The sequence below is a fragment of the Chanodichthys erythropterus genome, chromosome 21, assembly GCF_024489055.1.
Source record: "Chanodichthys erythropterus isolate Z2021 chromosome 21, ASM2448905v1, whole genome shotgun sequence".
In the NCBI taxonomy this organism is placed as follows: domain Eukaryota; kingdom Metazoa; phylum Chordata; class Actinopteri; order Cypriniformes; family Xenocyprididae; genus Chanodichthys; species Chanodichthys erythropterus.
Genome location: NC_090241.1, coordinates 16,692,358 through 16,980,715, shown reverse-complemented (window position 1 = coordinate 16,980,715; position 288,358 = coordinate 16,692,358). Strand labels below are relative to the sequence as shown.

Genomic DNA, 288,358 nt, shown 5'->3' with positions numbered 1-288,358 from the left:
AGAGTGCAACATACAGTCGAATAAATACTTATATGCTTCTGGTCACCACAACTTCATTGTTCATGTTATGGTGAACGTGATTTCACAAAGTACATCCTGGAACAATTACATCGCCTATAATTATTCCAGAAATATGCTTGTATTTCATATAAATTGGCATTGCAATACTCTATAAACATTACAGACATCCACAGTTCTAGTTCAGATCTTAATAAACACAGAAACTTAAACAAAAATCACTCCAGTCACATTTTTGGTCAATTTTACAGCTCTTCATGACCCTGAATGTGCATTCTCAGACAGACAGCCCACTGGGGAATCATCCTGTGCCGGTTAGAGCCCAGGATACACTCAAATCCAAACCAGTGGAAGCCTGTTAGTAATGAGGAAAAGACTTGAATTCCTAGGGCATTGGCAAACTGATTCTACACTGAAAGAAATTAAGGAAAGCAGGAAAAAAAAAATGTAAACTTTTTAGATCTATGTTGGATGTTCTTGGGGGATGAGATCTGGGTATTGAGCCGATTAAAACCGTTGGAGTATCTGCAGACTTTCCCTGTTAATTAAGGGATATCACACAAAATGAGGGGAAGCATGCTTCAAGGGGCACCCTTTGGAGTCTCCCTGTCTTTACTCTTCTTTGATTACTGTTTACAACTGTTAAGGCCCGTTCACACCAAGGATGATAACTATGATGATAAAGATAAAGATATTGTTTTATTCTAAATGTAAAAGAATAGCAGAGTCCACACCACAACTATAATGATAATGGCGACAATAGAGAAATGATATTGAAGTCACTTTCATAATGATTTGAACAATAAAAACATTGACAGCCATTTAGAATCCATCCTGCTTTAAAGAGCTTGAGCATTTAAAGCGGCAGACAAAACTGCAGCATGCTTATAATAATCTTTATAGTTATTGTTCTTGGTGTGAACGGGCCTTTATTCAGGCCAAGAGGGCAGTTAATGAACATTATTGTCAATGGTGGATTCCACATGCATCTCCACATAGTGTACAATTAAAGCTATCGTACTGTAATGTTTTTTTTTTGTTTGTTTTTTTTACTGTTAACAAAAAGGACAGTGGAAAGGGCACTCAGGACACCATAGAAATGTTTAAAGAAACATTATGGACAATTCATATACTGTTCAGGAACAAATGGTTTTAGATTTCAGATACTTACAGTACTATTGCATTTTAATTTCCTCCCACAGTTTTGTTTATTTTGCACTTACTTCTACTTTGTGGAGTTCATAAAATCCAAACAAGAGTAAAGTTTGGACTCAAATATATTGGATCAGCCTAACATTTCTTCATAGCACTCACCGAATTTATGCCAGCAAAGTGTAGGACTCATTTCACAACAACAAGTTTACAGGTTTTTCTCACTAGTGCAGACCGACAGCCTCCACATTCCTTGTTTCTCTAAAAGACAAAAAAAAAAAAAAACAGTACATTCCACTTATGTATTACATAAAGAGATTTCACCAGGCTACACAAAACTAACCAAAATGTAGCTGGTGTCTTTCAATAGGCCAAATTTGCAATGGCTGTTATACAAACCCGATTCCAAAAAAGTTGAGACACTGAACAAATTGCGAATAAAAACAGAATGCAATGATGTGGAAGTTTCAAATTTCAATATTTTATTCAGAATACAACATAGATGACATATCAAATGTTTAAACTGAGAAAATGTATCATTTTAAGGAAAAAATAAGTTGATTTTAAATTTCATGGCATCAACACATCTCAAAAAAGTTGGGACTAGGCCATGTTTACCACTGTGTGGCATCCCCTCTTCTTTTTATAACAGTCTGCAAACGTCTGGGGACTGAGGAGACAAGTTGCTCAAGTTTAGGAATAGGAATGTTGTCCCATTCTTGTCTATACAGGCTACTAGTTGCTCAAATGTCTTAGGTCTTCTTTGTGGCATCTTCCTCTTTATTATGCACCAAATGTTTTCTATGGGTGAAAGATCTGGACTGCAGGCTGGCCATTTCAGTACCCGGATCCTTCTTCTACGCAGCCATGATGAAAGTGATGCAGTATGTGGTCTGGCATTGTCATGTTGGAAAATGCAAGGTCTTCCCTGAAAGAGACGATGTCTGGATAGGAGCATATGTTGTTCTAGAACTTGAATATACCTTTCAGCATTGATGGTGCCTTTCCATATGTGTAAGCTGCCCGTGCCACACGCACTCATGCAACCCCATACCATCAGAGATGCAGGCTTCTGAACTGAGCGCTGATAACAACATTGGGTTGTCCTTGTCCTCTTTAGTCCGGATGACATGGTGTCCCAGTTTTCCAAAAAGAACTTCAAATTTTGATTCATCTGACCACAGAACAGTTTTCCACTTTGCCACAGTCCATTTTAAATGAGCCTTGAGCCAGAGAAAACACCTGCGCTTCTGGATCATGTTTAGATATGGCTTCTTTTTTGACCTATAGAGTTTTAGCCGGCAACAGCGAATAGCACGGTGGATTGTGTTCATCGACAATGTTTTCTGGAAGTATTCCTGAGCCCATGTTGCGATTTCCATTACAGTAGCATTCCTGTATGTGATGCAGCACTGTAGATGATGATAACTTCAAACTCTTTGCAATTTTTCTCTGAGAAACTCCTTTCTGATATTGCTGAATACGGCCGAATTCACCGTATGACAACAATCACGTGTGTCTCATGTTTATTCTCACACCTTCAGTTCCACTAACAGTAAAAGCTCTTTTCATGTAGTCGCGATGTTATATTGTGTCGTGTTTCTCAAAATAAAACTGACAAAATCATAGACCCCACTACTTTGGTATTTAAATATGCTTATGTTGAACTTTATTCTTGTACAGACACTGTAAGCAATACATAATGAAAATACTTCTGAAACATCTGTGTATTTGACAAATATTGCATTTATTTTACTTAAACTGTGATAAAGTATGCAAATGCAGCACGAGCGTTGCTACTGGAAGCAGAAAGTGTTTGACTTCACGTCTCCATTTTCAGCTCCTTCCTGACTTCATATAGCAACTCTCGCCGATCGGTTGCATCCAGCTGCAGTCAATGATGACCACAGCTGTAGGTTCCTTGTTCCTTGTGTCACTTTCTGATTGGTTCATTGTTTCATTAGGTTCAGATGTTCCTTGTTAGATATAATAATTTGATACATCTATATAGTGCTTTTCTGGATTCTCAAAGCGCTTTACATATGGAAGGGGGAATCTCCTCAACAACCACCAGTGTACAGCATCCACCTGGATTATGCGACGGCAGCCATATTGCGCCAGAACGCCCACCAATTACCAGCTTATTGGTGGAGAGAAGACAATGAAGAAGAGTGATGAAGCCAATCAATAAATGGGAATGATTAGGAGGCCATGATGGGCAGAGTCCAATGCGTAAATCTGGCCAGGTTGCTGGGGTTAAACCCCTACTCTTTTTCGAAGGACATCCTGGGATTTTGTAGTGTCCTATATGGGGGCGGGAACCACACAGACCACAGGGTGAGCACTCACTGGTGGCCTCACTAACACCTCTTCTAGCAGCAACCTATAGTTTTCCCAGGAGGTCTTCCATCAAGGTACTAACTAAACTCAATGCTGCTTAAGCCAAGTTCAGACTGCACGATTTTAGCCCCGATTTTGGCTCGCCGACAGATTTTGAGAAATCGCCGACAAATGCCCGAAATCACAGGCAAACCGGTGCTCGTTCACGCGAGTGACAATCACGCAGTGTGAATGAGCAAAGACGCGATCTGAGAGAATCGCAGACGAGCCGCCGACACCTGTGAGATATTTGGCATGCTAAATATCTGGACCTGTTGGCGATTCAAAATCCTGCTGTGTGAAAAGTGTTCTGACTGAAAACTACATTGGCGATGACCGACAGCCAATGAGAGAGCAGCGGGAAGTTCGGGGAGGAGTTATAGACCACAATATCAGCAAGCACGGCTTCGTTTCAGATAAACATTACAATTATATCAAACAGAAACAAAGCACAAACATTTGCTGGACCATCCGCAACAGCAGCACATTGAAAAGGTATTTATTTACCTCCAACTCTCATTGCAGAACACACAATCCACAGTCTCCCCAACCATTTCCTCCTCCATATTCTTCTTTTCTTTTTTCTTGTTTTCGCTGCAAATCAGCGCACAGGCAATTCGTACTGCAAGCTTCTTGCGGGCTACCGTTTTTAATAATAATAATAATAATAACTCCGGTCTTGCACGTGTGATATCGCGTTGTTTCCTTGTCACATCTTGCGTGTGTTTGGTTGTGAAACGTAGTTTGCGTGCCAGACAGAGTTGTCGGCGATTCTTCCTATTGTAAAGTCATGCAGTGTGAAACCTTCTGTCGCCGATCCATCGTGCAGTTTGAACACAGCAGCGACTGAATGCTGGCCAAGATAGTCATGCAGTGTGAAAAGATCAGTGACCCGACTACTTTGAAAATCGTGCACTCTGAACTCGGCATTAGCTTCAGTTGGAAACCAGTCTTTCTGCCGGCCTGTATGTCATTAGTCCTTAATATATATAGCCCTCATGTTACCATTGTCTCTTGTTTTGTGTAACTGCTGTTTGGTGAGTTTGTTTATAGTCAAGGTTAGTGCTACAAGTCATGTTTAGTTAAGCCATGTTAATGTTTGTATTTGTTCATGTTTTTGTAAATATGAGTTCTCATCATACTTGCCTACAGTGGAATTCATTACAATAGTACAACTCCATAAAATATTGTCTAGCTTAATGTGTAAAGAATAGTTACACAACAGGTAGGCTAGTTCAGGGTCTTGATTTTGATTGACCAAGTGGAGGGCTAGATGTGCTCAAGAGTTTTCTATAATTCATATTGCAATTTTTATTTTACATTTATTTTTATATAATTTCATTTCTGTCATTTTTTTCATGGTGTATAACAAATCATTTATAAACTGTATAAAGCAAATTGTATAAGGTGAGTGATAATATTTGTTGTCAAGCTCTTTCGTAAATATTGAAATACAGCACATAAATTTTGCAAAGTCATTTTGACTTTTATTACTATTCAAGACATGGTGCTTCTTGCATCAGAACCCCACACTATCCCAAGTTTTTTCGACTTCACATGGTGATTCGTGTTCTCGGAACACATAGGCTACTTTCATACTTTTAGTTTTTGGGATTGACAACTGCATTTACATGCGAGTCTCGAAGAACTATAAATGTTCCGTTCAAACAGCAGCTTCCAGTAGCGTCTTTATGTCTCTGTATGAAAGTGCAATGAGAATCAAGCCTGTATTCTCTCTTACCAGTAATTATAAAGACAGTGACCAAAGTAATATTAAAGATGGCGGCATCCTTAAAACCGAAATCGAGTCCAATCTCCGAGTTTATCCGTCAAGATTTCATTAACCGCCAGCAGGTTTTAGGCTATATCTGGGTGGAGAGCAGCTGTCCAGCAGCTATATCACCCTGTAGCCCAAGACTGGTTAGCACTGAAGCTAAGCAGTGTTGAGCCTGGTTAGTACCTGAATGGGAGACCTGGAAAAACTCGGTTGCTGCTGGAAAAGGTGTTAGTGAGGCCAGCAGTGGGTGCTCACCCTGTGGTCTGGGTGGGTCCTAACACCTCATAGTGACGGGGACACTATACTGCAACAAGCAGCGTCCTTTGGATGACACATTAATCCGAGGTCCTGACTCTCTATGGTCATTAAAAATCCCATGGCACTTCTCATAAAGAGAAGTGGTGTAACCCCGGTGTCCTGGCCAGATTCCCTCCATTGGCCCTTACCAATCATGGCCTCCTAATAATCCCCATCCATTGAATTGGCTCTATCACTCTCTCTCCTCTCTCCACCTATAGCTGGTGTGTGGTGAGCGCACTGGCGCCGTTGTACTGTGGCTGCCGTCGCATCATCCAAGTGTATGCTGCACGCTGGTGGTTGAGGAGATACCCCTGATACGACTGTAAAGCGCTTTTGGGTGTACAGTAGTATATATGAAAGCGCTATATAAACGCCATTCATCTGAGTAGTGTGTGACACAAATTTACGGGAGCAGCTCTGGTGGAAAACAGACCTTCAGATGACACAAAGCTCATACTTGAGTTGCTGTAAGTTACCAAAAGTGAAACACGAAAACCAGTAACACACGGTTGACATGCATTTGTGCGGCACAGAGCGGCTTTCTTGCACTGTATGACATGAGATACAATAGTTGTCCAGTCCGGTTCAGTTCACACAGCGTTTCCGAGAATGCGGTTGTGAGTCCCGAAAACTTACAGGTGTGAGTTTGGTTAGATAATGCAGTTGTCACGCCCGTAAATAACCAAACTGTGTGTGAAAGTAACCATATTAAGGACTGACAACCGCATTCTGCTGCTGCGTGAACATGGCCTTTCTGTAATATGATATTTCCAAATCCACTTAATTGGAAGCTTGTTTACATCCCCCAACTTGACTGTTTGAAAAAGACTTCTTACTCAGTGAATAACTGAATCATAGGCTACACTCAAAACAATGGTTCATTTAACACCATGTTCAAATAATTTTTAAATGCCACAAAACTTGAAGCAACTTTAACAATTACATTTGTGTAAATAAAACAACTGTGATTAATAAAAGCAGGTATTACATCCCGTGCAGCTAACCACTCTATGTATGTGTACTTGAGAATACATCTGTGCATTGCTGTTTGTAAATTTTTTTGATTGATAAAATAACTAAATGTGTCCCAGTTTATTTTGTTGCAGTCAGGATTCTGCGCATAAAAAAGTCATAAAAATATGTCCAGTATGTTCCATTTCTAACATTACTATTAAAACACTTGGTACACTCCAAATGCTCATAAAAAAGTAAAAAGTAAAAGACACAGTAAAAAAAAAAAGAAGATGTTCTCAGTTCACCAAAAGTGGACCAATTCAGTCTGAAAAATGAATGATTGGTTTAGACCAATTTCAATTTAAGATTCATTGCTTTATTATAACATGATCAGAGTGTAACATTTGTTCTTCTCAAAGACATGACATGGGATTCAAATGGGAAAGAATGGAATTGTGTGTCAATTCGAAAAACCATTGGCATACAGTATGATGCACTCTGACTTGTCCTCCCCTGTGAGCAGCGTTAGTCTGCTGCGATGCATGAGCCATTGTGAGCATGGCAAACGTTATACCAAAACAAACAGCATTCAGGTTACAGGCCAATCGATCTCCAGTCATTAGCCATGTGCGTGTGGCGCCACTGGATGACCAGCAGAGCTTAGGGGTAACCCAACCTGCCTTTAATGAGACAGCACCCTAGCAAGCCACAGATAATTGATTCTGGTCAAAAAGGCTTTGTGTCACAGGAAACGGGACAAAATCTGGAGGCCAAGATGGACGCAAAGATTTAGAGCAAACTGATAAGAGCTCAGGACAGGACATAATCTATTATTCATTCCTCCGAGCTGACATTCCTGGAATATGTGGGGCAAAAAGTCTTTTTTTTTCTATCTAAAATTACTGGACGGAAAACAGTTATTCATTGTGAAGTTGGGTGAAGCACTATTCTCGGTAACAACAAAGGTAACACTCGAAATATTTTCAGTGCGACATACATCATTCATAAAGTAACTTGGCTAGTTCTGACTGAATAGATTCCCATTAGTGCTCTACCATACCCATAACTCTCAGCTTGTCTTTGCCTGACTATGTAGAGCGCACGGACACACTGTCTACTAATAAACCCCGAATGGCAATGAGGAGGCACATAGAACAAACTGTCAGACCAAATTGGAAATCATAAAGTATTCTATAAATACAAGTTGTGTCTTGTCCTCACCTAGCCTAATTTATTCCATTTTCTACATGGAGTTAGTGAGTCCTCCTCCACATTAGGGTAGTTCATTTACAGTAGGAGTCTAGTGAGGACTAGTACATTACCATGGGGCAGAAGCCGGATCTCTAATAGACGGGAAGAGAACTGGAGGGCAGTTCCCGCTTGTGGAATACTGATGATTAAGTCTGTCCTGGGTCCTAAGAGGAGAGTAAGTGCTGAACAGCCAGCCGGAGTTGGAACACGCTTCTGCAAGCAGGCAGTGCAGAAGACTCAATGAGATAATGATGTACCTGTCCTCCACTATAACTCTAATCATGTCTCACCTCCAGATCAGGCCTTTATAAGGTCACAACTAATTCACTGCTAGGAATTAAATATCCTGTATTGTTTTAATGAAGGGTGCTTTTTTATATTAAGAAAAACAGAGAAGAGGAAGGGAAAGAAAAAGGCTGAGTGGAGCACAATTATCCACCATGACTTTTATGTGAGCTTTTTTCATGTCTAATTATATGCAGGTCAATGACAAAAAGAGTGTCAATGATGAAGAAATTAAAAAAAAAAAAAAACTCTTTGTATTTGTTGTTTATTATGGTTTTGAAAAACTTTAATTTACAAATTTCAGTTTAATGACCATTGAATTAATGACAGTTTAAATCTATAAAAAATTATGTTCATGATTTATCACATTTTTTCTTTTGTCAAATCAACTTAATTAATGTGGTTCAGATAACATAATATTTTGTGTTTCTGTTGATTAAACCAATCGCATTATTGTATTAGCTTAAATTTTTAATTTCAATGAACTCAAAATTTTAAGGCAACCATACTTACTTTTTAAAGTTAAACCAACATTTTTTTTTTTTTTTTTACAGTGTGAAGTAAAAAGTGGTATATTTTACATTGTGATAGAAAAAATGTTAGTGTACACATCATAATTTCCCAAAAAAAGTTTTTATTTTAGTTATTTTAAAAAATATTTATAGTATATTTAGCGAAGCTATTTTACTTACTATAAAAGTAATGGGACATATATATGATATTTTGAATTATAAAATGGTTAGTTCCTGTCCTTGATTTTGATTGGTCAATAGCTGTGTTTTATTCACGATAAAACATAGCTATGACCGCTTCACCCAACGGTTCTGCGTATCACTACACAACACCCTTAGCAACCACTCTTAGCAATGTAAACTGTTTGTTCTCAATTTATATAGTTCATTGAAGCTCACTGTATTATGTAGAAGAGTGTTGTGAGAAAGAAATCGATTGAGTGAGTTTATTACCTGTATTCAGATTTAGCATTTTCCTTCATGTCAGTCCTATGTTCATAATAAAAATTTGTTTAAATGTCTGCTGCAATATCTCACTATACTGTCCTTTTAACAGGTTTTCCTGTGACTGACAGCGTTAGTCAAAGCATTTGTCAGTTGCGTCTTGTTCCGTGTTCACAACAATTCAGTCTTTTCAATATAAAAGTCTTTGCGATTGACTGACACATTCAAAAAGACAGTCTTTGCCGCCATCTAATGGCGTAATGATGTAACTTCTGTTGCTGTTCACTGTCAGGGACTTTTTTTTCCGGCGGAAGGAAGGCTTTTAGTGATTTTACTTCATGAAAGTTGCATTGATACATATTTTTTGGCTTTAATATTTGTATTGTGTGGTAACCGTTTTATAAAAGCAATAAGGTACTCGAGGCTAGTGATGTATCGTGAATAAGTCACAACTGAAGGGGTTGCAGGCACAACGTGAAGCGGCCTTCAGCTGTGACTTATTCAAGATACAGCACAGCCTCTTTTATCACATTAACCTTGTGTTGTCCAAATTTGCTTTCCAAAGTTCTAATTGAAATGTTTTAACTTTTGACTTACTGAACTTAACACAGTAATGAGGGTCTGCAAGGGTATATAATATAATTTTCTGTTTATGTGTTTTATGTTTTTTTATGTTTTTTTTTTTTGTTTGTTTTTTTTAATGTGTGTATAAATTGCAATTTAATGTTTTTTTTTTTTTTTTTTTTTTTTTTTTTTATAAATTAACTGATTAGACCAGAAATGACCATTACATCATTAACCCATCCCCCTTTAACAACCAAAACATTATGCCTAAGACATTGCACTGGTGGGAATGAATGTCTATTTGTAATGAATGTGAAAGCCATTCAGAGTACAGAAGTAGGGTTACACTGCCCAATAGGGTCTGAAATTACAGCCTTTTCACTGAGCAAATTAATGAAGTCGACAAACACTGGCCAAATGTATGCGACCAAGCTTTAACGAACATCTGTGATGGTACAGGGCTCTGAAGGGAATTCCTCATAAAGGGGCCATAAGACTAAATTTATGTTTCCTCCTCCTATTACCAGACCTTTAAATAAGAGTAAAATAAATAGCATCCATTAAACTGATCGCATTGTGCTAACTCAAATTGTGTTTATTATGCTAATGGTACATGAAATTAAGAAAAAGACCTTGATGTCAGGAGAGTTAATTAATGGACTTTCTGAGAAAGCGCAGAGATGTAATTCATTTCGAGGTAAGCGAGTCTCATTTGCAGTTGTATGTGTCCGAGCACTGCTGATTGCATGAGTTATTCTTGCAGATGTGCCACTCACAGCGAATTCCCTTCATTAGAAATGAACACCTCATTATATAAAGCAGCTAATTAAACATAATATAGCCCTGCAATGGCTCATTAATAGAAGGCTCCTGTACATAAGCACTATGACTTCAGAATTTCAATGTATCTCTATACTTGAATCAACAATATTATTAAAGACACTAATTGGGAGGGTAACACCTTTTCCTCAATCCTTTCTGTCGTTATTTTTAATCTACTTGCCATTTTTCTATATCAGGTGCACCTGTTATGGTTTCAGTTCATATTCACTAAATTTGCGCAGCCTTGGTTGTTAATGCACTACACATCTGTTCTTCAAGGAACTCATAATCAAATTCACCACATATCATGAGGATACAGTAATTATAGTAATGTAGGACAAAACAAAGGAGGATGGAAAACTATCCAGGCCTCTGTATTGAATCGCAATCACACAACTTCTCATTTTTTCCCCTTCTTATACAAACACACACTTTATACCAGCGCTAAGCCCCATAATTCATTGCTAATTAGAAACGCTCCAGAATACACAAATGCTCTGAGAGAAGGGGGACATCATCAATCGAGCACTCTAAGGTTTTATTCCAGTATATGTGTGTGTTTGTGAGCACCAGCATGTCAGAAAGACAGACATTCATTTCGCCACTAGTTGGCAAACAAGTGACTGTATTTATGACTGAGTCATTGAATCATTCATTCAACCAATTTCAAACACATTGATGTGCGCATCTTGAGACAAAACAATGGCACTGACCAGCCGATTTTGCCGGGGTTTCAGCCCCGAATGTTTTGAGTCAAGCCCCGAATCTTTCAGGTTTGAGGTTTCTTAACAGTGCTGTCAAAATAAAATTTTTCTAAACATATCTCTCTATTAAAATATGTTAAACAGTTCTACAGTGCTATCCATACATACAGTGTTACCGGTAGCGTTTTCTCTCTCTTCTCTCCGACAGCGCGTTCACGCACACCGCAGATGTACAGAGCCACGCCTCCTGTCACTCACTCAGAGCAGCGGCAGGCTTCGAGACTCTCTTTCGGTCCGGTTGAAGGGTTTTTGTTATGATATAACAGCTGATAATACAACTTTGGCACATTTGTCACTTAAACGTTCATTCAGTGTTTCCCATTAATAACCCAGTGCCACCGTTTCATAATGAACCGAAAATTTAAAACATGTAAATGGTCTCTAACGTTGTATTTTGCCAACAAACTAAAATCTAAACCGTAATATGGCTTTGTGCCTTCATAAAACAGCAAAATACAGTGATTAAGTATACAGTCTGTCTGCGCTGCAAGTGCGCACATTTGCTCACGCGATCAGCTGGTGATCTGGTGATCTAAATAAAAGCTCAAGGATTTAGGCCTATCTTAGATATTAGTACAAAAGTGTTATAATTTCTAATAAAAAGTGTAATTTATTTAGAGAGCATATATGGATATTAGTCATATGAATAATTATATAGGCCTAAAACATTATTGTAACACAGTTCGTAAATATGGGAAGAAGGAGGCGGGAACCGGCGAACATTCAACATAACTTTAATGCAAAATAAACAAAGAACAAAACGAAAGTAATGCCAGCAGACCCTCGCGGACGTCTGCCGGCCACACAAACATAACAAAACCATAACATAAAATCCAGGCCTGGTCCTCTCTCGTCCTTCATTGTAGTCGCTCCTCCTTTTATGCCTCCGGAGCTCCTCCGTGAGAGACTAGAGGCCGGCACGCCTCGCAGGTGACGCTCATTATCACTCGCGTCACCGGCCTCGCGCCGTTCCCTCACGGCTCTCGCCCGCCCTGCTCGTCACATACCCCCAACGCCCCTCGCAGGCCGGGGGGTACTCCCGCGACTGCGCTTACTCCCCCCCGGGGCCTGTCTCGGCGGCCGGAGCACCTGGGGGTAAGGACAGACGAGACGAGAGAAAGGAGACGGAAGCAAGGGGAGCGACAGGACGAGAGAGGGGAGAGAGGAAAAAGAAAAAGAAAGAGAAAAAAAAAATTCTTGGTCCGGTTCCCCGACACACTGCCGCTCGGTCCTCAGCCTGCCAAGAGGCTCTTCCTCGCGGTGCCACATGCGATGGCACTGAACGCTTGGTGGACGGCCCGATCCTCAACCACCTCCTGGCGGCCGGCGATGGCTCCTCCAGCTGAGGGCAGCCGGCAGCGAGTCCCCCGTCCCCTGCTCCTCCCCTTCATGGCGGACGGCAGCAGGCTCCGGCCCACGCCGGACGGCGGCGACTCCTCCGCTCCCTCCAGGACGGCAGCCACCCCACCTCGTCCCAGGAGCACGGCATCCGGGTCTCCGTCCCACCTTTCACTAGGCTCCAGCACCACCGCCTCGGGCAGCCTCTCGCGGTCTTCACTCCCGCGCTGCCCGAACTCCGCAGCACCGCGATCCCCCTCAGCAGCGAGGGCTCTCCGACAGCATGTCCCTCCTTCCTCCCGGGTTTCGGCACCAATGTAACACAGTTCGTAAATATGGGAAGAAGGAGGCGGGAACCGGCGAACATTCAACGTAACTTTAATGCAAAATAAACATAGAACAAAAGGAAAGTAATGCCGGCAGACCCTCGTGGACGTCTGCCGGCCACACAAACATAACAAAACCATAACATAAAGTCCAGGCCTGGTCCTCTCTCGTCCTCCACGGTCGTCGCTCCTCCTTTTATGCTCCCGGAGCTCCTCCGTGAGAGACTCAAGGCCGGTGCGCCTCCCAGGTGATGCTTGTTATCACTTGCGTCACCGGCCTCGCGCCGTTCCCTCACGGCTCTCGCCCACCCTGGTCGCCACAATTATTATATTATTATTTCATTGTAATAATTGTTTGGCATCCTAAAACACCTAAAACGATGTAGACACTATATCACAACTAAAAGATGATACTACAGACTAAAAAGAACTAAACCCTCTTTCATGTCGAGGTACAATGCTGTTTCTTTGGTCAATTTGCACACTGTACATGGGTTGAAGCTCTTAATTTTGAGCTTCCAAAGTGCCCCAGATTGATGTATTTAACCTTAAAATGTACTAAATTTTCTTACGGGGGAGCATGCCCCCGGACACCCCTAGAGGAGGTATACCTAACAAACTTACAAATGAAAGTGCCAAATCATCTACATTTTATGAACTTTACTCAAGAATACTATAAAAAAAGCTTCTTTCATGTCAGTAAAGCTGTTAACAGAAAATTAAAATGCAGTTGGAAAAATATAGGTTTGGGCTAAGCCCCGAATGTTAACAATGTCTGGCTCCGCCCCCTGGCGCTGACATATTTTAAGATATGTCACCACAATTTACTTTCAGTTAAAACAGCTCAAACATGTATTTTAGTCTGTGATTAAGCTTAAACCTTGTCTGTGAAACCGAGGGAATATGTTTTAAATTTGTCTTGCTTTGTTTTGCTACTGAAAGTTTACTTGTTTTAAATGGATAGTTAACCCAAAGATTGTAATTCTGTTTACTGACCTTCATGTTGTTCTAAATCCATAACACTTTTATTAATCTCAAAACACAAATGAAGAACAAAAAGTTCATAAAATGTAAGTAAACATAATTCACATGACTTGCATCAAGCAAGTTTGAACTTCCGTTGACCATATTTGTTGTAGTGTGTTCATTGATCAATGTTTATATGTTAATAAAAACATAAAGTAAATCTGTTAATGATCATATCTATTCAGAAAACGTGGATTAAATATATTCATTTGTTTTTTGAAGAAGAATAAAAGTCTTATGGGTTTGGAACAACATGAGGGTAATTGATTACAAAACTCTTTATGTATAAACACATTAAATCAAGTTAGAAAAAAAAAGACAAAAACACACATAAAATTATCTAAAACAAGTTCAAATATCTTATGCAATGTTGCTTCTCAAGTAAATTTGTCTTTTAAGAAGTTTTAGATATTTGAACTGTAAAACAAGACAAAATAGTCAAAGAAAATTATTTAGCTGATGCTTCACACCCCTACACTTAGTAGAATAGACTCCCTGGAGAACATTTTTCCTCTCTCACTAACTCTTGCCGGCACCAACCAATGTAAGAGGTATTACTGTGAAAACACTGGTGTAATTCTAAGAACTACTGTGGTTTAACATATACACATATACTTAACCTATGATTCATAGCTTTCAGTACTCCTGGCATAATGCTAATTAAACAAATATAGCTGGTTCATATCAGCCCATAATATACATGTCAGCTAATTAGAAGTGTTCAATATAGCGTGTTCAAATAACACTCCCATCCCAGGCTGTGTTTCATGAGAAAACATTCATTGTCCATTCTGTGAATCCACAGGAGAGGGCATAGCCTCAGTCAGACGGTTCGAGTAAAGGCCTCTTGGTGGAAGCTCAACTCTGTCTGCTTGTGTGTAACACAAAACCTTCCTGAAAGTCTAGAGATCTGACAGTGGCTTGACGTTGAGCTGTGTTAATTACTGTAATGGCACACATTCTCATTAAGACATTGTTTACGTGTCCCGGGGCCTCGTAGAGTCCAAGTGGCAGTCTTGCTCACTCGTATGCCATCGTGTCGTTTAGTTCATCGCGATGGCCTCGTTAGTGTAGACAGCTGTTCCTCCCAGCCAAAGACAAGGCCATGGCAGTGAGGGCAGGCTCTACTGGGTCAGGACAAGCAGCAGCGCAACTTGGGAAAGAAGAGGACATGCAATCGTGTGTCCCCGCTGCATCAGAAATAGCAGCATGCCACAAGGTGGACTAATGTTAATGAGTAATCAGATGAAGAGGAATAGAGTGCTCTAGGACACATCATTTGCACCACCCCCTACCCTTATCCAGACACCCCCTTACTAAGTCCATGTGGCAGGCTCCCACGGGCCCTCACCCTTTCCTAAAGCAAACATGCATGCTACCAGAATTGAGAATTGATGCCAGAAGCATCAGCGGTGGAATTTGTATCTCACACACACACATATGCATATACGTTGCCCTCAAGCATAGCCAGAAATGTTGTTTTTACAAGAGCCAAACAAATGAAGTTTGCACTCTTAAAAATAAAGGTTCCAAAAGGGGCTTTTGCAGTGAATAATCATTTTGGGTTCCCCAAAGAACATTTCAATAAACAGTTGTGGTGTAATAATCTGAAAAAAAAAAATTTCACTATTAAAGGATAAGTTCACTTCTGAATGAAAATTTCCTGATAATTTACTCACCTCCATGTCATCCAAGATGTCTTTCTTTCTTCAGTCGAAAAGAAGAAAATAGTGTAAATAGTGGACTTCTGTGGGGTTCACTGGTTTGAAGGTCCAAATGGCACATTCAGTGCAGCTTCAGACAAGGAATAAAGGCCTGTACACACTGGGACGAATATCGCGCGCGATTATTGCCGATGTTTAACGCCTCATGACTAAACAAAAGGCACCAATGTGAGTGTGCACACCGACGTGAAAAACGGCAGGCGTAAAAGTGTCACTTTTTAAAAAAACACCTCGGGTTTGTTTTTCTGGTTTGACGTGCTGCGTTAAAAACTGGCAGACCAATGAGATTGGCGCTTGCCGACTCCCTGATCAGTGCCCTGACTAGTGAACTAGGGAGCTGATTGAGACGCACGCTATGGGTGCTCTGACACTTCTTGGCCACACCAATAGATGTTTATAATTTCTGTATTTTTACTGTGTTTTTTTTTTCTTTTACATTCAAGAAATATTGTTGAGAATGTCTATTTCTTAAATGTGTTTATTTGCACTACTGTTCACTTGCACTACTGACATTTTGACTTCTTTGCACTACCATTTCTGACTATCATCTCTCATACATATATGCCATTTTATTTCTGCATTTTTATCTTCTTTAACTTTATTAATATCATAAATATGTTCACTCTACGCATCGCCAGTGAAAATCGCTTTGGTATGAACACAAAAAACATCTCGAAAAACGCTGGCGATAAGTGCGTGCGATAAGTGCGTGCGATCGCCCCGGTGTGTACAGGCCTCAAGGTCTTAGTGAAATGATCGGTTATTTTCAGGGAAATAAAAAAAATAAAAAATAAATACTTTTTAACCACAAATGCTCGTCTTGCACTAGCTCTGCAATCCACTCATTACGTAAAGTACCAATCCAGTATCTACAAAGTGAACGTGCAAAGATTAAGCTAAATGCCCTTTACAAAAAAAAAAGGTAAAACAATGATATCGGACGATTTTGAAGTTGGAGGGGAGTTTTTCACCCTAACACGGTACTTCCGCCTACGTCACGCGTGACCTTTCAACATTCAACATGTGTGGCACATCACAGAGCAGTGCAAGATGAGCATTTGTGGTTAAAAAGTATATAATTTATTTATTTATTTATTTTTTTAATGACCGATCGTTTCACTAGACAAGACCTTTATTCCTCATCTGGGATCACGTAGAACCCTTTGAAGCTGCACTGAAACTGCAATTTGGACCTTCCACCCAGTGAACCCCACTGAAGTCCGCTATATGGAGAAGAATCCAGGAATGTTTTCCTCAAAAACTTTAATTTCTTTTCGACTGAAGAACGAAAGACATGAACATCATGGATGACATGGGGGTGAGTAAGTTATCAGGAAAATTTCATTCAGAAGTGAACTCATCCTTTAAGAACATTTTGGGCTATAAAAAACACAGTAAATAAATATCAAAATAAATATAAAATATATTTATATATAAAATGTCCATATTATTTTTCTTATTTGAATAATAATAATAATCTAAAATAATAAATGACCATCTTGGAAGTAGCTTCCCAGGTGCTCTTGAATGCAGCAATAGGCCCTGGCAGAACATGTTCTTGATTAGCTCATCAGAGAAGCATGCTATACCTACTCATTAACCTTTGTGATAACTCTGAGGTGAGAAGTATGTTCATCCTCTACTCGCTGCAGACAGCAAAAGCAGGGGATATTAGAAAGGAGCTCTCTGTTCCCTTGCCAAAATCACACCAAATCTGGGAAGAAGTCTCTTCCACTCACTTCCGTCTGCTGCTCTGAATGCCAATCAGCATGTACCAACCACCATTTTTAGAAGCTGGTATAGTGATCCAACAGGATGACGGCATATTTCTGCTCTCTCTCTCTTTCTTAATCTCTCTCTCTCAAGCAGACTAAGAACAGTAATGAGGTAAAGCAACACCCCACCCACAACCTTTGGATTTTTTCACACACTTTCAAACTGTGAAATGTATGTTCAATTAAGAATTTGTTTTAAAAAAACGTATTATCAACTATAAGTTGACAGCATTTAAATCTACAGTCTGCCTGTGTCCATAGAATTGTGACAGAGGCAAAAAAAATAATAATAATAATAAAAATGTCTAATAATAATAAGAAGAAGAAGAATGTCTAGTTAGTGCACATGCTATTTAATCTGAGTGTGCTAACTATAAAGCTTTAATTTCACTATCATCTCTAGGATCTAGCTGAAATTGGTATTCTTTGTTGGGCGCCCTTCTGTTGCTGCCACAGAAAGCCTTTGAAAAACAAATTCCACTGAATAAAAGAGAGAAAGATTAATTTGTCATTAAGGCAGCACCTAATTGCAGTCAATTCTGAGCAAACTTAAATTCAATTTATGCTCATTAAAATGAATATGCAGTGCGTTTCTCCCCATCATTGCTTTGAGCTCGCAGATGAGAACAAGGGAATAACTTCATCCTTATTAAATAGAGGGGAGTTTATTTGGCCCTATTGTAGCCGAGCCACTTTGATTTTGGCACAGATCAAGAGAAGAGCAGCTGGAGGAGAAATCAAGTTGAAACCAAGCCTCAGAAAATTGACGGAAACGTGAGCGTAATAATATTTAATAATTAAATTCGCACAAACAATGTCGGGCAAATAAAGTAATCTGCGAAAAAAACACGCAAATGTCATTTGCATAATTGACACTGGTCCCCCCTCACCATACCGTCATCCCCATGCAGCACACCCCTCCCCCCATAAATGAATAATGAAGATAATAAAAGATGTTGCTAAAATTGGGCACAATAACAGCAAAATTTCATCAAGGCCCCCGCGCTCTGATTAATCTGCTCTTGCAAATCAGCACAGCGAGGAGAGAGAGGGCGGGAAGCGCGTGATTAACAACGCCGGGGACCGTTGCGCTGGGCACGCTGCCCTGCGCGCGAGCCGCCCCTCCGCGCGCAGCTGCTGCGCTCGCGCTGTCTGGCGGTGCCGCCGCCCGGAGGAACACGACCAACTTTCCGCTGCCGTAATTTGTAATGTCGTTAACCCCTCGCGTACCGGTCCGTGGTTTAAAGCCTCATTAGGCCCTTTCCCGTTTCGTATTCCACCTCGAGCGCACCTCTCGCTTAAATTAGCCGCAGTGTAGCCTACCTTGGAAACAAATGAGGAAGCCCGAGGCTCTTTTTTCTTCTGTTTATGTGGGGGATAGCGCTAGATATTGTCCCCAACTCGAGGCTGGTTCTTTAAATGAGTCAGTGCGTGATGAAATGGAAACTAATTTAGGTTATTAGAAACTGGATTACAGTTCGTATGATGTTTATTTGGCATTAAAGATTATGTTATTATCGCACTCATTGATTTAAAAGTGGTTACACATGCTGGCGTCTCTTTATCATGGAGATAGTAGGTTATAAAACAGTTTGGGTGTTCTGGCAAGGTTCTCTCAAAGTTATTAACAAATGTTCTTCCTGTAACGTCAACAGAATGTTCTCTCAAAATTATATGGTATAATGTGCTCATGGTTGTTCATGGAAACTTTTTTTCCTCGAACATTTTAGGTGGAGGTTCATCTGTTTGTTTGTTTGTTTTTTTTTAATGTTAGGCTGCTTGTTTGTACTCTGAAACATTCCCATAATATTTTCAAAATTATAAAATGGAATTCTTTCGCAAAAGAAAAATTAACGTTTTAAACGTTTAGATTTTAAGTTATAGATAACTTATTGGGTTAAAGTCGGCAAAGCATTCTTAGAACATATTTTTATTAGCTGAGTAGGTGTATCCCTGCCATTTTATTTGAAGAGTAAACGCAGCATGAAGCCATAGGCTACACAGACCTCCTGTGTGAATGATAAAGGAAATATGACTCGACAAGTGTTTCTCTCCCTCCCTCTCTTGGTCAAGAAGCTGACACTATTGCCATCTTTTAGATAATAACTGTGCTCATTAACTAATGTTTACCAGGAATGAAAAGCAAGCAAGTCATATATTTTCTTTTTTTATAATCCTAATTAAGTCTGTCTTTAGTCAATTAATTTGATTAAATTAATAACTGTGAAATACAGTTTAATCTTGCTGAATGATAGAGACTCAACTTGAATCTATACTCTATGTGAAAGTAGAAGCGTAATGTCCTATCTTTTTTTTTTTTTTTGGTCAATGTCCATCACCTTTAAAGCTATTTGCATATAGGCCTATTTTTAATGTATTTATTTTTAATTACCTCACTTTACAAGGACATTTCTATTCTAATGTCATTTTTATTCATCATCATTTTATATTAGTGCCATTTTTTTGTGATTAAGTGCTGAAATTATCGTTAATGGTTAGTTGGTAATTGCAGCAATAAGGTTGAGTTATGCATTTAGCATCAGATAGATACGGAGCCCCCCTCCTCTCTCCACCCCATAATCAAAAAGACAACAAATGAAAAAAACAACAGATGGGCGATGAGAGCACTCTCAATGTGCGAGTTCTCAGTTGCCATTCGCCCAAGTGCTTAAACACACATTCTATGTGATTAACATAGAGCACACATTCAGAGCAACTCCATGAGTCAGATATAGAGGAATTAGACTTTAGAAGAAAAACAAAATCACTTTCACCCTGTTTCTCCCTCCTGCAATTTGCTACGACAAAATATTTAAAAGCGTTTCAGATGTTCAATAAGCCCACATCAGTTCCTTGAGATATTAATAAAGATATAGATGTGACAATTACACCCAATTCCCTTCTAAAACACAGCGGTTCAGAGGGAAATGAACCTCCAGTTAAATAAAAGACTTTCCAAGTGATATTGTAATGTCACTCAGCTCTTTCTTTTGCACTTTAGAGATAAAAAAAATACTAATGGAAATGAATTGTTTAAATTGCTATTTACCTCTGAACAGTCAGTGTGTTAAGAAAAAGCAATTCCAACAAGTAAAAATCTCCTTTCTGAATACTGTACATAGTCAGTTGTTAATCATTTGAACATACAAAACGGTAGTACAAAAAAAAAAAAAAACATTCTTGAGCACCAAAACAGCATATAAGAATGATTTCTGAAGGATCATGACTGGGGTAACGACTGCTGAAAATTCAGCTTTGCCATCACAAAAATAAATTATATTTTTAAAATATATTTAAATAAAAAATTGTTACTTTAAATTATAATATTTCACAATAGTAATTCCTTTTATTGTATTTTTAATAAAATGAATGCAGCCTTAGTGAGCGTAAAATACTTATACTGAATATACTTGAAGTAACTCGTGTCTTAGAGCTGTGCAGAACAATCTTAGTGTCAGTAACGGTCCAACCGCGGGCCTCTCTGTGCTGTTATGTCTTCAAGCATAGCTGACCTCAAGTCTGTCCATTGTGGCATTAACACCTTTGACATCATTAGCACTATAATCCCTCCACTCATTAGTATATTAATAAAGGCTATGAACATCTGTGAGGTTCATCTGCACACAAAGCACATGTATGAATGACACATTCCCTTATTTAATGACAACAGTCTCCCTCAAGCACCTAGCAAAGATCACTCATGACTTAATATTCCCGCAAGCCAGCCAGCCAGTGCCGTAGCCTTTCTTGTAAATTCCGTACAATTAGTGGGCTCTTGCATAGCCGGAGACATCACTTGATTTTAACCTCCTCTGTCCAATTAACAAAATGTAGGTTGGAAAATAAATGGCAGACGCCGGGGCAAATTAATTATGTGTCCTGCAAGATGTTAGCCAGCGAGCGCCATACCGAGCTGCCATTGGAGGCGAGGGTGTGTGTGTGTGCCATATGGCTTGTGTGAGAACGGACATCATTCGGGGTGTAACAGTGAACCCCCTGGATGTCTAGCAGATCTTCTCACTTGGATTTCGCACTTTCTATTGGACTACACACAGAAATGTTTTGTAAAGAAGAACATTATATGTTGTTTGTTTGGTGAGTCTGTGAAAGTTGCTAGCAATTATGGAAGCTTTTCAAAACCTGGGTAGCATTATATATATATATATATATTTTTGTTCTCCTGTGTCCTTCCAAAATTCTCTCTCAGCAACATAAACATTTCAACACAATCAGTGGAGTGATTTTCTGTACAATATCGCCCTCTAGAGATCAGATTGGGATAGGTGCATCTCAATAAATTAGAACATCATGAAAAAGTTTTTTTTTTTTTTTTTCCCTGTAATTTAATTCAAAAAGTAAAACTTAAATATATTCTAGATTTACTAGACATAAAGTAAAATATTTCCAGACTTTTGTTTTCATTTTGATGATTACAGCTTGCTGCTCATCAAAATAAAAAAATCAGTATCTCAGATTATTAGAATGTTAATTTCAAGTTCTATTAAATTACCATTTTCAGGGTATAAATACTGGGTTTAGGTCAGTAATCCCAACAGCAGTCATGGGGAAGTCTGCTGACTTGACAGTTATCCAGAAGATGATCATGAAGACCCTCTACAATGAGGGTAAGCCACAGAGGGTCATTGCTGAAAGAGCTGGCTGTTCGCAGAGTGCTGTGCCAAAGCATATTCATGTAAAAGTTGATTGGAAGGGAAATGTGTGGTAGGAAAAGGTGTACAAGTGAAAGGAATGACCGCAGGCTTGAGAAGATTGTCAGGCGAAGCCGATTGAAGAACTTAGGAGAGCTTCAAAAGGAGTGGACTGAAGCTGGAGTCAGTGCATCAAGAGCCACTGCACACAGATGTCTTCAGGAAATGGGCAACAACGTCAGAAGCGTCTTACCTGGGCTAAGGAGAAAAAGAACTGGGCTGTTGCACAGTGGTCCAAAGTCCTCTTTTCAGATGAAAGTAAATTTTGCAGTTCATTTGGAAATCAAGGTCCCAGAGTCTGGAGGAAGAGTGGAGAGGCACAGAAACCATGTTGCTTGAAGTCCAGTGTAATGTTTCCACAGTCAGTGATGATTTGGGCTGCCATGTCATCTGCTGGTGTTGGTCCACTGTGTTTTTTGAAGTTCACAGTCAACGCAGCCATCTACCAGGAAAATGTATAGCACTTTGTGCTTCTTTCTGCTGACAAGCTTTATGGAGATGCTGATTTCATTTTCCAGCAGGATTTGGCACCTGCCCACACTGCCAAAGGTACCAAAAGCTGGTTCAATTACCATGGTGTTACTGAGCTTGACTGGCCATCAAACTCACCAGACCTGAACCCCATAGAGAGTCTATGGGGTACTGTCAAGACGAAGATGAGAGACACCATATCCAACAATGCAGATGAAGGCCACTATCAAAGCAACCTGGGCTTCCATTACACCTGAGCAGTGCCACCTATGAGTGCCACAGGCTGACTGACTCTTTGCCACACCACTTTGATGCAGTAAATCATGCAAAAGGAGGCCCAACCAAGTATTGAGTGCATAGAAATGAACATACTTTTCAGAAGCCTGACATTTCTGTTTAAAATATCCTTTTTTCATTGATCTTATGAAGTATTCTAATTTATTGAGATAGTGAATTTGTTTTTCTGTTAAATGTGAGCCAAAATCAATTAAAAGAACCAAAGACTTAAAGTATTTCAGTCTGTGTGCATTGAATTTATTTCATACACGAGTTCCACAATTTGAGTTGAATTACTGAAACTTTTCCAACTTCTGCTTTTTATATATATATATATATATATATATATATATATATATATATATATATATATATATAAACAGTCAAACTAGAACATTTCATTCATTAATACAGTTTATTCACTATAGTTAAAAAAATGGTAATAAAATATAACAAGATCTCAAAGTTAAACTGTGTCATCTTATGTCAGATAACACTTAATCAAAACATGGTCAGGTCAAAGTGTCTAAATAATTTTTGGTTCCAAATTTTTATCAATTCCACAGCATAAAACAATTTTTGGGTATAATATGTCACAGTTTTGCTATCCTCACTTACATAGACAAACTATAGTGTCCTGCGCCCACTAGTAAAAATACATCAGAAATATCAAAAAATCTGAATAATTTTTGGTTTGACTATATATATATATACAGTCAAACCAAGTATTGCATATTTGCATTTTTGCAGGTGTAAAACTAACATTTTGGAATGGAAGGAAACTCTAAACTAAAGCATGAAACCATAAGGGTGGAGAGGGAGTTGTATTTTTATTATATAATCAATGTGCATCCATTGAGGCCAAATTAAACAGACCAAACAAACATTTTTTTTTTTAAGAGAGAGGGCCTTTCTGAGCTTGCCTCAGCATGGAAAACATCAAAATGCATTAATTCCCTTGGCAGCTGAATGCATTGAAACAGATCTGCCTTAGTCTAAATATTTGATGCATTTTTTGGTGGTCTGAGTTGACTCAGTGTGTATAAACATGAGGTGTGTTCTGTGCGTCATGGCTCAGGTGGCGGATTTGTAAGCTAGAACTCATGAATGTCACAACATCCTTGTTCGTACACTGGCCCGTACTGTGCTTGATAAACATAACTACTGCCATCTGCTTCAGTCTGCAAAAGGAAATGAAAGAGAAATCTGTGATTACACATTGTGTTCTCAACCATTTCGAATATGACACATTTAAAACTGGAATAAAACAAGTTCAGAACAACAATAGCTTAGTCAGCCCACCCAAGGAAGTCATTGATCCTGTTTAAAAGCAGATGGGTCAGTGACAAATAAGAGTGTGCAGTTGTCTAGTTCAAAACACATGTGCTAAATGGAAATGTATGTATTTGTGTTGGTTTCATATGGTTTTGAAAAACTTTTATACCATTTTTGAGAAATATTTCAATATAATGACATTAAAAATGTATCACATGGCATTTATTATCTGAACTAAACTTGTCTTGTCACAAAAAGGTCAAATTATCTGATATTTTAAGAGATTTATTGATGTCTGCATGGGGCCTCTTTCTGATATCATGTCCTGTTTTACATGACTTTGTTGGTCGCACCACATTCTTAGCTCTTTTTTGTCAGCCTATTGTCTGTTTTGTTCAGTTGATTATTAAAACAAATTTTAAAGTAATTGAGATAAATTATTTATGTAAAAATATAAATGTAAAAATATATACAAATATCTAGCTTTCTATTATGAATTTAATTATTTATTAAATAACTTACCAATGATCCTTTCAATAATCAGTGCACTTGTCTTTCACTTACAATAATAATAAATTTTAATTTTGTTTAATGTCATTTGAAACAGCAAAAACTAAAATCAGAAAAGGTTGTAGTTTTTACACTTTTAATAATTGTTTTTCTTCATATTTTTTCTTCAAGTTGTATAACAAAACAAAAATATCAAAAATATTTTAAATATAGGATTTAAAAACATGCTTATCACAGAAGAGGTGTGCCAGTGTGACGATTCCTGTCAGTTCCTGGACTACATCTCATTATCCTCCCTGCCTGTCACATGCACACTCCACACCAATCATCATTTGCCATATACACCTGTAGCTTATTATCTGGACTATTTAAGACTCACTCACACACCACCTCTTTGCGAAGTCTTGTTAACTATTGTTGCATTTCTGAGCTTTTATTGTCCTGTCTGCCTGTCCGTTCCCGTTCCTGCCTGTTACCCGTTATCGACCCGTCGCTGCCTACCTCTGATCCTTGCCTGGTATTCTGTTCTGTGAGTGATATCTGCCTGTCCTGACCATTGCCTGTATCCTGACTACGATTCTGCCTGTCCCTTGCTGTTCCTGTTTGTTCCCGTTTGACCCTGCCTGTATGACCACGCTCACTTTTAATAAAGCTTTGCATATGGATCCCTGCTTCCCTTTGGGGTCTGAGGGGGTTTGGGGCCTGGAGATGTTTTGACATGGACTGACATTTGTGCTTATTTCAGTTACTTATATAATTTTATAAAACGGTTTGTTCCTGTCCTTGATTCTGATTGGTCAATAGCTGTGTTTTATTCACAATAAAACACGGCTATGACCGCTTCACCCAACGGTTCTGTGTATCACTACACAACACCCTTAGCAACCACTCTTAGCAATGTAAACTGTATGTTCTCAATTTATATTGTTCATTGAAGCTTACTGTATTATGCAGAAGAATGTTGTGATAAAAAGATCTAGTGAGCGAGTTTATTACCTGCATTCACATTTTCCTTCAGGTCAGTCCTATGTTCATAATAAAATCTGTTTAAATGTCCGATTAATTATCTTGTCCTTTTAACAGTTAAGGGTTTTTCCCGTGACTGACAGCACTAGTCCAAGCATTTGACCGTTGTGTCTTGTTCCGTGTTCACAACAAATCAGTCTTTTCAATGTAAAAGTCTTCGCTACTGACTGACACACTCATAAAGTCTTTTCTATGACTTTATCTAATGGCATAATAATGTAACTTCTGTTGCTTCACGATCAGGGACCTTTTGACAGAAGTGACAGAATGAAATTTGCATTGATACATATTTTTGGCTTTAATATTTGTATTGTGTGGTAACCATTTTATAAAACTCAGCTTCACGTCATTCCTAACAACACCCTTCAGCCATGACATATTCATGATACACAGAGCACAGCCTCTCATACCTTATTGCTTACTTAATGGCTACTGTAAAAAAATTATATGATCAGTAAGTCATGACAACTTATGTTTTTATATTACTTTAACTCATCAAAATAATTTAAGCAATTTCAACTTGTTATATGTGATTCAGCATGATTTTTTAAGTCAGTTTAATATAATTTAAGTCAAGTCAAGCAACTGAACTTCAGTTTTTAAGATGAAAGGTGGACATTTTTACAGTGTATTCAGCACAAACTGCTAAAATAATGTCAGCAGCTTGTATGTATAAAGTTTGCCTTTTTGAGAAAATGTTTATGCATTATATATATATATATATATATATATATATATATATATATATATATATATATATATATATATATATATAGATATATATCACTAAAATAAACCCATATACTGAACACTAACACATCTCTTAGTTGTTTCTGTAAGCTTATAAACACATTGCAAAGTGACTGATGGACATTGCATGCTCCTTTCCGTAGTTAAAAGGAACTGTTATCAAATGATTCATAATCATTTGTCGGATTTAATTAATGTTATTAACTCAAAATTCAAATCAGAAAAATCTCAACTTACAGGTCAAAAGAAACATGATCACGGAGCTTTATCTAGTATGCTAAAGTTTGCTTACCTTATTTATGAGCATCTGAGGTGACACAGGTAATTATTTACATTTGTTATTTACTCTAGTTAATATGGAGATTAAATTAGGTGCTGCTCCTTTTAACCCTGACATTGACAGCTGCTGTCATGTTTTAAAGTTGATCCCTTACTGCACATTCACAGGGGATTAAGGATTGAAAATGGCAAACTGTTTGAATGTGTATAAAAATAGATAGCTGGGATAATCTATGGATAAATGAGCTGGGAAAATGGTAATGAAAACCTCTGAATGAATGGTCAACACCTGCTGTGGTTTGAATTGCTTTTTTCTTATTGGTGGTTATTTTGCTTCAGCTCTTTGCCAGATGCATCGTGAATCTGAATCAAATTAGAATCACTTTCATTTGCCACATGTGGAAGAATGTGGAAATAAACCAAAAATATATGTACAAAGAGATATTTTAACTAAAAGCTAGGCTAAATTAAAATAGCGTTTCAGATGTTTAGAAAATGACATCTACTATACTGTATAACATGGTGTGAGTTAAAAAGCATAAAAACAGATGTATTTCATATGTGGTGTTTACAGAAAGCCACTCATATATGCAAAAAGCATGCAAACTGTGTAACAGAATAAAGCACAACCAAATGTGGTATATGACATAACCATCTCATGACATCTCATGCTCTAATTGACCAAGATGAATGGCTTTAATTGTTAGGCCCAGACACCAAAAGGGAGAAGACAAGACAGGTATTAGTAATGAGACATGAAACGTGGGGTTAATTCTAAGGAAACGAGGGAGAAATAAACGATAAGAAACAGGGTTAACTTTCCTTGCTATGCGAAAAGGGCCAATGTATTTCTGGGAAAGTTTCTTGGATTTGACCCGGAGGGGCAGGATCTTTGTAGCTAGCCAAACTCTTTGACCGGCTTGGAAATTAGGAGCCGGCCGGCGGCGGCGATTAGCCTGATCTTGGTATCTCTGGGAAGTCCGAAGGAGGGTATGTCTGGCCTTTTTCCATGTTAGCCGACAGTGTTGGACAAAGTGTCGGGCCGAGGGAACACCAACTTGCGCCTCTTCCTCTGGAAATAATGGGGGGGTATATCCAAACTGGCATTCAAAGGGGGATAGTCCAGTGGCTGAGGACTGGAGGGTGTTGTGGGCATATTCAGCCCAAATTATATAGGTGGCCCAAGACATGGGATTGCTAGCCGCCATACATCACAGGGTGGTCTCCAGATCCTGATTAATTCTTTCCGTCTGGCCATTAGACTCTGGATGGAACCCAGATGATAGGCTGGCTGTGGCCCCGATAAGCCTGCAGAAGGCTCCCCAGAACCGGGACGAGAACTGGGGACCTCGGTCAGAGACAATGTCTAGGGGAATACCAAATATCCGGAAGACATGGTTCATGAGGAGCTCAGCAGTCTCCTTGGCCGAAGGCAGCTTGGGCAGGGGAATGAACCGGGCAGCCTTAGAGAACTGGTCTACAACCACCAGGATGACCGTGTTGCCCTGGGATGGTGGAAGTCCGGTAACAAAGTCCAGAGAAAGGTGGACCATGGCCTACGGGGGACAGGTAAGGGACGGAGCAGTCCCTGAGGTCGCTGACGTGTAGACTTCCCTTGATTGCACATGGGGCAGGCCTCCACATAGACCTTAACATCCTTCTTGATGGATGGCCACCAAAACTGCCGCTGGAGGAAGTCAAGAGTGCGAGCACTTCCTGGATGACAAGTCAAGGGAGACTCATGCCCCCACTGCAACACCCGGGCCCAGGCAGATTGAGGAACGAACAGGCATCCAGGGGGACAACCACCTGGATCAGGCTCATGGGCAAGGGCCTCTCGCACCACTCTTTCCAGTTCCCACTGAAGGGGCGCGATGATCCTAGACCTCTGAATTATTGGAATCGATTAAAAAACAGTGACCATCGAGCTTGCTGAGGGTTCAACCGCTTAGCCTGCTGGAGATATTCTAGGTTTTTGTGGTCTGTGAAAACCTGGAAAGGGTGCTGAGCCCCCTCGAGCCAGTGGCGCCACTCCTCCAAGGCAAGTTTTACTGCAAGCAACTCATGATCCCCCACGTTGTAGTTGCTCTCGGCATCTGACAGGCGACAAGACATGAAGGCGCAAGGGTGTAATTTTCCTTCTTCACCTCTCTGTGACAAGATGGCCCTACCCCCACCTCTGAGGCATGCACCTCCACCACAAAAGGTCTTTCTGGGTCAGGGATCAAAAGAATGGGAGCGGAACTGAAGTGGCGCTTGAGATCCTCGAAGGCCCCTGCTGCTTCTGGACCCCACTGAATCTTGGTTCCTCCTCCCTTGGTAAGCGCCATCAAGGGGGCCACCACAGAGCTGAAATTCGTAATAAACTTCCTATAGAAGTTTGCAAAGCCAATAAAACGTTGAACCTCCTTTACCGTAGTAGGTATGGGCCAGTTGTGGACCGCCTCTACCTTCTTAGGGTCCATCTCCAGGTGGCCAGGAGTGACAATGAATCCAAGAAACTGAGCCTGGGTAACATGAAAATCACACTTCTCTGGCTTTACATAGAGGTGATTGTCAAGGAGTCTCTGGAGAACCCTGCTAACATGCCCCTCATGCTCCTCCAGTGACCTTGAGAAAATGAGAATATTGTCAAGGTATACAAAGACGAATTGATTAGGCAGGTCCCGGAGGATGTCATTAATTAGCGCTTGGAATACTGCGGGGGCATTGGTAAGCCCGAACGGCATTACGATATACTTATAGTGGCCTGTGGGGGTGTTGAAGGCAGTCTTCCATTCGTCTCCCTGCCGCATCCGCACAAGATGGTAAGCATTGCGGAGATCCAGTTCAGTGAAAATGGAAGCCCCTTAAAGCAGCTCAAAAGCCGTGGCCATGAGAGGTAGGGGGTATTGATTCTGAACTGTGATCTTGTTGAGGCCCCGGTAATCAATACAAGGCCTAAGACCCCCGTCTTTCTTCTCAACAAAGAAGAAACCTGCCCCAGCTGAGGAGGTAGACTCCTTAATGTAGATATCCATAGCTGAGCGCTCTGGGGGAGACAAGGAGAAGACTGGTCGACAGACTCTTGAAACTCAGAACTAGGGGCTGGGGGGCTCTGAAGTAGGCAGGAGAGTTGGCAAGTGGAACCCCAGCTTAGAATAGTGCAAGTGGGCCAGTCGATATGGGGATTATGTCTGTGCAGCCTAGGGTGACCCAGGATAATAGGGTACTCGGGGGAGTCAATAAAATAGAAGGTCTCATCCTGCTGGTGTTGAAAGATGGTAAGTCGCAGAGACTGAGTGGAGCTGGGGAAGGTCTGGATGAAGGAATAGAAACAGACCTGCTCAGAGGAACTTGGGACTGAGACTCCTTGCGACGAGCCACTCTCCGCTCTCTCAGGCGATTGTCTAGGCGGATGGCCATTGTTATGAGGGACTCAAGATTCGCAGCCGGTTCTCGAGTCGCTAACTCATCTTGAAGGGGCTCAGACAACCCTCCCTGAAAGCAGGCCCTCAGTGGCTCATCATTCCATCTGCTCTTTGCTGCTATGGTCCAAAACTCTATGGCAAAATCTGCAGTGCTATGGGAACCCTGACGGAGAGTGAGTAGGCGCTTGGAAGCCTCGCGACCACTGACAGGATGATCAAACACTCTCTTGAATTCTTCCACAAATGCCACGTAGGACTCACAACAGGCATCCTGGGATTGCCACACTGGATGCCCAAGAGAGCGCCTTGTCTGAGAGAAGGGTAATAATGTAAGCAATCTTAGAGCGATCTGTGGGAAAACTTGAGGGTTGGAGCTCGAAGGTGAGGGAGCACTGGGGGAGGAAACCCTGGCAGGAACTGGGATCTCCAGCAAAGGGCTTAGGAGGTGGTAGTCGGGGCTCCACCACAGGAGAAGGCCTGTCACCACTTGGAGGTGATACAGAGAAAGGTGAAGAACCAGGGAGGTGATCGAAGAGCTGGTGGATGGAACTCATTACATCGGTCAGGAGTTGAGAGTGTTTGGTCATTAGTTCTTCTTGTCGGCTGAGAACGGCTTCATGGCGCTGAAAAGATGCCTCGTGTTGACTGATCACTGCCAGCAGGTCCTTGGAACTAAGTGTTTCTGGGTCCATGAGTGACCTGGTTTTTGTCACAAGCCAACCTAGAACTCGGGTTTCTGGTGTGGTGGTTGAGAGATCTGCCACTAGGCCACAGAGGCTGTAATGTTGGACCCAAAGGAAACACTCAAGGCAGTACTCCAGGCAATGTTGGTTTATTAAAAAAAAAGGTCTTTGCAAGCCAAAAATCCAACAAAAGTTCTTCTCAGACAGAGTAATTAATAACATGAGAGATAAATGGGAAAATAAAAACTCCACGTGGGGAGAAAACCAAACTAGAGCACATAAACAATTAAATAACTAAGAACACCTTAATTGAGGAAGCTTGGAAGGACTTGGAAAAAACAAAACAGGTAGCACGCAGCCAAGACTCAAAAACCAAGTGAGGAACAAAGGGAAAAAAACACAGCTAAAATACCCTAGGAGAAACAAGGCACAGGTGACCTGGATAATGCTAAAAAGAGTAAACGAGGAAGAATAAAGGCAGAGGGGAACACAGGGGACCTCTAGAGGCATGGAGACAAACTACAGGAGGTAGAATGCTGACAGTGTGCATGGCATTCAGATGGGGGAAGTGGACAGATTCCCTGTAGCAGGTTGATAGCTTTGAAGGAAAATTAAAAAAATAATAATAATAATTTTTGTGTTTAGTTGATTTGCTTCTGAATCTTACAGGGACAATGTTGTTATCTATTTTGATTATGCTTGTGTTTCAACTATGAAAATGGTATATAATTAATAAAAATAAAGCTCAGGATGTTTCCTCACTAAAATCTTCGTCAGAAATGAGGAAAATCCGACAGAGCTCCCCCTATGGTATAAATGGGAAATAACAATAACATATCTCTAAACTGGAACATATGCAGATCAATTTGTAGGAAATATCCTCTCACTTTCATCTGCTTTTTTCCCCAGCAAATATATTATTATGTGTAAATATATAGGCTATGAAGGGCTTTTACATTACGCCTTTTTTTTTTTTTTTTTTTTTCTTTGCTCTGGCCACATCTGTTCTGGTCGACAGTCTAGTCCCCATGCCTGTCTGCAGCAGGTCTATGGCATGTTCACATAGGTGATAAGGAACCCTGGACATCTCTCTCCTGTTTTTTTCAGAGTCAGTAGAAAGGTCTCTTTAGTGTCCTAAGTTATTGTAACTGTGACCTTAATTGTCTAGCACCTGTTCCACCGGTCACAGGTGCATGTGCAATGATTGTTTATGGTTCATCAAAAAAAAAAAAAAAAACATATAAAATATTGCTTAAACCCTTTCAAATAAAGATCTGTAAAGCTTATTTGGATGTTACAAAATTATCTTTAAAGTACAGTATCCTAAAAAGGGATGTTTCATTATTTGCTACATACATATATAATTTTATCTCAAGTAACGTTCTGGTTTTAGTTTTAGTTAATAATAACTCCTGAAAACTTGTTGCCATTAAAGTAAAGTTAGAGAGAAGGAAAATTTAGGAAGCATACAAACAGTGTCTTATTGCTTACTAAATGTTTATAGGGCATCAGATCTACATATTATGTTCTTTATGTCACAAATTGTGTGGTCTGCCCACACATAGATTAAGGGATAGTTCACCCAAAAAGGAAGCCCATACAATTGAAGTCAATGGTCATAATAACAGTTTAGTTACCAACATTCTTCAACAATCTTCTTTTGTGTTCTGCAGAAGAATCTTAGTTGTAAGATTACAATTTACCACTAGATGGCGCAAAACACATAAAATACAGATAAAAGTATTACAGTTTTTCTCAATTGCTTTGGCTCAGTTCTCAAATGAAACTTTTTTATCTCAAAAAAAAAAAAAAAAAAAGTTCAGGTCTCTGAACAGTTCGTTTCTTGTTCACGTCAGATTTGGATTTCTTATTGATTTAAGCACTTTGCATGTGTTTTGTGTGTTTTGCATGTGCAAAAGAGTAAGTACAATTTAAAGGTTTGGAAAGGCCATCTGACTCTACTTGATCATGTTTTAGTATGACCACAAGTGTTGTGTGGTTGTATATTTATGTATAGACCACAAATATATCAGAGTTTAATTGTATTATTATGTACTTTTATTTATTATTCGTAATTTATCTTTTCTTACAATAATATTGTTCCTTTGTTAAAGTACACACTATTTAAAGTTTATTTTGTCATTTTTATTTTAATTATTAATTTTAATTAATTAATTAATTTATTTATTTATTTATTATCGTTATTAGTATTACTGTTAATTTACGTATGTTTATTTTGGCGGAAAGGGTTATGGGGAAGAGGGGGAAAAAACAACGTTAATTGTATGAAGCTTTCTGTTAATGCTTTGAAAAAGTTTATAAATAAATAATAATAGAAAAGTTTATAAATAAATAATAATAATAAAGAAGTACAATTGTCTACAATTTGCACAACATCTAAATGCACAAAACTGACGAGTTGATTCTCAGTGAAACTGATGCAAAATGATCAGTTATCAAAATCTGTCAGACGTGCATATATATTCCATAAAACCAACATGAAATATTTAAGTCTGCTTGGCAAATAGCCTGTCATTGTAATCAAATAGGAATAACAATCTTACCAATCAACCATTTGAGTTTGGAAGCAGTAGGCTATGGAGTTTGCCCAGCACAATCACTACTATTTTTGAACATGGAGGAATGTCTAAATCCCTAAAAAGCAACAGCAATTGTTGTTGTTGTTTGTAGTGTTACATATAAACTAGTGCTGGGCAACGATTAAATATTTTAATCGCGATTAATCGCATGATTTTTCTGATTAATCGCGATTAATCGCAGCATGCGCAAAATTCAATAATGAAATCAAGAGTACTGTATTGCGTAATTTTATTCTTTCAAAGTACTGCTGTATGAACAAAAGTGCAATAGAGAATATGAACCGACGTCACACCTCGTTGCATGCCGGGGCGGCGCCGCCATTTTGACAGGATCGCCCTCTATTACTCGTACTGAAATTAATACGGATTCTTGCTTACCTTTTGTTTTGTTTCTGCCATTAAGTGGAACGTTAACATTTTTAATGGTATCGTTTGCAGGGAATAGAAGCTATTTTATCGCATCGCATGATCATTTTATTTATTTTTTTCACTGAAGGTTTGTAGAATTTCGTTTACGTTACAGTGTTGATCTGTTTACCGTGTTGCACGCTGGACGCTCACTGCTGCTTCAGCCATCGTATGAATATCATCGTATGAATATCCAAATAAATCTATGTAAGTTAATTAACACACTGAGAAAAGTCGATTCATTTAACGTTATTTGTTGGAAACGTTTTAATGATGCTTAAACGAGCATATTGAGTAACTTTAGGCCTACTTGTCATTGTAATTCCCCTTTTCCATGATCACAGATGAGGAGAATCAGAGATTATGGGTCAAATTCAGCGGACAGACGGACACGAACACACTGTATTTTTTATATTTATTTTAACAAATGACAACCACACTAAGCAATTTCCTACCTTTATAAAACCGTTATGAATAAAATTTATAAAATGCTTGCATTTTAAGTGATACTGAAAGTTTATATTTTGGTGTCATCCGTTTTTCTGCATGTGCTTTATTTGTAAATAGAATTTGGTTAATATCAGTCTAAGTGCATTAAGCGTTTTCTTTAGATGACATGAGAGGAAACCGTTTAAGATATAAATGTGCTGCATTCATATTTTGGGCTCATTTGCGTATCTCCACACAGTACGCTTTAATAAACATGTAACGTACAGAATTGTTGGTCACATGAAGCGTTTGTTAAGCATTTGAATGTCCCCGTCAAGTTCTGCTAATTCACGAGTGCAGTGAGAGTCAGACTCGCAAAGGTAATGTTAATTATTAAACCAAACGAAATCAAAACGTTCAAAAACACTTAGCAATGTGATTCTTTTACCTTTTTCCATTTTTCTGTCCGCACCAGATATTTTCTTTTTCGCGCTGTAGCTCTCTTAGGCACACAACAAGTGCTTTCATTGGTTGAGACGCGTGATGACGCTCATCCCAAGCAGCCAGTAGCCTACTGATAAACCTGTGACCCATGGTTTGTGTTGTATTCGGTTGTAGTCTATCTATGTGATTCAAACGCAGTGAGCAAAGGACTTTCAAAATAAAAAGTACGTTAACGCGCGATAAACTAATTGTCGGCGTTAATTAATTAATGCGTTAACGCGATAAAAACGCGTTAACTTGCCCAGCCCTAATATAAACTGAAAACACACAGTTGTTTGTCATGGAAGAGCAATAGGAAGATCTGTAAGAATGCGTGGTGTTAGGGGAAGACATGTCTTATATCATATTTCCTCAAATAATCAGATTTTTACATGTAATTTGTTAAATATGGTGTGTAATAATACTTTTATTCTTATTTTCAGGATTGTGAATGTGGCAGACACACCCCTCCACACAAAAAGTATGTGTTTTTTCTATTACTAGACTGATTATATATATATATATATATATATATATATATATATATATATATATATATATATATATATATATATATATATATATATATAATAATCATAATGTATATGTCAGTCGGAAATATCAGTTCATTCATTTTTTTAATTGTAGTAATCCAGTTAAATTTTTGTATGCACAAGGAGTATGACAACAGCCAGTATGATCTGATCTCACCATCATCGAGTCTGCGATTACATGAAGAAACACAAAAGATCTGAGACAGACTAAATCCAGAGGAACCGCAGCAAGGTTTCTTAAAGTGTCTTGGAGACATTGCTGCAGTTCTTCTGGATTTAGTCTATCTCAGTTCTTTCTGTTTCTTCATGTAATCACAGGTGGACTTGATGATGGTGAGATCAGATCATACCGGCTGTTGTTATGCTCCTTGTGCATATACAAATCTCAATGGATTATTACAATTAATGGCAAAATTAATATTTGAAAATGTAAATTTCCTACTGACACACAACAGCAAAAGATTGTGAAGGTTGTGAAAATACTTAGACTTTTTCACAGTACTGTATGTATAATATATATAATATATTTATTTTATTTTTTCCCATCTTTCCACAGACTGGCGCAACTGTATTGACACCATTAGCCATCAATTACTTTTATCCACGCTCTCATCGCAAGGCATCATAGGAACTGTACATTGCTGGTGTGAATCTCACAGGTAGGTCTTTTGTAGCAAATTAGCTCAAAATAAATATGAATAATTAATCATAACTAGTTATAATTAATTATTAATATTTTAATCAGTCAATAAAATTAACTTAATGTAATAAAATTAATATTACAATCAATTAACCTGTTGTTCAATGAACACACAGTGTTAATTGTTTATTAACTAAGAAATGTTCATTTCCAGGTTATAGGAAATAACAATCTTATTCTACTAAAAGCCTGTAGTCAGGACCGACATGAATAGGGACTCCCGTACATGAGCGCAAAACACGGACAACCTTACGTGTGACATGAACAAGACTTTATTAACTAGACTAAACACTTAAACTACTCTAACATTCACACACATACATGCATACAGTTTACCAAGAGAGAGAGAGAAAGCAGAGTACAGGAAGCAAGAAGTTACAGCATTGTTGGACATTCAGCAGATCAACAGCCTTGAGCAAACCATCAGTTTAGTTTTAACAGGCCCTTCTTTAAAAGGGGTAAGGATACTCAATGTATCCGATAATGAGACTAAGTTTGATACTTGCATGTCTCTCCAAGTTGAATTAAAACTGTCCTGATGCAATTTGTGGAGGCTCCTGTTGAATCTTTGCTGATATTTTCTTGACGAAAGAGAACCGGCTGGATTCAGAGGATCTTTGGTGAATGGAAGGTCTAGGCCGAGGCCTGGCACAAGCTTGGGGTTCCTTAGAAGCTTCTAGCTTCTTAAAGCATCATCTTGACGTCAGCATTCATCAGTAAAAGAGAAGAAGAGGAGGAAGAGCAGGAAGAGAGGGGGTTCCTTGTGATCAGTGAATATAAGGGGTGAAGATGTCACACCCTCTTGAGGTGTCTGAGCCAATAAGGAGTTCCCCTTTCAGAGGGAAGTTTTACGAGTCTTTGTTCTGTAGCAAGATATTAGCATAAGACACTGGATTGGATGAATGAGAGAATAACCTTCTAGATTCTTATAATACTAATGTGTCACAGAGTTAGTAACATGTGACATAAATTACCAAATAGGAAATGAAAGTTGGAGTCCGTAGATACCAAGCATGCTGCCAATGTGATCTCAGTTAACTATACATTTGCAACTATGGAACATTAATACCAAAATAGTTCAAAAGAGAGAATTAATACATAGAATAAAGCCTATAAAAGGAAAGTCATGAGATGGGAAACTTGGATACATGTTTATACATTTATACATACAAGTGGTTATATAGAGAATACATAGGATTAAGAGAGTTTATTTGTCCTTCTCAGGAAGAATGAGTCACTAGTCTCTCCAGAATTCTTCTGGATCATAAAAGTACCATATAACTGTAACAGGACACCTAGGTTGGCCTGTGTGCTAGCAACATTGGGATGCTGGTTACAGTTTTAGGGGGATGAGTTCAGAGAACTTTGATAGGGAGAGTGAGTTTATGGGTAATTCATTAAATACAATGAATAATTGTGTGGCTGATTGGTCCAGACGTTACATCCCCCTTTCGGTCGTTGTTGTTCTTTCTATGGACACCAGCGAGCGACGTTGAAGGTGTAGAAAGATCAGACACACCACTGGCACACAAGGCTGGAAGGCTGTGATGGGCTCTGGTTGTATGTGTCTCCTGGAGTGGTGGTCGTTCCATTGCGGTTGATGTAGACAGTAGACAAGCTCAGGTCTCTGAGCTGGTGTTGTGTGAGTGGTCAGAAGCTTGTACTGCTGAGTACTCCTCAGGTAAGAACTGTTCAAGGAGCTATCTTACTAGCGTTAGAAGCTCCTGCAGGTCCGATGCAGGCGTGTCCAGTCGTCCTTGGGCTGCCTGCTGTTGGAGATCCTGCTGTGTCTGCAGGGAGAGGATGCTCCCATCCCTGGCTTCTCCCTGTGGTAGGTCTGGTACCTGGGTCTGTCTGAATTAATCCTTCTCCTTCTGCAGCTGCAGAGGATTTCAGGAAAATGGCTGATAAGGTGTCAAGCAGAAGGCTTTGGCCTCCCCCTCTGTACCTCTGTGCTTGGCTGGGGGAGGTTCTTCTGCTGACTCCATGCGGTGAAGTGAGACGTTTCTCCTGCAGTGGTTCTGTTTGCTGCAGGTAAGAGAGTCTCAGTTCTCTTTTCTTCTGTGTCTCTATTCTGTCAGGTCCTTGTGTCTGTCCCGAGCCTCCATCTCTAGCTGGTCTATGTGGCTTTTAGCATGCATCAGCTCCTTGTGAGTCTCTGTGATCTGGAGTTTGAGGTTGTCCACCTCCTGTTTCAAAACAGCGAGGATGTGGGCCAAGAAAAAGTTGACTTCAGTCAGATCATTGTGATCACACCTCTGGTTTGAGTCATCTGCCTTTACTTCTCTTCCATCTTTGTCCAGTTGCTTTTGGCTCTGGTGCCATAATTGCTCAGCAGCACTGGTTAGGAGGGTGTTCCTCACGACACATAGCCAGTCCTTTTGGTCTGCCATCTGGGCAGTTAGGCTGAGCATCTGCAACATTTAGGCACGCTTGTGGTGAGAGTAAGGGCAAGAGACTACTGCAAGATCAAACAGAATTTAGGGCTAAAGGCACAGTGAGCAGCCAGGTGTATAAAATACAGCTAGCTTTAATAAATGACTTAAGATGGTTCTTGTGGTCAGATTATTTCTTAGTATTTCTTACTGATGGCTCACAACAGGCTTGACCTCCGAACAAATGGAAAAGAGAAAGAGAGAGGAAGAGGAGAGCTTTCCTATTAGATTGTGCTTATTAGTGGTGCTCAAAATTATGCCATAGCAATCATTCGGATTCCTTTGTAACTGGCTCATAAAATTGAAGCAACTGTTGTAAATAAACAAAATCAAGAAGGAGAGTATGTCTAGTTGCTTGTGGTTATATTGGGAAATTAAACCACACAAGACTAAACAGGAAAATGTAAATAAATCACATAGATGAAAGAAATACTAGTAAAAACAAATAGCTGACTGCTATTATAATTAAAATCAATAAAATATTTAAAGAAGTGATTAAAACAGCAGAATGACCTGGTATTGGGAATAGTCAATAGCACTAGTGATTAACAATTAGATTAGCTTTGGAAATCACTCTATAGTTGGTCACAGCTGCAGCGTGTTCAGGACCACACCATGTGTGTGTCCCTCCCAGAAGTTTAGTCAACGTGTTATTGAAATATCTCAATAAATCCTAGAATTCTTCTTTAGTTAAACAGTTTACATGTAATTAAATTTAGATTTAATCACCCTAGTAACTGCAGATTTAGCTGAACAGTGTTCAGGGAGAAATGCACCTAAGTGCAGGTGAAATTAGCTGAGAAGAATTAAAGGTAAGGAAAGAAAGAAATCAGAAAACCAGGAATGTGGTTAAGGGAAATTGGTTTAGATCAGTTCACACTGCATACACACAAGCTATAGTTAAAGGCTTCACGTAAATGATGCTAACCACTAACTGTAGAAGCTATTAGTTAGCTTAGCCTGAGGTGCAGGGCTGCTAGGTGAGGTTAGCTTAGCCACCTAGCCTGGTTTGTTTACAATATGGCATCACAGGGTGATGAGTTAGCACTTCCTGTGACAAGTCGTTGTCATGGGAACCAATGCACATTTGGGCAATTCAAACAGTTTATTGAGACTGTCTGCTCATTTCAAACAAGTTACGTATAGAGTTAAAATGTGACGCTTATACTTTCAGATTTTCAAAAACTTGATATTACATTCAGTAAAATGCAAATATGTTTTGACATTTGCAAATTTTACTCATGTAAACTCTTCTCTCTACTTTAAACAACGTCTTGTACTTGTTTAAAGGGTAATTACACAGTTTGCTGTAAGTCAAAGCTTGTTTAAGCATATATAGTTAAGTCCGTCTTGTGCATGAATACTGATATTCCTTTCAGCGAGTGAAACACAGTTTTGGTCAAAAGATAGCTATGCTTGTAGGTGCAGGCAAAGTTTAGATGAATGACATCAATCTTAACTATAACAGGGGAGCATTACCCAAATCTACATTTATATAACACTGTACTGAGATTCATTCATCAGAAACAGGTTAAGCAATACTGCAATTGGTATTTCTCCAACCAAAGCAGAATAATCAATTCTGGTACAGTTTACATGCCGCTGAGCTGAGATTCCTTCGTCAACACAGGCTTACGCTCTAATACTGAGATTAGGATTTCTTCGCTAAAATCAGATTAACTTTACACTGATACCATTTGAACATATGCTAAAATGTGTCAAGAGTAGACTCTTTCAGTTACAGTAGAGATGTCAATTCAAGCCATCACTTTATCAGCATCTAACAAGCCAGCAATTAGTGACCAAAATGCGCATCGTCTGACATATTCTGACTGGAATTATCAAATGCACACTTTTAAATTGACAGTGGTTTAAGCTCATAATCTTTGTTTATCCATGCCCGCATTCTCCACCATTTGTAGCAAATTAGCTCAAAATAAATATGAATAATTAATCATAACTAGTTATAATTAATTATTAATATTTTAATCAGTCAATAAAATTAACTTAATGTAATAAAATTAATATTACAATCAATTAACCTGTTGTTCAATGAACACACAGTGTTAATTGTTTATTAACTAAGAAATGTTCATTTCCAGGTTATAGGAAATAACAATCTTATTCTACTAAAAGCCTGTAGTCAGGACCGACATGAATAGGGACTCCCGTACATGAGCGCAAAACACGGACAACCTTACGTGTGACATGAACAAGACTTTATTAACTAGACTAAACACTTAAACTACTCTAACATTCACACACATACATGCATACAGTTTACCAAGAGAGAGAGAGAAAGCAGAGTACAGGAAGCAAGAAGTTACAGCATTGTTGGACATTCAGCAGATCAACAGCCTTGAGCAAACCATCAGTTTAGTTTTAACAGGCCCTTCTTTAAAAGGGGTAAGGATACTCAATGTATCCGATAATGAGACTAAGTTTGATACTTGCATGTCTCTCCAAGTTGAATTAAAACTGTCCTGATGCAATTTGTGGAGGCTCCTGTTGAATCTTTGCTGATATTTTCTTGACGAAAGAGAACCGGCTGGATTCAGAGGATCTTTGGTGAATGGAAGGTCTAGGCCGAGGCCTGGCACAAGCTTGGGGTTCCTTAGAAGCTTCTAGCTTCTTAAAGCATCATCTTGACGTCAGCATTCATCAGTAAAAGAGAAGAAGAGGAGGAAGAGCAGGAAGAGAGGGGGTTCCTTGTGATCAGTGAATATAAGGGGTGAAGATGTCACACCCTCTTGAGGTGTCTGAGCCAATAAGGAGTTCCCCTTTCAGAGGGAAGTTTTACGAGTCTTTGTTCTGTAGCAAGATATTAGCATAAGACACTGGATTGGATGAATGAGAGAATAACCTTCTAGATTCTTATAATACTAATGTGTCACAGAGTTAGTAACATGTGACATAAATTACCAAATAGGAAATGAAAGTTGGAGTCCGTAGATACCAAGCATGCTGCCAATGTGATCTCAGTTAACTATACATTTGCAACTATGGAACATTAATACCAAAATAGTTCAAAAGAGAGAATTAATACATAGAATAAAGCCTATAAAAGGAAAGTCATGAGATGGGAAACTTGGATACATGTTTATACATTTATACATACAAGTGGTTATATAGAGAATACATAGGATTAAGAGAGTTTATTTGTCCTTCTCAGGAAGAATGAGTCACTAGTCTCTCCAGAATTCTTCTGGATCATAAAAGTACCATATAACTGTAACAGGACACCTAGGTTGGCCTGTGTGCTAGCAACATTGGGATGCTGGTTACAGTTTTAGGGGGATGAGTTCAGAGAACTTTGATAGGGAGAGTGAGTTTATGGGTAATTCATTAAATACAATGAATAATTGTGTGGCTGATTGGTCCAGACGTTACACTTTCAATCAAGCACTAGTCACAGGGATACCTGAAGGGTCAGTTCTGGGACCCTTCCCTTCTCTATATATTCATATACAATACCGGTCAAAAGTTTAGACGCATTACTATTTTTAATGTTTTTGAAAGAAGAATCTTATGCTGATCAAGGCTACCATTATTTATTATTATAAAAATACAGAAAAAACAGTAATATTGTGAAATATTACAATTTAAAATAATGGTTTTCTATTTTAATATACTTCAGAATATAATTTATTCCTGTGATCAAAGCTGAATTTTCAGCATCATTACTCCAGTCTTCAGTGTCACATGATCCTTCAGAAATCATTCTGATATGATTTATTATCAATATTTGAAATGCTTAATGTCTTTATAACCTGTGATAATTTTTGATGAAAAAAAACCCCAGCTTTTATTCAAAATGGAAATCTTTTTCTAAAAATATAAATCTTTATCACTTTTTATCAATTTAACACATCTTTGCTGAATAAAAGTATTTTCTTAAAAAAAAAAAAGAAAAAAATTACAGACCCCAAACTTTATAAAATATTTATTTTAAATAAATGCTGTTATTTAACTTTTGTTTATCAAAGAATCATGAAAAAAAAGTATAACAGGTTATAAAAAAATATTAAGCAGCACAGTTGTTTCAAACCGTTGACCAGTACTGTATACTAATGGTACATGGATTCTCCTACCATTGCTATGCTGATGACACACTGCTTTACTTTTCATTTCAGGCTGATGATCTGACAGTAGCTGCATGGATCTTGGACTGCCTGGTGGACATCTCGGCATAGATACAAGAACATCACCTGCAACTCAATCTAGCAAAGACAGAACTTTTCATCTTCCCAGCCACTCTGATGATTCAGCATGATTTCACCATCCAGCTAGGCTCATCAACTGTAATTCCTTGTGGTAATCTGTGATGACCAGCTGACGTTCAGAGACCACATTACAAAGACAACTTGGTCATTTAAGTTTCTCATCCAGGCCCTTGTCATTTCTAGACTGGACTATTGCAACGCTCTTCGAACATCTGCAATCTCTCTAACCCTAACTGAACAGCTGAATCCCTGACAATATTCAAGAAACAACTGAAAACTCATCTCTTCTGTGAACACTTAATGGCATCCTGCTGACTCTTAAAAAAACACTATGCTTTCACTATTAAATCCCTCACTGTTCTAGTTTGTACTATTCTGAATAATGTTTGAATCTTTGTATTTTTTAGCACTTCTTGTGTTTATTGCCTCCTTAAGATGAATTGTTCCTTATTTCTAAGTTGCTATGGATAAAAACGTTGGCTAAATGAATGTTTAAATGGTTAATATTTCAAAGTTATGAATGCAATAATTCATTACTAAACAGCAAATGTTTATTGTTAATATGGATCGCTGACAGCTAGTGCATATTTCCATTGTTTTTAATATTGTGATTGTTTTACAGTAAATAACTGTTTTATACCTGCTTTTATGACTTTTAAATAAAAACAAACTAAAACTAAATTTTGTGTCAAACTAAATGATTTATTTTGAGTTGGACAAGCATAAATAAAATTCTTTTTATAAATGAATCAATTTCATTTAAACTGTATTTGATAAAATTAAGTTGGACCAACTCAATTACATTTCATTGGATGAATTTGTCTTTTTTGAGTTGGGGCCACACATATTTATTGGATGGAAAACCTGCCATCAATTGAATTGAGTTCTTCCAATGAGTTATTTTTTTGAGTGTACTACAAGTACTTACTAGCAATAACAGTAAATTATGAATGATTACAAGTAACTAACCCTAAACCAAACCCTAACCATAATTCTATAAGTGTAGTTAATTAATAGTACTCAGTACTTATTTGAGTAATTACAATGTAACTACGTCACTGTAAAATAAAGTGTAACCCAATATGAACACAATATGTGCACTATACTTATTTTTTGATGTAAGTAGAGACACAAAAGAATTCAGAAAACAGTGTCAACTAAAAAGTAGAAAACACATGCAATTTGTATTTAACAAATTCATGGTGAAAACATTCTGATCAGTGTGGCTCACACGTTGATAAAAACACTTTTTACTTTGGTGGCACTGGCCAATTTACTGACACAATAACTAGGTTTTGAAGCATGAATTAAATGTTTTGGGTGAGTAATTACATTTTGCAGACATGCAAAAGAGTTCTGATGTTCCAGCAAACAGTTGTGACGATAGCACTTACAGTTTAGAGAATGTTAAGGCTGTTTCGAACAAATGTGCCAAAGCGATTAAGAATAACTGTAAGTCCATACCCATGACATAAAATAATTAATTCAAGGCAAAAAGTTTTGTTGTTGTCATTGTTTAAATATCATGAATTATTAATTCATATTAATTCCAGTCTTCAGTGTCACATGATCCTTCAGAAATCATTCTAATATGCTGATTTGCTGCTCAATAAACATTTATGATTATTTTCAATGTTGAAAACAGTTGTGTACTTTTTTTTTTCAGGATTCCTTGATGAATAGAAAGTTCAAAAGAACAGCATTTATCTGAAATACAAAGCTTCTGTAGCATTATACACTACTGTTCAAAAGTTTGGGGTCAGTATGAATTTTTATTATTATTATTATTTTTTTTAAAGAAATTAAAGAAATGAATACTTTTATTCAGCAAGGATGCATTAAATCAATCAAAAGTGGCAGTAAAGACATTTATAATGTTACAAAAGATTAGATTTCAGATAAACACTGTTCTTTTCAACTTTCTATTCATCAAATAATCCTGAAAAAAAATATTGTTTACAAATATTTTGTACAATTGTACACATTAAATGTTTCTTGAGCAGCAGATCAGCATATTAGAATGATTTCTGAAAGGATCATGTGACACTGAATACTGGAGTAATGATGCTGAAAATTCAGCTTTACAATATTACTGTTTTTACTGTATTTTTAATTAAATAAATGTAGCCTTGGTGAGCAGACGAAACTTCTTTTAAAAACATTAAAAATCTTAGTGGTTCCAAACTTTTGGACTGTACTATATATATACTAAGAAGAAGAGGAAGAAAGTTCAAATTATACACCAAAAAAGGTCTCATATCGTAGTTGTTATATTACAATTTGCCACAAGATGGCGATAAAATACATGGTAATAGCCAAATGGAAGTATTTAGACCTCCAATGGGAATGTTGTGCCTGATAGGAGTGCTATTCCCCACACTGACACTAATACAGTATTCAACAGTATTATACTCAGTGCACTGCTCTACAGTTTAATAAGAGACTGATCATATTGTGTGTGTGTGTGTGTGTGTGTGTGTGTGTGTGTGTGTGTGTGTGTGTGTGTGTGTGTGTGTGTGTGTGTGTGTGTGTGTGTGTGTGTGTGTGTGTGTGTGTGTGTGTGTGTGTGTGTGTGTGTGTGTGTGTGTGTGTGTGTGTGATGTATGATATGATCAGTCACCCAAACAACTATCATTTCATTTTCAAATGATACTAAATTCCAATTCAATGTGCCTTTATGTGTAACGTCAGCTGTTGAATATTAACCCTGTACTGTCTCATTCAGGTTTGACAGTATAGTAAGAGAATCCACATATGACACATCTTGCTTGCTTGCTAGTCATGACTCATGACACATGGCCAACCTGCTCCCATTGCAACATTGATACGAAAATGAATTGCTACTATTACCACTATTGCCCCAGAGACAGGTTTTACTGGTTTTTCCTTGTGAATGCAAAAAACTATTGCATTTATGCTTTTATGGTAATGTTCTCATGTCCATACAGCTGTTAAAAGCACCTTTTAAGATTTTTTTAGAACAGCAATTTTAAGGTAATGCTAATGCTTTGATTCCTCATGCAGTAGAACAGTGAGTATTTTTATTAATTGTGCCATAGACATCCATAACTGTCATTCTAAATGAGGAACTCTTGGGATGCTATTGCCATTTTATGCTTATTCAAATATCCAAACCCCTGTATTGAGCTTACTGGTGTAACCTATTATAAAAGCAACAGCAGATTATCATGTGTGATAGAGAAACACATGGTCTAACACAGGAAGCCCAATTGTTACCACAGGAAGTTTCTAGCTCTTAGCTCCTTGGAAGCTGGGAAGTCAGAAAGCCAATGGTGGTTACAGAGGTTTCAAACAGGAGATGACTCCCCATGGTATGAACCAAATTGAAACCAAAGATAGATCAGAAAACAGCGGAAAAGAAGGTTGAACAGATTTATGATCAGTTACTTTAATCAATCAGTCAATCAAATTTTATTTATATAGCACTATAAGAGCAACAGTAGTTGGCCATTGTGCTGTACAACAGGATAAATATCTAAAAAAACAAAGGCCGCAAAGCAATAATAAAGGGAGTTTACATCAGAAACACCAATCAGAAAGAAATTCAACATTAAAATTGTTGTTATTGGTATATTTAAACTTAAAACATGAAATATAGTTGTCAAACCAAATGATTTACATACATACTAGGCTATATTTGTGCGTTGGCTTGATTAAAAACTTCAGAACAGAAGTGCTGTTGTTTTGTCCTATAAGATATTTAAGAAATAGGGTGATAAATAATACCAATTCACATGTAAATGTGCTACTATATATTTATAATTTTTTAATATATTAGCATTATTATACACTGCTCAAAAAAATTAAAGGAACACTTATTAATCAGAGAATAGCATCAAGTCAGTTAAACTCCCGGGATATTGATCTTGTCAGTTAAGTAGCAGATGGGGTTGTTAATCAGTTTCAGCTGCTTTGGTGTTAATGAATTTAACAACATGTGCACTAGATGGGCAACACTGAGACGACCACCAAAACAGGAATAGGTTTACAGGTGGAGGCCACTGACATTTTTTTCCCTACTCATCTTTTCTGACTGTTTTTCACTAGTTTTGCATTTGGCTAGGGTCAGTGTCACTACTGGTAGCATGAGGCGATACCTGGACCCTACAGAGGTTGCACAGGCAGTCAAACTCCTCCAGGATAACACATCAATACTGAATGGATCAATTCTGGCCATTGCCAGAAGGTTTGCTGTGTCTCCCAGCACAGTCTCAAGAGCATGGAGAAGATTCCCAGAGACAGGCAGTTACTCTATGAGAGCTGGACAGGGCCATAGAAGGTCCTTAACACATCAGCAGGACCGGTATCTGCTCCTTTGTGCAAGGAGGAACAGGATGAGCACTGCCAGAGCCCTACAAAATGACCTCTAGCAGGCCACTGCTGTGAATGTCTCTGACCAAACAATCAGAAACAGACTTCATGAGGGTGGCCTGAAGGCCCGACGTCCTTTAGTGGACCCTGTGCTCACCGCCCGGCATCGTGGAGCTCGATTGGCATTTGCCATTGAACACCAGACAGACATGTGACAGACATGAAAGGGTCTGGAGAAGCCGTGGAGAACGTTATGCTGCCTGTAACATCGTTCAGCATGACCGGTTTAGTGGTGGGCCAGTGATGGCCTGGGGAGGCATATCCATGGAGGGACGCACAGACCTCTACAAGCTAGACAATGGCACCCTGACAGGTTGCACCTCAGACTGTCCAGGAGCTCAGTGATGCTGGTCCAGATCTGGGAGGACATACCCCAGGATACCACCTGTCGTCTCATTAGGAGCATGCCCTGACGTTATCAGGCATGTATACAAGCACGTGTGGGCCATACAAACTACCATTTTGAGTTGCCTGCAGCCTGCTCCATCATTTTTTTTTTCACTTTGATTTTTAGGGTGTCTTTGAATTCAGTCCTCTGTTGGTTGATCATTTTTATTTCCATCAAATGATGTGGCATCCTTTCATTCATAACACATTACCCAGTCCATATCAGTATAGATATATGATATTTTTCCCCACTGAGATGTGATGTGTTTTCAAAGTGTTCCTTTAATTTTTTTGAGCAGTGTATTATAATTAAGCCTATATAATTTTAAATTATATTTTATTATTTTAATAATATAATAAGATGTAATATAATGTTGTAATTGTAATGTAATGCATTGTATGTAATGTATATGTTATGTAATGTAAATATTATATCATTACTACTACAATTATATTGTGTTTAACTTAAATCCCTGTATAAATATCAGAAATAAACCCATGTCTATTTGTTAAATAAAACATATATTACTACATTTCTGACAGTTTAAACCAACAGAAAACACTGAGCCCTGATACCAGTCTTGTGTAAAAAAAAAAAAAAAAAGTAATTCCACAAATTTGGAATTTTGTCCCTGTTTACACCGTGAAGAGAGAAAATGCTGTCTGATTTTTTTTTTTTTTTTAAATGATCAAACATTAAACTGTGATGTAATCTGATACGACGCTCTAGTAAATATACAAGAATGATTTAAACTCTATATTTGGCCGTATGCATGGACACTCATGGGAAAAATGCTTGCGAGTTTGTGATCACATGACTGGAAGTGTAGGATTTGACTCCAGCTGGGAGAGCAGAGGAGAGGAGCGTGTTCAACAATACACGCATTCAAAACACTCGCATGTCCACGTCTCTTTACGTGGATCTGTCACGGAAAACTTTTGCATCGATTTCTTGACAATATTAAAGCTTTTAACGAACTGATTTTTATATATCAAACAAGGATATTTCGGCAGCGTCATGGGAATTGGGAAGTTTACCGGCTGCGCTATGGAGTAGCCTAAGTCGTGGATCCGATGTGTTTTCTTCAGTATCAGGAAGAAATACGAGCTAACTTGGAGAGAAGTGGAGAGGTTTAACTTCTTACTGACATTCCTCCTTTTTGCTTCATTTGAGTTTGATTCAAAGTTATTAAGAGGCAAGATGGCGGCCGATTCCGTGCAGGTGAGAGAATTATTTTATCTTTTATTTACTAACCGCGCGCTTCGAAATCATAAACATATTTTGATCTCGGCTTCCATGTCTTCATCTGATCACTACTTTAAAATTTCAACACTTAACTTAAGGATTAGATAGTGACTTTTAACTGTGTCTGAAAGGGTTAAATGTGGCCTAGAAATATTGACACAGACCAACTGTTGCTTTAATCCCAGCCCATAACTATAGTTAAACTATCCGTTTCATTGTAGATACAGTGTATTATATGTATAATGTTATTGTATTTGTATAACTCCAGTAGCATTCAGAAGAGCAGTTGCTCACTGTTTTGTACCTTATTGTGCTGGTTCGCACAATGTAGCTTTTTTATAACTGATGTTACTTTATTTTTTTCAACGGCATATTTACAGTATAATATTTGCTATGTTGACGGTTTGAATTTTTTTAATTTTTTTTTTTTTACAAATGTCCTTTCGTTACTTCAAAAAACATAAGAGCTCTTTTCAGTAAGGATATATTAAATGATTAAAACGTTTGACTAAACAAGTGCATTTCTGCACACGAAATAAGTATAGAAACTGTGGAGCAGAACCTCTCTTTCGTGTCTATGTCGTGAGGGAAAATCTGGAGTAAAATCTATTATTAGTAACATATCCTGAACGATTCCACCCTGGCAACTCCCTGAAGCACTTATGAATATACTGTGAGGCAAAGTCAGTGTTTGTTTGCCTACTTTTTATGAAACTCCTTTCTAATGTAAGAAAATTAAGCTAATAGTAAAAAAATTTAAATAAAAAAAGACGTCGAGAGCAGCACTGAACAATATGCAAGTTTTGATTTTGTTGGGAATTAACTGGCTTTTTGCGAAAGTCAGATATGTAAATTTGTATTTTGCCATATGTAAGGGTTTTAGTCTAGCTGTTGCTTAATTTCATCAATGGTCATGCAATCAAAGTTTGTATCCAATATGGATCTGTTTATTTCTTATTGTCATGTTTCATCAAGTATAATGAGTTATATTGTGCTGTTTTGACTCATTAACTAGTTAAACACTTTACATTTATTCATTTAGTTTATGTGACATCTAAACATTGTACAGGAACTGTCATTGTAATGAGACATACTGTTTCAAACTTCAAGATAGATTAACATGCAAACAATTAATAACAAGCAGTAAATTAGTAGTATAGAAAGTGTAAATCAGGCACTTGCTAATATGATCCTTTCTAAACTTCTGTCATTTTGTTGTTTTGAGAGGGAGTAGTTTGATTGCTGTGTTTGGGTTGTCTCCTCCCTACGTAATTGCAGTGAAGCACAACTGAAACCCAACAAGTTAACTGATACTCTTGGTTTGAATGTTCAGAGGGACTCTGACAGGTTAGTATTGGCTGGAGTGTAGGACAGGTATCCTCTTTGGCATGGCCCTTATCTGGAGCCAAATCACCAGTTACTGAAAGAGAGAGAGAGAGAGAGAGAGGCATTAGCTCAGAAATGCCAGTCTTTGGGTGGGAAATTATTTGGTATTCATTTTTTTCTTTTTCTTTTATTTTTACTGGTTGGTCTATGTAAAAAATGTCAGGTGGATGTGTTTGGCCATCATGTCTCATTGTTTTGTACTACCTTTGGTTTTGGTTTCAATCTGTTGTGCTTTGGTTGCATGCAGAGCTGTGCGCACACAAACTAAACCGACAATAGAGCAGCACGGTTCTGGATAAATTGAGAACTTTTTTTTTTTTTTTTTTTTCAAATAGAGATCACGATTCTCCCACAATTCTGAATTGCCAACTAAACAAAATAACATTTAATTTACTACAGGTTCCAACAAAATGTGAATTCCTCAAGTTTCTATTTAAAAACATTTAATTAATTTGAATTATTATTTAAAAAAACGAAGTGAACGATTCAATGACTGACTCATAAAGACTCCACTTGTCTGGATGAATCAGTGTTTTTGAACTAATCTCTTGAATGAATGATTCTTGATGATTTTTTAAACCATCAATTATTTTCACCTGCTGGTGTAATGATGTACTGTAATTGATACAATCTTTATTTGAAGCGTCAAGTTATGTGCAAAAGGTGATTTAACTCTATTTTGATCTTTAGACATCAGTGTTTACATCTGAACTATAAACTATCCCAGTACTTCTGTGATCATTTGAATTATTGTAAAACAGAAATAAATAATGATACTGTGTGGTTGAAAAGAAGCTGTTTACCTATACATAACTGCTCTCTCTGGCTCAGCGGCAACACAAACACAGATTTGAATGTTCCCCTGTGATTGTACTTGTCAAAGGTTTAATAGACATAGCCAAATCTTTGTCATTTAGGAATAAGATCCTGTGGGTGTTTGAATCAAGATTTTTTTTTTTTTTTAATGATTAGCTGTGCAGCTCTAACTGACAGCATAAATGCTGCTCTCCCAATTATAACCAAATAAACTGCAAGGACTGCCCAATAAGCTATTGTAACCAATCGCAAAAATAAATACAGCTGCAGGCAACATTTTGCAGAATACATATTCTATAGGAAGTTATAATAAAGAAGTACATGAAATGTACTTCTGTGATAAATGTCAGATTATGTCAAGTAACAGGGTTTTTTGTCTGTTTTGTTTCATTTCACTATATAGCAGTTTATCAGTAAACTGTGGATTGTGTGTGTATATATATATATATATATATATATATATATATATATATATATATATATGTATATGTATATGTATATGTATATGTATATATATATATATATGTTTACGTTTGCTGATAATGTTGCATCTCAACATCAATACCAATTAATCTTCCTTAGATTGCTTGTAGAGAAGTGTGTATGTGTAAAACTTATATCTTCATTGCATTCATAACATTCAAAAGCCAGAAACATAATTAAGTGTTCAGTGTTTATAAATTCTATTAATAAAATCTGATGTCATAATTGCAGATCCACTGGGTGATTGCATTAATTTGAAGGTTTGACCTGTCAGTGTCATGGCTTATAGGTCAACCTGCTGTCACAATTGTTCCCTATGAGGAGTGGGACTCTTATTTGAATAAGGTGAAGTAAATGAGGTAGCGGTGCTGAATTCTTTGAATTACTTAACATTTATGAATTATTGAATATTTATTAAATATTGCTTAATTATTACATTTAATATTTAATGTTCTTAAAATTGGAAATTTAACCACTAGTTGCTATAGGCTATTTAGTTATTTATGGTTATTTAGTGGAGGGTGTCCTCTAAGCCTCATTTTTACTTGGCACGTCACCTGACATAACACCATATTCACTTATTTAATCTAGTTCTATAAAGCACTCTGTGCAAGAAGACATTTCCTGAGTGATCCATGCTGGAGCACAAGATCTTTTGGCTTATGTACTGTGAGTGTGAATTAACTGCCGTGGTAAAGGTAATGGAGCAGATAAGGTAGTGGGTTAGAGAAGACTTTTCACTGCCGTAGGTCTTGGGGGTCAGGGTAAAACCATAATAGGATGAGCTCTGAGATAAAACTGAAAGGATGATTCTCAAACTCTCATTGGCTCTGAGCTCATTCATGACCCTCTCTTCAGTGGGTGGAGTCTTAAAGAACTGGCCAGTCACTGTTGATGTCATGGAAGCCCAGCATAGTTATTAGTATTAGCAAAGTAATAGTTTATTAAATAATATTAATTTATTATAATATTTATTATATCTTTTATATTATATATTTTGAATTGCTGTGCTGCTATTCTTTTTTGTTATTATTCTATTTATTTGTTCATTATTTATAATGAATAATTCTCAGTTATATGCATGCACTAATATAACAATAATAGTAATAGAGAGCAATATTAACCTGCCAGCAATATTAACCTGAACGCAAAGCAAAATAATTATTAAATCAGAGCTTTGATTCACCTAAATCAGTGAACTAAACTCTAAAGTGATTTATATTTTGTTTTCGAAAGAAGACTCACCAGGGCTGAATGCACTTGATCAAAAATTTATGATGCATTAAAATCTTTAATTTTCTCAGAGAGAGGAACTCAGAATGTCAGAGAATGAATCTGTTGTATCAGTTTAAGCCTTTCTCTCCTGTTTGCGTCAGTATTGTCCAGTATGTGTCTCATAGAAACAACTCTGACCACACTGAGGAAGAGCAGTTTCAGAGATTCCGCTTATTTAGATATTTCTTGTTCGTACGTGTACTGAATATGAAATGTCTAGTTTAAAAGGTTGAATGCTAAAAGGTTAAAGGGGTTCTATTACATGTATGCCCTTTTTCATAGACTTGATTTGGTTTTGGGGTGCTAGAATAGATTTTCATGCTTGATTGTTTTTAAAAAAACACATTATTTTTCACATATTTTACCTTATTGCAGCTCCTCTCTTGCCAGTCTGTCTCAGATGCCCCGTTTAGTTCCTGTTTCGATGTAGCCCCTCTTTCCGAAATACAAAATATGCTCTTATTGGTTAGCTGGCCCAGTGTGTTGTGGCCAAACCGCTTAGTGTGGGTTGTGGAAATGTCACGCCCCTTACTATAACCATGTTATTTCATCTGCTCAGGTGTAAATAAATCTTGACAATACCATCATTTTTGCCATACTAATTTGAACCCCGATTTAGACCCTGACAATGTTTATGAACAAGAAAATCACGTAAAACCTTTGGAAGCACAGATTTTACAGGCCGTTTCAGAGTGACCAAGTTACTAAGTATCGGTGAACAGTCTTACAAAAGCGAGAGCTTTTTAGCTAAACACTACATCAACACTGTAATGATAGCTAGCTGGCTAGCAGAGTCAAACAGCTTTGCCCTCTGTCTACATTGTAACAACAACATAAAACTTATAATTAGAACTGTTAATAGAAAACAACAACAACAAATAATAAAATATACTTACAGGTCGTGATCCATAAAAAACGTTTTTGTGCATAGCCGGCATTGTACCCTCTTAGGTTCTGGAAGCTATCCTCCTTATAGTGTGCAGCACACAGATAAATGTAATAAATTTTAACCCGCCTTAGTAAGTTCAAACAAAGAGGTTTTGGGGTGGGGAAAAACAGCGTCCCTTTGACATGGCAACAACACGCTACTAAAGCAGCTGTTCTCCAGCGCAGCTCAACCAGGCCTCCTCCCCTTTTTTGCGTATTCCGCGGGCTGGGATTTTTTTTAAATGAGTGACATTGTGACTTCACAAAATCCGGAAAAAGCACATTGTAGTTCTTTAAAGTGGTTTCTGTTAAATAACAATAAAGTAAATAATATCTCCCTTTGGAGTGAACTTTGAGCTAGGGCTGCAATGATTAATCACGATTAATCATTTGCAAAATAAAAGTCTGTGTTTACGTAATATATATTTGTGTGTTCTGTGTATAATAATTATGTATATATAAATACACACACACATTCATGTATATATTTAAGAAAAATGTTATATTTATATTTAAAATATTTGTTTATATGTAATATAAAATATATATATATATATATTTATTTATATATTTATAATACATGCATATATTTCTAAACTTTATACCTGTATGTGTATTCATGTATACATAATTATTATACACAGAACACACACATATATTAAGTAAACACAGACTTTTATTTTGCAAACGATTAATCGTTGCAGCCCTACTTTGAGCTTTGTAACCTTGCAGATATTTTTTTATGCTCAAACAGCAACATTACACACTAACTAAAGTTGAAAAAGTGCAAAGCGTAATAGGACCCCTTTAATACTCTACCACGTTGTAATAATAAAAAACAAAAAATGTACACTAAACAAAAGTGCAGTGCAGTAGCAGGTTTACTTTATAAGAAAAGCCATACATATGGAGCTGGTTATGAAATATGAGCATGTATTAGTTTACTAATCATGCACAATTGTAGAAGTGTTTTGAGGTCATAATATAGTGTTGTGCAAGAAAGGAAAAATGCTCAAGTCTTTATATAATGGATCATCGACCCCTGTAATCGCAATTGGGTAAAAGTTGTTGGTGTTTTACTGCTATTAGTGTTCATTTCAGCTGGAAACCATGATGAATTGTATGCATAGTTTTGTTTTTTGTTTTTTTAATTGCTGTCAAATTGATTAATCAAAAGTTGTTTTACATTATTTATATGTGTGTGTATATATTTTATGTTATTATATATTTTTATATATATGTGTTTTTTATATATGTGTTATATATGTGTTTAGATAGATGTGTGTACACACACACACACACACACACACACACACACACACACACACACACACACACACACACACACACACACACACACACACACACACACACACACACACACACACACACACACACACACACACACACACACACACACACACACACACACACACACACACACACACACACACACATATCTCTCTCTCTCTCTCTCTCTCTCTCTCTCTCTCTCTATATATATATATATATATATATTACACACACACATGTATTATACACATATTATTTATATATATATATATGTAAAAATGTATACACACACATTATATAAACACAAACTTTTATGTTAGATATGATTCACGATTAATCAATTGGACAGCACTATTTTTATCGTTTTTCCAACGAGCCTGGGTTGGAACTCTCCCTTTAACATTATCAGTGACAGTATATTTCTCACAAATTCTCACTTGTCTGAAATCTTGTACTGGTAAATGGTCTGAAGGTCTTTCTACCTCATTGTGTCACAGGCCATGTGGAAACCTGCAGTTCTCTGTATGGGAGTTAGTTTGTTACAGTGTTCTCTGTGAGTGGATTTGTTCCTCAGCCAGGTTCTTCTCACAGGGTGGGGCATTTGTTACTGAGAGTAACAACTGAGTCTTGGCCAATGTCCTTTTGTTCTTTATTCCTTCCTTTCTTTATTATGTACATTTTGTATATGTTATGACCGACACACACACACACACAATTCACTGACTCGTGCTCTTGGCATAGCCTTACTTTAGCCTCAATTCCTAGCTTTTCTGCATTACTTTCTGTTTTCAGCTAGCGAAAGCTGCATGACTCTCCACAGCCAGCACACAGAAGTTTCCCTGTCTCTCACTGCTATATATATTAAATCTGAGCAGGGAATTTTTTCCAGCTACACTTAGGCTTTTGGGTCTTAAAACAGCAAGTTTATTTTTAATTCACCTGCATTCATGACCCTTAAGGTCCAGTCACATTTACAGTTGTTTTGAAAATGTTTGCGGCTGAAATTTCAATAGGAATTTGCGTGAATTGTGTGAGGGCAAAATATTTACCCATGCTGATTTTGCAACTGTTTGCACCTAGTTGCAAGTTGGTGATGAGATGGATTTACCACGTTGATCAGGCTGCTTGGTTTCAAAGTGATTTCTGTGTGAGCTGTGCTTTACACATCGCTTTTGCCAAAATTTCACAAATGTGACTGCACCTTTTCATTAATGCAGTGAGTCTTGCCTCCTGAAGGATTTTAAGATAACACAGAGAACTGAGTGAGTAATTGTTGGTGTCTTTTATGCTTTTCTAGCAGTAATTTGCTTCTAAATGTACACACAAAACAAGCAACTTTCTTGTGGCCAGATTTAAATGATTATTTTGTGTGGTTCTGAATTTGAGGAAGGAGATTAAGGACCTGGAACTTCAGCATGCCCGTTGTCTTTGACCCTCGTTATTTTAAGACCACCATGACCTCTGCCCAAGCTGCCAACATTTAGCAATAGCTTAACAAACGGCTTATCTGACGTCAGGCTTACCTTGAATGGAACTCTTCGCTGCCAAAACTAGCTTAAATGCTGGACTGATTTATAGCCACTGCTGCTTTTATAGTTGTACATTTATAGTGGGAATGTATATTACGAGAGAGATCTGATTCCCTAAGATTGCTTGAGGGGTTTTGTGCTATTAAGAGGAAACAATGTTGGGGTCTGTGTGCACAGCTGGAATCATCCACTTCTTGGTAAGAGCCAGTTCTGTATTGTTTGGTGCATGGTCATTAAAGGGTTAGTCACCCAAAAATGAAAACTTTTTTGTCATTAATTACTGTCTTTCTGTCCCTCCATAGTAGGGCTGACCGATATATCGCATGCGATTGTCACGCGCATTTCGTCAGTAAAGCCTGTCCCCTGATTACCGCTAAATCGCCATCACCTGCTTTCAAATGGAGCGGCATTTAATAGACAGAACCGTAGATCACTGACAAGCTACTAGTGTTGTCAAAAGTACCGACTTCGGTACCTATCGGTACTGAAATTTTAAAAACGTGACGCTTTGAACGCTGTTGAGCGGATTCATAAACATCTCTGATTGGCCATTGTGTTGATGCGCTCATCGGATATGCCTGTGATTGGTTACAATGATCAACGTGTGGGAGCATTTGAAAGCACACGGAAGTGTTTGAATTTGAAAGCGTTTTGAAAGTGGGAGCGCGAGCGATTGAAAGCAGGCGTCTAACAGTGGACCGATCCACGATAGACGCCTGCTTTCAAACGCTCCCGTGTGTATCTGTGTAAGCGCTTGTGAAGAGATTAATTGATGACTATTTACAACGTTTTTACAGCGTTAATCATTGAAGCCTATCACAGACATATCCGATGAGCCGTGAAAATAACGGCCAATCAGAGATGTTTACGAATCCACTCAACAGCGCTCAAATCGTCACGTTTTTAAAATTTCAGTACCGACTAGGTACCGAAGTCGGTACTTTTGACAACACTACAAGCTACGCAATATCACGTTCATATCGCAGATGAATCGCCTTTGATAATGAACGAGATATTGTGTGGCTTGTCAGTGAAGACAATAATCTGTAATTTAATCTGTCTATTAAATGCCGCTCCATTTGAAAACAAGTGATTGCGATTTCGCGGTAATCAGGGAACCGGTTTTACTGACGAAATGCGCGTGACAATCGCATGCGATATATCGGTCAGCCCTACTTCATAGACAGCTACACCACTGCCACTCTGACTCTTCAAAAAGTTCATAAAGAGATTGTATAACTAATTAATGAATTGAGTGGTTTAGTCTAAATTTTCTAAAGAGATTCGATCTCTTTATATGATGAACAGATTTAATTTAGGCTTTTATTCACATATAAACATTGATCAGCGAACATAAACACCACTATGTCCAACTGCGTTCAGCACTCGGTTAGTGAGGTCTGATCGCGCTCTGACAACAAAAGTGATGTCTCGCGCTTATACTTCAAGTGCGAGACATGCCGTTGATGTTTTAGAGGTAAAAAATGATATAAATACTGTTCGGTTTCTCGCACAAACCGATCGTTTCGTGTCTTAGGACATCAATGTGTCGTCACGAGCCGCAGGGTTTATTTGGATTTGTCTGTGCATGTTTTTTCAACTCTTATTAATATAATGCGAGTGAATGGGAACTCTTTGACTGACAGACGGCAACGGTTGCAGTTAAAAATCATAATTTGTGTTCTACCGAAGAAACAAAGTCACCTACATCTTGGATGCGCGGGGGGTAAGCAGATAAACATCAAATTGTAATTTTGAGGTGTACTATCCCTTTAAGAACTATATTTGGGGGAAAAATACTGTTAACATTTCCATTTCACAGAAAAGCATGTCCTGATAGCAAGCAAGTCTCGCAATATTTCTTACTGTACATAGTTACTTAAATATGCATTATATTGTACATTAAATGTAGAATTAAAATGCTACTTTTAACACCAGTAGTTGTATTTTTATGAGAGCGGTTACTAAAAAGGAATATTGTAATTGGGTATAAATGCAATATCATTGCTATATTTAGAATGAATGTGTGCTTTTGTTTACATTTTAACCCTTTTTTTTTTGCACAATGTAAATTAATATAAAATTATATAATTATATAATTTTATTATATAAAATTTTATATATAACAATATATATAATATAATATAATATAATAAATATATATATATATATATATATATATATATTACTTTTTTTCAGATGAATCAGAGACATCAAAATAGAGTTGCAGCCCTAGAAGAATCATGATACATTGGGGAATCCGTTTTTTTTTTTTTTTTCTCCCACGCCTACTGATACTGACATTATTTCTTCCAGATATGGTATATAGCTTTACGATTTATAGACTGTTGCACTTAAAAGCTTGTGGTGACCTTTCAGACGTTTATACTCCCCTTTTTTCATGAAACCTCTAGTTTAAATCACACCACTTGTTTTTCGCTCTGTGTGGCCACATCTAGTTGATTTGAAGCAGTTGGGCTCCTCGGTCAGTGATCTGTGTGTGCTGACCCCACCCTGCTGATAACACACACTCTGAATGCCAAACCCCATGTTTGCTGTGTGTCTATAAATCTTTCTCAGGAGGGGTCTTCTCATTCACCGCGCAGGCATGTTTATGTGAACTTTGAGAACTACAGGCCATGCTGTAGTGAGAAGGCTGTGAACCAACCGAAGGTGGAAAATGATTCTCAGCTGATCTGGTTTTGATATGTTTTGACCTTACAAAAACGAAAACTTACATCTTATATACCAAAAGTTGGATGTCTAGTTGTGTTAGATGGATGTGAACAAACCATCCAAGAGACTGTAAATGACTTATAAAGGGTTGAGAATTAGGGCTGTCACAGGACCAAAATTTCAGTAGTCAGTACTAGGGCTGGGCGATATATCGCATGCGATTGTCACACGCATTTCGTCAGTAAAGCCGGTTCCCTGATTACCGCTAAATCGCCATCACCTGCTTTCAAATGGAGCGCCATTTAATAGACAGAACCGTAGTTAACTGAAAAGCTACGCATTATCGTGTTCATTATTGCAGATGAATCGCCTTTGATAATGAACGCAATATTGTGTAGCTTGTCCGTGAACTACGGCTCTGTCTATTAAATGCCGCTCCATTTGAAAGCAGGTGATAGCGATTTAGCGGTAATCAGGGAACCAGCTTTACTGACGAAATGCGCATAACCATCGCATGCGATATATATCGCCCAACCCTACCCAGTACCAATACCAATAAAATTTTGCTGTTCTCTGTACCAATTTAGGTACCTGAACCTGAGCAAAAACTGTTGAATTAAGTATTTCCGATTCAAATTGCACATTTAAATATGGTTGTCAATCCAGAAACTTTGTACTTAGCAGCATAAAAAAAAAACTAAACTTGTATTCAGATTGTGAATGGTTAATGAAGAGAAAGCAAGAGAAGAGCCCTCTCTTTTATGATCTGTCTGTCAGTCTCTAAAACGCAAGCTCACTGAATTCTGCACTCTTGCGAAAACCTGTTATTATAAAAAAGCTGTCTTAATTGTAGGGACAGGCATTTTAAGCAAAAATAATATTCGATGATCGCTGGGAACTATTCGTGATAGAATTTGTTGATAGAAGTTGAGTTTCCATAGGAATTAACTGAAAACGCTCACTCTGCTCCAGTGGACACACACCATTATGAATCTTTGTGCGGCCTTGCGCATTTTACTTTCACTTTCAAATTAATGCCACTTCGGGAGTGGCGATTGCTTGAATAGTGGGTTCATTATTATTCTTAAAGGGGACCTATTATGCCCCCTTTTACAAGATGTAAAATAAATCTCTGATGTCCCCAGAGTGTATTTGTGATTTTTGGCTGTTCACACTTTATAAATCTGATCTGATTTTAATCAGATATACACAAAAATCAGATTTATACTGACAGTCTGAATGTAGCCTTAAAGGGCATATTGCAGTTTAGAGATTCAGTGATTCAATGTATAGAAAAATAATGTATGAAATTAGAATTTCTTGAAAAAACACGTATAAATACGCTACATAGGCTTCTGGAGTCGTTTTTTTTTGTGATAATTTTACTTCCGCATCTGAAAAATGCTAAATCGGAAGTGACCTAACTGAAGGGAGCGCGATCAATATAAACAGTAGGAAAAAAATGGATCGCAATAACAGTTCGGACGCTGAGGAAATTGTAAATGTTTATTCATACACTTATAACAAACCACAGCCATACAATTAGCCTGCTATGTGGTCAAGAGAGCAGGACAGGCCAGAATTAGACAGAACAACGGTCAAAAGAGACGAATTGAGCTGTGGTGTGAGGATAACCAGTAGAGAACAGAGCAGGAGACCGATGTTAGCTTATAGATATATACACGTTAGCAAACGATATGTAACACTGTGCTCAGATCACAATATTGTACAGATTATGATGAATCAGGCAAAAGCAAAGCTATTGGTCATCTAGGAGTAACGTTATTGATTACTAATAACAGAAACTAGTAAACTTCCTTAATATCCGCCCACACTAATGTTACGTGATATAGTGGTTTCTCATCACGACTGATTTGGTAACGTTAGTTAGCAAATGTAAAAAAAAAAAAGAGATGAAAAAAATAAGACTTACGGTGCACCATTCACGTTTCATCTCTCTGACGGATCCGTGATCATGTCTCCCGCCGGCGGCCGAACATGCAGTGTTACTGTATGTGTTTCTTGTAATGTTATCCTTTATTCATTAATTATGTTTTTTGAGTTTATTCCGTGCCGATCGCTGTGTGGGGATGCATATGACGTCATGATTATGAAGTTGTGTGAACTTGAATGTATGTATACACGTTTACAGTCAAGTTTACATGGCATGAATGAAACTGGAGTACATTACCAGCACATAATTCAAAACTGTTTTATGTGAGTGTGAGACTGTATGCATTTGTGTACATAATTTGTATTCATCAGTGTTGAAATTGATTCAAGTAAAAATGGTGAAGAAGCATCACGTGTGTAAGTTTATTCATTTAATATAATCATTTACAGTAGCATTACAATGTTGAACTCAATCATATTGCCGGGATGATAATCCTCTGGTCTATAATGAAGGCGTTTTTCAAAGCAGATGCAGAAATGAAGTCCCGTCTCTTCACCTGCACAAAACACCGCGGCACGGAAGATAGCAGCGTCCTTCTTCTTGTTATTAAACCTCTGGACTCGATGTCCTGACAGGCTGGAGTTTGTGTAACCTCCACAAACACAATCATTTACCATGACGCTGATAAATAGAATACAAAGACTACTGAAAACACACTGATTCACGACCGCTGTTACTAAATACCAACCTACTCTGCACTGAATCAACACAGAGCTCTGCTATCGATCGATTTAGTGACGTAAAATGCCGTAACGCTGAAAAAAAGCGTTTTTTACTGAGACTGTCACTTTATCTAATAAAATTCATGCCCTTATGTCCTGCAAAACATTTTTAAACCCTGCAGTACCTTTTTATATGGTATTTTTGTACAAGGTTATATATTCAATATTAACTTTAATATCGTACTCGGTTACTAACGTAACCTCGGTTCCCTGAGATACGGAACGAGTACTGCGTATGGGGGAAAGGTCTCCCTTTTTCCCCGCTGCTGAAGCCTTTTTCAATAACGCAGTGTAACTGCACCGTCATTGGTTCACTCATAGACAAGTTGTTGAACCAATGACGGCGCGGCATAGCTGCGCGGCCTATGGCGACAAAGCGCGCGAATATTCCCGCCGAAATGGGCGGGGTTAAGGGCTATATAAGCAGGCGTTTCGCCATAGGATTTCAGTGTCATTCGACTGAAGCGACGACCCTGAGCCGCAGCCTCGTGGCACGGCAAGTATCGCAGTACTCGTTCCGTATCTCAGGGAACCGAGGTTACGTTAGTAACCGAGTACGTTCCCTTTCGATACTTCACTCGTACTGCGTATGGGGAACGAATTCAACCACGCCGTGCCACGGCTGGGAACGATATAGCTTGAAGCTTGGACACCTGAGAGGGGGCCAAAAAGACAAGCGAGAGGGCAAGCCCTTACCGAACCCTTGCGTTACACTTAGAGGAAATTTATTTCCATGATAGCGTGAGGCGGAGCTCATCTGAGGCCGCTAATCACACTGAAAGGACTCGAGCCTGTAAGGTCGGGACATCGAGATGGTAAAACCTGACAAAGGTGGACGGCGAAGACCAGCCGGCCGCCACACAGATGTCTTGGATGGAAACTCCGTTGGACCAAGCCCATGAGGAGGCCATCCCTCTAGTGGAGTGGGCTCTGACTCCTATGGGGCATTTGGCTCCCAGTGAGGAGTAGCACAGCGTAATAGCGTCCACTATCCAACGAGAAATGCGCTGTTTTGAGACCGGAGATCCTTTGGTGCGGCCTCCAAAACAGACAAAGAGCTGATCTGACTGTCTGAAAGACTGCGATCGCTCTATGTAGGTCCTCAATGCCCTGACAGGGCAGAGTAACTCCAGCCCTTGCTCTTCCGTCGAAGGGGGCAGAGCAGAGAGCGAGATGACCTGAGCTCTAAACGGCGTTGAGAGCACCTTAGGGACGTAGCCATGCCTGGGTTTCAGAACGACCTTAGAGTCTCCAGGCCCGAATTCGAGGCATGCAGGGCTCACAGAGAGGGCCTGCAAATCGCCAACACGCTTAACCGAGGCCAGTGCTAACAGCAAGGCGGTTTTTAGCGTCAATGGCCTGAGGTCGACTGAGCCCATTGGTTCAAATGGGGCTCCTTTTAAGGCCCTGAGGACCAAAGACAGGTCCCAGGAGGGAACGGTGAGGGGGCGAGGAGGATTCAATCGCCTAGCGCCCCTCAGGAAACGGATGACAAGTCCGTTTCGTCCCACTGATTGGCCAGCAATAGGAGCATGGAACGCTGCAATGGCTGCTACGTAAACCTTGAGCGTGGAAGGGGTGCGCCCCATTTCCAAGCGTTCTTGGAGGAAAGACAGTATAGAAGATACGTCACTCTCCATTGGGTCTATGTTGCGTGACGAACACCAGTCAGCAAAGACCGACCATTTCTGGTCGTAGAGGCGTCTCGTGGACGGCGCTCTAGCCTGAGAAATGGTATTTAGGACGTCCCTGGGGAGGTTAGTAGGCTCCCATCGAGGGACCAGAGGTGCAGAGCCCAGAGCTCCGGCTGTGGGTGCCAGATTGCCCTGTTCGCCTGAGAGAGGAGGTCCCGTCTCAGGGGGATCGGCCACGGGGCTCTCAGAGAGAGCTTGAACAGCTCCGAGGACCAAATCTGGTTCCTCCAGAGCGGGGCCACTAGAAGGACTCTGTGTTGGTCTTCTCTGATGCGCCTGATGACCTGAGGGATCAGGGCGATCGGAGGAAAAGCGTAAAGGAGCGTGCTGGGCCATGAATGGGCCAGAGCGTCGACCTCCTTCGAGAAAAATGTTGGGCAATGAGAGTTGTCTTCTGAGGCGAAGAGGTCTATCTTTGCCTTCCCGAAGAGCTCCCAAATCCTGAGGACAACCTGGGGATGGAGCGTCCACTCGTCGGAGGGGACGTTGCTCCGTGACAGCATATCTGCACCCAGATTGTTCCTGCCAGGAACATGAGTCGCTCTGAGCGACTGAAGCCTCGGAAGAGCCCATTCCAGTAGACGTTTCGCCAGAGCGCATAAGCGGCTGGACGAGAGACCACCCTGGTGGTTTAAATATGACACCCCTGTCATACTGTCCGATTGGACTAGAACGTGACGCCCTGTCAAATGAGCCTGAAAGAACTGAAGGGCCTTCATCACTGCTAGCATCTCTAGACAGTTGATGTGCAGAAGGCTTTCCTCTTGGCTCCATGAGCCGAAGGCCGGTCTGCCGTCGCACACAGCGCCCCAACCCGAGTTGGAGGCGTCTGTTGCTAGCACCGTCCTTCGTGAGACCGCCTGTAAGGGCACTCCGCGCTTGAACCATACAGGGTTCGTCCAAGGTTTCAGGGCTAGAAGACAGGCCTGATTGACCTTGAGGCGAAGGCGGCCGTGCCGCCAAGCGCTGGGAGGAACCCGGAACTTCAACCAGTACTGAAGAGGCCGCATCCGAAGAAGGCCGAGCTGTAGTACCGGAGAGGCGGAAGCCATTAGCCCTAGCAGCCTCTGAAAAAACTTCAGAGGGAGGCAGGCTCTGTTCTTGACTGAGGCTGTGAGCTGCTGAATCGTCAGAGCGCGCTCTGGCGAGACTACTGCCGTCATATGGACTGAGTCGAAAACTGCTCCCAGAAACGATATTCGTTGAGTGGGGCACAGCAAGCTCTTGGTTGCGTTGACCCTGAGACCCAGGCATTGTAAATGGCTGAGGAGCACGGATCTGTGGTGTTCCAGCTCGACTCGCGAACGGGCTAGAATGAGCCAGTCGTCGAGATAATTCAGGACTCGGATTCCCGCCTGTCTGAGAGGGGAAAGTGCCGCGTCCATGCACTTGGTGAAAGTGCGAGGAGCCAGAGACAGCCCGAAGGGCAGGACCGTATATTGGTATGCCACTCCCTCGTATGCGAATCTCAAGAATCGTCTGTGACGAGGGGCTATCTGGATGTGAAAATACGCATCCTTCAGGTCCAGCGAGCAGAACCAGTCCTCGGGGCAGATGTGCGCGAGGATCTGTTTCAGTGTCAGCATTTTGAACTTCCGTCTCATGAGGGAATGATTCAAAAGTCTGAGATCCAGGATGGGTCTGAGACCACCATCTTTCTTGGGGACCAGAAAATAGCGGCTGTAGAAGCCTGACTCGCTTTCCGCGGGGGAACTATTTCCACAGCTCCTTTTCTTAGCAACGTCATGACTTCGGCTCGGAGGACATGGGCGTCGTCCGGATTGACCAAAGTTTGAAGCACCCCGCCGAAGCGAGGGGGCCGGCGTGCAAACTGGAGCGAGTAACCCTGAGTTACGATCCCCATGACCCAATCTGACACATCGGGGATGGCCTGCCAAGCCTCGGCCCGAGTGGCAAGGGGTTGAATGATATCGTGTGACAGACCGCCGCTGAGGGGGTTGTACACCGAGAGTAGCGGAAGAGGAAATTTGCTCTCTTTTAGATGATATAAAAATTTGTTCGCCGTGAAAACGGCGTTTGGAGTGGGCGCAACAGTTGTGGGCCCAGTTGTCACTTGAAACATGTTTCCCACGCCCGGATTTAAACGAGGCGGAGGGGAAAATGTTCGTGGGAGCTTTTGGGGTGGTCCGGTCGCGACGGGACGATTCCCCATCCTCTTCCTTCCTGGCAGATCAGGATGACTTCGGAGGCACCGGGTCCAGCACAATCTTGGGCCGGGGTCCCTGGCGTCTCGGGAAGGGATGGCGCTTGGCAGAGCGCGAGCGCTGGCGTTGCTCCTTAGGTGGCGCTGACTGCGGTGCTGCAGGTGGAGCGGGCTTGTGCTGCTGAGCCGACGCAGTCCTGGGGCGGCTGGAAGCAGAGCTGGAGCGCTTGGGCAGGAAATGTCTCATGGCCTGAGACGATTTCTGTGCCGCTGTGAAGCGTTCAGTGAAGCCATCCACTGCAGGGCCGAAGAGACCAGAGGGAGAGACCGGGGCGTCTAAGAAGGCCGTCTTGTCATTGTCCTTGATCTCCGTCAAGTTAAGCCACAGGTGGCGCTCCAACACTACCAGGCTGGCCATGGAACGGCCGATGGCCTGAGCCGTAGCTTTCGTGGCTCGTAGGGCAAGGTCAGTAGCGCTGCGAAGGTCCTTGAAAGCCGGCGCGTCAATCCCAGACTCGTCCAGAGAGCGGAGGAGTTTGGCCTGGAAGACTTGGAATATGGCCATGGAGTGTAGCGCAGAAGCGGCCTGTCCTGCCGAAGTGTAAGCTCGACCAGCTAAGGTGGAAGTAGTCCGGCAGGGCTTGGAAGGGAGTGACCTCTTAGCTTTCCATCCCACAGCCGCGGGAGGGCAGAGGTGAGCAGCCACTGCTTCGTCAAGGGGTGGCAGGTGCTCGTATCCCTTTTCCTCGGCGCCGTCGACGGCAGTGAGGCCGGAGCGGTGCGTGGTATGAAGGCGGGCGGAGTACGGAGCGCGCCACGACTTCGTCAGCTCCTCGTGGACCTCGGGAAAAAAGGGCGCTGCTCGCTGGTGAGGGGCTTGGCGGCGGCCAGGCACGAACCACTCGTCAAGGCGACTGCGCGACGGCTCCTCAGGTGGGGCCCAGTCGAGGTCCAGCTCTTCTACGGCTCTGGATAGGATGCGGAAGAGCTCGGCATCCATGCCCTGGCCATGTTCAATGGGCTCCAAGGGAGGCGGGGGGGCGGGATCATCCGATTCGCCAGCCCACACTTCTGCTTCGGAAGCCGCAAGAGACATGGAGTCGTCCTGCTCATCGTCTGTTCCACCGAATGAGACGAGGTCACTCGCTTCCGCAGAGGGACGCTGCTCAGGCCGAGAGAACAGGACGGGAGAGGGTTCCCTCGGGGGAGAGGGTTCCCTCGGAGGAGAGGGCGAGGCACGCGGGAGCTGGGCCGGCTTGAGCTCGCCTATCTCCTGGCGCTGGGTCGCTCTGCCCCGCTGTCTCTTCCTAGCCGGCTCGCGGGAGGAAGGAGACGGGAGGGCGCGAGATCACCCTCTGTGAAGAAGGCGACCCGCGGGCGCAGGGAACTGAGACTCATGCACTCGCAGTGCGGGCATGAGTCCCCAGCGAGCGCGCCGTCTGCATGGGGCTTGCCCAGGCAAGCGACGCACTCGCTGTGACCATCACCGTCGTGCAGGGGGGCCCTGCACGTGCCACACGAGTGGCGGGGCATCTGAGAAGACGCCGTTGCCGTGAAAACGGCACTTGGGTGGCTCTTTTAGAGCGGCGAGGGCCGCGGAAGCTCTAGAAGCGGTGAAAACCGCTGAAATACGCTCTTTTAGAGCGGCGTTAAGCCGCGGTGAAGCTCTCAAGACGGCGCGCCGGATGGCGGCAGGGGACACACAGGAAGCGGCCGGGAGCGGGAAGCGGGAGGCGGCGACTCGGCGACGGCGCTGACGCTGCAGTCGGAGAGGGCGCCGGCGCTGTCCTCAGTCCGGCGAGTCCAGGCGAGTCCGCTGCGGGAGCCTCTTCAGACGGCGGAGAGAGCAGTCAGGAAGGCGGCGAGCTTCTCGGCTTCAGGCGGAGATCAGCGAGGAGATGATGAGGTCGTCGCTGAAGGAGAAAACACTGAAATCCTATGGCGAAACGCCTGCTTATATAGCCCTTAACCCCGCCCATTTCGGCGGGAATATTCGCGCGCTTTGTCGCCATAGGCCGCGCAGCTATGCCGCGCCGTCATTGGTTCAACAACTTGTCTATGAGTGAACCAATGACGGTGCAGTTACACTGCGTTATTGAAAAAGGCTTCAGCAGCGGGGAAAAAGGGAGACCTTTCCCCCATACGCAGTACGAGTGAAGTATCGAAAGGGAACACTGTATAATACATAGCCTGTCTTTATGTGTGCATGCATGAGTAATACAACATCGCTTGCAATATACAAAATGTATTACCAATTGGCATTTGTTTTGTGGGTCAGTGACATAATGCTCATTGATGCATGAAGCTTGTTTGGCTTAATCTTTTATTTTTACAAATCAAGTCATCACATATTTATTTATATAGTGCTTTATACAATTTATACACATTTGTTTCAAAGCAGCGTTTTTCTGAGTTTTAATTGTCTTTAAGACCCAACTGAACAAGCCAAAGGCAGATAATTTGAACTTTGTATTACTAAAAATTTTAAGACAAAAAAAAAGAAAAGGAAAACGCTCACACAAAACAAAACATGAAAATTACATCAGAGGACCTCTGCAGACCCTCATGACTGTGTGTCTGTGTCAATAAGTCTCTTAAAATATCATACATGGTTTGCATTATTGCCTTGTGGACAGACAAACGGCGCAATTGTGCTTCAAGCCACCTGAAATTCCCGCCTCATGGTCCTTTCCCAGTCTCATTCCCCTCAAATAAAGGCAGAAAGGCAATACATCCTGCTCACTGTTGGGCCGCTTGGAAGAGGTGGGCCAGAGTGCGGTGCGGTTGGGCTCAGGCACTGTTCGCATGCAGTGTGAGCGCAAACCGTGCCTGATCACGGAACAGTTACTACTTTTGTGTGCACTACTGTCATCATTACGACGGCAAACATCTGTATTACAACACTTATCAATTCATGTAATTGTGTATTTGGGTTTATAATGGGTCTCATTCTCACCTTATTGATGAAGTGCACACGATTTGGCAAAGGCTGCGATTATTTTATGTGCAGCTTGTCAGAGCTGCACGACTCTCAGTAGTAAATGCTTATTCAGTAGCAGTGCTTTCAGATGCATGCATTTGGAGCCATACTTCATTGACAAGCTGCGCATAAAAAAAAAAAAAATATTAATAAAAAAAAAAAAAAAATCCCATCCTTTGCGATTTCGTGAACACACTAAGAATCGCGTTTAAGCGATAATTGCGTTTACATTAGTGTTATTTTTCGTATTGTGAGATAAATCGTGCAGCCCTAATTCAAACAGCTTAAAGGTGCCCTCGAATGAAAAATTGAATTTATCTTGGCATAGTCAAATAACAAGAGTTCAGTACATGGAAATAACGTACAGTGAGTCTCAAACACCATTGTTTTCTCCTTCTTGTATAAATCTAATTTGTTTAAAAGACCTCCGAAGAACAGGCGAATCTCAGTACGCCCCCAATATTTGCATATGCCAGCCCATGTTCCCAACATTATGAAAGGCATTAGACAAGGGCAGAACGTCTGGATGTGCACAGCTGAATCAACAGACTAGGTAAGCAAGCAAGAACAATAGCGAAAAATGGCAGATGGAGCAATAATAACTGACATGATCCATGATATCATGATATTTTTTTTAGTGATATCTGTAAATTGTCTTTCTAAATGTTTCGTTAGCATGTTGCTAAGGTACTGTTAAAAGTGGTTAAAGTTACCATTGTTTCTTACTGTATTCACGGAGACGAGCTGTCGCTATTTTCATTTTTAAACACTTGCAGTCTGTATAATTCATAAACACAACTTCATTCTTTATAAATCTCTCCAACAGTGTAGCATTAGCCGTTAGCCACGGAGCACTATCAAACTCATTCAGAATCAAATGTAAACAATATAACAGTATACAATACTCACATAATCTGACGCATACATGACGAAGACTTTGTAAAGATCCATTTGAGGGTTATATTAGCTGTGTAAACTTTGTTTATGCACTGTTCAAGGCAAGCGCGAGCTCCGTGGGTGTGGAGCAGGAGAATTAAAGGGCCAGTAGCCCTGAATCGGCTCATTTATAATGATGCCCCAAAATAGGCATTCAAAATTAATTCAATAAAAATTAATAATAAAAAAAAAACCTATGGGGTATTTTAAGCTGAAACTTCACAGACACATTCAGGGGACACCTTAGACTTATATTACATCTTTTTAAAGCAAGTTCTAGGGCACCTTTAAATAATTCAGATTAAACATTTTAAATGGACTACAGCAATTAGCATTTCGTCAGAACTACTTGTAAATCGAACTCTGTCTGAAACAAAAGATTCTCAATTTATCCATATTTTGCAGCTCTGTGCAAAAAACTACATTCTTAATCAAAAAACTACTTGTGTATAATTTTAAATGCTCATTCACTGAAGTCTGTGAAATTCAACAGCTTGTTGTTATAATATGCAAAATGGAAACTTTCTAACATTTACAGAATTATAACATTTACAGTTTTGCGCTGAGGAAAACACATTTCAAAAGCATTTGAAACGGCACACACATCTCTCAAAGCACAACAGGGAAAGCCGTGGTAAACGTATGCTTTTGTTTGAAGCACTTATAAATATAAAGCATTCTCATGTTTCGGACAGCTTGGGTCATGCACCTTTCCTTCAGCAACGCACTGTATGTCCTCCTTTATTTTCCGCGTGCATTTTGTCTATAGAAATGTTAATCAAGGGACGTGACTTGTGTATGTTCACTTGTATTTAAAGGTGCTATAGAGGATGTTTTGTTTTATACATTTTTGCAATATTACTTGAAACTGTCTTCACTAACTGATAAAAGACTATTTATTAGGTGCACTGAAAGGAATAATATTAATGTACATCATCTGTGCACGAGGTAGGGCCTTAAAAACATCAGCCAATCGCTTGTGTGATCATCGCATAAACGATTGGCCCTCTGGCATGTCAATCACTGCCATTACATTCCTTGTGAGAGACGTGCGCGCTCCAGTAACTTTCCACACTCCACAGGCGCCGCATACAATGTTTTTGTCAGGAGTAACAACTGCAGATTATGAGTTACCTGCGGTGAGTCCGACATAATGAATCCACTAACACGACACAGCGAATGCCGGTGGTAAACACTCGTGTTCCAATACTCGTGCACAAGTTTTGGGAGCCGTTCCCTTGAAATGAGCTGTGAAGGAGGGGGGTAGTTCTTATGCATGCGCTCATTTCAAAAACTCAGTAACAGTCTTTGGTTTCTCAGTCGTCGAAAACATCCTCTATAGCACCTTTAAGGTGCAAGTTATTTTTGGCTTGATGTTTTCACCTTATGGCATTTTTTGTCATTAAACTTTTCTTTAAAAAGTGTTTTCAAAATCAAATAAAACCCAATCCTTCTCCAACTGCAAACTACATTTCTGTAAAACTTTGTACATGTATTTTAAACAAGATTTTTTTTTTTTTTTTTTTAATCATTTACACTCTTGTTTGACATTGACCCTTATGCTTGTCTAAAGTTGTTGCATTGTTCTTGAGAGCTCTCTGGGCCTCCTCAAGCTGATTAGCAGGTGCTTTATTCCATTGCATAACAACTTGAACCGGATCATGTACACCACCGTGTATGTGAAAGTGAATTTCCATCATTCTGCAGCATTGAAGGATATTACTCGCAGAATGCAAACCACTTATTATTTTGAGAAGTTGCCATTACATTGCATCTTGAGAATGATGCTACATTCCAGGATGCATTCCATGTCTATGAATGTTTCTGATAATTGTAAACATTTCTGCTATCTCTTTCTCTCTCCTCAGGGTGATACTCGGGGTCAGATGGTTTCAGAACGCCTGGGTCTCGGCCATAATCTGGACCTCTCAGATACTATGGTCCAACAAAAGTTGGATGAGATCAAGGATCAGATAAAACGAGAGATCCGCAAAGAGCTGAAGATCAAAGAAGGAGCAGAGAATCTGAGGAAGGTCACCACAGACAAGAAGAGTCTGGCTTATGTGGACAACATGCTTAAAAAGTCCAACAAGAAGGTGGAGGAACTGCATCAGGAGCTTCAGGAACTGAATGCACACATAGTGGTGAAGGACCCAGAGGAGGTTGTAGGTATGGCTGACTTCACTCCTTCATCTCCATCTATGTCTCTCTAGCTTTTGTATATCAGTATATTTGTTTTAAATCACACCAAAATCATACTTTTCCCCCTTTTTTGGGGTCATAGCAATAGGGCTGATTGATATATCTTGATATTTTCCAGCCATTTAACAATATTACATGTATACATTTATTGTACTAAATCTTTTAAATGCCATTTGAGGAACATTTTAAATGTAATAGTTGATTCAGTTAGTTTAAACAGATAGATTGAACCAGTGCATAGAAAATGAATTAAACTCTATTGTGATTGTTTGCTACTAAAGTTTAAATAAAAAAAAAAATGATATTAAAACTCAGGTATGGCAAGGATGGATTGCAAAACTAGTCTAACATTGTCTTTAAGAAAGAATGTATCTTACATGGTAGTACCATGGCAATACCATGTTTTTGGACTGTGGTAATACTATAGCATTCTTTGAACTACGTTGAGGTACCATGTAAATAACATGGTACATAAATATTGTTATCATCAGTATAATGTTATGCATTCAAGTACCATGTTATTACGGTCTAATACTGTCACTGTACAACTGGTACAACCACAGCATTTTTCTTCTACTGTGGTTGTACAACCAAGGGCTTTGTATCCAAAACAACCGTTATCCATGGATGTTACTCTACCCTGTAATATGCTCTTGGGAAAAAAAAAAAAAAAAAAAAATCAAAGAACGTTAATTATTTGCCAGGGCTTTAAAGGATTATCCAAAATAGATGGTTTTGTATTTGCGCTTTTGCTTATACAAGTGGCTTGCTTTTGAATTTTGATGATGTTACTTATTTGAACCATAACCGGTTACTGGAGGAAGAACGCTGTTTATTTATGCGGCTGTCTTTATTTTACTCATCAACTTTATTATTGATAATATTACAGTAAATCATAAATGAATGCAAAGAAACAATATTCCAAGAATGGAGTGGCTCTGTCTTTCCATCTTTGTGTGTGAAAGTGTTCTATTATGCTCATTGGCGTCGTTGTTTGACATAATACTATAGTGTGACTGTTTGTGGCCTTTGAGAAAATGATGAATGCAGACTCATGATTGCTAAGCTGTAATTTTTTTTTAGTAGCGCTTCAGGGGACTTCTGTTGTGTTTGGAATCATTTCTTAAGTTTCTCTGTATACACATGCATTTATTACTGTCTCACCAGCTGTATTCTTTGTTCTTGGTTAAGGCCAGCTGTGTCTTGGTTAAAGCCAAGAGTGATAACTAAAATAACTATATTACCATCTACACCATCAGTATAGAGGCTTGTTTAAGTGCAGTTCAGTTATGTTCCATGAACATAATTGAAGTGCATGCTTAAATGTGGTAATGTTCATAATCTGTGAAAGTGATTTCCAACAATATTGTTCATCTGTATTCTTATTGTTATAGTTATGGTATGCATTTAAAGTTTTGTAAAACTTTGTTTATAGTTATTGTTATGGATATTGTTCTTTGATCAAACCAAAACATTTGTTGACATTAGGTTTTTAAATTCAATGTATGTTTATGGTGAGGTGTGTTTGAATGCATGTTTTTATTAGTCAGGCAGAAGCGACCTGCTCATCTTGAAGAGGGGGAGGGTGATAGAGGGATTAGAGGAGAATTAGGACAGGAAGTGTGTCTTTCCTGGCACTTAGTTGTGGGGAAACCCATGGCAAATGTGAGACTTTTCCTGGTCACTTCCACAAACTCTTCATTAAAATCAAATCACTGTGCTCTGTTTATAAAAAGATTGCAATAACAACTTGCTTGCATGAGTCACTCTTCTAGATAAGATTATTTTTGAAAATCCTAAATCTCAGTATAATTAGCTGAGGAATTCCCTTCTACATTGCTTGTGGGTTTTTTTTTTTTTTTTTTGTACCCACACACATTGTTTGACTTATGTCTATTTACTTAGAGGGGCCTATTATGCCCCTTTTTATAAGATGTAATATAAGACTCAGTTGTCCACATTGTCTGTGAAGTTCAAAATAACCCACAGATCATCATACCATGTTGTAAATGCCCATTTTTGACAGGTGGCAAAGACATGCGGTTTTCATGCATGTATCTTTTAAAAGTGCCCTAGATTCAAAAATTGAATTTACCTCGGCATAGTTAAATAACAAGAGTTCAGTACATGGAAATGACATACAGTGAGTCTCAAACTCCATTGTTTCCTCCTCCTTATATAAATCTCATTTGTTTAAAAGACCTCCAAAGAACAGGCGAATCCCAACATAACACCGACTGTTACGTAACAGTCGGGTTGTACGCCCCCAATATTTGCCCATGTTCCCAACCTTATGAAAGGCATTAGACAAGGGCAGAACGTCTGGATCTGTGCAGAGCTGAATCAACAGACTAGGTAAGCAAGCAAGGACAATAGCAAAAAATGGCAGATGGTGCAATAATAACTGACGTGATTCATGATATCATGATATGATATTTTTAGTGATATTTGTAAATTGTCTTTCTAAATGTTTCGTTAGCATGTTGTTAATGTACTGTTAAATGTGGTTAAAGTTACCATCGTTTATTACTGTATTCACTATTTTCATTTTTAAACACTTGCAGTCTGTATAATTCATAAACACAACTTCATTCTTTATAAATCTCTCCATCAGTGTAGCATTAGCCTTTAGCCACGGAGCACAGCCTCAAACTCATTCAGAATCAATGTAAACTTCAAAATAAACACTGTACTTACGCGATTAGATATGTTGCATGACAAACACTTTGTAAAGATCCATTTTGAGGGTTATATTAGCTGTGTGAACTTTTTTTGTTGTTTAAGGCAAGCGCGAGCTCTTGGGGTGTGGAGCATCAGATTTAAAGGGCCACACACCCTGAATCGGCTCATTTCTAATTATGCCCCAAAATAGGCAGTATGGGGTATTTTGAGCTGAAACTTCATAGACATATTCAGGGGACACCTTAGACTTATATTACATCTTTTTAAAAAAAAGTTCTAGGGCACCTTTAAATGCAAAAGAGCTGCTCTTAATAGTGCTGTGCATTTACAGCTCATGCCCCGGATACTTTGCCAAAAATTAACAAAATATTTTTTTTGTTGATTGTGAAAAAATCCACAATAGTTTATTAGTCTATTATTTGCATGTTTTAAAGCCATATCAGTTTAAACTTCTGATAAATGGTTTTCTGAGCGCACATATCCATAGCACATGCACAGAAAGCTGTCAGACAGCGCATCCCGTGAGTATTAAACTAATTTCTCTTTTGCATGTTGTTGCGCTTAACCTTGTGTATTTGACAGTTTGTCAAAAACGCACAAAGTTCACAAACACACTGTGGTTATATCTGTGAATTTAAACAGCAGAGAAAGAAATCGTATGTGTATATTAGATCTATGCATTAAAGTGACAGCAGCATAATACAGTACCTATAATATAATATAATATATAATATAATATAATATTATATATAATATAATATAATATAATATAATATAATATAATATAATATAATATAATATAATATAAACTTGATACAGTACAGTACAATACCTACTGCTGTATGCTGTTAATATGAATCAAACAACAAAAGAAAAACAGAAAATCAGTCACTGCTCTTGACTGAATAACTTTAGTAGCTTTAAGAATACATTTCTTTCTTGAATGCTGCTGTTAATTTCTCTGGCAATGAGATAAAAATGGTAGACTGTGTACAGCTAACTTAAGGGAGGAGCTAAGCTAATAGGGCAGATTCTGTCACCAGTCGTGGACGGGGCCTGTTTCAATGTGACGTTACATTGGAGCACATTCCTGAACGGCTCCTTTTGAGACCGTTTCAGATTTATGTGGAAGATAACATGGAATGGATGGATTTTTACCACAATAAGGTGGTTGTGTACACACACTGCGGACAAATGTTCAAAAACTATATAAAGGGAATTTTGCGTAATGGGTATTTCTTTGGGAATTAAACCAATGATTTTGACAGTTGTTAAAGAGGTCATGAACTGCATTGTTTTATTGTTTTAGATTGTTTCCTGTGGTGCACTTATAATGTTAGTATGCTGTTTACACCAAAAATTGTCATATTTTAGAAATAAAAGACTACCCTGGTTTTAGCCCTCTGATTTGAATGCTCTGTCTGCTGTGAGACTTTAGTTGGTGTAAACACCCACTGCTGTGATTGGCTAATTTGTATATGAAATAGCTAAGTATTACATTTAACACTCTCAAACTTTTAGCACATTTTTTCTATTACAGCTCTCAAGGTTAAAGATGAAATATGTAAAATTTTCTGTCTGCTAGAGGTCGCTAGAGGCGTATTCAAAACAAAGGTGTAGCTTGATGACGCCAAGTTTGAGCACGGAATCTTGGGACATGTGGTCTTCACATCACAGCCGGTGGAAAATAATTGGGATAGGACTCGGGCAGAAATCATGTTCATGGGAGCGATTATTAACGTTACTGTAGTATGAAGCAGAGCGGGACCGAGTGTTGTGGGAGTTGAACAATTGCGCAACAAACGTCGCTGGTGCCGTTTTTTTTGGTTAAAATTGCTATTTTCACAATATTTACAAATGGTTGGAAACATTTGGGATATTGTTAGTACTCAGGTGAACAAAATATATATTGATTATATTTACATCTATTGCATTATATTTAGAGTGTGGCATGAAAAAGTTTACATCACAGACATGTTGAGCACATGAATGCAGCGATCTTGTCATTGCAATTCGATTTCTGCACACTAACGAATGCTTTCATAACTAACAGAGCAAATACACTGTAAATAAGAGATTTGTTCAAAACGGGAGTTTTGGCGCGAGTCCAGAACACAGTCACTGATAAACTTCATCCTACTAAGAGAAACAATGTGAAGTTGATGTTTAAGTCATCACTGGTTTGGTTTACTGGCACATAGACAAAGAACTAGGGCTGCACGATATATGGCAATTTTAGCTGAATAAACAGAAGATTGAAATGTTTTGATTGATTAAACATGACTAATAAACACACTACTGCCTTAGTTTGTGTAAGAAGCCACATCATCTCACAGAAGGATGTTAAACTGTCATTATGAAGTGAGTTTGGAGCAAAAACATGTTATTAAATGTTGTCTTTGTTGGACAAGATGTTAATAAATGCTTCTCATGCCTGGAAAGATGTTTGATGCGTGTTGCTTTTTCAAATGCACATTATAAGCGATTTAAACTCTGTGCTTTCAGATAGATTTGCATTTGGAGCCATACTTTGACAAGCTGCGCATAAAAAAAATAATTGCAGCTTTGCGATTTCATAATCGCACTAAGCCAAATCGTTTAAGAGTGATTTCAGTGTGTTTTTTTTTTTTTTTCTTCTAATCGTCCGATTAATCTTGCAGCCCTACAAAGAACATCTGACTGTACATGAATCATTACAAATCTTCTGATTTTCCTGGTCACAGATCAGACCTTGGAATTAACACGGTTACTTACATGTTGTCACATTACTGTCAAGTCCATATCGTAAATGTCTGTTTGCAAAGTCTGCTTCAAAATTGCAATTGATTTACCAAAGAATCCACAGTGAAATGTACTGCATAAAAAATAAATAATGCTCAACTGAGACATTTTTGAAAATAAATAAAATAACCACATTCCTAGCATTAGGATCCTTTTGGAAGGTGTTATTTTTAGTCCATTGAGTGATTCTGTGCTCTTCTCTCTTCCTTATCTCATTAACGCCAGTGGGCAGGGCCAAAGTTGCAATGGTGAAGTAGGTGTTGATTTTCTTCTGCAGAGGTGGTCTTTCACCTATTACGTCATAAATAGGCACATTCCAGGATGAATCGTTCACTGGGCTTGGTAACATTAAAAGCTGTTTTTGGATTAACAAGTAAGTTTTCAGTTCCAAAACTTACAGGATATTCTTATAGTATGATGACCACTTTACTTGTATATCAAAAGCTCAAGGAAAATTTTATTTCTCAGTTCATGACCCCTTTAACACTGTTCTCTACCAGGAACTCTTCATTTGTCTATGCAGAGTAGTTCAGTGTGCATCAAATTTTTGGTCAGAAATCCATCATGGCAAACATGCTTGCATTCGGTTTTGTCTTGTTTCATTGTAAACAACTGAGATGTATCAATATCTTTAATAATCCAATAAGCTATTAAGCTTTAAAATTCTAAAATTATGATGTCTTATCCTAACCCATGCACACTAATATCAGGCCCTTTTTTGGCCATTAGGCCATTTTTCTCTAAACACTTGTATTTAATTTCTTCTTGATTATTATCCACTCTAAAGGAGTGTTTATATCTGTGCATGTGTAAACTAAGCAGTTCCTCTGCGATAAAATGTCAGGTTGTTGTGATTTTTTAAGTATAAATGAGTGTACAAAAAAACTGAAGGAAGGCATATAAGTTCTTTTTTTATATATATATTTTATTTTATATAAGTTCTTTTTTCTTTTATTTCATGAAATAACTATGCCAAACAAGTAAATTGGAAGAAGTGAAATATTATATATATTACCCTATATAAGTATTAATGGTGCAGGTGAGCATCTCCAGTATTTCCAGAAGAGAATAACAAAAAGAATGAGCATGTCTTAGTTTATTCAACCAAACTATTATATCATCCAAACTATTACGCAGGAATATTCTGAATTCTGATGTATAGTTGTTGCTCATAAGTCTGAAATCATCACTTTGCATTCAGGAACAATGAATAAATACATGGGAATTCCCAACATGTGAATCATGCAAGGAGTAGTCTGCTCCAAGTCAAATGATTTCATATTAATGAAAAGATCAGATGTGTGCATTTTAAGCTTGATTTCAATGCTTTATCATTTTTCCTTTTTTTTTTTTTTTTTTTTTTTTTAATGCTTTTAAATAAAACACAACCCTATAAGTATCATTTCTTGCTGGTTATATTGTTATATTAATGTTTGTGTATCATTGCATAGATTTTGCATGTTTGTGTGGAACAGCAAGCTCGAGATGAGCAATAGTGGATTTTGCTTTTTTTAAGTGTTTTTAGTTATTGTAAGTGGTCACAGTTTTGTGTTTAAGGTATTCAGGCATGTATAAATTGCATGTCAATAATTGGCATAATGCTATTTAAAACCATAGATTTAGTATTGCATGTCACGGTGCATTTCATGCAAGCTATCAACTTGTTGGTGTCACTGAATTTTGTTGTTTTATTAATAGTAATATTTCGCCTTTGTCCTCTATATGTCATGACAGGGCTGTCAGAAATGGGGCTTCCACCTTACCTTTGCAGGTGTATAATTTGTGGTTACGTGTTCTTGTCAGAACATGAGTAGATTATCTCATCATTCTGAACCTCAGTTTATCATGAATCAAGCCTGAAGAGTGTGTGTGTGTGTGCATGTGTGCGTGTGTGTGTGCGTGCGTGTGTGAGGGAGAGAGCGAGAAAGAGTTTTAGAGGAAGAAAATTACAAAATTAGCCATTTATCATTTGCCTTTCAAACTAACTTGATCACATTCTAAATCATATACGAATTTGAGTAGTTTCAGTATTGCTTGTTTAAGTTAAGATGAATAACCTTTAATACCGACAATCCAGTTTTGCCTCGTTCTTTCAGTTTTTCTCCTAAGGTGTTTTCTGTTCATGTTTATGTTTGCTCAATCTTGTGCAAGTCTTTCCATGATGGCCTAGTTGTTTTCACAGAGAGTCTTTGAGAAACTGGCACACTGTCACCTGAGAGAACATTTGCATTTTTCCTGCCTGCACAAGTCCTTCACTGGATGTCATTATATCATTGTCATTTTTTGTTTATTACACAACTCATCAAACACTAAAGTAAAAAAAAAAACTCTCATAGTATTTGGCTACATGTTTTAACAAGTTGTGATTTTGGCTTGAAGAAGGTAAAATGTTCTTTATGTTATATACCCTGTAGGTGGTGATACACTGTGCAACTTTTTGAGCAATGTTGCTGGGCAATGTTGCTGTCAACAGGCAACCTGGTGAGACACAGGGCAACTAATTATGGCAACAGACAATTGGCAGCAACCAATCTGAGAGGAGCGAATCTATTGCCAATCCAATAAATACTTTATTATTAAACACTTGTTAGGCACTTTATTTCAACTTATAGATTTTTTTCTTAATTTTTATTAAATATAAATGCCTTTCCGATCTGATTTGTGATGGGAAAAGGGAGAAGAGCAAGTTTGGCAAAAGGTGGATTCGAAACCGGGTTGATCGTGTCAAAAGCTACTTTCACATACAATACACCCTACAGCCTACGCCACTACAGATGTTAAACATTCCATGTCTTTTTAGTATTTAACTGAAAACATTCGATGGCTAAATTACAGCCTACATACATTGTATTGTAATTGTATTACTACAATAATAAATGCACAAAATTTATCGACACAGACCTCATTTTTAAAGGTGCCCTAGAATCAAAAATTGAATTTACCTTGGCATAGTTGAATAACAAAAGTTCAGTACATGGAAATGACATACAGTGAGTCTCAAACACCATTGTTTCCTCCTCCTTGTGTAAATCTCATTTGTTTAAAAGACCTCAGAAAAACAGGCGAATCTCAACATAACACCAACTGTTATGTAACAGTCGGGATCATTAATATGTACGCCCCCAATATTTGCATATGCAAGCCCATGTTCAAGGCATTACACAAGCGCAGGCAGTATTAACATCTGGATCTGTGCACAGCTAGGGCTGGGGGATATATCGCATGTGATTGTCACACACATTTTGCCGGTAAAGCCGGTTCCCTGATTACCGCTAAATCGCCATCACCTGCTTTCAGATGGAGCGGCATTTAATAGACAGAGCCATAGTTCACTGACAAGCCACGCAATATCGCGTTCATTATCGAAGGCGATTCATCTGCGATATGAACGCAATATTGCGTAGCTTGTCAGTGAACTACGGTTCTGTCTATTAAATGTCGCTCCATTTGAAAGCAGGTGATGGCGATTTAGCGGTAATCAGGGAACCGGCTTTACTGACAAAATGCGTGTGACAATCGCATGCGTTATATCGCCCAGCCCTATGCACAGCTGATTCATCAGATTAGGTAAGCAAGCAAGAACAATAGTGAAAAATGGCAGATGGAGCGATAATAACTGACTAGTGTCGTCAAAAGTACCGACTTCAGTATCTAGTAGGTACTGAAATTTAAAAAAATGTGACTCTTTGAGCGCTGTTGAGTGGATTCGTAAACATCTCTGATTTGCCGTTATTTTCACGGCTCATCGGATATGTCTGTGATAGGCTTCAATGATCAACGTTGTAAAAACGTTGTAAATAGTCATCAATTAATCTCTTCACTAAGCACTTACACAGATACACACGGGAGCATTTGAAAGCAGGCGTCCATCGCAGATCGGTCCACTGTTAGACACCTGCTTTCAATCACTCGTGCTCCCACTTTCAAAATGCTTTCAAATTCAAACACTGTGTGCTTTCAAATGCTCCCATGCGTTGATCATTGTAGCCAATCACAGGCATATCCGATGAACGCATCAACACAATGGCCAATCAGAGGTGTTTACGAATCCGCTCAACAGCGCTCAAAGCATCACATTTTTATAATTTCAGTTCCGATGTCGGTACTTTTGACAACACTATAACTGACATGATCCATGATTACATGATATTTTTAGTGATATTTGTAAATTGTCTTTATAAATGTTTCGTTAGCATGTTGCTAATGTACTGTTAAATGTGGTTAAAGTTACCATCGTTTCTTACTGTATTCACGGAGACGAGAGTTGTCGCTATTTTCATTTTTAAACACTTGCAGTCTGTATAATGCATAAACACAACTTCATTCTTTATAAATCTCTCCAACAGTGTGTAATGTTAGCTTTAGCCACGAAGCACAGCCTCAAACTCATTCAGAATCAAATGTAAACATCCAAATAAATACTATACTCACATGATCCGACGTGTGCATGCAGTATGCATGACAAACATCTTGTAAAGATCCATTTGAGGGTTATATTAGCTGTGTGAACTTTGTAAATGCACTGTATTATAGTCGAGAGCTGGGGGGGCAGGGGGCGCGCAATTTAAAGGGGCCGAGCCTGAATCGGTGCATAGTTAATGATGCCCCAAAATTAATTAAATTAATTTAAAAAAAATCTATTGGGTATTTTGAGCTGAAACTTCAGACACATTCAGGGGACACCTTAGACTTATATTACATCTTGTAAAAACTGGTTCTAGGGCACCTTTTAATATGATAGTTTCATCCTTATATCTACTATACTACTATATTGTTAGTCTCAGGAGTATTTACATTAGTCAGTAAATACGTGGCTCCGTGCATAATGTTAGATTGTCCTGATGGACTAGCGGTAGAATTTTTGTTCAGAGTGCCAAAGGTTCTGGGTTCTAATCCGCCCTTGTATAAATTTATTTTTTTCTCATTAAAACCAAAGATGTTATCAGTGACTGTATATCAAGAGCAGGGACACGTTTATGTGCATTTTGTTTTGTGATTTCACCAGGAACAAATAGTCTCCTCAACAGCGTAGATTGAAGCGCTCATTCGCGTGAAGACTGTGCAGTGTGCACGAGCAGCAAGAGAACACTATTGCGCCACTGATAACAGCGGCTAAGAGCACTCAACATGATTTCAAAAACAACACATCCCAGCACAGATCACCTATTATTTAACACAAACAAACTAATTGCTAATCAACTAGAGATGTTTCTTTTGTATTAGATACATCCGTACCGCAAGATGTTTCAAAAAGTGGTGGGGACAATATCGACCATATGTAATAATGAGATGTAATATAAGTCTAAGGTGTCCCCTGAATGTGTCTGTGAAGTTTCAGCTCAAAATACCCCATGGATTTTTTTTTTTTTTAACTGCCTATTATTTTGGGGCATCATTAACTATGCACCGATTCATGCTGCTGGCCCTTTAATTGCTTGCACTCTCCGCCCCCCCAGAGCTCTCGACTCTATCGTTGCATTTAAGTTTACACCGCTAATATAACCCTCAAAATGGATCTTTACAAAGTGTTCGTCATGGAGCATGTCTAATCGCGTAAGTATGGTATTTATTTGGATGTTTACATTTGTATATGAATGAGTTTGATAGTGCTCCGTGGCTAACGGCTAATGCTACACTGTTGGAGAGATTTATAAAGAATGAAGTTGTTATTGAATTATACAGACTGCAAGTGTTTAAAAATGAAAATAGGGACGGCTCTTGTCTCCGTGAATACAGTAATAAATGATGGTAACTTTAACCACATTTAACAGTACATTCGCAACATGCTAACAAAACATTTAGAAAGACAATTTACAAATATTATCGCTCCATCTGCCATTTTTCGCTATTGTCCTTGCTTGCTTACCTAGTCTGATGATTCAGCTCTGAACAGATCCAGACGTTAATACTGGCTGCCCTTGTGTAATGCCTTTCATAATGTTGGAAACATGAGCTGGCATATGCAAATATTGGGGGCATACACCCCGACTGTTACGTAACAGTCAGTGTTATGTTGAGATTCACCTGTTCTTCTGAGGTCTTTTAAACAAATGAGATTTATATAAGGAGGAGGAAACAATGATGTTTGAGACTCACTGTATGTCATTTCCATGTACTGAACTCTTGTTATTCAACTATGCCGAGGTAAATTCAGTTTTCAATTCGATGGCACCTTTAAGATTATTCTGTTGTCACAATGCTTCTTATATCCTAAAGGTTTTTTTTTCTTCCTTAGGTTAAACACTATGGTCTGAGGTCCTTGGTTTAGTTTAAGGCACTTATGAGGCAAACAAGATATTCACAAGCAGAACTGTATTCCATCAGTTAACTCTTTCTAGATGAGTAGGTGGTTCAGGTGACCAGACTTGGCTATATATGAACTTAGTTAAAAGTTATCAGACTGTTTGCGTCATCCTCAGTTACAGTTTTTTCAGTGTAGTTGTTTGTGGCTTACTATCGTAAAAAAAAAAAAAAAAAAAGTGTATTTATTGTTGTATTTAATGCTTTATTAACTCTTTGATGTTGATTTGTGTTTGTTCAATGTCAGAGTACCCACTAACCCCAGACACCCCCAAGAGTGAATCCCGGACGTCCACCAACAATAGTCGACTGGCCGCTCTGAAGAAACAGGCCGACATCGAGCTCAAAGTGAAACAAGGAGCAGAAAATATGATACAGATGTATTCCAACGGCTCTTCCAAGGTAGTAGCCTGCATTTAGAGGAACTGTGGTGTGTGTGGGTTGTGTAGCTTAATGTATTTGCTTATAAGAACAGTCATTTTGATGACATAAATTCTCTGGAAAGAATGGCCAGGACGTTTTTTTGTTTTTATTGTATTTTGTCGCGTTGCGTTTGACTGTTACAAAGTGGAATTGTAAAAAATAATATCCGATGGGATAGGGAGGTGTAGGTGTGTGTGTGTGTGTGTGTGTGTGTGTGTGTGTGTGTGTGTGTGTGTGTGTGTGTGTGTGTGTGTGTGTGTGTATATAATATCTCATCATTAGTCAACTAGAAGAGGCTTAGTTGACCAAAACTGGTATTAGTCGGTATAATGTTAATGGCACGAAATCCAAATACTCGCCCATCATTCATCGACCACAAATATGGCTTATCAATCGAAACATATATATCGAAATATATATATATATATATATTACACAAAATACTATACTTCACTCTTATTCCCAGAGAAGATAAACCGTTTGATCTCTTGAAGATCTTGTGAGAGAAGATTCATCCCAAGAAATGAAAACACATGTTAGCAAACGTGTCCTCTAAAATTGGATGAAATCTCCTCTCCTTTTTCCAAAAGAGGTAAAGGAAGCCAGACCAGACTCATTTATACACATATGCCAATGTCATGGTTGTAACCCCCTAGGGTGCAACTGACATTAAGGAGAACTGGAATAGAACAGTTCATGTTTCTCCACCCTCCCCCTCAGGAAATCAGTGCTAGTTACTGTACATGTAGTGTGTCTCAATACATACATGTAGTATCAGCAGAATCACTCTCATGGTTTGGTTTGGCCTGGAGTGTCTGACCCTCCTTTCCTCCCTTTTATCAAGAACTATGCTGTTAATTAAAGAGCTCTGTGGCTAAAATTATCATCTTGGACTCACAAAGGAGTTGTTAAATCAGCACAGTCTTTGGGGGGGGGAAATATATGGAGTGATAAACATAGGGAGACAGAACAAGGGAGTCTGACTCATTTCCAGATGTATGAACAGTTTAGTACCCTCCAAAAAGCTGTCACAAAAACATAATCAGCACTACGGCACATGACTTAATTTGACTCACACTGATTAAGAGATACTCCTACGTTTCTCTCGTCCCATGAATGCTCTGTTCAAGAACTTTTATAGCTGCTTTGTGTCCTTGTCCGCCACTTGTGGCACCAGACTGAATTGCACAAAAAAAAAAAAAAAAAAAAAAAGAGAACTCCCTGTCTTTTAATGCTGGGCCAAACAGGTAGCCCCGTCCCAAACTCACACCATCAGGCCCTGAAAAAAATTACATAAATCAACTGGAATGTGGGTTTTGTCTGGTCAAGATGAAGTGGTGAGTTCGGATGCAGGTTCCCGACATGCTTTAGACATCCGGAGGAAAGGCCTCTAAGGTAACGTCAGCCTCTAATGGCTGCTTACAGGAAGTTCAGTCCAGAGAGACTTCTGACTCACAGTCACTAGATTTGAATGCTTGGTTTGACTAGGAAACATCGCTTGACACTTCAGACAGACTGCAAGGTTTTCATTTGTTGGTTTCACTTTAATAACTTTTAAATCATAAAAAGTAATAAATACTAAGAATATGAATTAAGAATAAGGTATGAGAGGTCATGCAATATTGTGAGTGTTAGGTACGACATGCAGCACCTTCAACTGGGATTAAATGCGCAATACATCATGGCCTCTGACTTTTTTTTTATTAAACAGTTAATACATAATACAGACATTCAGGACATACTTTTTTATTGAATACAGCATTTTAAATCATTTTTGCGTATCAATGTGAACATGTTTTGACAGCGTTTGCGTCTGAATAGAATTTGAACTGAATTGTATATCTCTTTTTTTTTTTTTTATATTGAAGGTTTATGAACTATGGATCTGCATTAAAGGGATAGTTCACCCAAGAATGAAAATTCTGTCATTAATTACTCACCCTCATGTTGTTCCAAACCGTAAGACTTTCGTTCATCTTTGGAACACAAAGATCTTTTTGATGAAATCTTTGAGCTTTTTGTCCATCCATAGACAGCTGCACAATTGATACTTTGACGCTTCAAAAATTTCATAAAGCGATTGTAAAACTAATCCATATGAATTGAGCGATTTAGTCCAAATTTTCTGAAGAGACATGATCACTTTATATAATGAACAGATTTCATTTAGGCTTTTATTCACATATTAAAATTCATCAACTCACACATCAGTTGTGGTAAACGGAAGCTCAAACGTGTTTTCTTGACGCGTGTGAGAACCAATGAGGTTCATTCTCGCAGCATGTTTGAGCTTCTGGAAGAGGTTTGTTTTCTCACATCAAGCAGGTTTGTTTGAGCTTCTGTTTATGTTCGCTGATCAATAATTATATGTGTACAAAAGCCTAAATTAAATCTTCATCATGTAAAGCTATCGAGACTCTTCAGAAAATTTGGATTAAGCCACTCAATTCATATGGATTGGTTTTATGTTCTCTTTATGAACTTTTTGAAACGTCAAATTGTCAGTTGCATAGCTGTCTATGGAGGGACGGAAAGCTCTCAGATTTCATCAAAAGATCTTCATTTGTGTTCCGAAGATTAACAAAAGTCTTACGGGTTTGGAACGACATGAGGGTGAGTAATTAATGACAGAATTTTCATTCTTGGGTGAACTAAGCCTTTAAATAATAGCTTACCTGTCATTGCTATTTGTGCATATTTTATTCCTCCTTTCTTTTCTGAACTCCTTCTGTTTTTACTTTTCTCCTGTGGCTACATCTGTAGGACCGCAAACTGCTCGCAGCAGCTCAGCAGATGCTTCAAGACAGCAAGACAAAGATAGAGTTCATTCGAATGCAGATCCTCAAAGCCAGCCAGACCAGCGAGATGAACTACGAGAACAATGATGGTATGTGGTGTAGCTGATTTCCTCTCTAATTATGTCTATGATTCGCACTTTAAATGGCCAGAAGTGTGGTAAGAAGACATAAATCTGATTTTAGCAGTGACTTCAAGCAAGCCTATCATCAGCCCCCTGGACCTGAGGATAGAAGAGCTACGACATCACTTCCGGATAGAGTCTGCTGTGGCAGAAGGTGCCAAAAACGTGATGAAACTGTTAGGAACAGGAAAGGTGACGGAGAAGAAAGCTCATTCAGAGGTTGGCTTTATTTTTTAAATCATTGTTTTTATAGTTGCTTCTCATTGATTGATCGTTCTCTTTTGCTTAAACACTTTAATGTCTGTATCCATTTAATCAAGTTATTCATTTAACTATATACTTTTATTAGCCTGCATTGGCTCAAGGGCCAAATGTTTACAGCTTTTCTCACTTTACACAGGACAGGATGGTTAAACTTTAGAACTGTCATGAAATTGTTTTATTCCTGTGTGAGGAGTAATACTCTTGTCAGTTTCCTACCTATTGGAAGGTGAATTTGCTTAGTATTTTTTTTACACTCTAGATAGCCCTACACTCTGTATACAGGAAAAAATCATGTTAGCAGCGCATGTTAGCAGTCAATCAGAATACTAGCTGTAGGCACTGAATCATTGTGTATATTTGGGATTATTCTTGTAGAGCAAGGTAAAAATCATGGGTTAATTTTAGGGCTGCACAATTTTGGAAAAAACTGATTTCAATATTTTAAGAAGATATACACTGATCAGGCATAATATTATGACCACTGACAGGTGAAGTGAATAATGCTGATTATCTCCATCACGGCACCATTTTGTCCTCAAAGTTGATGTGTTAAAGCATGAAAATGGGCAAGCATAAGGGTCCGTGTATCTTTTGGTCATTCATTTTTTGATTTAATAATGGCACCTTTTTCGTTTTTCATTTTTTTCAAACAAAACGAAAAACAAGAATTTGGCTTGATTTTTCGTTTTTTGTTCAGGGGTAGAAAATGAATAAACAACTTGAATATTTGATCTCAACATGTGGGCGGGAATGAAACGCCCCTTTCCGCTGATTGGTCAACCAAACAATAAACTCTGCCGTCATCAGTTCTTCCGCAGTTCAGAGCAGCAGAATAATAGTCCTTCGCTGCGATGGATTTAACGCGTTTATTGCAACTATATAATCACTTTTAAATTTACATTTAATCTTAATCTCTATCTCTTGATCTCTATCTCTCAAACAGCCAGACTAACGAATGACTTGAGACACAAATCGAGGCAGAGCCTATAGACAAGGCTTTCTTCTGTGTCCATTTAGCTCAGAAATATTATTATCTCAGATATAATAATTTTCTTCGCACCTGAACTCACAACTACCACCTTTGACACACTGCCTGTTTTATTATTGTTGATCACCTATCAAAATCTGTGTGGCAACGCTGCCCGATTTCATGCGACAGCACAGAGATAGCGGCGCGCTCTCAAGAATTGGGTGAAACGCCCAACATGTGGGGCGACATGTTGAGATCAAATATTCAAGTTGTTTATTCATTTTCTACCCCTGAACGAAAAACGAAAAATCAAGGCGAATTCTTGTTTTTCGTTTTGTTTGAAAAAAATTAAAAACATCATTTTTTCATTTTCCGATTTCATTATTAAATCAAAAAACGAATGACCAAAAGATACACGGACCCATAAGGATTTGAGCGAGTTTGACAATGGCCAAATTGTGATGACTAGACGACTGGGTCAGAGCATCTCCAAAACTGCAGCTCTTGTGGAGTGTTCCTGGTCTACAGTATCAGTATCTATCTAAAGTGGTCGAAGGAAGGAACAGTGGTGAACTGGCGACAGGGTCATTTGCGGCCAAGGCTCATTGATGCACTTGGGGAGCGAAGGCTGGCCCGTGTGTTCTGATCCAACAGACGAACTACCGTAGCTCAAATTGCTCAAGAAGTTAATGCTGGTTCTGATAGAAAGGTGTCAGAATACACAGTGCATTGCAGTTTGTTGCGTATGAGGCTGCGTAGTCGCAGATCAATCAGGGTGCCCATGCTGACCCCTGTCCACTGCCAAAAGCGCCAATAGTGGGCATGTGAGCATCAGACCAGGCAACTTCTTCTATTGCTCCGTGGTCCACTGGCTTGTTGTCATCCCACAGTGCATCCTGGTGCATCACTTCCCCAGGTAAATGGCGCACATGTACACGGCCATCCACGTGATGTAAAATAACAGGGCTCATCGGACCAGGTGACCTCCTTCCACTGCTCCAAGATAAGGTTCCGACACTTGCATACCCATTGCAAGTGCTTTCGACGGTGCATAGGGTTCATCATAGACATTCTGATTGGCCTGCAGCTATGCCGCCCTATACACAGCAGCGTGTGATGCACTGTATTGTGACAAATCCTCCCATAACCATCATTAAAATTTTGTGTTCCTTGTGCCACAGTAGACCTTCTGTTAGCTCAATCCAGACAGGATTGCCTTTGTCGCCGGTTTGTTTTTTGTCTCTCCTCGGACCACAGTTGGTAAATTCTCACCACTTCTGACTGGAAGCAACCCATAAGCCTTGCCGTTTCAGAAATACTCTGACCCAGTCGCCTTGCCATAACAATTTGGCCCTTGCCAAAGTCACTCAGATCTTTATTCCTGCCCATTTCTCCTGTATCCAACCCTTTGATTACGAGAACTGATTGTTTGCTTACTATATAATCTACCCAGACCTTAATATGTGGCCTTGTTAGGAGATGATCAACAATATTCAGTAATGTTTTAGCTCATCTAAAACTCATCTGGCACATGTTACGTTCACAAATATGTTATAAGAGACTCACAGCACTGGTAGAGTTCATGTGGAGCAGTATATTACTGCAAAATGTCCAATACAGAATTTACCCATGCTTTATATAACTAATACTGGCCCATAACTGGTACCAATATATTGGACATTCCTACACGCAATAATAACTACAATAAAAGCAAATAATGAAAAAAAATATATAATAATCTACAAAAGTTTAAAAAACAAACATTTGCAATAATTTCTGGTATATGTTTTTTTTGAGAGAGATAATTTGAGAATTACTGCCACAAGTTAGTGATGAATTTATGTGTTAAACTATAGCATATGTCCAGACTCTGTCCCGTAGATTTAGTTTTCCACTCACACTGCCAATGTTATGCATGTAGAACTGTTTATCTTTGTGACGATTCTAAATCCGGTATGTCTTTCAAAGGTCATTAGAGGTTTTGTTGACTTCATTCAAAATGTGTGTATTTATGTCTGTATGCATTTGTAAATGCTGTCTAACTTTGTCTTGCAGGCTCAAGCCCGCTTGAATGAGTCCAGTCAGAAGCTAGACTTGCTGAAGTTCTCTCTGGAGCAGAGACTCAGTGAGTTGCCCAGAAATCACCCGAAGGGAAATCTGATTATGGAGGAGTTAGCCATGGTGTCCTCCCCACCTCTCAGTCCCCGCCAAAGCATCATGTCCACCAGCAACCAGTACAGCACTGTGGCCAAACCTGCTGCTCTGACTGGTAACAAAACTTAATCCATACAGTCACATGGTACTCAAGGGTTTTTGGACTCCGTTGTTATTTACTGTTCCCATTTTACTTTGGTTTTAACAATGGCAGCTTGTAACAGGGTTAAATCCTATACACACTGGAGCGAAGTGCAAAAGTGAAGTGAATCACAAAACAAAACCATTTAAATCAAATATTTGTCAGGCTGAATGATAACCAAATTTACTTCAGTACAACAGGTGGCACAGTGCATCTTTTAGCTGCCATTCATAAAACATAGAGATATAGAAGATATTATTATATTATATTATATTATATTATATTATATTATATTATATTATAATATAATATAATATAATATAATATAATATAATATAATATTATATTATATTATATTATATTATATTATATTATATTATATTATATTATATTATATTATATTATATTATATTATATTATATTATATTATATTATATTATATTATATTATATTATATTATATATAAGGTGCCCTAGAACCTGCAACATGCTAACGAAACATTTAGAAAGACAATTTACAAATATGACTAAAAATATAATGTTATCATGGATCATGTCAGTTTTTATTGCTCCATCTGCCATTTTTCGCTATTATCCTTGCTTGCTTACCTAGTCTGATGATTCAGCTGTGCTCATCCAGACGTTTTGCCCTTGCTAATGCTTTGAATATTGGCTGGCATATGCAAATATGTTGAGATTTGCCTGTTCTTCGGAGGTCTTTTAAACAAATGAGATTTATATAAGGAGGAAACAATGGTGTTTGAGACTCACTGTATGTCATTTCCATGTACTGAACTCTTGTTATTCATCTATGCCAAGGTAAATTCAATTTTTCATTCAATGGCACCTTTAAATGGTTGCAAACAGCCATAGACAAAAAAAAAAAAAAAAGTCATAATTTTCTCACCCTTGCCAAAGTCCCTTTCAAGTCTGCTCAAAACCCCCGGGCAGCAATTTCTGGTATCCAAGACCAAGTCCTGTATATTTGAATGGAGAATTGTTCATAAAAAGTGAAGCCACCACACTGCCATATTGGTATTCCCTCACATTCTATTGAATTAATAGGAAATTATCTGATTTTAATGAGAAAGCATTACCTAAGTTTCCCTGTACATTTTTACATCACAAACGTCCTAAACATTTAAATGGTTATTTGTTTAAAGTCGGGAATTTTCCCTGCTTATTAAAAGTTACGTTCATCTTCATTACTGTTGCGAATATGAGATCAGCTGACGGATTAGACACCTCAGTAGTTGTATTCCAAAAGTCAAAATGATTTTTCTGATACCTGAATACAGATTTATGCTTTAAGGCATGCGCATACAACTTAATTTGCCATGTACAGTTATTCACTGTGGTTATGTAATTTATGTTGTTTATACAATACTGTTTTTATTCGTACAGTAATTGTAAATTATTTTGGTAACAGTATGTATTTCGAAGCAGTAAAGATAACAATTTAAAGGGATAGTTCACCCAAAAATGAAAATGTGATGTTTATCTGCTTACCCCCAGGGCATCCAAGATGTAGATGACTTTTTTTCTTCAGTCGAACGCAAATTATGATTTTTAACTGCAACCGCTGCCGTCTGTCAGTCAAATAATAGCAGTGATTGGGAACTTGAACAATAAGAGTCGAAAAAATTTCCATAGACAAATCCAAATTAAACCCTGCGGCTCGTGACGGCACATTGATGTCCTAAGACACGAAACGATCGGTTTGTGCGAGAAACCGAACAGTATTTATATAATTTTTTACCTCTAATACACCACTATGTCCAACTTCGTTCAGCTTCCGGCTAGTGAGGTCTGATCGCGCTCTGACAACGGAAGTGATGTCTCGCGCTCATTGAAGTATATGGCCGAGACATCACTTCCGTCAACAGAATGCGTTTTTTGACCTCACTAACAGGAAGCTGAACGAAGTTGGACATAGTGGTGTATTAGAGGTAAAAAATATATAAATAATGTTCGGTTTCTCGCAAAAACCGATCGTTTCGTGTCTTAGGACATTACTGTGTCGTCACGAGCGGCAGGTTTTAATTTTGATTTGTCTAAGCAAGTTTTATTTACTGTTAGTTTGCAGTTAAAAATCATAATTTGCGTTCGACTGAAGAAAAAAAGTCTCCTACATCTTGGATGCACTGGGGGTAAGCAGATAAACATCAAATTTTCATTTTTGGGTGAACTATCCCTTTAAGGGTCTGAAGTGGATGTTGGTCAACAAAAAGACATCAGGAAATAATATACAAACACACTTCACAACTTTTTTTCAGAGAAATTATGCTGACTGAGTATTGATTTAAAGACTTGAAGCTTTATTTTCAAGCGTTTATACTGTCGCTCCAAGCATGATGCCTGATGATAAACTTGTTGTTTTTTTTTTTTTTTTTTTTTTTTAATATAATATAGTGCAATTTGGTAGGGGTGTAACGGTATGCAGCAGTCCAAGTTCAGTAACCCCCCACCCCCGCCATATGCTTTTTTTGAACAGACAGTAGTGCAAATTACAGTTTGTTCCACCTTGCAGCATTTAGCCCCCCTGAGGTTGTTGGTACAGTACATCCTCCTTTAGTGTATTAAGCATTAGGTAGTAAACTCTTGCATAGGTCATATTTTTTTGTAGGGCTGATAAAAAACAAAAGGCATTTGGTCTCAATCAGCTACAAAACTGAAAAGCATCTCATGTTATAAAAGTACAAAATAAATAGAATGAAAAATAAACCTTTTTTGCGTGTGAGTTCATTAACATGCGCTGACAATGGCGGATTAACAAAGTTCAATATTACGCTTTTTCAAGAAATCACGCAAGCATGTTTGAGCTTCTGCAAAAACCAATGAGGTTTGTTGTCACACATCAAGTAAGTGTACGTTTGAGCTGCCTTTGACCATATTTTATCTACACTGGTTTCACAGACGAGGCTTCTCCGTTGATCAATAATTATATGTGCATAAAAGCCTAAAGGAAATCTGTACATCACATTAGGCAGTTTGTCTCTTCAGAACACTTGGATTAATCTGCTCGATTTATATGGATTACTTTTATACTTTTTAAAGCATCAAAGTTTTGGGGAATGGACTTCCAATGGATGGCTAGAGATCGCTCTGGTTTTATTAAAAATATCTTTATTTGTTTCATACAAAAGACTTACGGGTTTGTAGCGACACTAACTGATGACAGAATTTTAGAAGTATTCTTCTTCATTTAGTTTTCATTTAGTGTTGTTTGGTAAAATAAGTTCTAGACAAAATCCATATGCTAGATGAGTTTTGGAAGAAAGAACAAACAACAACCTATACATGGCTGGAAAAATCCTCTTTTGTTCAGCTGAATTTTTGTCTCCGTGAATAGATCCATAGGAATGCATTGTTTCAATTTATAGTCTTGTCCCCTGCAAATATTCACTCCCTGTGTGAATAGGCCCTTTAGTCCTTTATCACAACACATGTTACTGTACGTTTAACCCTGTTTGAGAGGGGGAACAGCTGTCTGGGTATAGGCATGTAGGAACTACACTCGACTTTTCGCACAGTGTTCACACACTCAGCCCCAGTGTCCCCCTCCTCCACCCTTGGCTTTATCGCACACAACTTTGACCTTCACTCTAAAGGAGAACGAGAGAGCTTACGTTACCATTGTAGGCTTGTACCGTGTAGTGCTTTCCATATAAGGCTCTATAACTACTGCATGTGTCTTGAAATAGACATTTGTAATTGTTTGCACACTTATTATCTTGTGTTAATCAGAATAGATGTGTTTAGTGATTTACATCTCAAGATCACGCAGCGTTTTGGCTCTGAGTTGGGTTTCTGTTGTAAATCCGCAGGCACATTAGACGTGAGGCTCATGGGCTGTCAGGACCTCCTGGAGAACGTCCCGGGTCGCTCAAAGACAGTATCTGTTTCTCTGCCCGGCTGGAGCCCCAGTGAGGCACGATCCTCATTTATGAGCCGAGGAAACAAGAACAAATCTGGCAGCAGCCGAACCCTGTCCAAGTCTGATGATCTGTCCAGTTGAGTGGCTTTGTATTTGTTGTAAATTCCCTTTGAAAATCCAAGTTAAGATCGTTCCTAAGGAACTTGCATGGCAGTTGAGCTTCACCATTTCAAATAGAGTAACCATTGTAAATTATGCTTCATTCACACACATATAGTCTGGATTTAGCAAACTAGTAAGTAAGGCTCTGCAATTTGACATTATTTCATCTTCACTCATTGTCTCCCCATCAAAATGACTGCAAACTTTTATTCTATAAAGTTATGAAAAACAATGTTACTTATGACGTATTAGGTGTACACTACCATTCAGAAGTTTGGGTCAGTAATATTTTCTTATTTTTCTTAAAGATATTAATTTTAATTTGGTATGATGCATTTAATTGATCAAATGTGACAGTAAAGACATTTATAATGTTATGAAAGATTTCTTTTTACAAATAAATGTGTTTTATGAACTTTCTGTTCAACAAAGAATCCTAAATAAAAATGTATCACAGTTTCCGCAAAAATATCAAGCAGTAGAACTGTTTTCAACTTTGATAATATAAAAAGAAATGTTTCTTGAACACCAAATTGGCATATTAGAATGATTTCTGAAGGTTCGTGAAGACCGGAGTAATGGCTGCTGAAAGTTTAGCTTTGAAATCACAGTATTACAATACGTTTAAAAATATAATTAAAATAGAAAACAATTATTTTGATTTTGTAATATTTCACAATATTATTTTTTTACTGTATTTTTAATCAAATAAATGCAGCCTTGCTGAGCATGAGAGACTTCTATCAAACTTTTGAATGGTATTGTATATTAAGATTGTCAGTCGATTTCAATATTTTAATTAATTTTTTTAACATTTAATTCAAATGCTACTGATTTATTACATGATGTACAGATTAATTAAATCACAAGTAATTGAATATATCAATATTTGCTTGGATAATCTCCCTGTAAAAAAAAAAAAAAAAAAAAAGTCATTTAAATCCAAGAAAGGCAGTTACATAAGATCTGTTCTTGTATTCCATCTGTGCTATTTTCAAATTTTTAGTGTAAGTGTTTTTGTGTTATTTTTAACGTCTTTGAGGCGTATTTTTATTTTTTATTTATATTCATGCCTGTGTTAAAGACTAATAGTTTGAGTTGTTTTGTGCTGTTATGGCAGATGAAATCAGTGCCGTTCTGAAGCTGGACAACACAGTTGTGGGACAGACCCATTGGAAGCCAGTCAGCAACCAATCTTGGGACCAGAAGTTCACGCTGGAGCTTGACCGGGTAATGCATGAGAAATTGCATAAAACACAGCCTTATCCCATAATCCCCTCAACACATGAGATGATGGGTACATATATGCACACATGCTCTCCTTTCCAGCCTCTCTCAATTAACTTTGGAAATGTTAATCCCAGATTTGACCCAGTTCTTATGGAAACTCACAAAAGGCGGATCAGAAGTCAGCGTTCGTAATCTCTTCAATCTCGCATATATAAATATTCCCTTTCTGTTATGGCTATATATTTGAGTTGCACAAGCAAGCCTCAGCTTACTTTTAGTCTTTGTCATTATCACACTCAACATTATTTTAATATCTGTTGGATATGTCCTTTATAATGTATCTCCATTCGTCCACATTAAGAAATGGGTTGATTTGCAGGCACTCTTTTATTTTTCTTTTGATGGAATTGCCCAGGTTTCTTCTTGATGTATCCAAAAATAAGTGTAAATTATCCTCCTCAGGGAAGATATTGGAAATAGTTAAAAGTTGGACTGATTTGGAGGCTTACTACTTGCTTTGTTATTGTATTCAATTTATGTTTGAGGGTTGATTATTGACTGTAGGTTTGGACTTGCTTTTGGATGTGTGATGGTGTAATCTTTTAATCTCATGGCAGGCAACGAGAGAGCTCTAATCAGCAGTTGTGCAATGGCAGACAGACTCTGACAATACCTGTAAAAGGCCTGTAAATGTCAAACCTTTGGCTGTGATCTATAGTAATAGTCATAAGTGGTGTGTGCTGGGTTAAGCTTCACTGTTACTGTTGCTCATACTACAGATTCATGGTCACAGCATAAATGGTGAGGTGTTGGGCCCTTAAACTTCAGCTGGTCCTTCACCATTTGTGCTGTGGACAGGAATAATATCTCATCATGTAGCTTATCATGTAGAGGGCTTTGTTATTATAGGGATCTAGAAATACAAATACAAATAATACAAATAATACAAATTTGGCATTTTTAAGTCTATTGAAGAATAATAAAGCACTTGGCCAATGTTTTAAAGTTTTTAATTGCCATTTAAAATTAATTTTTTTTTTTTTTCTATTTTTGTCTAAGCTATTTTTTTAAATATAATTTTAATTTTGAATTAAACATTTTTAAATGTCTTTTTGTCAATTTTAATAGTGATTTGTCTGTGGATTTCTTCTTTTTTTTTTAACTTATATATTGATATAGTATTATATATACTATGTGATCAGAAGTACAGTTTTCAGCTGATGGACTATAAAATAAGTAAAGATCCCATATAGAAATAAACTTAAGGAGAATCCTGTAAGCAGCTACCCTTAACTTTCTAGTAGGGCTGTAACAGTATACACAACTCACGGTTCGGTACGTACCTCGGTTTTGAAGTCACGGTTCGGTACGGTTTTCGCTACAGCAGGTAGGGAGAAAACTAAACACAAACTTGCTTTTTTTATTAAACAGTGGTTTACTGAATAAATTGTGTTTTTGTCTTTAAATAGATTAAATTAAATTATAACTAAAAGTTTCTTAAGGATAAAAAAATGATCCCTGCTAATGCTATAAACTATTTAGGGAGCCCTTACTTCAACACTACAATATTAAAGGTTAACAACTGAGCCCAAACTATTAGCCTAAATTCAATTGCTTTTTATTTATTTCAACACTCAAATATCAAATTGTATGCAAACATGAAAGCTGGACATAATGCAGTTTTTGCATTAACTAAATGTTTTTACTCCAATTTGTTGTTGAAATATAATCATTTCTACACAGTGGCTGTCATTTTCACTTATTTAAACATACATTAAATAGCCTAATCAGGACATCACTCATACAGTGCATATACACTCCTGAACAAAATCTTAAGACCGGGGGAAACATTTCAAGTATTTGCATTTTGCGCTATTGGATCATAACCAGGTTGTAAGTACTGCTTTAAAATGCTAAAAGAAGAAACAGGAACAAGAGACAAAAAATAGAGAGCATGCAATTTATTGAAAACTGCATTTAAACTCAAACAGGCTGTTCAGCAGCTGATCAAAAGTTTAAGACCATAGCCTTAAAAAGTAAAAATCTGCACAAAAATAGGGCTTTTATGTCATTCTCCTTCAGACTTCACACTGTCTTGATCTCCTGATGGCAAAGGCAAAAAGGTCTTCTGTCTTTGAACATGGCAGGATTGTTGAGCTGCACAAGCAAGGGCTCTTGCAATGCGCCATCACTGCTGAGGTTGGACACAGTAAGATGGTCATTTTACATTTCTTATAAGATCCTGAGTTACGGGACAAAAAAGTAAAGTGGCAGACCCTAAAAGATTTTACCTGCACTGAGTTGGAGGATCCAACGGGCTGTCCGTGAAGACACAGGCCAATCCTCGCCCCAAATTAAGGCCCTTACTGATGCTGACTGCAGCCCAATAACCATAAGACAGCTTCTGCGAGAGAAGGGCTTAAAGAACAAAAAATGTCTTCAAAGGCCATGTCTCCTCTCATGCCACAAACTTGCCTGTTTGGAATTTGCAAGGGAGCACCAAACATGGGACATTGAAAGGTGGAAGAAAGTTTTGTTCTGACAAGAAAAAAAATAACCTGGATGGTCCTGGTGGCTTCCAACACTACCGGCATGACAAGGAGTTCCCACTGGAGGTGTTTTCTATGCGGCACAGTGGAGGAGGCTCCATCATGATCTGGGGTGCTTTTTCCTTCAATGGAAAAATGGAGCTTCAGGTTGCGTGGGGCATCAAACGGTGGCTGGTTATGTGGACATGTTGCAGCGGGCATCCTTCTTGACTGATGGCCCTCGTCTGTGTGGTAATGACTGGGTCTTTCAACAGGACAACGCTGCCGTTCACAATGCCTGCCTGACGAAAGACTCCTCTTAGAGCTCTTTTGGACCATCCTGTGTGTTCCCCTGATCTAAATCCCATTGAGAATGTTTGGGGATGGATGGCAAGGGAAGTTTACAAAATGAACGTCAGTTCCAGACCATGGATGCCCTTCGTGAAGCCATCTTCCCCACATGGAGCAACGTTCCCACCAGCTTCCTGGAAAAAGTCACATCAAGCATGCCCAAACAAATGTTTGAAGTGATCAACAAGAACAGTGGGGATACTCAATACTGAGTCCTTTTTTGACACTTTTAGTTCTGTTGTGGGTGTTTTTTGGGCTAAGGTCTTAAACTTTTGATCAGCTGATAAACAGCCTTTTGAGTTTAAATGCAGTTTTCAATAAATTGCCTACTCTCTATTTTTTGTCTCTTGTTCCTGTTTCTTCTTTTGGCATTTTAAAGCAGTACTTACAACCTGTTTATGATCCAAAAGCGCAAATTGCGAATACTTGTAATGTTTCCCCTGGTCTTAAGATTTTGTTCAGGAGTGTATTAAGAGAAAGAGTTCATTTCTGTAGCGAACTAACAAACTTTGGACACTGAATGGCTTTTCTGAGGTAAATGCTACATGACATATTGTTTACAAGCTTTCATTGACGTCTTTCCGCCGTTGAAACACTGATTGAGCAATTATACGAGATATGACCATTTCAGTAAGTTGTACTGTATCTTTCAACATACCTTCAGATGTTCTTTCATGTTTATTCTTTAACTAGTATTAAAGAAGAAGAGATGATCGCGTTCACTCGCGCTCCACACTCGTGCTGCCGGTTGAACTGAGGCGCCTATACAGTGATCTGTACCGCATCAAAGCGCGTCAAAACGGCATTTTATGTTTAAATTTTGTGATTTTGTGGACAGAATTTGAAGGATGACACTTTGTTTCTTATCGAAAGTAACAAAACACAGAGCGTATTGCGATTATTGGTGGTTAGGCTACATTGTTGCAATGTAATGCTTCCGTACACATGTGCACTGAACCAAAAGCCCTGTACCGGAACGGTACCGTTACACCCCTACTTCCTAGAAAACATATAGGAATGCTCTGAACAGAATTTTTCATATTTTCATAAATTCGTTTAGGTTAAAACTACTTACGTACACTACCGTTCAAAAGGTGTTTTTTTTTTTTTTTTTTTTTTTTTTTTTTTTTGCACAAGGCTGTATTTATTTGATCAAAATATTGTGAAATATTACAATTTAAAACATCTTTTCTTTTTTAAAATGTAATTTATTCCTGTATGATGAAGCTGAATTTTTTAGCAGCCATTACTTCAGTCTTCAGTGTCATATTATCCTTCAGAAATCACTGTAATATTCTGATTTGGTGATTTAAACGGTTAAACTGATGTGCTGCTTGATATTTTTGTGGAAACTGATACATTTTTACAAGATAATGTATACAGTGTGTATGTACTTAATATGAGATATTAAATGCTTTTTTTTGGTTGGCATATAGTCTCGTGAACTGGAGATAGCCGTGTATTGGAGAGACTGGCGCTCACTGTGTGCTGTGAAGTTTTTACGGCTAGAGGACTTCCTGGACAACCAGCGTCATGGCATGTGCCTCTACCTGGAACCGCAAGGAACACTGTTTGCTGAGGTAATTTAATTTTTTCATCACACACTGACATGCAATATACAAATTTGATGGCCTTGTTGTGGATATTTGAGATTTTCTTTGCCTCTCTGGACACAGGTTACATTTTTTAACCCAGTTATTGAGAGGCGACCTAAACTACAAAGGCAAAAGAAAATCTTCTCCAAACAGCAAGGTAAGATTATGAAGTGGCAAATATGCCTTAGTGTTGAGAAGGGTTGACATGTTCGCTCAAACAGATTAGATTAAGCAGCCTTAACACAGTTCTGTGGTTCAATATTGTTCTGCTGTGGGGCCAGTGTTTACACGGTGAAGTCAGAATGAACTTTGACCTTCTTGTTTGAACTTACTTGAACCCTGTATTTACAAAGGAGGAGTATAGCTGGTTTAAGCTGTGTTCCAAAATCTCATGAGCTGCCTAAGTAGGCAGCTGCCTTCTAAGAAAGCACTTTACCATCAAGGAATCCCCATAAAGGGTCAGTTTGGATCTGACAGGTTAACTTATAGGTGTCACACAAATGTTCTGCATGTGAGACTCGAGTCTAAAGTTTTAAGCTAGCATGTCTCTAAGCTAACAGCCTATTCACATCAGCTTAACTTATAAGTACATAGAAAAGAGAGAAGAGAATAGAAGAATCTTATTTGGTGGCCAGCTTTATTCACAATGCAATAGAAAAGAGATTAGAACACCCCTCTGGGGAGAAAAAAAAACAAAAAAAAACATGAAGGATACATGCTATGTTGTCTCAGTGTGGCTAAAATTAGGTACTGTATCTTGGAGTGTTCACTCTTGGCAGGTTTGGTTTGATCATTGCTCTTTTTAAACCCGATGCGACCCTAAAAAGCACAGAATGCATTACAGTTCAGTACACACATCGGAAACACTGTCTTCTTGCAGCAGATCTTTGTAACACAGGAATTCCTGAATCTGTTTTGACTCTTTTTCACATTTTTTAAGCTCTTTGTGAGTTCTCAGCTGGTAAAAATACCATAATATGTACACACATACAACGAGCGCATTTGCCTTAGCACACAGCATTGATTTGGATGCTCAGTAAGTTCCATCACAAAATATGTCATAAGTACAAAGTTCTGTCATGAAACTCTAGATGGCACAGGCTAATAGGTCCTTAAAGGGATAGTTTACCCAAAAATGAAAACTATTCTATGATTTACTCACCCTCAAGCCATCCTAGGTGTATACGACTCTCTTCTTTTAGATGAACACAATCCGAGATATATTTTAAAATATCCTTAGTCCTTCAAGGTTTATAATGGTTGTGAATGGTAGACCAAATTCTGAAGACAGAAAAAATGCATCCATCCATCCATAAAAAAAAAAAAAAATGAATCCATACGACTCCCAAGGGTTAATAATGGCCTTTTGAAGCGAAGGGATGCGTTTTTGTAAGAAAAATATCCATATTTAAAAGTTTATATATTCAAACAACTAGCTTCCGTCGACTTGCGCCAAATGAGTAATCTTCTGACGCGATGTATGACGCAGGATGTAGGAGTATCATAAGCTTAGATGCCTCTCACGGTTCAAACAAATACGGCTGGGCAACAAACTCAAGCTCCACTTCTCTTATATCAAAATCCTCTGACATTTTTCTTTAAAATTTCGTGATTCGTGACCAGTGTTTTGTTTTGCTCTCTCCTCTGCGTTCATCATTGTGTCATTGCGTCAAGTCAAAGGTTGCTCTTCCGCCCAAATTAACATGCGCAGTATGCGTACGGTCATCCACCGGAAGCTCGTTATTTTAATTTCTAAAGTTAAAATATGGATATTTTTCTTACAAGAACGCATCGCTTCAAAAGGCCTTTATTAACCCTCCATAACCATTATAAACCTTGGAGGACTAAGGATATTTTTAAATATATCTTGGATTGTGTTCGTCTGAAACAAGATAGTCATATACACCTAGAATTGGCTTGAGGATGAGTAAATCATGGGATTATTTTTATTTTTGGGTGAACTATCCCTTTAACTCAACCTGCTTGCAATCAAATAATTCTCAAAGGGCACAGCTGATTGGTTCCTGCTGTATCATAAAGTGGATTTCATTCATTCCATTAATATCAGTAGCCAGTGAGCTCACGTTCTCAACCTTCAAATACTTGGTTAGCATTTGCTGTAGCAGTGCAGTGCGCTTTCAGAAACCCTTCACCTTCCCCAGCTCCACATGTATAGATCTGCTACGGTTAATTCATGTACGCTATATTGTGCAGCAACATGTCTTACTTGCTCCATCAGCATGTCGTGTATGTATTGGCAGTAGCAAGTCCCATTCTTGCTCTGCTGCAACAGCATAGTAGATCTATTCTGCCAAAACCAAATATATCAACATTGTTACACCCATTACCATGCCAAAACCCTCAAGAGAGTTGTCATGACAGAACTTTTGGTTTGTTTGTTTATTTAGGTTTGGTGTTAAAAATGACAGTGAACACTAAGCGAACCAGGACTAATGTATCGTCTTATTTTTTGGTACAGACCAAAAGAACCAAGAACCACTGATCTACAATGTGAACACATCCTTAGTTGTATAAACCCTGCCAGAAAACAAATGCTTTAAAATACTACCTCCATAGTAGCGCACCAGGTTTTGGAACTAATGTTATCTTCTTCTTAGAGGTTTCTTCATCTCATATATAAACCTTATTCCTCTTAGGTAAAACGTTCCTGCGTGCCCCTCAGATGAACATTAACATCGCCACCTGGGGCAGGTTGGTGAGAAGAGCCATTCCGTCAATCAATAACTCATTCAGTCCTGGGGCGACTGATCTGGGCTCAGCATTGAGCCCTGAAATGGCACCAATCGGCCATCCAGACGCACACTCCCTACCAAGGTGCATATATGTACAAATTCATTCCATCTCACCCACACAGACTCATTTCCTAAAAGAGCTTCAGTAACGGAAAGCCCTCAAACTATTCTGCAGTCTTTGATAAACAAAGACCAATCTGTCTGGAAACATAATTGGTTTTCTATATTTAGATAATGAGATGACTTAACATTCCTGCTCTGTATCCCAGTGTATGCATTCCATAATGTTACTATTGCTATGGCGCAACTTTTATAATTTGTCTTCTCGTCATCAGCGACCCCACTGTGACCAAATTAGACTTTGACAAAGCATCCACCCCTCCCTCAAAACGGAACTCCATCGAAGTGGAGATAGAGGAAACATCACCAATGGATAAGATTTCAGATAGAAAAGAGGTGCAGGTAAAGGAGTGGTTGTATCAAAGGGGTAGTTTAATCATTTACTCACCTTCACGTCAATCCAAACCCATCTGACTTTATATGTTCTGTGGAACACAAAAGGAAGTGTTGATACCACTCTTTTCCAAACAATGAAAGGGGATGATGATCACCGAATGTAAAGCCCTCAAAATGACCAAAAGCACCATAAATGTAGTTCATACAATTTTTAAGTCACATGATTGCTTTTGGTAAGGAAAAGAAATTGAACTCAATTTTATTCACTGGTTAACTTCACCACAGCTCTCAAATCTCATTCACCTTCATGTATGTTTAAAAATAGCACGCTTAGTCATGTAAATGAAGCAAATGAAGACTTTTTGGTCTATTCATCAAACAAAGCTATCATATGGCATATGTTTTATTTATTTATTTATTTTTTTTTTTTTTCTCATTTATGGACCTTGACTGCCCCTGTTGTGCCCAACATTCTTTTCTGTGTTTGATGGGCAAAAGTCAGGTCATATGGGTTTGGAACAAAATGACGATGAGTAAACAATAGCCACGTTTCCATTACAAATTTGCGCAAAACTTTTGCGATTATTTTCTGAATGTCGATAAAAAAACTATTGCGAAATGATAGCGATTCCATTAACCGATGTTATGTGACTAAAACTCTCACAACGAGTCATTTTCCCCTCGCGATTACGTCATTTTCTAAGAGATACTTCTTTCTGAGAGCTTTATTTGGAGTGTAATGCCACGGCTTCTGGAAGCCCTTCTCACTCATATATGCTTTCCTGGGTGCTTTTCAATACTCCAATGGATGCTTTATTTCTTCGTTCCTCCATCTTCTGATCTGGAAACCTTTTTTTTTTAATATATATATATTTTTATTATATTCCATTTCAATTCTATGAATGCACCGTGAGGAGGTGAGGAACAATACTCCAACAACTAATACTGTTAGTTTCTAGTATGTTAATTATTAATTGTTAATAGATTAATACTATTAGTATTAGATGTCAAACTTGTAAATGTGAAAAATTTGTTTTCATTGCAATTTTGCGAAATATTACTTTTTCGAATTGCTTGATCAACCACTTCAGCTTTTTTGCAATATTTGGTAGTTTTTGCGAAATTCACGTTTCCATTGAGCGTAATTTCAATTCGCAATTAAAATTTGCGCAATTTGAAGGGTAATGGAAACACAGCTAATGGCAGAATCTTCATTTTTGGCAGAGCTGTCCCTTAAGGGCAGTTCTTTTGCAGTGGTTTGGAATGACTCTTAAGTGCCTCTTGCCTACAGGATGCCCTAGCGACCTTTGACTTCCTGAACAGCACAGTAGCTAAACCAGATTATGACAGTCTGGTTGAAAATGAGCAGCCTGACCTGGAACTAACTGCAGTTCCACAAAAAACTGAAATAAGGTAGTCTGTTCCCCATTTCTTGATGACTGACATCATGGCTACATACAGTATAAACACGCATACATTAACAGTAGTCACATGCTCAAAGTATGTGTTCATGCTTTTAGGGAAGAAGAGGAAGTTCAATTCAGTTTAACAGACTTCAAATGTGTAGCTGTTCTGGGGCGTGGCCACTTTGGAAAGGTAAACTTTGTTCTTTCGCAATAGTCGGTGTTTGTGTGCAATAAGGCTAGGTCTGTAAAATTAGCAAATGTGCCATAAATGTTCAGTACATTAACCATTTGTATTTCGTAACTATGTAATGTATTGTAGATTATCTCTACATATCACCATGTGATTTCTGCAGGAGACAGTTTTATTGTCTCATCTCTTTAATTATTTAACAGGTATTACTTGCTGAATACAAGACCACTGGAGAAATGTTTGCCATTAAAGCTTTGAAGAAAGGTGACATTGTTGCAAGGGATGAAGTGGACAGGTAAAGGCTATGTATGTGTGTTTAAGTAAAATAAATGAACAACTTTTGTAGAGACATCAGTAATTGTATACAGTGGGAACTATTCTGCTTCTGCTTTATTTTTAAAGCCAAAAAAGAGTTGATTGTCAAAATGACAAAATGTCCTTTTTGAATTTAGTCAAATAAGTATATCAACTTATATGTACCTTCTCTTGCAGAAGTTTTTACGTTCCCCTGAGAAACTTTTTGAACACCAGGTTTATCAGGGGAACGCAAACATTTTGCAAGCCAACACATTTTTTTTTTTTTTTTTCTTCCCCCTATCACCCTGTTACTTTAGGGCAGGGATGGACAACTCCGGTCCTGGAGGGCCAGTGTCCAGCTGAGTTTAGCTCCAACCCTAATCAAACACACCTGAACCAGCTAATCAAGGTCTTTAGGATTAGTAGAAAGTTATAGGCAAGTGAGTTTTTATCAGGGATGGAGATAAACTCTGCAGGACACTGGCCCTCCAGGACCGGAGTTGTCCATCCCTGCTTTAGGGGCTCTGTAGTATTTTAGTGTCACATTCATTCATTTTAGTTCATTTTAATCTATCTTAAATGGCATAAGTTCATACAAATTTTAGTTGACATTTTAGTTGATAATATGCAGAATTGTGAAATGTTTTTATTTATTTATTTATATATATATAATTTATTTATTTGTGTATGAGACTGAAAAAATATAAATAAAAATATTATTCGTCTAATATAATCTATATACATATGTAATGTTACATACATTATCAGTTTTAACTGTTGACATTGTATGCATTTTGACATTCAACATTCCATTCCAAAACAGCATATTTTTCATGTTTATTTTGCGTACAGTGAATGTGGCTATGTTAACTGACAGACTAAATGAATGTGTGTACTTTTATAAATGCATTTATTACACTGCAGGACTGATTAAAAGTTGACAATCTTAAATATAGCACCTTAAGTTCACCCAAAAATGTCATTTCTGTCATTAATTACTCGCCCTTATGTCATTCCAAACCCACAAGACCTTCGTTCATCTTCAAAACACAAGTTTTATCTCCTATAGAAAGAAACAAAATAACCACATTCAAGGTCCAGAGAAGTAGTAAAGACATTGTTAAAATAGTCAATGTGACTTAGGGCTGGGCGATGTATCGAATGCTTTTGTCACGCGCATTTCTTCAGTAAAGCCGGTTCCCTGATTGCCGCTAAATCGCCATCACCTGCTTTCAAATGAAGCGGCATTTAATAGACAGAGCCGTAGTTCACTGATAAGACACGCAATATCGCGTTCAATATCGACGGCGATACATATCGATATTGAACGCGATATTGCGTGTCTTATCAGTGAACTACGGCTCTGTCTATTAAATGCCGCTTCATTTGAAAGCAGGTGATGGCGATTTAGCAGTAATCAGGGAACCGGCTTTACTGAAGAAATGCGCGTGACAAAAGCATTCGATACATCGCCCAGCCCTAATGTGACTACAGTGGTTCAACCTTTAATGTTATGAAGTAATGGAAATACCTTTTGTGCGCAAAAACAAAACAAAAATAATGACTTTATTCAACAATTTCTTCCCTACCCTGTCAGTCTCCTATGCAGTTGACACAGTGCAACGCTTCTGTGTTTACAACCGAGCGCCGGCTCAGTATTGATTGACACTGTTCTCATGAGCACCACGACGCATACGTGTGCTGCTGACGCAGAAGCCGGCCAATACAGAGTCGCGTTCTGACCAAGCGGCAACCTCCCCCAGTCTCTCGTGAAGCCAATACGGAAGTGACTTAAACTGCGATTCATCGACTGGCCGCTAGGGACAGGCTCCGAAAGAGAGCAGAATCTCATTGAGTTCCATGTTAAATTGGCCAAGTTTATAGCAGAAAAAAACGTTTACAAGTTGGTTCAAATTGTGGTTTTGGTCTATGCTGCTAATTTTGCCCTTCAACTCTGAGGGGGGTGAATTTTTTTATAACTCTTCCGTTTAAAATATATTAAGCCTTAAAGTTCTGCATAATTAAGGGCGTGGTCACTTGAGTGAGATTTCCGCTGCTGTCTGTGAGCCGTCATGTTACCTCAGCAGCTAATTCCAGCTGCTGAATTTGGCATCTCAGCCGTATTTGTGCTTTTTTTCTCGATTATTTTATACAATTATTAAATATGGCTTGCTGCATAATATTCGAGACTGATGTGTGTCTGTGTAGATGTGCATGCATGGGGAAGATAAACAACACACGTTGTTGGATCGTGGCATTGGCTGAAAGTGTTGGTTGTGAGATTTACTACAATGACAATGGCGGGAGGATATACAACTCTGACAGCACTGCTTGGATATTATAACTAAAACTGCTGCACTATTTTGAAAAAAACTACTTTGGACACGGGCTCATTTGTTTGTTAGATACGATTGTATAAAGTTTTACAACATAAACGCTGCTCAGATTGAATCCTTTCTTGAAGAACGGTGACAGAGCAGATCATACAGAAGAAATGTGAAATGTTTTTTGTTTTGCAATGGACACTCATATTTTACCCAAGTGCCATAGATTGGATTCATCTCGCGATCTCTATTATAAAGGTATGAAGTCCCATTTGATTTGCCATGTTGTTATTTGCACACCCAACACAAATTACTGGTGTTGGAGCATCTATATCTTAAAAAAAAAAACACTGTAGATTAACAGTAAACCTTAAGAACTTTCTAATGATAAAACGTATCTTCATTAATATTTTAGATTGTATCGAAGATAGATAGATGGCTCCTTTGCCTGCTAACATGGTCACGTCGAGCTAGGCGGGCGTGGTTTCAGCAACCAGTCACATCAGCTCCAACCACGTCCCGCCTCTTTGCCCATTTTCAGTTATCCGGGAGTGATGTGCGGTGACGCGCTGCTAAGATGGCAGCGGCCTCATTTTCGCTTCAAAACTGCTGTTCAGAACTCTATGGGTGACGTCACGGATGCTACGTCCATATTTTTTACAGTCTATGGTTCTGACATAAAACATGGAAGCTTTGCAATGTGTCTTCAATGTAAACTGCGTAGGAGAATGAGAGGGTAGAGAGGAAATTGCTAAATAAATTAGTTATTTTTGGTTTATTTTTGCGCACAAAAAATATTCTCGTCGGTTCATTACATTAATGTTGAACCACCATTTCATTGCTTTCGATGGGAGATAAAAAAAATGTCTCGGATTTCATCAAAAATATCTTAATTTGTGTTCTGAAGCTGAATGAAGGTCTTATGGGTTCGGAACAACATGAGGGTGAGTAATTAATGACAGAAATTTCATTTTTGGGTGAACTAACCCTTTAAGTATGTACACTGCATTACAAATTATTATACAATTGTCAGTAAGATTTCAGTACAATAAACATTCAGATTTTAGTTTTTCTAAGAAAATGTTTGTTCGTTTATTTCTCCATGTCTTTTTAGATAACTGGTATCAATCTCAGACAAAATTATTTGCCAGATCTATGGAAACCCTACTTAGAGGTTGTTCCACATTATTAAGCAAGTCACAGTTCTCATGCAATATGAGGAGGAAGAAAGATCTTTCTGAAGATGAAAAGCATGAAATGGTGCAATGTTGTGCAAAAGGCATGAAAACAACTAATATTGTGTGAAACTGAATGGAGATTATCGAATTATCATAAGATTTGTGAGTGATTTAGAGCACAGCAGAACTCGGTCATGAAAGTTCCTGTCAGATCTGGCAAATTATTTTATCTGAGATTTATACCAGTTAGCTAAAAAGACATGGAGAACAAACATTTTCTTAGAAAAACAAACATTTTCTTAGAAAAACTAAAATCTGAATGTTTATTGTATTGAAATCTTACTGATATGTCAATTGCATAATAATTTGGAACGCAGTGTATGCCTATTTTAACCAGAGAAAAAAAAAGGAATTGAAATGTTTTTCATCAGCTATCCATTTACACTAACTATTAATATCACAGCCTCATGTGTGAGAAGAGGATCTTTGAGACGGTGAACAGTGTGCGGCATCCATTCCTGGTGAACCTCTTCGCTTGTTTCCAGACCAAGGAGCATGTGTGTTTCGTCATGGAGTACGCAGCAGGAGGAGACCTGATGATGCACATTCATGCAGACGTGTTCTCTGAACCTCGTGCTGTGTGAGTGACTGAGTTTACTATTGCTGCTGTCACTTTGACATGATTGTTTGACCTGATCTGAAATGACTTGGTTTTTATTTCCTCAGTTTTTATGCTGCTTGTGTAGTCTTAGGGCTGCAATTTCTGCATGACCATAAAATTGTCTACAGGTAAGTGCCAATCCTGAATGTAAAAACCGAAGACTTTATGAATGTTCTATGAACCACATGTGATCACCTTAAATTTTCTTCTGCAGGGATCTGAAGTTAGATAACCTTTTGCTAGATACTGAGGGATATGTCAAAATTGCTGACTTTGGTCTCTGCAAAGAAGGTAGATAATGTATTTCTATTACTAATGTTTGTGTGATTTTATGTGGCGTTTGTCATTACTGTGAGTGTAACTCATTCCATCTCCTATCATGTAGGAATGGGCTTTAAAGATCGTACTAGTACGTTCTGTGGCACTCCTGAGTTCTTAGCACCTGAAGTTTTAACTGAGACGTCATACACACGAGCGGTGGACTGGTGGGGTCTGGGAGTTCTCATCTTTGAGATGTTGGTTGGAGAGGTATGATAGATGGATGGATGCTTGATTGATCCCAAGGGGAAAATATAAGACTAGTTAATAATTTATCATATCACAATAAAGGTACACTATTTAACAGTGTACCCTCTATCGGTTAAAAACAAAAGTGCATGCATTTTGCGGAAGGACGTTGTTTTGGTTGTGCCTCGGCTCTGCGTGACAGTGAAGATGAATATGGTTCACAAAATTATACTACATTAGGCTTAAGAGATATAACCAATTTAGATGAAAAGGATCTCAAGCTGACTAGCTGAGGACGCTATACCCATTAATAGACACTGTACATCCTTGAAAATAAATTCCAGCACAGTCCTACAATAACCGTAATGAAATAAACCTTCACAGTAGATAATGCTTAACAATGAATCCTGTGAGAGAGCTACATGTGTCAATTTATCTGTTAAAAAAAGGCATCTCCACATCACTTTTACAACATTTCAAATCCTTCAGTTTCTCGATTTACAGATATGATGAAACACGCACGGATGAGTGATGCATGTATGCAATTTCTTGTGAAAACCATCCCGTCAGGCCTAAAATACAAACACTTATAATAGGCTTACCATAGTGAATCGGGGTAAGACAAAAACACGTTTTGGAAGAAGGATTGATGGTGTAAAGACATTTAAATGTGACTTTAGAATTTAACTTATTGTTTATTTTAAAGTATTTCTGTCTGAGGTAGACCTTACAAATGATCTGTTTACACATTTCATTTGTGCTATTTGCCATCTCGCTGTTTTTCAGCATCACGCTCTTTGAGCACCATGTTTTTAAGACAATGTGTCAAGTAGTTAAAGATTTCTGCATTATGTTCCATTTTGTTGCGTCCCATGTGAGCGGCTCATTCTGTGCTGTCTCTTCTCACTAAGTGTGGTTTAGTTTGGTGCGTTGCCCATGGTGATTTCTCAAAAAAATGCTTCAATCTTAAATGACAAATTTACATTAGGGTTAGGTACGGAAGAGGATTAGGGCCAAGCAATAATAAAAAAAAAAAAACATCTCGAGATTAAAGTTGTTAAATTTTGAGAAAAAAAATGGTTAAATTTCGAGAAAAAAGTCTAAATAAAATGAGAATAAACTCGTTAAATTACGAGAAAAACTCGTTAAATTTCTAGAAAAATGTTGAGAATAAAGTCATTAAATTACAAGAAAAAAGTCTTTAAATTACGAGAACAATTTTGTTAAATTATGAGATAAATGTCGTTAAATTTCGAGAAAAAAGTCTAGATAAAATGTTGAGAATAAACTCATTAAATTATGTGAAAAAAGTCGTTAAATTACGAATTAGTTCTAATAATTTAACAACTTTTTTTCTCGTAATTTAATGACTTTATTCTCATAATTTAATGTTTGTTCTCAACATTTTATCTCGACTTTTTTCTCGTAATTTAACGACATTTTTCTCGTAATTTAATGACTTTATTCTCATAATTTAATGTTTGTTCTCAACATTTTATCTCGACTTTTTTCTCGTAATTTAACGACATTTTTCTCGTAATTTAATGACTTTATTCTCATAATTTAATGTTTGTTCTCAACATTTTATCTCGACTTTTTTCTCGTAATTTAATGATTTTATTCTCATAATTTGACTTTATTTTCAACATTTTATCTCGACTTTTTTCTCGGAATTTAACGACATTTTTCTCGTAATTTAATGACTTTTTCTCGTAATTTAATGACTTTATTCTCAACATTTTATCTTGACTTTTTTCTCAAAATTTAACGAGTTTTTTCTCGTAATTTAATGAGTTTATTCTCAACATTTTATTTAGACTTTTTTTCTCGAAATTTAACAACTTTAATCTCGAGATGGTTTTATTTTTTTATTATTGCTTGGCCCTAATCCTCTTCCATAGTTAGGACATTGACGGCACTATTATTAAATGATTATTAACTACAATAATTATAATAAATGAAATTTATTTATTATAGTGATAATACTGACAAGTTCATATTCAGTCATATAGAAATAAAAAAGCTCTAAAATTAACCTGTAAACGCATGCGATTTCATTTTTAAAGTTTAACACGTTAAATATATATTTACGCGTTTAACGCATCATCCTTTTTTTTGTCATCCTTTTGCTAGCATTACATTTATATGATCAAGCTCTAATTTATTCAAGTGCTATTAAACCATTCAAGCGCAATAAGATGAAAGAAAATAAATTAATTTTGTACTGGTGCGGGGTTTGTGAATCTCATATTGTGTATCTAATAACAGAGCTGTGTAATACTCATGACCAGAAAAGCGAAAGCGGCGCCGGCGACTCCGTCATAATAAAAGTTATGCTGCTCGCAATCGCTCCAGCAGCTTCATTCAGCTCCCACAACACTCGGTCCTGCTCTGCTTCATACTACAGTAACGTTAATAATCGCATCCATGAACATGATTTGTTCCCGACTCCAATCCCTATTCTTTTGCACCATCTGTTGAGATGGAGACCACATGTCCCAAGATTCCATGCTCAAACTTGTCAAGCTACGCCTTTGTTTTGAATAGGTTTCTAGCGACCTCTAGTGGACAAAATTATTACATATTGCACCTTTAAGTTAGCTGTTACACTTTCTCCAATGGTAAGAGATACAGACCCTCTCATCTCCCTATTAAATACAATATCTGATGCGACCGCAAAGGGCACTTTCACTTTCGCGTTCAAAGGGGCAGGGGCTCAGATCCGCGTCAGATCTTAAAGTGACCTAATAATCCTAATTAATCTATATTTAATTTATAATTTATGCAGTGAAGACTTTAAGTGTTTGATAACTTGATTACATTGCTTTGTATTTCTTACCTATTAGATCGGATATTTAAAATACACTGTCTTTATGTTGCTTCTACATTAATTTGGAGATTAAATGTGAAATTATTACAATACAAAAATATATTAAAAAAAAAAGTTAAGTGCGATTTAATCGAGATTAATTACAGAAACGTGCGATTTAATTATTTTTTTAACAGATTGACAGCACTAATATTAACTTCTAAAGATACTTTTCTTTTGATTTACTTTATCTGTAATATGATTCATATTTATTTTAATTATATAATCATTTTAAAAATAACTGAAATTGTGCATTGAAGTCATGTAATTGTAAATGACATGGAGAGATTGTGTGGTAATGGGTTACTTCTCATTTTATTCTCAGTCGCCATTCCCCGGTGATGATGAAGAGGAGGTGTTTGACAGTATTGTTAACGACGAAGTTCGCTATCCAAGATTCCTCTCCACGGAAGCCATTTCCATAATGAGAAGGGTGTGTTTGGACAAGTCCTGCTTTGGTTTAACTATTGTCTTAGACTACACCTCATTTTATTGTATATGGCAATCCTTAAAATCACAACACAGCTTATTACAAAAATGCTGTTCTCTTTGGTAATGGCACTTAGCATTAATTTACTGGCTATGTTTATAAGCTTAAGACATTCTTCTCCTTATCCAGTTGTTAAGGAGAAATCCAGAGCGGCGCCTTGGCGCAGGGGAAAGAGATGCGGAGGAAGTGAAGAGGCATCCGTTTTTCAGAGTAGGCCATCTGTTTTACCTCTTCTTTTTTATTTTTTACTTTCACATGTCACCGATAAAGTCCTTACCACACATTTGTTTATTCTCCCTCAGAATATGGATTGGGTTGGACTGCTGACAAAGAAGATCCGGCCTCCGTTCGTGCCGACCATCAAAGGCCGCGAGGACGTTAGTAACTTTGATGACGAATTCACCTCAGAGGCACCGATACTGACTCCACCTCGTGAGCCGAGGGTTTTGACAGTCGGCGAGCAGGAGATGTTTGCAGACTTTGACTACATCGCTGACTGGTGTTAACCCAGATCCTCATAAACCTTGATCACACATGCTCAACACTGAACCAGCCGGAAATACTCCCTTTCTATAGGACACAATAGAGAAGAAACCGCTTTCCCTCTAAGCTCGTGCCATTTAAGGGATTGGTAATAACGTGCTTTAAGAAACGAGAATGAAGTGGTTGAGTCTTGGTAGCCCAATGTGGCATCTTTTCATTGTCAGAGCACTGGGACACTGATTAGTGACCGTTACAAACTTGTGAGGATTCAACAGGATCAACTGCAGCTTCTCTCTCCATTTTCCACACATTTTCTCTGCTTTCAAAGACTAAAATGTGCCTATTGTCTTCAGATTTTGGGGGCAGACACACAACTGAAGATTTGAACCTGACCAAGACATCAAATTGCAAATTCTTCACTCCATAGTAGAAACGTATCCTCTTACAAGAGGAGCAAGTTCAAGGAGAGTTATGTTGAATAATTTATTTTCATGTACTCCCTTCAATGCCTTAAATTCTTTACAGGGCTTCCAAACAATAACTATCAGGTACAGACAACCTACCAAAGCGTTCCTGCCAAATGTTCTTCTTCCCTTTTTATTAGATTAAAAAAAAACCTTGGCCAAGAGCACAGATAAATTAACTTGAATTTTATAAAGGTAAAATGAGAGAAAGCTGCGATTTTAATTAATCTTTCAAGAATTTTTCTTTTCTATAAAAGCATCCTTGTACTCTAATCATCAAAAGAAATGTAAGTTATAGTTTTATACTGTATTTTTAGAATATTAGCCATTTGGATCTGCTGTATGTTATGACAATGGTTATACACATATATATGAATTGTAAGATTATCATTTTGGAGAGGGCAGCTCAAAGTTGAGAGCAATTCTGAACTTTTCAAATGGAATGTAAAAATGTATATTCATGAATACAAAAAAAATGTATATTTTTGGCATGTGGTCATGCCAAAGCAGGCTGTATGTTTTATTAGTTGACATTTTTTAAAAAAAGGAAATTTGTAGTCTATTTCAGATCTTTGTAATTTTACAATGATTTCTCACAATTTAGCCATTTTGTGGTTGTATATGTCAACATTAAACCACCTTTAATAGAAATGGTTTCATATGTCTGTGATTACCATTCGTACTTGTTAGACGCATTTGTTCCAACAGTGAACTAACCCCTCTCCTGAGGTAGCTTATGATGGACTCCTGCCAACAATTCCACTCAAGTGTATCATGAAACCTTCCTCAAATACATTCTGTACAGCAACTGACACCTGGTTTCTGTCTGTTCCTCTTGGTAAGACCTTCACAGAAAAATGTGTTCGTCTAATGAAGACACACACCCATACTATCAACCAAGTATGTTTACATGCACTTAAGAATTAGACTTAAGGCGGACTAAAACAATGTGTTGTCTTTTTAAAATGTAGTGTAAACTTGTCAGCCTGAAATTGTGATTTATCAGGGGGTTTTTTTCTTCAAAGTTTGACTAATACACGCCATAAGCATGCTTTATATCAAATAGGCTACAATAGTAATGACCCTATTGGCTCGCCAAACCGAAAAAAAGTGTTGAATAGTTCATATATCTGATTACAAATTGTGACATCTCGGACAGATAGTGTTGCTCGATTATAACTTTGCATTTAAACGGGCTGTCTGTTAAGAAACAAGGCGATTTTACTACTTAGCGATAATGTGATGAATGTAAATCTTACTACAGGTGGACGATGACTGACGTACCTGTCTGGTCAAACCTGTTGGTCTAGTTTTAGTACTCGCTGTTGCAATGGGTTTTTGTATCCGTGACAAATGCAAACCGGTCTAGAGAATTTACCAATAAGCTAATTTTTACCGTTTCCTGCAGTGTGTGGCATGTTACAAATTCGCTGTGAAAAAAAGCAGTTGTTTGAGTCACCTCACCTGACTGCTGGGAGGAAGAAGCAAACTATCGCTCTGCGGGTCTAACTGGTCCTGTCTGGGTGTGTATTACATGAGTAACTAGGCTTTCCCATGGAAAGCTTCATCCTCTCTGAACTTTCATAACTCCCTCTGTGTGCAAGATTAAGATTGTGTGTTTAAACAACCTCCTCTGCACAGTATCAAACACGTGAAATACTCCCACTGAGGTGCTGTTCTTAAAAGAAACCAACTATTTGGTGCAAAAGGTGTATGAAACGACACGTTATCCAGCATGATTTGAGAATGGTCCAAAGATTCAGTGGATGCTAGAACATCTGACCATGTGTAAAGAGTTCACATTTGATTAGTGATAGATCTTAAATACTTATTTAATCATCGGGAACATATTAGAATAATAAAAAGGGCATGGCTGACCCCTTTTAAATTTTATTTTCAGGTTTAAATTAGATATCAGATTTTCAAACCTGACTCAGGCTTTTGAACAGCAATGTAAATCTGATGTGTCTGTCTTATAGGAGGAATACTAGGCTACATGGTTTTTAGGGGATAGTCAGAACATGGGACAGATTTACAGACAGGAAGAGGAAAGGGAAACTGGGAAATAGGTTGGAGATGAGAGGCTCCGCCCTTCACGCTGGTGCTTCAGAGAATCTGCAGAAAGGAAGTGAAAAAAAAATATAGGTGGGAAATGGGGTATCATCAATAAAAGACTTTAAATTAATTAGGCAATAGGAATTTGGACAACTTAAACGAGGTCTCCAGACCCTTTTGTATTTGCAGCATATTTGACTACATAAACTGCTCTAAAAAATGTATAGATGAATGTACTCTTAAGAGAATATAATCAGCATACTACTATTTTTAACATTATTTGGGCCATTCCACCGAATCGGTGCCATTTCTGTCCCCAGGACATTTTATGTATAAATATGCATGAAAATGAATATATTTATTAATAAGCAAAGTGTCCTAAACATTAATCTAACTGCAAATTTAAAATATATAATTTAAAACATTATTAAAAACTACTGAGAATACTAAAAAATAGCATTTGTTACATGTCCCCGCTAACTAAACCTAAACTTTATCATGAAATATAATCATTAAACTCTTTCAGAAATCGTATTATTTTTGCATTGTGTTACTCCATATACCATCTATGCTAAACAAAAAGAAATTTCATAAGAAATCCATAATATTTTATATAAAAGACACATTTTCAACGGGAAGTTGCATCATCTGGATCTTATGCAGGCCATAAGAAGACCAAAAGTAAATTCTCTTATTTTAAATTCTGTATATCTTATGAAATTGTAACTATGACTGAGAAGGTCAATCTCAACGTACTGTCTTGTTACCTAAATATTTTATTTTATTTTTTTGATGTTTATTTTAAAAATATTAACTTTAGGTAAGTCACTAGTATTTTCTCAGTGTCCTCATGCTAGCATGTACTCCACGTGGCCACATGTCATGTATTTGATCATTTTTGCTTAAAAACTCAATCCTGTTACTTTCAGTCCTGTTATGAAAAATAACAGGAGTGAGTTAAGAGTAACAGGAGTGAGTAGAGTCCTCTGTTTTGTTGATTTAATTGTGTGAATATTAGTTGATATAATTCTATACACCTCTATCATGAGTTTTACAGTTGAAATGACTTAAATTGTAGATTTCTAGGATTATTTTACAGTGTGAATGCCATACTTGCAGGGAGCCGGTCCACCACGACGCGACTTCATCTTTTTGTCTTTCTCTTTCTTATCTTTTGTAGAAGATTGAGAGAACATATAGTTTGCAGGTGCAAGAAACACACCCATGGCATGCTGCAAGAGAAGGGAAGAAGTGAAACACAGCCGCAAAACTTTCTTTTTCCCCCTTTTTTGTCTTTCCTTCCCTCCCTCCCTACCTCTCCCTTTTCCTCACTCTTCTTCTTCCTCTTTTCACCTCCTTTACTGTAATGTACTACTAGCAGATAGAACATCCCTTCAACACAGCAATCTGACTCACACACATGCACACACGGCCATATACACACTCTTTCTCACACACATACACACACATATGGACACTCAGTCCTGTTACAGAGTGCTCAGTCCTATTACTAAATGTATTTATTTTTCTAGAAAAATAAAGTTAAACCACTGTTTTTATCCGTTTTGTTTGATCCATCATTTACACAACTGCTAAATAAATTAAATTATTTAAAAATATATGAACTTGAGGCTTTTGTCTTTTAAATTAGAAAATTGTTTTGCATTTTTTATTCAAATACTTTGCCTTAATATAAAGTGATTTTTTTTTGTCACAAATATCAATTATTTGAACACATAACCAACCATTTCTTCAAAATAAACACTTTCTTGAGATGAATACAAAGGTACGGAAGCCCTGAACCGCATGGTGAAAAAAAAAAAAAAAAAAAAAACTTGGTAGGGAGGAAAAAAAAAACGAAAAGTTATCTCGTTATTTCAACATAATAAGTCGTTATAACGACATAATATCTCGTTATTTCAACATAATAAGTCGTTATAACGACATAATATCTCGTTATTTCAACATAATAAGTCGTTATTTCAACATAATAAGTCGTTATAACGACATAATATCTCGTTATTTCAAGATATTAAGTCGTTATAACGACATAATATCTCGTTATTTCAACATAATAAGTCGTTATAACGACATAATATCCTGTCATTTCAACATAATAACTCTTCATTATCTATCAAGTATGATAAAGTACGTACGCGTGATAACGTCCCCAGTGGCGCAACGCTAAAGTGATTGACCCGCCAGTCTAGCTTTTACTGCGATCGCCGCGGTTTCGAATCCGCCTTTTACCGAGTTCGCTCTTCTCTAGTTTCACATCACATATCAAAAAAGGCATTTATTTTCAATAGAAATTAAAACAATGTTATAAAAGTGCAAATAACCTGCCTAACGAGTGTTTAATAACATTAAAAGTATTTATTGGGCAGGGTTAGCAGCATGTTCGATATTACCCACTAGAGGGCAGAATAAGACAGGGAATCAATTAAAGAACGCAATAGTTATGTTGAACTACTGTTACAATTTGGTGCTCCAAAATCCCAGAGGTTTATCATGGGAATTTGCGTTCATCCCAGGCTAACCTTTATTGAGGTTAAATTTATTAGACCATAGTAAATAAAACAATTTACAGTGCAAATGTCAGGGTGTCAAACTTACAGCCCGGTGTCCAATCTGATTTGAACTATAATAAAACATAGAGATGCACTAGTCCAGGGGCCAAAAACGTTTTTAAGAGGGGTTATTTTTTTATTTTTTTTTATTTTTATTCTGGGCTTGCAAACAAACTGCTTTGTAATATTTTCTAAAGATATAAAAATCAAAATAGGTGCTAATATATTGAAATAATAGGACACGGAGTGTCTATTTACAGTAAGTGCAAATAGCGTCCCTTGTTGACAAACACTCTTTACAGTATAGCTCCAGTGTCTGGTTGGGCCACTGAAGTTTAAAAAGGGACAGTTGTATTTCGATGTATTCAGTGGCGTAACAATAGCATGAAGGGTTTCAGATTTTGGCTTTTACAGCGATCGCTGCGGGGTAGAATCAGCATTTTGCAGAGCTCACCCAATAATAGAGCTCACTCCTATTTTCTCATCATATACATTTTCAATAAAATGAAAATAATGTTCAAAAAGTGGAAATAAAATGTGAACAAGTGTTTAATAATATTAAAAGTGTTCATTGAGTAGGGTTGGTGGAAAGTGGAGGGGTTTTATTCTCCCAATAATGCAGCATCCATTTAATAATTTTAATAAATATAATCACTCTATATGATATTATTGCATCCTGTACAAAAATACTGAGGTACAGTATCTGCCAATACTAGCCTACAGCATCTAAATACTATTTACACTTCTTGCAAAGAACTGATAGGCTACTTTTACATGGTGTCAATAGAATATATCGCTATTTTCACCTAGTATAAATAGCATATCGTGAAAATGCTGCTATTGTCATTTAGTATAAATAGGATGTCTAATAAATTTATGGTCTAATAAATTTAACCTCAATAAAGGTTAGCCTGGGATGAACGCAAATTCCCATGATAAACCTCTGGGATTTTGGAGCACCAAATTGTAACAAGTAGTTCAACATAACTATTGCATTCTTTAATTGATTCCCTGTCTTATTCTGCCCTCTAGTGGGTAATATCGAACATGCTGCTAACCCTGCCCAATAAATACTTTTAATGTTATTAAACACTCGTTAGGCAGGTTATTTGCACTTTTATAACATTGTTTTAATTTCTATTGAAAATAAATGCCTTTTTTGATATGTGATGTGAAACTAGAGAAGAACGAACTCGGCAAAGGCGGATTCAAAACCGCGGCGATCGCAGTAAAAGCTAGACTGGCGGTCCAATACTTTAGCGTTGCGCCACAGGGGACGTTAACATGTGTACGTCCTTTATCATACTTGATAGATAATGAAGAGTTATTATGTCGTTATAACGACTTATTATGTTGAAATAACGAGATATTATGTCGTTATAACGACTTAATATCTTGAAATAACGAGATATGATGTCGTTACAACGACTTATTATGTTGAAATAACGAGATATTATGTCGTTATAACGACTTATTATGTTGAAATAACGAGATATTATGTCGTTACAACGACTTATTATGTTGAAATAACGAGATATTATGTCGTTATAACGACTTATTATGTTGAAATAACGAGATAACTTTTCGATTTTTTTTTTCCTCCCTACCAAGTTTTTTTTTTTTTTTTTTTCACCATGCGGTTCAGGGCTTCCGTACAAAGGAATTAACGTACTCGGTTACTAACGTAACCTCGGTTCCCTGAGATACGGAACGAGTACTGCGTATGGGGAAAGGTCTCCCTTTTTCCCCGCTGCTGAAGCCTTTTTCAATAACGCAGTGTAACTGCACCGTCATTGGTTCACTCATAGACAAGTTGTTGAACCAATGGCGGCGCGGCATAGCTGCGCGGCCTATGGCGACAAAGCGCGCGAATATTCCCGCCGAAATGGGCGGGGTATAGGCTATATAAGCAGGCGTTTCGCCATAGGATTTCAGTGTCAATCGACTGAAGCGACGACCCTGAGCCGCAGCCTCGTGGCACGGCAAGTGACGCAGTACTCGTTCCGTATCTCAGGGAACCGAGGTTACGTTAGTAACCGAGTACGTTCCCTTTCGATACTTCACTCGTACTGCGTATGGGGAACGAATTCAACCACGCCGTGCCACGGCTGGGAACGATATAGCTTGCATTTGGCCACCCAGAGGGGGGCAAAAAGGACAAGCGGAGGCAAAGCCTAACCGAACCCATGGTTACACTGAAGGAAGATACTTCCTATGGTGGCGTGAAGCGGGACCTGTTGGAAGCCGCTAATCACACCGACAGGACCCGAGCTTGTAAGGTCGGGACATCGAGGTGATAGAACCTGACAAAGGTGGACGGCGAAGACCAGCCGGCCGCCTCACAGATGTCTTGGATGGAAACTCCGTTGGACCAAGCCCACGAGGAAGCCATTCCTCTAGTGGAGTGGGCCCTGACTCCTATGGGGCAATTAGTGCCCAGTGAGGAGTAGCACAGGTTAATAGCATCCACTATCCAACGGGAAATGCGTTGTTTCGAGACCGGAGACCCTTTGGTGCGGCCGCCAAAACAAACAAAGAGCTTGATCCGACAGTCTGAAAGACTGTGATCGGTCTATGTAGGTCCTCAATGCCCTGACTGGGCAGAGTAGCTGCAGCTCTGGTTCGTCCGCCGAGGGAGGAAGAGCAGAGAGCGAGATGACCTGAGCTCTAAAACGGAGTTGAGAGCACTTTAGGGACGTAGCCATGCCTAGGTTTCAGAACGACCTTAGAGTCACCAGGCCCGAATTCGAGGCATGCAGGGTTCACAGAGAGGGCCTGCAAATCGCCAACACGCTTTACCGATGCTTAGTGCTAGTAGCAGAGCGGTTTTTAGTGTTAGGGGCCTGAGGTCGGCTGAACCCATTGGTTCAAATGGGGCTCCTTTCAAGGCCCTGAGGACCAACGAGAGGTCCCAGGAGGGAATAGTGAGAGGGCGAGGAGGATTCAAACGCCTAGCACCTCTCAAAAAACGGATCACGAGCCCGTTTCGTCCCACCGATTGGCCAGCAATAGGAGCGTGGAACGCTGCAATGGCTGCTACGTAAACCTTAAGCGTGGAAGGGGGAGCGCCCCATTTCCAAGCGTTCTTGGAGGAAAGACAGTATGGAAGATACGTCACTCTCCACAGGGTCTATGTTGCGTGTTGAACACCAATCAACAAAGACTGACCACTTCTGGTCGTAGAGGCGCTCGTAGATGGGGCTCTAGCCTGAGAAATGGTATTTAGGACGTCCTCGGGGAGGCTAGTCGGCTCCCATCGAGGGACCAGAGGTGCAGAGCCCAGAGCTGCGGCTGTGGGTGCCAGATTGTTCTGTTTGCCTGAGAGAGGAGGTCCCGTCTCAGGGGAATCGGCCACGGGGCTCTTAGAGAGAGCCTGAATAGCTCTGAGGACCAAACCTGGTTCCTCCAGAGCGGGGCCACCAGAAGGACTCTGTGCTGGTCTTCTCTGATACGCCTGATGACCTGGGGGATCAGTGCGATCGGAGGGAAAGCATAAAGGAGCGTGCTGGGCCATGTGTGGGCCAGAGCATCTACTTCCTTCGAGAAAAATGTTGGGCAATGAGAGTTGTCTTCTGAGGCGAAGAGGTCTACCTCTGCCTTCCCGAAGAACTCCCAGATCGTGAGGACCACTTGGGGGTGGAGCATCCACTCGTCGGAGGGGATGTTGCTCCGTGACAACATGTCCGCACCCAGATTGTTCCTGCCAGGAACATGAGTCGCTCTGAGCGACTGAAGCCTCGGAAGAGCCCATTCCAGCAGTCGTTTCGCCAGAGCGCATAAGCGGCTGGACGAAAGACCGCCTTGGTGGTTCAGGTATGACACCACCGTCATACTGTCTGACCGAACTAGAACATGACGTCCCGTCAAGTAAGCCTGAAAGAACTGAAGGGCTTTCATCACTGCTAGCATCTCTAGACAGTTGATGTGTAGATGGCTTTCCTCGTGGCTCCACGAGCCGAAGGCCGGTCTGCCCTCGCACACAGCGCCCCAGCCCAAGTTGGAGGCGTCTGTTGAGAGCACCGTCCTCCGTGAGACCGCCTGTAAGGGGACTCCGCGTTGGAACCATACTGGATCCATCCAAGGTTTCAGGGCTAGAAGACAGGCCCGATTGACCTTGAGACATAGGCGGCCGTGCCGCCATGCGCTGGGAGGAACCCGGAACTTCAACCAGTACTGAAGAGGCCGCATCCGAAGAAGGCCTAGCTGCAGCACCGGGGAGGCGGAAGCCATCAGCCCTAGCAGCCTCTGGAAAAACTTCAGAGGGAGATAGGCTTTGTTCGTGACAGATGCCGTGAGCTGCTGAATTGCCAGGGCGCGCTCTGGCGAGACTACTGCCGTCATACGGACCGAGTCGAAAACTGCTCCCAGAAACGAAATTCGTTGAGTGGGGCATAGCGAGCTCTTGGCTAAGTTGACCCTGAGACCCAGGCATTGTAGATGGCTGAGGAGCACGGATCTGTGGCGTTCCAGCTCGTCGCGCTAACGGGCTAAGATGAGCCAGTCGTCGAGGTAATTCAGAACCCGGATTCCCATCTGTCTCAGAGGGGAAAGCGCCGCGTCCATGCACTTGGTGAAAGTGCGGGGAGCCAGAGACAGCCCGAAGGGCAGGACCGTATATTGGTATGCCACCCCTTCGTATGCGAATCTCAAGAATCGTCTGTGACGGGGGGCTATCTGGATGTGAAAATACGCATCCTTCAGGTCCAGCGAGCAGAACCAGTCCTCGGGGCAAATGTGCGCGAGGATCTGCTTCAGCGTCAGCATTTTGAACTTCCGTCTCATGAGGGAGTGATTCAAAAGCCTGAGGTCTAGGATGGGTCTGAGACCGCCATCCTTTTTGGGGACCAGAAAGTAGCGGCTGTAAAAGCCTGTCTCGCTCTCTGACGGAGGAACCATTTCCACAGCTCCTTTTTCCAGCAACGACATGACTTCGGCCCGGGAGGACATGAGCGTCGTCCGGATTGACCGATGTTTGAAGCACCCCGGCGAAGCGGGGGGCCGTCGTGCAAACTGGAGCGAGTAGCCCTGGTTTACGATCCCCATGACCCATTCTGACACATCGGGGATGGCCTGCCAGGCTCGGCCCGAGTGGCTAGGGGTTGAATAATGTTGGGTGACAGACCGCCGTTGAGAGGGTCGTACACCGCGAGGGTGGAAGAGGAAATTTGCTCTTTTGTGATGAGGTAAAAATTTGTCCGCCGTGAAAACGGCGTTTGGAGTGGGCGCAACAGGTGTGGGCCCAGCTGTCACTTGGAGTATGTTTCCCACGCCCGGAAATAAACGAGGCGGAGGGGAAATTACCCGTGGGAGCTTTTGGGGTGGTCCGGTCGTAACGGGACGGTCCCCCATCCTCTTCCTGTCCGACGAATCAGGACGACTTCGGAGGCACCGGGTCCAGCACAATCCTGGGCCGGGGTCCCTGGCGCCTCGGGAAGGGAGGGCGCTTCGCAGGGCGCGAGCGCTGGCGATGCTCCTGGGGCGGCGCTGCCTGTGTTGCAGGTGGGGCTGGTTTGTTCTGCTGAGCCGGCGCAGTCCTGGGGCGGCTAGACGCAGAAGCGGAGCTGGAGCGCTTAGGGCAAGAAATGCCTCATAGCCTGAGACGATTTCTGCGCGGCAGTAAAGCGCTCAGTGAAGCCATCCACTGCAGGCCCGAAGAGACCAGAAGGCGAGACCGGGGCGTCTAAGAAGGCCGTCTTGTCTAGGTCTTTGATCTCCGTTAGGGTTGAGCCACAGGTGGCGCTCCAACACGACCAGGCTGGCCATGGAACGACCGATGGCCTGGGCCGTAGCCTTCGTAGCTCGCAGGGCAAGATCCGTGGCGCTGCGGAGATCTTTGAAGGCTGGCGCGTCGATTCCAGACTCATCCAGAGAGCGGAGGAGTTTGGCCTGGAATGCTTGAAATATGGCCATGGTGTGGAGCGCAGAGGCAGCTTGGCCCGCCGAGGTGTAAGCCCGTCCAGCCAGAGTAGAGGTGGTCCGACAGGGCTTGGAAGGAAGGGCCCTCTTCGTCTTCCAACCCACAGCCGCGGGAGGACAGAGGTGAGCAGCCACCGCTTCATCTAGGGGTGGCAAGCGCTCGTATCCCTTCTCCTCGGCGCCGTCGACGGCGGTGAGGGCGGAGCGGTGCGTAGTGTGGAGGCGGGCAGAGTAAGGAGCGCGCCACGACTTCGTCAGCTCTTCGTGGACCTCAGGAAAGAAGAGGCGCTGAACGCTGGCGAGGTGCTTGGCGGCGGCCTGGCAGAAACCATTCGTCCAGGCGGCTGCGAGACGGCTCCTCTGGAGGGGCCCACTCGAGGTCCAGCTCTTCAACGGCTCTAGACAGGATGCGGAAGAGCTCGGCATCCATGCCCTGGCCATGCTCGATGGGTTCCAAGGGAGGCGGTGGAGCGGGGTCTTCCGGCTCGCCAGCCCATCCTTCCGCTTCGGAAGCCGCAAGAGACATGGAGTCGTCTTGTTCGTCGTCTGTTCCCCCGAATGAGACGAGGTCACTCGCTTCTGCGGAGGGACGCTGCTCAGGGCGAGAGAACAGAACTGGAGAGAGTTCCCTGGGAGGAGAGGGCGAGGCACGCGGGGGCTGGGCCGGCGTGAGCTCGCTCAACTCCTGGCGCTGAGTCGCTCTACCCCGCTGTCTTTTCCTCGCCGGACCGCGGGAGGAAGGAGACGGGAGGGCGCGAGCGGCGAGATCGCCCTCAGTGAAGAAGGCGACCCGCGAGCGCAGGGAAGCGAGACTCATACACTCGCAGTGCGGGCATGAGTCTCCAGCGAGCGCGCCGTCTGCGTGGGGCTTGCCCAGGCAAGCGACACACTCGCTGTGTCCATCGTCGTCGTGCAGGGGGCCCTGCAAGTACCACATGAGTGGCGGGGCATCGTGAGACGCCGCTGCCGTGGAAAACGGCAATTGGGTGGCTCTTTTAGAGCGGCGAGGGCCGCGGAAGCTCTTAAAGCGGTGAAACCGCTGGAAATCGCTCTTTAGAGCGGCGTTGCCGCGGATGAAGCTCTCAGGCGGCGCGCCGGATGGCGGCAGGGGACGCACAGGAAGCGGCCGGAAGCGGGAAGCGGGAGGCGGCGGCTCGGCGACGGCGCTAGAAGCTGCAGTCCGCGAGGGCGCCGGCGCTTTCTTCCACCGGCGAGTCCAGGCGAGTCCGCTGCGGGAGCCTCTTCAGACGGCGGCGAGAGCAGAAGGCGGCGAGCTTCTTCGGCTTCAGGCGGAGATCAGCGAAGAGAAGTAGATGTCGTCGCTGAAGGAGAAAACACTGAAATCCTATGGCGAAACGCCTGCTTATATAGCCCTATACCCCGCCCATTTCGGCGGGAATATTCGCGCGCTTTGTCGCCATAGGCCGCGCAGCTATGCCGCGCCGCCATTGGTTCAACAACTTGTCTATGAGTGAACCAATGACGGTGCAGTTACACTGCGTTATTGAAAAAGGCTTCAGCAGCGGGGAAAAAGGGAGACCTTTCCCCATACGCAGTACGAGTGAAGTATCGAAAGGGAACTGACATACTTTTAAACAAGCTTTTTAAAAAGCACATGAGTTTTGGTAACAGGACTGAGAAAACATGCATCCATTTTCTGCGTTGAAACCTTGTAAAAAATTAAATAAAGTTGCCTGAGATTGACCAATACACATTTTGAATAGTTAAATATGTGTAGTATTAGATTCAGTGTTGAAAAAAAATAAAAAATAAAGTTTAATTTTAAAGAGTTACAACAAGCAAATGTCACCCATTCGGTGGAATGGCCCATTTATATATTTATTTATGCAGAAATTTATGGATTTTAAAACTTATTTACACATTTATATATTTATGCATGTATAATTTTGTGGATTTATTTATGTATTTATTTGTCTTTGCAGGTTTCGTCCTCCGTAAACCTTTACGTTCGCTCGCAAAACCTTTTGAGTTTCTTGGCGGAACACAAACGTTTTTGAGACAAAACAATGGCACTGACATATTTGAATATCTCAGTGCAAGTTTCTTCCAGATAAAACAGCTCAAACATGCATTTTAACCTGAGACTAGACAATGAAACCAGGTGTTAATGTTCCACCTGTATTACATATTTTTGGTTGAATAATGCCATCTTGAGGTTGACTAATGATATTGTCTTGGGGGGAAAAAAAACAGTTCAAGACAGTGGAGAATGACAGGAAAATATTGGTCAAAAGAAATGGGACCAGGACATGTTGCAGGTCAAACTCAAACATGTATCTCTCACGTAAGCACCATAGCTCAACATGCTAGGTGGTTGCTATGAAAACATGCTGTGTTTTCTAACTGCTGCACCACAGCCATGATTATGAATTGTACTCTGTGGGTAAATGTGATTTACTGTAAAAAATTGTGAATTAATGCAAAAACAAACACTGGGACTAAATAATTCCTGACTTCTGCATGGAGAGTCACAGATATAGTTATACTGATGGAACCTGATATCAGAAATGCAGCTAAATGAGATACTACATGGTGCTGCATTAATCATGCTGCTTCCATCTCACACGGTCTGAACTAACAGCACCCTTTACACATTCTATTCTACCTACAGTAATGTTTGGTGTCAATAAGAATTTTATTTGTACAAGTATTAAATTCAGCAAATGTAATACAACTAGTAGCCTGTGACTAAATATTAATCTAAAAATTGAACCATAATCCCAACAGGCTTTAAAACTGACTGATCCAGAAAACTGTAAATACAAGCTCTAAAGACACTTCAGCCACAGTTTAGGTCAATATAAATTTCAAGTAAAATATGTTATATATCTAACCAGTGCTGCACATTTATTACTATATTATCAGGCTCTCAGAAATCAGATTTCCAGCTCTTCAGAATGGCCTCTGCTGCATCCAAAGTACTGTCTTGCTGCAGTGAAAAAAAGAAATCCATTACATATCATCAGCACTGGAAAGGCATTTAATGTCTTTTGTTATTAAAAAATCATCTCTGCAACATACAGATAGTTTCAGAAAGGAAAGACAGCTAAATATGGATTTGGCAGTCTTTAGATAGCTGAATGTTAAGCCTAAAGTAAACCCATTCCTTACCTTAATAAAGCATAAACGAATGTATTTCTCAAACTGCTTTACTGAATCTTCTCCCACAAAAGCTGTTACAGGAATTGCAGCTAGTTTCTTAAAAAATAATAATAATAATTTTAAAGACAATTATGTACATGTTTTAGTCTGTTAAATATTCCTAAAATCAGAAAAGAGTATACCTTCTCTTTTATCATCCATTTGACAAACTTGTAGTCATAAGGTTCTTCATCTCCCATATGTGACAGGTCCTGATCTATATTCAGTCAGAACAACATTAATAAGATTAAACCGCCCACAACCAATGTCACCTTTGCCTCTAAATATAATTATATTAACATACATCACTTCAACCCACTTACTGAGTGCTGTGACATCCACTATCATGAAGTATCCTCCCTCAGGGACCACTGGAGTCATGCCAATCTGTCTCAACATGGCTGCCATACGGTCTCTTTTCCCTTCCAGCTCTAATGCTAGAGAGGAAAAGTAACAGTCGGGCTGACCCATCAGCTCATAGTCCCGAAGAAGACCCTGGCCAACAGCCTCCTATTGTGCAGTACAATTGTCACAAACACATAGAATGGCGCATAGCAACATCACAAAACCAATAGCACAGAGATAACTTGCCTGTAATGGGGTCGGACATGTATAGAGACTGTTTTGCATAACAGTCTGCAGGTGTTTGATCAAGTGTTCAGGTCCAATTGACCAACCTAACTGCAAAAAAAAAGAAAAGAAAAAAAAAAGAAAAATAATAAATAAACAAAAAAGTGTATTGTCGTATTGTACATAAAAAGCAAACACTCACACCCCAAATGTTCTTATCTATTTACTTATTAGAAACATTACACACACACACACACACACACACACACACACACACACACACACACACACACACACACACATATATATATATATATATTAAACATAACAGATTCAAAATTCATGCTTTTGATATGGGTGTGGTCATTTACGTTGTAGAGTTTCAAGTTTCGTCAAGTTATTTTTACCACAGACCTTATTTAACTTGTAAATTGAAAAACCGCATTATAAAAACCCATAGAAAAATCTAATGGGAATCACTGTCAAATTAGGGTAAGTTTACACGACAACAATTAATAAAAACTGGAAAGATTTTTTATTTTTCACGTACAGACGACAATGTTGTCAAAATGATTCCTGTTTACAAGGATTAAAAAAAAAAAAAAAAAAAAAACTGTATTCTGCATGCCAGGCCAGTAGTTGGTGATGTCACTTTGTAAAGAAACATTAATATGCAGGTTCATGATGTCACTGTTTTCACAAATTTTTGTTTTTGTAGTTTACATGAGGACAATAATGGTATCGTATTCAAAAGTTTTTTATTTGGGTACATTTACATAACAATAATGTACTAAACATGGAAAAGTTTCTACTTTGCATTCTTCTCGTACAGAAGACATTGTCAAAACGATCCCCGTTGACACGGATCAGCAAAACCAACTAAAAACACTGTATTATGCATGCCAGGCCAGTGGTTGCTGATGTCACTTTGTAAAAAATAAAGAAAGAAAGAATTAGTAAAGTTATCCTGAAACTTCAAACTCCAAAACGCTGCGGTCTATTTGCTTGTTTCGATTCTCTGATTGGTGGAGATTTGGGGTGGAGATTCTTTGGGTAATATAGTTTTTCACCAGGAAAATTTAAATATTGTGTGTTGATGGCTTCAACAAAAGCAAATATGATCAATTTACAACCTCAAAGCTCGCAGTAGGTCTGTCTTTAAAGGTTTTTAAGTTATTCTTAAAAATGAATTCCACTATGGAGAAAAATTTGCCATGATGCCATATTTTTTTTTAATCTGAAGGTTTTAAAAGTAGATTTTATAGCTCTTAATATCAACATTTTATGTTGCTTTTATTGAGTTTTCGTACTTTTCTGGAGTATTAAAAATCACTCTCATTATTCCACTGAGAAAAGTAACAGGTGGTGGGTTTAAATTGGCAGGAGGGTAAGTAAATAATTTTAATTTTTGGGTGAATTATTCCTTTAAGGTAAAACTAGACTGTATAAATATGAACAATGAAGACTGAAGATAATGGTCAAATACCTTCCATCCAGTCACACTGAATGTTTTCCCTGCACTGCCGACAGTGATGGTTCTGTCCCACATTCCAGGGAGGGTTGCTGTTCAGAGAGAATACGGCAGAATTATCCCCTCTTTATAGCACATGTAATCCATAACACAAAAGATAAGTTGCACTAACAGATAAATATCACATACCTATCTTTACATGCTCATGGCCTTTATATATGAGCCATTCATATACCTCATCACTGAAGCACAGGGTGTCATGTTTGATGCAGAGATCGGCAATCCCTTGCAACTCGCTCCTACTGAATATCTGGGAGTGGAAGAGAGCTTTAGGATATTAAAACACCATTTTGGAACTGAATGCAATATATGTGACCTTACTTTTCCAATAGGGTTATTGGGAGTGTTGATGAGGATAGCCTTGGTCTTGGAGTTGAATTTACTAGCAAGTTCATCCTGGTCCAGAACCCAGTCAGCACTACTTATACTGGTTGTTGCAGTTGACTTCTATAGAACATGTCATTCAAGTGAAATACGACAATCACTATTACATTCATAACAGAGAAGGCTAACCTACCAGTCGCAAAGGTATTAAAACAGGTTTGGCTCCTGCCATTTTCACCATAGGCACATAGCAGTCAAAAAAAGGTTCAATAATAATAACCTGAATGAAGAAAGGGAGAAAACAGAGAGTGCATGAATCATAACCTAGTACAATGATAAATTATAACATACAAGTGCTAAATATGTTTTCACCTCATCTCCCTCCTCAACCAGGGCCTGCATAGTGCTGAACAAAGATCCATATCCACCCACTGTTACCAGGATCTCTTTAAACGGGTCAAGCTCACGGTCATATACTTTTCCATATACTTTTGACAGGGCTTTAACCAAAGTTGGGTGGCCCTAAAAACAGAAATATAACAATTAAGAGTGCTTTTTCAACACATAATACAGGATGATCATAAAGTGTGGATAGAACATACAAAGCCACGCGTGTACTGGTTCAGCCGGTCTACCATTGCTGCCTGAGCGAGACCCTCTTTCACATAGGAGGGAGGAGGAATGTCTGGATAACCCTGTCCAAGATTAACAATGGAAGGGTCTGCTGCCACTGATGTGAAGGCCACCCTAACCAACACAAGAGACACTATTATGAATTTTTAACACAAGTCTGTGAGAAAATGTTTGCAAATATTCTTTATTCTTACCATACATTCTTGTCCAGACCTTCTATTCTTTTCGCGTTCTTATGTTTTATGGATGCCATCTTATGCTAAAAAAAAGTAAAATAACAAAATAAAGGAATGTCAACGACAAATTAGTAATTCAACAAAACTTGCACTCACTTGACAGGATGATAAAGTTCTAAATCTATTGGTTTGTAATACGCGTGAAGCAGATCTGAAAATAGGGAGTATATTCATTTCTACCAAACAAATAATAAAAAGTCAAAAACGTGTCAAATATTCAATGCTCACTTCAAAACATTGCAGCCACCGATATAAGACTCCTTTCAGTTTATTGGTTGGCTGTGTTGTAAATGTATTTTGTGTTTGACGGGAGCAGATTCTGCCTGATGCAAACGTCTCACGCCCTATGCTCACGCCTCTAAAACGGACCAATCAGTTTGCTCTTTTCAAAGATCCGATACAGTTCTGTGTTCTGGTCTATGGTTCTGGTCTGGAACGCAGACCAGATATTCCAGCGTGGCGTATATTTATTGTACCCTACCCATTTTTTTTATTTTTCGATTTATATTATATATTATATTATATATATAAATATATATTAAGCCCATACAGTGTGCACATTGAACAAAGAAACAGCATTGTACCTGGACATTAAAGAGGGCTCAAACATCTTTATAGTTGTGATATAAAGTCTCAGTCTACATTGTTTTTGGATGCCAAATAATTATTAATAAAATAATAATATAATAATGTTTTAATATTATATAATTATTCATGACAGCAATTTCCATATATTGTAACACATGCACTCTAAAATAAATGACAATTTTATTAGTAACTTTACACAACAGTATAGGGAAATTACAACACTTTTGTACTAATTTCTTTTTAAAAGATAAATTTAGCTGTTTTATAAAGGCACAAAGCCATATCACGGTTTTGATTTTAGTTCGTTGGTAAAATACAACGTAGACACCATAAGCTTTGTATGTTTTAAGTTTTCGGTTTATGATGAAACGGTGGCGGCGGCACAGGGTCATTGGGAAACACTGAATGAATGTTAACCTGACTGTGCTAAATTTGTATTATCAGCTGTTATATCCTATCCAACCGGACCGAACGAGGGTCTCGAGGCCTGCCGCTGCTCTGAGTGAGTGACAGGAGGTCACTGTAGAAAAGCGATATTGAACTGTTTAACATTTTAATAGAGAAAAATTAGAAAAATTATATTTTGAGAGCACTGTTAAGAAAGCTCAAACCTGAAAGATTCGAGGCTTTTGGGAAAACATTTGGGGCTCCAGCCCCCTTAGCCCACCCCTAGCACCGCCTCTTGATAAAGGCATATCAAATCCACATCTGTCCTAGACAATGTATTACTTCTTGCATATGTCACCTAAAGTCGTAGGGCAATGTTTAAATGTCCCCATTCTTGGAAAACTGAATATAGGTAATATCAAGCTTTCTGCATTTTACATCATTCGTCAACATGTATTTTTACACAGCAGGTGGCGCTGTAACCACAGAGACGTGATAAATATTAGCCAACACTTTTGTAAGTAATCGAATAGGATTAATAATTCAGTATTGTTAACATTATGAGTCTCAGGCTCAGCACATTAAAGATTCTCTGTAAAAAAAGTCTTCGTATTAAGTCAAGACAGTGAATACTCGACTTGGAATGTTGTTTCATGTGTGTCATATTATTAGTTTCACTGAAGTAGAGGCAAATCCTGCATGTTGTAAAGTAAAGAAGAATTGAATTTTCTCTTCACACATCACTGTTTATATAGGCTATCCTTTCAAATCATTGAAATTTCTAATTTTGAGATAAACTTCCCAGCGACTGCTAGAGATAGCATGCACTGGAGGTTCTATTCTTAAACTGCCTATGAATAGAACTGTCTATGAATCGCCAGTGCATGCTATCTCCAGCAGTGTGGCTGATCCAAGATCTTTCAGTCATCATATTTCAACTTTTATTGTAATTTGAATTCATACAAATTTTATTTAGCTTAGAATTATTTAAATCACCAACTTACATTATGTTAATTTATGGCTTTACTATATTAAAGGGTTCCCTTTTGAAAGTTTTCTATTCACTCACATTGCATAGATAGCTGAAATTATGGAAAATCCCTCTCCCTGAAAATACTGAAGCCAGATTGAATCATTGAACTGCACAGATCAATGGTGTCTCAGCAATCCCAAATGGGTGGGTACATTTGCCTATATAAGCCGCTGCTGAGTGCCATTTCACCAGAATCTTTCCCCAAGCATGAAGACCATCTCCTCACTGACTTCTGGAAGAAGAACGACAAAAAGAAGCCTGCTTGCTCGCCGTTTTGAAGAGCCCAGCAGCGATAGTTGCTTTGGCCACACGGAGAGTGATTGGGCAAGTTTATCAGCGACAAAAGAGAATATTTCAGGGGGTGTTTGTTGCAAAATTCTGCACAACAAATATCTCACCTTGCTGCACTCGTGGATCACTTTCTTTTCTTTTTCTTTTCTTTCTTTTTTCTTTCTCGACCCTCTCCTCTCCTGAGCAAACAGGACTCAGTAAGCTCACATTGGCCCAGGTCCCTCATGTCTCCCTCTTCCCACAGCAAGAGGATTCCCTTGTGCTGTTTAACAGAGAAGACCAATGGACTCCGAGCTGGACTCCGGGCTTGACTCCGAGCTCACCCAAGTCCTCTCAAAGGCCATCGAAGAGCTGGGGTTAGAGTTGTCAACTCTGGCTGAGCCTTCCCACACCTCCTTTATGAGAGGTTTCTTGCAGCCTGTGCACCACCAGCGAGCCTCCCACTAGATACCCGCCCCATTTTTTCCGGAGGTGCACGAGGAGCTGACAAAGTCATGGCGCGATCCCTATGTGGCTTGCGTCCACTCTTAAATTTCATCCACCCTCACAGTTGACAGTGCAGAGCAGAAGGGGTATGACAACACCCCCCCAAAAAGACATTTTGGAGGGCCCATCCCTCTAAGCCCTGCAGAGCCACATTGGCCCTGGCAGCCAGGGCTTATTCAGTAGCTGGACAAGCTGGATCTACTCTTCACATGATGGCGGTCCTTCAAGTTTTACAGGCCAAGCTCCTCCACTGCATGGATGAGTCAGGCCCTAACTCTGCTGCAATCAGGGAGCTGTGCTGTGCAATGTGCCACTTTCTGCTAAAACGAGCCAGCACAGCAACCACTCCTGGTTGTCCTTTTCGACCCAGCAGCGTGCCAAGCCAGTGGGAGCACCTGCCCAGCCCTACCCCAAGGCAGAATCTGAGCCTGAAGTGCCCACTGTTGCACTCCCCACTGTTGAGGCCCCTGGATCAGAGCCATCCCTGGGACATCCCTGGGCGATATGATTAAAAAAGATTTTTTAACCGCAAAGGCTGCAATTACACTCTGATCATGTGACATGCAAGAGTAAAGCACAGTCTGCAGAGGAAGCATTAACTTGCCATGCTACGCTGTACCCTGACCTGTTGTGCAATGGCCTCTGGCTCGACAGAACCTGACACTGCAGAAACTTAAGTGTCAAAGAGGAACAGTACGTCAATTGTGTAGAATTATTTTGGCTTTAAAAAAGAAGATGCTGCGCAGCGTCAGGTATTGTGCAAAACCTGCCTTACCTCATGGAGCAACATTACTAACCTGATTCAGCACTTAAAAAAACACCACAAAGCCCTGTACGAACGTTGCATGGCTAAAAAAAAACCCGAACACCAGCCAAATATACCACCCAACAGGCATCACTGACTGAAATGTTTGATAGCGTAACTCCATATGAACGTGCTTCCAAACGGCACGTAGAAATTACTCAAGCAGTAACAGAGTTCATTACAAAAGGTATGATGCCCCAGGCTCCAGTGTTTGGGGAACAGATTACATCTTGCCATTGTTAAGTTTGTATCTCGGATGACAGAGTATCAAGAACAATACTGCTGTGCAAGAAGCTGGTGGGGCACTTCTCCCACAGTTGGAAGAAGGCAGCAATGACTGAGGCATAGAGGGAGCTCAAACTTTCTGAGCACACATAACTGAGTGCCCAACAAGATATGGATCGAAACAAAAAAGATTGTTGCCAGAGTGCTGGAACAGGCCAAAAAGCCGTATTGTCAGGTGACTGATATGAATGCTCCCACATCCCAACCTGTCAGGATATTGAAGTGTTGGAGTCTGCTCACAAGGCACTGCATCCTCTCCTGGAATTTACTGATGAATTCTAGAGAGGAGTATGTGAGCATCTCCTACCTCAAGCCAGTTCTCCAGCTTCTGGCCACATCAGTTCTGGCTGAAGATGCTGAGGACACTGACCTGACTAGGTTGATTAAAACCAAGGTCCTGGCATATCTCAGTGACAAATATTGTGACCCCTACACCCAAGAGCTTTTGAATGTTGCATCGTTCATGGACCCTAGCTTCAAAATGCAGTACATCAGGGCAGACAACATCCTGGCCATTAAGACCCAACTGAAGATGGAAATGCTAGAATCAGCAAGACATACATATAACTAGGTTAAAAATAATTATGTCCTTGAATATGATACTTCCACAAACATATATATATTTATATGTAATTCAACTGCAAAACTAATGTGATCCCCCCCCCCCCCCATCTGGCAGGAGCATCAAAGTACACAGCCCTCCAGAGAAAATGCAAAGAAGTCTCTTGGCAGCCTTTTCAAAACCAGTGTGGCCTCTTCTGCTTTCCCTGTGCAACTTGAAGATGTCGCGGAGGCAGAGTTAAACGGTTACCTGTTTACCCCTGTCATTGACAGAGAGGACGATCCCTTGGCCTGGTGGAAGGTGCACAATATCATGTTTCCATGATTGTGCCCGCAAGTATCTTTGTGTACCAGCCACAAGTGCCCCCTCAGAGCGTCTGTTTATCACTGGAGGGAATACACCTGCACCCGTTCATCCTTGAAACCAGCAAAAGTGGATATACTGGTTTTCCTATAGCAAAAACCCATGAGCTACTGAGAACCATATCGTAGGATCACTATGGCTGGCAGTGCCATACTCATTGTGCACTTAAGTGTGGAGTGTTTATGTATCATATGACTAGTACAGCGACAATTATCTAATAAATACTGAGTGTGGTAAAGCCACAGATTTTTATATTTCTACAATCTGCACTTTAGTTTGTGTGCTTTGTTACTGACTTTCATATTAATGTTTACACTAGGTTTATTTGTCAGCGCTTTATGATGTTATGATAATACATGTTTACAAGGTTGGAAGTTCAACAAATCAGTTAATATACCACTGTGATTTAAGTAGTTAAATAAAAATACGTCATTCATATCAATTCATGAATCACCTAATTTCATCCTAACATATAGGCCTGGCTCTATAGGTTCTAAAATCTTTATATACCTTTCAGCATTCATAGTGCCTTCCAAAACATGCAAGCTACCCATACCGTATGCACTTATGCACCCCCATACCATCAGAGATGCTGGCTTTTGAACTGAATGCTGATAACATGCTGGAAGGTCTCTCTCCTCTTTAGCCCGGAGGACACGTGATAGCCAACAAGAATGTCAAATTTAGACTCGTCTGACCATAGAACACTTTTCCACTTTGACGTAGTCCATTTTGAATGAGCCCACAGGACACCACGGCGCTTCTGGACCATGTTCACATATGGCTTCTTTTTTTGCATGATAGAGCTTTAGTTGGCATCTGCAGATGGCACGGCAGATTGTGTTTACCGACAGTGGTTTCTGGAAGTATTCCTGGGCCCATTTAGTAATGTCATTGACACAATCAATGAGTGATGAGTGATGCGGTGGCGTCTGAGGGACCGAAGACCACAGGCATCCAATAAAGGTCTTCGGCCTTGTCCCTTACGCACAAAGATTTCTCCAGTTTCTCTGAAACTTTTGATAATGTTATGCACTGTAGATGATGAGATTTACAAAGTCTTTGCAATTTGACATTGAGGAACATTGTTTTTAAAGTATTCCACGATCTTTTTATGCACTCTTTCACAGCTTTTCCCATCTTTACTTCTGAGAGACTCTGCCTCTCTAAGACATCCCTTTTATAGCTAATCATGTTACAGACCTTATATCAATTAACTTAATTAGTTGCTAGATGTGTTCTCAGTTGAATCTTTTAAAAATGTCTTACTTTTTCAGCCATTTGTTGCCCCGGTTCCAACTTTTTTGAGATCTGATTTGAAAGTCTTCTAGTTTTCATTTCATTCAAATAAAAAAAAAAAAAACGTCCCAACATTTCCGGAATTCGGGTTGGATCTAATATTGTGTTGGTCATACTATATATGGCTATCGAGTGATGCAATGTGAGTGAATCGTTATTGAAAGGGAATAGTTTGGTAACGTAACCTTGATTCCCTGTGATAGACTGAAACAAATACTGCAAAAGCTTGTTGTGTTATTATGTTGTTAGGAGTTGCTTGTCGCTTCCTCAGTCGAAAGATTCAGCAAACCTATGAAGGGACCCCTAAATGTACAAAAAAAAAGGCAAAAAAAAAAAAAAAGAGAACATTATTATATAATTCTTATCAGTACATTATGCCGTAACCTCTCCCTATCCTGTACCTTCACAGACCCCCAGGGGTCCATAAAACCCATGCCATTAAATAATAAATGATCTCAGCAGTGTGCCTTTTGGGGAAAATTATTCTAAATTAATGGGAATTCATATTGCCTGTATTTCTTTTTCTCTTAGGCATTTAATGTTTAATTGGCTTCCAGTCAGTACTGAATAGTTTCAGTGAAAAATTAAATAGGTCACTTTTTTAGCACACACTAAAAAGATGAGTCTTCATTTTTTTTATCTGTGGCATTCTTTTTCATATAAATCCATGTGTTTTGATAAATACAATAAAAGAAGGAATAACACAAACTACACTATTACACAACTGTCATGTAGCAATTTTAATTTGTTAATGTTGTTGTACAATTTTCACAGTTGCATAAAGATTGTAATAGGACTACACCAATAAATCTGACCTTCAAAAATGTTTGTCAATGAAACATAACAATATGTACTCCAATAGTGTGGCATTTTAAGTACAAGTTCAAAATATGCTTTATTTATTTTTATTAATATAAAACATGTTTGTGCTCATACAACCTGTGCTCATACAACAGCAAAATGTACTTGTGGATGTACTTTTGCAGTGTGCACCAAAACTTTAAAAGCACACAACATTTTAACATGTTGACAAGCATTTGACATAAATGGGTAAACCCCATCTACCTGTTAGCACAAATCATGTTTAAATGCTTTTTGTTTTGTTTTGTTTTTTTAATGTTTATTAGTTTGAAATAAACTGATAAATACTGTAAATAGTGCATCAATGCTGATCAGCTGTGCATGCTGCTAGAACAGGAAAGCTGAAGACATTTATCAGTCTGTTTACCATGTTCTTGCAGCCCTGATGAGATGTTTTCTGTCATTACCTCTCAGTTTATTTGTTTGCAATTGTCGTAGATCTACAAGATCATACAGTATGTTTACCAAACAACCTTTGTGGAAGAGGCATGTCCTTAAACAACATATTTAGCCTACATACAACCCGAATTCTGGAAATGTTGGAACGTTTTTTTAAAATTTGAATAAAATGAAAACTAAAAGACTTTCAAATCACATGAGCCAATATTTTATTCACAATAGAACATAGATAACATAACAACCGTTTACACTAAGAAATGTTACACTTTTATCCACTAAATGAGCTCATTTCAAATTTGATGCCTGCTACAGGTCTCAAAAAAGTTGGCATGGGGGCAATAAATGGGCTGGGAGAACATCTAGCAACCAATTAAGTTAATTGATATCAGGTCTGTAACATGATTAGCTATAAAAGGGATGTCTTACAGAGGCAGAGTCTCTCAAAAGTAAAGATGGTCAGAGCTGTGAAAGAGTGCGTAAAAAGATTGTGGAATACTTTAAAAACAATGGTCCTCAATGTGAAAATGCAAAGGCTTTGCAAATCTCATCATCTACAGTGCATAACATTAGTGATGGGAAACTGAGGCTTTCTGAAGCATTTGAGGCTTTCATCAAATTGTGCTGAAAAACAGTTCATTACTCAAAGCTTTTAACACAGTGCACATTAGCGACATCTGGTGGTCAGACTTGTTTTCTCCATCATCGCGGAGCAGATCTACGGTTTGAAAAAGCATGTGACACTCTTGTCTTGAATCAGTTCTATCTAATCTGATCTAAATTAATTTGTGACAATAAGACCACCATTCGTTTCATGTGTAACCTGGTCAACGGATTCACATATTGATCAATAATGTAAAATATACAATGATGTGATCATAACTGACGTGAGTATTTAAAACAATATTTTGGGAGAGCTGTTTAACCCTTATATTCTGTTCAGGGTCTCTGAGACCCCAGCAATAAAACATGATTAAATGCATTTTCCTATATGCATCAAGTGAAGCGCCAATTTTTTCAAACCAGCTGTTTCGACTTTCCGATTCTGCATGACGTTTGAAGCTTCAAATGTCATCAATTACGTGGTATTGTCATTTTGATACAAGCATCGACACAGTGTGTGATACAATAGTGATAACTGCGTTGGAGCATCAGAGCCCCGGTATCAACCGTCCCATCACTACATAACATCATCAAAAGATTCAGAGAGACTGGAGAAATCTCTGTGCGTAAGGGACAAGGCCAAAGACCTTTATTGGATGCCCGTGGTCTTTGGGCCCTCAGACGACACTGCATCACTCATCGGCATGATTGTGTCAGTGACATTACTAAATGGGCCCAGGAATTCTTCCAGAAATCACTGTCGGTAAACACAATCTGCCGTGCCATCTGCAGATGCCAACTAAAGCTCTATCATGCAAAAAGGAAGCCATATGTGAGCACGGTACCAGAAGCACCGTTGTGTCCTGTGGGCCTTGGCTATGGACGGTGCTTCTGGACCATGTTCACATATAGCTTCCTTTTTGCACCTGATGCATAAGGCAAAATGCATTTAATGCATTTAATCTTGTTTTATTGCTGGGGTCTCAGAAGACACAGCATCAGTGATTTCCAACAAGAATGTCAAATTTGGACTTGTCTGACCATAGAACACTTTTCCACTTTGAAACAGTCAATTTTAAATTCCGGGCTAAAGAGGAGGGAGACCTTCCAGTGTGTCATCAGCGTTCAGTTCAAAAGCCAGCATCTCTGATGGTATGGGGTGCATAAGTGCATACGGTATGGGCAGCTTGCATGGTTTGGAAGACACTATGAATGCTGAAAGGTATATAAAGGCTTTAGAGCAACATGCTCCCCTCCAGGCGACGTCTATTTCAGGGAAGGCCTTGTGTATTTCAGCAGGACAATGCAAAACCACATACTGCAGCTATTACAACAGCATGGCTTCGTCGTAGAAGAGTCCAGGTGCTGAATTGGCCTGCCTGCAGTCCAGATCTTTCACCTATAGAGAAAAATACGTCAAAGACAACCACAAACTCTTCAGCAGCTGGAAACCTATATCAGGTAAGAATGGGACCAAATTTCAACACCAAAACTCCAGAAACTCATAACCTCGATACCCAGACGTCTTCACACTGTTTTGAAAAGAAGAGAAGATGCTACACCATGGTAAACATGCCCCTGTCCTAACTATTTTGAAAGGCATTACATTTGAAATAAGCTCATTTTGTGAATAAAACAAAATTTCTCAGTTTAAACATTTATGTTATCTATGTTCTATGAATAAAATATTGGCTCATGTGATTTGAAAGTCATTATTCAAATTTAAAAAATGTCCCAACATTTCCAGAATTCGGGTTGTATAACACTAACACTGACCAACCATTAGGTATTAATATTTCTTTCCATGGGTTTATAAGCCTGACTTAGAGCAGTATGTCAGCAATGTATGTTATGGTCATCAACCAAACTGTTTTTTGTTGCTGACATAAGAATTGGTAAAGGTGAACAATTGTTGGCTTAGTTACTCACGCACCAGCTCTAAACCACCGCTGGCCATATATTCTCCATCCTACACAAGTGCTATGGCATCATAGCAGAGCATTGTCAGAGGGGACCCGGTTGTTCAAAGTGAAAACACAAAAGAAATTTAGTCGAGCTGTAGGGTGTTCTGGACAGGCGACGCACAGGCCAAACTAGCATTTATAGTTTCTTGTGGATGATCATAAACTCCCGTAAGAAGTATCCTTTGACCTAATGTGGGATGAGAGTAGCTACAGTGGTACTGCTGATGTCAAGAATGACTTTGCTTTCATTTTCATCCAATGGATCAGTAAAATTCTTAAAGAAACTCTCAGTGGTTCCTGTTTGGAATCAAAAAGCAGCTGAAACTGCTGTGCTTCAGCCTCTGGAGAAGTTAATTCAGAAGCTAGTGCAATTCTAAGGGTCAAGAAGAAACCAGCCTTATGTTCAGAAATGCTGTTTTTGAACTAAGGGAGCTAGAAGACTTGGATCCCAGTCTACCACAGAAAATTACATAACATAAGAAATACTGATAGACTGCACCTGCAGACCAAATGGCCTTGGCCTCAACTTCAGGGTTTTTTTTCCACAGAACTGGACAAGATCACTGAGGCATTTTTCAAAATATCTTTTATGTTCCACAGAAGAAGTAGTTTTATAATGCTTAGTCCATTGAAGGAAGATCCAGGATACCAAAGAAATAGCGTTTACTGGTGATAAACATAGACACCAACAATGACTGACCATGAACAGAGAACAGGCAGGAACTTAAATACACATGATGATTACTAAACAGAAACAGCTGACAAGACTTAACTAATTAGAAACCATAGTGACTAACGAGAACTAATACAGATAAGACAGAACTGAACTAAACTGAACATACATGTGACAAGTTTGGAATGACAGGGATAATAAACAATTTGTCAGGTGAACTATCCCTTTAAAATGCACAGCATAAATCTTTTACAGTGGCCCTCAATTATAATTACAATTAAAGCTGCAAGCGGTGATAAAAGGGCCCTTGCACCCAGGGTCAGCGCCACATCGTGGCCTTAGGAAAACTTCCAACAGGTGGCACTTTGACCATAACTGAATATTGCCATGTAGAGGTCTTCAGGCCAGGACTATTATCAAACACGTGAAGTTTGGAGCAAATCGGACATTGTATGCCTGAGTTACAATAACTTCCTGTTTCGTGGCGTTAATCGCATACTTTAGCACTTAACCAAGTGTTGCATGATTTAATGTGTTTCTAGCATGTTTGGTACTTCATGGCATACAAATGTGTTTCCGGGAGTGAATTACAGTGCAAAGTATGCCATTTCCTGTTGCCAGCAGGTGGCACTATGACTAACTGAATATTGGCATATAGATGTCTTTAGGCCAAGACTCTTATGACATATGTGAAGCTTGGGGCTGATCAGACACTGTATGTCTGAGTCATAACAGCTTCCTCTTTCATGGCGAAACATCAAAATTTGTCAGACCACCACAGACACTCCCTTCATTGAAAACTCAAGACCTTCACAATTTAACATCACTAAGGCCTTAAGATTAGACTGACCAAATATGATGTTGATCTGGTTAAATCGCAGTTAATCACAGTGTAAAACATGTCATTTCCTGTTGCCCACAGGTGGCACTACTATAACTGAATATTGCCATATAGATGTCTTCAGGCCAGGACTCGAATAAAACATGTGAAACATCGAACTTTGTCAGGCCGCCACAGACACGCAATTTAATGCCGCAAAGGCCTTTAATTAGACTAACCAAATATGATGTTGATCTGATTAAAGCTCTAGGAGGAGTTTGTTAAAGTACAACATCTGGAAATGGCTAAAACTGCAAAAATTTTGTAGCGAAAATTCAAAATATCTCACTTATCTCATTCAAAATATCTCACTTGGGTTTTCAGATTTTGTACCCAGGACATTTTTGTAGGTATTGGGCTGTTACATCTGTCTACCGAATTTCATAACTGTCCGTGAAACGTAGCGCAAAGGGCGCTTAATTGAAATTTTGTAGGTGGCAATATATATATATATATATATATATATATGTATATATACACAGTCAAACCAGAAATTATTTAGCCTTTTTTTATATTTTTGATATATTTTTACTAGTGTGTGCAGGATACTATAGTTCATTTATGTAAGTGAGGATAGCAAAATAAACTAAACTGGGACATTCTTCAGTGGACTAACAGTAAAACTGATAAAAATTTTGAACCAGAAATTATTCAGACATTTTGACCTGACCATATTTTGCTTAAGTCTTATCACACTATGAGTGTGATCTCAGTGAAGCAACAAGACTACAAGACTATATTTGGAATTTCCAACATGCAATAAATAAATCACTTTGAAACAACTATTTGGTCATGAATTCAGTCCTTGACATGACACTCTTCTTTGAAAATGCCTTTTAAAATAAATATAAATATAAGTAAATATAAGTTTTAGATATATTATTTTAAAATTCATATAAAAAATCTGAAATATTTGATATCAAAAGCTTGTACAGAGTTCCACCACATATCAGTAAGTTTTCTAACCAGCCTTACAGTGAATATAGACTTTTAGTTGAGGCCTTTTAAAGTCTCTGCCACCCAATGTCAAAGAGGGTTTCCTTAGAACAAAGAGGGAGCATGCATGCAAGCCTGAGGCAGATGGTGCAGCCAATCAGACACGCTGTAAACATATGATCTAGTACAGAGGCTATGAGACATGGAGTCAGTGGGATGACAAATTTAATGTCTGCTATGGCTGGTGTGGAGGAGTCTGGCATAATGAATAGTTTGCGGACACTTTCATAGCTCATTGCCGTTAGTTTCCATATATATACCCTTAAAAGTTCCTTTACTCTATTTTTAAATGTTTAGGCCTACATTTCATGAATAGTTGTTTAGCAGTTCCACTCTCTGTGTAATGTATAGGTCACTCAATGATAATAGCCTATGGTCAGAAACCCTGTGTGAATTACAGTGTTTTACAATAACCACTGCCTTGCCTTGTTATATTATCTCTACAGCCCGTTCTCACAGCTTTTTTTCTTAAATAATGACCATAAAATCTTAAAACCATAATTAACTTAAGGGTGACGCATAGGAAATGGTTTTATTTAGTTAGTTAAAATGGTGGGACTGTGGAGGATATGCTCTTGCCCTTGAGAATTCCTCTAACAATGAGGTGCTTGCGGGTCATGGACAGATGTAGCACGACACAACACACGCAAAATCTAAACGGAAAATGAGAAAGGCGGTTCTTGGAGCGCTATTGTGTCTCTCATTTACCCATGTACTGAAGTCCCGCCCAGGCAGCTCAGCCTATAGCAGTTGGAGGACAGAAGAGACTGAGAAGAACCGCAGCCACAAGGACATGCTATAGTCCCCGCTACAATCTTCAGCTGTAGACGGAGAACGCACCTTCAATTCAGTTAAAGGTGAGTGAAAACTGGGACCGTTTGCTTCACGTTATTGGCGTTTTGCGAAATGTTTATGCTTAATTATTCTATCTTCATGACGTAATTGTGGGATAATCGTTGTAACAGTGAAACGCGCCCGGGACAGCGTTTAACTTTTCAAACCCCCTCAGTGAGGAAACGTGGTACAGTTATTGTTCCAAGTACGTGTTGGTGGAGCGAATTTGTTTACATTTCTAAAACAGACACTTGAAAAGAAAATTGATGACCGCAAGTGTCGATATAGATTCATAGAATAACTTTCCAATTTTGTATCAGTGAAGTTCTTGAATGATTTTTTGTTTAGTTTGTATTTATTTTACATTTACTAATATATATATATATATATATATATATATATATATATATATATATATATATATATATATATATATATATATATTATACAGGCCTCCATTTAAAATACTCAAAATAACTTAATTTCTCTTGAGAGATTCAAATGCGGATTTAAAATGAAATTAAAATCGCAAGAGTGAACGTGCGTTGTTTTTGTTTTGTCCTGTGAGAGTGAATTAATGTTGTTTATTTCGTTTTCCGTAATTAGCAGTAGAGGAAATCAGCCCAACGTATCATTACCAAACATCTTTCGTCCGTGCGCATGCTATGACTGAGCTATCTGAAAGTGAGCTTCATCCTGCTGACTGGATGTGATTCAGTCGTGTACTGTTTTTTTCCACGACTATATTTGAGAATCACCACATTTCCTGGCAGGAAGAGCTGCTGCAGGAGATGGTACAGATCTGAGTTGAGAAGGATACTTAAAGCTATTAGATTAAATAGCAGGTCGGCTGGAGCATGCATAGACTCACATCCATTTCTGCACTGTTTATTTCTTGTCTATCAGAACGCGTTGGATATTTCCATTCAGTCTGCCAGCATTTTTTATTTTCCGTCTTGTAGTGTGTGAACATTGGACATCGTATTTATCTGTACTAATATCATGGTATTCCATCTTTTAACACTTATTCATATTATTATTATCATTATGTTTTGCTCCTGGGAGTGTAAGGATTTTGTACACAAGTTTCAAACCCCTATGAGGAATATATCTTGTAACAAATCAGCTAGTAGGAATCAGGAGTTCCAGATACTTGAACTGCTGCAGCTGTTCACAAATGTCCAAATATTTTTCCCTGCCTGAAGAAGGCTGCCTGTTGAAGCATGTTGCATATACAGCGATGTTCTTGTACCCCTGGGTTTCTTTTTTTATAATGGTTATGGTTAGGCTACTCATTCTGTGCACAGTATACAAGCAGATTGCATCTAAATAGGTAAGCTTTGATGCCATCTTTCTTGAGAAATATTTATAAAAGGACAAACAGTATGTGGATAATTATGTTTTAACCTGTAGAAGACTGATTGTGTTTACTCTGATGTAAGCACCATTGAATGGTTAACATTTTCAGCAAGTACACAACTTGAGGATTTATGGTCAGCTGAGATTGTTTTTTTTTTTTCTATTTCATTTGCTGACTGGTTTGTGATGATTAAGCTACTAGTGTTGTACACTTTCCTTCAATTGTATTTGTGTACACGTTTGGCTAAACTTGTGAAGGACTTTTTTTGTGTGTGAAAATATCCTTAATTTCCTTTTGTGTGTAAATATAGTGAAGCTTGTTGACAATTGGCTTCAGAGGACACTATTTAAAGGAACCCAATTCCCCTAGAATTAAACAGTTGAGTTTTACAGTTTTTGAATCCATTCAGCTGATCTCTGGTTCTGGTGGTACCACTTTTAGCATAGCTTAGCATAGTTCATTGAATCTGATTAGACCGTTAGCATCTCGCTCAAAAATTACCAAATAGTATTGATATTATTCCTATATAAAACTTGACTCTTCTATGGTTACATCATGTACTAAGACCGATGGAAAATGAAAAGTTGGGATTTTCTATGCCGATATGGTTAGGAACTGTACTCTCATACCGGCGTAATAATCAAGGAACTTTGCTGCCGTACCATGAGTGCAGTAGGGGCAATGATCTTACGCAGCGGCTCTCACAAATGTCTCCATGGTTGCAAGGAACGCTCCCTGTGCAAGCAGGGGGTCATGTTGGTTATGTTGACGGAAGTTAGCCTATTTTCAGGCGCTGTGTAATATCATTGCGCCTGCTGCACCCATGGTACGGCAGCAAAGTTCCTTGATTATTACACCGGAATGAGAGTACAGTTCCTAGCCATATTGGCATAGAAAATCACAAGTTCAATTTCCGTCGTTCTTAGTACACGATGTAACTACAGAAGAGTCAAGTTTTACATAGGAAAAGTACCAAAACTCTTTGGTCATTTTTGAGCGAGATGCTAACGGTCTAATCCGATTCAATGAACTATGCTAAGCTATGCTAAAAGTGGTATTGCCAGACCTGGAGATCGGCTGAATGGATTCAAAAAGGGTAAAACTCAACTGTTTAACTCTAGGGGAGTCTAGGAAAATGAGCCTATTTTCAAAAAAAAAAAAAAAAAAAAAGTGTAGTGTTCCTTTTAAATAGGATCATAAATCAGTCAAATCATGTTTTGCTTTGAATATTAAATTTGACTATCAAAAGGATTGTTGGAGGGTTAAGGTTTAGCAAATATAGTCTTCAACAGTTGTGGCTAAAAGTGTATTAAATTGTCCATTACACACAGTAAAAGTGTACTTTTAAGTGTTCATTTTATTTTGATGCAATCACATTTGGACTCTGATGCCTTTTACAGACTGTGAAGTGTTGTTTCATTGGTTTGGTCTTGCATGTAAATTATGTGAGGGATGTTTTAGTTTATCTGACATTTTGATCAGAAAGCATAATTTAGATTGCCTGACTTCAATTGGATTTCAGTTGTGTTACATCAGGGGAAGGACTACAACTGAGTACTTTTCTGCATTTTGTGAAAGGCTCCTTAGTAAGTTTACTCATTAATGGTGGTGAAATAGATGTACACTAGTTCTAGTACTACTCCCTTTCCTCGTTGCATTCTATGTTTCACTACTTTGTTTGTTTTCAATTCTCTCCATCTGTGCACGTCTTTTGTAGGTACATAATATAACCCATTTTTTTTGACTGGCTGACTGCTGCAAAGTGAAGCCAATGCAGCACTAATGTCAATAATTAATAAGACCAGTGGAATATGCATTGTGTATGATATGATGCAAGGAGTGCATCAAAAGAGATTAGACGAAGCCTGCTGGACTGCCTACATTATGAATCATTAGAGTGTAAAAGCAGCATAATATGCTAGTCTTCGTGAATACTTAAGATGAGGTGTCTTAAATACTTAAGATGAGCTTGATCCTTATCAGTTGTCTTTCAGTATTCAGGACATTTTTTATTGCAACTCAGGAGATTTTATTTATTTATTTGCAATAAAACATCAAGGTATTAATATTCCAGGTTTAATTCACAGACTAAAGAGCTATTTGCTTTTTGTAATTTTATTTTGCGTATTACCTGGAAATTTGCCAAATAAATAAATTCATGGATTTGAAATTAAATTAGTTTACTAGGAGAGTCCATTGAGGTAAAGGATATAAAGCATAGCTAATGAATGAGCAGCCAGTTATAAGGTGTTGATCTGGACAACAGTCCTTTTTTCAGAACTATTTGATTGCTGAATGTAGTAATTGAATCAAGAATCAACCAGAGAGCCATGCAATAATAAATAATTACCAGACAATACATACTTTGCAGGGCCATAACACTGACATTGTTACGGGTAGACATTTTGAAATAGACATTGAAATAATTAGAAATGACTAAATGTCATTTAGGGACAAAAGTCCCTTCAATTTTTGATATGCTTGCTGCTGTTTTGCTGCACTTCATTACACACTGCTTTGTTTGTTGTTAGGATGACAAACTTTTTAAAAAGTTTTTTTTTTGGCTGGTCCGGTGTAAAAGCACTTGTCAATGTCAAAATGATTAAGATGTCCAATGAAATCAAAGAAGGCAGGCCTTACTGTTCACAGAAGACGAGTGTGAATTTAGGGCCTGTCCACACGTACACGGGTATTTTTAAAACCGCAGCATTTTCTATGTAGTGGACGAACAGCCAAACATGTAAACGTAGTATATGGTCACTGAAACAAAACCTTTTTGCGAACTCCTGCCAGGGTGAAGATTTTCAGAAACTCCGGTTGCAGTGTTGTCGTTAGATGCTGAAACCGGAGATTTTGGCTTGTGACGTTAGAACCTGAACTGGTAATAACCTTTTTTCCAGGCTTCTGATTGGCCAACATGGCTTTACGGATCAGGTGATATCGCCAATTGTTGGTTTGGTATGCTCTTAACAGTGCTTCAAAGCGTGTTTTTCCATTTTCATGTTGACACAATTTTTTATTTTATTTTTTTAAACGGAGGGAAAAAATCTGTTTATAAAAACACCCATGCACGTGTAGACTATGCCTTAGTTTAAGCAGTGAAAGGGTGTGCTGAATGCGACAAGAAATGTTTTGCAATTTTTTCATATTAGACATACAAATAGGAGTGAATGTGTGCATATTTTAAAAATAAAATAATATTTGCAAATAGTTTAAATTGATAATTTATTACTGTTTATTTTAAACATCCATCAATTTATTATTAAAGGGTTAGTTCACCCAAAAATGAAAATTCTGTAATTAATTACTCAACCTCATGTCGTTCCACACCCGTAAGAGCTTTGTTCATCTTTGGAACACAAATTAAGATATTTTTGATGAAATCTGATGGCAGTTGTACGAATCGCGTGTCAAACTGCTGAAATCACGTGACTTTGGCGCTCGGAACCACTGATTCGAAACAAAAGATTTAAAGCACTTTTTTGAAATCGCCCATTACTAGATATTTAGATTGTTTGGCACACACAAAGTATTCTCATTGCTTTACAATATTGAGGTAAAACCACTGTAGTCACACAAACCATTTTAAATATGTTTTTAGTACCTTTCTAGGCACTGAAAGTGTTAAAATGAATTTGCTGGCAATAGAGGCTGGCATATTTCATCAAAAATATCTTAATTTGTGTTCCGAAGATGAATGAAGTTCTTACGGGTGTAGAACAACATGAGGGTGAGTAATAAATGACAATATTTTCATTTGGGTGAACTAACCCTTTGAGTCTAGCGTTGTCTTGTCAAAATACAAAAGCTGTGTGAAGAATGTCGAAGGTTTCTATTTACAGTGGCTATCATGCCAAATGCTTCAGAAAACACAATCACAGACATGACTTTTGAGCTCATTAACATAGTGGCAAATCAGAGGTTTTGTTTAAAGTTTTAACAAGAAGTGATCAACATTTACAATATGAATAAGTTTTATTTTTCATACTCCTAACTACACACTGCAAAGTTGACAATCCATATTAAAATGCAAAACTGAAACAAAATTCCAATGATCGACATTGATAACTTGCATTAAGTCTTGGAGTGTAAATACTGACTAATATATAATGTTTCTTTGTTCTTCATTTTATATACATCTATATATCTATCTATACATATACATATATTATTAAATTAAACGATTTAATACTCTTTTGTGAGGATGTATTGTACTGTATTTTGATAAATTTTGGCTGATCACTGAAGACATTAAACAAAACCTCCTACAGTTTATCATGCTATTCAAAATATTCATAGACAGTTCATAATTAATAATTCTTCTTTGTGCCTTTACAGGAGGATGATTCCAGTGACCGAATTTCGGCAGTTCACGGAACAGCAACCAGCTTTCCGGGTTCTGAAGCCATGGTGGGATGTGTTCACAGACTACCTTTCTGTGGTCATGCTCATGATAGGTGTGTTTGGATGCACTCTGCAGGTAAATATTACAATTTTTCTCCTCAAGCCAAATACCAAAAGACTGCTACTATTTTATTTTTACTGCTGGAAACCTCTTGTAAACGCAGTCAAGTTAACATTATTTAGTAAATGGATTTCCACTCTAATCAAATTATATAACAAACAAAATAAATGTAACCATTTAAAAGAAAAAAAAGATGTTATGTTTTAGGGATGTGTGCAGTGACTAATTTCATAACCTTTTAAATGGAAATTTTGCAACCAACTAGTCAAACCCCTCCCTCCAACCCCCCCGGAGACGAGACCGTCTGTATATGCAATCCATTTGAAAGAACATTTAAACTATGAATAGTCAAATCCCACATTGAATGCTGCTAAAAAAAGGTCAGATACATATGACGTGCTTGCCTTGCATATGATGAATGATCATGATCATTGTATTAAACTTAAATGGCAACATTAGCCATTTAATCAAATCAATAAATCAATAGGCATTGCAGGACAAATAAGTTAAAACCTAATAGCTTATTTTAAACAGATTTCCTCAAATAAAAGTTTGTCCATGTAAGTCATGAACATGAACATGCTTCTCATGTAAGGAAAGTATCTGTACACATGACAGGCAGCAAAATCGCAAGAAAAGCTTGACGTGTACTGACAACTATTCATTATTTGACCATATTTTCTTGTTGTTAGGATGTTGATATAGCAACTGTTCAAGTGTAAAGTAAGTTTCATTCATGATGTTTCTCCTTTAATCTGATTATAAAATTTCATACCGTATTGTCCCTCAAGCAAGCTTAATTGTTATACTAGTTTGACATAACATAGAAGAAAATGGAAACGTTTTGTGTAAGCCTTCAAAATCCTCCCTCACCTTGCTCATCTTCCGAGTGGACGTTTCTCTGTCTGAACCCGCCGCATGTGCCAGAGAAAACAAATCCTGAGGTAAAATTAAATGATTTTGTTTTGCTGCAGATATACAGTATTCAAAATAATATATTAATTTCAAGATGTAACATTAAAATGACGGTAATTTAAATGTAGCCTTTGTAAAGATTTTTTTTTTTTTTTTTTTAAACGACTATCATTTTCCAATAGCACTATCGCTTAATTAACTAGTCGGCTAGTCTTGCACATCCATAGTTTTGTTATAGTTTTTTTAACAAGGGCGCCATCATGCAGTACTACACTTGCTGTGATGTCACAGGGTTGGTTGTCTTACCGGAGTTCAACATACAGAGTTATTGTATAATTTATGTCTCCTGAAATTTTATGGGTTTTTTCTGGAGCTTATTATGGTTCTACTGTGTTGAGCCTTCCATACTAGAATCTTTTTTGTATACTAATTAATGCCAGTTTGTTGTATTCAGTTTTTGTATTCAATAAAAAAAAGAAAGTTCAACATACAGAGAGACAGACAGTAGAGGACAGATAGTGAAAGATAAAGACAGAGACAGTGAAAGATGGAAACTGGAACACTATTGCATTGCTTCGGGATGTAAAATTAGTTTTACAGTGTTAAAGCAAAGGGCAAAAGAGTACATTTTCATAAACTGAAAAGGAGAACAGTTGCTTCGCTTCCCGATACACATGCAGACACCCCCCACCACTTCAAGATTTCCATTGTTATACTTGGATATACAGTACGTTTACCAATCAGGACTCCATATGTGGATAATCTCCAAACGTTATCCCTAATCCTGTCATTATCTTGTTTTTGATCCTGACTTTTTTTAATTTTTTATTTTTTAATCATCAGCCTTAAATTGCCTTGCAAATGGCACTGGAGCCCTCTATTGGTCATCTTCTTGGAGACAGAGATTATGGATTTATCTATCAATAGTAACGATTGCAGCAATTAAGCAAAAAAAAATCAAAGACCAGAATCGAAACTATAATAATCATTATTAATCCAACAGAGACAACCAACCCTGTGACGTCACAGGCTGTAGTACTGCAAGATGGCCGCACCCTTGCTACAAATGCTATAACAAAACATTGTTTTTTTTTTGTTTGTTTTTTTTTTCCTTTTAGTTACATTTATTTTGTTTGTTATATAATTTTTGATTAGAGTGGAAATCCATTTACTAAATAATGTTAACTTGACTGACTGCTTAATTTCCACTTTAAGCAGAACTGAAACATACAGTCGTCCTCGATAAACGGCAATGGAATAATAAATGACTTCACACCATAAATGGATTTCCTCTGTGCATGAACAGCCCACTGTTGGGCAGTGTATACTGCATAAAGAAGTGGGAGCTTGCTAACGGAAAACAGCTAAATTCCAGTCACCACACACGAAAAGATTACCCCTCCTTCCCCTCATGGTGGCCCCTCTATAAACACAAAATGACTCCTGTAGCCTAGCTACCCGACCTCATAAACTAGTGGGTGGAGCTTCAAGCTGCAAGTTTGCCCTTCAGTTTTAATTCCTCTAGATGATCCTAAATTATTTTTAGTTTCAACAAACAGGAACCCATTGTTAGGGTGGGGATATCCCCACTGTCCCTGGAGGTGTGCATCGAAGAATGGCACAGCTGTTTGATGTATTGCAATTTGTAAATTGTAACTGGATTTTAATGATGATCCCAGTGAAGGTAGTAATAATTGTCCTAATTAATTATTTTACTAATGCCATTGCATAATCCCATGGTTCTGAAGGGGGAATAAACAGCCTCTTTTTTTTTTGCTAAATGACCATGTTTGACTGGAGGCACTTTGAGTGGCCTGTAGTGCATAATGCGCTTTTTATTAGCCACTTGGGGCTGCTGCGCCTCACATCCATTTTACTGCAGAGATGCCATGTTCAGAGCTGCTGATGCTTCATTAGCAGGCTTTATTCTGCAGTCTGCCTTTTGTGCCGTAAACACTATAGCGCTGTATAGAGCTAATTCTCTTTTCCTTTCTTTTTAGCTGATTTTTCTTATTTCTCATTACCTTTGCAGGCAGAAACCACATGGCAATTACCAGAGAAGCTAAACTATTTTGCAGGAAAAGGGGGGAAGGGCACACATCTTGAAACGAATACAGAATGCTTTTGTTTACTGCTTTTCACTTCTAGTGAAAAGTTGTTGTTTTTTTCTGCCTGGTGTGGCCTTTAAAAATATTAAATGCAAAATTGAGTAGTTGTTGAGGACTTTTTCCTGCTAACCCAAAGGTATTTCACCTCCCTTTAGAATTCAAGTGGCCAGTGTAATGATTTCTCATTTCCTGTCTGAGTCACAACACTGATGTCAGAGACCAAAATAGTTATCTTAAAAGAGATGCTTCTCATCTGATACTGTTACATTGTTCCCGGCAATCTAAAGGTGGTGTGGTATTGGGAATTCAATACATCAAATGAGCCTCATCTACTGTTATACACTATCTGAGGTTTATCTGTATGTTCACTGATGTGTTTGAGGTTCATTAGATTTCATCTTTATTTTTTATATTCAGGGAAAGCAATTAAAGGGGTTAGTTCACCCAAAAATGGTCATTTATTACTCATCTACAGGTGTAGAACACCCTCATGTTGTTCTACACCTGTAAGACCTTTGTTGATCTTCAGAACACAAATTAAGTTATTTTTGATAAAATCTGATGGCAATAACACTCCCTTTTTCAATGCCCATAAAGCTACTAAAAACATATTTAAAACAGTTCATGTGACTACAGTGGTTCAACTTTATTATTATAAAGTGAAAAGAATACTTTTTTTGTGCCAAAAGTAAAAAAGATGGGCGAATTAACCCTTTAAAACAACACTGCATTTATTTGGTACACAATGCATCCTGAACCTTAAGACCTGTACCAAAAATGACCGTTATAACCCTAGTATCCACATAAATTCTAATGTCTAATGGCGTTCATTAAATATGAGCTAATGCACTTGTGTGATTCTGCATATCTCCTGGCAGCATTTAATATCACTAAGAATTATTGCTTCAAAATGGCAAATATAATTCTCCCTGGTGCAAGTTCATTCAGCAGCTCCATGAAAAATAATACAGACGGGCTCCCTCAAGATAATGTGCATAATGCATTTGGTGGCAATGTTTGCATTTTCTTTAGTCAGATTTCAGAAATGTGCTATACAAAAATGCAAAACATTTGGATGGAAACTCAGCAATAGTCTCAGTATGTCTTGATTTTACTGTGATGATTCTGATAGCTATATTCTTTTATTCTTTTAGGTGATGCAGGACAAAATCATATGCCTTCCTCAAAGGACGTTCTCACCAAACCAGACAGAGCTGATGTGCCCACCTCCTTCCACAAATCATGTAGCACTAGTGCCTGTCCATGAGTTGAAAGGACTGAAGACCAACTTGGATATTCAGCAGTATAACTACATAAACCAAATGTGCTATGAAAAGGCACTTCATTGGTATGCCAAGTACTTTCCTTACCTGGTTCTCATACATACCCTAATTTTCATGGTGTGCAGCAATTTCTGGTTCAAGTTTCCTGGCTCCAGCTCTAAAATTGAGCACTTTATATCCATCCTGGGAAAGTGTTTTGACTCTCCATGGACTACGAGAGCACTGTCAGAAGTGTCTGGGGAGAATCCTGAGGAGAAGGACAACAAGAAGAACAGTGCCAGTAGGTCAAACCTTGATACTCCAATTGTAGAGGGCAACCTGGAGAAGACTCAGTCTTTAAGATCAATTCCTGAAAAGATTGTTGTTGACAAGCCAGCAGCAAGTGTCCTTGACAAGAAGGAAGGAGAGCAAGCCAAGGCCTTGTTTGAGAAGGTCAAAAAATTCCGCCTGCATGTGGAGGAGGGTGATATATTATATATGATGTATGTCCGTCAGACTGTTGTAAAAGTGCTCAAGTTTATCCTTATAATTGCGTACAACAGTGCTCTGGTGTCAAAGGTTAGGTTTAATGTTACCTGTACTGAGAACATGCAGGACATGACTGGTTATCGGTACTTCTGTTGCAATCATACTATGGCCCACTTGTTCTCTAAGCTCTCCTACTGTTATTTGTGTTTTGTTGGTGTTTATGGACTCACATGCCTTTATACATCCTACTGGCTGTTCTATATTTCTCTCAAGGAGTACTCCTTTGAATATGTTAGGCAAGAGACTGGAATTGATGACATCCCAGATGTAAAGAACGACTTTGCTTTCATGTTGCACATGATTGATCAGTATGATCCCCTATATTCCAAGAGATTTGCAGTTTTTCTGTCAGAGGTGAGTGAAAACAAGCTGAAACAGCTCAACCTTAACCATGAGTGGACTGCTGACAAGCTTCGGCAGAAGCTGCAAACCAACAGCAATAACAGGCTAGAACTTCAACTCTTCATGCTGTCTGGTCTCCCAGATACCATCTTTGAGGTGACAGAGCTGCAGTCTTTGAAGCTTGAGATCATTAATAATGTTACCATACCAGCAGCCATTGCCCAACTAGAGGATCTCCAGGAGCTTTCCCTTTACCAGTGCTCGCTCAAGATCCACAGTGCAGCCACTTCGTTCCTCAAGGAGAACTTGAAGGTGTTGCGAGTGAAGTTTGATGATGGCCGTGAACTTCCGCAGTGGTTGTATGTGTTGCGGAACTTGGAAGAGCTCCATCTGATTGGTTCTTTGAGTTCTGATGCGTCAAAGAACGTAACCTTGGACTCTTTACGAGAGCTCAAAGCGCTGAAGACCCTGGCACTCAAGAGCAACTTCACCAAGATCCCTCAGTCCATCGTGGATGTGGCCAGCCATCTACAACGCCTCTGTATTTGCAATGATGGCACCAAGTTGGTCATGCTTAACAACCTGAAAAAGATGGGGAATCTAATAGAACTTGAGTTGGTGCACTGCGACCTTGAACGCATACCACATGCCATTTTCAGCCTGAGTAATCTGCAGACGTTGGATCTGAAGGAGAACAATCTACGCTCCATTGAAGAGATCCTCAGCTTCCAGCACCTCCGTAAGCTGACCAGTCTGAAGCTTTGGCACAACGCCATCACTTTTATACCTGAACACATAAAAAAACTCGGGAGCTTGGAGCGCCTCTACTTTAGCCATAACAAGATCGAGATCCTACCTTCACACTTGTTCCTCTGCAACAAACTGCGCTACCTCGATCTTTCCAACAACGACATCCGTTTTATTCCACCAGAGATAGGCGTTCTACAGAGCCTTCAATACTTCTCTGTCAGTTGTAACAAAATCGAAAATATTCCTGATGAGCTCTTCTTTTGTAAGAAGCTCAAGACTTTGAAGCTTGGCAGAAACATGCTGTCTGTCCTGTCACCAAAGATTTCTTTCCTAGGTGTACTGACTCACTTGGAGTTAAAGGGTAATCATTTTGAGTTCTTACCAGCTGAACTTGGCTCTTGTCGCGCCTTAAAGCGCAATGGACTTGTTGTAGAAGACGTGTTGTTTGAGACGCTGCCTTCAGACATCAGGGAGCAAATGCAAGCAGAGTGACTGCTTTGCTTTAATGCCAAATGTTGTAATCTGACTTCTTAAGAGACTTCAGGTGTTCCGTCCTATAGTATGTATTGTGATCTATATGGGTGAGTACCTGCAATTTCGTTTTTAAAGCTGGACTTGTGCTTAATGGCCTTTTAATGCAAAAATCGAAATATCTAGGGATAAACACCTTCTAATGCCTTATATTGTATATTATGAAAAAGAAGTCAAGTAAAATAAAAAATGAAGACTCTAAAGATTTTTTTTTTTTCTAAATCTGCAAGTCATAAAAATAGACAACTTACGACAGGGATTCATTTACAGACAGTGGGATGTAGTTCCAATGAATGCTTTCACTGCATACGACTGACATTTGCTTTCATAATCCATTAAGCTTTTACAGGTCAAGTACTGTCCAACATGTTTTGCACTGGGAATAGCGATATTAGAATTTGCACTGGAAACTTTAACATTCCTTTTATTTTACTTTTTGTTTAATGTGTATATAGGACTTTGCAAGGATTTGAAGTATACATGATAGGAAAACCTACAGTTCATGTAATCATTTTTTACAGGTAGTGCGCATTTTACTTTAATTATAAAACTTTTGGAGAGCAGGATCCTTATGCATGTGTTTCTCAGGTAGACTTAACATGTTTTTCCTTGCATCACTGTTTTAAGGTTAAACAAGTTTTACAGCTGTTGGTAGTAGATCCTGGGCAGATAAAGAGAACCACATTGCAGTATACGTCTTATAAAATAGTGGTACCAGCTTTAACGGTCATATAGCTTTTTTTAAAGGGTTCTTTATCCTGCTGTGGTTTGCTTAGTTTAAACAGTTACTCTGATTTGACTTCTCCAGTGCAAGACAGAATCCAGATGCAGAAGGGATTTCTCTTACATTATCTTAGCCTTTTATTGTACAAAATGTTTTCTTGTAAACCAACAATGTACTATAATAGACATTTTAATCATCATATTAGTCAAGAAGAGTATTTGTCAATCTTGTATTGTACGCTGTAATTGTTTCTATTTCATGCAAACTTAAGGAAAAAAAAAGCTCTAGGATTATATACAAACAGATGCATTTTAAGAATGTATTCTTTTATATTGTCCTTTATGCAAAAAATAAATAGTCAAAGATCTTGCAAGGTGCACCAAGACAAATCAGGTAGACTTTAAGTTTCCTAAGTATTTTCTCTTAGCTACTCAGAGATCTTAGAAGAGTGTCTTTATGTCATGTACATGGTAATTACATTGTCTCTGATCTGATCTTGCCTTGGGAGAGGTGACTCATCTGATGTACTGAGATCAGCATGTGGCCTTTTCTACAGACTGCCAGTTACATTGCCATCATAACAAACAAGTATTGAATCAGTGTTTCACGTGCATTGTCTTGGAATTCATACACCTTATAAGAAGGCGCTATAAGAAGTTAAGACTGAATACGTAAGCTATGTAGATCACCAGGCCTTTTTGTGTGTTTTTCATGTTGTATTTCAGTAATATTATCTATATGAATAGCTTTAGATCATGTGTAGGTTTTTTTTCTTCTTTTTTTTTAAACACAAGACCTGTCTTGGGTTTGGAAGGTTAGTTGCTGTTTTGGTCTTGTGTCTGCATGTTAAAGGTCATAATGGCATGAATGCCAAAGTGCAAATCTATGCATAAAATGAAGGATGTTGATTCTCGCCATTAGATATAGGTGCTGACATAATGCAGTACACCCATATGCCTTATTTTTTCTGTTTTGTATCATTTGCATTCTACCAAAGTGTTTATAATTTGTAAAACATTATAAATAAAATGCATTTTTTTTTTTTTGTCCCTTGTGTTGAGTTCAGTTTTGTTTTGTAATTCTCAAGGGAGAGTTGTCATCCAGGTGGCAGTATTGTGCAGTAAATGCAAGAGGGATTTGAGTCTATGCAATGTTTAAGGATAATTTGCTGACCTCCTAAATGCATTCCCACACCAGAAAGTTGCTGACATTAAAAATGCAATTGCAAACAAGATGCAATTTTAGAACTTAGATTTTTGGAGAGAGGACAGTCTGGGTCATATGGGTCATATCTGTTAAAACACTGAAAATTAAATGTCAAATGGACACAAATTCACATGCATAAACATACTGCATTTAAGTAATCACTTGAAATCACAACAATTTGTATGTGGGTGTTGTCTCCCATCATATCTCATGTTTCAGTCACATGATCAGCTGTGATGGACATGGCTATTGATAGATGTATCATGACCTGCTGTACAGTGAAAACCCAAGAGGGTACATACTATAGCTTCAGCCACTTTCAAAGGCATTACCTCTCCTTTGCATGTTGCATGTGGTTATTTGATACAAATAATGGTAAATTTGATGGTAAAAGATAGATTTTATATCAGGGAAGGAGAAAATCTCTATTTTCTGTATAATATTCTCCAAATTAGACCAAGTTCTTTATGCATCAGCAGAGGTCAGCTTAATTACAATAGCTACAGCATACAGCTTTCTGTGTTTTGTGGCATGTCTTCTAACTTTGACTAAAGTGAACAGCGAATCCCTTTTAGAACATATCTTGTTTAATTCCCATCCTGAAACACAACACCATGTAAAGATCTAAGGCAGGCACATAAGTACTTGCACCCTAAAATAGAGAGTACAACTAAACTATGTTGTCAACAAGATGGAGATGTTTAATTCTTGCCTTATCCCTTGTCACCCCTTAGTATGCAGGATTCCATGGACCAAGGCTTCATCCGAAATCACATACTCTCTTGAGTAGGTACTTATTTTGAATAAGTAATTACTTTACGGTCACTAAAGAATTATGTTCTACATAATATGAATACATTCACCATCTTACCAGCATCAATTGCGTTGCGTCACCGGCATTTGCAAATCCTCTTCCGTGGCCTCATGGGATAGTAAAGTGTCCATCTTAGGCACACTTAAGAATCACGCCGGAAGAAGTAGGCCATCCGGGTGTGAATTGAATGTGAATTCAGATGCTTATTTTATCACTCTTTGCCTACTATAGAGGGAAGTATGCTATTTCAAATGTAGATCTTTAAAGGGTTAGTTCACCCAAAAATGAAAATTCTGTCATTTATTACTCATCCTCATGCCGTTCCACACCTGTAAGACCTTCGCTAATCTTCGGAATGCAAATTGAGATATTTTTGTTGAAATACGATGGCTCAGTGAGGTCTGCATAGCCAGTAACGACATTTCCTCTCTCAAGATCCATAAAGGTACTAAAAATATATTTAAATCAGTTCATGTGAGTACAGTGGTTCAATATTAATATTATAAAGCGATGAGAATATTTTTGGTGCGGCAAAAAAAACAAAAACACTTATATAGTGATGGCCGATTTCAAAACACTGCTTCAGGAAGCTTCGGAGCATAATGAATCAGCGTCTTGAATCAGCAGTTCGGAGCGCAAAAGTCACGTGATTTCAGCAGTTTGGCAGTTTGACACGCGATCCAAATCATGATTCGATTGCTGATTCATAACACTCCAAAGCTTCATGAAGCTGTGTTTTGAAATCGGCCATCACTATATAAGTTGTTATTTTGTTTTTTTGGCGCACCAAAAATATTCTCGTCACTTTATAATATTAATATTGATCCACTGTACTCACATAAACTGATTTAAATATGTTTTTAGCACATTAATGGATCTTGAGAGAGGAAGTGTCATTGCTGGCTATGGAGGCCTCACTGAGTAATCGGATTTCAACAAAAATATCTTAATTTGTGTTCCGAAGATTAACGAAGGTTTCACGGGTGTAAAACGGCATGGTGGTGAGTAATAAATGACATTATTTTCATTTTTGGGTGAACTAACCCTTTAGGGCGAACTAACCCATTAATCTGTTGTCTGTGGAGAATTTTTGCAGGTCTGTGATTCGTGTTGCATTCAAGAGTGAGAAGGTTCTGCAGCGGACCTCAGGCCTTTATAATCTTGCTGATGACCCTGGACAGTATATGATCTTGAAAAATTACCCTGAAGAGAAGATGGATCTCTGTTCAACCATGAAAAGGCAAGGTGCAGCAGCTGTCAAAGTGAAGCTGTGGGCAGAAGCACAAGGATACTTGCAAGGTTGTGATTAGAGGAAAACTGATTTGAAAAATAAATGATGCAAAATAAATAGGTATAGATTCAAAATCTATAAGCATAACTAAAATATTTATTGCTGTTCCACAGTCTTTCCCATTTATTCTTTATAAAAAATTAGGCCTGGTTTCACAGACAGGACTAGGCCTTAGTTCAATTTGGACATTTAAGTAGCTTTTATAATCATGCCTTTGCCTTATAAAAATTACTGGTGTGCATCTTGAGACAAAACAATGGCACTGACATATTTTAAGATATGTCAGTGCAAGTTACTTTCAGTTAAGATGGCTCAAACATGCATTTTTGTCTGGGACTAGGCTTAAGCCTTGTCTGTGAAACCAGGCATTAAATTGTAATTTTAAAGACGAGTCATCAAAGTTAAAGCTAAGTCAGTCTTTCACAGTATTTTCTTTAGAACAACCTATTATAGCTTAAGAGGCAAGAGCTTGAGTGCCAAGAAACCTCATAGCCAGAATCTGCCTGCAGCACAAATTGGAATGTGGGATTCACCTTGTCACCCTCTGTTTCAATCAAACTCTGAGACTTAGATCTGGGAGTTTTTTTTTTTTTTTTTTGATATCTGTCTTTTGTCTCTGTCTGTGTATACGCAGGTGCTTAGTCAAACAAAACATCTACAACCACCTGCACTTTAAGGCTAAATATGACCCACACCAAAAGGTTCATGTGGCAATTAAATACAACCCCACAGGGTCTGGCTGCCCAGTGGGGTGGGGAAGGCAAAGTCTCTTTAATCTTATTTGGAACCATATGGTTCACTTGTAAAACATAAAGGATTTCATTTAAATATAAACAAGACAGAATGCATGCAAAGGCATGTACTGTATTTACCTGGCATATAGGGTGAGTTTTTCATTTTGTTGTTCTATTAATGGTGTCTGGTAATAACTAGGCTTTGTATTTGCCTCTTGTTTACATTTTTATAAAAAATATAATTGTATATTTAAAAAAAAAAATATTCACCTATAGTTCTATGCATGCTTAAGGTGACAAAATCAAAAGGTACTGAGTTAAACATTTAGCTGATATACCATAAACATTTTTAGCCACCTTTATTTTAAATCGATGCTTAATCTGTAACAATCTCTGATGCTAATTTTATTTATTTAAAGTGTAAATGTTTTGAATCTGGCACACAAAAAAATGATAGATTTCCCTTAATAATAAACAAAATTATTAAGGGATAAAAGAGAATATTTGCATTATCTTCTCTCTCTCTCTATATATATATTTTTTTTTTTTTTTTTTTTACACATTTTAGTACTGACTGCATTCATCAGTCTCAATCATTCAAAATATATTTACAAACCAATATTTGAAATAAGCCTTTCTGAATGACAGCTTAGAATAGAATAAATTTAGAATAAATATGTAACCATGGTACCTTATTTTTTTATTTAATAACATGTCTACTTATTTTATAACCTATAAAAGCCTAAACAATACATAAAAAATACAAGCTATATCAAACCTACATAATATAATTCACAGAATTGAACATTGTTCTGATGGTTACTTTACTTTTGTACTCTATTCGTGGTAAGTGACTTCAACCTTGTAACAGTTCAAGTGTAACAAACGGGGTTTGGTTGCCTAGTAACTTCAGAATACCGGTCAGGTGTTTCGCGCGTAAATCCTCCCGTAAACTTTAGCTCCGCCTCCACACACTTCCTCTATTTGACAGTACATTTCTGTTTATTACAGACATTTCTCATTATTCATATCGCACACACATGGACATAGTGGAAGCTTTGACGTTTTTAAAATGACAGCTTCGGTTTGAGGTATGTATCAGCCTGTAAATGTGTGTTAGTGTGGGGTTTAAATGTGGCGGATATGCAGTGTAGGGAACTGGTGCAGACTGGTTGACTCTGCTGCTGTGCGCGCGGCACTGAATGTACCATAATAATGAGATGAGCGAGGACCCTTACATGTGCATTAAGCCCTCTCTGGTAAATGATTAGTAAGTTGTCCTTTTGTACCGATACTTTTGCGGCTTTTACACAACAGTATCATCAGACCTCTAATGGTTTCCTGCCTGAACCGCTTTAATCTGCACAGAACCACGAAGACATGACAAGACACCGGATTGCGTTCATAGGGAATATTCCAGTCTATTCCTGTAAGTCGTCTTCTGCTCGCTGTTTACCTGTCTTTGGAAAGTAAATCTTTGTCGTTTACATATCGTGACCCGGCATAAGAAACACAATGGCGTAAATGCGCTCAAAAATGACGTCTCCCACGCGAACGGACAGTATATTTGTCTAAAACAGTGTCCCCATTACTGCAAGGACAAGTGGATGAAATGTGTTTCAGATTCTCAGGAATTAAAGTGGGCATGGATGACGTTTGATGACGTTTATATGAGACAGTAAGTATATACGTTATGTTAAGCATACATTGCTGAAATTTTACAATTAGTCGAGTATCGTATCTTAAGGTTATGTTAGTGAAGGTGGTCAGAGTAGATCAGAGCACTTAAAGCAAGACATTTTGGCCAGTTTTTGAATGAGACTGGACAAATTGTATTGACTATACAAACAGTTGCACAGGCTAATATATAACACGTTTACATAAATTTCAGGTCTCTGATAAGAAGTTACAAATTCTACATAATACATATTACATAATTTGTTTTATGTTCAACACTTATCGTTGCCAATAGCCAAAAGTTTATCCAACAGAACTGTAGTTAGTACTTGACACAACAATGTGGAGAAGTCAATGTGTTTATTTTTTTATTTTTAATTAATTAAAAAATATCCAGTTTGGTTTAGATTTACCAGTTTCTTTTGCTGTGTTTTTGAGACACATTTGGTGATATCGGATTACCATATTTATGGGCAGAAGATATTCAACATTTTTATTATTCTAGATTTGATATTCAAGATTCAAGATTCGACTTCTTGATTTTGATATCTTGGCAGTTTCAGCCTTTCATCCTTTTTTTCTACACATACAAACTATGTTTGCTTATATTTGTTTGCCACACAAACCTTTTTGGTGTGGATATTTAGTGTTAAATACATACTATTATTGCACAACACTCTTAACTCATTGACCTACAGAAACCTGTACATATGGGTCACAAATGGTTTCCCCAACACTGAAATCTGCTGGATAACATGAAGAGACATGATTGGTTAGTAGCATTGTCATTTAAAATTTCTGTTCAAGACACAGCAAATGAGAATAACAGCTGCAGCCATGACCTAGTTACGGGGTAAATGCTCAGACGGAGGTTAAATAAGGCTAGTCGTGATGGTAATAGTGTTTTTGGTGGGTTAGGGTTGTGTTACGCAGGTGAGGTTATTACTGAGGCTTTTTTTTATCACAATAGACTGGTAAAAATTAGTAAAAGCCCACAATTAATGATGCATTTCTGATTTATTGGTCCGAATCTATTCGCTCATCCAGACTGATCCATACTGATTAGATTTAAGAGTAATGTTTTATTTTAAAAAAATGTTCTGAAATATTGAATTAAGACTACCGACTTTATTTTCAGATAATTAAATTAATTATTCTTTGGTGTAAGGAAATTAGTTAATTAATTTTCAGAAGAAAACATTTATCTAAAATTTTTCTTTAAAAATGAAATTTCTTTGCCACTATCAGCAACAAACGAAATAGCAAATCTTTCAAATTAGGCATTCTAAACACTTTAACATATCATTGTGTGGACAAACATGTTGTCTCATCCTGAACTCAGAATACTGGTGAATATATCAGACTACTAAAACATTGCTACAAACAGCTACGTATTGCCACAAAGCCTTTAGCCTTAAAGGGTTAGTTCACAAAAAATGAAAATTCTGTCATAAACATTCATCAACGCACACATGAGTTATGGTAAACAAAAGCTAAAGCATGTTCGCTTGACGTGCAAGAACCAGTGAGGTTCATTCTTGTGTGTTACGCAGTATGTTTGAGCTTCCGCAACAGGTTTGTTCTCACGCATCAAGCAGGTTCGGTTGAGCTTTTATGTTCACTGATCAATGTTTATATATGAATAAAAGCCTAAATTCAATCTGTTCATCATATAAAGTGATCCTGCCTCTTCAGAAAATTTGGACTAAACCTCTCAATTCATATGGATTAGTTTTACAATCTGTTTATGAACTTACTTTTGAAGCGTCAAAGTAGTAGTTGAGTAGCTGTCAATGGAGGGACGAAATCTCTCAGATTTCATTAAAAAGATCTTCATTTGGTTAGACATTACAACATTACGTTGAGTAAATAATGACAGAATTTTCATTTTTGGGTGAACTATCCCTTTAAGTTTTTGGGAAGTCAACTTATAATAGGTCATTTCTATTTAATTGTAGGGGTTAGGGTGTAAAGATCACTGGTGTGTGTGGAGCATGAATGATGAATGATGAGAGTAGTTAAGGAAATTGACAAACGCTTGTTGGATCTGTACCAGTGATAAGGCTGTTACCATTGTTTGTTTGTTTTTAGTGGCTACATTAGTCTGAGAGGCTATATATAATATATTACTGTATTTCTGCTGTGGAACAAAATAGGCCTATTGTAGAAAAAAAAAAAAAATATTGCAAACACTTCTCAGCTCATAGGGTTAGTGTGTGTAACCTTCCAGCTGTAGATCTTGCGAACTGATGTATAGCAAATTATTTTGAGTAAGCAGTAGGAAAAGCAATTCTCAGATGTTCTCTGAAGTCTTGTTGAACCCTACTTTGCCAGTCTTTTTGCATTAAATTTATTAGGTGACTTTATATTATCCACAGTCTCGCTGGTGGCTCTGCTCTCAATTTCTACTTTATTTGATAGACTTATATGGATTGACTCTACAGATGTTTACACTTATAAAATGACAGATCTGCCAAAATAGATCAACATGTTGAAATATCCAGCCAGAATTTGGGGTTTTGATTTGAATGCATCTCTATGCTGCCATGTAATATGCATCAGTACATAATTATTTTGTGCTTTTTAAGAAATCATTTTTTCAATCAAGAAATCAATCTTTTTTTCAACACACCAAGTCAACACGCGAAAGAAAGTAATAATTGTTTACGGCAGTCTGACTTGACAAAATAAGCTATTGTGTAATTGCACTAAATTAGAGACTAATTAATCCAGAGGAAAACACATGGTTAGGACTTCAGCATTTACAGCTACTACAGCTGGATTGGATTGCACCCCCTTAAAGATGTTCATCTGTGGCACATACACTGTACTTTAATGTTTATTAACTGAAATACAAAATATAATGTATTTTAAACCATTTGCTTATCCTTCTTAGATTCTTACATCTTCCTTACAGTTGGCATGTTGACATCAAAGCCAGTGTAAGGCTTGAACGAAAGATCTGTAGGACAGGCAAAGCACAAGAACAAAGTGCTTGTGACTTGAATAGTTGGTGTGATGAATAGAAGGAATGTGATTGTCTTGTGAAGCAAGTCTAGACTTTGTTTTATTAGTAGACCATAGAGGCTGTAAATTATGTGCTTAAGGCCTCATGGTAGAAAAATTAAAAGCATTAAATGATACTACATGTAATCTGATAACACACTGTTTCAAGGAGAATAACTCAATCATCCAGCAATGAATTAATCTTTCTCAAAACATTGACATTTATGATTTATATAAATAACAGCTTGATTAGCCAAGTGAAATACAAGTTAATTAATCATCATGACATTCAGTCAATTGTTCCTTGACAGTGAGAAGGTCACTCAGTTTTGCCTATTGGATGTTTATGGTTAAGTCTTAGCAATGTGAAAGTCGAGCTCCACACATCAATACTACCCCTGCAAAATGCCTGAATATTAGAGCATAGACTTGCAACATGATATTAAAGACAACATTGTCTTTGGCTAGACTCACCACTGCAGTACTATTGTTTTCATGCAGTACAGTATAGGCCCACTAAGGCTGATAATCTAATAAGGAAGTCTAATGCAGTGCTTTAGTGCCTGAGCACTGATCATGCTCTGTGCTGTGGAAAGTGATACAGGGCAGAGACACTAGGGTGTCTCCCCAAGCAATGGAACCATTTGTTATCTTAAGTGTTGTATTAGGCCACTCCTTGCATTTGTACATTGATTTAATAGAATTTGAGAGTGAGACTTATGTTGCGTCAAGCCTGTATTTCACATAGCAATGCACATAACATTGAGACACTTGATTTATTAGCTTAAATAATGAGCAAAAATGAAGCACACTTTTTTTTTTTTTTTTTTTTACACTTTTGACTCCCCCAGAATTACATTTATTTATTAAATCATAATATTTGTTAACTTTTTTTTTTTTTTTTTTTAATGATTATGTTTTTAAATGTTTAATATGTGTGTAATCACATTCAATGTATACAAAGCATACTGGTCTGCGATAGACGCCTGCTTTCAAATGCCCCTGTGTGTATCTGTGTGAGCGCTTGGAGAAGAGTTTTTCAAGTGTTGATTATTGAAGCCAATCAAAGACATATCCGTTGAGAGTGTGACGCTCAAAGCGTCACCTTTTTTAAATTTCAGTACCCACGGTACTCTGTACTTTTGACAACTCTAACTGGTAAATGTGTTTTTTCAAAATAGATTTTTTCAAATAGAATTTGTCATTCATGGGCATTTTTATTTGTCATTGATAATACTGTATACTAAATACTTGTTTGTATGTCTTCATGTAGGAATGTTTACCCTCACAGAAGTTGCCTCTCTAAATGATATCCAGCCAACTTATCGGATACTGAAACCATGGTGGGACGTCTTTATGGATTACCTGGGTGTGGTCATGCTTATGCTGGCCATATTTGCTGGGACCATGCAGTTAACCAAAGATCAGGTGGTTTGCCTTCCTGTTCTGGAATCGTTGGAGGACCGAACCCCTGTGCCCACGGAAAGGCCACCAGAGAAAGCTCTTGGCTCAGGGACAGGAGGAGGCCATGTGACATTGGCAGCTGCACCTTTCACAAGCAAAGAACAAACCGACAGTGTTGTCCAACACTTCCCACAGTCATCTGCTGTCAGGCAACCTCAGCCTACAGGTTTACGAACAAATCTGGATTTTCAGCAGTATGTCTTTGTTAATCAGATGTGCTACCATGTTGCCCTCCCATGGTATTCAAAGTACTTTCCATATCTAGCTCTCATTCACACTATTGTTCTTATGGTAAGCAGTAACTTTTGGTTCAAGTATCCAAAGACCAGTTCCAAAATTGAGCATTTTGTGTCTATTTTGGGTAAGTGTTTTGAGTCCCCTTGGACAACCAAGGCATTGTCTGAGACAGCCTGTGAAGACTCAGAAGAGAATAAGCAGAGATTGACTGGAGCCTCCACATTACCAAAGCATCTTTCAACCAGCAGTGAAGAGGGAAGTCCAAATCAGTCCACGCCCATGCTTGCAAAATCAGGCATCAAATTTTCTGCAGAGAAGCCAGTCATTGAAGTTCCAAGCATGACTATACTTGATAAGAAAGATGGAGAGCAAGCTAAAGCTCTTTTTGAGAAAGTAAGGAAGTTCCGCACACATGTCGAAGACAGCGACTTGATCTACAAACTTTATGTAGCCCAGACAATAATAAAAACTGTCAAATTCATTTTGATTCTGTGTTACACCATGACATTTGTCACCTCCATTAAATTCGACCATGATTGTGAGCCAGAAATTAAGCATTTAACTGGATACGCCAAATTTAAGTGCACCCACAACATGGCTTTCATGTTGAAAAAGCTTCTCGTTAGCTACATTGTTCTCATTTTTGTTTATGGCTTGGTTTGCATTTACACTCTTTTTTGGCTGTTTAGACGGCCTCTTAAGGAGTATTCCTTTGAAAAAGTTCGAGAAGAAAGCAGTTTTAGTGATATCCCAGACGTAAAGAATGACTTTGCTTTCCTCCTTCACATGGTGGACCAGTATGACCAGTTGTACTCAAAACGTTTTGGTGTCTTTCTCTCAGAGGTAAGCGAGAACAAACTGCGGGAAATAAGCCTAAACCACGAGTGGACCTTTGAGAAACTACGGCAACATGTGACTCGGAATGCACAGGATAAGCTTGAGCTGCATCTTTTCATGCTCTCAGGTGTTCCTGATGCGGTCTTTGACCTCACTGATTTAGAGGTCCTGAAACTAGAACTCATCCCAGAGGCACGTATCACAGCAAAAATTTCCCAGATGATCAACCTCCACGAGTTGCACTTTTACCACTGCCCCGCCAAAGTCGAACAGACTGCATTCAGTTTCCTCCGCGATCACCTCCGGTGCCTTCACGTCAAGTTTACGGACGTAGCAGAGATTCCCACTTGGGTTTACATGCTGAAGAACCTGAGGGAGCTCTACTTGGTGGGAAACTTGAACTCAGAGAATAACAAAATGATAGGATTAGAGTCCCTCAGGGACTTGAGGCATCTGAAGATCCTACATCTGAAGAGCAACCTTACCAAGATTCCAACTAACATTACGGACTTATCACCCCACCTGATCAAACTTGTGGTTCACAATGATGGTACTAAACTCTTGGTGTTAAATAGCTTGAAAAAGATGATGAACCTTGCTGAGTTGGAGCTGCACAATTGTGAGCTGGAGAGGATTCCTCATGCAATTTTTAGTTTGACCAACCTGCAGGAGTTGGACTTGAAATCGAACAATATCCGTACCATTGAAGAGGTCATCAGCTTCCAGCACCTCAAAAGGCTTAACTGCCTCAAACTGTGGCACAATAAAATAATTTCCATCCCATTATCCATAAGTCACGTAAAAAACCTAGAGTTCCTCTATCTGTCACATAACAAACTTGAGACCTTGCCTACCACTCTATTCAATCTTCTTAAACTGAGATATCTGGATGTTAGTAACAACTCCATCGTTGTGATTCCTCCAGAGGTGGGGTTTCTCCAAAATCTACAGCACTTTGCCATCACAGGAAACAAGGTGGAAGTGGTGCCCAAGCAGCTGTTCAAATGCACAAAGTTGCGTACCCTGTCCCTTGGACACAACTGCATCTCGTCGCTGCCAGAGAAAATTGGGCAGTTGCTGCAGCTGACTCATCTTGAGCTGAAGGGGAACTGCCTGGATCGCCTACCCGCACAGCTTGGCCAGTGCCGTCTCTTGCGCCGAATTGGTCTCATAGTGGAGGACCACCTTTTTGATTCGCTGCCTCTAGATGTCAAAGAGAGCATAAGTCAGGAAATCACTGCTACTTTTGCTAATGGAGTGTGATGATGAATCAGGGAAGAATGGTTAAATCTAAAGCCCAGTCATGGTTTTATAAGCGGAACAGAATTAGAGAGCTCCAGTGTTTCAATACTTCTGTTTTTTTTGTGTTTTTTTTTAATTACATTTTATCCAGGACTGCTGGCATGAATGGATGTTCCAGGTGTAAAGAATGAGTCCAGTATCAAAGCTTATGTTAACATTCTATATCATTTTCTGTGCAGGCCAAAACAAATTGCCATTAAGCCAATATAAAACTTTGTGGACTTCACTATGCTTTGTGCATAGAATTCTTAAGAATTATTCAAAGGTTTGAGATTATTTGCCTGTTTGCATGGGTTTTTGTTATTTTTTAAATTATTTTTATTTGCCCATGTTACAGTGTAGATATAATTCATAATTTTTTTTCTGTTAATTTCCAGTAGCATTTCTGTTAATTGTTTTCACCTGCTGTTATCCGCACAGTCTGCATCACATGCATTGTGCATTGTGGTGCCATTAATGATTGTTTGAAAGAACCCAGAACAACTGACATTTATGACAAAGTTAATCACAACTACTGTATTTGACTCTAAGTGACAAAAGAGTCTACCTGGAATTCCTCAAAAAGAATTCTCATTTGGGTTTAGGGAAGAGTGCATTAAAATAATTTAAGATGAGAACTGAATGTTTGCGTTGATACAGACTAACCATATCCATCTGGCTCGTTCAAACTGTATATTTTATACTGCATTTACAGTCTGTTCCATCTCTCTGTTTAAGATCGTGTCCACCTATTTACTTTCTATTAAACAAAATATTTTGAACTGGAATAACAATGTTCTGCATTGAAAATATACCAATGCTTTTGCAGCAAAGTGTAATTTGGATTTGATAATGCACAAACTAAAGGAAATAATGTGCATCGCAATGCAAGTCTTGGCAATAAAATAGTCTCTTCCTTCTAACATAATCTTTTTATGTGGCTTTCAGAAGTAATGCATAAGTTGGGGTGACCTCATTTGACTTGTGCACGTTTTGTATATAACACCATATTATGATGGGACAGACCTGTATACACTGCATGGTCCTTGCTGCTCAAAAACTCCAATAGACATGTATTGTAAACTTGCCCTGATATATATTCTGATGTCATATCTTAGTCTGTAAATGTGTATGACTACCATCTGCTTAACTGTTAGACCTTACTGGCTAGTAAAAGTAATGGAAATGCTTGCATTGTGTGAATCAATGTTTTATGTTACCTTGCTATTGACATACTCTGCACTGTGCATGCCCATGCAGTCAGCTATTGAGGCAAATGCACAAAAAGGTGACTTGCCAGATGTTGGGTTCCGATATTCAGTCAAATGATTGGATTACGTGTTTGATAATCCCAACCTGAACCTCTGCTGTTTTGTTATATTTTTCTTGACAAAGTAACAAATGTATCATATAGAAATGATTATAACATGGTCAAGATATAAAGGGATAGTTCAATCAAAAATAAATATGGTCATCATTTATTCACCTTAATGTCAATTCAGACAACCTATATGACTTTATTTATTCTGTGGAACACAAAAGTAGTTGAAAGTTGTTTTGACAGGTTTGATCCGACATGAGGGTGAGTAAATGATGAAAGCTATAATAATAGTTTCACTATTGCACCCCAATATTCCTTAATCATTTTCTATTTTGAAGGCATTGATTTGTATGAAGAGGATGTGTCATTCTGATGAAGTGGTGTTTGCTTCAAACCATTCAGTTGTTTATGAAAGATTTCAGCTGATTTTACTTTAACATACATGGACTGCAGTGGTATAATAGTAATTGAATAATTTGGATAACATCCATGGTATTTTCATTATTTTAAAACTAATGACACTGCAAACCAAACCAACATCAGTTCGAGAGGACACAAACTTCAGTTTTATTTTTGTCCTATTCACATTTCAAGGAAGACTTCTGAAGTCTAATTTTGTGAAATTATTCTTCCCACACTGTGTTATATTTGTCCCTCTGAAATGCTGCAGGGTCTGATCTGTAATTGGTATCTTTGTGACCTCATAGGAATATTCAGACTTGTTGATGTCTTGCCAGATGAGGCTTGAAAATCATTTTTGATACATGTGACTAACAATAATCATAACCACATGTGAATCTAGAGGTTCAATGTTTTGCGTGAATTGAAATTAGATTACTATGTAGGTTTTGTAAATGTTTGATGTTATGAATGAAAATTTGTTTTCATTTATGTAGAGATTTATTACGTATGTTCCATTTTTATAACCTACTAAAAGTTTGACTTTGAAATACACAATTTCAAAGGATTCCACCAGAAATAATTGTGTCCATTCAAGTACACAAAACACTTACTGTTCATTCCAACCGAGTACTTATTTTCAGAATGAAGGCAATTTTGTGTTTTACTTTTCAGCAAGCTACTTTAAGGTGTATTGCTCTTCAGCCTTGAATGTAGCCTGATTCTGCATCCCTTCATGGTTTAGCCTTTCTGTTTTTGAGGGAAAGGAGAATTATGTTAGTCTGCTTTGCTTCTAATCAGATATGTTTTGTTTGAAAGGACGTTCAATTTGCAACTTGCTATTTTTAATACAATAAATACACTGAAAATAAATACCTTGGTGTCTGTGCTGTTTAAATTGTTAACATTTAAATTACAGCATAAGGAAAGTAAAACCCCATGAGGAGATAAAGCCAAGACCTAAAGTCAAAGTAAAATTAAAACTTTCAAATAAATACAGGCCCTTGCTATCAAGACATACAGAAACACACAGAACGAAAGCTCCTGGCTAGTTGTTTTGCACACACATCCGTTCAGCCGAAAACTTGCACAGTCGTTTAGCTCCCTCTAGAGGTGAAGAACAATAACGAATTGTTAAAAGTATTATGAAAAAAATAAACAATTTGATAAGTTGAATAATTGATCTGTGCAGTGTACTTAATGGCTTTTGTTACACTGTGATGGGTGTAAATTATTGTCCAGCTGAAGCTGCTGATGCTCAAAAAGGACACAATCGTGTCACGTGGTACCAGTAACCTTTTACAGCGCTGCTCTGGTGTGATTAATGAAAAAGCTTGTATTTAATCATTTTATAGAGATTTCTCTGGCGGTTTTACATTAATTACATTGTAGGTCTGTATCAGTCTTGCATTTGGTAGATTAAAATAAGTATATGTTTTATAGTACAAATGTCTTCAATGAGACCAAAAGCATGAACGATTTGAATGAATGGGACCGCCTCAGTTTTGAAAAAGCGCCCTCTAGAGGAAGACCACTTTCAATAGGAAATGGCTATGAAGTAACAGCTTTGTTGCAAAAAAAGGTTAGATTGTTTCCAGGGGGAAATGATTTCAGTGACACCTGCTTTAATTTAGCGCGGTAGGACTGATTGACTCTCGTTTATGTGGTAAGTGGCGCGGCCTTTATATTGCATTTGGAAATAGCGTTGCTTTTGTTTAAAAATAAATAAAAATAATTTAATTCGTACGTTTTAAAATTGTAGCCGGGTTCAGTATTTACGGTGCCTTGCAAAGGTATTTAGACCTTTAACTATGGTATTTGTATTTTTAATTACTAAATATTATGCCTATGGTTTATAAGTATGCATTAATACTTACATGTTTGAGATAGTTTTGCTAAAGAAGCAATTATTCAAAAAGTTTCAAATTACAACATGTCTGGAGTAGCTTGTATTTGGCATTGCTTTTTTTTTTTTTTTTTTTTTTTAACAAACCTGAACAGCTTGCACCAAATGTGTTTTAGGCATAAATGCTCACATATTTTTTTGTATTATCTTACATAAACATATTTTCATTGCTTTGTGACCACAAACTACAACATGGACCTTTTTTTTCACAGACTTTGATAATCCATTTCCGGAACAGTTAACATTGTAAATCTTGCAAAGAGTTTCATTTTCTTCTCTTATATATGCATGTGTGTTTTGTATTGTCCTGGCATTAAATAATTAAAAAAGGTCTCTCATTTACATTTTCATAGAAGTTTACCCTGTTCAATCATTATTTATGGCCCATAAAAAAACCCATATTGAATGACTCCTAAATTCAATTCTCTGTAAAGCACTATAGAAAAGCTTATATTCTGGAGGTAATGCACGCCCCTGCTTAACTTACTGTAGCAGTCAGCTACATCTTGTGTCTTCCTGCTGGTAATAATCTATATTTAATCAGGGCTTTAATTATGACATTATACAATCTGTTTTAAAGGACTAACAATAAAGATGAAATGTTCCCATCATCAGCTGGAAATTCAGGTAATTACATAAATCTCTCTCTCTAATGTTATATACAGCAGTCTTGTATTTATTGTTTGAACGAGGTAGATTCCCACAGCACTCCCGAATAATCACTTTCACTTGTCAAATGTCCAGGGAAATGCTACACTCAGCCATTATTTGGATCGTTTGCATCCTCCAAGTCTTTTGAGACCAATGGCTCTGACAGGTAAATATCGTTGGAAGATCTGCCTTGTGCTTTTCTTAGAAGGCAATAGAAATGGCTTTCTTATATAAACTGTTGAAAATCTGTAAATTTTTTTAAATTTTATTTTTTAAAAAATCACTTATTTACAATAAGGTTGAAGTTGAAAATGTAAATTAAACATTTTAAATGCATTACATTAATATATAATTAAAGTATATAAAAAAAAGTCTTATTGTAAAGTGCTACCATTTATTTTGTTCTCAGATATGGTGCCTATGAGTCTTTTGGACATGGGGCCTTGAGCACTGAAGATGCAGATAGCGTTTTTGATCATTCTAATGGAGGGTTCAGTGACTCCTGTTCATCTACCTGGGCTCCAGACATCTTGTCAAACTGGGAGAGTCCCTATGTCATGTCTTCCCAGAGGTCCAGGTCTCCATTTTCAGACAGCGGCAGACAGAGTCAATACTCAGCATCCAATCTCTCTGATTCCTCCAGCTTGTACTCTCCCTCACACTCTCGGCCTGCGCCGATTGGCTCACGGGGCAGAGACATGCACCCATACATGCACAGAAACTACCGGGGAAGAGGAGCTGAGGCCGAAGGACAAGGTGTAAGAGTACGTCTGGTGTGTAGTTGATCTTATGAACAAAATCAATGACTTTTAGTGTTGAATTTTCTCAGTCTCTTTTCTTCTGCAGTGCTCAAGTCAGAACCCATCTATTTGCATAGAGAGATACTACTCAACATCACCTGCTGTGTTTCGAGGGACCAAGAGGAAGATGATGGAACCAGTGCCTCCTCGCAAGTTGGTTAAAAAGAGGATCATCAAAGCAGCTCCCAATATAAGCAGCATTGTGGGTATGTGACACTGCTTTGATAGACCAAACATGGTTTAAAAATGGCAATACTAAGTTTCCACTTAATTTACTTTACTGTAATTTTCAAAAATGATGCTTTGCATTGATGCTTATGATGCTTTACTTTGTTTACTTCTCTTAGGACCACACATTTCAAAGGTAAGAATCCACAATCAAAGCTGCCTCATAGAATCAGTCCTGTGATAGTACAGTTTTTATTTTCCACAGGACCGTTGTATTTCTTCCAATACCAAGGATACAAATGGAGAGTATGGTATGTAATGGTGTTTATATCTTTATTGTTTATTATATTGAAAAACAAAAAAAAGGTCTCAGACCATAATTTGATGCAAGCATGGTTTTAATATTTGAGTGTAGAGCTTAAAAAAAAAGTTGGAGCCAGAGAGAAGCGCAGAAGACGACGAGAGAAGAATCATGGAAAATATGGAGATAAGCACAGGTAAACACTGACATTTCACTTGTGTATTAAAACTGCATCTACATTAATTGGCTGGATTTTAATACATTATTCAAATATGAAAATGTTTTTAAAATATATGTATCATGAGGTAGAACTTGAGGAATTCTTCTGTATTCCTTTTAGAGGCAGTGAAATATTGAATTGTGACATTTGTAGAAAGGCTAAAGAATTTAAATTCACTTGCTACTACATAATATTTAAAATTATACATTTACATTAGGTACACACATTTATCATCAAGGTAAATGCAAATTTATGTCACCTTAGTATTCACAATGTGTCTTTTTAGGTGGGCTTTTACATGTGCTTTTTGTAAATTCCACACGTTTGAAGACAAAGACATTGAGAAACACTTTGGAAGCACGTATCACAGAGAGACTCTTGACTATATAAGACGGCAAGCCAAATTTGATGACAAGGTCATCCGTTTTTTGCATGTAAGACTTTTGATTTTTTTTTTTTAAATATTTTTATTGTTTTATGTTTTTGTATGGATTTGTATTATAGGTGTTGATGTACAATTACCCTGTTCTAATATTGCACAGGATTGCATGGTTCACAAATTTCGTAAAACTGTCTCTACTCTACACAAACTAAAGTTTTCCTGTGGACGAAGCAAAGATGAGTGGGCAAAAATAATGGAAGGTATGAAATCATGTCATAAATACGTATAATGAAATAAATACATTCATATATTGTAACACATACAAGTATTTTTTTCGCCACTTGATGGAAATGGGCTTTATCAGCCTACCTACTACAAAGATGATTGACACTTTATTCAAACTTCATCTTACAGGGGTGACAGAAGATGATTATATGAGAAGGATGGAGGTGGTTTACTGTGTTGCATGTGACAGTTACATTCCTGCGGTTTTCAGCTCTGTACAGCAACATCTTCATTCACTCAGTCACCTCAAGAGCAAAATGGTAAAGTCTTCTCTAAATATCCTGAACCTTCATGTTTGTTTATTCATTCTCATATACTATATTTACTAAAGGTTCTGACAAAATGGGAATCACTGCAGTCTATTTAAAAAAAATAATAATAATTTGAATTAATAATTTTTTTTAAACTATCGTTTGAATGAATGATTCAATGACTCGCACATAAATTACTGGATGAATCGGCGTTTTTGGGTGAAAAATGACACTTCGCCACCTACTGATGTAACAATGTAATTGATAGTATTTATTTGAAGCATCGAGTTGTTTTCAAAAGGTGATTTACTCTATTTTGATTGCTACCGTAGACATCAGTGTTTATACCAAAACTATAAACTTTTATCCCAGTACTTCTGTGATTATTTGAATTATTGTAACAGAAATAATGATCCTGTGTGGTTGAAAAGGCTGTTTGTGAAGCTCTCTCTGGGTCAGCAGCAGTGCCAACGCAGATTTGAATTTGAAGGCTTGCCAAAGATTGAAAGGTGCATTGTTTCGGCTCCATATGCGAGTAACATTGGTTTTGCTATGTTTCACAGAACCAAGATGTACTGTTGTTTTAGTGTTATCTATAGTAACGGGACACTTTTGAGTGTCATTACTTGTCTGGAGTTGGTGTGCTGCTGGTGACTAACAACTAACTTTTGCTTGTGTATATACTCTTGTGTACTCCTTGTTTGTTCATCATCTTTGCTTTGAAGATGCATTATTTTGAGACATCCACTCTTGGATTGCATGGTCGTACATTTTGGGGTGGAGCAATTGAAGTGAGGGGTGTGTTTGAATTGATTTTTGAAATATCAACAGTCTTTCTCAAAATTCACTTACTGCACCTTTAATAGACATAGCCGAATTGTTGTCAGTTAGGAACAAGATTGCATGGGTGTTTGAATCGAGATTGTGATCTTTTATTTACTTGTGCAGCGCTTGTATATATTATTTATATGATCTATGTATGTAATGTATATCGTTTTTTTTTTTTTTTCCTCTCAAAAGGCTTACAAGGAGCAGTTAAAAAGAGACAGTGTGGTCACAGCCAAAGCCATAATAAATAATGATAATGTGAAAGTGCGCTATGAGAAGTACATGAAGGTAACAATGTGTGGCATGTTGAAACACAAAATAAGGTTTTAATTTTTAAAAGAATGTGTAAAGGTATTTCTCTTTTAATTTGACAGGGAGAAGACCCATTTGCAATGGATGCCAAAGACACAAGTTCTGATTCTCTGGACCCCGAAAGATCTGATGAGGCGGAGGAAGATGAAGAAGAGAACAGTGACTCATAAGAATGGATATAAGGAGTATTAAATGGAGAAAAAGAGAAAAGAGGGACAGGCTTTTTCTATAGTAGTTTCTTGTTCTAGAACTTCAAATGCTCAGATGACCTTATAATGTAAAATTCCTGAGATTAATTTCAGAATTTTGACTTCATAATTCAGTTTACATTGACCATACTTGTAAGTGTAGGCTAGTTTTCCTCTCAAAGTGTAGTCATTTTCTTGTCTCTTTTTTTCTTTCGTTTTCTTTTTTTTTTTAATTGGACTCTTCACAGTGCAGTCTGAGATTAATTCTGTCTACTTGAGTCAAGTTGAACTATCTCTGTAGTATATGTGCATATTTGTGGTAAAAATATTTTGCAACTGTTCTGAATGCAATTAAACTTTACAGTATTAAATTTGAATGAAGGTGTTACATTTTGTTACTTCCTATAATATTTGGTATTGGAAATTTTGCCTTTTTCACTGTTTGTTCTGAGATGAGATCTGTTGACCATTAAGTTTTCACTTTACACCAGATGTGCTTGCTGTGAAAATATATTTAACAGCTGTAATTACTCACTTTACCGTTCTATAGGAAGAATACTACAAGTACAAGACTTTAGTGGAGCATTACAACTGCTTAGAAAATATACTGTAGGTCCCTCTACTGGAGGAAAAAAGTAATGACCGCTCTAAGCAACTTGCGAAGACGGATCAGTAGGACAAATGAGAAACAAAAATGAGGGGAAAAAAAAAAAATTTAGAAGTGGTGCGTGCAATGACAAAATCCTAAGATTATTTGCAATTCCATTTGATTAAAATTAAATTTTCTTATTTTTTATATATGTTTCTACATAAACAAAAATGCGCAAAATATCAATGCATAAAATATCCACATATTGTATAAAAAAGTTTACTTTAGTAGCAGGCTATGATGACAAGCTCTTTTTGACTGCGTGCTATTTACAAGGAAGAAACCAGTACTAGGCAGTAGTTTTCATCCTTTGAAATTCATTATTATTATTTTTATTAGGCTACTGGTACAGTAACAATAAAATGGCAAGTGTATAGATGGTGTATGTACACGAAAGCAAATCTCCTTTAAAATATTCAAATCGACGGACAAAAAGAACCAATGAGGTTTGTGAACAGTTTTCCGCCGTTTTCTCCTTATATGGTGTCTAGGGCACTTTTTGAACTGCGCTTATGTAACGTTAAACAACAAACGGATATTCTGATGAGCAGCAGGGGAGGAAAAAAATCGAGTAAATAACGACTTAAATTTTGGTCTGATTTTCACACAAATCTCGAATGACTTGAGAATGACGCACGAATCATGGCTACTTTTATGCTATTTGTTTTGGAGCGTGCTTTGGAGTCAGTCATCATCACTCTCTTTGAATTCACGGAAGAAAACTTCATAGCTTACGGTTTGGAAAGTAAGTAAATCACAGGATTATTATTATTTAACTATATTGCTCAGTACTGTGAGTCTTTTTTTTTTCTTCTTCTTCTGGGGCACACTAGCAGATACCAAAATCCTTATTATTTTTATGGCTTCCTTCGCATTTTCTTTAATCCTAGAATGCATGAACCAAAAGTACAAAAAGTTACAAATGTATGCATATGTATAGTATAAATATTATCAAGCAGGAGAGTTGTATGAATGCTGTCTGAATGTGTTAGATCCGCCACCATGTTTTTTTTTTTTTTGCCCAGCACTACATGGCATATGGATAGTTAAGTGTCTATTGGATATGAACTTCATAATCATGGCAGAGTCCACAAGACCGTAAGCAGAGGTGTAAAAAGTACTCAAAAATGTTACTCAAATAAAAGTACAAGTACTGAGTGAAAATTTTACTCAATTAAAAGTAAAAGTATCTGGCCAGATTTATACTTGAGTAAAAGTAAAAAAGTACCACATTAAAATTGTACTTGAGTATTAAAAAAGTAAAAGTAACAGCAAGAATAAAAACTAGAGATTCCTATTTAAGCTTTTAATCTCTAAAAACATGAAGTGAATGAACCACATACAAGGTTTTATCCTGATTTAGAACTGTTTGTATTTAATTGTATTTAATTATCAAACTATAAGACTACTACCTAATGCCAGTAAGCAACATACTACTCAAAGTTGTAAAATCTTGGATTTAACTTAAGCAGGAGCTGATTTTCAAAATTGTGAGTGTCAAGCCTAGCTCTTTTGGGGCTAAAAAGCAATCCTGTAGTGCTAGGCAGCCGATGCAGAAAGAGGTGTATTAGTCTTGATAGAGAGGCTGCAAATAGCAGGGAACATGAGCAGAGACTCCCTGGTGTCTGAAACACAGGCCCGATCCAACTCTTTGCTGGCTTCATGTGTTGTCGGTTTCAAAGAAGTGAACAAATCTTCATCATCAGATGAACTGTTGACCAAGGGGTGCTCTTGATCCTGTGGCTGATTTTGGACTGTGTTCGCAGCTGAATCACGTTCTTCCTCCATTTTCTTCCACTGATTGACTGTTATAATTTCTCTAATTTCCAGGTCAACAAAGAGTATAGAACCCAAGAGGCGACACTCTCATACTTTTTGGGTAACAGTCACTAGGTGGCGCTCTGGTAGCGCTGCCGCCATTATGGGGTGAAAATACTAATTGGACCTTAGAATCCTTCACATCTAACGCACCCAAAATCTGCGAATTTCACTGCCAAATCACAAGCACAATAGAACATGTTTTTCAAATGAAATCATCAGTAAATTGTATGGCTCCTACAGTAAATGTTGTATTGTCTTATACATGTTTTATTTTATACCAGTTATGGAATCCAGCCATTCATCCATCTGAGGTAACGTAGTTAGCCTACTTTATTGAGTATTTACATTTTGTGCAACTTTACACATTTATTAATAGTAAATTAATAATTAATACATTTAAGATCATCATGTTTGCAGCTAACAATATATTTCAGACCTAGTGGAGTAATAGTAATAATAGTATCACTAGGTCTGAAGATTGAAATATGTATTGTATGTTTTAATGGATCACACTACAAACATAATGATCTTATAATACATGATGCATTGCTGAGTCCGTTATTGCATAATTCACACTTTTGCTTTAAAGGACATTAGACATGTATTTATTGTCCAACATTCCCAATTTTTCTGATGCATGTCCTTAATTTAATTTCATATGTTGGTATTAATTCAGTGTTTATAAGCCTAATACTAATACTAGATCTTTTAAAGAATTTTAACCCAAACTGACTGGGTTTCTAGAGAGCAAAAAATATTTTGTGAAAAAAGTGGAAGACTTAAACACAAAGTCTGTAAAATAAACTGTTAAAAGGATTTGATGATCACTAGTGACAGTATTTTATTATGTGTTGTCATCATTCAGATTGGATTTCAGCTTTAATGTACGTTTTTTTTAACAAAGCAGCTGATATTGCCATAGAAACTCATGGACTGCCGAGTCGTTTTCACCCCAAAATGGCGGAAACGCAGGGCTGCTGCTGGGTGCCGGTGTTACAATGGAAAGTTCTATTGACTGTCGCTTCTTGTTAATGTATATTTTTTGAGGGCAAGGTGCTGTGCATTGTGGTAATTGATGTGACATGACGTCACTTCCAAACGACCAATGAACATGTCTGACCAATTTCATGGAATGTGAAAAGGAATCTCATTGAATAAATAACATTTAAATTAAACTGGGCATCAGCGCAATTTAATTGGTTTGGTAATAGCAAGGGGAAATAGAATTAAGTGATCTCCAAAAAAGAAGTACTTGTAAGGAGTAAAACGTTTTTGTTTTTTTTTTCTTAAAAAATGTAAAAGTAAAAAGTAAAAGTATTGATTTTTAATTGTACTCAATTAAAGTAAAAATCCCCAAAAATAATACTTAAGTACAGTAATCAAGTAAAATTACTCAAGTACTTTACACCTCTGACCGCAAGTCCCCATTTGTCATTTTAGGTTTCAGAAGGGTGCAAGTGAGCACCCCCTTTGCAGCCAATATAAGCCCTCAATGCTCACTTTTGCTGAGTCCATGAGCTCTGCAGCAGACCCAACAGTCAAAAGCGGCATTATGTCAGGGCCATAGAATGCGATTATCGGCCGATACCGATCTGGCTGATTGATCGGAGCATCCCTACATTTTGTTAAATATTTATTAGCCTAGATAATTTATATGCACGTTGTGAAGTTCTGCCTGGAGTGTAAAACTAATGTACGCGTTCTGTGTTCCAATTGTATAATTTTTCATCATGACGCAATGAAACATACCAAGTGGTCATACCAGTCTTGCACTCATTATTACAGCCACTAATTCAATAAATCATTATGTGGGAAGTATTTGCTATGTTATTATGGTCCGGTTTAACAGACAGAGCTTAGACTAAGACAGGATTAGGCCTTAGTTCAATTAGGGCTTTTAAGTAGCTTTTAACATACCCTAGAAAAAAAAACAAAGAAGGAAAAAAAAAAAAAACATTATTGGTGTGCATCATTGGTGTGACATTGACATATGTTAAGATATTTCAGTGCAAGTTGCTTTCAGTTACAACAGCTCAAACATGCATTTTAGTCTGGGACTATAGTTTGGGCCTTGTCTGTGAAACCGGGGATAGATATTATTTTGTGGGTTTTAGAAAATTGGCTTTAGAGAAAATGAACCGATTTTTAAAGCAGAAGTTAAATTCACTAAACAAAAAAATGCAAATAATTAAAAACAAAACCACAGACTAAATGGTTAACTGGTAAGAGAAACACACATTCACTCATCTGAGCTTAGAAATTAATTTATCCTACATTTGATTACCCAATTACAGTAGTAACTTTACTGCGATCATAAAAATACACTTACCTGTAGTTTTAAAATTCTACATATGGCACATTTAATGTCCAACAAATATTATAGATATATGCATGTTTTGCACTGAGGAAAACATCTCATACACATCATACACAACACAAGTAGTATCTGTCAGAGGATCTGACAGGGCAAGCTGTTTTAAACTATATGCATTAACTATATCTTACAACTGTAACAAGTTATTTTGAAGCCCTACATATAAAGCTTGCCTCATCTTTAGGATAAATTGGATGAAGCTGCAGTTCACTCTGTGTCCTGCACTATTTTTCAGAAGCAAACTACTGTATATAAATATAAACGGTATTGCCACATCCTATATTGTTCATAAAATATATATCGATATATTGTATAAATTTGTTATACCTTCCAGCCCTATGTATTTGCAGAGTAATATCCTTTCGTAGGTGCAGTTGGGGATGCAGGTGAAGGAAGTGCTGCTGACCTTGGCGTTTCCTTAGTTGTCGAAGGAGGAATCCATTTTAGATGTTACAGGCACTTTTTGAGTGACTCTTTTAATTGATTCGGAAAATAAACAACTGCAATAAAAGGTGCTCCTTCTTCTGCATGCTTTGTTTCCAATGGTTGTTAGCATTCTTGATTAGCACTGAGTCCTTCTCAGATGACTATACCACTGTTCTAGTAAAGCTGCTATCCTCTCAGTGTTGACCTCTGAGGGGCACCAATGGCATCTATGCATTGCCAAGGTCCTGTGCGAGGGGAAGTCCATTCCACAGTTCAGTTGAAAGGTGGTGGTCGAATTCCTAAGGGTAGTCTCATCTGCCCCTTTAACAGTGTTGCCTCTGCTGTCAACCTGGTTTCCAGAGGGTTGACAAAGGGGGATGATGGGGCCTGGATTTTAGGGAGAGGGGACAATGAATATAGCTTGTTCTGATTCTACTCTTCTCCTTCTTGGAGTCCTTGTCATATACTGTATGTCTGCACAGAGGCTCCTTACTAGTGCCCCTCCCTCACAAAAATTCCCTTACTCTATCTCATCTTTTACAGTTTTATCATTTGTTGAATGTAAATCAAGTTATGTAAATGTAATGTAAATACAAGCATTTCAGTCAAATATAATTAATGCGATATATAAAGCCTTTAACCTGCAGCAACAAATCAACCTGTGACAGCAGTTTAAAATTAGCCCGTTTCTTGGGCTACTTTTGCAGTACATTTGGTTTAAAATTGCCCAATTTAGTCTAGGCGACCCTACTTGTAATAGTCTGACTGTGAAAGCCATGATACTAGTTGTCTGAAATCTGTTCGTCTGCTCTACTGTTTTAAGGGGCCTTTGCATGATGCTTATCAGATCTGACAGACGCCTGTTATGGCAATCCCATCATATTTAGTTCACAGGTTACTTTATATAAGAAGAATAATTTGTTTCTTTGCATCATGCTGCAAAACTCTGTTTAAAATGCAGTGTGTCTCCTGGAGATAGATGTCATCTTTATAGAATAAAGACAAAGTGTTTAAAGACATAAAATGACAATACAACTATCGCTATGCTAACATTAGCACATGCTTTAACTGTATACAGACAAGTGACAGACTGTGCAATGAATGCATGTTGATATTCAATTAGAAAGGACCAAAAAGAACTACTTCTGGTATATAAAGATGTTAAGTGTTGCTTTTGAGACGAGGGCAAGTCTGTTCTAGATGCCGAAGCTCCAATTTTAATTGGGCATTAAACCCAGTGAGAGATTGATTGTAAAACTTTTATCTAGGGTATGGCCTTGAATTTATTTGTGTCTGTGTGTATGTTTATGTGTGTGTGTGTGTGTTGCCCAAGGGAAAAGAGCACAAATCCAGAACTGGCACTTTGTAAGCACTTGCACAGATGATGAGCAGTAATTATGCTTTAATGATTTCTTTAGGGCATCTCCCCCTCCCTCCCTTACTAACTCTCTCTCAGTGTCTTTCTTCTTACGCACTACCTCTAAATTAAGACTTATTTCGAAAACATTTGGTGATGAAATGCAGCTTACGTCCTCTAATTGCCACAAAAACCTCACGCGGGCATTTTCACTTGGCATCTTTGATGTCAGATGCCCCTGCCTGGGTGTTCCGGGCACCATTTGGTGCTCATTGGCTGTAATTGGGACAAGTTGTTTTAAAAAGGGCATCCTCTGCATGACTTTGATGGATGCAGTGGCCTCGCTATTGCTCAGAGTGGAGGAACCCTCCCCCAGCATGCACCCATGAGCACTAAGGCCCTGTCACTTATTAAAGGAGGTTGTCACCACAAAGTGACAGATGTCCTGATAGGATCTGGCTGAGTCTTTGGCCCCCGCCTGGCTTGTTAGTACACATGGTTCAAGGGAAGAGAACTGTTGGTTTTTTTAATAACTGTTACTTGTATTCTTCGGAGGCCTCCATCTTTCCCACCGTCTGTTACTTACCCATTCTACGCCATATATCCATTTCCGTCTCTCTCTCTCTCTCTCCCGTCTCTCTCTTCTTTTTTCTCCTGCTAGGAGGTGTTTTAAACTCCATGTAACTACTCTCAGATTCTGAGCTCTGTTCTCGTTCTCTCCCTCAGGTGCTGGCCTTGTCATGTCAAGGGTTCAGTGCCATTCGAATGTTTTTAAAGCTCCATTTTCGCTCTGCGCTGCCCCCCCTTCTTGTCACATGAAGATGAGGCTGGTGTCCTGGGGTACACACCTGGCACTCTCAGTCCCTCACAATCCCCCATCAAACCTTAAGCAGCCCTCTGGAGAGTGGCCCGTCCTTTTAGGTTTTTTCCACAGGTAAAATTGTGAAAAACCTTGCAAGGCCTCCGGTTCCCCTGGAGGTAAAATCTATAATGGAGTTTTGATTCAAGCTACAAGGGCCTTGAAAATTGACTGCTTTAACCACACAGCTGCCTTTCAGAAGGTCAGTGCTACACGGAGACAAGAGAAAATCATTGGCCCAAACAGGGCTGGAAAAGGCCAGAACAGCTCACCACAAATTACACACCAGCAGGGCACCATGCAGACATGCCTTTTTTCCCAGCAATAACTTTTATTTGTGCAGTATGGCTTCTTAAACTTTTACATTATTCATCATAAATTATTCAAAATGTAAACTTATTGAATTATGGAACTTCCAAACTAATAACAGTTTTCATGCATGCAGTGCTCCACTCTCAAGGATACAAAGTGGTGAGTTTGCTATCCTTTGATGATTGTGTGAGGTCAGAAAGCTGGAGTAGCTATAAAGAGAATATTTTTATTGGTCTCAAAAATGTGACTTGTAGTATACTTTGGTCTATTAGCTGGAAATATTGTGTACTAGTTTCAAAAGACAGAGGGCGCTATAGTATAGCTTTGCCGTATTCAGCAGAAGAGTTTTTTGAACATATTCTAAGATTTATTTCAGTGTCAGTCAGGTTTTTGTCATTTGATGTCAACTGACACATAACTGTTCTCTTTTGTAAAGCTCTTGTTATATTCCATCATATGTCACTGTCATAGCAGGAGGGATTTTTTTCCATTTACCCACATGATTACTAAATCTAATTACAAAGTGTGTTTTAAATCAATTAAATTTAATCTATTTCAATTTCATAATGCTATATTTAAAGACGTTAAACCTAAACAATATGAATTGCATCTGTATGTGAAACCCTAAATGATATTATACCTTAACTTAGTATTTCACACCAGAAAACATTTAATAATTCATTCTCCCTCTCATAAAAAGCCCTCATCCTGCTTATGATCTAGGTTTTGATATGAAGAGTCAAACAAAGCATTCAGTTTCCATTGCTGGAATCTCTGACAATCATTGCTTTATCATCTAAACTGATTGAGATAAACTGAGAATTCCTGCCTTAAAATTCTGTCTCACCACACCAATGCCAATTGCATGTTTGTTAGAAGAAATAAAAAACACCTGCCAATAGTCATTACTTCCTGTCAGGACCCTTTGAAAGTAAAGCTACCTGACAGTTAAATTCAGCTTCTGACAGAACCAAACTTGTTGAATTCCCACAGAAGTTAATACTCTAAATACTCATTGTTGCAATCAGTTAAACATCCCCGGGAGGCGCAATGGAGTTTCCCTTTGAACAAATACCCGAGGGAGGCCAGCCTGGGACAGCGCCAGAACCTACAGGTCTTAACGGCAGGTACTTCTGGGAGTTTATATAATGAAACAATTGGTAATTTCTCCTGCGACTGTTGGGAGAAAAGATGTAGAAAAAGAGAAGAGAGAAAGATTTGAGGGTGTGTTTTAAGTAAGAATCTTTATCTGGGCTTAATTTCCCATGCTTGAGCAGAGTGGAGGATTTTTTTCCTCCTTACAGATCTTTTTGTCAGATCCTGCCTACCCAAGAAAGACCCAGGGGCACTCTAAGAACATACACATCACCTAGATTTGCCTTCCAGCCCACTTCCCTCTCCAGCGATCACTCCCTCTATCCCCAATGGCTTCTTTGTGCAGCAAAGACGAGAGAACGTTTTAGAAATCAAATTTCACTTTGTCAGGGGGAACCTGGAACAGACTCTAATTTGAATGGATTTAATAGAGCATAATTGCTGCAAATACATAGTCACACATCTCTCCACATCACTGAAAGCTTGCACAAAAGCAAGCTTTAAAACGTCTAAATGACATCTGTTAAAACAATTCCAATAGAATAGTATTTTGTAGAATTATTAGCAATTTCCTACATAAATGTGAAGAAATCATATATTTGCTTTGTAGACTCTTACTATCACGCCTCCATTTAATCTAGTCATACATAAAAACTGCATTTAAAAGTTAAGATTAAGAAAAAAAATGTCAATTTTTCAATTTTGGTTACATGCATTTACACATGTGAACAAGATTTTTTTTATTTAATTTTGTTGATCATTAGTTATATTCCGAGCTGTCATTGTAAATTCTGGTCAGTTAGAATGTGATTTTTATTTGCTTCTTGATTGCTCACTCATAAACACATCAACACCTCTGTTCTCTTGAAAGCATCCCTCTTGTTTGTCACAGCAGCACATTGACAGACTTGTGGTCCTTTGGGGGATTTAATAGTGCACAGGTTATCATAAGGATGAGTCAGTCTACTGAGACACAGGGGACATAGAAGTGGTCTACAGAGAGAGCTATGGGCTGGGGGAGGGAGTGTTGGTGTGGGGGTTTGGAGGAGATGCACGTAGGTAGTGTATTCCTCCATCCCTCAGCACCTTGCCTACGTTGACCAGAGTGTCCATCAGTGTGGTCTCTCGAGTGTTGTAGGAACAGCAGTGCTGGCAAAAATAAAAAACACACCCCAGGAAAGTGCTTTTTTCATGGCCAGAATAGGAGTGATGGATTGGGTTAGCAGGAGCAGACAATGCATTTGTTACAGAAAGAAAGAGAAATAGAAAGAAGGAGAAAACAAGGTCTGGCAGAAAAAACTTGGCAGTTAGCACTAAAAAAAATTGAAGACTATGATGGGAAAGAAAGGGTTAAAAATAAAGACTGAATATTTTTATATTAGTATTTAAGATTTCATATATCTCATTTGCAAAGGTATTTGTGTCCTAATCAGCATACTGTATGTTTGACTTTTTTAATAACACATGGTGTGTTTGTAGTGTGTCCTTGAATTGATATCTGACTTAATGTGGCCTTCTGTGTTTTGCATGCATCTTCTGACCTTCTTCACCAATGAAATCTAATTATTTGTGGTTACTGATAGATGTGAAATATGTTCTCCTGAGATTCGTGTGGAGGCAGGCTACCTGCCAAATTGAAGGGAGCGATTCCTAGAGCATAAAATATGAACCACCTTTCTGTGCAATAATTGTCCCAATTTCCTTTGAAGAAGGCAATCATCCTGGATTTTCACCAAGAGCTTATTTAGGGATATCCTTTTTCCATCTAGGTTATATTAATTAATGCATGCCTTAGCTCAAATTAGCCCTCCGAGGAGCAATAACTCAAATTCTTGTATTTATGTAAGTAATAGGTCAAAAAAAGAAAAAAGAAAAACATGCTAAACTGAAATAATTATGCAGTCCAACACTTTGCTTTGAGAATAAACTGCTTGAAAAACCTGATAAAATATGAATGTGTTTAGGGTGCAAATTTGTAAAATATTTACAGCCTAGTATTGGTGGGGCACAGCAATTAAGTTGGCAGTCAACTTCAATAATTGTCAATAAATTAAACTTTTTCACTGAATTTATTGTTACTCATTTATTTGTGAAATGTGTCAATGTTTATAACAATAATTATTGATCAGGAAGGTAATCTTGGGATATTGGGAATGCTGTAAGAGCAGAATTCTGTCACAGTGCTCAGTTGTGATGTGAGAACTCAAGGAGACTGCATGAGACTTAGCAAGAAGCCCCCGTGGGGGCTGATCTTATGTCAGGAGATTGCAGATTTTTACGCTAAAGAAGCTACTCAATCTCTCTAAAGACTGAATTATTAAAGGCCCTGTATGTTTTTCAAAGGCTGGGTTTAGCTTTTAGATGAGAGTGGGGGTGTTTCATACTGGATCATATCTGTCCCACCCCTACCTCTACAATTCTCTCTATACTTGCTCAAATGGCCCTTTACTTTCTAAGCATGCTTTTACTGCCTTTGAAGAGTTATTTTTGTTGATGAAAAGGATATGCCGGCTTGGCAAAGTGAACTGCGGCGATTCGTTCGCTCGTTTAATACTCCTCCCTCCAAGGTTTGGTTCATAAATTTATTATCAGTCAAGTATACAAGGAGTCTCATGCCTTAGTGAGGCCTGGAAGCTAAGTGTTGCTGATGTGAAAAGATTGAGTGCCAGACAGAACATGAGAGAGAGACCAAAGAGTTGAAGGATAGGAAGAGAGGGAAAGAAGAAGGAGAGTTCTGGTTAGTGTTATCTCTGACTGACTGATGGCCGCGCGCGAAGTATAAAGCTGTTGCTTCATCAAGCCTTGAATGACTCCTGATTAGGAGAGCAGCCTGACTTCTGTGTTCATTACTGAATGCTCCAGTATTTTAACTCCTATTGGACACATTCTCAAATCACTTTGAAGTTAACAATTTTATCTGCCTGAATAGTAAATCCAATGTACTTTGTTTTTTTTGTTTGTTTGTTTGTTTTATAATATTTAAATTGTAGTTAACCCAAAACTGAAAATTTGATCAGTTATTTATTTATTTTTTTAAAAATATTTGTACTTTTTATTGTTCTTTTTTTTTTTTTTTTTAATTGTTAACATTTCTTAAAGGTGCAGTGTGTAAATTTTAGTGGCATCTAGTTGCGAATTGCAGCCAACGGCTCTCACCCCTCCCTTTCGAAGCACATAGATAAGCTACGGTGCCTGACACAGGACAAAGATGTCGTCTGAGACAGCAAAGAATAGCCACTCAAGCAATGAGGTTTTTTCTTACTTCTAACAAAGAACAGTCTCTGCTTCTAATAAACCAGTCAACTACTACTACTACTACTACTGCTACTACTACTGCTTCTTTGTGCGTATTCAACGTAATGACGATGCAAGCTGCCTCTAAAAACACCAACAAAGAAGAAGAAGAACAACATAGAGATGAAACGTGCTCTGTAGAGCAGTTTGTCCATTTAGTGCTACTGTAAAAACATGCCGGTGCCAAACAGTGGCTTAACATGTAAGGGGACCCGCGGTGTATGTAGACAGAAATGGCTCATTCTAAGGTAATAAAAAACATAACAGTTTATTATATAAGGTCTTTACCACTGAAAACATAGTTATGTATATATATGTATATTATATTGCATTTCTGTCAATAGATCCTCCTATAATTTACACAGTGCACCTTTAAGCATCTATTATGATTATTTTTATGATTGTCAGATGTATGCTTTGGTTCGGTTTAGTTTCAAGAGTTTTAGTTTGGTTCCCCTTTTGCCTGTTTACCTGTGTTGATCCTTGTTTGTTTCTATAGTTACTGATTACCATTTATCTGTTGTTCCATGAGTTACCTCATTACTCCCTTTGCATTTAAGACCTTAGTTACCTCAGTTCTATGTTCCATGTCTTATTTGAATTATGTGGTTGTGTTGTATATTTGCGGTTTCTCCTGAGATTTGTCATTAAAGGGGACCTATTATGGCTCATTTTACAAGATGGAAAATAAGTCTGATGTCCCCTTAGTGTGTATGTGAAATTTTAGCTCAAAATACCCCATAGAAAATTCTTTATAGCATGTTAAAACTGCCACTTTTTGTGGTTGAGCAAAATGCGCCTTTTCAGTGTGTGCCCTTTAAATGCAAATGAGCTGCTGCGCTCAGCCTAAGAGGGCGGAGCTTCAAGAGCTGTTTCTCCGGTGTCAGGAGTCAGTCAGGACGCACTAAAATGTCAGAAACTGCGAATACATGCTGCATGAAGATAGAACAGGTATAGTTTAGTTCAATTACGGTTATAACTTATATTGTCTTCTTCCACTATATTAGTACAAGCCTGTTGTACCAGACACCGTCCGAATGATGGCCAAAACTTTACCGATGAGTTTTATGATGTTTATCGTACTTCACACAAAAGATGAAGCATCTGTTTTCACTCTAGAAAATCTCTGTATGAGCTTAATAAAACACAGTTGCAAGTGTGCATTAAATATTATGCATAAACTCTCTCTCTCTCTCTCCCTTGCATTATCATCAACATACATAGTGAATTACACAGAAGCACTCTTTACTCTTTACATTACAACTAAAAGTAAACAAATATATAAACACCTTATGCCTTTTCGGGTGATGCTTAATAAACTGGTAAACTTTATATCCGTAAATCAACTTGGATGAACTGTAATAAAGTGCTCTCACCTTCATTACTGCTGTGTCCAGTATCACTCTGGAGACTGTAAGCTGGATTACAAACTGTTTGTACTAATCTATCCTTGAGTAACAAATTTTTAGCACAGCCTCTGTTTTGTATTGTCCCTTTGTATTAACATTGGTTCACAAATCAGTCCGGTGTGAAATGATTTGCGCAGACATAAACAAATTTTGGTAGAGTTGAGAGAGCATTTTCTTTGAAAACAAATGTATCCACCTTGTCTTCAGCGGCTCAGATTTAGGGAGTAAATGGAGAGAGCTATGTGGATTAATCCATCCAGCTACAGAACACCTAAAACGCTTGTGAGACATTCTCATCAGTGCAGCAATGGCGGACTGTGTAAGCTCGCTGTGAACTCGCTCAGGGCGGTTCTATGTTAAAACGGCAGTGTCTGTCAACATTCGTGGGTGGGTACTGTGGCTAATGTGATGTCACATTGCCAGGGGTCTGGAAACGACTTGTTCTGAGACACTGCTTATGGTTTATGGGGATTAAAAAATGGTTGGATTTTTATCATTGTACGGTGCTCCTTATGATTCCCCTGAATCAAACTAATTCTTGAAATATGTGTACATTAATTATTAGGGTTGGGAACCGAAAACTGGTTCTTATCCAGAACCAGTGTTTTTTTTAAAAGAACCGGAACTGTGCAAAATTTCGAAGTTTTGGTTCTGAAAACGGTTCTGGTGTGATGGGTGGGCGAAGTGCGAGGAGTGCACGAATAATCTTTAAAAGATTGTGTTCTCAATTTCATCATCCACATGATTTAATTCATAAATGACAACGAATCGCCTGTGTATATTAGCCCTTTGAAAAAATAATATTGCAACATTCAAATCAGCATTAGCGCTGCCGTTGATCTAAGAGAGTTGTCATGTTTAGATATAAAAAGCTTCACAAACTATCTTTTCAAACTCCCAGTATCATTATTTCTGTTACAAATATTCCAATCATCACAGAAGTATACAAATGTTTATTATTCAGATAAACACTGATGTCTACATTACTGATTAAAATAGAATAAATTACCTTTTGACAGAAACTAGTTCTTCAAATAACGACTGTATCGACTGCATTGTTACGCCATTGTTACAACAAATTACAGTTAAAAATGCATCTATCGCTGAATCATTCTTTCAGAAACAAGCCTTTATGAATAAAAAAAAAATATTATAAAAATATTCTGTTTCACCTGTCTGGATCTTTTGTTAACATGTTGTTAACTTAATGTATTAACTAACACTAACTAATTATTAGCAATACATTTGTTACTGTATTTGTTCAACTTTGTTAAACTAAGTTGATATAAATTGTCATGCCGCTTGAGAAAAAAAAAAGTATTTTTATTTTGTTTCAGCAGTACAGCGTGATCTATTTATCTTTGTAACTATAGTGACGTAATACAGGTGCACGTCATGAATCAGGAAGTAGATCGCCGTGCAGTTGTCAGTTACAGCAGTGTGCGAGCTCTAGTCATCCGTTTCTCAGGCGATCACTTTTTCCTCTTCCCTTTTGCTAACACAACATCTGTGAGTATTTCTTATCATGTAATATTAGGATAGTGCCTATTTTCATCTTTTGTAAGATTATTGAGACGGCTAAGTTAGCTTTATGTTAATTACTGCTGATTGTTTACTAGCTCGATTGCGTTTATCATATAGATCACCGCTGTGTGGATATTCCATGCTGTTTTCTCTGTCACATTGTATTTGGATTTAATATTAATTTATATCTTATTTGTATTGTATTACAGTTTCACAATATTCCCAGTAAACTTTATGGAAATTAATCATCTGTGTCCTGGGGAGTGTTTAAGCTAAATGGAGCATAGTCCATGACAACTCAATACCAAGAGATAAGTGGCTAACGCTACAGTGCCCTGTCAGCTACGCAATAGCTTTCTTCTCCTGTTATTGACAACGCAGTGAGTCACAATGTCACAAAGAAGCAACAGTAGAAAAGGGAACAAAAATATCCAGTCTGAGACTGCGTTCAAGAAGCAGTCATTCATGTGGTTCATCGTCCAGCTCAAAGATTAGTATGGCTGTCATGGCAAAGGCAAAGGCTGAATCAGTGCAAGCTAGAGCAGCACACACGCAGAAGGAAATTGAACTTAAAGTAGAGCAGGCTCATGTTCAAGCTAATCTTGATGCATTAAATGATGAGAAAGAAAAGGATGCCGCCATAGCAGAGGCGAATGCCCTCATGGCTGGTCTACAATATATGGGTTTTGAAGTATGCAGTAAGGCTAGCAGCCAGGTCCCTCAATCGGTCAAAGACAAGCGAGTCGCCGCTTATGTGTCGGTACAAGCCAGCCTATGCAGTAGAGGTTTATCAGTCAGAAGAGGTAGTGATTATGCTTTGCCAACGCTGCATCCTCTGCATTCTCAATCTAATGATGCTATCTTCTCAACGCCTCACCCACTCAGCCCGAGTCAAAATCAAGCTACTGCTTCCGCAGTCATTATGCCACATCAAGTTCATCAAACTCCTCAGACCTGTGGAGTGCCGCTACAACAAAGCTACAATCAAGCACTTAACTCTTTCCCAGTTCTTCGGCGTGTTAGGAGTCGTTCGCAACAGAACGTCAAAGCGGATCGATCATTTCCTCTGCGCACGCATGCTCACAAGACACCTTATGTAGCTAGCTATGACCTTTCTACGTCCACTGGAGATCCCATCAAATACCTAGCTCGTAGCAGGCTGGTTACTTCAGGTCTAACCGCATAAGAGGACCAGCCAATGAACTATTGGGCCTGGAAAACATCAACTTGAATGCTATCGCCGATTTAGACCTGTCTGCTGCAGGAGAACTCTACCTCCTCACCAAGTATCTAGGAAAAGAGTCGACAGAAGAAGAATTAAAACAGTCAACATTAAGGATCCAGTAATTGGATTGCGCATGGCATGGGAATGCCTCGACAAAATATATGGCTCACCAGAGGCCATCGAACAGGCTTTGTTCAACAAGCTAGAAAACTTTCCGAAGGTTACAAAGAAGGATCCACAAAGACTCAGGGACCTAGCCAACCTGTTGTTGGAGCTACAAGTGGCCAAAGACAGCTACCTTGCAGCCTTGTCGTATTTGGATACCTCCAGATGTATTAAGCCTATTATCGAGAAACTTCCATACAACATGCAAGAAAAGTGGCTTTAACTTGGCACAAGATACAAACAGGAACATTTCGTTAGCTTTCCACCTTCCTCTGTTTTGGTAGACTTCATCGCCACGGAGGCAAGGGCTTGCACTGACCCAAGTTTTAACTTCTTGATGCAGGCTCCAGCAGAGAGAAAGAGTAAGTGGGAGAAACCTACTAAGACATCTGTATACGTTCACAATACGCAGCTCTCAGGAACTGCTAAGGCAGAGTGTAGAGAAAGTACAGGACGTATTGATCCTGACAAACACTGCCCTCTGCATAGAAAGCCCCACCCTCTGAGGAAATGCAGAGGCTTCCGTGAGAAAAGCATAAATGATCGCACACTGTGCTAAGATCTGCCTTGTCAGTGTGTTCCCCAACGGCTGCAGGAAGGAGTCCAAGAGAATGTACGCCATACTAGACCAACAGAACAATAGCTCCCAGGCGCAGTCGGAATTCTTTGAGGTTTTTAAGATCTCTGGAAGTTCCTACTCATATACCCTCAAGACCTGTGTGGGGTGTTCAGAGACGGCGGGGAGGAGAGCCAGCCATTACACTGTGGAGTCTGTGGACAAGAAAATAAGCATTCACCTGCCTACACTTCTTGAGTGCAACCAAATCCCTAACGTTCGCACCGAGATTCCTATGCCGGAAGCAGCCTACCATCATGCCCACCTTAAGAACATCGCTGACGAAATTCCGCCTTTAGATCCAGACGCCAAAATTCTCCTCTTACTGGGCAGAGCCATCTTACAAGCACACAAGGTCCGAGAACAGATAAGTGGCCCAGGAGATGCACCGTTTGAGCAAAGGCTTTATCTAGAATGGGTCGTCGTTGGTGATGTGTGCCTTGGAGGTGCTCACAAAACACAAGAGGTGAGAAGCTACAAAACAGCCATCTTAGAGAAAGGTCGTATGAGTTATCTTCAACCATGCAACAACCAGATCAGAGTGAAGACGTATTTGGTCAAGCGTCTAGACCTCAGCATCATCCAGCACCAACCTCCATCCGTGGTTCAATGATGCTCAGTGGAGACTGCTTAGGGCAGACTGTCTTCGCTCATTCTTCTGATGACCATAGACTCGCTCCATCCATGGAGGATCTAGAGTTTCTGAAGATAATGGAAGCTGAGTGCTATTGGGACAGTTACAAAAGTTGGGTTGCACCTTTACCCTTTCGGTCGCCAAGACAGCGGCTGCCTAACAACAGGAAACAGGTTTTCGACCGTCTTGTCTCGCTCCAGCGCTCATTGGAAAAACGACCACAGATGAAAGCTGATTTCCTAGAGTTTATGGAGAATATGTTCAAGAAGGCACAACCTGAAGTCACCCCGCCAGTACAGCCTGGACAAGAGTGTTGCTACCTACCCCTGTTCAGTGTGTATCATCCAAGGAAACCAGATAGGATTTGTGTGGTCTTCGACAGCAGTGCATCATATGAAGGAGTGTTGCTCAACGATATCTTGCTCACTGGTCCCGACCTTAATAATAGTCTGCTAGGTGTTCTTATGAGGTTTAGGAAGGAACAGGTGGTGATCACTGCCGACATCGAGCACATGTTCCACTGCTTTCTCGTCAAGGAGGACCACTGTGATTTTCTCTGCTTCCTGTGGTACAGGAACAACGACCCTACCTCCGACATCGTGGACTACAGAATGTGGGTTCACCTTTTTGGGAAAGAGACCTTTTTGAGCAGCCCATCATGAACCGAAATCAACTTCTTAGAGTAGGAGGTTGAATTGAGTGATCGGATCTGAGCATGAACAAGGTTCATCCCATCATCGTTCCTGGCCAGCATCATCTAGCTACCCTGCTTTTGTCTCACTATCACGAAGCAGTGAAACACCAAGGAAGACATCTGACCGAAGGTGCCATTCGAGCGGCAGGATTCTGGCTGGTGGGAGCGTCACTTGTAGAAGACTGAGGGGAAAAATTGTACATCAGCAGATGGCAGCTATGCCAGCAGAACGGCTACAAGTAGCACTTCAGTAGCGTCTGGACCAATCAGCCACACAATTATTCATTGTATTTAATGAATTACCCAGAACATCACTCTCACTATCACAGTTCTCTGAACCCATCCCCCTAAAACTGCAACCAGCATCCCAAATGTGGCCCACACAGGCCAACCTAGGTGTCCTGTTACAGATACTTGGACCTTTTACGATCAGGAAGAATTTTTGCAGAGACCAGTGACTCATTCTTTCTGAGAAGGACAAATAAACTCTCTTAATCCTATGTATTCTCTATATAACCACTTGGGAAATGTATAAACATGTATCCAATTTTCCCATCTCAAATAGGCTTTATTCTATGTATTAATTCTCTCTTTTGAACTATTTTGGTATTAATGTTCCATAGTTGCAAATGTATAGTTGACTGAGATCACATTGGCAGCATGTTTGGTATCAACGGACTCCAACTTTCATTTCCTATTTGGTAATTTATGTTACATGTTACTAACTCTGTGACACATTAGTATTATAAGAATCTAGAGGGTTCTTTTCTCATTCATCTAATCCAGTGTTTTATGCTAATATCTTGCTACAGAACAAAGACTCGTAAAACTTCCCTCCGAGGGGGCAACTCCTTATTGGCTTAGACACCTTAAGAGGGTGTGACATCTTCACCCCTTATATTCACTGATCACAAGATCAAACCCCTCTCTCTTCCTGCTCTTCCTCCTCTTCTTCTCTTTTACTGACAAATGCTGACGTCAAGATGATGCTGTAAGAAGCTAGAAGCTTCTAAGGAACCCCAAGCTTGTGCCAGGCCTCGGCCTAGACCTTCCATTCACCAAAGATCCTCTGAATCCAACCGGTTCTCTTTCGTCAAGACAATATCAGCAAAGATTCAACGGAAACCTCCACAAATTGCATCAGGACAGTTTTAATTCAACTTGGAGAGGCATGCAAGTATCAAACTTAGTCTCATTATCAGATACATTAAGTATCCTTACCCCTTTTAAAGAAAGGCCTGTTAAAACTAAACTGATGGTTTGCCCAAGGTTGTTGATCTGCTGAATGTCAAACAATGCTGTAACCTCTTGCTTCCTGTACTATGCTTTCTCTCTCTCTCTCTTGGTAAACTGTATGCATGTATGTGTGTGTGTGTGAATGTTAGAGTAGTTTAGTGTTTAGTCTAGTTAATAAAGTCTTGTTCATGTCACACGTAAGGTTGTCCGTGTTTTGCGCTCATATACGGGAGTCCCTATTCATGTCGATCCTGACTACAGGCTTTTAGTAGAATAAGATTGTTATTTCCCATAACCTGGAAATGAACATTTCTTAGAATTAATAAACAATTAACACTGTGTGTTCATTGAACAACAGGTTAATTGATTGTAATATTAATTTTATTACATAAAGTTAATTTTATTAACTGATTAAAATATTAATAATTAATTATAACTAGTTATGATTCATTATTAATATTTATTTAACTTCCTTTCACCTATGTAGGTGTCGATGTCTTTGGACCCTGGGAAACTGTCTCTTGCTGTACAAGAGGAGGAATCTCCAACTCTAAATGATGGGCTGTGATGTTCTCTTGTATGTGTTCGAGGGCAGTCCACATCGAGGTGATTGAAGCCATGAGTACCAGCAGTTTTATCAACGCCTTGAGGAGGTTCTTTGCAATCAGAGGCCCCGCAAAGCAGATCCGTTCCGACTGCAGAACTAACTTCATCTGCGCTTCTCGTGAACTGGAGATGGGCCAGTCGAATCAAAAGAGTGGAAGAGTACTTGGACACTCAGAGCTGCAACGTGGGAACAAATCATTGACATTGCTTGACGTATTTTGGATTGCATGTTGCTTGAGCAGAAAAGTAAACCTCAATCATGAATGCTAGACCGCTCATTCCAGTGCCATTGGATCCGGAATCACTTCTCATCCTCACTCCAGCGATGCTTCTGACCCTCAAGACAGGTTCTGCACCTCCTCCTCCATCAGGAAGCTTTGAGGAAGCACATCTCACCAGAGAAGAGTGGAAGCGAGTTCAGGGCCTAGCAGACATGTTTTGGAACAGGTCGAAACATGAATACCTCAAAACATTACAGCTTCAGCACAAGTTGCAAGGAAAGAGGCCGAATCTCCAAAAAGGAGACATGGTTCTCTTGAAAGACAATCAAGCTAAGATAAATCAATGGCCTAAAGGCATCATCACAAAAACCTTTTTCAGGAGAAGATGGACTGGTTCGGAAAGTTCAAGTGAAAATTGTGAAGGATGGAACCAGAAAGACCTTTTCTAGGCCTGTTACAGAAGTGGTTTTGCTTTTTTCTCCAAAGACTGATTCCGTTAAATAATGTTGTCTCTTTAAAGACCCCAAGCGGGGAGTGTCATGCCGCTTGAGAAAAAAAAAAAAGTATTTTTATTTTGTTTCAGCAGTACAGCGATGATCTGTTTATCTTTGTAATTGTTACAATTGTGACGTAATACCGGCGTAATAATAATCGTGACTTAAAAATAATCCTTGCTGTTTTCTCTGTCACTTTGTATTTGTATTTAATATTAATATATATCTCATTTGTATTGTATTACAGTTTCACAATATTCCCAGTAAACTTTATGGAAATTAATCATCTGTGTCCTGGGGAGTGTTTAAGCTAAATGGAGCATAGTCCATGACAAAAATACAGCTGTTCATAGTTTTTTCGTGCTACAGTGCATTAACTAATGTTAACAAACACAACTCTTGATTATAATAATGTATTAGTAAATGTTGAAATTAACATTAATAAAGATTATCAAATGCTGTAGAAATACAGTTCAGTATTAGTTCATGTTAATGCAGTTAACTAATGTTACCTAATAAACCTTATTGTAAAGTGCTTATGAATTTGTTGAGATTAACTGTTAAACTCATAACTATAATAAACACACATTTTTTTTGAGTGTTTGAGTTGAGTATTGTGCATTTTTCTCCTTACTACTATTTTCATTGGTTGTTTAATAACTTTAATGGAACCGGGATTGTTAGGCAGAACCAGAACCGGAAAATTTAGAATGATTCCCAACCCTGTTAATTATATCTGCATATATTGATTCCAGATGTCGTGTTAATCGAATTGTTTTGCATTGACATAAAAATCTGAAGGTCGTCAGTCATTTTGTAATGACTGATGTAACTTGTAACTGTAATTCCCACCTCTGTCCGGTTGGTTGTGAGTGCGGTCCAGTGTGGCAGCAGAGCGCGAGAATAAAATGAAAACGATGCGTTTGATTACACACAGACGAGCACCCAATATAAGTTTGTTTTATAATAATAAAGTTATAATACTTATAATTACATAATTAAGTTTCTAATCCAGTTCGTTTTGCTTTAAATGGTTTGTTTTGTTATTTTTCTTGCTGACTATCCTGTCCGTCATTTTGAAATGCGAAAGTCTAACGTGACCTCTGATTGGTTCTGTTCTGTTTACCTTTGGGGGGTTATTGCTGCTTTCCCAGAACAGAACCATCAGTTTAATGTTGAATGTATTCTTCTGATAACGTTGGTTACGTTGGTAATATTGGCAATGACATGACATGGATGATGTAACTTTATATCGCTCAGTAAACTCAAAAATAATCATTTAAGTATAAAGGTTTACTCAAAAATGTTGAGCTACCCAAAAATAAAACTAAACTCCTCATTCAGAAAATGTAATTGTTTTAAGTTGCATCAATGATTTAACAGACTTTGATTTCAGCGTACTCAATCTTTATAAGTTAGTAGTACTGTTCGGGTTTACAGTGTACAAGCAGTGTTTCATGGCAAGTTTAGTGATCCTTTAGTGATTGTTGAACACAACTGAATAAATTCAAGGTGCATGTTTTTATTATGCAAAGCTCTTTTACTTTTACTATAAGTGAGTCTCTTTTGAACTTCACTAAATGAATGTGCATGTGCCGCTAAAACCAGCATCAGATAAAGGAACAATCTAAATCAGATGGTGCTTTACTGTTTGATGATCATTCAACATCAAACAACTATTACAGTATCAAAGGCGCAGGCCAAGACTGAATCTTCCACCCCAGCTCGGCATCCCACCAGATAACTTTTCCAGTCTTTTGTTTTACATAGGTGCAGCAACCATTCGCTCCCACAGGAGCCCACTTAATTCTTTCACTGCCGTAGCAGTGATGTCCTCTCTGCTCCTGCAGGAGCTCAGTTCTTTGTCTTGCCCTCACTGCCATAGCAGTGTTATTTCCTCCATTCCCACAGGAACTCTGTTTCTCCATCCAACTTGGTTCCATTGCCACAGCATTGTCATCTCCTCTGCTCCCGGAGGAGCTCCATTTCTTTGTGTAACCTCTTTATCTCCTCCGCTTAATGTGCCCAAGTGTACCAGTCAACTACTGGTGATGTTTACCCATCTGACGCTGTGAGTATTGAACTCCTGTCGAATGCTGTGAGAGCTGTCTCACCCCGCCAACGCCCGGTAGGGCCCACTTGCCAGATTTTGTGAGTTGCTCCCGTCAGAGGCTATGTGGGCTCTCCCGGTCGGTCATTTCAAATCTTGCCCTATCCTGTCCATTGGACAGTAGGGCTCATCCATCAGATGTAGGCCTGCTAACTAGAGCCATCGGTTTAATACAGCCAAGCTGACATCTAGTATCCCTGGTTATAGCCTCCTCTTATTACAAGATTTGTCCGGCCAAGGCCCGCTTTTCTGTATTAGGCTTTAATGCTTTTGGTGTAGGTAGAGAGTAGATAGCAGCTAGGGTTGCAAGCTATCCATAAGACCAGGCCTTCCCAGTGCTGTTGTCCCCTGGGCGGTCAGGCCTCTTTTTACATTGTGAATAGGAAGCAGTAATCTGTGGCCCCTTTTCCAGAGGCTAGCTAGCAGCTAGGCCTCTAGTTTAGAGCTCTCCTCTAAGCTCTTTTAACTAACATTCAAGTTATGGGTTGAGTGTTGTTGGCCTTTTAATTAAGGCCTCTATTACCCTAGAGCTTAGCTGGGACAGCACTTCTGTTCTAAGTTGAGAGTCTGATCTGGTAGGCTTTCACCCTGCAGCATTTCTCAGGGTCATGCTGGTAGTACTCCCCTGCTGAAGTCATGGTCATTATTAGAGTACTTCGCTTTTGTTTATTCTGCCCTGCAATTGGGTACATGTCAGCCAGTAAAAGACTTGCTATCAGGTAGCTGGCCTTAGCAGGCCTCCCTGAGGGCGAGTCCTCAACAATTTGGGTATGTGTCAGGTAGTAAAATACTTGCTATTAGGTAGCTGGCCTTAGCAGGCCTCCCTTAGGGTGAGTTCCCAACAATCTGGGTACTTGGCAGCGATCAAAGACTTGCTATCAGGTAGATGGCCTTAGCAGGCCTCCCTGAGGATGAGTCCCCAACAGTTTGGGTATTTGAATAACAGCTAGCTAAGACTTGCTATCAGGTAGCTGGCCTTAGCATGCCTCCTTGAGAGCGAGTCCCCATCTCAATGTGTATCTGGCATGTAAAAGTAAGTACTAAAGTAGAATATAATCATGTTGCAGGCTCCCCTGGGAGCCTCTCTGATTCTAGCCCACAGCCTGGTCTACTTATCAGGTTGAGCTAGTACCCCCTCCTCTCAGAGGGTTGTCTTTAGAGTGCTTAGCTCGCTAAGTCTGGTCAGATGGTTGAAGGACTCTCGTGAGGCCTCCCTGTTAGATTAGCCCTTAGACTGGAGGGTCACAATGGTCCCCATTAGAGTGCCCAGCCTCCTCAGTGCTTTGAAAAGCAAGCACTCTGTAGATCCTAGTAGTGTTGCTTTCGTCAACGAAAATTATGACTAAATATCGTCGTCAACGAACCTTTATCACGTGATAAAACGAGACGAGGTGCAACATAATGCTGGTCATGTGACAATGACGAAAATTAAATGTATAATGCAATATGGTTGATGAATAAAAACGAGACTAAACGTGGATTACAAAATAAAAACTATGTTAAAATGTCATTTCATTAACCAAAACGAGACGAGACGAGACGAAATGTTATAACATTATTTCATCTTGTTTAGTCGCGTTATTATTATTATTTTGCAGTATTTCTGTTTCCTGTGTCTCACTTCAGGGGCTGCATCAGGTCGTACTGCGCAGACGCAGGCAACGTCACTTCCTCTGACATAGAGAAAGGGACCGATATGTAGGTAAATATGTAGATTTCACGTGGTCATAACTTAATGAAAAATGCACAGGTCATAGAAAATGCACATCATTATTTAAAGCAGATTCTCACGATTAAAATGAATCCAAAATCAACATAATATATTGCGTTGACCACAAGATATTACACACAGAATGATTTAACATACTTGGCTAAAAACATGTCTCTCATCTTTCCGGGATGCAGTGTGTATCTAATGATCCCGGACCCATCCATGTTCGTTTTCCAATGTGGAATAACACAAAATAGGTATCATCTTAAAGCTTAGAAACTCATCTTTTTAATGCATCTAACCATTTCGAAAAACTCCCAACAAGTGCTGAGAAGTGCCTCTAAACCAGAGTTTACTGCCCATGGGCGCCATCTAGCTGCGAAAAAATGAATAACACTTTATCACCACAAAATTTGAACCAGATGCACCTCACATGCAGGAGAGAATCTCCAAAAAATAAATTTTCTCTGATCTTATTTCCTTCCTGATTTATTCCATGTCAAATAAAAAAATAAAAAATTATAAAAAGAAAATATATATTTGTTTGTCTTTTATCAACAGTTTTTCAGCATGAAAATGTCCAAATGTAATGTAATTTATATTTTCTAAAAAATTAAAAAGTGTTTTATCAAATGATACCTACATTTTGACTCTCCTTGCTACAGTTTTGGAGTTATGAGTCTTTACTTTAAGAGACATCTCAAGGCATTATAAGGTATTATCTATAAGGTAACAATAATAAGATAACCTTGTTTGAAATGGGTTTGGCTAAAAGAAAATTTTAGTTCCCATTCAGTCGGTCACGTTCGACGTACGTTGGACATACCGACGAATAGGAATCTCGCTAGAGAGGCCAATCTACTTCGAGTGTAACTAAACGAGCCAATGCACATTGACATGCAATCATATGCATCAGCTGCTTGCCTCGCAGTGCGGGTATATAATGAGCAGCAGGTGCGTTGCATCTTCAGCTTTTCGCTTCGGAGCCAAACTTCTGCAACACTGAAGAAAGCTACTGAAAGCATGAGTGTGGTGAACGAGTCTGCTCTTCAAGACGTCTCTTGGTTGCGGTGCAGGCAGACAGCGCAGCAGCGGGGCCGATTTCTCCTTTGTTTTTTCTTTGCCTTTTATTTTGAGCAAAAAAGCTGTAATCAGCGTGAAGGCCGCTCTCACGGCTGGTGAAACGGTGCGCCTAGAGCACTAAAAAGCTGTTATTACAGCTGGTAAGAGAGCGCCTTCAAGGAGAGTGCACACGACAGGCTGCACATTTCCCTGTCTGTGCTGCAGCGGCTTTTCCCCTGCGTACTTCAGCACCTAAAAGAGTCAGTCCTTGAAAGAGCTTACACGAGTAGGTCGCGTCTTTTTAAAGATGTCGTTCTACTTGTGTGTTTCTGGATGCGGTCGTTACCTGGCGCCTCGGGATGGTCACCAACACTGTATCGCGTGCTTGGGCTTAAGGCACGCTGAGCCGGCGTTTGTGGACGAGTCATGTGCGGTCGAGACTCCACTTCCTGCAAAGGGGTGGAGTCCCGGTCCCGACGCCTTGTTCCAATCCTCCTCAGAGGGTTGCTTCGGGCGGCGGGGCTGGTGACTTGAGGATCACGGTGAGTGCGTTTCCTTCGGGGAACCAACCCCCTAGGAACCCTCAACCCTCTTGCACTCCGCAGCCAGTAGAGCTGCCGGGGGAACGCGGTGGACCACCCCAGAGGTGTGTACCATCCTCCCCAAGATGACCGGATGTCGATCGCTGCATCGGAGGGTGAGCCTGACGCTTCTGGGGATGACGATTCGGCGCAGCTGCCTCCCTCGGGAGGGACAACTGTGCCCGATTCAGACCCGGAAATGATGGCTATGCTTTTCCGGGCCACCAACAGGGTCGGGCTCGTGTGGAATCCTCCACCATGTCCCGAGCCCTCGAGGTTGGATGATTGGTATCTCGGGGTGGCAAGGGCTGGTTCTCAGCCCCCCACCCCAGTGCCTTTCTTCCCGGAGGTGCATGAAGAGCTCACTGGCACGTGGATGGCACCTTTTACTGCCCGAAGCCGTGTCGGTGGGTCCTCCTCCCTCACCACCCTTGATGGTGGAGCGGCTAAAGGTCAGGTTTCTTAATTCCCCCGTGTCCCAGACCGGCCTTTTCGGCGACGCGGTCGAGAACTTTGCCCAACAGTTCTCGGCTGTACAAAAGCAGTCAGAGGCCATCAGTCACATCCTGCCGAGGCAGTCAGCTGCTGCACCTCAGACTGCCCGTCGCCGAGGGCGCCCCCCTGCAGCCGCCCCCGCTCCCACGCCCCATCAGCAGCAGCCTCCATCCAAGCGGCGTCGTGGAGCCGGTCGCGGGCGGGGTGCCCAGCCCGTCCAGCCACCCCCTAAGAAGAAGGGTGGCAAGGCCAACTCCAAGCGGCCCTAGGACGGGCGACCCGGAGATGGATGGGACTGCTCTTCAGGAGGTGGTGACCGCACCGCTCCTTCCCCCGGAGGAGGGCCGGGTGGAGAATCTTTTGTTCCCCTTTTTTGTTCCGCCGCTGGCTCAACGACCAGCGGTACCCAAATTTTCAATAAAAGAGCAGTTTCCTCTATCTCTGGGTCTGAACAGGGCTCGGAGAGCAGTGGGAGGGCTAGAACCTCACCGCTCTCATCCACCTCTTCTGTCACCAGCGGACAGCAGCGAGCAGCAGGTAGGCAAAACCTCGACTTCTCCCTCTGTCCACCCGTGGAAGCAGGTAAGTGTTGCACAGCACACTGTGACCCCGCTTCGGGCCGCCTCACACAGAGAGCCTCCCGGGCCGCGTCCCTGCATTCCACCTCGCTGCCCCGCGGCGGGTCAACGGTGGTCCCCTTGGTGCCGCTTGCGCGGTCTCTGGGAGCCTGGCTAGCGCTCCCCAGTCCGTCTCGCTAGCTCCTTCGGACCATCAGGCTCGGCTATGCGATTCAGTTCGCCCGGCGCCCCCCCCCAAGTTCAGGGGCATCCTCTTCACTACAGTGAAAGATGCCGATGCCCCTGTTCTGCGTGTGGAGATCGCAGTCCTACTGGCGAAGGACGCGATAGAGCCAGTCCCTCCAGCCGATTTGAGGTCGGGGTTCTACAGCCCCTACTTCATTGTACCCAAGAAAAGTGGCGAGTTACGACCGATCTTGGACCTGCGAGCCTCCACAAGCTACCGTTCAAAATGCTCACGCAGAAACGCATTTTCGAATGCATCCGTCCCCGAGATTGGTTTGCAGCGATCGACCTGAAGGACGCGTACTTCCATGTTTCGATTCTTCCGCGACACAGGCCATTCCTGAGATTCGCGTTCGAAGGTCGAGCATATCAGTACAGAGTCCTACCCTTCGGGCTGGCCCTGTCTCCCCGCGTCTTCACGAAAGTCGTGGCGGGAGCCCTTGTTCCCATGAGAGAACAGGGTGTTCGCATTCTCAACTATCTAGACGACTGGCTCATCCTAGCACAGTCTCGGGATCAGTTGTGCGAACACAGGGATTTGGTGCTCAGTCACCTCAGCCAGTTGGGGCTTCGGGTCAACTGGGAAAAGAGTAAACTCGCCCCAGTTAGATCTCTTTTCTCGGTATGGAGTTGGATTCGATCGAACAGATTGCACGCCTCACAGAGGAACGTGCTCGGTCGGTGTTGAACTGCCTGAATACGTTCAACGGCAGGACAGCGGTCCCACTGAAGTTCTTTCAGAGGCTCCTGGGGCATATGGCGGCTGCAGCGGCTGTAACACCGCTCGGTCTGCTTCATATGAGACCGCTTCAGCACTGGCTTCACGGTCGAGTCCCGAAATGGGCATGGCAACGCGGCACGTTCCGGGTGCCAATCACTCAGGAGTGCCGCCGAACCTTCAGTCCGTGGTCGGACCCTTTGTTTCTCCGGGCAGGAGTGCCCCTAGAACAAGTGTCCCGGCATGCTGTGGTTTTCACAGATGCTTCTGCCACCAGCTGGGGTGCCACGTACTACGGGCATGCAGTCTTAGGGATTTGGACGGGACCCCATCTGCATTGGCACATCAATTGCCTCGAGTTGCTGGCAGTACGCCTTGCTCTGAGCCTCCTCAAAGGCCTGCTTCGGGGCAAGCATGTACTGGCCTGTACGGACAACACTGCGACCGTTGCGTACATCAACCGTCAAGGTAGTCTACGCTCCCGTCGCATGTCGCAACTTGCCCGCCATCTCCTCCTGTGGAGTCGGAAGCATCTGAGGTCGCTTCGCGCCATTCATGTCCCCGGTGTGCTCAACCGTGTGGCCGACGAGCTATCACGAGCTGCGCTGCCAGGAGAGTGGCGACTCCACCCCCAGGTGGTTCAGCTGATCTGGAGAGAATTCGGAGAGGCTCAGGTAGACCTGTTTGCCTCACCAGAAACCTCCCACTGCCAGTTGTTTTACTCTCTGACCGAGGGGACACTCGGGACAGATGCACTGGCTCACAGCTGGCCCCGGGGCCTGCGCAAATATGCGTTTCCCCCAGTGAGCCTACTTGCACAGACCCTGTGCAAAGTCAGGGAGGACGAGGAGCAGGTCTTGTTAGTTGCGCCTTACTGGCCCAACCGGACCTGGTTCCCAGAACTCTCACTCCTCGCGACAGCCCCTCCCTGGCCCATCCCTCTGAGGAAGGACCTCCTTTCTAGGTGACTTACCCCCTGAGGTACTTAACACCATCACTTCGGCACGTGCACTGTCTACGAGACGTGCTTATGCCTCGAAGTGGAACCTGTTTGTCGAGTGGTGCTCTTCTCGCCGAGAAGACCCCCGAAGATGCTCAATCAGAGTCGTGCTTTCCTTCAAAGTCCATATTGCTGCTATATCCGCTTACCATGACCACATAGATGGCAAATCTGTTGGTCAGCACGACCTGGTCATCAGTTTCCTTAGGGGGGCGAGACGGTCCCCCTCCATACCCTCTTGGGACCTTACTCTGGTGCTCAGAGCACTCCAGATTGCTCCCTTTGAGCCTTTGCTGTCAGCAGACTTAAAGATTCTGTCTATGAAGACTTTGCTGCTGGTGTCATTGGCCTCCATCAAGAGGGTAGGGGACCTGCAGTCATTTTCGGTCGACGAATCATGCCTAGAGTTCGGGCCGGGTGACAGCCACGTGTTACTGAGACCCCGGCCTGGCTATGTGCCCAAGGTTCCTACCACTCCCTTCAGGGATCAGGTGGTGAGCCTGCAAGCGCTGCCCTCGGAGGAGGCAGACCCAGCCCTGGCTTTGCTCTGTCCAGTCCACGCCTTGCGACTGTACATAGACAGAACTCAAAGCTTCAGGACCTCAGACCAGCTCTTTGTCTGTTACGGAGGCCAGCAGAAGGGAAAGGCTGTCTCCAAGCAGAGGATGGCCCACTGGATAGTGGATGCCATCGCCCTGGCTTACCAAGCTCAGGGCGTGCCCTGCCCGCTCAGGTTGCATGCTCACTCCACGAGAGGTGTAGCATCCTCCTGGGCGCTGGCTCGTGGCGCCTTGCTAACAGATGTTTGTAGAGCTGCGGGCTGGGCGACACCTAACACGTTCGCTAGATACTATAGCCTTCGTGTCGAGCCGGTCTCCTCCCGTGTTCTCGCCTCAGGTCAGAGGCACGGAGAGGCCCCGGCTTAGTGTCGGCTTGCTGCGCTACATGTGCGTTCTATTCTCCAGAGAGTCCCTACAGGCAGACCCTGTTGAGTCCTCCGGTTACCCCTCGGCAGCCGACGTGGCGGAGTGTCTGGCGCCAGGCCTATACTCCGTTGTATCCTTGAGAACCGGATTTAGGCTGGGTTCCATATGTGTGACCCTACGGGGATCCCATATGGGTTTTTCCACGGCTGCTCCTAAACGAAGCCCGTGTCTTTCCCTCTGGGAGAACCCATCTCTCACCGAGTGGAGTCACCCCAGTTCTTCCATATGTTGTACAACCTACGAGGTTAGTCCATATGTACTTATCCATATAACTCCTTCGTGGAAGGATATGGCTTCTGCAGCGTTCCTTATCTCATGTAAGGCTACGTTATCCAATTGTCTCACTGAGGGGGTTTTGGGAACAACAGTGATCGACCCTCTCTGTGTGAGCTCGGTCCCACCGTCCTTAGGCAAGGGGGTTCAGGTGGCTCACAACAGAGCGCTGTTAGAGGGCAGCTCCTGTGGCGCTTTGGTAGGGATTCCTATTCGTCGGTCTGTCCGACGTATGTCGAACGTGACCGACTGAATGGGAACGTCTCGTCTCGGTTACATAGGTAACATGTACGTCCCGTCGCCACAGGCGTTGTCCTGCTGATGCTGCCGCCTGCTGGGTTCGGCTCCTCAGCGAAAACCTGAAGATGCAACGCACCTGCTGCTCATTATATACCCGCGCTGCGAGGCAAGCAGCTGATGCATATGATTGCATGCCAATGTGCATTGGCTCGTTTAGTTACACTCGAAGTAGATTGGCCTCTCTAGCAAGATTCCTATTCGTCGGTCTGTCCGACGTACGTCTCCGTTCCCTCCTTCAGGGAACGAGGGTTACCTATGTAACCGAGACGTTTTGTCTATACTACTAGGTACTTGTACTATACTGATTGGGTTAAATAGAATTGCATTACTAAAAAGAGACTAAAATAAAATTTTCATTGACTTTAATTAGACTAAAATGTCATCAGTTTTCGTCGACTAAAACTAGACGAAAATAGTCATGGATAATTCTGACTAAAATAAGACTAAAATGCTCAGACTTTTAGTCGACTGAAACTTGACTAGACTAAAAAGAGTATGAACGTGACTAAAACTAATAAAAACTAAAATGACCGCTTGACACAAAGACCAGACTAAAACTAAAATTAAAACAGGCCGCCAAAAACAACAGTAAATCGTAGGATCTAGCAGAATAACTTCCCTCAGTTGCAAGGGTTATAAATCACTATGCTGAGTCCTGCTCTCCAGGATGCCCGTTTCTATAATCCGGTCTGAATTGGTTATTGCCAGTTTGCAGTACCTCCCACTGGACGCCTCTTCTGGAGGCAAGTGTTTCAGAGGCTCTGTTTAGAAAACAGACAGGTTGTTGGCCAGACTAGATTACAAGAATAGACCTGGTTGGCCTCCCTGGTGGCATTCAGGGTTGACTATGCTCCGCTGAGAAGTGACTGGCTGGGGCTCCTTTTGGCCCCCTGGCCATACCCCTTCTATTACCCCTTTTCCACCAAGGCAGTTTGAGTAATGGTTCGGAGACAGAGCCTAGTTTCAAATCAGTTCTTTGTGTTTCGACACTCAAAGCACCAGCCCTGAACCAGGAAAAGTGGTTCGTAAGTAGCACCAAAACATTGCTGGGCTAGAAGTAAGAACTGCTTGCGTCAGGGGCTGGGGGCGGGGTTACCGTGACCAAGAAGAAACTTGTGACCACCATTTTTGAAATAGCAGCTCGATTGTAATCTCCGTCTATATACAAATTACAGCGAGCTGTGTTTGGATGCCGACGTAGGTTCGTAAAGCCATGAGCATCAACAGTAGTGAAACATCCACGATTGTTGATAAAAGGCTTGTTCGAGATGCACCGGAGCAGCACAGACCGATTCGGCAGGTGCCGCGGTGTCGCGGGTCCACGGGAGTGTTTGTAGAGCATACGCCTTGTGCTTTTGGATCGTTCTCACGGTGCTTTGATGTCATGTGCCAATCGCTCTGCGGGAGACCGATGCATCTCAAACAAGCTTGGTGTGTTTGTGTTTGGCACATAGGTTTGGCGCTGCAGCTTTGCTGTGAAATATGAGACGTATACAGTGACGTAAGACCTGGCTCTGTGCTGCTCTCTAGCCCGTGGAAAGGCAAACCGGTTCTTAGAAGGCTTGTCAGTTCCAACTCCGAACTGGCATCTAACACTAGCTCTGAACTAGCACCTGGTTCGTGCTGGAGGAAAGGGGTTATCAGTGAAGTTGTTGGTTCCAAGCCTTTGAGCGGCCTTGGTAGGCATTCATTCATTGTGGTGGAGGCCTCTTTGAGGCTTATAGCTTGGGCAATGGCTGTAGGGAATACTGTCACTGACAGCCTAATTCTTGACCTGAAGGGGGAGTGGTTCTGGCATTTCATTTGAAATTCAGTTTGTCACAGCCATTTTTGGCATGCACTCCCCTCAGCATTGTGGCGTGGTTGTATCATTCCCCAAAATTGTCTCAGGATGCAGTGCAAGTTCCCGTTCGACAGGGAACATCTCTGGTTACAACTGTAACCCTGGTTCCCTCAGAACAGGGAACGAGACACTCCGTCTCTTTGCCATGCTTCAGGGCTGCCTGCTGGACAGTGCCTTCAGACGAATAGTTCTCTAGGCACCCCTTATATACTTCCGGGTCACACTAGTAGCGACATCATAGGCTGTCACCGACCAATATGATTGCAGAGGCGTTCCCCAAAATTGTGCAGCAAGACATTTTCTGTGCTCAGCTGTACAACATATAGTATTTTTATTTCATTACAAAGCTTATCAGGTGCAAACTGCAAATATGAACATGTATTAGTTAACTACCATTGATTAGATGTTTGCCACTTGAAGTAACCCGAAGGTTTTTCAAAATTTAAATGTCAAGGACCTCCCAAATGTCACCACACCCTTGAGATTGACCACTTTCCTGCAATATAAAGGCATACTGTATGTGTGATAAAAAGCTTGATATTTTAATGAAGCATAGCATTAGTTCTGGCAGGTCACGTTAGTCAAGCTTGCATCAGCTGATCCACGTCTACCTATAAAAAAATGACGCCTATTACAGCGTCCATTCAGTATTATCAGCAGCTTTATCATGTTGCTCAGGAGCTAATTACCATCCTCCATCCCCAGCTCCTCCTCTTGACCAGTTAGGACTTGGCCTTCTGATATTGCTCTTCGAATCAGACTCATTTTTTAAAATTATGTTGTTTAATGAATGATATCGCAATACCGCAATATGTTGGTTCTATTCTGCTCATCTGAAGGGCATCTGAAGTTCAGTATGGAGTACCGCAAGACTCAGTACTAGGACTGTTGCTGTTAACTCTGTACATGCTGCCCTTGGGAGATATTTAGGAAACATGGCATTAGTTTTCACTGTTATGCTGATGATACTCAGCTCTATATTTATTTGCGCTGTGACGAATCTTACCAATTCACAAAATTATTGGAATGCATAGCTGATATAAAAAATTGGATGACTAGCAATTTCCTACTACTTAATTCTGAAAAAACTGAAATTCTAATTATTGGACCAAAAACCTCTGCACGTAATAACCTAGAATACTGTCTAATAGTGTTATTTCTTCGATATGATTCCTTGAAAAATATAAATGTTCAATGTTTTCAATACCATGGGGAAAACTGCCATACTGTCATACAGATAATTTGTTATTATCTTTTTTTTTTTTTTTTGACAATTTGGGTAACTTTGTTGTAATAGCTTACACACAACACAAGGTGTTTTTATTTAAATGATTGAACTACTTTTACAAACAAACAAAAAAGAACAAATAAACAAATTGCAAACGATGGCAAAAATAAATACAATAGATAAATGAGACAAATGAAATAAACATGTTTTAGGTTTTTCAGGTGGGTCTAACAGTAGTATTCACCTAAGAAATAAAACAAACAAAATGTAAAATAACACTGACATGTTGTTTAAACATGTTAAAACATGTTATTTGCCATATTAAATAATTGGCTGTTTTATTGTTACTCTACTGAAGCTGAAGGAAATTATTAAAATATTAATTGGCCACCTGAAGTAACCCGACAGTAAAAGTTGAGAGTGCATATTTTTGTTTCCATTATTAGATTAATATTAGATAAGTAAACTTAGAAAGAAAACAGAATTCAATTCAAATGTATTTGTTTTATATGGTTATATGGTTATTTATTATTTTATATGGCTTCAAAGCAGTTTTACAGTTAGTATCGACAGCCTTAATAATATATTTTGTAAAGTCTATTTCTAGTCTGTTTTTTCCCCATGAAATTTTCCAAGAAACCCTAGAACCCTTTTGCGGCCTTCTGGGAGTCCAGTTTAAAAACCCCTGGCCTGTAGTGCTGCTTTTTATCAGTCACATTAATTAATGATGCTTTATATAGGACCATACTAGTCTAAACCTGGCCCTAGCTTGCCAAGGCATGTCTACCCACCCTATCTTCAGTCTGATTCTTGAAATGTGATCTCAAACCATATGTAAGTGCCAAAAGTGGTAAAGGGTTTAATACCTCAACAGAAAAAAATACCAGTGTCATACAGTAGGAATGCTTTGAATTGTGGCCAAAAAGAATATGATTTCCAACTGACAGCTACTATTACTTGGTTGGCTTTCAAAACACACGGGATGAAGACTGAGTCAATACTACAGGAGGAAGTGTGTGTGTCATCACTAACAATGGCTAATGAAGAGAATTGTGCATTGTCAAGGCATTGCTGACTATTGGTGTATTGTTTGCAAGCTCTGGCATGTGTTTGGTAATTTAAACTGCTGGTTGGGGGACTGAAAGGCATCTAATGGATTGTGTAGATGAGATCCCAGGTGGGATACTGTTGCGGTGTCGTCCTTGTGCCAGATGTTTTTCTCCTGAATTACTCTGGCCTCAGACCAGAATGAAAAATGAGTGAAGAAATGTAATCTGATTTAGGCACAAGGACACAAGCTGTGCTGACATAATGTACTGAATATTAACTTTTTAACTCTAAACATGTTTAAACAGAACACAAAGGAAATTTGTTTATAAATGAATCAAATCTGTATAGAATTAATTTTGTACATCTATCTCCATACCCATCCCTGTTTCTATTGCTACCTTGTTAGTTTCCATAGCAACCCTTGTTTGTTACCATGAAAAGAACTAATCACCTACACCTGTCCTTCATTTAGCCCCTTGTCATCTTGTGGATATAATGCCTTAGTCATCCTCTGTTCACTGTCTTGCGGTAACGTTGAGCTGGTGTTTCTATATGGTTCCTGATGTTTATAAAACGTGATTTCATTGTTCATCTGTGTCGAGCCTGTTTGACTCTGTATTATCAAGTCAAGCCAGTACATGACAATCCCCAGTGCTTGAAGCGAACTCCCGATGCTCAGTTCAAAACGCGTACCTGAAGAAAGGAGGGCATGGTAGGCTTCCGTACGTGCAACATGTCGGAAGTGCCGGTACGCAAGGAAAACTGGAGGCATGCTAAGGATAAAAATGGATAAGTGCTGATACTGCGTACCGGGTGTGAACTGGCCAACTTCCAGCACTAACAATGTACAGCTCAAATAGTTAACGTATTAAAAGCAGAGGTCTTTTGGTGGGTAGAAAGATGGAGCAGGGACCTTAACAAAATATGACAATATTTTATGAAAGTCATTTTAAAATGGCACATCCAGAATTTAGAGTCAGCTCTATCTATTATATAATACAACATTAATTTATTTACATCAAGTTGCTTTCAGTTAAAACAGCTCAAACACACATTTAGGACTTAAGCCTTGTCTGTGAAACCAGGGGAACATTTACTAATACAAGATAAAAATCAAAAGTTGTATCTGTTAAAGGATTAGTTCACTTTCAAATGAAAACTACCCCAAGCTTTACTCACACTCAAGCCATCCTAGGTGTATATGACTTTCTTCTTCCTGGTGAACACAATTGGAGAAATATTAACCCTTAAATGGATGAATGTTTCGCCAGTCATTCTTACATATTCAGGTCTTTAGCGACCTGAGTCTTTATATATTTGTTTACTGTTAGTTGTAACAAGTGTTTATGTGTAATTTGCTATGTGTGTTGATGATAATGCTAGGGAGAGCGAGAGATTTTATGGATAATATTTTAATGCACGCTTGCACTGTGTTTTATTAAGCTCTTACAGAGATTTTCTAGAGTGAAAACGGATGCTTCATATTTCATGTGAAATACAATACAAACGTCATAAAACTCATCTGTAAAGTTTTGGTCATCATTCAGATGGAGTCTGGTACAACAGGCTTGTACTAATATAGTGGATAAAAACAAGAAGACAATATAAGTTATAACCGTAATTAAACTGAACTATACCTGATCTATCTCCATGCAGCATATACAGGTGCTGGTCATATAATTAGAATATCGTCAAAAAGTTTATTTATTTTATTCATTCATTACACACAGACTGATATATTTTAAATGTTTATTTCTTTTAATTTTGATGATTATAACTGACAACTAAGGAAAATCCCAAATTCAGTATCTCAGAAAATTAGAATATTGTGAAAAGGTTCAATATTGAAGACACCTTGTGCCACACTCTAATCAGCTAATTAACTCAAAACACCTGCAAAGGCCTTTAAATGTTCTCTCAGTCTAGTTCTGTAGACTACACAATCATGGGGAAGACTGCTGAGCAAGCTATTACTGACAAGCAATAGGGATAACCGCACCCTGGAGAGGATTGTGAAACAAAACCCATTCAAAAATGTAGGGGAGATTCACAAAGAGTAGACTGCAGCTGGAGTCAGTGCTTCAAGAACCACTACGCACACGTATGCAAGACATGGGTTTCAGCTGTAGCATTCCTTGTGTCAAGCCACTCTTGAACAACAGACAGCATCAGAAGCATCTCGCCTGGGGGTGCCATGTCATCTGCTGGTGTTGGTCCACTGTGTTTTCTGAGGTCCAAAGTCAACGCTGCCGTATACCAGGAAGTTTTAGAGCACTTCATGCTTCCTGCTACTGACCAACTTTATGGAGATGCAGATTTCATTTTCCAACAGGACTTGGCACCTGCACACAGTGCAAAAGCTACCAGTACCTGGTTTAAGGACCATGGTATCCCTGTTCTTAATTGGCCTGACCTTAACCCCATAGAAAATCTATAGAAAATCATAACACCTGAGCAGTGCCACAGACTGATCGACTCCATGCCATGCCACATTGCTGCAGTGATTCAGGCAAAAAGGAGCCCCAACAAAGTATTGAGTGCTGTACATGCTCATACTTTTCATGTTCATACTTTTCAGTTGGCCAAGATTTCTAAAAATCCTTTCTTTGTATTGGTATTGTATTTCTGAGATACTGAATTTGGGATTTTCCTTAGTTGTCTGTTAAAATCATCAAAATTAAAAGAAATAAACATTTGAAATATCAGTCTGTGTGTAATGAATGAATGAATATAATATACAAGTTACACTTTTTGAATGGAATTAGTGAAATAAATCAACTTTTTGATGATATTCTAATTATATGACCAACCCCTGTATTTGCAGTTTCTGACATTATAGTGATTCCTGACTGATTCCTGACATCAGCTCTTGAAGCTCTGCCCTCAGACAGCTCATTTCATTTAAAGGGCACACACTGAAATGGCGCATTCTGTAAAAAATTAAAAATGGGGGATATTTTGAGCTAAAATTTCACATACACACTCTGGGGACATCAGACTATACATCTTGTAAAATGTGGCTTAATTAGGGATGTAATGATGCAACTGGTTGAAAATCGATTAAAACGTGACGATTCAAGTCAGTTGACATGCTAAATGAATCGCGAAACATTTGGGGGCAGGGGTTTATATGAATGTATATCTGAGGAGCTGACTGGGTTCAGAAAAGTTTAGATGGTATTTCCTTTTCATTGTACTTCCATACAATGCATTCTAAAGTAGATTTAGAGCACAGCACTGCATTGTTTACGCCGGTAACCATGGAAGCTCTGTATTGCCGCTGTTCCATAAGCACCACCTACTGTCAAGACAGTGAATTTGCGTTCTCATGCAGGCCGTCTGCTGTTTTATGTTGCATAATTTCACAAAGCCAAAGTCTGAACATTCTGTTCTTGTTTCAAATGTTAAAAAGTATATAATCTAATTTAAATTAAAAACTGCTCATGCTGCATGTATGCAGCATCTTTGTTGGGATTGTGATTAAAATGCAGTGGTTGCCTCTAATTTTAAATGGCTACTGTCACGGCACACACGAAGACAAACAGGGTAGGTCCAATTGCAGGTATTTATTGGGGTAATCCAAAGCGTAAATCCAGAAACAGGCAAGGGTCAAAATCCATGATAACAGTCCGTACACAAAACAAGAAAAACACAACGAAAACCAAAACAGAGAAACCAGGAACGTTCGTGAAGACACCATAACAAGGGCAGAGACAAACCAGGTATAAATAGACAGACACTAATGAATAAACACAAAACAGCTGTGTGCAATGAGTGGGATAATGAGTCCAGGAGTGAGTATGGGTAATGTAGTCCAAGGGGTGAAAACAAGAGTCCGGAATGGAGTGCCCTCTAGTGGCTGACTAGGGCACTCTCACTAGTGATCATGACATTACCCCTCCTCAAAGGAGCGGCTACCAGACGCTCCACCAGACAACAAAAACAAAAAACACAAAAACTCAGGAGGGAGGTGGACAGGAGGAGGATCAGGGGGAGGGATGGTGGGCCAGGACCAGAGCCCCCAACCAAAGGCCAGGGGGGAGCCGGTGGAACAGACCACGGGGGCTCTAAGAGGGTCGGGGTCCTGGCTGAATGCCAGGGCGGCACTGGAGGAACTGACCAGGCGGGTTCCCTGGGGTCTGGAGTCCTGGCTGGTTGCCAGGGCGGCGCTGGAGGAACTGACCAGGCGGGTTCCAGCGGTTCCAACGGCCGGGGCAGTGGCAGCAGGGCAGGAAGCCTAGACGACGGCGGCAGGGCAGATATCCTGGGCGGCGGCAGTGGCGGCAGGGCTGGCGGCCTGGGCGGCGGTGGCGGTGGCGGCAGGGCTGGCGACCTAGGCGGCGGCGGCAGGGCTGGCGGCAGGGCTGGCGGCGGCGGGGCTGGCGGCCTGGGCGGCGGCGGCAGGGCAGAAGGCTTGGATGACGGCGTCAGTACAGAAGATCTGGGCGATGGCGGCAGGGCAGACCAAGGTTGCTCTGTGGCCGTGTCAGGGAGAGCGGGCAGCTCGGGGACGACCTCCGTGGTCGTATCAGGAAGAGCGGACAGCTCGGTGATGGCAGCAGGCTCGGGCTGCTCAGGCGGCAGGGCAAGGCGCTTCGGTGGCGCCGGCAGGGCAAGGCGCTTCGGTGGCGCCGGCAGGGCAAGGCGCTTCGGTGGCGCCGGCAGGGCAAGGCGCTTCGGTGGCGCCGGCAGGGCAAGGCGCTTCGGTGGCGCCGGCAGGGCAAGGCGCTTCGGTGGCGCCGGCAGGGCAAGGCGCTTCGGTGGCGCCGGCAGGGCAAGGCGCTTCGGTGGCGCCGGCAGGGCAAGGCGCTTCGGTGGCGCCGGCAGGGCAAGGCGCTTCGGTGGCGCCGGCAGGGCAAGGCGCTTCGGTGGCGCCGGCAGGGCAAGGCGCTTCGGTGGCGCCGGCAGGGCAAGGCGCTTCGGTGGCGCCGGCAGGGCAAGGCGCTTCGGTGGCGCCGGCAGGGCAAGGCGCTTCGGTAACCCACGAACAACCACCAAAGTGGTCTCCAGGCCTTGTAGGACGGAGGAAGCCCTTTTCCTCCTTCTCCTCCGCTTATGAGGGTGTGGCGGTGGCTCACCCAAAGTGGACTCACTGGCTGGAGCGGGCTCTGGAGCGGACTCACTGGCTGGAGCGGACTCACTGGCTGGAGCGGACTCACTGGCTGGAGCGGACTCACTGGCTGGAGCGGGCTCTGGAGTGGATTCACTGACTGGAGCGGGCTCTGGAGTGGACTCACTGACTGGAGCGGATTCTGGAGTGGACTCACTGACTGGAGCGGATTCTGGAGTGGACTCACTGACTGGAGCGGACTCTGGAGTGGACTCACTGACTGGAGCGGACTCTGGAGTGGACTCACTGACTGGAGCGGACTCTGGAGTGGACTCACTGACTGGAACGGGCTCTGTAGTGGACTCACTGGCTGGAGCGGACTCCGGGAAGGCTTCCAGGCCTTGAGGGATGACGGAAGCCTTCCTCCTCCTCTTCCTCCTCTTACGTGAGTGCAGCACTGAACCTGTGCCCACCTCCTCTGTAGACTCTGGAGCGAACTCACGGGCTAGAGCAGGCTCTGGGGCGGGCTCACGGGCAAGAGCGGCCTCTGGCTGAGCATGAGTTGGCCCACGGTTTCTGCGGGAGAGATAATGGGTAAAACCCCAAAAATCCAGGGTCTGGAGCCCCTCCAACTCACACTGGGGCAGAGGGTCATCAAGGCATACATTAAAAACCCCTTTTAACGCCTCATCATTATACCGCAGCCCTCTTGAAAATGTCCAGAAAAACTGGGCAAAACACCCTATCTCTCTCCCCTCCTGTCGCAGAGCCAGCACCGCCCGAACAAGAGCCATCCGCTCTAAAGTGATGGTGTCTTCTGTCACGGCACACACGAAGACAAACAGGGTAGGTCCAATTGCAGGTATTTATTGGGGTAATCCAAAGCGTAAATCCAGAAACAGGCAAGGGTCAAAATCCATGATAACAGTCCGTACACAAAACAAGAAAAACACAACGAAAACCAAAACAGAGAAACCAGGAATGTTCGTGAAGACACCATAACAAGGGCAGAGACAAACCAGGTATAAATAGACAGACACTAATGAATAAACACAAAACAGCTGTGTGCAATGAGTGGGATAATGAGTCCAGGAGTGAGTATGGGTAATGTAGTCCAAGGGGTGAAAACAAGAGTCCGGAATGGAGTGCCCTCTAGTGGCTGACTAGGGCACTCTCACTAGTGATCATGACAGCTACAGACAGTTCAGCCTGTAATAGAGCAAATAAACATCTTGTTCATGTATTCATATGAAGAGATTTATTTTATTTGTATTTATTTATTTGGTTTAGGATCTGTTTAGTTTTGTTATAAAGGTTATAAAGATATTTCAATTTCACAAAGAAATATGCAGAATTTTGTCTGAGAAATAATAAAAAGACACTTTCTCATTTAAATCTTATTTTGTTAAAAGATCTCTGTGAGAAAATCATAAAAAAATGGAACCGTGAAACCAGTGTTGTGAATCAAATCATGAGTTGAGTGAATCATTACATCCCTGGGCATAATATATGTGTGTATATATACACACAAACCCGATTCCAAAAAAGTTGGGACACTGTACAAACTGTGAATAAAAAATTAAATGCAATAATTTACAAATCTCATAAACTTATATTTTATTCAGAATAGAATATAGATAACACATCAAATGTTGAAAGTGAGACATTTTGAAATGTCATGCCAAATATTGGCTCATCTTGGATTTCATGAGAGCTACACATTCCAAAAAAGTTGGGACAGGTAGCAATAAGAGGCCAGAAAAGTTAAATGTACATATAAGGAACAGCTGGAGGACCATTTTGCAACTTATTAGGTCAATTGTCATGATTGGGTATAAAAAGAGCCTCTCAGAGGATCACCAATTCCCCCAATGCTGCGGTGAAAAATAGTGGAGCAACATCAGAAAGGAGTTTCTCAGAGAAAAATTGCAAAGAGTTTGAAGTTATCATCATCTACAGTGCATAATATCATCCAAAGATTCAGAGAATCTGCAACAATCTCTGTGCGTAAGGGTCAAGGACGGAAAACCAAACTTGGATGCCTGTGATCTTCGGGCCCATTCGCCGTTGCCAGCTAAAACTCTATAGGTCAAAAAAGAAGCCATATCTAAACATGATCCAGAAGCACAGGCGTTTTTTTTGGGCAAAGGCTCATTTAAAATGGACTGTGGCAAAGTGGAAAACTGTTCTGTGGTCAGACGATTCAAAAGTTCTTTTTGGAAAACTGGGACGCCATGTCATCCGGACTAAAGAGGACAAGGACAACCCAAGTTGTTATCAGCACTCAGTTCAGAAGCCTGCATCTCTGATGGTATAGGGTTGCATGAGTGTGTGTGGCATGGGCAGCTTACACATCTGAAAAGGCACCATCAATGCTGAAAGGTATATCCAAGTTCTAGAACAACATATGCTCCCATCCAGATGTCGTCTCTTTCAGGGAAGATCTTGTATTTTCCAACATGACAATGCCAGACCACATACTGCATCAATTACAACATAATGGCTGCATAGAAGAAGGATCCGGGTACTGAAATGGCCAGCCTGCAGTCCAGATCTTTCACCCATAGAAAACATTTGGCGCATCATAAAGAGGAAGATGCGACAAAGAAGACCTAAGACAGTTGAGCAACTAGAAGCCTGTATTAGACAAGAATGGGACAACATTCCTATTCCTAAACTTGAGCAACTTGTCTCCTCAGTACCCAGACATTTGCAGACTGTTATAAAAAGAAGAGGGGATGCCACACAGTGGTAAACATGGCCTTGTCCCAACTTTTTTGGGATGTGTTGATGCCATGAAATTTAAAATCAACTTATTTTTCCCTTAAAATTATAAATTTTCTCAGTTTATTAAACATTTGATATGCCATCTATGTTGTATTCTGAATAAAATATTGAAATTTGAAACTTCCACATCATTGTATTCTGTTTTATTCACAATTTGTACAGTGTCCCAACTTTTTTGGGATATATATATATCAGTGTCGGCTGCAAAGATGAAGTTGACATACTGACTCTCATCATCTCCTCATACTGGACGCGCCTATAGAGAGAATGCACATTTCATTTGGTTTAGTGTAATCAGAGTAGCCTATTTCTTTTCTTTTTGAATTATTTTGTTTTCGTTAAAGTAGATATTTAAAGCTTTCTATAGATATATTTCTCATGTCTGTGAGGCAAGCAGCCTATACGCTGAGTTTCGGTTAATTTAGCCTGTAAGACGCGCTCCAGTTCATGCGCCAGGGATCGCGCCTGCGCCTCCATGTCATGATTATATTTTCTGCTATATTTGCTTCTTATTTATTAAATCCATGTCTCCCGATATGTTGCACATCTTATGATGCATCTTACTCACGCTCTTCACTTTTCATAATCAAATAGATGAATTTAAAACATAACATAGGACTATTTAAACAAATATGAAACTACGTTTTCCTTAATGGCTACCAACACGTAGCCTAAAGTACAGTACAGAGAAAATTCACATTTGAATTACCCGTCATTTAATTTTCATATTTTAATCATAATAACACATTTAATTAAACAATTGAATAATTAAACAAATTCAATTAAACAATTAACGATTAACTATTCTTTTCTGTGTCTAAAACAATGACTATGACTCATTTCTCATTTTAGCATTGTTTCCTTCTTTCCTCTCCTTATCATGATCGAATGCATTTAGGCTTCAAAATTAGAAGCAAATCCTGTGTAAGGTGACATCCTGAGCACCTCCTGTCTGACCTGCCCATGGGTCTGCACTCCCTCCTGTTCCCTGTCCTGATAATGAGAGACTGGGTTTGTGACAAACTAAAGGGTAATTACAGCAATAAGACATAGAGGATGTCACTGAGAAAGATTGGAGGTGAGCGGCCTCTCTGCTTTGTGCCAGCAGCTCAATGCTCATGTCCCCCTGATCCTACCATTCCCTCTTTCATCTCCTCTGCTCACCCATTAAAAATTCATCCAAGACCTCCAGACATATTTATGGGCAAATGCTTTGGTAGATGTGGTAGTACTGAAAAATTCATGGTTACACTGGCTTCTAAAAGTCCTGAAACCCGTAATTAATTTGATTGCTCACATTATATAATAAATTCATTTATACCATATTTGTTTAGCTTTCTATTTTTTCATCTTGATCAGGGCCTATCAAATAAAGTTTCAAGGGATGAACCAGTATGTTTCTGTCTCACGTCTGTGAAACTAGATCTTTCTCTGTAGGAAGAGGTGCAATTCTCAGTGACAGTTTCCATAGTTCAGGAACAATGTTTTTTTAATTAGAATTCATTTCCCATACAAGGATAGTGTGCATGTTTACACTGTTTAGTAAGTCTATTCATGCTTTACATGGAATAACAATCGCATCTATGCCCACAGGTTCAGATTTGATAGTGCATGACATGGAGAGGATTAAAGTTCCCCATAGCCCATGTTAAAAAAAAATGAGGTTTAACAAAACCTTGCCACAAGGCCCTGTTAGAGGGAGTTCAGTCTTCTTGCTGTGCTTGCGATCCATGCCTGTGCGGACCTTATTTAATACTATCATGGCTTCAGCTCTTCAATATCAAAGCGCATCAACCTGGAACACCATGATGAATGTTTGCTGATGATGGATGCTGATTATTTATTTCAACCATTTGAAGCTATGAACAATCCATATGATGCTCACACATCTGAAGTCCCATATTAAAAGGATAGTTTTCAAAATGAACATTCTGGCATAATTTACTCCCCCTCATGTTCCAAGCCAGTATGATTTGGAATATCATATGAGCCCCTGCCCCTTTAATCGCTAATAGTAAAGTGCCCATTTGGTCGTCTTGTGATTTAAACCGGAACGCGACTTGAGGGGGACCACCAGAACACGACTTCAACTGAGGGGACCCACCCCCCACTGAACAGGAGTGACAACTGCATTCTATATCCAAACTCACACAAGCACATTTTCAGGACTCACGGCCGCATTCTTGAAAAACCTGTACTGTGTTAACTGAACTGGACTGAAAATGATACCTTTATTGTCTCCGCGTGTAAACTACAAAAACGGTGACGTCATGTATATGCGTATTACCTGTTCAGTCTATGAGTCTATAGGTGCAGTACGTTTTTCTCTACAAAGTGACTTCACCAACTACTCGCCTGCCATGCCATGTTTTTAATAATTTTCACGGATCTGTGTGAATGGGATTGTTTTGACGACGTTATCTGTACCAAAAAAAAAAAAAAAAAGGAAAAGGAAAAATCTATTTTTAGTACATCGCAAACGTGTCCTGTGACATTAAGTGCAATGCATTACAATTAACTTACAGGTTATGAAGTTTATTGTAGCTATGTTGGCGCTCAGTTTTTCCTGTTGTTTAAAAAATAACATTATTAATATTAACAGTAACAGTATTAACAGTATTTTTTTTCTTACCAAACCGTTTTCAGAACAGTAATGTTATAGAAGGAACGCATTAACAGAAATATTAAAAAACTGATTCAGCTTGTAGTGAACCAACTGATCCCCCCAACCCCCTACCGTAACCCTTAGCCCTGACCACTACAGTTTTTGAAACAAGCTCTGAGTTGTTTGTTTAAAATTAATAGCCAAATTAAATGTATTCTATCACTATAGAAAGGATGTACTGATTGTGAATGTCTTTTTGTATATTGGAAATTAGGTTGAGTGTAGTTGGCATTCAGCTCTCTACCTCTGTAAATAGCAACTTGGCACTGACACACTCATACCCAATCTGTCCCAGCATGCTTTGGTAAAGAAGGGCATTGCTCACTGAGAGTTGGTACTAGTCCAGTTCTCTGCCAGATGTGTGCTGGAGGGGAGGGCAGCGCAGGGTTAATGTTCATGCAATAGAGACTGCTTAGCACTGTTGAGGTCCGTCCACCCTCTCACCCTATCACAGGTCCTGTCAGAGGCTCAACTGGGGTCAGCAGTGACATTAGTCTGACTTCTGTTTTTCATTAGCTGTTAAACACGGGGCTTCTCTTTAGGGATTGCTTACTAATTGGTCATTTCCTGTTCCTTTCCCAGTCTGTGTTCTATTGCATGTCCCAGTTATTCAGAATCCAGTTTAGTTTCATTTCAGTTTAATTTTATTTTGCACAGGTTCATTATTATATTTAAGACTGTTGATCAATTAAAATGTAAAATATGATGATTAATTAAACAATCACAAAGATCACAATAATCATGTATTTCAGTATTTGCTGAGACCAGGCTGCAAAATGAAAGTATTTTTAGACATTACTTAGAGATTGCTGCAGTGATGACTTGTTTTTGTAGGCAAACACAGAAGTTAGAATCACCAGGTTCTCTCAACAAAAACCCAATATATAAATAATCTTCTTACCAATGAGGTGTGTGCTTTCTTCAATCCTCTGCTTTGCAACCATGATCTCCGCCACCATCTGCAAAACAGTAAATACTATCTTAATTCATCTGCCATTACCCTCGACCTGACTCTTTACTGACCTGTTGTGCTTAATCCATCACTGATGCCAGTAAAGCTTGTGTTTGTTTCCACTAACCTTCTTGAGTCTGGTATTTAAAAAAATGCAGAGTTTCCTATGTTTTGGGATAGGGGTAGTGTAGGGGGATAGAATATACAGTAGTATGAAAACCATTACGCCTATGGAGAGTCCCTAACCACATAGACGTGTGTGTGTGTGTAGAGTAACGGTACACAAAAATTATGGTTTTTTCTTTCTTTTTTTTTTTTTTTTTTTTTTTTTTTACAGCAGGGGGGTAAAGCAGCTGTGTGTTTTTTTTTTTTTAATTAATTTATTTATTTTTTAACACTTTTTTGGAAATACTGAATTTGTAACATTTTACAGGTAGGTATACAACCATAAGATCTAAGTTGTGTGCATTAAAAATGCATTAAACAGCACACATACTGAACCGGAATACCCATACTGAAAATTTCCTATATGAATACGTGTGCTATTACACCCCTAATATATATATATAATATATATATATATATATATAATATATATATATATATATATAAGAACATCTGGGGCCAGATTTACTAACAGCTTGCGTCAGCGCAAACCCTCTTTTGGCGTTAAAAATTACTGTCGGCATTTACTAAAGACATGCAGTGCAAAATTATTACTGAAATGTTGTGGACTGAGTTGTTTTTGCAGCTGACCTTATTGCATATTCATTTGTAGGATGTTCCCTTTCAAACACAAAATTTATGTGAGGAGAGTATTTAAATCAATCACACAAAACGATATACTAATGTTTGCGCTAGTCAATTTACTGGTATTTGCACCATTATTAAACACCCAAAAAAAGCTTAACCCATTTTGTGACATGGCTGCAACTGTTGCTGCTAGGAGGAGACACCGCAGAGAACAGAGAGTGTGTGGTAGAAGAACATTATTTTTAAGAGGAAAAAATAAATATGATTTTAGCTTTCATCTTGATTTTTTTTTTAGATTTAGGTTTATAATATTTTTAAGCCAGCTTGTCAAATGAATTGTAATATTAATTTAATAATAAAAGTAGCCTAATAATAATAATAATTTAATATGCCCTGCGTGCTGTCCACTAAATGCCATAAAGGGCCAAGGGCTAAACAGTGTCCACCAGGCACGGCATCAAAGCAATTAACTGTTTTATTCAAATCCACATGCATGGCCCTTTCAATGTTCTGTAGCCTACGACAGTGCCAGAGTCTCTCCTGTCTCATGATGTTTCTCATGTTTTTTCAGTCAGTGCAAGCAAGAAATTTTTCCTTCACACGATACGATGTTCATCGGCACAGTAACTTACCAGGTTACCAACTTTTACTAGACTGTGGACTAGCTTTGATTCTCTGAACAATGAGTTTTTCTTGCTTGTGCCCTGAATGGGCCATTCATATGGATTTGGATCTCACTCCGTTAGCTCCCTCTCTGTGGTGGCCTGACTCAAGCCCAAAGTATACTTTGGCTGTCCGCGTTCCGCACTGTTCATGTGATGTAATTTTCGCCATCAGCAGGGTCTGCAGACGTCTGCACAACCCATCCGCATGCAGACAAATTTTTGTGACCGCACGGATGGTGCGCATACAGCAACTCATGTGCAAGTGATTTGAGTGCTTGAAAAGTTTACTACATAATGTGCATGCACCAAACACATGTTTCTGTGCTCATGGCCAAAAGAGAATACTTTGAAAGGCTCGCACTGCGCACGCACAAATATGCGCAAAATGGAACGGAATGCGGAAAATTAAGTATACCCGAGCGGTTATATTAAGCTCTAAATATATATTATATATATTTAGCTCCATTAGCTCCGCTCTAAATTGTAGCGGAGCTGATGGCTCACATCGGGAAACTCCATGACTACATATGTGGGTGTGTGTGTATAAAAACCCACAATAATTACTGAAATTACTAAGTTAATTTTCCCAGCCGTACTTCACACATTTACTCTGAGTTCACTTCTGTTGTCAGTGGTGGCTGAATTCACGACTTCATGCTCCATCTTTGCACTGCAACATTGTTCCTCTGAGAGTGAGAGGCTGTCTGATGAAAGGTACCACACGCTGAGCAGAAAGGTGTTAGAATGATGATTGCCTCCTGACCTGCGTATACCCTCCATTCCATCCACACTGAAAGGCTGTTTCCCACTCACCTGTCTCTAAATGGGTAAAGGTGCCTGACCACGCCATGTTCCCTTTGGTTTCACATCTTTGCTGTCATTTGATCCCTAACTCACCTAAGTGCAGCGGCCCACCATTCTTCCAGCTCAGAAGACTTGTCATAGCTCAGCACCCAAACTGCCCCCTCTAGTGCAGCCACCATCTGTCCTTTCCAGTGGCTTGTTTGATCAAGACCTTTGACAAGACAAGAGACTAACATTTCACAGACCTTTCTGAAGATGCAATTTTGCTATTGATGCAGTAGATGACCTCGATGTGAATAAGGTAACACACCCACAATTTGAACTTTTTGTTACATTGCATCAGCGTATCCTTCCATACACGCAATTTAATATGACAAAAAAGCTATCACTGGAAGATGTTCTGATATCATCGCAGGTCATGCCGACAATCTGATGCTATAGGTTACAAATTATCATTCCTACTGGTCTTGGATGGTAGGAATACTTTAATGTTAAGTTTATAGTCGATAATGTAAAAATGACCAAAGTAAGATGTGATTGAAAATCAGCAATATAGGGTCAATCACATTTTTTCCCCTCCCAGTGGATATATTTATTAAAAATATTTTTACAATAATTTAAAATTATTTTACAAATATATACTCCTTAGCTGAAATAAAATTCTAAATCAATTTTATGAATTGCAGTAATTATATCCATGCTCATATAACTTGTATATAAAGTATATATATATATATGCATATATGTATATATATATATATATATATATATATATATATATATATATATATATATTATTATTATTGACAAAATTAATGAGACATTTGTCCTGATATAATGAATAAATCAATAAAATTAGAATGAAGTTATCAAAAAGAAAGGGTTGTGTAGCTGGCATAATTGTTTATTTTAATTTACCCAATAAGAATGATTTATGTATGCTGTTGCTTTGCCCTATTTCAGTTAAGTAAGGAATGAAGGATGGATGGACAGATAGACAGACAGATAGATAGATAATGATCGTTTTTGCCTATTCAGAGATTATGCAAATCCATTAAAAACTGTAGAGAATTAATGTCCGGAGGGAGTGCATACACTGCTATACACTTGAGGCCACTGATAAGATGATGTACTGGAATTCAATTTACACCACTTTAGGATCAGTGTAAACAATCTGCATGGGTATGTGTGAAAGGGGGGAAAAAAGAAAACAAGTGGCAAACCTCAGGAGCACCATGTCTCAAACCAAGTCTGTCATGTGATTACTCCAAACTAAAGAAGTGAAGATTAGCACTTAAAGAAAAGATAGCTCTCTGCAAGGCTTTGAACTGGTAAAGCTCTTTGTTTGACTCTCTTGCTTTAGAGGTCTTAACACTTTGAGAATGCTATCAGTTTAAAAAAAAAGTTACAAAACTAATTACTCTGCTTTTAAAGTAGTAATAGGAATGTAGAGAAGAATGGAGAAAACTGTGCCCCTTTTAAACCAAGAAGACTAATATTTGTAGTAAAACTAATGTCTAATTATATTTCAGTATGTCAATAATTAAATGAAAAAAATTCTAGTCAGAGTTATAAAGTATAATTTAGGTTTATATGTGTATATATAATGAAATGTGAAAATGTTCTTGCTGCGAGTACGATTTGTGAGATTTTCTGTGACCATTTCCAGCATGCAGTTAAAAATTCCATAGTATAAAAATGTCTAGTCGTTGGTCCAGACATTTGCAATGTTTTTAGACCTTGATAAGTTTGGTTTGAAAATGAATTTTGCCTGCCAATTAATTTGACCTTTTTTTTTGCATTATGAAACTGACATATCTTACTCCACTCTTCCTCATTTTCAACTTTTTCATATTTTGGTTCTTATTTTAATTAAAGAAGCAGGCAGTAAATGAAGCCCCATTTGTCTGGAAAATTATAGAACAGGGCATACAGCATGAAGTTCTTGGGAGAAAAAAAAAGAGTATTTAAGGAGTTTTTCTTGATGGAGATCAATCACCATGGAGTCCAGTTAAAAAAAGATCCCCAGATGATACTATTCTAATAGTGCTAAGGGTGAAGAAATCCCTCTTGCAATCAAGCTATGAGCAAGCTATGAAGTCCAAAAATTGTTGTTAGGCAGTTTTATGGACTATTGTCCTTGCTAATGTTTTGAAGATACATGTTTTCCCAAAATGGCAATATTTGACTAAAATATGTAGATAAAATACTGGAATTACAGTAAGCATTTTGTGAAATGTATCTCTGATACTATGGTTTCATTGGACATTGCTTCCATCTGCCTCCCAAATATAATGTGAGAAATAGATCTCACCACTTAAACCAGCCTATAGAGTTGGACAGTATCTGGGACTAAGACTGAGGTCCATGGAGCAGTTTTTCCTGGCTTTAAACTAGCTTCTCAAGGTGAAGGCAAAGGTGATGCACAATTTACACACAAACAAAGGTGAATTTATAGTTGTTCCCGCAGGTTTAGCGATGAAGGTCTTCACATCCAAGGTATATCGTTACCCAAGGTGAGGTATGCTTTTAAGCAAGCTATTTTTATTTATTTATTTTTTGGAATGGTCTCTCTATTCCAAGACTTTGGGTGCAATTATCCCACGCCTTCTGCAACATCAGAGTGAAAAAGGATTTACTTTTCAAGAGTGAGAGTCGAAAGTTTTTCTGTGGTGGAAGAAGCAGCAGAACTTGTGGTCTCTGGCAGAGTAATCTCTTCTTCATAGTCAGTCATGGCCCTTGATTCAACCTCTATGCTTTTATCTTCCTTTGTCAGGGTGGCTGCACTGCTTCTTCCAATTCCATCCTCCTCTCCTCTTTCTAGCCTTTCACTTCCACTGTGACTTTGAGAAAGATGATTGCCTTTTGGTAAAGCCATTCCTTAGTTCACCTCTATTTCACTACCCCATTTGTGCATGTACTTTTTACCACTGTCTTTTTTCGGCCTTTCTTTTCCTCCCTTTCTCGCTATCCTTACTCTCCTGCACCCAGGCATTGTGCTTAGCAAACATCAAAGAAGCCCATCACACACCAATGGTTTCAATCTTTAAACAGCCAGAGAACATCCAGACCTCTCCCGTCCCTCGGTCACAGTGTCACTGTGTGTTCCAGAAGCAGTGGTAGGAGCGGAGGACTGGTGGGACTCGTGGACTCGCATGAAAAGATCTGGGGTTGTTATAATGCTTTTTCTTTCAATGGGCCTTACGAAAGGGGGCACTGATGCTGTGATCAGGGGCCGGGTGATATTCTGTTTGAAATGAGAAAAGGATTAATTTTCAACAGCCTTCCTCACACAGGGGGCAGTCCCAAGTGCCACAGCATGCCAAGGGTCATCATTAGAATATGACTGCCTTCAAAAAAATCCCTGCTAACTGCGATGTCTCGTGGCAATGTTATACCTCTAGACCCGTCTCTCTTTGTTAAGTGCATAAACATTAATGAAGAAAATTTCACGCCCCGCGCTCCTCTCCTGCAATGCTCCTGAGCTCTATCCCACCCTCCTTCTCTGTTCATTTTTCTTTTTCATCTTTATTTCTATCATTATTTTACTCTTTCTCCTCTCTAGCTAATTCTGGCAATGGGTCTTGTGTAGTAAACAAACAAAGTAGTCGCAGCAAGGGAGGAGAGAGCAAAGCAAAAAAGACAGAGACAGAGAATGGGACAAAGAGAGAGAGACTCATTTCTTATTTGGAATTCAGAAAGATGCAGTGATCAAAGAAGGCTCAATATCTCCTAGCTGTTCAAAGGGACTTGTATAAAACAAATATGATGTGATCAGGAATAGAAGCGCTCTCATTAAGAGCCGAAGCGGATGATGACAGGTGCGTGGAAGAATCTCGTCGCACGCTAATTTTCTTCCCCCACTGAAAATGTGTTGTTTGCTCTGCTTTCGTTTTCCTCTCTCGGCCTCGCCTTCCTGTGTGTTGTTGCTCCTGATATTGATTAGGGAGTGAACATTGGAGGAGTAGAGAGGAATTTCACAGATGATGCTCCCCTGTGCAGTTTTGTCAACGACAGCCCCTCTCCTCAAGACAACTGGAGCCCTGAGCAGGGCGTGAGACATGATTGCTGTTTGCACACAGAAGTCACACCGAGCTAAACATCTCGCTTTCGGGCCTTCAGGGTTTTGAAAACCTTTTACATTTTCCTGTTACGATAAGAACGACAATTACCGACTAGGAATTCCTTGCTGATCAGGTGGCTTTCTTCAAACAGATGCTCTGCTGTGGCTTTGTCGACAAAGGAGCTGGGCCATTCAGTACTGCAAAAACTGTGGTGAAAACCTTGCTATCTGTGAAGTAAAGTTGTTTGCATCAGGATAACTAGTTTTAAACCAATCAAATGTCTGTCTATATAGGGGATTTTGCCCTGTCACAGCTGTCTTCAACATTCAAATGTATCCAGCAGTTTAAAATCATACAACAATGTCATAATTTAGACAATCCATCCTGCTTATTTACCTATAGCTTTTCTGTATTACTCATATCTGTAATGAAATGGCAGGCCCTAGAGTGTTTTTTTTTTTTTCTTCTTCTGGGCAGGTAATGAAATATTCAGTATTTTTCTCCAGCCAGGTTGGTGGCATGGGCTTTGTTACTGTTGTTCTGACACAGACATCCCAGGACAGCATACCTATATGATCAAAATGCCTGTACAACAAACTGATGATAAGTGACCTCACCACTGCCATCATACCAACCACACACACAGACACGTGTAACAAACATGGACACACTCTCAGTGGTCTTGTGGCTGGTGAAAGTTAACTTTTTGGTTATCACATCAAAATTGCTTTGTATCTGTCAGATTATTCTTCCCTAGCAGGCCTGACAATTTTTGTGTTTATATTCCACCGCCTTGCTGATATCTATTGTATCTGCTTAGTCCAACAGAAACAGGATGTGTGATATTGTGATTCTAAGCTTGTGCAATACATAAGCACTAAAGAGGCTTTTGAATAATACGGTGAGCTGAGAAGAAGAAACTGGTCTGTTTTATTTACAGCCCAGTTTATTGAAAATATTGCTTTATCCAGAAACCTGATGCATGAGAGACTACACATGCTGCTAAAACATGCAAAAAAGTAAACATGGACACTTTGTAAAAAATCTCAGATGGAATACATACAATTTAATTAAATCCTGCTTAAATCCACCATCAGTACATCACAGACACATGGCAACATTTCATATTTGATTTATTGGGAGGTAATGACAGGGATCAGCTGACATTTCGTTTGTTGGCAGAAAGTCTGTAGAGCAGCTAATAAGATTCTCCTCCCATGTTTGTGCGAATGAGGGCGTCTGTTTGATTCTTCTGTCTCTGTTTGAGACTTGGCTGCAAATCATTCCGAGGATTGGTTTTGGTTTTTAACAATGTATGATCAGACGATGAATGCAATCAAGAAACATCTCAGTAGTTCAACTGCTCTAGTTTGACCTGAATTCAGTGAGATAAGTAATTACTCCAACCGTGGATTGATTTGTTTTATACCTGATGCAATAGTGTATGTTTGATAGAAACTCGTAGCTGGAGGATTATAAGTCATATTTTAGATAATCAGAAAGAGCTGATCCTTCTTGTGAAGTCTGCAATAGAGGCTCATTTACAAATTTGCCATGTTTCAGGGAATGATTCTGTTCATATGAAAGTTTATCCTTTATTATACGTTGGTTGAATCCTGTTTTATATATATAGACTCATGGAATTCAGCTTTTCATATTCAGACTATCGCTATCTCGGCTCCAAACTGTACTCCATGATAATGTGACTTGTATTTTGAGGAGTGGTGTTTTAAGTGATCCTTCTGGAAAGATGTTAGTTGTATCTTGGCTTATAGATGACATTTTGACATGACATATCTTTATCGTATGGTCAGATAATAGCGAATTGCAATCAGTTTTTTTTTTTTCTCTCTGTATAATTAAAGGGACAACATTAACATTTAAACATATAGAACATTTTTCAAGCAATACTTGATGTTAACATTAATGATTATAAGTGAGGAGAATAAGATGACCAGCACTGAATGCAGCACTCTGTGGGTCATTATCAGGACAAAATGACATTTGTGCAAAGGATTCATTCATTCATTTGTTAGTTAGTTAGTTCATTAATTCAAAAATGAATGAATGAATGAATCACCAGTAATCATTTTCCTAACACACAAAGCCAGTAACACAGACATTAAGAGGAAACCCACAAGATAAATATAAGTTGAACCCCATAATATGCTTGCGAAATACTAATTTATTGCTAGTATCCCAAACCATAATATTAAAACCTCTATTTACCCTACTTAAAATTTTAATAGAAAGTTAACTCATGACATTACTCTTTTAAAATGTGTTTTGTGCCAAGTAGTGTGTTTCAGAATGTTACTTGAATGAAGATCAGTGCTTAAATGTCTCATATAGCTGGAAAATATAATTTCACCTCACTTGATTTGCAGTTAATTCTTGTGTAAAAACACAGATGAATAATATGATGAATTTATGAATTTAAGAATTTATGTTTTATTCCTTTTTTTTTAAACACTAAACGGTTAAACCTATAAAATTATGTGGCTAATTTCAGTTAACAATATCAGTACTATGGGGACACAATTGACACATTTTCTAAGGATGACCTTTAAAGTCAATTGTTTTATTGATTTTTTTTTTTTTTTTCATCCTGATGTATATTGGACATGTTGGGCAACATCTATAGAAATGCATATTTCCTTAAACAGACAAACAAACTAAAAAGTCCAAGAAATTTTTATTAATATTAGAGTTAATATTTATTTTGCCCCGTGCTTTTATTTTTAAAAGCTAAGATTTGTCTTTAGTATGGCTGGTTAACCCTGACTGAGGTACACACTTAGACAACTGCACTGATTTATAACTGCCATCATCATTTATTCCACCAGGGGGCAGTATGTGACCTAAAAACACAGCCTGCCAGACCTTTGTCTTTCAACCATGCAGAAAAGCAAAACTGAACCGACAAGGCCAATCTCTGCAAGTCCAGTACAGTTTTAAGGGATCATTTGTGCCATATACTGAGTGTGCATGGTCTGTCCGGGATTGATTTTGAACACACTCTTCTCTTTCTTCCTGTGTGTGTGTGTTTGCTTCGTACTCAACTAATGATGTAAGCCCCTGCAAGTTACTGCAGGTATTGTGCACAGGCTTCTATTCAACATTTGTTCAAGGCCTTGACAAAGGATGCTGTGCTGCAGTTTTTCATGGCTACCTTTTATGCTTTATAAATAGTGTACGGCCCACACATGAATAATTGAGCATTCCAAAGTTCCAGTGTCCTCCGACTCTTAACGGGATAGAGCGTACATAGAGCTCATGCTTATTGCTTTCCTAGAAGATGATGGACAGCGATTAAGAGATGCATCCTCTAAAACATCCATCTCTCTCTCTTTCTCTCTCATATATATATATATATATATATATATATATATATATATATATATATATAGATATATATATATATTCAGATACAAATATGATCAGTGGTTATTCTGTTTAAATAACTGCAACATGTTGTTTCTTAGTGGGAACATCCTGGGCATTTTTTGTCATCTCTGCATTAAAAATGCATTCTGGTATAGTCACCTAGTGGACACCAGCGCTTCAGTATGAACAGTGTCAATTGTGGGTGGCTGTAGATTATTTGTAAATTAAATGTGTGTGCATTTTGGGGGAGGTGGGGTAGCCGGGCCCACTCAGGTACAGAGGCTAACAACTTGCTCTGAAACAGTAACAGCTGCCAGGGCCTGCTCCTCTGAGAGAGAGAGGGCTGTGTTCATTAGGCAGCGATGTCTCCTGGGCTCGTCCACCTGCCTTGATCACGTTAACATTAATAATACATGACTGAGCACGGTAATACAACCATTACATTCGCTCCTCTTCTTTTCTATCTCATGCTGCTGGTGCTACCGGCTCCACATGTGGGGATAGAATCTAATTTCTTGCCTTTATCGAAGGTTTCCTTTTGTATTACCGCCGCCAAACAGTAAACAGCACTCAGAGGCAAAAAAATGAGTTTACCCTTTCTTTTTGGGGTTCACCTGGCCCTAAAACAATACACTGGTTGCTGAATCCGAAAGATATGTGTCGTTAATTCGGCGGGGGTGAAACCAAAACTTGTTCATTTCTGTGTAATTTCAAATCTGCCACAACTGAGGGGCGTCCTCAGAACAAGGTGTTTTATCCCCGAGCAGGAGTCAGAGGGAATGGCTACAGATGATGGGATTTTATCAGACACAGATATGCCTTTTCAATACGGTTCAAAATTTTCTCCAAGTGTCCATAAATTTTAATGTTGGCAGAAATGGCTTCTGGAGATTGCTTTAAATGATTGGATTTGCCTGTTAAGATTGGAATGGGAGGATTTGCATAGATTTAAAACACCTGTGATGAAATCTAAATGTGCCATGGCCTCTCTCAAACAGCGGGGTTATATGGGCAGGATGGGAGGAAGAGAAGGGAAGGGAACAGGGAAACAATCCAGGGATCATGTCCTTGTTAAAATTCACACAGTCATTTCCTTTTATGACTGGAGATCCTATCAGTCAATAAGAAGAGTGAACCGGTTGAATCATAAGTATGACTACTGGCTAGATCAGTAAATATGACTTATTATTTTTTAATGTAACGGTCTTAAGCCCGAGATCAGATTTCCATTTGGAGGATTCTGGAGTCAGCCAAATGGCCAAGTAATTAGTGTTACCATGCACGCCCAGGACATTAAAATGTTAACAGAGTTGGAGCCGTGTGATGGAGAATACAGAGTGAGGGTTTTATTACAGCTCTGTGGACAGGGGGTGACATCTTTCCTAATTGGGGACATCAGGGTTCCTGCTGCCGCTTTTTATCTGCAGTTCAGATCACTTCTTTTTTTAATTTATTCATCTTAGCCACCTCTCTCTTGCTCTCTTTCTCGCATTGCTCTCATTAGTAGTCTGCTGTGATGGTGTCCCTTCGTTTGCATTTGAAGTGGTGGTACTGTGCAGGAGCATCCCTGCTGCATGAGAGTGAAAAGATGGAGAGAGTGCGGAGTATGTGAGAGAGAGAGGCAGAGATTTGCTGTGTGTCGAGTTGAGCCACAGCTCGACATCTGGGGCCGGCTCTCTTATTCCCAGTGGCACCGGCATGTCATTAACAGGATTAATCTAAGCCCAAATGCCTTAATGATCTCTGTTTTAATATATGTGAACCAGCTCAGTCTCTTGACTCATTACCACCAATTTGCCCGAGACATACATAATCGGCCTCTTTATAGCACTCACCAACATTTATTTTTGCTAATATGTTTCCCTTTTTTTCCAAGAGCGGACTGAGCAAACAGTTTTACTTCCGAGTTAGTAGATTGCAGAACCGCTCCATTAATCATGCAAGAGTTGCAAAAATAGAAGATAACGCAGTTCCATTTCTGAATGTTTTCAACTAAGGACTAAAAGGAGCAGTTTGCCCAAAAAAGGGATACTGTGTAATTTACTCACCCTCATGTTGATCCAAACCTGTAAAACTTTGAATGTTCTGATCGCTCTTTTCCATAAAATTACAACGAATGTGTATAAAAGATTAATAAAGTAGTTTTTATAATGTGTGCATTATATATTCTGGTCTTCTGAAGCCATACAATACATTTAATTGAACAGACCAAATGTAAGAAGTTCTAATACATTTTGATATGTATTGATTGAATAAAATCACTGAAAATCTTGACATTTGTCTTAGCCTCTTCTGATACGTTCAGAAGAAACTATGTCTGATTCTTTCTTTTTTTTTCTTTCTTTCTCTCTGACCAGTGATCCAGTTGCAGTGGTTCCACGAAAGGGGAATATTAGTATGGCTGCTCTCGACTAAATATTTTTCTCGTCAACTAGTAGTCATTCATTTAAGCCATTAGTTGACTAAACACACATTTATATGAATTGAATTTGAATTACTTAAATCTACTTGGATGGGGGAGGGCAAATATACGCCTCATGCTCAAACGCACACATAAATCTTGCCGCAAAGCACTGGCAAAAGTAATGATTATGAATGTTTTGGGAAAAAAGCAAGTTTATATAAGTTTATTATAACAAAATAACATTTTATTTATGTTATGCAGGTATGACGTAACTTTGTAGGCCAACCAGCAGTTAGCATCACACTGGTTCCCTCGAAAAAACCCAATAGGACTTTTCCATAGGCTTTTGGATTAACAATCCAAAAGCTCTGTGATCAACAAAGGTTTATACTTAATTCAGGAACACACCAAGCCGGCGCTGACGAACTAATGACGACGAAAGCAGACTGCGGGCTTGGCTCACGTTAGCAGCGTGTGTCCAAAGTTGCCCTGACACACCAAACCGACGCTCGACAGCCGACAGCCAAGTAGCATGTCCATTCTGTGCCTGCGCAAGATGAAATGCCTTTCTGTACCAGCAGATGGCAGTAGCTGAACAGCCAATCAGAATGATCAGATAGCCCGACGGACCGACAAGCTCCGACGCCGATTCAACATGTCGAATCGGCCGGAAAAAAGCAGACAAGGACAAACTTCAGCCGACGATGTGGAACACACTGAGAAAACTTAGTCGGCCAACCGTCGGCTTAGTGTGTTCCTGCCTTTACATGTTTTGTCCATCAAGATAATTTTCACAGATTAACAAAACTTTTATGAATTTTGAAGCCTAAATGCAGTCGCCAGAAGTAAAAAGCTAAAGGTAGGCTATAAACAAACTACACCACGGTTGCTCGACTTCAGCATCACCATCACTACGTTTCCAACAACTCTTTCAGTTTATCTAAAAACATTTTCCCAGAACATTTGAGTTAGACTTTTGTAAGAGCACAAATAGCATGAGCATAATGAGGCTTTAAAAGCAGATTGAGCTTATCTGTTCAACCTGTTGTGGTGACATTTAATGTCACAGAGAGCCTTTGTAGTCCGATTTAGCCACTTGTTAAAGTAAAAGTGTCTTGAGCTTGTGTTTGCCACAGACCATATTTCAGCCTTTTAGCCCATTAAAAAACAAAAAACAAAAAAACATTGACTTCGGCACAATGGAACCAGAAGTGCTAAAATACTAATTCGCTTCCACGTTTTGGCCTACAAAGTGAAGTCATACCTGCACCACTCTATAGAGAGAAATACACCTTTTAAAATGTATATGGATTACATAATCAGGGAGTATTTGTTTTCGATTCAAATTGGTTTGTTTAAAAGTAGATGATTCAAGCTTTCTATAGATATATTTCTCATGTCTGTGAAAGTAGCCTATCGGTTCATTTAGGCCTGTGTGGTGCACAGCTGTTCAGGAAGACCAAGACGTCAAAAAGCGCATCCTGTTTTGTTGTTATTGTGAGTGTACACAAATAAAATACCCTTTACAGTTCATAATGATGTATTACTCTTATCTGTATGACAAATATGACGGAGCATTTTAAGTTGAAAAAAATGCAAGTGATCGCTCCAGTGTCTCCATGTCGTGCAAGCGTGTTATACTTTAGCTGCCTTCCACACAATGCAAGAACACTTGGATATATAATAGTACACGTTTAGTCGACTATTAGGGGTCTGCCCTAAATATTTTATTGAATAAGAAATTACATTTTAGGTTCTTTATCACACAAAGCTATGGCTTCATATATACTGAACAAGATGTATGGATAATTTGGTGGATTTGCAAAACTTTTTGAAGCTTGACAGCTCTAGTCATTGTAACTGCACGGAAAAGTGTTGTTTTTTGTGTTCTACAGAAGAAAGAAAGTCAAACACGTTTGGAACAACTAGAATGTTTGAAGAGTTAATTGACTAAATGATGACAGAATTTTTCATTTTTAGGTGAACTACTCCATTAAGTCTTGGGACAAAGAATGGACAAACTGTTGAATCTGTGGAAAACAAAAGATCTGTTTTAATGGAATTCCTCACTGCAAAAATATACTTGAACATGTGGGATGAGATAAACCACCACTTCAGTTTTTCCATAACTTGTGCAGTAGCTGTGGCAGATATCACATTCTGTGGCTTCAGCTATTATTAAATAATGATCCCAATATAGGAAAGTTGTTTTTTTTTTTCTTCCCCCATCACCTATCAATATTTAGGGTGGACACATCATAAAGATTCAGGATGTTGATAAATCTCAGGACTTTAGGGCAGGCCCCAGCAGCTTTCTTTCAGAGGAGGGCGATGAGGCACTCTCCTTTGGGACAGAGACAGGGATTGCGGTTTGTACGTCCAGCGTTAGCCCAGCAGTCCCATAAATACCGAATTGCATTCATGCCCCAGGGCAGTTTGGGGCAGCGCTGTGAAACCAGGCAGAGGTGTCTCAGCTTCAAGAGAAGTTCTCCAGGCAGCATGCCCCAAGGGGAACCTCCCTGGCCTCTGTGACAGTTGACCTTTCACCCTGGAGAGCTGCAGCAGGTGAAAAAAGCCACAAGAGCAGTTCCCATAGCAGGTCATATACATGTTTCTGACTTCCTTTTACCTGCTGAGGGGATGGAGAAACTCTGAAGCCTACAAAACTGACCATCTAAACTGTGAGAGCAAGTTCTGGCTAAGAGGTTCAGAGTTCTCTTCACTGGAAAAGAGAAAGTATTTCTCCTGTAATGGCATCTCTTCACTGGCTTCTAGTTCAACAGGGTTTAGTAAGTGTTGGATAAGTGACTCTAAAATGAGTAATTAATTACTAGCTAGTAATTACATCCTCAACAGCGTAATTAGATACTATAATTACTCTTTCTAAAAAGTATTGCTTTACTTAATGCTAATAACTTTCTAAATCCCACTTAAACCACTTAAACATTACAAAGATAGACATGAAACTGCTCTTTTAATTCTTTCAAATAAATAATATAAAAATTTGCATAAATTATTCTTAAACTGACCAAAGTATTAAAAGGGAAAAGGCTACATTAAAAAATTACATTTTAACATTTGACGTAAATTTTTTATGTTAAATCTTTTTTAAAAAACCTCTAGTAAATCTCTGTTGTGCAACACTTCGTTTGCCAAAAAAAAAAAAGAAAGAAAAAATAAAGGAATTGTTAGTTTTATTTGAATAGATTTAAAAAGATTAATTAGATTATTAAAAAAAGTTTATGCATTCACTTTCAAAAAACTAAAACAGACTAACAGAATTACTGAAAAATTAAAATACATTTTATAGGGCAGTATTATTGTTAAAATTGTAATAAATAAACATGAATTCGATGTATTATACATTATTAAAACTGAAGCTGCCAAAATGGAATTTGGGGAAAAAATAAAACAAATTTCAGGGCTCTATCCAATCGAATCCATCCCATCCCATCCCTTTCAGAGCCTGTATGTATATTGTAAAGTTACATCAAAAGTTTAGTGATACTTTCTTGCTTAAAAATCAATTGCTTTAATATAACCAAGAACATTTTATAGTCATTTCTAAGCTAAGAGAGGCAGTATTCTTTAGTCCATACAATAAAATTCAATAGGTTGTTTAGATCCCATTGTTCTTTACTGCACTTATTGTCCCATTACCTTAAAAAAAGAAAACACTCTGAAAAAGTCTGTATTAAAACAGCTGTATTAGAGAAAATATTTCCATTTTAACTGGTTTTGATGTTAAAATTCATGAGCAACTCAGCATTTGAGACAGATCAGGAAATGGGCTTTCAACCGTTTTTGCTGTAAAAATAGCATATCGGTATACTATGTACTGTGTATATTCATTAGGAAGGCTTTTAAACACATTGAATTTCATCTGTGACAAAATATTAATTAAAGTCCTTTAAATGCCAGCTTGTAAATTGGTTTGCACCTGAATCCTGAAGAGCAGGTTTTATTAATTTCACCCCCCCCCCCCCCCCCCTTTCTCACTCATTCCCCCCACCTGACTTGGTACAAGCACAGTAGTGCAAGGTAAATATTGAATTTGTGACTAAACCCCCAGCTCTACGTAAGCGGAAAAGGAGAAAAAGGAGACAGAGGGATGGAGAGAGAGTTGGGAATCCCTTCTAATTAAGGCTCTGTAATCAAGCTCAAAGTGAGGAGGTCATTCCCTGGGAGTAATTTGTGATATTAAACCATGCTGTTCCCTTCACATCGATTGTTGTGTCTCACTAGATGAAGCTGATCCCTTTTAATATCACTGCACATATGCAAACAGGCATTGCAATATTGCACATCGTCACTGGCGATCCTCTTTTAATTCAGCTAAAGGCGAGGTGCGTGACCCTGTCGCTCAAATCGAGCTCCCCACACCAGCTCGCTGTTTATGTTATCTGAGATGGAGCCAGCTCATTACCCGAAGAGTGGCACTCATTAACAATATGTGTGTATGAGGACTTATTCTGGATGTTTACTGGACCATCATTTGCAAACACACACACACATATATATATATATTATATATATATATATATATACATATATATATATATATATATATATATATATATATATATATATATATATATATATATATATATATATATATATATATACACGTTTTTTGACGAGAGCAAGATTAAATTCTGTTTTATTGCTTCTAAGAAACATGCATTTATTATCTTATGTTATAGTTATCAGAAGTATTATCAACTGTCTTCAAATTCAACTTAGAGAGAAAATAGCCATTGTGTTAAATTGTAATGAGCCTATGTGCAGGTGTTAACTCTTGATAATTAACATTCATTTTCTAAACCTAATTGAGCTGTCAAATTTGAGGTTCTGACAGCTTTAGGCAGACCTGCATTTACACAGGAAAGCTTTGATAGTGAAAACATAATGATGGCTTTGCTGCTGTCTCTACCTGTTAAAACATCAAACAGAAATGACTATTATCAGGCCTTAACACATTCATTAGCATGTAATGCTAATGCAATTATTTCAGATTCAGATATTTTCATATTAGCATTTAGTCAATGGACTGCAACAAGTCATTTTGATCCACTTTGAAAACACAAAACAAATGATAGTACAAATGATATTACAGAGAGGACCTAATGACTATATGCGGCAAGGTCAAGGCTCGTGAAGGGCTGTCACGATAAAATTTGAGTACTTGATTTTTAAAAATCCTCGATTGGAATTTTATCTGTGTAACCCGCAAAATACCGGAAGCCAGTGGACCCTTCGCTAAACCCCGCCTTCCTTAGTTACTGTTGCTATGCCTGTCAAGCTTTTGTGTCTGGCAAGTCATTTACAGTATGTATGCACCGGTGTCAGACATTTTCAATGAGATAATTAGTCATTTTTGACGAACAGGTGAAATATCTGAGAGAGCAAGACAAAAGGGACTGCAGTATTCATTCAAGGGATATCCACGACATAATATGCAACCGATTAGAAAATAATTTGATCAAAATTGAAGCTAAAGCTCCCAGCGCGAGCAGCAGCCGCCTCATATGCTGACCATTCAAATGGGAAACACAATTTATTGAGGAAAAGCTTTGTTCATCCACAGCAGGTTAAGTGAAATTTGTGAAAATAACCTAATAATTATAAATCAAACAGCTTATCCATAAGTCTTGTGGAATAAACACAAGACATTAGCCTGACCACATTGCAATGATAACATTCTCCCCCTTATATTTTTAGCACACCAGGCTAAGGTAACTCTGTCTTGCCTTTAATCATTTTATTTCACGTTCAAATGTATGCATTATGAACAAAGAACCGTCATTATTTCCAAGCAATGATGTGCTGAGTTAGCTAGCTAGCTGACCTACTCGTCAGATTGTCCTACCCGGGCTTACTGCATATGCATACATCAATAGTACATCATTGTTGTCATGATAAATAACACAAAATTACTGTATATGCATTATTATAAGGGTAGGTTCAGGGTTGGGGTAGGTGTAGATATTAATAAAGCCATAGACCACGTTAATATCACACTGGAAGCACAATCTGATAGGTAACGTTAGCATTTTTTGGATTTTGTCAGATTTTGCTAACGTTACCTACTGTTTCAATGGGAGGTAGCAAAATCTGACAGGGTAGCACAAATTGTCAGAACACCGGCATTTCTCCACTTGGGTTTTAGGTGTCGGGAAGGGAAAAAAAATTCCACCACCCTGTCCAAACTTTTAGGATACCAGGTATCAGGTTAACGCAATCCATAAGCACAATGCTTCGGCATGTTCCCTCGCTCGAAAGCTTGACAGACCTCCCGCGCCTAGTAACGGTTGCTAAACCACGATTGGCCTGTGGGGCTATCGCTAACGATTGTTTTGGCATTTTATGCCGCATTTCTAGAACGAGAATCCATGAACCTCATTATTAGACCGTTTCTAAGGCTCCACGATGTATTAAAACCATATAAAAAACATACTATAGCATAATTCACAAAGGCTGCGATTCAATTAAATAAATATGTGCCCTGTGATTTTAATATATGTGTGATAATTATTTGCATGCCTGTATAGGTTATGTGCGTGTCAGAGCAGTTCTGGTAAAGGATTAGTTCACTTTCAAGTGAAAATTACCCCAAGCTTTACTCACCCTCACACCATCCTAGGTGTATATGACTTTCTTCTTTCTGATGAACACAATCAGAGATATATTAATAAATATCCTGAGACATTATATCCAGCTATAATGCAGTGAGCGATACCGACAAGTATGAGCTGAAGAAAGTGCCTCCCTCCATATCCATCCATCATAAACGTGTACTCAACACGGCTCCGGGGGTTAATAAAGGCCTTCTGAAGTGAAGTGATGCATTTGTGTAAAAAAAAATATATCCATAACAAGTTACGAAGAAAAATTTCTAGCTTCCGCCAGACCACCTTCCGTATTCTACTAATGAAGAAAGTGTAAAACTCTCGCAGTTCAAAAAGCTTACGCTTTGTCCTATTCCTTCCCTATTCAACTTACAGAAAAAGCTTAACTGATACGATGCTAGTTCCGTTTTTTTCGTAATTTGAATATGGAAGGCGGTCTGGCGGAAGCTAGATATTTTACTTCATAACTTGTTAAATATGTTTTTTTTTTTGTTTTTTTTTTACACAAATGCATCGCTTCTCTTCCGAAGGTCTATATTAACCCCCTGGAGCCATGTGGAATATGTTTATGATGGATGGATGTGGATGGAGACACATTCTTCAGCTCATAGTCATTGATCCCTGATATTATAAACCTTGGATGCATCAGGATATGTATTAATGTTTCTCCGATTGTGTTCATCAGAAAGAAGAAAGTCATATACACCTAGGATGGCTTGAGGGTGAATAAAGCTTGGGATAATTTTAATTTGAAAGTAAACTAATCCTTTAATGCTGCTGTTATCATTTACATGCGTGGAGCACGTCTCAAATTCCATCTCTGCATATGCTGTGAGTTTGAGTTGCTTATAACATTCACATGGGAATGCAGTTGTTCACCATTTCATCAGATTTGTAAGGTAAATCATTTATAAACTTACACTAACACAGGAGAATACATCAGTAGGCTATGTTTCTAAATATGTGATCGCCATTTCAAAATAAAAGTTTAAACCCTCTCTCTGAGTTTTGATGTCCACATTTTCTTGTTCAAGACATTACAGTGGCTATAGCATTTCTATTGTAAAGAAGTGGCCAAAAATTAAAAGTAAACATTTGAATTAAATGTCATTTGGCCAAGACGGATTTGATGTGCTGTAAAGTGTAACAACACCAGGCCATTGGAGCTCTCTGCAGGCATTTGTTATAATACATAATGTGCATAAGATGATTGTTTATATTATTATGTATTTTTAACAGTGTTGCTGTATAAAAACATATTACTTGCTTTTGACACTTTATTTGAACCAAACCTTATTGCCATATTGTAATTTTAAAAGGCTTAGGTCTTTGGTTAGGTCTTTGCTTAGGTCTATTTTTATTACTACAAAAATATCAGATTATTCAATTAATCATAAAAATAATTGACTGATTACTCGATTACCAAAAGAATTGTTAGTGACATGTCATGTGGTTTGACTCTAAAAATGATATTCATGTTATTTATGAATGAATAATTCACACAAAAAAAAAACAAAAAAAAAACATGTTTTACATTGATTTTTTTAAATTATTACATGTTTTCAAGCTATAAGGAAGTAATAATAATAGTAGTTATATGCTATTATTTTTTACTTGATGGTTTTAACACATTACATTTTAGAGTTATTATATTTAAATCTTATTTAAGTTTTTTTTTTTTTAACATTTTTTTCTTTTCTTTTTTTAAAACAATGTGAAACCAGTATGAATACAAACAGTTTCTAGGAACTTGTCTTGGTACACATATATTAAAATGTATTTTATGTTTTTTTTTTGTATGTTTCCTTTATTGTGGACAAACTGCATTTGTTATTCACCCTCTTAACAGTGATACATTTCCTTAGAGTGTCCTTAAAAAAGTGAATTGATATTATACATTTTATTTATTAGTTGTTTTCGACATCACAGCTAGTTAGACATGGTAGTTGCTAGTGAACTGAAGCATACGCATATGCATACCATGCTGCATTTGATGGAAGATTTTAGTTCTTGATTATTAAAAAACATTCTATAAGCATGGTGTGAGTGCAGATTATTACAAAACATTTAACATTGCAGTATGTAGTAGTAACATTTAGTAAATTACCATTATTATAAATATTATGATGAAGACGATTACAGTTAATTCGATCAGTTAATTAATTGTCGATTACAGTTGCTGAAAATAATTATGTAGATTTGCATGCAAGTTGTAACAACTTTATATATCAGTCTCAGACATCTTTAATACGAATAAGCCATCAAGATAGTACAGTGTGTGGCTCTAAGTACAGTTTTTGGCTCTGTAGCCACGGGCACAAAGGGCACGAGACTGACGGTTAAAGGGACCTATTTCCCAGTTTTCGGTTTCCTTCATCTATAATGGATGAAGGAACAGATCCCCTCTCATATATTTACATATTGTGAGTGACTTAGTGATGATGCCAAATAGATCTGCGGGATTCTGGTCTCTCTTGTCAAAGTCTGCAGATAAAAAAGGTGAGGGGAACACAGGGATACATTGCCGTTGGGGACAGCTTTGGGAGTAGTTCTCATCATCTTAACCGCTTCACTAATGGCGGGCAGAGATTCTCACTCTATACCTCACTGTCAGGAGGGATTGCGTTACAAGCACAAACTGAAATTTGCTGTGTATGGCTTGTTGGTACACCACAAATGTGTCATTTAAACCAAGGAGCATGTCACTGTCTCTCTGGGGCTTTTTAAAAAGCAGCAAGTCATTGGTATGCTTATTGCTGCAGATTTTTTTTTTTACAACTTAAACTGAAGCATTGTAGTGTTTTATGATCAGCATTTATAAACAGATTAATTCAGAGTGTGAAGAAGTCATTATATCTGGTGTTCAGTTATAGGCTCAGAGTTCAAATTTTTCAAAGTACAAATTATCTCTAAAACCACAGAAAATCTAATTAGTGTAATTGCTTATATGGTTTACACTGTATGTGTCTGTATGGGACCATAACACATAAAATAAAATGCTAAAATTCATGCAAATATTTCAATCCTAGTCTCGCGTAGTTGGACCTTCAGACTGACGGCAGAAGGTCTGGACTCCATAGCAGCTTTCATTGGCTCAGGACCACCTAGAGGCCAATCACAGTTTGTTTTGTTTTATTCTGTGTCATGTTTAGGGGCATAAAAATATAAAGTCGGTGTCCCTACAATAAAAAATGGTGTATAAAACTCTTGGATGTATTTTAAAGGCATAGTTCACCCAAAAATGAAAATGTTATCATCATTTACTCAACCTCATGTTGTTCCAAACCTGTATGAGTTTCTTGTTTCGGTTGAACACAAAAGAAGACATTTTAAAGAATGTTGGTAACCAGACAATTGACAGCACCCATTGACTTCCATAGTATTTTTTTTTTCCTACTATGGAAGTCAATGGGTGTCAATATGATGCAGTACAGAAAGACTCCAGCAGGTTGTGGGGTTCCCTTCCTCCACTCATAATACAGAGATCGAGGGAAACAATCTCTTATGTTATGTTTCACTTTTCAGGTAACCCTTCAATATCCTAATACTGATGTTCATATGAGTTTGACTATATAAGATGTTTGTAATTGTTTATATACCTGTATTGTGGAAAAGGGTGGGAGATTTAGTCACATGTGATGAACGTGAATAGTTTTCGATGCTATGCTGCCATCTGTATTGTTAATATAAGAAGTTTTTTATGGGTGTCTAACAATTCATATGATACAGTGTTATTATGCTATTAAGATGAGTTAGCTGTAATATTGTTATCTCTTTACACTGTTTTATTCTTATTTGAGTTTGTATTATAGATGAGTGAGTGTTAATGGGTCACGTGCTGAATTGGATCCATGTTAAATTAGCACCAGCATGTTATCACCTCATTAAATTGATGTGTAAATTATCATATTGTGATAACTGAAATGTTATGAGATTGAGATGCACTTTGAGTACAGATGACCTGTGAGTACAGAGTATAATGTTTAATAATAATAATAATAATAATTTATATAATAATATAATAATTAATAAATTTTAATATAATAATAATTTATTCTGCGATTTATTCTTTTCTTTATTTTATACAAGTTATTACATTATCACACATGCAGATGCAAGCTTTCTTGTTTATTGTGTATACTAAGATTATAGTGTTTGATGCCAATTGATGCTCATCTCTTTATTTGTTTTGTCAGCAAATAGAATATGGGTAACTCTGAGTATAGAAAGAATGCAATGATATTATATGCAAGTTGGTATGCATTTCATGGTTATTTTGTGCAAAAAAGAATGGTTCTGTTACACTCATAATACATAGATCAAGGGAAACACAACAAGTGTTTGTTAATTTGCATAGCTCCATATGTATGGCTTTTCTGACATAGTAAACTAAATTTGCTTGGTAGCCCAACAAGTGCAGCATTGCACTTGCAATGCAGATCACTACTTGAGTACAAGTCCTGTAAAACATAAGTCATGACACTCCACAAAAGAGCTGAAATCCTCCACTTGTTAGATCATTTGTTTTTAGGAGTCAGTGATACAACAGTTAGTACTTGTGCTATACTTTGACATGTTACACACAACATTTATCTCCTTTTGTGTTTGTAGCAGACATCATTGTGCACCATGATCTTCTACCACCATTGCTGGTCATCAACAGGAATATGTACATTCACTTAAGGAATCTAACCTTATGTTCAGTGCTTCCAGGTTCGACGTTAGAATGCCAGCTCAGTATTGGCCGACGCTGTTCATGTGAGCAGCACGACGCATGTGTGTCATGCTGGACAGGAGCTAGCCAATAACGAGTCGGCGTTCTGATGAAGAACCTGGAAGAGCTGAACGTAAACATGGATGAGGTTCTGGAGGTTTTGACTGTAGACGCCTACTGGCGTTCTGACTCTCTCTGTTGACTGGCACTCCAACCGGAATCTTTAATCCTCAATCATCCTCACCATCTGAACTGTCATAATGTGTTTGATTTTGCTAGGTTTTTCCAACCATGCCTTTTTTCTTGCTCTCTTTTTCAGGTCTTCCAGGTAAGATTACTGTGCAGTATTCTTGTTTTCCCTTTCCTGTTTTCTGGTCAAACTTCATATACTGGACCATCCTGGTATTTCCTCTGGGTGTCAACATGAACTTGTTCTTTCCAAAATGATCGAAACTTCCCAGGTTCACCTTTCTCTATGAAGTTATGGACAAGTACTCTGTTCTCAGGGATCAGTTCAGCTCTGTGGACTTTCCTATCATGCAAATATTTTCTTCTTTCCTTCTTTTTGTGTGATACTCTTGAGGCTACCTTGTAAGCTTCCAACATTCTCTTCCTCCAGTCCTCAGCATAGTCATGGTATGAGGTGCTTTAGTCTTTCACTGGTACACCTAACATAATATCAGTGGGCAATCTTGGAGTACGGCCGAACAGGAGACAATAGGGTGCAAACCCTGTTTCCTCACTTTTTGTACAGTTGTACACATTCACAACCTTTGCAAGTGATGTCTTCCAGTTGGCTTTGACAGTCTCAGGTAAGGTCCTCGGCATTACTAGTAAAGTTTGATTAAACTGCTCAACTTGACCATTCCCCTGCGGGTGATACAGTGTTGTATGGAAGCATTGCACACCACTGTACTCTTGTTACTTGGTAAACAGCTTGTTGTCAAATTCTTTGCCTTGGTCATGGTGCTGTTTTGTTGTGAGCCCAAACTTAAAAACAAAGTTGACAAAACACTTTCTCAGCAGCTGTCTTGGCGCTTGTTTCTGCATGCATATGCCTGAGCGAAGCATGTAAAGTGGTCCATCACAACTAAAATATATTCATAACCTCCATTACACATCTCCAGATGCAGAAAGTCAATAGAGACCAGCTCAGACAGATAAGTGGTGGTGATGTTATTCAGAGGAGCTTGGGTCACCTTGTTTGGACGTTTGCTTCTCAAGCAATTACAAACACATGTGACATAGTGTTCCACTTCCCTTTGCTTGTGGGGCCAATAAAACCAATCTCTTATCACGTTCAGCACCCTTTCTGTCCCTAGGTGACCCATGTTTTGATGTAGCTTCTTATAAACAAGCTCAAGGTATCTCCTAGGCAATACCAACTCATGAGGAGTTACTGTTTTCCAGAACCGCACACATATGGCCCACATCATGGCCCACATCATGGCCAAAAACTCCAACTTTCCAGATTTAAGATGGGGTTAGGATTCTTGATCCGTACGCTCTCACCACTAACTTGCCACTTTGCCTTTGATACAGCACTGTACCAAGGTCATCCTGTGAAGAATCGCAGTGGAATACAAAGGGTTCAGATCTAAATATCCCAGCACCGGTGGATTAGGTAAGCAGTCAATTAACTTACAGTGAACTTTTTATATTCATCTGTCCATGTGACTGGATGTGATGATGCAAGCTGTCCTTGGAAATCTTTCCCCTTTCCTTTTTGCATTATCTGTACTTTCCACTTTGGTGTCCACGTTTCTGTGAGCAACATGAAAAGAGGTGCGGCCTTGCAGGAAAAGTTCTCAATGTACGACTGGTAGTAAGAGAGAAATCCTAATAACCTTCTAATCTCACCAACTGTCTTATGGGTCTTCTACTTCAGCGTTTGGACTGGAGCGATGTCACCCGGGTCTATTGTGTACCCATTTTTTGTCACCAGCCTCCACTGGAATCGTACCTGATTTCAGAACACTTCACATTTTCAAGGCATTAGCTTGACACCATGTTTCTGATAACACTGCAACACTTTTCTAATGTCCTGAAGATGATTCTCACATGTCTTTAAATGAACTAAGTTATTATCTAAATATGGTTGACATATCTCATTGCATAGTTCTTTCAGGCACTCCTCCATGCTCCTTTGAAATTTGCAGGTGCATTTGACAATCCGAAAGTGACCCTCACCCATTGATATAATCTCCAAGGTGTTATGAACGCAGTGAGAGGCCGACTGGATTCCTCCACAAACCCCTGGTGACTGTCTGCTGCTGTTCGGGTGTTAGATGATTTACGTGAATAGGAGGGTCCCATAAGCCCTCCTTTTGAATCGTTAACATCGCATCCATGTTTCCTTTAGTTTGGGTGACTTTCCTTTAGTTTGCAATCTCCTGCTGGACTGTCACTGGTCTCATCTCAGCAGAGTTGATGGCTTTTACCTGCTGTATATGGCTCAGAACTTCCCATGGAGGCAGGTCGATGTCATGAACAGTATCATTAATTATAGTAATGCAGATAGGTGAATAGGTCCCTATCTGGAGGCAGACAATGTTTTCCTCCACCTTCAATCTGTCTGGCCACTTCGAGCACTCATCCAGCACAAAAAGAGCATCTTGGTCAGATAGTAAAGGGCCTGTTTTGATGCAACATTTGACAGCTCTAGCCTGTTTGACTGGAATTTTGGTTACTGACCTTCCTGCTTTCACCACTCCATTGCTGCACCCATCGTCTTGGCTTCTCACTAAGTTTAGCAACACCGCTGCTTTCTTGCAGTCACAGGACATTGCAGTACTCATTGCTTTGGTCGTTACACTGGTAGGTCGCTCTACACCACTGTTCAGCAGGTACTCATATGACATTTTATCCAATTATGTAGTAGTTCAACGGATCACAAAACTCATGGTTCAGATCATATTATGTTTTTTGAGTCACAGATCGGATCACTTTTCGGATCAGCAAGAAAAACACTTTGGTTTCCATTTATTACTTAAAGCTCACTTTAAGTACCCCCGATGCCCCAGCAAAAACTACTAGCCTAACTAATAAAGTTAAAAGAATATTGAAGGCAAGTAAATAGACAATAAAAGGAACAAATATAGCAGTTACAAATAAAGTAACGTAAACTCATTTCGGGTACAGAATTGTAATAATTAAATGTAAAATAACACTGTTCACTGTATAATTTTAATATAGATTAATCTTTGTTAAAGCTGTTTTTTCCTGTTTGATTAAAATTAATGACAGACAACAGCATGGATTTATAGGTTGCTGTCACTTTAAGACCTAATGCATGGACCCAATATAATGATACAAATCATTTCTTTCTCAACTCGTTCACTTAAAACACAACCTACTGTGTTGATGAGAATACTTGAAGAGAAGATGGGTATTTTGGCATAACTTGTGTGTATGTGTCCATCCAAGGCTGTGCGCGCGAACAGCATGCGAATACCGAATAAAACCTAGAGTGGAACGGTAAGTATTCATCACTTTCCTCCTTTCTCCGATCTCCTCTTTCAACTGTATAATGACCTCATAGAGCTCAGAGTCTTTCTTGTCCATGACCTGTGGGGTTTTCAAAGCTTTCACTTGTGTGTCTGTGGACTGTTCTTTACCTCCGACAGCATGACCCACTCTCTCCTGACTTTGATGTAGTTCTGCCTGGACTTCAGTGACTTTACTCTCTTTCACGTGGGTGTTTTTCTTGAAATTTTGCTGTCCTTCCCACTCAAGACTTGCAGCTTCGTTCATCTTTGTGATGAGAACATCCATGGAGGATCATCAAGGCAGGTTTTAAGCTGATATCTAATGTGATAGTTGGATAACCCTCGAGCAGCAGCTAAAAGTCTTTATTTTATTTCAATAGCTCGGAATAGGATGACTCGCGTCCCTCTTGAGTGATATTTATTAGCTGATGATACAGGTCTGTTGAGCTCTCTTCCTTGTAATGGCCTTTCAGATTTTTACGCATCTAAGAAAGGGTTAAATCTGTCTTCATCTCCAGCATATCATGCAGAATCATACATGGACTGATTGCTTTTATCACAGCATCAATAATCTCAGACTGTGTGTCTCTAGTTCACTCCAGCATCAATCTGGAGCATCGAATTGTTATACGACAGCTTGTCTTTCTGTCCCCATTCTCTGATTTGGCCATTAATCTTAAAATCACATCAGATGGTGACTTTAGGAACTGCATGCTGATGTTGGGAAAACACCGGGCAACTTGACACATCAGGAACTTTCAAACTCAAGCATTGGATTTAATTTTCAGCATACTTGTCAAACTCAAAATTATGCTACAGTTATGCGTACTGTTTATTTAAATGCACAAGCTTCATCGAATTTCTGTCTGTGTCACCGCCGCCATCTTGTGACTGCATGGTCACTGTGTTGCATTATCCCGCTGGCAAACTCTAACAAATCTTTCACAAGTTGACGGGCTACGTCAACACGTGCTTATGCGCACACCTCATGCAGTTGATCGAGCCGCAGCCAGAGCAATGCCTCTCTCAGCCAATCTTGCAGTTGTTCAATGTCCATGCTTAGCGTCTTTGTTGACAACTCACTCCAAATGGCACTGCTGGTGACATCTTTGTCACCAGTATTTTGTAGCACACTTGAAAGAGGAAATGAGTGTTTTGTTAGGGGTCTTTTATTCAGCCAGCACCATTTGCTCCGTACAACACAATGCAATGCTATAATGATAGTCTTGTAATACATCACATGAATAACTGTGAATAACTCTTCTTTTTATTTTCTGTTTTAAGTCTATTCCAGGGTTCTCCATCTGGCTACTGCCACCCACTGGACACCCAACACATAGCTGTAAGTATAACTATATATTCTAGATCAGGGGTTCCCAAACTTTTCAGCCCACGACCCCCAAAATAACTATGCCAGTGACTCGCGACCCCCACTATCCTCGGAGGTGGTTAAAGTATACAAATGTTGTGTGCAAGGGCAAACACGCACTAACGCCTGTTTCACACATACTGGGCCCTATTTTAACGATCTAAACGCAAAGTGTAAAGCGAACGGCGCAGGTGCACTCAGGGCGTGTCCAAATCCACTTTTGCTATTTTAATGACGGAAAAACAGTCCGTGTGCCGGGGTGCATCTTTGAAATGGGTTGTCCCTATTCTTTTAATGAGTAATGGGCGTAATGTTCAATAAACCACTCAGAGTGTCATCTCCCATTCCCTTTAAGAGCGAGATGTGCTCGCGCCATGGCGGATTGCTATTTACATGGCAGAATTTGTTGGCAGAAAAGCTGCATGCTTTTCAAGCGAAGAAACCGATCTGCTCGTGCGCGAAGTTAAAGCGGGCTTGCAAATAGCACCACGCGATGAGTCAGTTAATATATATGTGTGTGTATTGGCAATTTCGTTCATCATTATAAGTAGCCAATTTCGTTCATCATTATAAGTAGTAATAGGCTGAATTGAAAATAGGTAGCCTAATTCTAATACACGCAATGACTATTCATCATTACATTTTTATATTTATGTAGCCTACACAATAATATTCTTTTACACTGTAATCCTTTTTTTTTTAACATTTGGCATGTTTGTGTGATGCGCATCCCTGTGTGTAATAAGCAAAGTCAACGCGCACTGTGGACATGCCCAGAGGCGCAGTTTCTACCAATGCGCTCTAACAAAAAAATATTGCGCCATTGACCTAGACATTAGACCAGGTTTGAGTTGGTCTAAGGCGCAGTCATTTTCAGCTCCTTAAAATAGCAATACGGCGGCAATGCGCCTGAACACACCTCTTTTTTGACCAGCACGCCCATGGGCGCACTAACTGGTGCAAATGCATTTACTAATTTAAGGACGTGGCGCTGAACGGGAAAATGCGAACAGCGCCGGACGCAAACTAGCAAACACACTTGTGCTGCGCCTTGCGTCGCATTGCGCCGTGTGTATTATAGGGCCCACTCTGTTTGCTGTTTGCTAGCGCACTGTTCGCATTAAAATAATAATAATAATAAAAAAAAACTAGTAATTTCACCATAAATGCATATAATTTAAGACTCTGTTAAGGCCAGAACACACGAAGCCGACACCGACGAACTAGTGGAGACAAAAGCAGACTGCGGGGTTTGAATTTGCCCAGCCACACCAAACTGACGCTAAACAGCCGACGGCCAAGCAGCACGTCAGTTCTGCGCCTGCGTGAGATAAAATGCCTTTCCGAAACAGCAGGTGGCAGTAGCTGAGCAGCCAATTAGAATGATCAGATGGCCTGACGGACCGACAAGCTCCAACGGCGATTCAACATTTCGAATCGGCCGAAAAAAGGCCGACTAGGACCAACTTCAGCCGACGGTGTGGAACACACTGAGAAAACTTAGTCGGCCGACGAATAAAAACTGCCCGACGGCCGACCATTGGCTTGGTGTGTTCCTGCTTTTACACAGTCAACATATGTGACCCGATCTGGCGAAATGAGTCGGAAGTCGCAACGTTCTCTTTTAAGATATGGGCCGATAATGTGGAAAAACAATGAAAAAAATCGTTTTTTTTTAAGGTAATTTCAAAGAACAGACTTTCAAAAATAATCTCCCAAAGTTTCGTAGTCCAGATAATTGAGTAAAGCTATTTAACCCCTTAACTGTCACCGCCACACAGGTGGGACGTTTGCCATTACATATTTAAAACAGTAATATTCTATACTAAACCTAAACGAATCTTGACAAACTATATATCATTTGAAAGCTTAGAATCTCTAGTTTACATATTTGGTGACTGATTTCCAAAATAAATTACATAGTAGCAGTAATTTATCAATTTGCAACAAGCATATTTTCATACTCATAAGGCATGTTCAGACCTTTATTTTGAAATTGCAATGAACATGAAAAATCATTAAAGATTGGTTGAAACATGTTTCTTTTCATGCCAAAAGTTCAAAAGATAACATCCATTCAATTTTTTGAGAAAAAAAGGTCTGAAAATGTTTTTAATAGGAAAAAAAATACATTTATGATTGTGGCGCCGATCTATAACCTAGGCCTACATACATGTTATTTTTATGTTTATTAGAGGCTGAATTCATATCAAATTCTGCCAAAATTCCCATACTACTTCTATATAGGATATCTACTTCATAAATTGTATGAAAATAATGGAAATGTATGGTTCAGATCACTCAAACCATATATGGAAATGGAGGCGCCTTTATATGGTCAGTAATGGAGCTTGGTTGTCATCTAGTGAAAAAGTGTGGTACTGCGCCCAAACAAAATCTTACTGAAAGCTCATTTTTTGAGATATCAACCTGAAATTTGGAACACAACTTGTTCAGATTTTTGGCTTTGATTTCCTTGCAGCTTTAGAGTAAAACTTGTTTTGTAAAATATATATTTTATGTAAAATATAAAATATTATATTTTTACATTTTCATAAACATAAACTTCTATAACTTTTTTTCTGTTTCACTTACATAAGTTTCACATCTACAATAATCTGCCAAATTTCATCTTTAAAACAAGACCAGCCTTTTGTCTATACTCCAAAGTATTCTTGAATTACAACCATTTAAGTTTGGATAGTGCATTTTCTTGTCTAAAAAAAAAAAGTGGGGGTGACAGTTAAGGGGTCATTATCTCTGCTCTACAAATATGGTGTTACACGTTGTATATAACCAATCAAAAAGCTTAGAAATGTAAACACACTGACCTAAACGCTGATTTTTAACAATGAGAAGCCCCGTTTCGACTGACAGGCACGCGATCGGTCCAGCCATCCTCCTGTCAGACTAGCGCGCCTTATAAAATAAAACTCTCTCTTTAAAAGCCAATAAAAATTAATCCATATAGGTAGCACAAAAATTCTTTTTGCATACAAAACCAGATACTTTAAGCTTTCATATCAAGCCTCCAACATGCTTCTGTTGCGTTGTTTTCACCCTCTAATGAGTCTGAGTAATATGCGTTTACAACAAAAATAGCACAGCAGCTAACTGAATACAAGTATTTCACGTGCTCATAACTTCATGAAAAATGCACAGATCATAAAAATCGCACATCAGTATTTAAAGCAGATTCTCAAGATTAAAATGAATCCAAAATCAATATAATATATTGCGTTGATCTCAAGATATTACTCACGAAATGATTTAACATACTTGGCTAAAAACATGTCTCTCATCTCTCCAGGATGCAGTGTGTATCCAATGTTCCCGGACCCATCCATGTTCGTTTTCCAACGTGGAATAACAAATAACAGATATCATTTTAAAGCTTAGAATCTCATCTTTTTAATGCATCTAACCATTTTGAAAAACTCCTAACGAGTTCTGAGAAGTGCCTCTAAACCGGAGTTTACCGCCCGTTGGCGCCACCTGGCTGCGGAAAACAAAGGACCAACAATTTTTCAAACTATTCTTTATAATATCACCACGAAATTTGAACCAGATGCAGCTCACATATAGGAGAGCATCACCAAAAAAGAATTTTTTAGCGATCTTATTGTGTTCCTGAGTTATTCCATGTCAAATAAAAAAAGAAAAATAATTTTTAAAAGATTATATATATTTGTTGTCTTTTATCAGCTGTTTCTCAGCAAGATAATATCCAAATGTAATGTAATTTACATTTTCTTAAATTTTAAAATGTTTTCTATCAAATGATACCTACCTTTTGACTCTCCTTGCTAAAGTTTTGGAGTTATGAGTCTTTACTTTTGTGTGTGTCGCTCAAAAAAAAAAAAAAAAAAAAAAAAAAAAAGAACTCTAAAAAAGCCTTCAGGTCTTAAAGGGTTAATTCAAATAAATACTTTTTTCAAATAAATAATTTGAGCTTCAGCATGGTTTAATAGCATTTGTATATATATAAATGTCTTTGGTCAAATTAAGCTGTAAAATAAATAGTTTATCCCTTTAAATGCAATGGATTTTGAAAGATATCAACAAAAAAACGGGCAAAAAACTTTAAAGAAGATTTTCTCAGGTTTTCAATTGGAAAAAGAGGGCAGACGACCATAATTAAAATGGGTATATCTTTAAAACCATTCAAGGTATGACTTTGACTATGATATCATTTTAAAGCTTATTGTCTCATCTTTCCATTGATACCAAAATCTCAATTTTGAAATTTGGGTCACTGTGACTCATTTTGCTGGATCAGGTCACATATGGCTTTTTTGCCTCGGGTAAAGCAAGGAAAATGGCACCTTACCTGGCATTTAGGTGAACATGCCTTTGCAGTACATATGCAGCATGTGCAATTGTGCTTTCATATACTCTGCATTTGCAGTGCGCAACTGATCTGTGGCTGTTTATCACAAACAACTTATTTTTATTTCAAATCCAAAAGTTGTTACTGAACATGGCTTGTCAGAATTGTGATTCTCTTTGTATACACTGTATTTCATAGATGTCTCCCTGCATTGTCTTTGGTCGATATTAACCAACGTTTATATTTCGACAAAAATAATATCCAAAGCTTAAAGGGCATATTGCATGTTAGAGCTTAAGTGATTCAATGTATAGAAAAATAATGTATGAAATAGATTTTCTTGAAAAAACACGTATAAATACGCTACATGAGCTTCTGGAGTCATTTTTTGTGAGAAAATTTTACTTCCGCATCTGAAAAATGGCAAATCGGAAGTGACGTAACTGCAGGGAGCACGATCAATATAAACAATAGGAAAACAATGGATCACAAGGACAGTTCGGAAGCTGAGAAAATTGTAAATGTTTATTCATACTCGTATAACAAACCACAGCCATAATTAGCCTGCTATGTGGTCAAGAGAGCAGGCACAGGCCAGAATTAGACAGAATAACGATCAAAAGAGACAAATTGAGCTTTTGTGTGAGGAGATCAGTCGCGGTTTCTCACCACGACTGATTTGGTAATGTTAGTTAGCAAATATAAAAAAAAAAATAAAAAAATGATAAAAAAACAAGACTTACTGTAGCCTACAGTGCACCATTCACGTTTCATTTCTCTGACGGATCCGTGATCATGTCTCCAGCCGGCGGCCGAACATAAGTAGTGTTACTGTATGTGTTTCTTGTTATCCTTTATTCATTAATTCTGTGTTAAGTTTATTCCGTGCACATTCATTGATAGTGTGAGGATGCATATGACACTATGATTATGTAGTTGTGTGAACTTGAATATATAGGCTATATATGTTTACAGTCAAGTTTACAAACATGGCATGAATGAAATTGGAGTACATTACCGGCACATAATTCAAAACTGTTTTGTGTGAGTGTGAGACTGTATGCATTTGTGTTCATAATTTGTATTCATCAGTGTTAAAAACTGATTCAAGTAAAAACGGTGAAGAAGCATCACATGTGTAAGTTTATTCATTTAATATTCATTTATAGTAGTATTACAATGTTGAACTCCATCATATCGCCGGGATGATAATCCTCCGGTCTAAAGTGAATGCAACCTCCACAAACACAATAATTTACCATGACGCTGATAAATAGAATACTGAAAACACACTGATTCACGACCGCTGTCACTAAATACCAACCTACTCTGCACTGAATCAACACAGAGCTCAGCGAACGACTCCCTTTAGTGACGTAAAATGACGTGACGCTGAAAAAAAGAGACCGAGACCGAGACCAACACTTTATCTACTAAATTCATGCCTTTATGTCCTGCAAAACATTTTTGAACCCTGCAGTACCTTTTTATATGGTATTTTTGTACAAGGTTATACATTCATCTAGAAAAAAATGTTTAACCTGCAATATGCACTTTAAAGCCTAAAGAATTACCAACGAGCACATGTCTGAATGCTTTAACATGGTGCTGTAGATTGACCTGCTGCACTGATGCTGTTGCTAATATGTCGTAATCACCTCAGGAGTCACGGTCGAGGGAAAGGAAAATTGAAAGGTTAATAAAAAAGTATTTTGTTACAATTATTCTTAAAATATGCTATTTCTATTTTTGATTTCTTTTTTTGATTTCTGGAAATTGTCTTGCGACCCCTTGGGGGTGTCCCGACCCCCACTTTGGCCCTGCAGAGTTTAGCTCCAACCCTAATTAGACAAACCTGATCCTGCTAATCAAGGTCTTCAGGATTACTAGAAACGTTCAGGCAGGTGAGTTGGAGCTGGTTGGAGCTAAACTCTGCAGGACAGTGGCCCTCCAGGAGCTGAGTTTGAGACCACTGCCTGAATTCGAGGATTGCTGTAACAAATTTCTGATATACAAATGGAAATTCTCCTTGACAATCTCTGTAAGATTAATAAAATATAATTCATTCATTAATAAAATCTCTGTAAAATACTATTAAATAATAATAATTACAAATTATTATTAAAAAAAAAAAAAAAAAAATAGGATATCCTAAGATAAATGACCAGCTGATTTTTTAATGGTAGTGATGTTTGTGGGGTGGCTTGGCCTGGCCCTACTCAGGCTGCTGTCCTGCATGCAGATTGAGGACGTCAGTGTGAGACGGGGAGTGTGGAGGGAGACTATGACCCAGTGTTAATGGGAAGCAGACGCTTCGCCAAGCGTGAATGAGCTGTGAATGAGGTGAGAATGAAGAGGCCCAAAGACCTGCTGAGACCCTCCAACTTGAGCATCCACTAGTGATCTCTCATGCAGACATACAGTACATAGCCAGCTCTGGTTTATTAAAAATGTTAGGATACATCACCTCTCTAAATTATTCCTGAGTATAAATTATTCATTTACTATAAGAAGAACAGACAACTCATGTATGTTATAGTGGTCTAGAGTAACTTATTGATGTGTAGGTTAAATATGGTTACAGATGCGCCCATAGCGGTAATCCCAGACTGAGAGACAGATCCACAGACAGACCTGTCAGGGCTGTCAGGTGTGAGGCATCATTACATTGAGTGACTCTGAGGGTGATCTATACATTTGCTTAAGGCGAGCTCAAAGCAAGAACCACGGAGATAAGATCAACCTGTATGCTATGTGAATGACATATATCAATGCAGATGAAGAGCGAGTTTTATTGTAAACACCCAGCAACTAGTGCCAATGAATATATCTAGATGTTATTAGTATGCTGGTAAGAACACGAGGCTTGGCAGTACTTATCAGACTTCAGCAGTAAAGCTAAAATGCATCGAAAGAAGTGCAAACTTATATTAGCAACCTTTTTGTCTCATGAAAATATACAAAGAACATAAATGAGTTGTCTTTTTTTCCTTCTAATGGCAATCCAAAGCATTTTTTTAAGAACCATAGGAAATAATATTATGAATGAAAGAACATTTAGAATGGACATACTCCAGAATGCTCAGAAACCAATTGATTTCCAAAATTTTATAACAGGAATATTTTTTAGAGGAAGGGCTTACAAACATGGAACATTTGATAGAGAGAGAGAGAGAGAGAGAGAGAGAGAGAGAGAGAGAGAGAGAAACTATGATATTATCTATTTATCTAAAAATGTAAATCTATTTTTTTTTACTAAAAAATTAATTAAATAGAAGTATAAATAATTAAATATAAAAATAAAATTATTATATAAATTATTATATTTATATTTAATTTGTTTAATTATATTTATTATGAAAAGGGTTAAATACATTTATCTTATATTGTAATTCTGGGCAGAGAAAACTTAATACATAGTAAATATTTTCCAGATATTATTTTCATGATTTTGGCTTTAGAACAATGTCAACAAAATCAAATAATTTAATTGCCTTTATGCGCAAGTATATTATATATTACACAGTATGTCATAAAATAAGGGGGGCCCTTATAGACCCCTTAAAAGTTTGTTAACATTGCAACGTTTCCTGGTGGGCGGGGCTCAGCTGGAGGCAAAAAGAGGCGCTGGACTCAGTGTTGACAAGCGTAAGCTAGCATGTTTTAGGAGGGATTTATTAAGCATAGATGCAGAAGAAGGTTCATAACTGTCCGAATATGTACAGTCACTGACTCTGCGGGACCGTGACAGCTATTTTTGTAAATTAACTTAAGTTTTGGATATTTCCTAGACAACATATGAATTACTTTCGGGTGGTTCTGGGAATTTTGTCAAGGCTTATTGTCTAATGTAACCTATGCTGTGTTAACTATGATTATGGCTAGCAATGTGGAATATTTTAAGAGACCATTCAAAGGATGGCACACTCATCTATCGCTGTATGTTTGTTTAACATTTAAGCTAGCTAGTGCGCTGAAAGTTGGCAACTTTCACCTATAAAACAGAAACTTGCTGATTTGTACTAGATAAAACCAACACACCATTACATATGCATCGATTATTTTACCTTATATGAAGTGTGACTGCAAACACGAGTATTATTTATGATCGTCTCCATCCAGTCTGTACACCGTATTGCTTTCAACCACAATTATCTTTGATTTCTGTGAAGGAATGTCTGCCGGGATCTGGTAAAACTTTAGTTTTGAACCAAAAGTGCTGTTCCTTCTATTCTGGCAGCCAAAAACACAACAAGACGACATTTTAAAGTCAAAACCTCAAACTTTTAGCGCGCCCGCTATTAGTTCTTATTTATGTTTTGCCTCCAGCTAGAGCGGTGACGTCACAGTGACGTAGGCGATTACGGGGTCTATAAGGTGATTATCATATCTTATGTCATAAATGCACACAAGAATATGGATCCATAATTAAATCTCATGAGACTAATGAGAACAGGCCCATAACAGTAGAGGTAAACAATACTAAATAACAAGTGCTGCATTAACCCCCCCAAAAAGAGAGGATATAATACATTCAACTTATTTTGGTAGGAAACGCAGGCACAGCTCAGACATGGTCTGGCATTGTGAAATGCATTGTGTCTATCATTAGGTAACCTTTAGCATAGGTAGTTTTTGTCCTAATTTATGTGTGACAGAGCAGGTTTGCTATAATCGCACCACCCTTGAGGGGTAGCAGGTTAAATTGAGTTGAAAATGAGATTTTAGCAGTCGCTGGTTTGATAGCAGGGAGCAGAACTTTGGTGCTGTTCTTCGTTAATGGAGTGAGAGCACTAGAGGATTCAGTGTTAGTATGTGGAGCAGGTGGAGAACAGCATCCTTTACATGATCAGACATGAAGTCAATTAGATGTGTGAGGAACGAAGAAAAGCATATGAATGCAAGGCACGGAGCAGGGGGTGAGGCAAGTCTGATGGCTAAAATGGAGGTCAGCAGAGGCAAAGTCAAAATAAGATTCATCGTAAATGGAAATGCAGCAAAGAGCTTGGGGGGAAGGAGGCTGTAGACTTTTCATAGATAGAAAAAAAATGTAATTGTATGGTCTCAACAGTTGATTTTAGAGTGTAAATGGAATAAAATCTGAATCACTTTTGTCATCCAAATAGATAACTCTATTTAGAAGATTAGAGGATTATCAGCCATATTTACAAGCATCATAAGGATTTTTTTTCAGCAGCTGTGTTCAATGGAGTTCTAATTAAATTAAAGAAGACTAATGCAATATTAACGTCACAATTTAATTCGGTCAGTTTAAGATAAAGAAAAATTTGAGACTGCCAAAAATGTATCTTTCGAGTATTTTATAACATCTTAACTATGTCTAAAGGTCATGTGTAACTAGTGTTGTGACAACCAAACAAAATTGAAAAAAGAAAAAGAAAAAAAGATTATTTTTAAACAGGACAGGTTTCCTGAACAGTCCCCCTTCTGCCATTGGTCATACAGATACATAGTCCTGCCCCGCACTCATACCCATTGGTGTGTTAAATAATAATGAGTCTACTCTAGGCGAGTTGAAATTAACCCAAGTACAGTATTCATTTAAAGGTGCCCTAGATTGTTTTTTTACAAGATGTAATATAAGTCCTAGGTGTCCCCTTAATGTGTCTCTGAAGTTTCAGCTCAAAATACCCCATAGATTTTTTTTTTAATTAATTTTTTTAACTGCCTATTTTGGGGCATCATTAACTATGCACTGATTTTTTCAGCACGGCCCCTTTAAGAGATGCGCTTCCTCTGCCACACGAGCTCTCAACTATATATACATTGCATAAACAGTTCACACAGCTAATATAACCCTCAAATGGATCTTTACAAGATGTTCATCATGCATGCTGAATGCATGCTTCGAATTATGTGAGTAAAGTATTTATGTAGATGGTTACGTTTGATTCTGTGTTAGTTTGAGGCTATGCTCCGTGGCTAACGGCTAATGCTACACTGTTGGAGAGATTTATAAAGAATGAAGTTGTGTTTATGAATTATACAGACTGCACGTGTTTAAAAATGAAAATAGCGACGGCTCTCGTCTCCGTGAATACAGTAAGAAACGATGGTAACTTTAACCTCATTTAACATTAGCAACATGCTAATGAAACATTTAGAAAGACAATTTACAAATATCACTAAAAATATCATGCTATCATGGATCATGTCAGTTATTATTGCTCCATCTGCCATTTTTCGCTGTTGTTCTTGCTTGCTTACCTTGTCTGTGCACAGATCCAGCCGTTAATACTGCCTTTCTTTGTCTAATGCGTCGAATGGGCTGGCATTATGCAAATATTGGGTCATACATATTAATGATCCTGACTGTTACGTAACAGTCGGTGTTATGTTGAGATCGAGTGTTTTCCGGAAGTCTTTTAATAAGAAGGAGGAAACAATGGGGTTTGAAACTCAATGTATGTCTTTTCCATGTACTGAACTCTTGTTATTCAACTATGCCGAGGAAAATTCAAATTCTGATTCTAGGGCACCTTTAACATAAACAAAAAGATGACTAAGCATAACTTGACATGACATGACTTGACATAACGTAACACATACCAATAGAAACAAGTGCTATTTATAGACAAAGACTAATGACTTAACAAGACATGCAGGGGTGTATTCCAGAAAGCGGGTTTAGTTGGAAACTCTGAGTTTGTTAACCCCAGAAAAGGTAAACTCAGGGTTTTCGGTTCCAATAAAACACAAAACTAAACCTCTGGGTAAGTTACCATAGTAATTTACTGTGTGAACCTAACCTGGTCGGTCTCCTCTCCCTTTTTAAAGCATAAAAGATGTTTAAATACTTATAATAATCTTAATAATCTTAATGCAAACAGAAAAGAGTGTCTATTACTAAGTGCAAGTTTACACTAGACAGAGCACCAATGTCGACCCCATAGGTCGTTTTTCAAGCACCTTATTACGACCTAAATTTACGCTTTAAAGTCATGCGCCCTCTAGCTGGTGTAAAAATAATGACAGTGTCGTGTTACATCTGTTGTCATGAAATGACGTTTGAATGTCGTTACCAATCAAAATGTGTTTTCATTTAAATGCAATGTGTGGACTTTTTACACCATTTCTCCTGTTTCCATTTAGAAAAACTCATTTTTTTTTTTTATTTATTTATTTATTTATTTTTATTAACGACTACACCTACCCCATCCCTAAACTTACCCTTAGTGATTTATAGTGCATACACACTTTATGAGCACATGTGTTCCCTGGGATCGAACCCACGATCGCATGATCACATGATTGCATATTGTTATTGCAATGCTCTGCCAATTGAGCTACACGAAACCTGAAATATGATGCAGATAAAAGGGAACAATGCATTAAAGTCAAAGTGTCCTGTTGTCGATAGGGCTCAACTTTAGCAAATGCTCCTATGGGTCGTATTTCATGAATTAAAATGAAAGTGTCTTGTTGTCGAAGGGGCGCCACTTTAGTAAACGCTCCTATGGGGCGTATTTCAGGGAAGTGACAAACGACCTATATGGTCGTATTGGTTAAAGAACATGTTGTGTAGGCAGTAACGCATAAGGTTCATCGAACTTGTGACGCGATTGTATTGAGTCGGAGGTATGTGGACGTCTTTTTGTCGGGTGCTGTTGCCATGATGAATCGTAATATCGGAGCTCCATTGATCATAGCTTTTCATAGCTGTGGTGCATGCACTTAACTCAGAGTAAACATACTTAGAGTTTACTGAACTAACTCAATTCAGCTGTTCTGAAACCGAAAACTGAAAAAGATTTTCCCATCTCAGGGTAAGTCAACTCAGATTTCAAATTTTGAGTTTACAGTTTGTTGAACATCCTCTCTGGAATACACTCCTGAAAGCAATGAAAAATGAACCAATGAGAACATGACACATAGACAAGAGAACCAATCAGAACAAAGCACATGTTAGGAAACATGACCATGGCTAAACTATAAAATAAAAGACCTGAAAACATAAACATAAACATAAACATGAACCAAAACCAAACATGACAGATGAACTGGTTACCAAACAAACAGAGCAATGTTACAATAGAGCCACAGCCTTTAGGCTTTCTCAGAGAAATAAACCTTTAAATCACTTACTTGTGTCAATGACCAATGACTGTGTCCAAGATAAAGGAAATATCATTTAAAAAGCTTAGTTGTTATAAATGTACTCAATTGTATTCATGTTGGGTTTTATTTGGTCTTTTTTAAAATGCCAATTAATTTTTTTTTCAGTTCATTACATGCAAGTGTACACCTCTTAAACATTATTTTTAATTTTTTTTTAAATAAATATTTTAACAAAACCGCTTTTTTTTTTATCCCAAACTTTAATAAGGCTTTGTTTTTAAATCATGTTCTTCATCGTTATCAGAAAAATTACTAATTCATAAATGAAATGTTTATTATAGAAGATGTGTATTCAGGTTATTTGTATGAGTTTTGTATTTTGATGTATTTTTAGTAAATAGTATTTACTTCATTTAATGATTTAAATAACTTCAAACAATCTAGGATACAACTTTTGTATCATGTTCTGTTAAATTTACTACAATAGGTTTTTTTTACACATGGCGTTACTGGGTTGTGTGAAATGCAGATGGTTTACTGGGGAAAACTAATTCTTTGTAATCTTATATATATATATATATATATATATATATATATATATATATAAGTATATAAGTAATGCTTATAAAAATACTGTAATTGTAATGGTAATACTTAACGTATCATTCCTGAATAATGTTAAACATTACAATTAATCTGTTATACTGTATTAATACTGTATTTATATAGTTATTTTAAGGTGACATAGTTACATGCACTTACTATAGTAATAACAGTAAATTATGCATAATTACAATAAACTAACCCTAAACCAAGCCCTAACCTTAACCCTATACAGAATAAATATGTTTAAATAATAATACTCAGTACTTATTTGTGTAATTACATTGTAACAATGTCACCTTCAAATAGTGTTACCACATTTTTGTTTGTATTACTTTTTAAGTAATTCATTAGTTATTGGTCATTTTGAGGAAAACTGCTAGGTAACAGGTCCATCTACACTTTATTTCTACTGGTACAAACATGCAGATCATCTCTTGCCTGTGTATAATCCTATATCTCACTTACTCGTTGCGTTCTGGCTGTCTCCTGTTAGCTCTATTCCCAGAGGAGGGCCATTCTCCTGCATTGCATTCTAGCAGGCTTGTTAATAATGTATTGATGAAGAGGTTCTTCTGTTGATTAGGTAGTGGCCACTCTCATAATGGGGCCCTGGAAGGAGGCCATGGATCCTGAGCAGTAAGTAAACCTCAGGTTAAATAAGCTTTTGTTACAGTAAAAGAGAGATTACGTGAGCATTTCTTTGCCCGACACCCTCCTCAACGCCACCCCCTTGCCCTGGGAGATGTAAATGACTTTGGTTGCAGACACAAGTGAAAATATATAAAAAATTTGGTCTAAAGAAAGAGAAAAGCGGGGTTTCATTTCACGCCTTGCTCTTGGATCACTGAATAAAAGGAAACTACATTAGCAGCTGTTAAAGGAATCATAAGCTATTGTTGCATCAAAATTGCTGTCAGTGAGCATGTGACAGCAGCATGGTGAGAATATCTTTTATTTTCCTTCCTCTGCCATACTACAACAGCAACTGCTTTTTCAGAAGTCTTGCAGTTACATTTGTGGCATCATCACCTAAAAAGGCAAAATGAAACAAACAGCGCTGCCAGTGTGTGTTGCAGAAACAAGCCAAAACTTGCAATACACATAGCGCTGTTAAGCAGATCCTTTGTTTACCTGTATTAGCATCGCAAACCTGCCCTCTCAACTGGCTTTCAATACAGCGGCAAACAGAAAAATAGACAGATTTTAAGTCAGGTCAAATGTATTCATATATTACATTTGAAAACGTCTCGGTTACGTATGTAACCCTCGTTCCCCGAAGGAGGGAATGGAGACATACGTCAGTAATGACCGTTTTGACCTTTGTGAATCCAATAAACGTAGTCTCAAGACACAAAACAGAAGAAAACAAATGGACAGAACACATACCCAATAAGGATTTTTTATTTTTTTTTGTATTGTTGCATGTAAACCCTTGTTTATTTTTAATAGTTATATATACACTCTAAAAAATGCTGGGTTGTTTTGACCCAAACTTGGGTTGAAACAACCCAGCATTTTTTAGAGTGTACTTGAACAAGGGGACCCAATGGGCATTTTCTATTAAACAAAATTAATTTCTGTTTTAGTCGCAGATGAAACAATTCAAAGGGAAAACATATGTGGGAATGTATTTATAAATGATATTCATATCTTTATTCTGCTCATGTTTAATGAATAAAGCCTGACATCTGCATGTCTGACTGTAACAAGAACCTGTCACAATAAATTGGAAGTAGGAAGTAGCAATCATTCCCTTTGTAATCGGTGAATTATAACAAGAAGACTTGCTCCCATTAGTCCTTATTGCAGGTGCACATCCGGCAAGAGTGGGTGTTTTTATGGGGAGTAGGTAAAAAATTGTACCTACCAACCTGCTCCATGAATGTATACAAATATGTCCTCATCTCATACAGCGGAATGAGAAGTTAGATGCTTAAAAAAAAAGCATGCTGCACCTGCAGGAACTGTAAAGATGAGGGAAGGTGGCACAATATCACTCCTGACAGTTTCCCACCGATATTTTGGATCAGTCAAGAAGATGTTTTGACGTCAAGACTGGAGCAAACCTGATAATTTCAAAATATCACATAAACATGGCTTTCCTGCGTTGTCAACTTATTGCCAGCTGATTTGATTGCTTAAAATAGGTTTTTATAATGAGCTGATTTTTTGATAGTTTTCATTGTTTTGTTGAACACTAGACTGGAGGAAGATTTTATGCCTTCAATCCATAAAAAAGTAAATAAATAAATAAAATAAAAAAAAATTTAATCGCAGATGTGTTTGCAAACACATTCTTAAGCCAGCTTTCCACTTCTTATGTCAAACAGCGGGCTATAGACCGAATGGAGAATTGTGTGAGGGTTTGTCTGTCTGTCTGTCTATCTATCTATCTATCTATCTATCTATCTATCTATCTATCTATCTATCTATCTATCTATCTATCTATCTATCTATCTATCTATCTATCTATCTATCTATCTATCTATCTATCTATCTATCTATCTATCTATCTATCTATCTATCTATCTATCTATCTATCTATCTATCTATCTATCTATCTATCTAATTAGAACAACTAAGCATCCATAAAGTAAAAAAATAATAGAAAATAACAGAAAAAAAAACTTTCAATGGGAATGGATTAACCCCAAATTGTCTCTATATTAAATTTGATTCAAATGTAAATGTTTGCTTTGTTTCCTACTCTCTTTTGTTTTCACTGTCTATTGTTTTCCTCTGCGTGATTCATTGATTGTGAGAGATTTTCACCTGCTGTTAAAGTGTGTTGTTAGAAGAGTTGCACCAACGGAAGTAAACAGGTACCTCATCAGTCAACACGTACATGCGTCATCTCACCTCCACACAGCTGTTTATCATTAATTACAATACTGTTATTGTCGCTGTTTTGAAATTTGCAGTATGTGTTGCTATGAATAAATAATAACACATAAAAGTTCTGAACTAGAGTTGCTCAGAGTGGATTAGACCACTGGAAAAAATCTAGTCTTGTTCAATTAAGTTTGAATAACTACTGCAGCCTCTAAAGTTAAGGGGAGGGAGGGGGTTGTAATTGAAAGCTCCCTGATGTTTTAAAAAATCTCTTTTCTACTCATCTCCACTTGAAAAGGGGCAGTTCAGAATTTGTTGTCCCAAAGTAAGTTCTAAGAGACCTTCAAATCAAGTATGAGATTTCAAAGCGCTCTTCGATTAAAAGCCAATGGGAAAGTCCTTACGCTTTTATCTCGGATGTTAAAGAAAATGATGAGGATCTTGAGCCAAGGCCTTTCGGATAAGTGAATATATTTAATTTCTTGAAAGAATCACAGACTTGGTGTCTTTGGTCCTTGATGCCTGTTGGGATGAAGCCATGAAGAAGCCTGCTACCCCCACCCCCCCCCCCCCCCCTCATTCCCCACTCCCTCCCACCGTCTGTCTCAAAACTAGGGTTCAAGAAGAGAAATAGGCCTCAAACCCTCTGCAGTCCTTTAAGTTGATTTATTTATCAGGTCTCTCTGTCTATCTCGAATCTTGTGTGGAGGATGCCCTGGGGTGGATCTTCATGGCGTGGACCCCCCCACCTCCCCAAACCCATCCATAGCCGTGGCATCAGAGTTGGCGCCCAGTGTTGGCTTTCATCAGAACAGCTCTTAAAGATTCACACTCATAAATGTTGAGTTCTCCACCAGGGCTCACTACCACCACACGGGCCATTAGAAAGAGAACGCAGCAGCCCGCATTCATCTATCTGGCCCTTCTTCCCAAGGCAGTGTGCAGTAGGAGCGTCTTGCACCTCCTACCCATATGTCCACAGCTGTTTGTTTTTGCTCTGGGACACTACACTGTCAGCTCGCCAAGATGGTGTTCAAATGGACCCCTTGAAACGGTGATTGCTTGCACACAGTCATAGTAAGTTCCCATGTTGACCCTTGTTTTCAGGTCTGTTTATATGAAGACAGAAACATGTAGTGTGCAGGGCTGGGCCCCGACAACAGCCGGCCCACCATCCCTGTGTGCATTAGCCAAATGATAGATCTGCCTTGACGTAATTTCCTCTTTCTTAACAATTCGCAAACTCAAAAAATCCTTTTGTTGTTAGATCCAAACGGCCTGTGTTGATAACATAAAACGTTTTTTCTTTTACGTATTTTCCTCTCTCCTCCTCACCATCTCTCTTTCAGCATGTTTACAACCCAGAGACTGACTGATAAAAAGAACATCTGGCTTTTGTGCATAGCTGAAAGACTAACAATGTATTATAAATGATGATCTGTAAATCTGCCAAAACGCCCTCTTGTTGTACCATAGTCTTTCAATGATTCTGCCATATAGTGCATATTACTGTTCTGCTCTGTTGCCACAGAATAGAGAGACTCCTCCATCATTTATTAATGTGGTATCACTGCAACAAACATATGTATTGGCATAATTTAGACCAGAAGGCAGCTAGGTCTCGCCTGGCCAACACAATGCATATATAATTACCTTGAAATCACTCGCACAAGAAACATCAAGATCTTAGAAAAACAGATGGGTTTACGTGGAAGAGAGACGTAACACCTGAATTCTGAGGAGAGTAACACCTTACGGTGGCTGAGATAAAAGATAACACCTTTTAAAACGGTCATATTGTTTTCTGATTATTAAAATAATCTGTATTATCTATGATAATTACTTCTTAGCACCAAACATATGGTCCTGTTGTCTTGACTTCAGCATGGGTTTTCTCTGCAGCTGTGCCTCAAATAAGAATTAACATTTTGCTTTATTAGCATGAAATTATCTGCATTTAACATTTATAGTCTTAAAATGCAGCATATCAAAACATGTTAATACTGTTTATTTAAAAAAAAAAAAAAAAAATCACATGAATTACATTCATGTGTTTTATACTGCAAACATTCTATTGTTTTTTTAGATGAAAAAAAATTATAGTTGGATTTCGGTAACACTTTACAATAACGTTTCATTTGTTAACATTATTTAACTAGTTAACATAAGCTGATACTTCTGCAGTATTTATTAATTTTAATTTCAACATTTACTAATACATTTTTAAAATCAAAAGTGCACTATGAAACAATTAAGTTTTTTTTTTTATTAACTAACATTAACAAAAAATAATAAATGCTGTAAAACTATATTGCATTAACTAATGTTAACGAAAGATACCTTATTGTAAAGTGTTACCAAATCTTCAAACCATGAAAAACAGGTGATCACATTTTTATTTTTGAACCATGTTTGCACTCAACTGTCAAATTTGTACTAAACATTTATTTATTTATTTAATATAAAAAAAGACGTAAAAATAAGCATTCTTTGTTTCAATAACAACATTGAAGAGTGAAGTATAGTCACAAGTTTTTATTTCTTTTTTTTTCACAGCAACATGAATAGCTCATGGACAAATCACATCCATGTCTAGCTAGGTCGTGGTTTAGGTGGACACCATCTACCTCCTCGTGACAAGTTATGATAAAAACATGTAAAAGAGGTGTCAAACATTCCTGAGTGTGATGATAGGACTGATGTTTTGACTGTGAGAAGATGCCAGCAAACCTACCCAGAATGCAGTGGGTGTTTGGAAGTGTCCAGCAATGTCTGTTTCTTCTGAGGGGTTTTCTTCTTCCTCTTCCCTCTTCCTCTGCCCTCATGATAGCGCTGCAAACTGAGAGATATCCGGAACATCATAGCAATTGTAGTTTCATTCCTTTCTGTTTCTCGATTGGAAATGGTGACAGAGAAGATAACCAGAGAGAGAGCTGGAGAGATGTGAGAGTCCCATACCTAATTATCCCCACATGGCTGGCAGGTTGACTGGTTGGCAGTGTTGCCATCTTGGGGCATGAATTTTCCGGCTAAGCTAAGAGAGATGCCGTAGTTGCTGAATGTTGGTCACTGTCATGCTTGTTTCATCCAGTCTTGCATCTGATTTCCTAGCTTGTCTGTCCCTATGGTGTCAGAGGGCTGTTTGAACAACCTTCACAGACCAGCAGGTCTACTGCAGTTTAATTCTCCTCTCTCATTAAAGGATTAGTTCACTTTCAAATAAAAAATTCCTGATAATTTACTCACCGCCATGTCATCCAAGATGTCCATGTCCTTCTTTCTTCAGTCGAAAAGAAATTAAGGTTTTTGATTAAAACATCCCAGGATTATTTTCCTTATAATGGACTTCAATGGCCTCCGAACGGTTGAAGGTCAAAATTACAGTTTCAGTGCAGCTTCAAAGGGCTTTAAATGATACCAGACAAGGAATAAGGATCTAGTGAAATGTATGTTTTGCGCATTCCCAATTCCCTATTCTTTCCGTAAGTAGAATAGGGAAGTGTAGGACATACAGTGTAAGCTTTTTGAAGAATACGAAAGTGGGGTTTTGATCATTTGTTTATATAAAGCATATACATTTACATTTTTTTTCTTCTTATAAAAAATATTTATAAGATGGCCGGCACAAAAGCATTTAACCTGCAGAATTGTCATTCAATTTCCATATTTTCCATTTCGTGTTTACTTCGTAAAACCAGTGTAATACCCATGTCAGTATACAAATCATTATACATTAAACACATTTGTATTCCTATCATAATAGTTTTTATACTGTAAAAACTGTATATTCTATTCCCCTACACTAACCTCACCCCAAAACCCATCACAGAAAACTTTCTGCATTTTAAGATTTTCAAAAATCAAAAACTTGTAGAAAAAAACAAACGAAAAACAACAACTACATTTACTTAATTTTTATGCCCTTTTAACAAATGAGGGCGTCTCCAAAATGAATTTTGGAATTTGGAGTTTTTTCAAGTTTAGCTCACTTCTGGGTACAAATGTTTCCCCAAAATAGGGTTAAGTAGGTAAACACACACACATACTGATAGCTTTACTGTTGCTGCAAAGCTCCAACCATTTTAATACACGACTAGGAAAGAAGCCAAGTCCCAATGCAAACAAAAGCTCAACAAAGATGAAATATATGCGACCAGCCACAGACAGCTGAACAAACGCGATGACTTGCAAGAGCGTGGTTTATTTACACTCTTTAAACAATCAATCGTGTGAATTATTAAAATATCATCATCAAAAAAAAAAAAAAAAAAAAAAAAGTTCAATAAATAACTGCTTTGCCAAGCCCCAATTATGCATTTTAGCAGCGTTTCTTCACAACATTTGTTCTCTGCCCTGGGATAAAGGAGCATGCTTATCCGGAAGAGTGCAGTTGAATGCCTTTGAAAGCAATTACTGGATATGAATCCATGCTAAGCCAAACGGCAATGTGCAGCATCCTCATTAAACAGAGGCATGCTAATCTCTTATTAACCATTAATTGAGAACGTCAGCACTATCAAATCACATGAACTTCCCCTTTTACTCTCAACACAAACAAATGACAAATTTCATTCTGCTAGGGCTAGAAAAGCGGCATGACTATTCCAACAAAACAATCTGCACCAAATGGTTATCATATTGTAATCATTTAAAAATGGCTATAGTAAGCTGAACAGTGCTATGCTATAGTTAGGTTGTTGCTGTAACATTAACACAATGTTATTTTGACTTATCTGAGGCCTTCATTTGCAATTTCACCAGTGAGGGCTGCTCAAAGTTTGATACCCCCAGAGCCTGCCAAGCTTTGAGTGAGGGAATGGACCACTTCCTCTGGTCTTTACATGTGATCTGCTTGATTTTAATGAGGCTGCCAAGACCCCCTGTGATGTGACTGGGAGCGCCAGTGGGGGTGGGGGGCCTGGAGTCCTCCGTGAAAGACAAGGAAAGAAAACGAAAGAGTGCCGGCATTATTTTGGTGTTAAAACCCATCTCTTCCTCCACATTCGGCTGCTCTTCGAAGGCAAATGTTTTATTAAGCAGGTTCAGGGGTTCGCAGTGGACATAAGGGAGTGTGTCAATCATGTAAGAAATATTAGATGTGGAACTTCGGTGTACAGCAGGCCCCTTTGCTTATTAGATATGTCAAGCAGGCATCCCAAATTCAAGGATTTTCTAAAACACATATTGGAATGTTTTAATTAAATGTAAATGCATGTGCCCTTGTTGACTAATGCCACCATTATGGAGGAAGAAGAAAAATAGGCTTTTCAAATTTTAGGATGGTGTTATTAAGTATTTACAATGTATTGTTACACGTTTTAGTACTCATAGTTCAGCAAAAAGCTATTCTAATGGTTAGAATTTGTGTTGTATTTTTATATAAATGTTAGTTGTGCTTGAATCTGCAGGTTTTATTAGACCAAGGTACTGATATATTATTATAAGGTGAATTCAGGTTGATTGGAACACTTTTTCCAAGTTTATCTCAATGGCAAAAAAATGCCCCAATCACCCTGAATTCACCCTATTGGTGTGATTATAAGTGTGTAATTACAATACTGAGTAGCTGGTGAAATGCTAATGCACTTCAGAGTTCTTGTGTGACTTATGTGACCAAGTGCTTATAGGCACCTTTAATAAAGAGGTTTGAAGATATATTACCTAGGAACCTATATTTTTTTTCAAATTATGTTTAATCTTAAAGGAATAGTTCACCCAAAAATGAAAAATATCCCATAATTTACTCACACTCAAGCCATACTAGATTTTTATGACTTTCTTCTTTCAGCCGGACACAGATGGAGTTATATTAAATAATAACCAGACTCTTCCCAGCTTTGTGATGGCATTGAATAGCGGACAAGTTTTTGAAGCTCCATCAATCATAAAAGTAATTCTTTTGTAAAAGTAATTCAGCTCTAGTGGGTTAATATATGGCTTCTGAAGCAAAGTGATGGGTTTTTGTAAGAAAAAATATCCATATTTATTAAAACTTTATATTTACTTTATATTTAAAACTTGACAAACTATAATCACTGGCAATGGCTGTGAGCTCGATTATGAGAAAGTCGAGTTCCGGTAGAAGGGTGACCTTTGACCCGACGTATGACATAGCTCCTCTTCTTTTATACTGAAATCTAATTAGAAGTCAAAAACAAGTTTTAAAGAAAATAATAAGCATTTTTATTTAAAACATTTTGTTTTTGACTTCTTATTAGTAACCAGTGTTTTGTTTTGTTCTATCCTCTGCGCTTCCACATTCATCAGTTCTCACATTAGCTTACGCTACGGCTACTTCACAAGTCCTATGTCATACTATGTCACCTATATCAAATAGTGAGCTTTTGACCAGTAAAGTTAATCACAATTATTTACTTAAAAAAAAAAAAAATCTTAATAAAAGTGTTTAAAGGTCCCGTTCTTCGTGATCCCATGTTTCAAACTTTAGTTAGTGTGTAATGTTGTTGTTAGAGTATAAATAAAATCTGTACAATTTTAAAGCTCAAAGTTCAATGCCAAGCGAGATATTTTATTTAACAGAAGTCGCCTACATCGAACGGCCAGTTTGGACTACATCCCTCTACTATCTTCTTTAGTTACGTCACTAAAACAGTTTTTTGACTAACCTCCGCCCACAGGAATACACAAAAAAGGGGGTGTTGTTGCGCTCCCACGGAGAAGAGCAAGAGTTGCGTTTGTAGAGTGTGTTTGTCGCCATGTCGTCGAAACGGTTATTTTCATCCCGCAGTCCAATCACCAATTTGGCCTTCCCAGGGATGCTGTACTTAGAGATCAATGGTTACAATTTATGTTTAACTCGGTTCCCGAAAATTATAATCCACATGTAAAACGATGTGCAGCATATTCTGCTGAGGACAGCTTCCTCAATCTCAATCAGTTTAATGCCGGATTCGCACAAAGATTATTCTTGAAAAATGGAGCAGTTCCCTCTTTGTCTGGAGAAGGCATTGTTTATGGACCACAACCGGTAAGCTAAGCTGCTGTCGAATCACAACACAGGAACCGCTGGCACAATCAGAACTCGTTACGTATTTCTGAAGGAGGGACTTCATAGAACAAGGAAGTCATCAGCCCGTTTTTATGACAGTGGAAACAGCGGTATACAGATAAATAAATTATGTGAAAAATACTGGGGTTTTTTTACACGCGAAACATGAACACATGTTATATTGCACACTATAAACACAATCAAAGCTTCAAAAAAACATGAAAAGGGACCTTTTAAAAAAAATACTAAATGTGTTTTTGTAATTTAAGTTACTACACAATGAAAAGGTGAAATTATCAAAATTTGAGAGCAATAAATTCACAAAATGACGTCTTCTTTGAACCTTCAATAACATAATTGAATAATGTTTAAAATAAGCAATACTATCTGACAACAATGGTATGATAAACTGAGATTCTTTGGTTCAAATCACACTAAAACATCTCCGGTTATGACTGTAACCTTGGTTGTCTAAAAGCGGAATGAGTAATAACCTGCAGGGAGCAATCACACTGGCTCAAGTCACTGAAAGTTCTCCAAGAATGCATATATACTATGTATGATGTATCTTGTGAATCTATTGTTTTTTCACTTTCATATTTAATATAATTTTAAATGTCTCGGTCTGATTGGTAAAATGCATTTTCACATCAGTCACTTGTATTATGAGAAAGATTGAAAACTTTCTGTTCTCCTTTATGGGTGGTGTCTCTTCAAGATATCTGATAACCCTCTCCTCTCTCCCAAAACCAGGTGTTGGTGTAGTAAATATTTACAATCCTTTTGTTCTGGTCTGGGTATTTAAGGGAAGGTGGCAGAGCAGCCATTTGGGACCTTCTGAAGCCAGAAACCCCCATGCACTGATGCGTGAGTGTATTAAAACCACTCACACACCACTGTGTGTATGCATTTCTTACTCATCTTTGAGCAATTAATGTTATGCATTTATTATTTCTGAATTGGCTTCTAATTGTTTAATAGTGTAACTGGCATGAAACATTTTTACCTGACAATAAATGTTATTCTTGATTTATTCTGCATTATTCTTAATTCATATTTCTAGTAGATTTAAGTAGATTCTGGTATTACTGCAAATCTGTGTTCAGGATAGATCAATGAATGGACCATGGGGCACATCATTTGAGACCTTTTTGATTTCTGTCTATCACTGCCTTAGTAAGTTGCAGTTTTCAGGAATATACAAAAACTATGCTTTTTTGTTATGAGTAAGCAGAGCGCAACCGACTTAAAGGTAAATATTTATCCTGCATCCTCTATCTAAGATCAGAACTGATGAGTGTCCATGAGGTTGCAACTGGCTGGTGTAAGTTCTCTATGTGATACCAGGTCTAATGAACAAATAATTGAAAGTGCAGGATACCCAGAATAATCAAAGATCTGAATTAATACATAACCAATTATTATGATTAATTCCTAATTAGAAACACAATCTAAATTTTTAACTATTTAAAATGGAGTTAGGTTGAGTGTGCAACTAAAGTAAAATTGAAACTAAATTCTAAAAATGAAGTGAACTTTACAGGGGCATTTAAAAGACATACACGCATTATACCCTCACCCAGACCATTGGATTCCGTTCGTTGGGCTGATGGGTGGTCCTTACAAAGATTTAACCAGAGATGCCTCTAGAATGACTGATGGATCTAGCCATCTCCCTGCAGTTCTTTAATAGTTTCCAGGCCCACCCCCTCGCCTTCGTCAAGGTCTCTGAGCAGGTCAGCCTGTTATTCCTGCAAGATGGACATAGTATGCAGGCATTCACTGGCATTCACATGTAAACCAATTAAAACACATATACATTCATATTTATATAAAACCATCATGATATACTGTATATTAAGTGGTAAAACATGTGTCCTGTGTGACAGTGTCACAAGGTTACACTTTACTGGGCAAGAAGCGCTCATCGAGTTTGATTGCTGACGAGCTTCCTGCCTCTTGACCGGCCAATCAATATTTAATTTGAGTGACAACCTCTACTAGCTCCTTATAAGTAGTAGGGTGAGGTGGAGTCCTCATTCTCTCCTGCCTCGATGCTGAGCACAACCACCTCTTCAGAACTGGATAGCTGCAACACCGGGCCTTTACTCAGGGTGGAAGAAACCGCAGAGCGTGCTTCCAATCCCTAAGAGAAGGTGCTGGATCTAGCGGGTGAGGGTAGAGAGAATACATAGCCCATCTCCAACCCCTCCACTAGATTCATCTGCGATCCCCATGATCTGATCTGACCATCAAGAGCTGACTGTGCATGCTCCGCTCTGCTCCCAAACTTTTAAACCCTTGTTTGCTCGCCATATCACTAATTTTCGAATAAAATCTTTCCTACGGGACAAACAACACCAAATAGGACAGACATTATGATCTCTTGCTGAAGGCACAGAAGCTTACATGGTTTGGTCCGGGTGCTCTTTACAGCTTCCTTGTCATGACATCACATGCTATGGGATGACATCTTGCCATGCTGTTAGACTGATTACACACATTCTTCAAGACACAATCGTGCAGAGTCATCGTATAGCGTCGCAACTTCCGACGCAGCGTGAGTTCCATTGAAAGGGAAAAATATATTTTCAGGCTAGGTTTCTAGACAGAAAACACATAGCGTGTAACATTTTCTAAACAAGCAGATGATGCTTCTATTAGAAATTGGGCTCACATCTGACCTCATTAAACTTTTATTTTTTCTACTCTGAGGATGAGTGTTATTTCTTATCCAGCCTAAAGCCAAATGCAAGGCGGTGATTCTGTTATTACCCTGTAAAACATTCAGCATCTGAAGAATGATTTCCAAACATGCTTTTGCTGCATACATAAACCATACGATGTTCGCTGCTTCATTCCACTTAAAAAGTCAAAGAACGGGATAAGCTCTTTGATGGTGTCGGAATTGTCTCGGCAGGTCGATGGCTCCTTTGGACCCCCTGTGGAATATGTAATTAGACTTCATCCCACGTTGAGGGCAAGAATCATACACGGTGTCTTTCTGGGGGGCAGGAGGTGATAAAATTATAATACATCTCTTTAAATTCCACCCCATGCAAGGGAAAGATGGGATTTATTCTGCAAGGCCGAATAAGGATGAGTGTATATGTGTCTGTGTGGACCGCCAGGCCTTCATAGCAATTAGGCCATGAAGAGAGTGGATGAGAGGGAGAGAAAGAAAGACGGAAAAGACAGGCATCAGAAAAAGGCAAGCCCAGCATCCTCAATCGTCCTGTGCAATGCCTTCATTCCTCTTGCTAATGGGCTCCATCATCATTCCTGGGCATGTACAACCAGAAGCCCCTGAAACTCATTCTAATGCGGCCTGTTAATGTGCTTCTCAGGCGGAGTTAACAGCCTCTCATGTATTCAGAGAGTGGCTGAAGAACACACACTTACACACACACGTCAACATACCGCAGTGTATGCCCGGCATCTGTCCTAGTCACGGTGCCTTTGTGAGAATTAGGGCCACTTTATGACTTCCCACATTTGATTTCTGTGTCTGAAAGACCTTGATTTGCTGGAGTATTTAGTGTAATACTGGGGCTGTTTGACCATCCAGCAGTGACATTTGCTAGGATTAGTGTGACTACATGAACATTTTTCAAAATATAGATTTTAACCATCATTGCATATTGTTTTAATACTATTAAATCAAGGACCATATCTAGTATATATGGATAGCATACATACACTTTTAATTTGCTTTAAACTCTTTTCTCACTCTTACTAATTTAATTTGTCGACTAACAACAGTGTATACATGCATGATCATTTTTTTTATGAAAATTTCCACGACATCTCAAATTATGTTTTGTGTTTAATAGCATTTGTATTGGTAATCTGTATTATTTTAGTATTATTCACATATTATTATTGTATTTATTAATATTTTCAATTAGCTTTTATTTTTATGTTTTTATAGTTTTTTTGTTTTGATTTTAGTTTACATGTAAGTAATTTGTATGTCATTTTTCTTAGTTTTTATATTTCTATTAAAGGTGCCGTAGAACATCTTTTCAAAAGATGTAATATAAGTCTAAGGTGTCTCCTGAATGTGTCTGTGAAGTTTCATCACAAAATACCCCATAGATTTTTTTTAACTGCCTATTTTGGGGCATCATTAACTATGCACCGATTCAGGCTGCGCGGCCCCTTTAAATCCCTCACTCCCTGCCCTCCTGAGCTCTCGAATATAAGTGCAGTTATACAGTGCATAAACAAAGTTCACACAGCTAATATAACCCTCAAATGGATCTTTACAAGATGTCCGTCATTCATGCTGCATGCATGCATCGATTCCTGTGAGTATAGTATTTTTTTGGATGTTTACATTGATTCTGAATGAGTTTGAGGCTATATGCTCTGTGGCTAACGGGCTAATGCTACACTGTTGGAGAGATTTACAAAGAATGAAGTTCTGTTTATGAATTATATAGACTGCAGGTGTTTAAAAATGAAAATAGCGACGGCTGTTGTCTCTGCGAATACAGTAATAAACGATGGTAACTTTAACCACATTTAACAGTACATTAGCAACATGCTAACAAAACATTTAGAAAGACAATTTACAAATAACGCTAAAAATATCATGTAATTATGGATCATGTCAGTTATTATTGCTCCATCTGCCATTTTTCGCTATTGTTCTTGCCTGCTTACCTAGTCTGATGATTCTGCTGTGCACAGATCCAGATGTTAATACTGCCTGCCCTTGTGTAATGCCTTGAACATATGCAAATATTGGGGGCGTACATATTAATGATCCCGACTGTTACGTAACAGTCGGTGTTATGTTGAGATTCGCCTGTTTTTCTGAGGTCTTTTAAACTAATGAGATTTATATAAGAAGGAGGAAGCAATGGAGTTTGAAACTCAACATATGTCTTTTCCATGTACTGAACTCTTGTTATTCAACTATGCCGAGGTAAATTCTATTTTTTTTTAAGATTCTAGGGCACCTTTAAGCTATATTTTCATTTAAGGTTTAATTTGAGTCATTTTAGTACTTCAACTTAAACCTTACATCATTCTTAGGCTTTACCTAGCGTATATCCTAATTATACACATTTTTTTTTTTTTTTTAAACACTGTAAATCATAATGTTTTCCTCACGCAGTGGCATATGGTTTTAAGAGTTCTACCATATAGTCACTGATTACTGTCAAATACTGTTACTAACTATTACTACTAGTACTTTAACTCTAATAATTATAATTGTAAATATAATTAGTTTAACTCTAATAATTATATTTTATTCATTAATTAAATATGCTGTTAAATCAGTATATTTGATTGAAGTTCAGAAATGTAACCTAAATAAAGATGTTGACATGAGGCAATAACTTAGTTTTTTCAAGGATTTATTGCTTGCACAGGTAAATTCAACAATATATAAGTTAATTCAGTAGGAGGACCACATTAGGTGAACTTGATAAAACAAGTTTTGTTAGGCACTATTAAATTGGGGGAATGAGTTTCCTCAAATATTGTGGGTACTCAACGTGATTTACAGTGCACATAAACTGACACACAATAAAATGTTATTTTGACAAGCTATATTTACCTTGATTTTTCTTTTTCTCCGTACATCACAATTCTCATTCATCTCAATTATGCTTTTCATTTACGCTGTCTCTCCTTGGTAACCAAGAACACCATTTTTTTTTTTACTTTATTAGGGGGATGAATGCATTTGAAAAGTAGCAAACATAAATGAAGGCATGTTAAAAAGTTTCCAAGACAGTTTAAATGTATCATTTAGCAAAATGATTTGAAATCTCTAAGTTTATAAAAAAAAAAAAAAAACAACCCCTGGAACCTAAAAGTGCCTGAAGTTGAGGAAACACCCGTAGCTGTCCAGAAAGACATTGCTCATAACTTCGGTTCACAGACACCTCACGTAGCACTGCTACCTTCACTTTTCAAATCTGCCAACAAAATCTATCATATGTATCTGTTGAGATGTACTTCACAATATTCCATTGCCAAAGTGCACTGAGCATTTGGCTGTCTGGACCATCCCACTGCACACAAAATGAAATGGGATGAATCACTGCTTTTCTCGATCCGCCTGACCCCCACTGTCTCCATCTATCCCTCGCTCAATCGCTCAGCCATGGCTAGAGCACACATGACAGCCTGACCAGCAGCAGTGTTTACCAAGAACCACCCCCTTCCATCCCAGGTGGAAGAATAGGAGGAGTGAAAGTACTTTTCAAGTGACGTTTCTTCAAGAACACACGGACATGGCCTGACGTGGGCTCGGCAGACTCAGGAGAGTAAGATGGCATTTAAGAGTAGCCGAAAACAATGGGAAAGCAATGTTTTAATGTCTGACCGGCGTCCTCTAAACATGGCTTTTCCATCTGAGAGCTTCTGCGCGCTGAGTCAAGTGCACTAAATGTGCATGAAAGAGCTGAAGCCCCTCAGGAACACACTGTCTGATACCCACAAGAATCAACTGGCCTTTAAATCCAGCGCTCTGCTGAGCAGAAGAAAACTGAGCCCTTAAAGCACTTTGTGCCAGCTCTTTAACATGCCAAAGGCACTGACAGACAAACTGCACAGTGGCTGGATCTGAATAATGGAACTTGCTCCGTGTCATCATGTTGTGTGTTACATTCCTTCATCTCATTTTTTTTCCATTGTCAACATTCTTTTCCCCTTAGCATCTGCTCTCAAAATAGCTTCAAAAAGCTTTGATAAAAACATTGCTCTTGTTTGTATTGCTGCACATGTTCAGCTGCAGACATGTTCAATTATGTTAGATTATATCAACTGGGGTAATATAGTTATTGAAGTGAGGTCGCTGAGCATGGATTGATGCCATTTAAGTGACTGCAGGGATTTGACCTTTTGGTCTTGGATGCAATTTGGGAAGCTTTACTCACTTTTGCACACCGATGATGTGCTCATGGCTTTGCTAAGTGAATAATATGAAACTCACATGATTCTATGCTTTTATAAGCACACATTCTAGAAAATTCTGGGTTAAAACAACCAAAGTTGGGTTGAAAATGGACAAACCCAGCGAATGGGTTGTTTTAACACAGCGGTTGGGTTAAATGTTTGCCGAACCTGCTGGGTAGTTTTATTTAACTTATTATTTAAAAATTACTGTATTGCTCACTTAAAATGAACCCAAAATATGTTGGAAATTAACATTTATTAATATGTTTCATAAATTAACATTTATTTATAAGTTTAATTAGTAATAATTAAACAATAATCATTGATTAAATTGCCTATTAATAAATGTTCACCTTTTGTTATTATTGTTGAATCTAATAATTATGTGTCTGATTTTTAATTTCCAACATATTTTGGGTTCATTTAAATAAAACTTAAATAAATAAAACTATCCAGCTGATTGTGCAAACATTTAACCCAACCGTTGCGTTAAAATAACCCAATCACTTGGTTTGTCCATTTTCAACCCAACGTTTTGGTTTTTAGAGTGTAATTTTCTTAAACCCTTAAGACATAATTTATTTAGGCATTTTAATGTGGCATGTTAAAATTGATAAAACAAGCAAAATAATAACACTTTAAAATGAGAATTTCTTTAAACTGAGAATAATAAGTGTGGTACACTTGAACTTTTGTTAAACATTATGTATGTTAATATGTCAAATATAATAAAATAGATGAATAATATCAAAATATAATAGCAATATTCAACTATTTTTATTTTATTTTATTTTATTTTATTTTATTTTATTTTATTTTATTTTATTTTATTTTATTTTATTTTATTTTATTTTATTTTATTTTATTTTATTTTATTTTATTTTATTTTATTTTATTTTATTTTATTTTATTTTATTTTATTATTAGTTAGTTAGTTAGGTTTAGTTTAGTTTTAGTTTAACCCTCTCTGTAATTTTCTCTGTGCTAAAATATATTTTTTTAAATAAATAAATTTACAAAAATGTCATTTAGAAAGTATACATTTGAGTCTGATGGGCTACAGTGGGTTAGCAGATGAGTTTTTCTTTTTTAATTTTGCATGCAAATCAATAATCAACAGTTGAGATTGTGATACATTGTTGTCTGCGATTGAGATAACCATGTAAACAAATTTATGTGTGGCATTAAAAGTCAATAGGTGAAGTACTAAAAGTACTTTAATGCAGCTTTTATGCAGCATATTTTATTTCATAGAGTGTGCTGTATGTTAGTGGATTCTGAATTAATTCTCCAGTAATTGCAGCGCTCTTCGAATAACGGCTCAGTTTAACAGTCGTGTGATATTAAAATTGAAAATGCCAAATGATAAACTTAAACTCTTCCCTTCTCCTCTCTGTTTGGTCCCTGCAACTGCGAAAACAAATATTTTCCAGCGAGTGGCGTTTCGGTTGTGAAGCACATGTGTCCTGCAGCTCTGTTTCTACATCCTGTCACATTAATCATTCAAAGCACTCAATATAAATATTAAAACTAATAGCTTCACTATTCAGCTATTACTCCATCATTCCCTGAAATCATCATTAAACATTCAGAGCCTTTTAGAAAATTTACACACTTGAATTTGATGGCAGGGAGAGGAGGCTGTCAGAGCGAGAGGCCCTGGAAGCTTAAATAATAGTGGAAAGCTGTTTATGGAACATGCTTTATTTATTCATCATCTCTGAGTAAGGGCTTCAATTTAGAGAGAAAGAGAGAGTAAAGAGAAAGACAGAAAGGAGAGGAACTGGGGGATACCGAAAGAGATACAGGCAGGAAGAGAGAGACAGAGGAAAAGGCTGAGAGAGAAAAATCAAAGCGGAGCTATCAAGGAAAAATGCTGAAACATAACTCTTCCCACACTGTTGAAGGGTAGCAGGAAAGTAAAAGTGATAGACGCGCTCTACAAGAATCCCTGTACAAGGTCAATCAATGGAAAGACTGGGGGGCCAGGAGCAGCTAATGGATTGCAAGAAGGCACCTACAGTTATTATGAATTTTTAAAGTATTTTTAGCAGTTGAGATGGCAATAAATCAATGAGGACTTATTGGGGGGATCAATTATGCACACTTTAAAACATTTAATGACACATAATAAAGAGGTCCCAGGATGCCTGTGTGCGCGAGAGCGAGGACAGAACTAAAATTTGCAGAAAACGTCACTAAGATGAACACTAATGAAGGACGATTGCTCTGACAGTGCTGCTAGAAAGTATTGTAGATAATCAACATCAAATTTTATCACATGTTCCTTTATAAATTGATTAATAGCAAATGATCAGCGGCTGTAATTTGGCTGTTTGGGCCTTTTAAAAAACAGCCAAACGAATAAAAAAAAAAAAAAGATAGAAAACAAATATCTCTTAAATGTTTTTCTGGAGAAAGCAAATCGTTTCCACATCCTCCCTTGAGATGCGCCTTTATTCTCTTTCTCTAAAATGGCCCCATAATGAAAAATGAAAACGTGACATTTTCTAAAGCTCATTATAAAGATAGCCTCAGGCTTTCCCCTGTGGCACTAATCTAGATGCATTGAGCTCAAAACAATGTTTAAGTAGAGCCACAGCACATTAAAAGAGTCTGAGTAAACCTGTCCCCCCCTCTCTGCCCTGCTCCTCTCAGAGCCTGTGACCCAGCCCTCCCATGTATTTAAGCTTTTTTTGTGGCTGTAGGGGATGTTTATGTTTAATGGATGACTCTTCATACATTTCTGTCTGCTTCAACCGTACCACTAGCCGTGGCACTACAACACTTAGCAGCTCATTTGCAATATTTAAACAATTATCTTCCATCTGTTTGGGACTCAAAGATGATGTTTTTCCTTAAACGCATATTCAGTCTAAATTAGTGATTCTCAACTGGTGGGTCACAGCTCAAAATTACAATATAATGTGTGTAGTTAAGGTTAGGATAGAATAGGAAAGGCTTATCAACTTTTAAAAGGGAGGAGAAAACGCTTCCCACAATCTTAAATAAAGGTTCCAAAGATGCCATAGAAGAATCATTATAGGTTCCCCAAAGCCTTTCAGTTCTTAAGAACCATTCTTAAAAGCCTTTTTTTTTTTTTTTCATTTGTGAAGAACGTTTGAAAAATCTAAATCTGAACCTTTTTCTACTAAAGAACCATTTGTGCATTGGAAAGTTTCCATGGGTTCTTTGTGGTTCTATAGATTAAAATTTCCTGATAATTTACTCACCCCCATGTCATCCAAGATGTTCATGTCTTTCTTTCTTCAGTCAAAAAGAAATTATGTTTTTTGTGGAAAACATTATAGGATTTTTTTCTCCATATAGTGGACTTCAATGGGGTTCAACGGGTTGAAGGTCCAAATTGCAGTTTCAGTGCAGCTTCAAAGGGCTCTACATGATCCCAGCCGAGGAATAAGGGTCTTCTAGCGAAACGATCGGTCATTTCCTAAAAAAAAAAAATTTAAATGTATACATGAGCAATATCACACTCATAGCTGTGCGATATGGCTGTATATCAGTGTGCTGAGTATACAGCCATATCGCACAGCTATGAGTGTGATATTGCGTTTATACAACAGTTCGACGGCACGAGTGTGTAAATAAATAAGAACAACAACAACGGAGTGTCTTTAAAACCCTCTTTTGTGCAGCACTACTTCCTTCTGCCACGGATTCAAATCTCAAGTTGACAGTTGGACCAATCCTCCGTTACTAATTTGAAAACATCACTTCAGAACTAGTAATGAAAGAACGTTGAGTCGCTTCATTGAAACTCATTGAATTTTGTACAGTATGAGAGAGAGAGATCCCCTGAGAGAGTAGGCTATTACCTGTCTGATATATTGCATAACATTCATTCTTCAAGTCGATGTCCATAATATTATATCCATTATAAAAGTCCATTTGAATGTCCACTGAGGAAAGCGATCTTGTATTTGTCCTTTTTACAGCTATATGTGAATTTTCCATAACACCACAGCGCTAAAACAACTTGCTTTGCAAAAGTTCCTTTAAATTTAAAAGTCTCTTGTGACTGACTCATTCACCTGTAAAGTGTTGCCGCCATCTAATGGCGTATTAACTTTCACTCAATCCATATTACGCACTAATGGACATTATATAAAATAATATTTATTGAACAACAAATAAACACAATTGTACAGTTCAGTCAAACGCAGTTTGGTCATCTTATGCAATGCAAAGGTAAATAAAGATCTGATGTTTGAAAAAAAAAAATTGTAAAGCGTTTTCTTTACTCAAAAAACACTATGTTTATAAAGTTTAATGTTTTACGTATTTGAAGAGCGGAGAAGAGTCTTCGTCTGATATGTCCCATCTAATTGTAGCCAATATGCTATGCTATATAAAAGGATGTAAGGTAACGTTTATTAAATATTTTAACATAGCACAATTCGACTTGCTCTGGACCAAAGATTGCCCGTCCTATGTACTCAAATTGAATTTTGTCTCTTGTTTAACCACTATAAGAGCCAGCGGCAAATCCCCGAAGCACTGGCCGAGATGAAGCTGTTCTCGGTGCGTACACGAGCACTGAACGTCCGCTGACGGCCTAGAGCTCGCATCTCCGAAAACGTTAAAATAAAATTGTAAAATAGGCGCTGTTATTAAATATGAATTACATATTTCAGGTCTAAACAACTACATTCTCATCTGAAAAACTATTATAACTATTAACTATTATAAAACTACAGTTCATGGTACAACAAGTAGTATTAGCAAAAATTTGCTCGGCCGCCATGACGGTCAATTCAAGCGGAGTGATACAAACGCCGAAAAGGTAGGAGTGCTGTTATCACTAAAATATCACACGGCTATCAGCCAATCAGATTCAAGAACCAAACAGAACTGTTGTATAAATAAATATATATATATATATATATATATATATATATATATATATATATATATATATATATATATATATATATATATTCTTTTTAACCACAAATGCGCTTGCACTGCTCTGCTCTGCATGACATAATCACGTTACATAGGTCGCGCGTGACAGGCATACAGATTTAGTGTCTACAAAGCGAACGTGCAAAGATTAAGTTAAACGCCCTTTAAAAAAATAAAATAAAAATAAAAAAAAATAAATAAAAATAATTAAAACAACGATATCGGACGATTTTGAAGTTTGAGAAGAAAGCCCTACTGCGGTACTTCTGCCTACGTCACGTGTGACCTTTCTGGCTGATCACAGAGCAGTGCAAGACGAGAATTTGTGGTTAAAAAGTATATACATTTTTATTTTTTTTTTTAGAAATTGACTGTTTCCTGTTTCTCTTATTCCTCATTTGGGATCATGTAGAGCCCATTGAAGCTGCAGTTTGGACCTTCAACCCGCTGAACCCTTTTGAAGTCCACTAAAATTCTGGAATGTTTTCCTTAAAAACATATTTTTTTTTCGACTGAAGAAAGAAAGACATCTTGGATGAGAATGGGAGTGAGTAAGTTTATCAGGAAATTTTAATTCTGAAATGAACTAATTATTTAAGAGTGCTTACCTTTTCTTACGTAAAGTCAAATTTTACACTATTGTGGCACAAATTCATAGGATCAAGCTAAATTAGATCAGGTTGTGTCACATAACTTCATCCTCAAACCATGAACAATGCAGAAAACAAAACAAACAAA

The 288,358-nt window shown here is 38.8% G+C and overlaps 5 protein-coding genes across 18 annotated transcripts; 4 read left to right on the top strand and 1 right to left on the bottom strand.

The window, feature by feature from the left end:
- The first annotated feature begins 48,236 nt into the window (after nt 1-48,236).
- Nucleotides 48,237-114,950, top strand: pkn2b (protein kinase N2b). Of its 3 annotated transcripts, none has more exons than XM_067372913.1 (22): nt 48,237-48,633; nt 71,361-71,661; nt 83,705-83,859; nt 86,644-86,767; nt 86,865-87,019; nt 90,090-90,303; nt 94,157-94,342; nt 95,489-95,598; nt 99,914-100,057; nt 100,154-100,229; nt 102,730-102,907; nt 103,161-103,287; nt 104,573-104,694; nt 104,802-104,877; nt 105,081-105,172; nt 109,140-109,316; nt 109,403-109,465; nt 109,552-109,628; nt 109,723-109,865; nt 113,039-113,146; nt 113,333-113,413; nt 113,506-114,950. In XM_067372913.1, exons 1-22 carry the CDS (start codon nt 48,613-48,615, stop codon nt 113,707-113,709), a joined length of 2,934 nt encoding a protein of 977 aa, XP_067229014.1. In that variant the 5' UTR covers nt 48,237-48,612; the 3' UTR covers nt 113,710-114,950. The 3 variants fall into 3 exon arrangements, with proteins under 3 accessions (XP_067229014.1, XP_067229015.1, XP_067229013.1); XM_067372914.1 differs by having other exon boundaries at nt 86,862-87,019; nt 103,161-103,281; XM_067372912.1 differs by having other exon boundaries at nt 86,862-87,019.
- A 1,145-nt stretch (nt 114,951-116,095) lies between these two features.
- Nucleotides 116,096-131,461, bottom strand: LOC137010687 (kynurenine--oxoglutarate transaminase 3). Of its 5 annotated transcripts, XR_010893396.1 has the most exons (15): nt 131,244-131,430; nt 131,106-131,170; nt 130,881-131,025; nt 130,651-130,800; nt 130,472-130,558; nt 130,276-130,401; nt 130,084-130,204; nt 129,910-129,986; nt 128,445-128,534; nt 128,177-128,363; nt 127,997-128,070; nt 127,824-127,910; nt 127,547-127,641; nt 117,319-117,437; nt 116,096-116,265 (listed from the first exon to the last, which is right to left on the bottom strand). XR_010893396.1 is itself a non-coding variant. In XM_067372917.1 (14 exons), the coding sequence occupies exons 1-13, from the start codon at nt 131,319-131,321 to the stop codon at nt 127,582-127,584; spliced, it is 1,347 nt and encodes a 448-aa protein (XP_067229018.1). In that variant the 5' UTR covers nt 131,322-131,430; the 3' UTR covers nt 116,097-116,265; nt 127,547-127,581. The 5 variants fall into 5 exon arrangements, 4 of the variants coding, with proteins under 4 accessions (XP_067229018.1, XP_067229019.1, XP_067229020.1 ...); XM_067372917.1 differs by lacking the exon at nt 117,319-117,437 and having other exon boundaries at nt 116,097-116,265; XM_067372918.1 differs by lacking the exons at nt 116,096-116,265; nt 117,319-117,437 and having other exon boundaries at nt 126,340-127,641; nt 131,244-131,298; nt 131,376-131,440.
- A 12,888-nt stretch (nt 131,462-144,349) lies between these two features.
- On the top strand, nt 144,350-158,450 carry lrrc8c (leucine rich repeat containing 8 VRAC subunit C). Its single transcript, XM_067374310.1, has 3 exons — nt 144,350-144,476; nt 150,152-150,293; nt 154,456-158,450. The coding sequence occupies exons 2-3, from the start codon at nt 150,156-150,158 to the stop codon at nt 156,694-156,696; spliced, it is 2,379 nt and encodes a 792-aa protein (XP_067230411.1). The 5' UTR covers nt 144,350-144,476; nt 150,152-150,155; the 3' UTR covers nt 156,697-158,450.
- A 4,036-nt stretch (nt 158,451-162,486) lies between these two features.
- On the top strand, nt 162,487-172,587 carry lrrc8db (leucine rich repeat containing 8 VRAC subunit Db). Of its 5 annotated transcripts, none has more exons than XM_067373619.1 (2): nt 162,487-162,595; nt 167,461-172,587. In XM_067373619.1, exon 2 carries the CDS (start codon nt 167,463-167,465, stop codon nt 169,986-169,988), a length of 2,526 nt encoding a protein of 841 aa, XP_067229720.1. In that variant the 5' UTR covers nt 162,487-162,595; nt 167,461-167,462; the 3' UTR covers nt 169,989-172,587. The 5 variants fall into 5 exon arrangements, with proteins under 5 accessions (XP_067229720.1, XP_067229721.1, XP_067229719.1 ...); XM_067373620.1 differs by lacking the exon at nt 162,487-162,595 and adding an exon at nt 162,693-162,933; XM_067373618.1 differs by lacking the exon at nt 162,487-162,595 and adding an exon at nt 162,693-163,186.
- A 464-nt stretch (nt 172,588-173,051) lies between these two features.
- znf326 (zinc finger protein 326) lies at nt 173,052-178,312 on the top strand. 4 transcript variants are annotated; one of them, XM_067374360.1, is made up of 13 exons: nt 173,052-173,118; nt 174,213-174,259; nt 174,377-174,449; nt 174,693-175,056; nt 175,130-175,289; nt 175,431-175,447; nt 175,517-175,562; nt 175,667-175,748; nt 176,059-176,206; nt 176,315-176,414; nt 176,569-176,699; nt 177,711-177,806; nt 177,893-178,312. In XM_067374360.1, the coding sequence occupies exons 2-13, from the start codon at nt 174,232-174,234 to the stop codon at nt 177,998-178,000; spliced, it is 1,353 nt and encodes a 450-aa protein (XP_067230461.1). In that variant the 5' UTR covers nt 173,052-173,118; nt 174,213-174,231; the 3' UTR covers nt 178,001-178,312. The 4 variants fall into 4 exon arrangements, with proteins under 4 accessions (XP_067230461.1, XP_067230460.1, XP_067230459.1 ...); XM_067374359.1 differs by lacking the exon at nt 173,052-173,118 and adding an exon at nt 173,292-173,392 and having other exon boundaries at nt 174,693-175,041; XM_067374358.1 differs by lacking the exon at nt 173,052-173,118 and adding an exon at nt 173,292-173,392 and having other exon boundaries at nt 174,693-175,047.
- Nucleotides 178,313-288,358: the final 110,046 nt, after the last annotated feature.

Bases quoted from the DNA above. Each gene is read 5' to 3' on its own strand.
- pkn2b (XM_067372912.1), top strand. From the start codon at position 48,613: ATGGCGGCCGATTCCGTGCAG. The intron at 71,662-83,704 runs GTATGGCTGACT...GTTCAATGTCAG, and splicing joins GGACCCAGAGGAGGTTGTAG to AGTACCCACTAACCCCAGAC. The intron at 100,058-100,153 runs GTAATTTAATTT...CTCTGGACACAG, and splicing joins AAGGAACACTGTTTGCTGAG to GTTACATTTTTTAACCCAGT.
- znf326 (XM_067374356.1), top strand. The intron at 176,700-177,710 runs GTAAAGTCTTCT...TCCTCTCAAAAG, and splicing joins GTCACCTCAAGAGCAAAATG to GCTTACAAGGAGCAGTTAAA. The intron at 177,807-177,892 runs GTAACAATGTGT...TTAATTTGACAG, and splicing joins GCTATGAGAAGTACATGAAG to GGAGAAGACCCATTTGCAAT.
- lrrc8c (XM_067374310.1), top strand. From the start codon at position 150,156: ATGATTCCAGTGACCGAATTTCGGCAGTTCACGGAACAGCAACCAGCT. The intron at 150,294-154,455 runs GTAAATATTACA...TTATTCTTTTAG, and splicing joins TGTTTGGATGCACTCTGCAG to GTGATGCAGGACAAAATCAT.
- LOC137010687 (XM_067372917.1), bottom strand. From the start codon at position 131,321: ATGAATATACTCCCTATTTTCAGATCTGCTTCACGCGTATTACAAACC. The intron at 130,801-130,880 runs GTATGTTCTATC...TTCTGTTTTTAG, and splicing joins ACCAGTACACGCGTGGCTTT to GGCCACCCAACTTTGGTTAA. The intron at 128,071-128,176 runs GTAAGTGGGTTG...GACTGAATATAG, and splicing joins AGTGGATGTCACAGCACTCA to ATCAGGACCTGTCACATATG.